The sequence below is a fragment of the Panicum virgatum genome, chromosome 7N, assembly GCF_016808335.1.
Source record: "Panicum virgatum strain AP13 chromosome 7N, P.virgatum_v5, whole genome shotgun sequence".
Lineage (NCBI taxonomy): Eukaryota > Viridiplantae > Streptophyta > Magnoliopsida > Poales > Poaceae > Panicum > Panicum virgatum.
This window is the reverse complement of record NC_053151.1, coordinates 47,722,513-47,972,352: the sequence shown is the minus strand read 5'-3', so window position 1 is coordinate 47,972,352 and position 249,840 is coordinate 47,722,513. Positions and strand designations below refer to the sequence as shown.

General features: G+C 48.7%; 25 protein-coding genes and 2 pseudogenes across 48 annotated transcripts; 17 read left to right on the top strand and 10 right to left on the bottom strand.

The window, feature by feature from the left end:
* The first annotated feature begins 15,147 nt into the window (after positions 1–15,147).
* On the top strand, positions 15,148–18,306 carry LOC120680552 (protein FATTY ACID EXPORT 2, chloroplastic-like). 2 transcript variants are annotated; one of them, XM_039962052.1, is made up of 4 exons: positions 15,148–15,429; positions 15,775–15,861; positions 17,584–17,718; positions 17,819–18,306. In XM_039962052.1, the coding sequence occupies exons 1-4, from the start codon at positions 15,177–15,179 to the stop codon at positions 17,959–17,961; spliced, it is 618 nt and encodes a 205-aa protein (XP_039817986.1). In that variant the 5' UTR covers positions 15,148–15,176; the 3' UTR covers positions 17,962–18,306. The 2 variants fall into 2 exon arrangements, with proteins under 2 accessions (XP_039817986.1, XP_039817985.1); XM_039962051.1 differs by having other exon boundaries at positions 15,302–15,429; positions 15,759–15,861.
* A 292-nt stretch (positions 18,307–18,598) lies between these two features.
* LOC120680550 lies at positions 18,599–22,337 on the bottom strand. Of its 4 annotated transcripts, none has more exons than XM_039962049.1 (7): positions 21,941–22,318; positions 21,215–21,324; positions 21,074–21,115; positions 20,277–20,441; positions 20,025–20,204; positions 19,661–19,864; positions 18,599–19,510 (listed from the first exon to the last, which is right to left on the bottom strand). In XM_039962049.1, the coding sequence occupies exons 1-7, from the start codon at positions 22,188–22,190 to the stop codon at positions 18,944–18,946; spliced, it is 1,518 nt and encodes a 505-aa protein (XP_039817983.1). In that variant the 5' UTR covers positions 22,191–22,318; the 3' UTR covers positions 18,599–18,943. The 4 variants fall into 4 exon arrangements, with proteins under 4 accessions (XP_039817983.1, XP_039817982.1, XP_039817981.1 ...); XM_039962048.1 differs by having other exon boundaries at positions 18,599–19,570; positions 21,941–22,287; XM_039962047.1 differs by having other exon boundaries at positions 20,025–20,441; positions 21,941–22,337.
* A 3,035-nt stretch (positions 22,338–25,372) lies between these two features.
* Positions 25,373–27,070, top strand: LOC120680551 (peroxidase 2-like). The gene is made up of 3 exons (XM_039962050.1): positions 25,373–25,637; positions 26,032–26,223; positions 26,313–27,070. Exons 1-3 carry the CDS (start codon positions 25,428–25,430, stop codon positions 26,871–26,873), a joined length of 963 nt encoding a protein of 320 aa, XP_039817984.1. The 5' UTR covers positions 25,373–25,427; the 3' UTR covers positions 26,874–27,070.
* Positions 27,071–29,180: 2,110 nt separating this feature from the next.
* On the top strand, positions 29,181–43,912 carry LOC120680548 (alpha-N-acetylglucosaminidase-like). The gene is made up of 19 exons (XM_039962044.1): positions 29,181–29,599; positions 30,013–30,089; positions 30,750–30,961; positions 31,384–31,505; positions 31,994–32,079; positions 32,650–32,744; positions 33,000–33,081; positions 38,666–38,772; positions 39,717–39,747; positions 39,831–39,948; positions 40,195–40,242; positions 40,811–40,920; positions 41,008–41,110; positions 41,208–41,306; positions 41,479–41,589; positions 42,243–42,484; positions 42,749–42,986; positions 43,261–43,339; positions 43,416–43,912. The coding sequence occupies exons 1-19, from the start codon at positions 29,360–29,362 to the stop codon at positions 43,706–43,708; spliced, it is 2,493 nt and encodes an 830-aa protein (XP_039817978.1). The 5' UTR covers positions 29,181–29,359; the 3' UTR covers positions 43,709–43,912.
* A 576-nt stretch (positions 43,913–44,488) lies between these two features.
* LOC120680549 (D-3-phosphoglycerate dehydrogenase 3, chloroplastic-like) lies at positions 44,489–47,675 on the bottom strand. The gene is made up of 5 exons (XM_039962045.1): positions 46,954–47,675; positions 46,002–46,378; positions 45,767–45,877; positions 45,592–45,687; positions 44,489–45,509 (listed from the first exon to the last, which is right to left on the bottom strand). The coding sequence occupies exons 1-5, from the start codon at positions 47,555–47,557 to the stop codon at positions 44,838–44,840; spliced, it is 1,860 nt and encodes a 619-aa protein (XP_039817979.1). The 5' UTR covers positions 47,558–47,675; the 3' UTR covers positions 44,489–44,837.
* A 2,158-nt stretch (positions 47,676–49,833) lies between these two features.
* On the bottom strand, positions 49,834–53,650 carry LOC120681451 (probable isoaspartyl peptidase/L-asparaginase 2). Its single transcript, XM_039962946.1, has 3 exons — positions 53,036–53,650; positions 50,649–50,735; positions 49,834–50,565 (listed from the first exon to the last, which is right to left on the bottom strand). The coding sequence occupies exons 1-3, from the start codon at positions 53,429–53,431 to the stop codon at positions 50,056–50,058; spliced, it is 993 nt and encodes a 330-aa protein (XP_039818880.1). The 5' UTR covers positions 53,432–53,650; the 3' UTR covers positions 49,834–50,055.
* Positions 53,651–66,237: 12,587 nt separating this feature from the next.
* LOC120681803 (small RNA degrading nuclease 1-like) lies at positions 66,238–69,852 on the top strand. The gene is made up of 12 exons (XM_039963413.1): positions 66,238–66,415; positions 66,503–66,682; positions 66,803–66,892; positions 67,009–67,077; positions 67,439–67,579; positions 67,840–67,956; positions 68,024–68,093; positions 68,232–68,332; positions 68,639–68,770; positions 68,856–68,963; positions 69,037–69,141; positions 69,303–69,852. The coding sequence occupies exons 1-12, from the start codon at positions 66,383–66,385 to the stop codon at positions 69,543–69,545; spliced, it is 1,389 nt and encodes a 462-aa protein (XP_039819347.1). The 5' UTR covers positions 66,238–66,382; the 3' UTR covers positions 69,546–69,852.
* A 112-nt stretch (positions 69,853–69,964) lies between these two features.
* On the bottom strand, positions 69,965–72,622 carry LOC120681804 (protein COFACTOR ASSEMBLY OF COMPLEX C SUBUNIT B CCB4, chloroplastic-like). The gene is made up of 8 exons (XM_039963414.1): positions 72,413–72,622; positions 72,135–72,316; positions 71,948–72,047; positions 71,779–71,852; positions 71,214–71,395; positions 71,071–71,141; positions 70,761–70,844; positions 69,965–70,442 (listed from the first exon to the last, which is right to left on the bottom strand). The coding sequence occupies exons 1-8, from the start codon at positions 72,539–72,541 to the stop codon at positions 70,380–70,382; spliced, it is 885 nt and encodes a 294-aa protein (XP_039819348.1). The 5' UTR covers positions 72,542–72,622; the 3' UTR covers positions 69,965–70,379.
* Positions 72,623–73,179: 557 nt separating this feature from the next.
* LOC120681802 (flavonol 3-O-glucosyltransferase UGT89B1-like) lies at positions 73,180–74,985 on the top strand. The gene has a single exon (XM_039963412.1). The coding sequence runs from the start codon at positions 73,242–73,244 to the stop codon at positions 74,667–74,669; it is 1,428 nt and encodes a 475-aa protein (XP_039819346.1). The 5' UTR covers positions 73,180–73,241; the 3' UTR covers positions 74,670–74,985.
* Positions 74,986–84,715: 9,730 nt separating this feature from the next.
* Positions 84,716–86,590, top strand: LOC120683183 (flavonol 3-O-glucosyltransferase UGT89B1-like). Its single transcript, XM_039965209.1, has one exon. It carries the CDS (start codon positions 84,723–84,725, stop codon positions 86,235–86,237), a length of 1,515 nt encoding a protein of 504 aa, XP_039821143.1. The 5' UTR covers positions 84,716–84,722; the 3' UTR covers positions 86,238–86,590.
* Positions 86,591–93,623: 7,033 nt separating this feature from the next.
* Positions 93,624–97,004, top strand: LOC120682257 (probable glucuronosyltransferase Os04g0650300). Its single transcript, XM_039964082.1, has 3 exons — positions 93,624–94,653; positions 94,761–95,255; positions 96,471–97,004. The coding sequence occupies exons 1-3, from the start codon at positions 93,923–93,925 to the stop codon at positions 96,571–96,573; spliced, it is 1,329 nt and encodes a 442-aa protein (XP_039820016.1). The 5' UTR covers positions 93,624–93,922; the 3' UTR covers positions 96,574–97,004.
* A 6,489-nt stretch (positions 97,005–103,493) lies between these two features.
* Positions 103,494–108,023, top strand: LOC120683683 (oryzain alpha chain-like). Its single transcript, XM_039965771.1, has 5 exons — positions 103,494–104,053; positions 105,869–106,104; positions 106,202–106,342; positions 107,032–107,481; positions 107,583–108,023. Exons 1-5 carry the CDS (start codon positions 103,594–103,596, stop codon positions 107,685–107,687), a joined length of 1,392 nt encoding a protein of 463 aa, XP_039821705.1. The 5' UTR covers positions 103,494–103,593; the 3' UTR covers positions 107,688–108,023.
* A 3,436-nt stretch (positions 108,024–111,459) lies between these two features.
* On the bottom strand, positions 111,460–113,003 carry LOC120682847 (protein IRX15-LIKE-like). The gene has a single exon (XM_039964878.1). The coding sequence runs from the start codon at positions 112,681–112,683 to the stop codon at positions 111,700–111,702; it is 984 nt and encodes a 327-aa protein (XP_039820812.1). The 5' UTR covers positions 112,684–113,003; the 3' UTR covers positions 111,460–111,699.
* A 4,527-nt stretch (positions 113,004–117,530) lies between these two features.
* Positions 117,531–122,143, top strand: LOC120682284 (probable inactive receptor kinase At5g67200). Its single transcript, XM_039964105.1, has 2 exons — positions 117,531–119,289; positions 121,182–122,143. The coding sequence occupies exons 1-2, from the start codon at positions 117,648–117,650 to the stop codon at positions 121,745–121,747; spliced, it is 2,208 nt and encodes a 735-aa protein (XP_039820039.1). The 5' UTR covers positions 117,531–117,647; the 3' UTR covers positions 121,748–122,143.
* Positions 122,144–123,416: 1,273 nt separating this feature from the next.
* Positions 123,417–124,174, top strand: LOC120682285. The gene has a single exon (XM_039964106.1). The coding sequence runs from the start codon at positions 123,632–123,634 to the stop codon at positions 123,887–123,889; it is 258 nt and encodes an 85-aa protein (XP_039820040.1). The 5' UTR covers positions 123,417–123,631; the 3' UTR covers positions 123,890–124,174.
* A 3,372-nt stretch (positions 124,175–127,546) lies between these two features.
* Positions 127,547–131,919, top strand: LOC120681638. Of its 8 annotated transcripts, none has more exons than XR_005677971.1 (5): positions 127,555–128,269; positions 129,458–129,611; positions 130,222–130,311; positions 130,474–131,406; positions 131,490–131,919. XR_005677971.1 is itself a non-coding variant. In XM_039963226.1 (4 exons), exons 1-3 carry the CDS (start codon positions 128,111–128,113, stop codon positions 130,572–130,574), a joined length of 414 nt encoding a protein of 137 aa, XP_039819160.1. In that variant the 5' UTR covers positions 127,547–128,110; the 3' UTR covers positions 130,575–130,600; positions 130,972–131,918. The 8 variants fall into 8 exon arrangements, 2 of the variants coding, with proteins under 2 accessions (XP_039819160.1, XP_039819159.1); XR_005677976.1 differs by having other exon boundaries at positions 127,556–128,269; positions 130,474–130,600; positions 130,972–131,918; XR_005677973.1 differs by having other exon boundaries at positions 127,556–128,269; positions 130,474–130,600; positions 130,835–131,918.
* Positions 131,920–133,853: 1,934 nt separating this feature from the next.
* On the top strand, positions 133,854–134,611 carry LOC120683320. Its single transcript, XM_039965391.1, has one exon. It carries the CDS (start codon positions 134,131–134,133, stop codon positions 134,389–134,391), a length of 261 nt encoding a protein of 86 aa, XP_039821325.1. The 5' UTR covers positions 133,854–134,130; the 3' UTR covers positions 134,392–134,611.
* Positions 134,612–135,861: 1,250 nt separating this feature from the next.
* Positions 135,862–136,754, top strand: LOC120683319 (annotated as a pseudogene).
* Positions 136,755–138,776: 2,022 nt separating this feature from the next.
* LOC120681488 lies at positions 138,777–146,003 on the top strand. 4 transcript variants are annotated; one of them, XM_039962988.1, is made up of 6 exons: positions 138,777–138,870; positions 141,516–141,586; positions 142,369–142,439; positions 144,295–145,072; positions 145,172–145,336; positions 145,430–146,003. In XM_039962988.1, the coding sequence occupies exons 1-6, from the start codon at positions 138,792–138,794 to the stop codon at positions 145,823–145,825; spliced, it is 1,560 nt and encodes a 519-aa protein (XP_039818922.1). In that variant the 5' UTR covers positions 138,777–138,791; the 3' UTR covers positions 145,826–146,003. The 4 variants fall into 4 exon arrangements, 3 of the variants coding, with proteins under 3 accessions (XP_039818922.1, XP_039818923.1, XP_039818924.1); XM_039962989.1 differs by lacking the exon at positions 138,777–138,870 and adding an exon at positions 139,211–140,874 and having other exon boundaries at positions 145,430–145,933; XM_039962990.1 differs by lacking the exon at positions 138,777–138,870 and having other exon boundaries at positions 140,882–141,586; positions 145,430–145,933.
* Positions 146,004–153,544: 7,541 nt separating this feature from the next.
* LOC120683072 (WUSCHEL-related homeobox 4-like) lies at positions 153,545–154,888 on the top strand. Its single transcript, XM_039965087.1, has 3 exons — positions 153,545–153,910; positions 154,077–154,349; positions 154,472–154,888. The coding sequence occupies exons 1-3, from the start codon at positions 153,665–153,667 to the stop codon at positions 154,667–154,669; spliced, it is 717 nt and encodes a 238-aa protein (XP_039821021.1). The 5' UTR covers positions 153,545–153,664; the 3' UTR covers positions 154,670–154,888.
* A 3,043-nt stretch (positions 154,889–157,931) lies between these two features.
* LOC120681564 (filament-like plant protein 7) lies at positions 157,932–170,713 on the bottom strand. Of its 7 annotated transcripts, XM_039963086.1 has the most exons (8): positions 169,522–169,675; positions 169,325–169,412; positions 167,808–167,908; positions 167,589–167,721; positions 165,535–167,443; positions 165,403–165,463; positions 164,552–164,694; positions 157,932–158,582 (listed from the first exon to the last, which is right to left on the bottom strand). In XM_039963086.1, exons 3-8 carry the CDS (start codon positions 167,859–167,861, stop codon positions 158,207–158,209), a joined length of 2,676 nt encoding a protein of 891 aa, XP_039819020.1. In that variant the 5' UTR covers positions 167,862–167,908; positions 169,325–169,412; positions 169,522–169,675; the 3' UTR covers positions 157,932–158,206. The 7 variants fall into 7 exon arrangements, with proteins under 7 accessions (XP_039819020.1, XP_039819021.1, XP_039819025.1 ...); XM_039963087.1 differs by lacking the exons at positions 169,325–169,412; positions 169,522–169,675 and adding an exon at positions 170,463–170,713; XM_039963091.1 differs by lacking the exon at positions 169,522–169,675 and having other exon boundaries at positions 164,552–164,691; positions 169,325–169,476.
* Positions 170,714–171,047: 334 nt separating this feature from the next.
* LOC120682473 (elongation factor 2) lies at positions 171,048–175,826 on the top strand. 2 transcript variants are annotated; one of them, XM_039964405.1, is made up of 3 exons: positions 171,048–171,210; positions 172,513–172,644; positions 173,140–175,826. In XM_039964405.1, exons 2-3 carry the CDS (start codon positions 172,554–172,556, stop codon positions 175,578–175,580), a joined length of 2,532 nt encoding a protein of 843 aa, XP_039820339.1. In that variant the 5' UTR covers positions 171,048–171,210; positions 172,513–172,553; the 3' UTR covers positions 175,581–175,826. The 2 variants fall into 2 exon arrangements, with proteins under 2 accessions (XP_039820339.1, XP_039820340.1); XM_039964406.1 differs by having other exon boundaries at positions 171,052–171,210; positions 172,510–172,644.
* Positions 175,827–180,329: 4,503 nt separating this feature from the next.
* On the bottom strand, positions 180,330–183,828 carry LOC120682639 (APETALA2-like protein 5). Of its 3 annotated transcripts, none has more exons than XM_039964615.1 (10): positions 182,959–183,828; positions 182,658–182,683; positions 182,491–182,521; positions 182,252–182,339; positions 182,004–182,152; positions 181,775–181,819; positions 181,539–181,630; positions 181,267–181,433; positions 181,076–181,165; positions 180,330–180,990 (listed from the first exon to the last, which is right to left on the bottom strand). In XM_039964615.1, the coding sequence occupies exons 1-10, from the start codon at positions 183,342–183,344 to the stop codon at positions 180,703–180,705; spliced, it is 1,362 nt and encodes a 453-aa protein (XP_039820549.1). In that variant the 5' UTR covers positions 183,345–183,828; the 3' UTR covers positions 180,330–180,702. The 3 variants fall into 3 exon arrangements, with proteins under 3 accessions (XP_039820549.1, XP_039820551.1, XP_039820552.1); XM_039964617.1 differs by having other exon boundaries at positions 182,004–182,149; positions 182,959–183,826; XM_039964618.1 differs by lacking the exon at positions 182,959–183,828 and having other exon boundaries at positions 182,658–182,952.
* Positions 183,829–189,020: 5,192 nt separating this feature from the next.
* LOC120683499 lies at positions 189,021–189,896 on the bottom strand. Its single transcript, XM_039965574.1, has 3 exons — positions 189,765–189,896; positions 189,382–189,680; positions 189,021–189,298 (listed from the first exon to the last, which is right to left on the bottom strand). Exons 1-3 carry the CDS (start codon positions 189,849–189,851, stop codon positions 189,022–189,024), a joined length of 663 nt encoding a protein of 220 aa, XP_039821508.1. The 5' UTR covers positions 189,852–189,896; the 3' UTR covers position 189,021.
* A 30,622-nt stretch (positions 189,897–220,518) lies between these two features.
* Positions 220,519–221,961, top strand: LOC120683254 (ethylene-responsive transcription factor ERF008-like). Its single transcript, XM_039965308.1, has one exon. It carries the CDS (start codon positions 220,746–220,748, stop codon positions 221,460–221,462), a length of 717 nt encoding a protein of 238 aa, XP_039821242.1. The 5' UTR covers positions 220,519–220,745; the 3' UTR covers positions 221,463–221,961.
* A 2,296-nt stretch (positions 221,962–224,257) lies between these two features.
* On the bottom strand, positions 224,258–230,413 carry LOC120680838 (probable E3 ubiquitin-protein ligase HIP1). Its single transcript, XM_039962406.1, has 7 exons — positions 230,048–230,413; positions 227,552–229,089; positions 227,323–227,463; positions 226,587–226,637; positions 225,709–225,786; positions 225,486–225,629; positions 224,258–224,672 (listed from the first exon to the last, which is right to left on the bottom strand). The coding sequence occupies exons 2-7, from the start codon at positions 228,992–228,994 to the stop codon at positions 224,541–224,543; spliced, it is 1,989 nt and encodes a 662-aa protein (XP_039818340.1). The 5' UTR covers positions 228,995–229,089; positions 230,048–230,413; the 3' UTR covers positions 224,258–224,540.
* A 13,406-nt stretch (positions 230,414–243,819) lies between these two features.
* Positions 243,820–247,922, bottom strand: LOC120681359 (annotated as a pseudogene).
* Between the last annotated feature and the right edge of the window lie 1,918 nt (positions 247,923–249,840).

The following is a 249,840-nucleotide window of genomic DNA, read 5'->3' as shown; positions in this document are numbered from 1 at the left end:
AGGCCGAGAGGTGGTCTGAGGATGGCCCGTTTAATGTGAAGAGATAATGGGCCCAGCCCACTTGCCAAGAGACTTGTGGAACGGCACGCGCACCGTCGCACGCCGCTGACTCAACTCCCGCCTCCCGATTTCCTCGCTCGGATCGGCGCACGTCCAGTGTGGGCGCGAGACAAAGGAAAAAGTTCTACCTCCCCAAAATGAGTTTGTGTCTAGCCAATCAACTCATGCTCCCGCACGGACTAATTAGAGTTATTTTAAAAATAGATCATAGAATTAATAACTATAATTATCTATCTCACGCACTCTCATCTGTTGAATATTCCAACATATACTATAAAATATATATTTATCATAAGATAGTTGCAATAGATTTTATTTTGCACCACACTTCTATGTGTGTTTGATATATATATATTAAATTAAACTATTTACTTATAAATTAGTGTTTTTATCTTTTTTGTCGTACGTGAATACCCAGTGACACTTATCGTGGGTAGTATTTTTATATACATGGTAATATAATAATGATAAAAATAGTAATTTAGAATTTTATATTAATATGCTTTAATATTTTATTATAATTATATAATTTAGATTCAAATTAGGGATTTTTTAACTTTTAATAATGACATAATTGGATAATTTATATACAAATTCAGGGGTTGTTTTGCATTATTGTTTAATAGCATAGGGTAATTTACACGAAGATTAGGGGGTTACTTTGGTTTTTTTATAATGACAGATGTGGGTAATTTAGATGCATGTTTAGGGGATTATTTTAGTCAATTTTTATAATGACAAAGGTGGGTAATTTATTTGAAAAATAACAGATCCAATGATTATTATGATTAGAGTAGTCAGATGGATGGCCAGATGTTTCTGGTTTTTGTGAGAATTTATATACTTCTCTATTTTTTTAGAGTGTCCACCTAGAATCCTAGGTGGCTTCACGTGAAGGTTTCAAAGAAGCCTCCTGACGGGAAAAAAACTAGGGGTCCCTAATAGGCCTCGCTTATATACCCAATAGGCTTATTGGGCCAAGGACGGGATGGCCCGTCAAGCCGGCAGGGAGTTACCTTCGCTGCTAAGCGAACGGGTCCAGGAGCCCGACCACCAGGACACGTGGCGGCTCCCTGACCTAGCACCCCAGGTCAAGGCCGGGCTGGAGGCCAAAGACGTGCGCTCCAAGAGCGCCGCACCCTCTGACAGGCGTGCCGGCCAAGACAGCCCCCGTGCAGGGCTCAAGGCGTCGTTCCCCTTATCTTGCGCCAAGGACCAAGCCAGCAGGCCCCTCTGACAAGGGGACAGCGCCGCTCGAGCGGGCCCCTCGACACAATAGGAGGGAGCCTCCACGGACGCTGCCTCCCCTCACCGTAATGATGACCGCCTCTGCGCAGCACTCCATTACGCCAGCGACCATGACCGGACGCCCCCGGCCAGGCCTCGGTAAGGCGCCCCTCACCAGGCGCGCCGCTTGGTGACAGAGCTACGTAAGATAGCCCCACAGGTAAGGAACCCAGGCTCCGGCGGACAAGACCAATGGAGACCCCCGACCGACCGACCGGGAGGTCGCGCCGTCCCGACTGAGCCAGGATGTGACAGGCGCCAGGGGGCACACCGCTCAAGTTGATCGCTAAGATCATTCCTTACACCAGAAGATTGCCAAGATCAAGCATGTCCACTCCCGACCGACAGAGTGGGTCCCGACGACTGACAGGATAGACTTCTGCCCCGGTGGTACAAATGCACAGCGCTAGATGAACTGTAAAAGGCGGTCCCACCTTGAGCTACAAAATAGAAGGCCCCCCACGTAGGAAAGTGTTGGACTCTCAAAGGTTCGACACTACGAGACCAGCTTGTAAGCTCCCCTCTGAACTTTGAGCACCCGGGCTCGAGAGCAATAGAGCAAGAACACCCCCCCATACTGGACGTAGGGCATTTCAGGCCCGAACCAGTCTAAATCCTCGAGTCTCTGCGTGCTAGACCATATCCGATCAAGCGCACAATATTCAAGCAATCGAGTAGTTTAGTAGTCGCCCATTTCCCGCAGCGACAGTTTTGGCGCCGTCCGTGGGGAGCGCTTTGTGCGTTCACCCTAATCCTTGTCGGGATGTATCACAATAAATGACAAAATCCCGATGAATGTCCGGTAGGGTGAGTACCGGGGCGGTCGTCAATCTTCTCTTTAGTTCCTGGAAACTCTTTTCGCAGGATTCTGTCCAAGCAAACTTCTTTTCCTTCTTAAGTAGCTATGTCATGGGTCGGGCTATCTTGGAGAATCCCTCAATAAATCTTCGATAATACCCAGCTAATCCAAGAAAGCTTCTGATTTCACTAACATTGGTCGATTGCTGCCAGTTGGAGACTGCTTTGACCTTCTCAGGGTCCCCTGCTACTCCTTCTACAGTCAGAATATAACCAAGGAAAGCTACTTTCTCAAGCCAGAATTCACACTTGCTGAATTTGGCATATAGTTTATGTACTCTCAGTTTTTCCAATACTACCCGCAGATGTTGCTCGTGTTCCTGGACACTCTTGGAGTAAATAAGTATGTCGTCGATAAAGACTACGACAAACTTATCTAACTCGTTCATAAACACCTTGTTCATGAGGTTCATGAAGTAAGCAGGTGCATTAGTGAGTCCAAAGGACATCACAGTGAACTCATACTGCCCGTAACGGGTGACAAAAGCCGTCTTTGGGATGTCACTTTCTCTAATCTTGAGTTGAAAATATCCTGACCTCAGATCAATCTTGGAGAAGTACTTGGCTCCTTTTAGTTGATCAAAAAGGTCATTAATCCTGGGGAGGGGGTACTTATTCTTGATGGTAACTTCGTTCAGTGTCTGGTAATCTACACACAACCTCATACTCCCATCCTTCTTCTTGACAAATAGGACTGGGGCTCCCCAAGGCGACGAGCTTGGTCTGATGAAGCCAGTTCGTTGTAGTTCTTCCAGTTGCTTCTTTAATTCCGTCAATTCAGAGGCTGCCATCCTATAGGGTCTCTTGGCTATAAGAGAGGTTCTAGGGACAAGGTCGATGACAAACTCTATATCCCTATCTGGTGGCATTCCGGGAAGTTCTTCAGGGAAAACATCTGGGTACTCATTTACTACTGGAACTTCTTCCAAGGACTTAGCTTCCATGCTAAAAACCATTGGGTCTGGTCCACTTCCTCGGGTATGGCAGGTCACTCGTACTCCATCTGGGTTCATTAGGTGTACCACTTTGTCAGTACATCCTATGAGACCATTGTGTAGGCTTAACTAGTCCATTCCAAGGATCACGTCTATTCCCTTAGACTTAAGTACTACTAGGTTTGCTAGAAATTCTACCCCACTTAAAATGATGCTTACCCATAAACAACCTAGCTGACACTTGATGTCGCCTCCAGGCGTCCGGGTTAATAGGGGTGACTTTAATAGTACCATAGGGATTTTATGCTTATCCACAAAACTTGACGAGATGAATGAGTGTGATGCTTTAGAATCAAATAATACTATTGCCTGAGCCTCCTGCGCGTTGATGTGGTTGACGCGGGCTCGTCTATAAGGCTGCCGATTGTTGTTGTTGCCCTTGTTGTTGCTGCCGATGGGTACACGATTGGCTCCAGACACCGGTGGCCTGGGTCCATTCACTGAGTTGGAGAAAGCTGATGCAGCAGGCTTGTTCTTGGCATATGGGCAGTTGGCAATGTAATGCCCTATTTCGCGGCAGTTGAAACAGGCCCTAGCATTGTTGTTGTTGGTGGTGACTTGGCTGGTATTGCTCTGCGGGGCTTTCATGGTGTTCTGGTTTCTGAACTGTGTGTTGGGGGCCTGGGAGCCTGTCACTTGGGACTGGGTCCTATACTGCATTGGGGCCTGAGATCCTGGTGCAGTGTAGCTGGAGCTTCTTGGTCTCTGGAAGCGGTCCTACTGGCGGCCCTTGCTTTCCAGGAACTTACGCTTGTTTTCCTTCCTTTCTTCAGCTTTGGCCCTTTCTGTGAGGATGGCCATGTCCATCAAAGTATTGAAGTCTGGGTATATATGGGGGGTAAGTAAGGCCCGGATGGTGGTAGCATCTTCGGCAGCGGCACAATAATTCTCCCACCAAGCTAAGGCAGTTCCAGTGAGTTGGTGAGCTGCCAGAAGAACCTTGTCTCGGTCTTGGCATTTGAATGACTCAAGCTTCCTTTCGATCACACGCAGCCAGTCATCTGCCTCCAACGGGTTGCTGGATCCAGCAAAGGTGAGTGGCTTGGTTCTCAGGAAGGCTGTCAGCTTGTCATTCATGGTCTGCTCTCGTGGCCGCTTATTGACGAAGGCATTGGCCAGGGCTTCCAGTATAAGGGTCTGATTGTTTATTGCCTGTGCCAGGTCTCCGACAGGTGGAGGTGGTGGCAGTGGCACTTCTCCTTTGTTCTGGTTCACTTCCCGTTCTCTGAGAGGGTCCTGTCCGTGCCTATTTTGCGGTCCTTCTGCGCCAGGGGCTGCAGAGTTCCGACTGTGGGAGGCTCCTGAACCGTGTCGGGAAGCCATCTGTAGATTGGATGGAGTCTTTGTGAGACTGGGATTTAGAATTAAGTGATGTTTAAGTTGTTTAGTTCGCATTTTTGAAAAGACAGAATCCACCTCCTGCCGAAAGCACACCAACTAACAACAAACACACAGACTAGCAAGCAACAAGCACAAACAACTTCATTACTGCAAGGCCAAAACGCGTACTACACATCCGGGTACACAACTCTAAAGAAGGGGGGCACAACTCTAACCTCGGACCACACGGCTTCATCCCTTGATGGCCACTAGCACTTAGGCAGACTCATTGGCTTGAGTAGGGTGGCTTCGGGACATGCTACTCACGGGGCGAGCTTTCTTCTGGGACGAAGTGTGCCTCTAGGGGAATGAGCAATCCTTGCTCGCCGTTCTCTAGGTTTCCGTGTTCCAGAGGTTGTCCAGCAGCTTCTCCTTCAACGACGGCAGTAGTCCCTTCGAGGTTCTCGAGTGGGGCTTGTGGGGTTCCCAAAAGTGGTCCCCATCCTATGATGGGCGTCCCAAGTAGGACATGGTCTTCCCCAATCGCCGGTACTAGCATTCCACTTCTGGTCTATTCTTGCATACACTGGTCCTGGGCCTGCCTGAGGCTCTCCTGGGCAACTGCTTCACTACTGACCACGGCTGCGGCTCTTGCCTCGGCTTGAGCCACCCGGATTTGGTGCATTCTTATTGCGAGCTCTGCTTGCTCGGCCCGATGGGTCTGCTCCCTCAGGATGCTGGCTTGCTCGTCAAAGAGCCGATCCAAGGAGGCTAGGTAAGTAGCCACTTGGTACAAGGGGTCTTCTTCATGGCGGCGCCATTCCAGTCTTCTCATGCGAGCCTCCCAAACTGGGGTTCTGATGGCCGGAGGAAAGATCCTCATTGGTGTGGGGGCGAGATGTCCCTCAAAAATCCAGCACAGATAATGGAGCACCTTCCTGACGACCAAGGGATAGGTGTCTTGGTACCTAAATCCTGTGGTGGTCACTCGCCATGGTTGGATGTCGGGGTAGCGGTCACTTTTGGCGATGACCAGGATTACCCTGCGGCGAAGGGTACCATGGTGCTCGTACTCCCTGCTGTAGTACCTTTGGCATTCCGAAACACCAAAGGCTCTACAGGGCATTGATCAAAAGGCTGGGGAAACCGGGGGCAGCTTGGTAAATGCCCTGGGTCCATCCTTCCTCAGCCATCTGAAAACAAAGGTAGGGTGAACAAACTTTGCATAACTACTTGAGTACAAAGGGGATAGGTGGTCTTTATTATTACAACAGGGTGGGGGTACATTTTCCATGGATACACGATTATTAGGATAGAGGCTCTAGCCTAGGTGTGCTACTCCTCTATCATGGGGACTCTTCCTCGATCTGGATGGGGCACTTCTTTGGTGGAAGACACTGTTCCAACACCTCATCTTCGGTCTGAGTACACCTATCCCAATGGGTTTCTTCGGGTTCTTCTTCTTCTAACCATCCGCCTACTCCTCTGCGAGCCTCGTGGTTTTGCCAATGGGTTTGGAGAGTGGCTAGGGAATTCTCGGCTTGTATGGCTCTTATCCGTTGTGACTCCATCTCTTGGATTGTCTTTTCTGCCCTGCGGATTTGGTATTTCAGTTGTGTCACCTGTTCGCGGTAGAGTTGGTCCAAGCCGGTGAGGTAGATGGATAGGTGGGAGACCGTATCCTCTAGTTCTTCTTCTTCTTCTCTCCCAAGTCCTCTCATCCGGGCAATTCATGAGTGTCCTCTTCCTCCAGTAGGTGGAAAAAATCACATAGGAGTCCGCTGAAGATGATGTTTGTACACCACACGCAGACGTCGCGGGGCTTTTTGGGCGGCCTTTCGGTAGGTGTCTGGGAAGCGAAAGCCAGTGGTGGATATGATCCAGGGTTCCACGTCAGGGTAGCGGGTGCTCTTTCCCACGCAGATCATCATGTCACACCGAAGGGTGCCCCTAGAGTCATACTCCCGGTAGATGTACTCCGGGGTGTCCACAACTCCGACGCGTCCCAGACTGAATACCAATAACTTAGGGAGGCCAGGCTCTGCTGTAAGGATCACCGGGGTGTCCGACCCTAGAGGGGGAGGGGGTGAATAGGGTCGTTATTTCGCTTTCTAACCTAGGGCTCAAACTACTTGCATAAAATAAACCTAACACGTCCTACACATGCTAGTTATGACTAAGGTTTATCTATACTACTCTCTACTTACCCCAACAGACTTGCAACCTATAGCCAATCGTAATCAAACTAACTAGGAAAGTGAAAGCACACAAGATAGAGTAAATGCGGAAATGTAATAAGGTAAGTAAAGAGGTAAGGGCAAGAGGGATGCAAACTCCCGAGTAGATACGGTCATGTAACGTGGTTTGGCTCAAACGCCTACGTCCATGGGACACCGAGGCTCTTCCGATCACCGTCTTGCACTAGGCCACCAAGGCGCACCGGCAAGCAAAGGCAAGTGCCCACAAGACACCGAGTCTTGCACCGCCACCGTCTCTCTCGGTCACTCGGCCGAAATCCACTACGGAGCTTCTCCACCAAGGAGGGGGTCTCCTCGTCCCCCGTACAAAGTGTCGGCACCGCTCCACACCAAGTCGGAGGGTCGTCGACGGGAATGCTTTGCTTGCCTCGGCAAGACTTCTCTTAAGCTAGCTCTCTCAAGAACTAAGCCTATACAAGTGCACAAAACACTCTCTCAAAGCTTCTCACAAACTAGATATAGCACTAAGCACTTCTAGGATGGTTAGTGATGGATCTTTGCTTGGGCAGCACTTTCTTCAGCTCTTGAGGCTTCCAACCATGTGTGACAACCGGCCATGGGGGTATATATAGGCAGCACAAGCAAATATAGCCGTTGGAGAAAAGCTGCCTGAAAAGTACCTAACGCCGGTTAATCCGACGCTCCCCCAATAGCCATCGTCGATTCAACCAGTGAATGTAATCTGCCCGACTGAAATACTAGCCGTTACTTGTACGGGCAATTAACCGATGTAGCGTCGGTTCAACCGGTGAACGTAGTTGTCCTCTGATCAACTGAAAAACCAACTCTCTGGACAACTACACCGACGTAATCGACCGGTGCATCATCGGTTCAACCGATGTATGTATTTTCCTTGGTCTTCTTCTGCCATTGCACCGACGTATTCAATATCTTCATTGTCGGTTCATCCGGTGCACTCTGCTAACTGAGTCTTCTCTGAGCCCATTGCACCGGTGAGTGTAATTTGCCTCACACCGGTTTAACCGGTGAGTACAAATTGCCTCTGTCTTGGTTCTTTCAACCTGATTTCATCGGGGTTTTGTATCTTTTCATCCCTTGGACTTATAAGCCTGATAATGATCAGCTTAACACATATATTAGTCCAAGTGTTGTGTGTTCATCAATCGCCAAAACATTATATTGAAATATGGCATGAGAGGCCATTTTCGCTACATCTGCGAAGCAGATTCTGTTACTCCATCTGTTGTCAGCCATCTGGAATAGGCAAGAGTTAGCGGTGAGTGTTTGTGTGGAAAAAGGGTTAAGCAGGGAAAGTTCTAATGTGGAAAGGCTTAGAAAAAGGGTCGCGATCTTAGGGGTCACGTCCTACGGCCAACTTATGGCTCTGATACCACCTGAAGTGTCCCCTCATAAGAGAAGACTTAAATGTGATATAAATATCAGTCCCAGGAGGCTTATACACATTTATTACATCAGATAGTACATTACCGTACAATCCTCCGAGGAGGTGGACACTCGAGACAGGCAATAATGAAAAGTAAAAAGGCTACGGTGATACACCAGAGCACGACCCACATGGGATCTAGCTCGGGCTCAGTGTATCGCGCCAGCGGAAGCATCCTAAACAGGGCCAACACCACAGGCAGAGTTGGGTGCAGGACGGAACCCCTGCTCAACGTCCTCGGGAACAAAGTCTGAATCTTTCTCTGTAAAAATTAAGCAAAAGGGTGAGTACAAACGTACTCAGTAAGTCCAACCACACCCACGGAGGGGGTATAAGCAGAATATAATGCACAGGGTTAATCAAGGATAAGGCTAGAGTTTAATTTGCGGAAAGCTAATTTTTATGCATGGGTTTATTTTGAAACAGGGTTTTTCTGAAAACAAATCTTTAGTAACTCGGTGGGGTTGATCCACACATGATCCAAGTTTTAATTTGCTACCGGACTCCTCATCCACCGTAGCACACGGCACAACTGCCGGACACTTTTTCCAAAAACAACTCACACCATCCCAACCATTCCCAGAAGAAACACTAGTCATGTGACCAAACCGTAACTCGCCCAGTACCATGGGCACAGCTATTCGAATAGGTTTTTAACTCTGCAGAGGTGTGCAATTTTACCCACAAGCGGGGTACCACAGCACGATTGCCTTAGTGTCAGTGCAGATCCCAACAAAGCCATTACCCACCTTAGCTAGACCTGACTAGCCACCACGGGATCCACCAAGGGGTCATTGACATATCAATGAGGTTTAACCGGGGCATAAGTCACACAGAGCTTATCCCTTCTCCTTGATCACCCGTTGCTCTCAGCCCTCCTGATGGCTATCAGACTAACTAGTGGGGTTTATGCTAAGCCGTTGCCACACACAACGGTCGAGTGGTTTGCACGATAGTTGAGTCAGGCAAGATGACACATCAACTCGGTCCTTATTGGTGACAAGATGGATATCTCCCAACCTTGCTCAACCACATAGGTACGAGCACACCATTTGGCATCCCACACAGGAATCACCATCCATCTCATCTAAGCATGTCTTTTATTTTTCAATAAATCCACCTTTTCCCTTCCCACACACTCACACCTTTTCCTTTATAAACAATCATATTTGGTGTGTAGTAAAACGTATAAGGTCCTAAGCAATTCTAGCGGTGATTAACATCCACACGAAACGAATCATATGTAGACATCAATCTAGGTGGTCAAGGAATGGTTATAACAAATCAAGGGGTGGCTATCCAACCATGTTTTAGCAGTAAAATAATATGCAGCTTTAAAAAAAATAGGCCAATAGGTTGTGCTTATAAAATTGGAACAAAATATGCATCGAAGGATGGGATTGAACTTGCCGTTCACAAAGCCTTCCGGGAAGTCCTGATCGAAGTACCGTCCCTCGGGTTCAGGGTCGCGGTACTGGTCCTCGCACACCTGCTCGCGGTACTGCTCATCGACGGGTTCTTCCTCGTTCACACCGTAGTCTACAGCGCACACAACAAGTACACAATAAAGAAAAAGAAATAAAGGTTTTATCGTTGAGCTCGAATCGGGAAAAATTAAGATATGGAGATAGGAGTAATATTTTTGGGTGGTTTTATAATGGCATGACCGAAATTATATTAGAAATGGCGTGGTAAAGTTTCAGGTCAATCGGGGAATGTTTAGCGCATGAGATGACAGGTCGAAGGAGTGGTTAGGACTGAACGGAGTTTCAAGGGCCTATTTATAATTATTCTCAGGAGAGGAAAGGACTTGGTCACAATTTCTAGGAATATCTAGGTTGAACTAGAAAGGATAGGGGTCTATTTATAAATATTTTGTATAGTGGAAGGGTTAGTTTCTAAAAAAAGGGAGAAAGGAAGGCTTCTTTGTTAAAAGGACTAGAGAGGTGGGAGGGCTCTTAATAGAATTTCATCAAAGGGAGGGGCCTCTGGGCAAAGTCGCCCCTTTCTTCCTCCTCCCGTCGCGTGGGACAGGGAGGGGCGCAGGGGGGCGCCGGCGGCCTTGGGGCAGGCGGCCCTGGGCGAGAGGGAGGCCGGGGAGTGGGGGAAAACAGAGAGGAGGCCAAGGGCAATCGATTCCCCTCCTTACCTTGGGCTGGGGCGGAGTGAGGAGGTGGCTCCACGATGGCCGGCGGGAGGCGGCGGCTATGGTGGTGGTGGCGGCGCTGTGGGCAGGGGGTGGGGCGCTGGTGGTGGCGGCCGGGGTTGTTGGAGCGAGGGCGATGTCGAGGGTCCCTTTTATAGGCAGGGAGGGGCGCGGGACAGGGGGGCGCCGGTGGCCGGCGGATCGGCAGGCTTGCAGCTCGCCTTCAATGGCGTGGGGGCAGCTCCGGCTACTTGCGAGTGTCGTCTAGCGGTGCTGTGGTGTGGATGCGACGGTGAGAAGACGAGAGGACGGAGGGGCAGTGCAAGTGGGAGGGACGGCAGCCAATGGAGGGGCGCCGCGTCGCCGAGCTCGGCTCGGCTGTGCTGCGCGCCGAGGCAGCAAGGGGGTACGGCAGCACGCGGGATGGAACGAGGCGAGCAGAAGGCGGTCGCAAGCGGGTGAAGCACGTCCAGGGGAGGCTCGGTGCTGGGGAAAGGGGGGCCGGCGTGGGGGCACTCGGCGTCGAGCAGAGAGCTCGGCGTGCAGCGCGTGGAGGAAGAAAGGAGGAGGGAGAAGGAAGAAAGGGAAGGAGGGAGAAAAAGAAAAGGAAAAAGGAAAAAGGAAAAAAAGAAAAAGAAAAAAAGAGAGAGAGAGAGAGATCTGTCGGCGGGATTCGCGGCGGTGGTCGGCCACGCGCGCGCTGCGGCGTTCGGCCGGTCAGCGACGAGCACGCGGAACGAGAGAAAGGGAAAGGGGAAAGAACGGCGATTGGTACTGGTGTCGGGACGGCGGATTGCCGTGAAATTTTTTGGGAAAAGCAGGATCTCGAATAGAAAAGGATTTGGGATGATTTGAACTCAGCGATGAAAAAGATTTTGGAAAATAATATTTTTAGCGGGTGATTTATTTGGGCATATTTTCGGGATGTTACACCCAGCCAACTCGCCCTCTCCGCGCCCTCGGCCACCACCTCACCACCAGCCATCGACTGCTGCAGGACGTCGGTGCATGAGGCGTTCGCCAAGCGGCCGTGGCTCCGGACGGTGTACTTCAAGTTCCCGCTAACGCTCAAGATGCTCACTCGGAGGGCCGCCACGCGGATGCACACGGTGCTCCAATTCCTCGACGGCGAGGGGCGCGTCGTGGATGTGCTCGAGGACCGGGGCCGCGAGGTCATGAAGCTGGTGAGAGAGGTGTCCCTCGGAGCGGTATGAGCGGAAGGAGAAGGCGCGGGTGGCGACCGAGCCGGCCGCAGAGCTTCCGCCCCCGCCGAACGAGACGGCCAGCGCTTGCTCCAGAAGCTGCGGCCGCGGGAGGTGGCACCGTCGTGCGGGGCCGGCGCGATCTCGGGCGCTGTCGTGCGATCTCGTGCTGGGCTGGCGCTTTCTCGTGCGATCTCTTGTGGGGCCGGCGCGATCTCGTGCGGGGTTGGCCGGCGCGATCTCAGGCGCTGCGCCGTCGGGCGGGGCTGGCGGGACCGGGTGGAAGAAGAGGAGGTCATCGAGGCTGGGTCTCACCCGCCGCGCCGCGCGGTGGAGCGGTGACACGACAGGCGGCGGGAGCGCGACGGCGGCGCGGCAGAGCGGGCATGAAGCGTGCGCGCGGAGAAAAACGTCGATGCAGTCGGCGTGGAAGGCGTGCGCGCACAACGACAGCGCGCGGAGCTTGTCACCGTCCGCGAACTCGAGCAGGCACACGGCGCACTCCCGGGACACCCTCGACCCCCGCGCAGCGACCGCCGCCAGGTACTGCGCCGAGGGGAGCGACTTGGCTGCAGCAGCAGGAGAAGCAGGGGAGCCGCCATGGCTGCATGAGCTCGAGCTCTCTGTATCGGACCGAGCGAGCGAGTAGCTAGTGCTTAAGGGATGGGGGGACAGCTCGTCGATGGCCGCAGACAGAGGGAAGAAGACGAGGGAGGGGAGAAGAATTTGAGTGGGTCCCACCAGTCAGGCGATGGAAAGAGAAAGAGAGTCATGTGTCTGGATAAGGAAAGGATATTATGGTCATTTTATATAGCCGATTCATGCTGGCGTGGTGACTTGGCGTGCCACATCAGCAAAAGTGATAAATATGTAGACTTTAGTTTAGAGGAGTGGCAAATATGTAGAAGCCAAAATAAGGATGGTTTTTGAAGAGGTGCCATCCATAAGAATGGCAAATAGTTAAATACCCCGCGGAGCGCACACTTTAGTAAAAAGCGAAAGAACGCACAGCTGTGTGCTTCAACAAGGTAGCCCTAGCCCTCGTTATGTTCCTCTCCCGCGGTTCGCACCGCACATGGCTAAGGCCCCGTTTAGTTTCCAAAAAAATTTTACAGTACCTATGACATCAAATTTTTAAACACATATATGAAGCATTAAATATAGTTAAAAATAACTAATTACATAGTCTGACTGATTCTCACGAGATGAATCTAACAATATTAATTAATACATAATTAAACATTAATTATTAAGTAACAACAAAATATGCTACAGTAGCCAAATTCAAACTTTTTCACTAACTAAACACACCCAAGCGATGTGGTACTAATCCCTCGCAGCATGCCAGCATCTCACGCGCTCCGCCGCGCCCTGCGCTGCTGCGCCAACGAACATGGGCCGGGCCTGCTCAAGACAGCACGCTCATTTTTCCTGGGCTGGCCCCACTTGCAGTCTAACAGCACCTACCACCTAGAAAAATTCCCATCATCTATCTATATCTATCTATACTATTACTATAAAAGTTGAAACAATTGAAATCTTTTCTCACCAAGATTAGGCCTACCGTACCCCTCATGGAGGCCCCACTTGTCAGACTAAAAAGTTTGACGAAAAGGAGGGGGAGATTGATTTCGTTAATGTGTTCCACAAAAACCGTATTACTTTTCACACCAGCAATTTCTTATACCCACCCTTATACCCATCTATTATTCTCCTTTAGCACACACATACTTTCATTTGCATATTCATTGACCCATAATTCACGTTATTTTTTTGGAAGGATAATGATTGACATCATTGTTTATGGAAGAAAAATAAAAACCTGTTTTAACGTATTACCTTCCTTTAGTATACACATATTTTCCTTTGTACATACATTAACTTATAATTCACGTCATTTTTTCTTTTGGAAGGATAGTAATTGATATCATTATTTATGGAAGGAAAAGAAAGACGTGTATTATTGATGATTTTAGAAGGATATTAATTAACATAATTGTTTTATAGAAGGAAAAAATATGTATTATTTTTATAAAGAAAATAAATAACATCATTGTCTGATGAAAGAAAAATTAAGAACGTACATCTTCCCTAGTCCTCTCAAAAAAGAAAAAGAAAAATCCCCATCACACCACGAGGGTTTTACAGGTATACCATCACAAAAGATGACCCCGACGTCCATACCACTAAAAAGTTTGGTGACACCTCTGTATCATCGCGTTTTTTTGTTTTGACATCTGTACCATTTCATCCACCATCTGTTAGGAATTAACAGATTTAGAGCTCTGACATGTGGGCCTAATCTAGTAAATTGACCATTTTGCCCTCCCAATCTCCTCCTCGTCACCCTCCATCTCCTTCTCCCAGTCGCCGTTAGACTCCTCCCTGCTGTGCCCGATCTTCCCGGCCTGCCCATCCTCACGAGCCGCCGCCTCCAGCACCATCCGTCGCTCGCCCCCCTCGCGCACTCTCTTGCTCGCCCCCTCCCTCGCTCACCCTCGGACACCGGCCGCCGCGTGCCGTGGTGGCCGCGTCGGGGCCGCGGCGAGGCTGCAACGCGGCCGGGGCGGGACTGCGGCGAGGCTGGCGAGGCAGGCAGATCGATGCATCACCGGCCAGCAAACCCGATGGCGCTCGTCATCTCCAGCGCGGAGCTCGCGGACCCCCTGTTCGTCGTCGTCCTCGACAGCGTCGAGACGCCCATCCGCGGACCCCCTATTCATCGTCGTCTTCGACAGCGTCGAGACGCCCATCTGCCGGAGTGCAGGGCACCGCCAACGGTGGAGGGCAGGGTGCCACCGCGAATGCAGGGCGCCGTGGCGGACGAGTCGCGGCCACGGGCGCTGGATGCCGCCGGGCAGGTCATCGCGACGAGGATGCCTGGGGCGGCCGCGGCGAGGTCGGTCAGGGCGGGACGGCCGCGCGGCCAGGGCGCACACGGCGAGGACGGCTGCGCGCGGGAGCGCCGCCTCGGGCAGGCCTCCGCCGGCGCGAGCGCCGCCTCGTCCGGGCTGCCACCGGCGCGGGCCCTCGCCGCGGGCAGGCCTCCGCCGGCGCGAGCGCCGCCTCGTCCGGGCTGCCGCCGGCGCGGGCCCTCGCCGCGGGCAGGCCTCCCCTAGCGGGGCGAGCCGCCGCCGCACGCGCGAGCCAGGGAGAGGGCCATGGCGCCGCGCGAAGCTCCGCCTCGGTGTGGCCATCGCCGGCGCCGAGGCGGCAAGCTCGGTGCTGTCCTGCTGCCACACGCAGCGCCGCCGCGGGCCGTGGCCGCGCCGCGCCCCCGCACGTGTCCCCACGGGCCGCGGTCCCACAGCACGCCGAGCGCAGCACCGCCGAGGTCCTCCGCTGCGCGCGAGTCAGGGAGACAGAGGAAAAGAACCGTAAGGAAGAAGAAGATGACAAGTGGGGCCCGCTCGTCATTGAGAGGAGAGAGTTTAAGCAATTTTAGCATCTAAGGGTATAATGGTCTTTTCGCAGCTCCATTACCCTCCGTTAGTACTCCTTCCGTCCAAAATGGTACATACGTCAAAACGAATAAACGCGATGATATAGAGGTGTCACCAAATTTTTTTAGTGGTATAGACGTGGGGGCGTATACATGTAAAACCCTCGTCACCACCGCCCACGGTGAAGACGTGAAAGTCAGCCATGGCCCTCGCGCTCGCCTCGACCCCACTCGCGCACCTCGCCCTCGCCCCGCCCCCAATCTCCGGCTCCCAGTCCTCGCTGCTGCTGCTCCCGCTCCGCCCGTCGCCCGCCGGCGTCTCACTCTCCCTGCTTTCGCTCCTCACCGCGGCCGTCGCGACCAAGGAACCCGAGCTCGGGGGCGGCGGATCGGGGGGCGGTGACGGTGCAGGAGGGAGCGGAGGCGGCGGCGGTGACAGCGAGCCGAGGGAAGGAGGTCCGTGTTGGACTAAGGATAAAAGCCCCCACCCCTCCCACTATAACACCTGGGTTTTATGGTCGGGTTGGCTAGGTGAGGTGGTCTAACTTGGTACCAGAGCCGAGGTCCTGGGTTCGATCCCTCCCGGCCACGCATTTCCGCTGCGCGATTTCCCTAGCTGCGTTTGCTGAGACCGAAGTGCTGAGACCGAACAGGTGGCACAGCCCCGCGGCTCGCCCGGCTCGCACGCAGTAGGGGGAATGTTGGACTGAGGATAAAAGCCACCACCCCTCCCACTATAACACCTGGGTTTTATGGTCGGGTTGGCTAGGTGGGGCGCTCTAACTGTCCGGAAGGCGGAAGGGGAAGGGGAGGGGGAGGAAGAGAAGATGGGGCAGGGGCTATCCATGTCGCAGAAGCTCACTCTCGCCTACGCCGCGCTCGTCGGAGGTAATGCATTTCCCCAGAGTGATCCGTTGCAATTTGAAGCGTATGGTTTTCTGTACTATTTGGGATCAGTTACAAATCACTACGAACCAACCTGGTCCGAATAGCTAAGCAGTCATCATACTGAGGGTTGATTTAAGGGGAAGGGCTGGTCGATCCTGGAGTGTCCTGCGTTTGTGCTCCAGCGTCATATTCCCCCCTCCATTCGACTACTATCAAGTATCAATTGCCTAGCTCTTTTCACTTTTCTGCTATCAACGTTGTCTGCGCGATGGTAATAAGTCAGAACTATCTACCTTGCTGTTGTGATATCAATCAATGAAATATAGTACCTGAATTCCTTAGAAAGTGGTGTATTCTCCAATCTTACTACAAGCACTCCGTATTCTGCGTATCGCAACGTTGTTGCCTCATTAGACGGAGATGACACTTGTGCAGTATTAAATCTTGTTGCCCCTGAGAGTCACATAGGATTAGTGTAATGGCATTGGCATTTGTTGCAATTCAGTTAGGGCAAACCAGAATAAAAATGAAATTGGTACGTTTCGGCAAATATAGAAATAACTTACCTCTCTGTGTACCATAGAAAATAGAATGATCAGCTTGCTTGTTGTCTAACTCCAATAACAGTCTAAGGGGAATGATAATACTGTAGTATTGCTCCTAGCGTGAAGGGTATCATGTGCATTCAAACAAGCTAGAAATGGTGACTTAATTGTACATTGAAGTGCAGAAGTGGTTTATTTCAATGACATAGCTGCTGATGGTCTTTCTACATGGCGCCTTTGATACTTGGTGTTCCTTATCATGTTTATCGAAGTTAGCAGAAAGATATTCCTGGCTTAACCACAGCTCCGCCAATCAAGTCCTGTAATGTCTGCATGTTTTTAGAGGCACAACACGAACCAGTGCCCTTATTATCACTCTCCATTTGACTAGTATAACTTTGTTATTGTTTTGTTTCACTTTCGGCTCTCATTGAGTCATTATTCTCTTTGGGATAGTGACAAGTCAGAATTATATATCTTTGTGTGCCAATGTGGTGATATCTACAAATGATAGTAATTGAATTCTTTGGAAGTGGTGATTACTCACCATTCTTATTTCATGCACTGTCTTCTGCGTACTGTACTATAGCCATTGCGCCCCTCATTAGATGGAGTTTCTTGGCTTCATACTGTACATATGATTATTGCCCTTGACATTTCTGACGATCAGTTTGATGGCATTGGTCAAAGTTGACTTGGAAATAGGATAAATCAGAATGAAGATGACATTGGGATGTTTTCGCAAACATAGAAGTGCATTACATCTGTGTGCCACAGAATGCTCTTTTTGCTTATATTATCTAATCCCATTAACGCCTAAGGAAAATAACACTGTTATGATATTGCTCCTAATATGAATTGACTTAATGCTGCAAAGAAGTGTTTTTATTCCTTAATATAGCAGCCGGTGGTCTTTCTTTTTGGTGCCTCTGATACCTGGGGTTTCTTTTCTTATGTTTACTGTCCTTGTTGAAGTTAGCCGAATGTTATGGGTTCCTGGCATAACCTCAGCTCCACCTATCAAGTTGTGCAGTGTTTACGTACCTGTTTTAGATGCGCATATTTACTGCATTATGCCTGGATATATCTTGAGATGCAATTTTTTTTCTATGCTGACTGTTCCTGCCAAAGTGCAAAAGATTATGGGAGCTGATTGTTCTGCCTTTAATGTTTGTAGATGGTGGTGTGATGGGATATATGAAGAGTGGAAGCCAGAAATCCTTGGCTGCAGGAGGCATATCAGCTCTCGTCCTGTACTTTGTCCACACTCAATTCCCAGTGAGGCCTGTCTTTGCATCATCAATTGGTCTAGGTACACAATCTTTTTTTCTGGTCATTTGGTCCTTTCCTTTGCTTGGCAGTTTTATGAACCTGGATTTTTCACCTGACGTCCTTTTGATTTTGCATTCTAGGCATATCGGCTGCGCTACTGTCAGTGATGGGGTCTCGCTTCAAGAAGTCCGGGAAGATATTCCCAGCCGGTGTCGTGTCACTCGTGTCCCTGGTCATGGTCGGAGGCTACTTCCATGGGATCTTGCGTAGCTCCCATGCTTGATAGAGTCCGTTTCCATCACACCATCTGCACCACGCATTGGGATCACTATCAAGTTTTCTGTTTCATCCGCTTTAGGCACCCTTTGTTGTTTTAAATTCCGATGAACTCTTTCACTTTTTGGTGGATGTTTCAAGTGTTCTTAAGAGTTGCCGTTCTCAAGTTTAGTTCATGTTCAGTGCCTCTGTGGGACAGATAGCCAATAAGCACATGACTGAGTGGCCGGTAGTTGTGAAAGACGAGCATGTATTTCTTTTTTTGGAATTCTGAAAGACGAGCTTTTTGAAAATCAGTTCTAGTAGGTCTCGATCTATTGTTCCGGTGAACCGGGCCAGTTGTTCAGACAGAGATGCTGATTTTCATGTACTGTATTTTCTGCGTATGTCCGACGATTTTATTTCAAAAGAAAAAAAAACATAGATGGCTGGAAGGCCCAACGTGAGGGGCTCATCTAATAGTGAATGGCCACAAAATATTGATCTAATCAGATTGCATCTACATGCAAGCATTAATTCAGGTACTTTATTAGCCAACTTAAAAGCCAAAGCCAGCTCTATTGTATGAACGAGCTTTGTTTAAGGCTCAAGCTGACGTGACCGATGCATTCCGCTAGCAGCTATCTAAACCATTAGCCCTGCTCTAAAGCGACTCCAAACATGACACATAAATATATCATCTGCGATTTGCAATGGACATAGAAAAGATAAGGAGCCAGATAACACCACAGGATAAACTCTACACTAAATGGTAACGGGTCTGGCACACATCACAGCTAAATATATCGATATCTTAACAGTAATGACAATAACAGGAAACTTGCACTCAAGGTGTATGTCCTGCGAAAACTTCAGACTTCTTTCTTGAGCCAATCGATGGCAGCTTCAGAACCCAGTAAGCTGCCCTTGGTCGACTTGCGTGGGCTCCGAGGTGTGCAACTGACCCTCGAATGCAGCTTCAGTACCCAGGACTCCCTCCCGCAGGCAACTTATGTGCATCCCCCCCCAGGGGCCCCATTGACCACTTCTTTCTTGATCTCCTGGATGACAGCTCCAGTATCCAGTCCTCTTCCCTCAGGCAACTTATGTGGATCCAAAGGGGGGCCACTGAGCACTTCTTTCTTGATCTCCTGGACGACAGCTCCAGTATCCAGTACTCCTCCCTTGGGCAACTTATGTGGATTCCCAGGGGGACCATTGACAACGTTCTTGTCCTCCTGAATGGGAGCTTCAGTATCCAGTACTCCTCCCTCGGGTGACTTATGTGGATTCCCAGGCACCCCGTTGACAACTTCTTCCTTTATCTCTTGGATGGCAGCTTCAGTATCTGGTACTCTTCTCTCAGTCGACTTATGTGGATGCACAGGCTTTTCCCCTTGATCAGCTTCAAGTGTCTTTGTAGCTTGTTCAGCTTCATATGCCTTTTTAGCTTGTTCAGCTTCATAAGCTTCTTTAGCTTCCCTGACCAATAACTTCATATGTTCTAGTGCATCAGCCTTCATATTGTGGCCACGGATCATTTCTCCATACATTCTCAGGCAGGTCCGCTTCAAGATCTTGCCATCGTATTCAGGAGAATCATCCAACAACTTTGTCAGTACCTCCATTGTAAATATCTGGGAAAAAACAAGCTTTTGCTAAATAATTGAATGACAAGTCTGCATAAAATGCACAGCAAGCCAGGAACACATCTACAAAATATTTACCTCTTCATATTCAGTTGTTGTAACATAGGGGCAGCATACAATCCTGATAGCTGTTGCAAGTTTCCATGAACCCCAACCCTGAGTGTCGATTTGAGACACTTCCAAAAGAAGGTGTTCGTGACTACGGAAGAAATTAGAATGTTTTTTCAAACATAAATCACAATCATGCAAGATACCCGCTGTCTCAATAATACGTTCATTAACCTGGATACAATGAGAAATGCTTCATCAAAAACAGAAAAATGGAAGCGTAAAATTTCTACAAAATACACAAACTATCAGAAAGCAAACTGTAGAAGAAAGGGAGCAAGAATAGCAGAATGCATTTCATTCAGACATTAGGGAAATCACATATTGGCCTCACCATCTCAGGTTTGAAATCATGAAAACCATAACGATCCAGGACAGTTTTCATCCCATAACTCATCTGGAGGCGGTCCTCCTCAGTCAGCTCTGATGTTTCTTCTGGAATTAAACTCCTCATGAGATTCTTCAGGCCCCACATCACCTCCAGCACTTCATCATTAAACAGGCACGGTATTTTCTGAAAAAAAGCCCCAGCAAAACTCTCAAAATTGTTACACAAACATAAGCAAAGAAGGGAGCTTATACTGACCAATCTTGCTTCAATGGCCTTTTTATACTCAAGTTTTCCAACAGCTAGCTTTTGGCCAGGAAGGTGCCACTTCTTGATCATCTCAGTAAGATGAGTGCTAATACCAGTATGGTTAATGACTTTGGACTTGTCATTGAATGTTCTAAATTCTTTCAGCCAAATGAACTGAGAAAGATACAGAGACAATGATTACATTAGGAGAAGAAAGGATTATCGAAATGCCATGCATCGCTCTTGATCATGACAGGAGGGTGCAATTCAGTTCTCAATTATGAAGACATAGCCGCCTCACTTATCAGACTATTGCAACATAGATCATATCAGTAATGTAATGTCTTTTGAAATGGTTCTCTGGTAATGGCTACAATCTCAGGCATAAACCGTACTCCCTTGTAAACAAAGTGTCAGGAAAAGCAAGCTACTGCAATTTGCATAATTAGTGCTTGTCCTAGTGTGTAACTAGGAACATGTAACATTGCATAACCCCCCCCCCCCCCAAACAAAAAAAAAATTGCAATATGGTTCAGATATGTAATGTGATGTATTTTGAAATGGTTCTCTGGTAGTAGGTACAATCTCAGGCATAAATTGTACTGCCTTAAAAAAAGGGACAGGAAAAGCAAGTTACTGCAATTTGCATAATTAGTGCTTGTCCTAGTGTGTAGCTAAAAATAGGTATATTGCAATACAACAGGAGGCAATCATAAGCTCATGACGGTCCAAGGTTGCTGCTCGGATTAAATTGGTGAAAAACAACTTAAAGACACGACAAACAGGAGAGGAGAAAGGGCACTGACAAGGCGTGTCTTATCATTATTTATGAACTTTGACCAGATATTCTGCAGGAAACAAGATACAGAAAAAATAGGTCGGTACAAAGAGGAATAAGCAAGCAATGACTATAAAACATGAAAATAGAGAAAGAATAAAGCAAGTACCTCCTTAGCATTTGGTAGGAAGAGTTGGACGCCATAATATTTGAAAATTGCGAAGCCAGAGGGCGTCTCAAACAGCAGCAGAATGATACCATTATGGCCCAACCTGTCAGCTGCGAACATAGAAGGCAAGCAAACTAAGCCAAGCAGGATTGCAAGGGAAAACGTACGTACCAAAATAGCCCATTCAGACATCAAACATGAAGTCAGTCATAGACTCGGCGACCACTGCATCCCTCTCGGATGCGCAAACCCAAAGAAGTAAAGCAAACTCAGGCAAGCAGAGGATTGCAAGGCAACCAGAGGATTGCAAGGGGGAAACGTAGGGAAAAAATTAGCACATCCCGACGAGAAAATTAGCACATCCTGCCGGTGACTTGGGCCGGCGTGCAGCGCGTGATGCAGAGCCGGCGCGCGCGCCCGGTGGCCGAGCTGCTGGCTTGGGAGTGCGCTCAGGGTGGATCAGCGTCAAGGTCGCTGTGCACACGTTTGGAGTCCCAAATTTTCGAAGTTGATGTTTCTAATGGTAAATATGAGAAGCACAATGTTTGGAGTCCAAAATCTGCAATTTCTCCATTCCGCCATCAAATGTGGAGTCGTAGATCCACGGCGACCACTGTAACCCTACCCGATGCCCTAGGGTTTCTTTTGCTATCCTCGCTAAACTAGTCCAGATTTGCCATCTGACGTCGGTAGGATTGAGGAGGATGGCGCGGGTAAGAGGTTTACCTAAAACGGCAGCCGACGGAGCTGGGGGTGAAGGACGCGCTTCTCTCGCCGTCGAGGTTGGCTCTCCCGAACCGGCGACCAACTCCCGCGCGCAGGAATGCCCTTGTCGCTTTCTGGCTCGACCTAAGGCTGAAGCCGACTGAGCCTGAGGAGAAGAACGCACTTCTCTCTCCGTCGAGGTCGACTGCCTTGAACCGGCGTGCGACTCCGGCGGAGAGGAACTCCCTGACCGCTTTTTCGGTCGATCCATCGAGGTTTGATCCAGATCCAGATCCAGATTTGCAAAAGAGGTGGAGGGGCTATGGTGGTTCGGCGGGACAAGTTGGATTTGGGCCGCTAAAATTGGTTGATCCAGGCTGCTGCAAAGAGACCGAACTGGGCTGTATTCTCCGGTCGTCGTCCGTTGTTCGTCCGGCTCCTGTACTCTCCGCGGTTGGGCTGCATTGGCGAATTTGGGGTTTGACCCAGCTTAGTAAGTCGGCGTTGGAAGAGCGTGGGCACACTCCGTTCGCTGGCCTTGTTGTGCTGACGCGGAGAGCGCGAGCGAGTGATGCACGTACTCACTGATGCTGGCACTGCCACTGGCACCGTCGCCCACTCGCACGCACGGTGATTGGCGCGGTTTTTCCAGAACCTGGTGCGCCGCACTGACGACCGCTCCATTTACTCCCACGATGCCCCGACGCATTTTGGCCGGCCAGTGGCTCGCTCCGGTGAGCATGCTCTGCTCTGGTCCAGTGGTGGAGTGGCCTCTTGTCAACAGATGTCAAAAGGGTTCGTCGAAAGTGGCATCGCTGGTCCCTCCCACTGTAGAGCAGTCGAGCAGAGCACACCAACCCAATTCCTACAGCGAAGAGTTCAGTGCTCTCTATCCAAGTACCACGGATACGCAGCCGATCTGTAACGGTCTGACAGATAGTAGTATCTGGCTATCTAAGCTTCTTTCGGTGCCTGCTCCGTAGGTAACGGCCTGGCATGCGAATGCGATGGTGACTGTCTGGATGGTTTGAGTTCCAAAAGACAGATCAGATGATGCTAATCTCCAATTGCCAATTGATGATGCATTTGATTATCCCCCTTCAAATTGGGGTGTGTTATCCAGATAACTCGTGCACGATGCAATGTGGTCTGCTTAGGTAAATCTGAGCTACATCCTGATTGGAATCAGTAGTAGTCTTTACCGCCCTTCGGCATCCCAGCTGACATGTCGGCGTGGCTTGTTGCCGCCCTATCTCGCGCGCACAGCTAGCGCAGCAGCCTCGCGGCAGCTCAGGTGAACTACTCTCCACTGATCCAATTTTTATGCAGAGTTTCACCATCGCTACCTAGCTTAACAGAGACTTGGAAAGACAATGCAGGCAAAAAGTAGTCAGACGTGCGCACAAGAAAAGGGATGAAGGGCAGAAAAGAGTCAGACTATAGCTTCCAAGCGATTTGACCACCGTGCTCTTCCTGCAACTTGCACGCAGAAATCAAACCTCTCTCTCATAGTCACGGAATCAACCACTCGCCACTGTCGAACGAACATAAACTAGCTTAACGCAGGAGCATGTCGTGATCGTGCGCCACTGGCATGCGCTTCAGACCTTCGGTCATCGCCGCACTGGCGGAGCTCGGCTCGCCTCGTGTTCTTTACTCAGTGTTTGCCTCTATGGGATTGAAGTAGGATACTATAGTGGTGGCCTGTCTAGAGCAAAAGGTTTGGCAAGCGCATGTGCCAAACACCGCCGTGATCTGTGCGAGGATAGTTTGCGTCAGGACTTTTCAGCCGCCTAATTCAAATTTATTCATCAGACGAATATTTTTACATGATTTGATTCAGAGTTCCTTGCATGTTTTGATTCCGTTTGTAGGGTCATTATTTGATTATACGGATAATGTACCCGCAAAATGCATGAGCAATATGACCCTAATGGGAAGAGAACAATGTGATTGATAGATTGGTGGTATAGGTGCCGTTGTCTTATCGAGCTCGGATCCAAGTGCCTAGTACCTCTGTACGTCATCTTCTTTTTTCTGAGTGCTAAAGCTCGCTGTTTAATTCGTCTTTCAAAGAAAATTCTAGTAAAAAAGGATAAAATTGGGTGAAAAGTGAGAAGTTAATCTACTAGCTACTTAGCTGTCAGCGCTCCAACGAAAGTAAAACAAGTTCGAACTGTCATTCACTGTCAAAACAAGATCAACTCGGCTTCAGAATCCAGATAGTTTATAGCACAAGTGACAACAAAGGAATGAAACCGGCACAAGGTCACACCAAGTTTGGGAGATCCGCAACGACGATGGCCCCGTTTAGTTTGCAGCGTGCTAGTGAATAGTAATAGTTTGACCGCTAATTACGGTGTCAAATAAAGGCAGTTTATAAAACCAACTTCAGAACCCCGCGCTAGTGACCCTGAAGAATCATGAGGCCATGGATCGCGCGATTAGATGATGGTTACTATAGCATAACTGTAGCAAATCAACGATTATTTAACGTCATTAGATTCGTCACGAAAAGTTACAACCATCCCTAAAAAGTTTTTACAAATAGACTTCATTCGGTCCTTCATGCAGGAAAGATTCTCTTCTAGCGTTAGGATTGTAGCGCCAAACCAAATAAGGCCGATGTATCAGCAGCATGCATGGGCCGCGAAAAGTAAGAGCACGCCTCTGTTCCTTCGCTTGGAGTGTATGCTTAATCCTAGCACTCTGCTTAAAGCAAACATGCTCCACGCCTAATTTGCTGACCCGGGTCATGCTAATCACGACCAGCAGACGCGCCGCTATTCACACCTGAGCTTAAAGACTAAACGGGGATCTGGGTCATAGTTATTGCCTGATTGGTGGTTGCAAAGTCGTATGCTATGCACTGAAACTCCACTAGCTGAGGGAGCCTGTCCCACATTTTAGCAGTAGCTTTGAAATTCATGTCCGGGCCTGGAGTAAAGAAACGCAAATGGGAGGATCTCGCTTGATCCTCCTGGCTCCAAAATACCAAGCAAAGCAAGGATATAGCAAAAATGTTATGGGATCACTGGTACCAGTGCAACTGTTTATGAAACATTTTCTAATTTTTTTAGGGAAACACATTTTTTTAAAGTAACATGGACTTCCAAGAAAAATAAAACAAGGCGTAGCAGACAGCAACGAAGTTGCATTATTAGTTTGATGCATGACACATACTGAGCTTACCTAGCAGACACCCTTACAATAATATCTTTTTTCTTCAAATATCATGCAGGTCTAATCCTACGTGTAACATGTGTTCCCCCTATTTCTTACTTTCTGGCTGTACACCACTTAAAGTTAAACAATGTCCAAGGTGTAGATGGCAATTCCCAGATAACATGCATGCTTGAGACACTAGGAGTGTTGTAAAGAACTAGCATGCTGGCACCGCAATGCCTATAAATACCAGGGCGCATGGAGCTATCCTTGCAGCCGCACCACGCACTGGCCACTGAAATCACAGAATTCCCTGTGCCTTAGCCAGCTCTAGCTATCAGCAATGGCGTCCAGGCAATCCCTTGCTTGCTATACCATGGCCCTGCTGTTCGCTGCGGCCGCTGTCTCAGCGCAGCTCTCCACCGATTTCTACGACGAGACATGCCCCGACGCGCTCGACATCATCGAGTCCGCCGTGAGAGCTGCCGTCTCCAAGGAGTCCCGCATGGGGGCGTCCCTGCTCCGCCTCCATTTCCACGACTGCTTTGTCAATGCAAGTGCCATTATTAGCCACCTCCTAATTTTCTTCGGCCTTTCATTTTTTTCCCTTTTATCTGAAGCTCCGATGTTGCTTTTTTTCTCTGAAACTCTTAAGCAAAATCTAGCGACTTCAAATCCGTTTGGAAATTAGGAAAACTTAACGAGATTAAGTTAGAATCTTCCCCTGCTTGCACATGGAGAATAGATGCGTAACATGCAGCAGAGTATGTGGGACAGTGTGGTGCTGTACAGTCAGTTCAGTTAAAAAAAGTGGCGCACGCGCACTCTGCGGCATGCTTGAATTTTCAAACAAGTCTTTGTCATTTCTAGCTGATAGGTTAGTCTCTGAGCACAATCATGGAGTGCCTTTTCGTGGACTAACCGTTGACTGCGAATGAACTTTACAGGGCTGTGACGGGTCAGTGCTGCTCGACGACGCCCCGGGCTTCACCGGCGAGAAGACCGCGCAGCCGAACAAGAACTCGCTGCGCGGGTTCGAAGTGGTTGACGAAATCAAGGCGCAGCTCGAGGATGCCTGCAAGCAGACGGTCTCCTGCGCCGACATCCTCGCCGTGGCCGCCCGCGATTCCGTCGTCGCCGTAAGCACCACATGCACAATCATTCAGATCATGATTAGTTGGGTTACCTCTTTCCATGCGTGGTTTCAAGCTAACTGCCACCTCTGCAGCTTGGCGGGCCAACCTGGGACGTCGAGCTCGGCCGTCGGGACGCGACGACGGCGAGCCTGGACGACGCGAACAACGACCTCCCGGCGCCGACCTTGGACCTCGGCGACCTGATCAAGGCCTTCTCCAAGAAGGGCCTGAGCGCGACGGACATGATCGCGCTCTCGGGCGGGCACACCATTGGGCAGGCGCGGTGCGTCAACTTCCGCGGCCGCCTCTACAACGAGACCACGAGCCTGGACGCGTCGCTGGCGTCGTCGCTAAAGCCGCGGTGCCCGAGCGCGACCGGCAACGGCGACGACAACACCTCGCCGCTGGACCCGTCCACGTCCTACGTCTTCGACAACTTCTACTACAAGAACCTGCTGCGGAACAAGGGCCTGCTGCACTCGGACCAGCAGCTGTTCAACGGCGGCTCCGCGGACGCGCAGACCAAGGCCTACGCGTCGGACATGGCCGGGTTCTTCGACGACTTCCGCGACGCCATGGTTAAGATGGGCGGCATCGGCGTCGTCACTGGATCCGGCGGGCAGGTCAGGGTCAACTGCCGGAAGGCGAACTAAAGCAACAGCAGAGGATGTATCAGCTACTGTGGTGACTGGTGACAGACCTAGTAGTAATGGAGTAGAGTGATCAGTCCGTGTGGTGTGTTGTGGTCTGCAGAAATGTTCCTTCTATCATGTTGTAGTCTGCTTCGAACGGTTGTAGCACTACCATACCGAAATACTAATACGAAGGAATAATACAGCTCTTGGGATCATGTATGCTTTCATTTGATCAGATTACCGTGAATGGCATCGTAAGTTCAGAATCTTCAGAAGCAAAACTCTTGGGCCATTCATTCCTCAGGAATTTTGAGCCCGGCCCACGACCAGCTTTTGCCCCTCTGGACTCGGAGCCCACAACCACAGTTTTTTTTTTGAGTTTCGTACAAGATCCGGGCCTGTGGGGCAATATTACGTGACTGGCCATTGTTGCAAAGACGAGAATTTAGAGTTTTCGTTTTTTTTGTGTGCCGGCCGACCATTTTGCGATACGAAAAGAAGTGTTTGGACGAAACGCGTGATTTGGAGTAAAAAAAAACTATAGCGATAAGTGCATAAGGAGTAGAGATGGCAGCGGATCGGGTTTGGTGCGGGTATCCGCGGGTTTCGGTTTTTCGGGTTTCGGATTTGGTGTTGGTTTTTCGCCCACGGTTTTCAGGTTCGGGTTGGGTTTGGTTTCGGGTTCGGTTTCGGGTTTTGGTTTCCACCCGCGGATATCCAATGGATATCCGAAATAAATCATTTGGAATAAAAACTTTTATAATATTTTAATGATAACTTGTTTACTTAGACTATTAAATTTATTGAAAGTTGACTCATGAAAATATTTATTATTTGTTGCCTCTTGTTTATACATGTGAATATGTGTATATTTATCCGCGGATTTCGGGTATCCATTCGGGTTTCGGGTATCCGCGGGTTTGGTTTTGGTGATGGATTTCCACCCGAATCGGTTTCGGGTTCGGATTCGGGTTTTGATTTCGGGTTTCGGTTTTGGGTGCACGGAGACTCCACCCGATCCGAACCCGACCCGTTGCCATCCGAGGAGGAGGCTGCTCGCTAGCTGTCTGAGGCTTGATGAGAGCCGCGTGTAGCGCGGGTGGCAGGAGCCGGTGGCTGGCTTCCTGCCCGTCAGGGTTCGAGCCCGGGTGACTCCACTCTGGTGTCTCACTTCTGGGATTTATTCCCAGAATAAATCTGCAGTTCACGCGTCAGTATTTAGCGAAGTCCGTTGACTTCAAGTGCTTGCGGCCGCGCGTAGTTCCTTAAATATAGGTTGTAGGTCTAGCTTGCGCCCAAGGTTGTAGGTCTAGCTTGCGCGCAAGGTGGGGTGTGTCTAAGTTAGGGTCTGTTTGGCAGGGCTTCGGCTCCTCCAAAAACAGCTCCGGCTCTGGCTCCTCAGATGAAGCGGCTTCTCTGGTGGAGCTGGAGCCGTTTTAGAAAATATTTGGCAAAATAGCTTCACTTGTTAGATTGATGTGTAAGCCGCGTAAAGCCACGATTTTCATGGCTTCACCTTGCCTGTGTAAGCCGCCGATGGCTTCAGGACCGGCTTCACACGTGAAGCCGGTTACCAAATGGCCGTTTGGGAGGGCTTCGCCTGGAGCCGCTCGTGAAACCGCTCCCGAAGCCCTCCCAAACGGGGCCTTAGGTTTCGAGTGCTTGCGGCCGCGCGTAGTTCCTTAGATATAGGTTGTAGGTCTAGCTTGCGCACAAGGTGAGGTGTGTGAGTTAGGTGGTGTGAGTTTGTGTGTGAGTTCAGGTACTACACCTTGTATTCAAAAGTTGACTCCTAAAAAAGGAGTATGAGGCTTGATCCCTCTGTGTACTTTTTTTCAGATTACTAAATAGAGTAGACCTGTGGGTAGAATATGTACTTCTGAATAGCAACAAGGATGTTAACATCACAAAGCTTGGTATCTTCTTCTTAGGATAACGAAGCTCAGCCGTCCTTGATCTAAATTAAAGCGTGGCAGTGTCCAGTGACAGAGAATCCACTACGCAAATCAAACTGCCGCACAAAAATGAAGTCCACTAGGCATAATTTACATTTCCAGACTCTTGCTGCAGAAGAAGGCACACTAAGCATAATTTGTACTTCTGAGGAAAGAAACAAGGAAAAATGAAGCTATATGTTTTAAAAAAAATTATCAGAATTATGTTTGTCAAAAAAGTCTCCAAAGCCGCTCCCAAAATACAAAAGAAAGCGGAAACGGCTTGACGGACGTAGTGACGTCACGGCCCCACCCTACCTCCGTCCCCTTCGGCGCGCGGCCTGCTGCTCTGTCGTCTTCTCCTCCCCATTGCCGTCCCCAAACCCCCGTCGCCGTCTCGATCGAGAACCTCTCGCCCTTTCGCTGTCCCCTTCCATTTTCCAATCGCCAACCACCTCGCTTCTGCTTAGTTAAACCCGTCGTCATGCCGTCCGCGGAGGCGGAGTCCCACTCGCCACTCCAATCCTCATCCCCATTCCTCCTCCCGCTCCCCACCGCGCTGCCGCCGCGATGCGGCCCTCCTCAAGCCCTGCTTCCCGCTTGCTCACGCTCCTGCTGTTCGTCGTGATCGCCTGCGCCGTTCCGGAGGCGAGATGCTCCGATCGGCGGTTCCCGCACCTCGACCGCGTCCGCGAGCTCCACCGCCGGGAGGGCTCGTCGTCGGCCGAGCAGGAGGCCGCAGCGCGCGGGCTTCTCGAGCGGCTCCTCCCCTCACACTCCGCCAGCTTCGAGTTCAGGGTCATCTCCAAGGTACGCGCGCTTCGCTGCTCGTGCTCGGGGAAGGGAGTCGTAGGATTCTAGGCGCTGCTCACTGTTGGCAAGTGTTGCATAAGTAGCGTTGCCGAGAGAGAAAGTACAGTGAGAATGTCAGCTAGAATCAGAAGCCAACGAAGCGCGTAACGGGGACATCATAGAGCAGTCGATCAAAGTAGGGAGTTGTTTGTTTGGAATTCTCATCGTGTAAACATGTGTCTGCTAAGTTAATATGATTATCTAAATCGATTTTAGCTGTCAAAAAACTGAACCCTACACACAACGTTTTGCCTTTAGTAATGATCCTGTTGATTTATAACTCTTCCTAAGGAAGTTCACAATGAGTCTGAGTTCTGACGCCCCTATTACTCATTAGCAAGGGTTCATAATCTACTCCACTGCATTGATAGGAACAATGTGGCAGGAAGGCATGCTTCATCATTATCAACCACCCGTTGTTTGATGGAGAAGGGAATCCTGAAATACTGTATGTTTAACCTTTGTATTTTAACATCTGCTGCAAATAATATCTTCAGCTTGTTTTCCAGTTACAATTTCTTTTCTGTTTCTTGATGCTAGAGGACCCTGCGCATATCTTATAGTGTTTATATTTTTCATTTGCTGTTATTTTCAGAAATTTTGTGTTGGGTGAATTGCTGTTGTTAAATATATATATCAACATATGCAAACAGTGAATTTATAACCACATCTTCTTTTAGCTCACGACGAGTTGATTGCATTTAGGCTTGAGTGTGGGCATTAGTGAACCAGTACATCTGGCTATACATTCTCTTGTGTTTATGTATCAGAACTCTTCTCATTTATGTTCATTATAACCTATCAAAAAAGCAGTTAACTACACAAAGTTTGGGCCTCAGCAGATTCTGCTAGAATCATGTGCCACTGTCAATCCTGTTTGCTTTTGCAATTGGCTTATACTTGAGCGATTAAGCCTGCTCCAAATGTGCAGGGCAAAATGCCATCTGCTACATTAATTTAGACTAAAAACTTTTGTATGTCACAGCAACATCATTCCAGTTTCATAAATTATGTTTCAGCAATGCATGTGTGCATGTTTTAGTTTTTACATTGTGAAACCAGACAGGGCTTAACAACTTTGTTCATATTTATCATTGCTTGTGGTCAGGATACTTGGAGTAAGTGGGGTGGAGATTTCTGCTGGTTTTCACTGGTACTTAAAACACTATTGTGCAGCACATATATCTTGGTATAAAACTGGTGGTGCACAATTATCATCCATTCCACATCCTGGGTCATTACCTCGTGTTCCTGCTGGTGGTGTATTTATTCAAAGACCCGTTGACTGGAGCTACTACCAGAATGCAGTTACATCCAGCTGTAAGCTGATAACTTATTACTCTTATAGACTTTCCCTATCCTAGTAGGATAAGTCATTTTGTTCTAATTGAAATTTTTAAGCATTGTAATTGAAGTAATTTTTTAAACACATGGCGTGTTGCCAGCTACCCTGCCACACTGATGGGAATGCTCCGTGCTCTGCTTGTCATACTGCATTGTATTTCTTTTCCCCCTGCTATGATCATACATTTCCAAGTCCTGTTTTTGAATATCCCAGTTAGGACCAGTGTTACCTTTCCTTCTCCAAAAAGTTGCTCTGATTTATTCCTATTGATGCCCCCATGGACTTGTGTTGTCATGACTAGTTTCCTGATTGTGATGATATCAATTTTCCTCCATGTAAAGTAAAAACATATTTCCTGTCTGTTTCTCTGATTAAAACTATTTTTCTTTCCCTTTAGATTCTTTTGCTTGGTGGAATTGGGAGCGTTGGGAGAAGGAAATTGACTGGATGGCTCTTCAAGGGATCAATTTGCCCCTTGCTTTCACTGGGCAAGAGTCTATATGGCAGAGGGTTTTTCAGGTATATACATGTGTTCTTTTTCTTTAAGCATTCTGTAAACCGTATAATTTAATACTATGTATTTTCGTGAGTCCTTAAGGCGTCAAAATGATGCAAAAAAGCATACTAGAGCTTAGGTAGAGAATTAAACAGACAGATTGGTTCGTACCTGTAAATGGCTAAATGCTTAGGTGCGATATAGATAAGCAGGCAGAGCAGCACATTATTGCATTTCCACACGTATTGCAATGTTGTGATTGTGTTGACAAAATGATTTAGGAGCAGTTCTTGATATGGCTTTTTGTCAGGGGATGTCTATATCCCTTATAAAAAAAAGATAAACCTCATTGGTTTCTTCCTGTAGACCCTATAGTATGTTGGCTCACTTTTTTGTTATGAGGCACTCTTTTATCTAAGATAAAAATAGACTCTGGTTGTTGCTTTACTCTTCCTGTCATCCTGAAAATGCCCTAATATCTTCTATGTTATTCCCTTATAAATTCTTGAAGAGGTACAATATTAGCAAATCAGATTTGGATGATTTCTTTGGTGGGCCGGCTTTTCTTGCATGGTCTCGAATGGCGAATATGCATGGGTAAGTTACACCTCTGACTTGCTGTTGCTCCCTCACATCTGAAGTTTTGATTTACATTATTCTATTTTGATCTGATATTCTTTTAAAATAAAGTTTTGACATAATGTATTCTTTAAAATTATTTTCATTAATTCTTTAACGACGGAAAACAAATTGACATTTCGATGTGATACGGACCTTTCCATTTTCGTCCGCAGCACAAGACAGTAATTGAAATTTTTTGTTGTACTTGGAATTACTTCGTTATAAAATATATAGCTGCTGCTAGGGATGTTCACATCTGTGGAATGACGTTAAAATAGAGATGTGAAAGCTTAAAATCTTGTTTTGGGATTTGGTCCCCCTTTTCTGAGTCCTGAGTCCTGATATTTATCTCTGAGTATAACTCATTGCCTTGGCTGCCAACAAGACTTTGGTGTCATCTTTAGTACTTTTAGGAATAGATAGTCAGATAGTCACCGCTGTTATTTAGTTGTTTTGGATGCAGATATCTTTTTTCTGAACTCTATTTTTGAAATATCCTGTATATTACTTATTTTCTGAACTCTTTTACTTTGAATTATTTGCCAGATGGGGTGGGCCTCTTCCTCAGACCTGGCTTGATGATCAACTAGCTCTTCAGAAGAAAATCCTTTCTAGGATGTATGCTTTTGGCATGTTCCCAGGTAACACTTTACCATTCTAGCATTTCTGGGTCTTTTGCAGTTACATGAGCATTGTTTTAATATTATATAGAAAACTCAATAGTACGTGATTTTATACAAATATATCTTTATTATTGGTTTGCACTTTTGTGTATTTCTTTCTGAACTACTACTGTCTAGTATGACCACTCTAAATGTTTGATATGTTTAATTACTCGGTCTGAGTTTTTCTTTTAGTTTAATGTCAGCATCACTTTACTTCTGCCTCTGTTGCAGTTCTTCCAGCCTTTTCTGGCAACATCCCAGCTGCATTAAAGGCAAAATTTCCTTCAGCTAAAGTCACTCACCTTGGAAACTGGTAAGTGTTAATATGTATATAGGCTTGCATATAGTCTTTGGCCCAATATGCCATATGGCACATTCGGCCCATATCTTGTATATGTACCCTAGCTCATGGAAATACAAGGCTGTCGGTTATTCTCTCTAGCATGGTATCAGAGCATGGTTCTCAATCCTCCTCCGCCGCCGCCTCCTCCCTGACGAGCCTGCTGTCGTCGTCGCCTCCTCCGGTCCTCCCCGGCGAGGCCGCTGCCACTGCCACCTCCACCACCCAGATCCACCATCTCTGCTCGCCTCATCGTCCTCCTCGTCGTCGACGTCCTTTCTGTCCTCCTCTTCCGCTGCCTGTCGCTGCCCTCCCGTCCGCCGCCCGCCCGTCAAGGACGCGCCGCTCCGCCCGCCGCGGACGCGCGGCTCCGGCGACCGGCGGCGTGAAGAAGCCGCACCGCTTCCGCCCAGGCACCGTCGCGCTCCGCGAGATCCGCAAGTACCAGAAGAGCACGGAGCTGCTCATCCGCAAGCTCCCCTTCGAACGCCGCAGGACTTCAAGACCGACCTCCGGTTCCAGTCCTCCGCCGTCGCCGCGCTGCAGGAGGCCGCGGAGGCCTACCTCGTCGGGCTCTTCGAGGACACTGCAGGTCCCTGACCTCCTCTGCCTCTGTTGTGCTGCACGTTGTTGTGCTGCACGTTGTTGTGCTGCACGCCGCCTCTGCTGCTGTTATGGCCTCCTCTGCCTCTGTTCCCATTGGTGCACTCGTTATGGATGTGAAGCTCACTGGTCAAAATTACAGAGATTGGGCTTTCTCTTTCAAGATGCTCCTTCGATCTGTCGGTCTTGCCTCACATCTTACTGATGAACCCCCAGTGGCTGCTGTTAATGATAAAGCGGCCCAAGATTGGAGTCTTCAAGATGATCGGGTAATGGCAGCTATCTGTCTGAATACTGATCTGAGCATTCGCTTATGTCTTGAGGATTATAATACTGCAAAAGCAATGTGGAACTACCTGCAAGGTCGCTATCAACAAAGCAGTTCAGCCCTTCGCTATTCACTTCGTCAGAATCTTCATCATCTTCAACAGCAGGACATGGAAATTGAGGAGTATTACATTGCCTTTACTAAGCTGTCAAGCCAGCTTGCATCCATGGTCCCCAAGCCTTCGTCCTTATGCACGGATTGTGTCTCCTCTTGGACTGCCAGAGACAAGTATGATCAGGAAAACACTATGTTTGACTTTGTGATGGGTTTGCGATCCGAGTTTGAACCCATTCGTGTTCAGCTTTTGGGGCGACCTACTCTGCCTACACTGTCTGAGACGTTATCTGCTCTCCTGGCTGAGGAGACACGTCTTAAGACTCTTACTTCAAATTCACCAGTGTCTCAGCATTCAGTGCTAGGTGTTCCTCCCCTGTTTACTGAAGTTGCAGCAGCAGCCTCTTCTAAAAAGACTCCTTGCAGACATTGTGGCAGGACAAATCATCCTGATGAGCGGTGTTTCAAGAAGTATCCTCACCTCCTGGCTGAAATGAGAGCCAAGCGTTCTGCCTCACGCCGGGGAACAACCTCTTCTGGCACACAAACAGCAGCATCTCAATTCCCAGCGGCAGCACACCAGCAATCAGCACCTTAGTTCCAACAGCAGTCCAGCAGTACCATCTCTGCTCCTGTCAGTGCATACATGTCAGCTAGTTCCTTGTCCTCTCCATCACATCCAGGTACTAATTTTTGGGTGTTGGATTCTGGAGCTTCTTTTCATATGACTTCCAATTTCTCTCAGTTGGATTCTTGTCAGCCTATCTCTCATCCTCGTTCTGTTCAAACTGCTGATGGTACCTTTTGCACAGTTACTCATCAAGGAAATCTTGTCACTTCTCAGTTCAATGTCTCTGATGTTTCTCTTGTCCCAAAACTTTCCATGAATCTGATTTCTATTGGGCAACTTGCTGATCTGAATTGTGTCATTGGTTTTGATGACACCTCTTGTTTTATTCAGGATCGTCGAACCCGAGCTCTTCTTGGTACTGGCCATCGCCTTAAGAGCTCCTCGGGCCTTTACATCCTTGATCATCTTCGATTGCCAACCCCTGCATCACCATTGTCTTCCGTCACATCATTGTCATCAGCTTTTGTTGCAGCTACTTTTCCTCAATGGCATCATCGCTTAGGTCACTTGTGTGGCTCACGTTTGTCTGCCTTAGTCAAGCAGGGTGTTCTAGGTCATGTACATATTGATCCTTCTTTTGAATGTAATGGTTGTAAGTTAGGGAAACAGATTCAGCTCCCATATCCCTCTAGTAACTCCAAAACTACTCAACCTTTTGCTCTTGTACACTCGGATGTATGGGGCCCTGCTCCTTTTGTTTCCAAAGGCGATCACAAATACTATGTCATTTTTATTGATGACTACTCGCGCTATACATGGATTTATTTCATGAAGCACCGTTCTGAACTGTTGTCCATTTATAAATATTTTGCTCAAATGGTCCATACTCAATTTTCTTCTCCTGTTCGTATTTTTCGTTCTGATTCAGGGGGGGAGTATCTTTCCACAGTTTTTCGTCAGTTTCTTTCTTCTGAGGGAACTCTGCCTCAACTCTCTTGCCCTGATGCTCATGCTCAAAATGGCGTTGCTGAGCGCAAGCATCGTCATATTGTTGAAACTGCACGAACTCTTCTCATTTCCTTTTTTGTGCCCCCTCATTTTTGGGCTGAAGCTGTATCTACTGCTGGCTACCTCATCAATCTTCAACCGTCATCTCGTCTTCAGGGTAAATGCCCTGGAGAAGTATTGCATGGCTCACCTCCTGGATATGATCATCTTCGTGTTTTTGGCTGCACATGTTATGTTCTTCTACCATCCCGTGAATGCACCAAATTGACAGCTCAATCCGTTGAGTGCGTTTTTCTTGGTTACAGTCTTGAACATAAAGGCTATCGTTGTTATGATCCCTCAGCTCGTCGTATTCGTTTTTCTCGTGATGTCTCTTTTCTTGAAAACAAGCCATATTTTCACTCTTCCACTCCTACATCATCGAAATCTGTTGAGCACCTTTCTTTCCTCTTCCTCCCACCTATCTCTCCTTCCCCACCAACTTCCTCTGTCGACATGGTTCCACCTCTTCCTTCTGACTCCTCTGCTGTTCCACATGTACTACAGCCACCACCTGATCCAACACCTCCACCATCACGGTCCCCACCTTCATCTGTTACTCCTTTTCCTTTCCACTATAGTCGTCGTCCTCGTGTTCCTTCTCCTACCTCCAGCCCTACCTTAGACGATGCTTCTCCTATCCCCACACCGCTTTATGACCTCAGGGATCGTTCTAATATTCATGTTCCTGATCGATATGGTTTTCCCACTGCTGGTGCTGTTTGTGAGCCTTCTTCTTATCAGGAAGCAGTTCACCTCCCTGTTTGGCAAGATGCCATGTCTGCTGAACTTCATGCCTTACACCGCACGGGTACTTGGGAGGTTGTTCCATTGCCTCCTAATGTTGTTCCTATCACCTGCAAGTGGGTATACAAGGTTAAAACCAAGCTGATGGCTCTATTGAGAGGCATAAAGCTCGTCTAGTTGCTCGGGGTTTCCAACAGTCGTATGGTCGTGATTATGAGGAGACATTTGCTCCTGTTGCTCATATGACTACAGTTCGTACTCTTGTTGCTGTTGCTGCTGCTCGGTCATGGACCATCTCTCAAATGGATGTTAAGAATGCCTTTCTTCATGGTGATTTGCAAGACGACGTTTATATGCATCCACCACCAAGGGTTGAGATTCCTCCTGGATATATTTGTCATCTTCGGCGTGCTCTTTATGGCCTCAAGCAAGCACCCCGGGCCTGGTTTGAGAGGTTCAGTTCGGTTGTTAGTGCTGCAGGTTTCACTCCTAGTGACCATGATCCAGCTCTGTTCGTTCACACCTCTTCACGTGGCCGCACTTTAATTCTACTTTATGTTGATGATATGTTGATCACCGGAGATGATCCAGAATATATTGCCTTTGTTAAAGACCATCTTTGTGACCAATTCATGATGTCTGACTTGGGCTCTCTCAGCTATTTTCTTGGCATTGAGATTGAATCAACTGCTGCTGGCTATTATCTCTCTCAGTCCAAGTATATTCAAGATCTACTTGCTCGTTCTGGTCTCACTGACACTCGGACTGCTGCTACCCCTATGGAACTTCACCTTCATTTGAAGCCATCGGATGGTCTTCCTCTTGCTGATCCGACCAGGTACCACCATCTTGTTGGTAGTCTTGTCTATCTCACTGCCACCAGACCAGACATTGCCTATGCAGTTCATATTCTCACTCAATTTGTGAGTGCACCCACCACAGTCCACTATGCTCATTTGATTCGGGTTTTGCGGTACCTGAGGGGGACAATGTCCCGCCGACTCTTCTATGCCACATCAAGTCAACCTACACTTCATGCTTATTCTGATGCTACTTGGGCCAGTGAACATGTTGATCGTCGATCCGTTACTGGTTACTGCATTTTTCTTGGTGGCTCGCCCATTTCATGGAAGTCCAAGCGCCAAACTGCTATTTCTCGCTCTAGTTGAAGCTGAATTAAGAGCTCTTGCTACAACGACAGCAGAAATTATTTGGCTACGTTGGCTGCTGGCTGATTTTGGGGTTACTTGTGCTGATCCTACCATTCTCCGCTGTGACAACACTAGTGCTATTCAGATTGCCAACAATCCTATCAAGCATGAGCTCACTAAGCATATTGGTGTTGATGCCTCCTTCATACGGTCCCATTGCCAACAATCTGTTGTGGATCTTCAGTATACACCGTCTGAACTACAGCTAGCAGATTTCTTCACCAAAGCTCAAACTCGGGATCAACATCATTTTCATGTACTCAAACTAAATGTGTCTGACTTAGATTCCTTACAGCCACCTTTAGTTTGAGGGGGGTGTTAATATGTATATAGGCTTGCATATAGTCTTTGGCCCAATATGCCATATGGCCCATTCGGCCCATATCTTGTATATGTACCCTAGCTCATGGAAATACAAGGCTGTCGGTTATTCTCTCTAGCAGTAAGGACGATTTCGTATCTTGTCAATAAACACCTTGATATATACTGACTAGTGACTACAGTATTTCCGTGATGGAATACTTAAAATATAGAATATGGAACCATGGTTGCAGCTCCTGGTTTGTGTCTCACTACTGAATTCCATGCAGTCCTGTGCCTCCACCATTGTTGTCTTTCATAGTTTCATTGATCTAACTGGAATCATGGTTGCAGTTCTAATGCAATTTGTGCTTGTAGAGCACAACTTAGCAGTTTTAGCTGCTACAGTTGATCTAACTGGAACAATCACTCTACATACTTGTGCCTCCTGATGCCATCCACGATTGGCACACCAGATCCAAAACAATCTTATACTTATACCCATTTGTATTCTCAGTCTCGTTTCGCCTTAAATGTTTCATCATATGAATTATCTTGACTTACGACAGCCATACAGTAACACACTGCTTCTGAATTAAAGTGAAGCAATCCAATTCTCTGCGTATCTTGCTGACTTTTTCTTTTTTTCATCATTAAATCACATGTGCTCATTTGATTCTCTTCTGTTATATTAAGGTTTACAGTTGACAGCAATCCAAAGTGGTGCTGCACATATCTTCTTGATGCATCTGATCCTTTATTTATTGAAATTGGGAAGTTGTTTATAGAAGAACAAATCAGAGGTAGGATCTGTTGTTTTGGTCAAGCTGTTGTGTTAGATATTTAAATGTCAGACCTGGAATCCTGTTTTGTTAGATAAATCTGTTGACTGGAAATTAGATAAATTCTAACTATCTAAGTTTCCAAAATTCTTTTCCAGTTATATTAAGTTGTTTAAGAACATTATGTTTACGGTTATCATGTGAATGAAGCGGAAAATCTCAGTCCTTTTACTTGGTATTCAGCCATTGTTCATGAAATAAACTGTTCTATTACCTAGCCCCTCTATGAATTATTTTATACGTCATGTCCAAAAAAGAAGTATAATAAAAAGTTTGCCCCAGATGTCCCTTGCTAGAGAACCACAATATGTTTTCATAGGGTATAGCACTTTGTTTGGTCATGAGTGACATATTAAGCGATAGTAATATCCAAATCATGCTTCTTTGCAATGATACATGGCTTTTTTTTTCTTATAGTACTAGCACGTGTCACTTTTGCAATACCGGATGTTTAGGTTCTTTTGTGCTTCCTGACCACATCTTTGGTGAACTTGTTATTTTGTGAAGACAGAATACTTAAAGTCATGAATTAGATAGCAATGAGAACAAAACAAACCAAGCACAGATGTACTAATTGGAGGGGATGTAGAAAAAAGATTGTGGATTAATATTTTGTTTTGTATTTTGTCTTTCTTCAGTTGAACTCAGCTGCTGCTCCCAGAACATTATCTTGATTTTGAACTATCTTGAAAGTTGAAACGGGCTAGCACACCTCGGAAAGAGGAAAAAGAAACACGATTAACTTTGCAGTATCAATCAACACCCAAATATTTCCCCTCCCACAAGATCGATGGCTAACATTTATCTTATTGTTCTCTTTTGTAAAGAGTATTTTGTTTACACTTTTTTATCAGGAAAAAATGCAAACCTTGATACATGTTGATTTTTCTTGTTCTTTCGCACAGAATATGGTAGGACAAGTCACATATACAACTGGTATGATTTTTCATCATCCACCTTACTGGAAGTTCCTGATTGATGGACCTTTTCTCATTTATTTATATTTCCAACCTGTCTAGTGATACTTTTGATGAGAACACTCCTCCACTAAGTGATCCAAACTATATCTCTTCGTTGGGTGCTGCAACATTTAGGGGTATGCAAAGCGGTGACGATGATGCTGTTTGGTTGATGCAAGTAAGTACCCTTTGTTTTGGTAGTTTGCTAATTTATTACCTGCAATGGATTTGTCTGTAAAAGCAGTTATTATGGATATGATATGGAGTTATGGATTATGGATGTCTCAGTGGACGCGCTCTAAGTTTTTACTTCTGGAACTACTTTTTGATGCATTATTCTCCTCTCTAGCTGTGCAAATTTTCTTGCTGCATCGTCACACCATATATGGATATGCAAGGATCTATAACATGTTTTACTCTGCAGGGTTGGTTGTTTACCTATGATCCTTTCTGGGAACCCCCACAAATGAAGGTGAAACTTTATTATATAGTTTGATGAGATATGAACGCTCTAATTTTATTCGCTTTGCATATATTAGTTTCTCATTTCTTCAAAAACATTTAGTAATGGGATTTGAAATTCTTTGGAACTTGATTTTTAATTAAAAAAATAATACATCGCAAAATTGTGTTGCTAGCAGTTGCCTCGGAAAGTCAGTATGTTGGATGACTGCAATTAATATTGCAATGATGTGAGGTGATCACATTCATTTGGTCAATGCCCTTTTGTATTCCAATAACATATTATGAGTTGTTTCAAACACCAAGGAGGGACAGTTTGAAGTGGGTGTTACCTGTTAGGTTGCTGCCTTGATACTAATCAAGAAGTTCATGCCTGCAGTGGTCCATTGCCGAATGATATGATAACCGCTGTATTTCTAATAAGTTAACCATTCCTTGTACACTCAATAAGCCTTGTGAACTTAAAGTGGCTAGATACATCTATAAATCGTTGTTTTTTCTTTCTATTTTGAGCATGCTGCTTCTACATAACAAGGATTTTTCCTTATCTGATTAATCTCAAAATCTGCTGTTGTTAGGCATTACTGCATTCTGTTCCAGTTGGCAGAATGATTGTTCTTGATCTTTATGCTGAAGTTAAACCAGTGTGGATAAATTCTGATCAGTTCTATGGTGTCCCCTACATCTGGAAAGTTCTCTTCTTTTTCTTGTCAACACCATCTATTACTGTCCTTATATTTTCCTTTACAATGAAACTTGTATGATCCTTTTTCAGGTGCATGCTCCACAATTTCGCTGCAGATTTTGAAATGTATGGTGTTTTGGATGCTTTGGCTTCTGGGCCTATTGATGCTCGACAAAGTGATAACTCTACAATGGTATACGACATTAACTTAATCAGTTATTTCTGCTGCTGAGCTTGCTTATTGAAATATGGAATGTGACGTTTTACTTGTTAGCACAATAATTTTGAAGGTTGGAGTTGGTATGTCTATGGAAGGTATTGAGCAAAATCCAATTGTTTATGACCTAATGTCAGAAATGGCCTTCCACCATAGACGAGTTGATCTTCAGGTAAAATAAAAGAATATTTTCTAGAAGAGCTTTATGTGCCATTGATGCATTCTTTCTTTTCTCTTTATACTTATTGTGCAGTTCTTCTTTATGTTTATATGAAAGTATCCTGTTGAACTAGCTATTGAATGCAACCAATTTTTTGGCTTGATCGGTTTTGTATTATTTCCAGGTTTGGGTTGAGACATATCCAACAAGAAGATATGGAAAACCAGTGAAGGGTCTGCAAGATGCTTGGTGGATCTTATACCATACTCTATATAACTGCACAGATGGTAAAAATGTAAGTTCAATGCCATGCTCATGCATTGTGCCGTGCGTGCGCGTGCGCGTGCGTGTGTGTGTTTCAACATTACACAAGCTCTTAAATGTCTGATATGCTATGCTACTAACAACTGGGAGTTCTGTATTTGCTTTAGTTGCTCCTTACTCCATATGATAAAGATCTTTGCTAGATAAAATTGTTCTGTGACATACATCTCTTATGCTTGTTCTTTTTCCTTTTTGGTAATTATTGCAAATGCCAATTGAAGTTGATATGGATTAACTTGGGATAGATGGGATAGCAGGAAGAATCAGGCTAGCTGTCCTCCCTCTGGAGGCTTTGAACCTCTGACTGTTTTTCTTTTCTTGCTTGCTGATTACAGTGTCGTCCTTTAATAGGCACACACTAACCATTGCATGTCATGATGCCTAATAAACTAAAAGCAATGAGATAAGGCCAACAGATTATGCTAACAAGCTAACAAACTAATTGCAACACAAGTATACCATGTGAATGCTGCTCCTTTCGGTATGCACGGCCACTGCAAGCAACTGCAACCCTAAACTGGCTTAACCGAAGTAAATATCAATTTACTCCTATGCTTTTTTTATGCTTTGATTGCATTCTTATCTGTTACTCTTCTCATCATGAATTTTATATTCTGGTAACAGGACAAAAATCGGGACGTGATAGTGGCCTTCCCAGATGTTGAACCTTTTGTTATTCAGACACAAGGGTTATACAAGAGTTATGGAAAACCGTATTCTACAAGATCACCGAAGAATTACGAGAAGGGCACCTCCAATGATGCATATGAACATCCTCATCTATGGTACAATACCAGTGTCATTGTACATGCCCTTGAGCTTTTTCTTCAATACGGAGATGAAGTATATGACAGCAACACCTTCAGGTTAGAACACAGGCACTCTAATTGCTTGGTCCATACTGCAAAATAATCATTCAGTTCATCTTTGAGTGTTGCTACTAGCTATGTGCCTATTTTTTTTTTCAATCAGTCTTTACTATGCTCAGAAAACACTATTTGCAAGCTTAGAAAAGTTTTGGTCTTTAATGGACTGTGTGTACATTTCTTTTATGTTGCTTTTAGAATTTGCATTTACCCAATTCTTACTCTACGATTCAAATTATTGCTCCTTTGTAATCACATTAACAGGTATGACCTTGTGGATTTAACTCGTCAAGTTCTGGCTAAATATGCCAACGATGTCTTTATAAAGATCATCAAGAGCTACAAATCAAACAGCATGAATCACATGATCACCCTGTGCCAGCATTTCCTCGGCCTTGTGAATGACCTCGATACACTACTTGCCTCTCATGAGGGATTTCTGCTTGGGCCTTGGTTGGAAAATGCCAAGGGCCTTGCACGAGACCGAAAACAAGAGATACAGGTAATTATTTTTCTTCATTCTTTAATTAACACTTGATGATATTGCACCATACGTTTTGTATGTTAAATCACTATTCCATTCTTTCCTACCTGCTTGATCTTAGATCGATATGTGTAATAAGGCAATTTAACAGAGCATACATGTGCTGCGTTCAAATCATGATCTTGTGATGCATGTTATGCTAGCTCAGATAGCATGTACTCCTAACAGTATTCTAAAGCTCACGTGTTATTCCTCAGATTGCTGACACACAACTACATTGAAATTGTTGCAGTATGAATGGAATGCTAGAACGCAAATTACAATGTGGTTTGACAATACTGAAACAAAAGCAAGTTTGTTGCGCGACTACGGTGAGCCACATGCCACTTGTCCATGTACTGCGTTAACATTGCTTTCGTGGATTTCTTTCTAACAAATTTGTTCCAGCAAATAAGTACTGGAGCGGCCTGCTGCGAGACTACTACGGACCAAGAGCAGCCATCTACTTTAAGCACTTGTTACAGAGCATGGAGAAGAATGAGCCTTTTGCGCTTGAGGAATGGAGGCGAGAATGGATCAGCCTCACCAACAATTGGCAGAGCGGTAGGAAGGTGTTTGCAACCACAGCTACAGGAGACGCTCTAAATATATCACGGTCGCTTTACATGAAGTACTTTGGCAACGTTGATCTACTTGAGCTAGAAGGTACATCCTCCCTGGGGGAGTCTGCAAGCTTATAAGTTCTTGGTCATGTGCGTGGTGGTGGTGGATTATGATGCACTTAAAGTGCAGATTCGCAATTAGCCTTTTTCCCTTCATGTATTTGCTCCAACTCTCGAGTGCCTTCCGCTGCGACAAATGTATACCAGGCACCTTATATAGCCGTAACCAGTGCTTAAGTTAGGGATGTCATCAATTCAAATTTCCTTAAGTTTTAGTTTTAACGGTCTTGAGGGTCTTTTAGTAGTAGGCGACTGTCCTAAAGGCACTGAGGCAAGCTGCTAAACCCAAACCGGCGGTATACACTGTCGAACATACCGGCGGTACTGAAGAAAGACTTGATCAGGTGGAGACGCCGGTGGAAGGCGACGCTGCTGACCAGTGACCGCGCGCACACGTCACCAGTCAGATCAGTCCAGGCGACATCGTTAGGCCGCCAGTAGGCGACCTGATCCCCTCCGTAGTGCCACGTGATCTCTCGGCTCCGGCTCGCGAGAATCATGCTGTTTTTCGGTGAAATGAAATCCACGCCTTTCAAACACAATATCGATCATATAAATTAGTCCAAGAGTGCAGCAGCCAGTAGAGGTCAGGCGCTTCGACTTGAGTGAATCCAGAGAAAGAAGATCACTTGTGCTGAATCCAGAGAAAGATCACACCACTTGTGCTGAACCTATGGCTACCAACTTTCGGCAGGTGAATGCGAAGGTTACTGAGATCTCGGCAAAATATACCAGATAATATTTCAGTAGGTACAGAACTATTTTCTTACGGCCTGGGAAACACCAACTAAAAACTCGTCAGTTGCAAGTCCTCGCTATCAGACTCAAGTCTTATAGGCCATCAAACAGTACAGAGGCATATCGCCTTCATGTTCAGAGCAAAGCAGGCATAATATTCAGAAGAGAGCTTATTGATAAACACTGCGTTCAAAAGAACGCATCGATACTGCACCAAATTCAAGATCACCACTACAAAAATACCCCTAGAAAGCTTATTTTGAACGCATCGATACTGCACCAAATTCAAGATCACCACTACAAAAATACCCCTAGAAAGCTTATTCCAACGAGAACAATCCATCCTCTAGATCACTAGCTACATCAAAATTGCACACCATGCTTGCAACTTCAGACATACATTTGGCGCCTAGAGCTTGAGGAAAACAAACTCTTCGATTGCAGGAATCTCCCCAATCTTTTTCAGTGTGCTCTTGCTTGGTTCTTCATCAACCCCAATTGCCATGACAGCATGCTTGCGAGGAGCGATTCTTCCAACACTCATGAAACTGACATTGACATTCTCCTCGCCCAGGACGCTTCCTACTGCCCCAATCATGCCAGGCTGATCAACCTGCCTGCAGAGGATCAGGCTTCCTTCCAAGCTCACATCTACCTGGAATGCTCCAACCTTTGTTAGATGAGGGACACCATCCTTCACCCTCCCCTCTACAGTGATCTCTCCAGTCTCAGATATGGCACTGGGAAATTTGGACTCGACATTGGCGATCTGAACTTGAATGTAATCAATAGGCGTCTCAGGTGAGCCGTCCAACAAGATTCTCTCCTCAGTGATGCGAACTCCCCTCTGCTTTGCAGTGAAATCAGCATTTACCAGGTTGACAAAAACACTGGATATTGGTTCAATCAACCCCTTGGTGATCATTGCACGGAGAAGTCTTGTGTCGAGATCATCAGGAGCCCGTGCGGACGCATAGGTCACCTTCACAGACTTGATACCGCCACCACCAGCAACCAGTTGAACAGCTAGGCGTCCAAGCTTTTCTGCAAGCACGACAAAAGGTGCAAGCTCTGACAGTACCTGCATGAAGCATAAAGATGTAGTGTCATATCAAATGTCAGGAAACCTTGTTGGACTAAGATGGAAAAAAAAAGATTCATACCTCAGCAGGAACCATTGGAGCATTGACTGCAGAAGCTGCAAGCTCCCCTTTCAGAGCTCCAATGACAGCTTCAGCTATCTCAATTGCCACTCCTTCCTATGAAAATTGACTTGTTCAGCAAACTGATAGCTATAATAGGACCAGTATGGACCTTACTGAGCTAATTTCAACAAACCTGTGCTTCCACTGTGCTGGCACCCAGGTGCGGTGTGACAGTAACATTCTCGTGCAGCACCAGCTTGTTATCAGGTGCTGGTGGCTCTTTAGTGAACACATCAAGAGCAGCCTAGTACAGCAATATTTAAAAAATATATAAGCAAGATTCTGGTGAAACAGCATTTCAGATGTGTCTCTATGAATTTTATCAGATCATGAAAGACAAGGCTGCAAATTAAGATCATCAAACAAACCTGTGCTACTATTCCTGAATCAAGAGCCCTGACTAGAGCTTCTTCATCAATGACACCACCACGTGCAACATTAATAATGCGAACACCCTTCTTCATCTTAGCGAAGGCCTCATCGTTGAGCATCTTGTTTGTTGCAGGGGTAAGAGGCATGTGCAATGAGATGAAGTCAGCAGTTGTCATGGCCTCCTCCATGCTAACTAGCTCAACTCCAATTGCACGAGCCCGGTCAGCTGAAGCATATGGATCGTGTGCAACCACGTGCATTCCTAAACCTTTAGCACGACGTGCAACTTCTGACCCAACCTTTCCGAATCCAAGAATAGCAAGAGTTTTTCCCACAAGAGATACCCCGACATACTTGTTGCGCAGCCATTTATCTGTACGATATTCAGTTCAGAAAGTGAGCTTGTAAGAACAGGACTGCAAGATAAACAACAGGGACTATTGTAATTCTGTACTCTACCAAGCCCATTCACGAAAAGGTTGTCTCAAGCGAGAAACAACAAACAATTACAACTTCAGCAATATGTAGCCTATCTTTCAATGCTGGGGTTTATAAGAGTGTAACAAAATTGGAAGTAAAAAAACTTGGTATCATCTAATTAGCTCCCTGTTTATCCAATAGCATCACCTTTTCAATGCATTTGACTTGAAATACATAACAACACAGTGAGGTTTATAGTTTATTTTGAAGAAAAAAAAATCGTCGCCCCACCCTGTCAACAGGAAACAGCTGAACATGCCTGCACAATTGTTGACAGCTGAACAGATATTATACCATACATGACATGCCTGCACGATACTACTAGATGGTTCGGAACCTAGCGTCCATACGCGATGAGTAGGATTTGTTAATGCTTTACGCCACGGAATTTAGAGATGATAGACAGCATCATGTCGAAACTGAAACATGCATCATTTTCAACATCGAGGGTGTCCTGACTGAACTCACCAGCCTTGAGGGACGCGTCGGCCTGCGCGATGTTCCTCGCCATGGCGGTGAGCAGCGCGATGCCATGCTCCGCGGCGGCGACGGTGTTGGCGGTGGGCGCGTTGACGACGAGGCAGCCGTGCTCGGTGGCGGCGGCGAGGTCGACGTTGTCGATCCCGACCCCCGCGCGGCCCACGACGCGGAGCCTGCCCCCGGAGGCCTCGAAGACGTCGCGGCCGACCTTGGTCCCGGACCTGACGATGAGCGCGTCGCAGAGCGAGATCTTGGCGCGGAGCTCCTCGGGGGAGAGGCCGTAGGAGCAGTCGACGTTGGCGAACTCGCGCAGCAGCGCGAGCCCCGCGGCGCCGAGCTTCTCGGCGACGAGCACCGTGGGCTTCCCCGGGACGGCCCCCGAGGCCGGCGCCTCGGGGGACGCGGTGGAGGCCGCGGGCGCCGCCGCCGCGAGGGGCGCGGGGAGGCGCGCGCGCTGGGCGTGGGCGTGGGCCTGCGCGCGGTGGGGCAGGCGGAGGAAGCCTGGCGCGAGGGCGCCGCGCGGGGACGGGGACGGGAGGAGGATGCGGTGGTGGGTGGTGGCGGCGGCGGTGGTCGGGGTTGGCGCCGCCATGGGAGGGCTTGGGCCTGGCGGCTCGGTTGGGGTGGGGTCGGGTGAGTCGAGTCGAGGGGTTTGGGGGTTTTGGTCAGGGAGGGGTGAGCTGTCGAGTGGTTTGATTTGGTGTGTTCCTTCCGGTGGGTGTGCGGCGCGGCACGGCGCTTTTACTTATAGCGAGGTGCGTGTCCAGTGAGGTTGGGTGGGAATTGCCGAATTGGTGTGCGCTCACGACTACACGAGCGTCCCACCAACCTACCTCGACGAGCCCGGTTTGGTGACTTGAGCTTCCGGCGCAATGACAGATCGAATCAGGCAGGTTACGAGTTTAGCACGACTATGAGCCCGTTTGGGAGGGCTTCTTGCGGAGGTTCCTGCAACGTTTCCTCTTTGTTTAATCTCTAGTACGCCAGTGAACGAATCGCGCTTTGCTTTGGCCCGTAGATTAGTACTACTAGTAATACGGCGCAATCAGACATGCTAGTCAATGAGCTAGTAAACAAGAAGTAAACTCCAATGGTGGAAAGTCTCAAGGCTGAATGGCTCATCGCCTGACCCTGATGGCCTTGATCCTACTTCGACACCCCGTCTAACAAATCCTGCACGCACACATGCTGCTAATTTGTATTTAAAAAAGAAAAATAAAGCGCGGTTGGTCGTGGCTCTGTGGGGCCGAACACGCACGGGTGGGCCGCTCCTCCGTGCCGAGGTAATGCACTGTTCTGGCAAAGCGCTCGCGTTCGCCCGGCCTTCTTCGCTGTTTGGTTACTCCAGCCAGCCAACAGTATTTTTTTTATATAGCTCCAGCACTAGCCTCTAAACACTAGCCAACCAACACTATTTTTCTCTCACACTACTCCAACATCCGCCACCAGCACCTTACAGCGAACAGAGTCTTTACGGCAAAGCGACGGCGACGGGGCATGTGATCCTCTCGCCTCCGGGGGGAATTTTGGCGTCGGCCACTCCGCCCCGTGGGCGCAGCTAGTGTGGTTGGTGGCTGGAGTGACGGCGTGAATTGATGGCACTGCGCCACCCGATGCGGGGCTGCTGGTGGCCACCGATTGGATCTCGTGCCAACTTGCACGAGCCGTTGGAAGACGGGAATCCGACGGCTGGCCGTGGTGTGTCTGGACTCTCGATCCTCTGGATTTGGTAACGACAGCGAGTGATCCTGGTGTTGGGAGCAGAGCACATGTCCGAGATGGCTATGAGCTCACAAGTGGCTCTAGAATATGAATTCTGCTCGAATCTTCGTTCCGTCCGAGCCGTCTTGCTGGATTCTGAAAAATGTTGCCGAGCTTCTTCAGCCGCATTGCAGCTTCTGGCGGCCTGATGGCTTCTAAAGTTGCTCGTACAAGTACAGTCACCAAACACTCTAACATCAGTCGAGTAGTACATGCACGACCAAGACGAACTACTGGACCAAAAGTACCAGGTGTATTGGCCTCCGTTGCCTCGCCACCTCAGGGATGAGGTCACTCCAAACCAACTTGCACTTATCCTTCATCTTTAGGGGAAAAAATTTAGAAGCGGAATCTTGTTATTTGGGAGTACTAAATAAAATCTACTTGCAAAACTTTTTGCACTGATAGATTGTAAATCGCGAGATGAATCTAATTAATCTAATTTATTTATAATTAATTCATAATTAGCGAATGGTTATTGTAACATCACTGTTACAAATTATGGATTAAGTAGATTCATTGGATTTATCTCGCGATTTACAACCCATTCATTTAAAAAGTTTTGTAAATAAATTTTATTTAATATTTTATGTATGTGTCTAAACATTTGATGTGACGTTTTTAAGTGTAAAATTTTAGAATCTAAACGCAGCCTAGTTTTAGATAGATCGATTGGTTTTTCATTCTTTTTTTTTAAAAAAGCAGTATGTTCTGCCTTCTGTATATAATAGAAGTTGGGTTTTTCACCTTCGATCCAACGCTCGCTGAACAGAGAACAGCAAATTTGAATAAGCACAAACCGCACCGGTTCTTCCAAGTTCGAACGTCACAATAAGGGGGTCATAGTGTCATACTGCAGTTTCAGCGCATCGTAGCAACCTAGCAGGAAAAAACGATCGGATCGTTAGTACTCGCTTCCAAAAAAAAAAACTAAATAGTGCAAAACAGTTTTGGATTGTTTAGTGCTTGGGCCTCCAACGCTACACAGCCTTTCGAGCACGCATAACCAAATGTTGGGCCGCAAATGTTGGGCTGGGCCTAGTCAATAAGTAAACCTAAACCCAGATCTCCATGAACACCAAGAAACAAACGACACACAGAAGAGAAGACACAAGAGACAGCGAGCAGCTCAATTTCATCAGGAGCCATACAACTTTTCACAATTTTATTTCCCAGGGCAATACCATCACAATCACGATCATTATTAATCCCAGCTCCAATCATTACCACTAAAGCCAATACCCACGACCCTGACCGAGAAGGAAGATTACCCACGTGGCAATCGCAAGATGGCCACGTATGCACGCACGACCAGCTCCGCTCGCTAGCTCACTCCCAGATGCCGACCTCCATGAAGCCGTCCTCGGTGGCGCATCCCCTGAACATGCCGGTGCAGTTGAACCCGTAGGCGACCTCGCCGGTGCTGGAGACGGCGATGAGGCCCGCGAAGCCCTCGTCGAGGCGCTCCTTGACGCAGTAGTCGACGGCCTCCTGCAGCGGCAGGCCCTTGTACTCCATCACGGCGGCCACGTCGCGCGCCAGCGTGGAGCGGATGATGGCCTCGCCCTCCCCCGTGCACGACACGGCGCAGGCGCCGCAGGCGTAGGTGCCGGAGCCGATGAGCGGCGAGTCGCCGATGCGGCCCGTCATCTTGTTCATGAGCCCGCCCGTGGAGGTGGCCGCCGCGGTGAAGCCACTCGAGTCCACCGCCGCGCACCCCACCGTCTCCGGCGCGTAGATGCTGATGGGGAGGCCGTTCATCACCATGCCCTTGTGGTTGTCCGCCCCCGCCAGCGCGCTGCACGTGTCCGTCCCGGCCAGCGGGATGCGGTAGTCGAACTGCAAACAGGAAAAACACTGGTCAGTTCACTGCTGATCTGAGTTGCAATGAAGTGACCATTCGAGCGAGGAACGGAACGGACCAGGATGCTGCCGGCCTCCTTGGCGAGCTTGAGCATGCCAACGTTGTCCTCGGTGATGAAGTAGCTGTTGTCCACGGTCTCAAGGCCCTGCAAAACCATCATCAAAATCACATCAGAATTCAGGCTAAGATTTTCAAAAAGACTGTTTGACTAAACCTTGAAACATTTCAGTAGCTTATTATATACTCCCTCCTTCCCCGTTTATAAGGCATGGTGGAACATGACACGGTCTTCTAAACAACACTTTGACCATTTATTTATCATATATTATATCACTTTTGATTATAAACTTATAATCATTGTAAAATATATTTGATTATGAATCCAATCATATGAAATTTGCATTATAAAAATAAAAATTTAATAGTCAAATTATTGGTCAAAGATGACAAGGTTTGAATCTTGATATACGTGTATGCCTTATAAACAGGGAAGGAGGGAGTATTATAATAAAACGCATTGTCTCTCGGTACAGTCGAGGAGAGCAGGCAAGATCTGGGCCGAGGCGACAGATTCGGGCCGGGCGCGACAAGGACAGGGGCAAGTGGAGCTGGTCCCGGCAGCAGCCTGCCTGGATTCTGTGGTGCGCCTCGTCGGCTGCCCCAGGCTAACAAACAACGGCCGCCATGGCCATGCTGCCCATGCACATGATTCCCGAGCAGAAAACCATGGCGCGTGAGGCCAGGAGCCAAGCAGGCGGGCCGTGCACGGGAGCCATCCTAGGTTCATGAACTGCGGCAAGCCGCCCCCCAGCTGTTGCGTAGCAGGTCAGCTGCAGAGCACACTTTTGTTCGAGTGAGGAGAATGTGAGGCCTTGACAAAGGCACATGGAAGCTGCACAGATACGAGAACTCCGTGTTGTTTTCTGCATGGGACAAGGTAGGGTTCCTCTGCCTTAGCAGAGTATGCTCTGTGCAGCTGTGCTTACTTGCATATAGGTGCTGCTGGGGGCTGCACAATTTTCTGACCTCTGGAATTTTAAAAAGATTCGTAGTGGTGTACTAGTGCTTAATTAGATAACCGGAGGACAAGTTTAAGTTGGAATGGCCTGGAAACATCGTAGCAAAGCTTCCTGCAAATCTTGTAGACTAGGGGAAAAGCGGGAGAAAATGGTATGGGTTGGTAGGTGCAACCGTGCAAGGCGGCTATGTACAGCACGGGACACATGATTTCTTGGCACTTCTTTTCCCTCTTGTCCAGGGCAATTGCGGTATTGACCAACCTATAAAATTCACTGCTAAACAAAATAATAAAAAATAAATATGAACGCAGTACATGTTCATAAACAGAAAAAAATCGTGCTTTGCCGAATATAATATAATTATGAAATGGCCAGCTTTTTTTTTGGCGGGTTCTTTTGGAACGGCGAACAAATTACGCCGCAGTTGCTTTCAAGTGATGTGAAGAGAAGTAGCATATGGTCCACAGCTTTCTCCGAAGACCAGGGGACGAAAGGGGGACAGGCACGTGCAGGTGTATCGTTGCTCAAACAAAAAGCCAGAGCTTAAATCAAGGGACTAAAGATATTATTGGTAGGTAGAAGTGCTAATTTAGTTTAGAACATTTGGAAAACCAGATGGCACGTGGTGCAGTAAAACCTAGTAGTAGTAGTACCAACAGCTGTAAAGGTTAAACTAGAAGAGTCCGTTCCATGGTAATTTCTAGATGCAAACAGTATGATAGTACGAGGCTGCCTGCACATGCAAGCAGGCAAAGTTGCGCGTGCCTTGTTGGCCGAAACAGATCTCTGTCCTATACATGCATTTCCACTAGACCGCGTAAAGCTAGATAAGCATGGACCGTGTCATGCTAATCATATTATACTTGCAAGAAGAAATAGGTGCCAAACAAGAAGACAATCCTTATCAAGTGATTTCTCATATTTCCTAACAAATCGGGGGAAAAAAGAGTGATGCAACTTTGCTAGTTTTAGTCATGGCGGTTTGTTAGCTAAAAAGCATGACCAGACTGTCGCCTTGTTCAAATAGAATCTTGCTGGAAGTGCATGGCCAACGAAGATTCACCTTGCGAGACACGCCCCCAGCCGCTCAGGGGAAACTTTCTAGCTGGACACATGTTTGCAGCCGGTCTGCACCCACACGTCATCCACACGTGTCGAAGCTAGAAAAGTGGGTTTTTATTACCTTTTTCACAAAATCTCGTGATCGTTTACTAATCCGTCGTCATTCTCTTCTGTCCGGCCATTACGCCAGGTCGTGAAAAGCTAGAATTATTTTTCTATTTAAACATGATTAATATTTCCTTAATTAGTAGTGGTGGTTCTGCATGGTAACTAGAGAGGCCATGCACGATTCATGCTGGAAACAGCAACGAGCACGGGAGATTAATCCGGTGGGATTAGTTGGGGCGGCGGGCGGCCACCGTACCTGCTCGCGGGCGAACTCCTCGGCGCCTTCGAAGGCGAGGTACGAGTGCGGCGACTTGTCCATGACGCGGCGCGCCAGGGAGACGGGGTTCTTGACGGTGGAGACGCCGGACACGGCGCCGCAGCGGCGGCCGCGGCCGTCCATGATGCTAGCCTCCATCTCGACGGTGCCGCGGCGGGTGAGCGCGGACCCGCGGCCGGAGTTGAAGAAGGGGTCGGTCTCGAGCTCGCGCACCACGGCCTCGACGACGTCGAGCGCCGAGGCCCCCGCGCGCAGCATGTCCACGCCGGCCTGCAGGCACCGCGCCAGCACGCGCTTGGCCTCGTCCTGGCGGCTCTCCGGCAGGTTCGGGTCCACGCCCGCGCCGCCGTGGATCGCAATGGCCCAGCGCGCCATGCCTATCTCGCTAGCTAGCTAGGTGGATTGGGTTTGGGCGCTAGCTTTCTCCGCGCCGCCACTACTCGGAGGTTGCTCCTCTGCTCCCCGTGCAATGCGTGAAGCTCTGTGGAGGATGTGAGGATGGAGATTGCCGGATGGTCGGGCGGGGTATTTATAGGGGTCGGGCGGGGAGGGTGGCAACTGGCGAGACTGCGAGATGGCGCGTTCTCTTCTCCGGACGTGAGGGAGGATTTCGCTGCTTGAGTTTTGGGATCTCGAGTCCGGGAGCGGCCGCCGGCGTAGGCGTAGCTGTTGCCTGGTCCGGTCCGGCCCGGCCGTATGGGCCGCTGCCCCCGGGTTGGCTTGTGAGTCGGCGCGCGCGGCTGTAACCTGGGTGGAAATGGTAGCTCCACTTGGGATTTAAAATTTCAAATCGTCATTTTGCGGCATGTGATCTTTATAAATAAATGGGTCAAATTAGACACGGTAATGCAGATTGAATTAGCGGCATGCTAGGTATATATTTATTTCTAAAATAACTTGGGTTATTGGTGAATGTTGAACTTAGTATATGGTACTACCAAGCTTAACGCCCTAACCAAACATTTGCCTTCGAACCATGTGCCGTGGACTGAATCCTGAGTGAGAATTGGCGGTTTTTGAAGGAAAACAAGTCAAGATAGCGACTCACTGTATGAGATCTACTCTGTTTTTCACATGAACTTACCCAACCATAGGACCCAATTAAGTATGTTGACGGCATGCTTCTGTCGTCAAAATTATCTAACAATAATTAGTCAGCACAAATTACTCTATTCAAAATTGACCAACAGTGCGAGTAATAAGGCGCTCCAATTGGCTGCCGGTAGCCGCAGCAGACCGGAGGCCGGAGCAGCTGCCGCAGAAGATCAGGGGTGGTGCGATTCTGAGGTGGCCGATCTTATGGCATCCATGCAGGCCAGCACGCAAGTTGGAATCCGAAGGACGCGCACTGAGGTCACGCGCGGCAATGGAATCTTTTGCCCCGGGCCGTCGCTATGCGCTAATCTCCTCGGGATGCGTGCAGATTCCACTGCTTGGATCGCTGTCAATGTCCATGTTTAATAACGATTACCTTTCTTTTTAACACGATCCCGTAAATAGGGCGGCGTTAAATTGGTAATCTAATCAGACAAGAATCACCATCGAACGTAAAATACTGATGAGGAACTCTCTGGAATTACGTTTACCATATCTCGAGTTTTATCCTATACAAATTGGTAATTAGAAAACAAATGGAAAGTATAATATGTGTGCTTGATTCCTATGCGATACATATTTTCATAGAGGTGCTCTCTGGATCTTGCGCGACCTTGAAAGGAATTGTTGGATGCACTGAAGTTTGCACAAGATCGACCCCAGTGAACAGACCCCTATCCATTTGCAGTGATATTTGCTCAAGGGGTTCTTAGACCAATCTCATTGCACAATTTCATGGATAATTGTGCTAGATAGATTTCATGGTGATGAAACCCTACTCACAACCTATGAAATTCTATCCTTCTCTTTTCTTACCATGTCAGCAAAATTGATGATATTTAATAACATAAAGCCCTCTATGAAACATCCGTTGAGACCGTCTTATGCCCATGATCTGCACGTGATTTCAGATTTAATGTCATTAGTAGTAGGATTGTCTGAAAAAATTAAAGTTGAAGATCTCGAACACTCAGAATCTCATTTGCATTTCCACTACAGTTAATGAGTCCTTAAGTCCTTTTATTGCTGGACACATGGAGATTCTTTTTACCCCTCATTTTCAGGTGCTGAGATAATTGCAGACCAAAAGAATCTATGATGCGCGCTTGCATGCTTTCCGAGTTTCGACCGAACAAAGAACGTCACGGAGCACAGTGGCAATTAAAGACTTCAATTCGTCAGGCATCAGCCAATCAGAATTAGCCCAACATTTGAGGCTTTTTCTCATCCCATGCTCCGAACTGTGCAGTCAGTATCAACAAGTTGCAGGCGAAGCGCACAAGCACAAGGTAGTAGCTGGCATGCTTTAAGCAATCCTTAACTTCGGAATTTTTTTTCTCTTCTGCAAATAAACATTCGTTCTGGTGCAGGTCAGTCAGCAAAAGGGAAGTTATCGCACGCATGCAACTTGTAAAGAAACAAAAAGGTAACACTGGGAAAAAAATTAAAGAAACTGGAAAAGAGGTAAAGGAAACTTCACGATGATGCTGGCTGTTGTTTCCTGCTAGAATATAATGACGCCATGCATGAGGGCAGTGGCAGGTGAATCTTTCAAAATCAACCCGCGACATTATCGAGCAGAGGCTGATAATATGCTCGAGGATTAGGTTGGCAAGTTGCACTGTGCTTCGGGGATCAAGTGCGCACTAAAATAGCCGGGCATTCACATCAAGGTTAGGCACAGGGCAAGTTCATTATTGCTAGGTAACAGTTGCTGTCGATCTTTCAGTCTCCTATCGAGGTGTCCCTTCGTGAGCGCTCCACCAAGTGAAAATTTGCAGCATTTGTTATGCGAAAAAGTGAAATCTACAGTTTTTTCATGTGAACAAAGTGAAATTTACTGTTCCGGTATGTCAATCTTTCTAGAAAGCTTAAACTGGCAATAGACGGTAATTTTGGATACAAGCATCAGGTGCAGTGAACTGATCACAACCTAACGGTGGGCTAGTTGTTCTCTGCGTCCAGGAAACCCTGAGATCAAGCCACGACCGCCATGGAAATCCTGCGAGCTCTCGGCTGTGGCCGACACGTTGTGCGGGTATTCCAACTTTTGCAAGCCTTTTGCCGCGACAACACAAGCGGTACTGTAGTGGTATCTGGTACTGGTAGTGTACAAGCCTACAGCCAGCCCTGCGAGAGCTTTTGAACTGGGCTGCATGTACAGCGCGAGGATTGGCCGATTGCCAAGGAGAACAGGAAGTGGCTGTGGATCTAGCAGCTAGAGCTGCCCCACCTGTCATGCATGCTATGCGCCGCTAGCATGGTGCCATAGTAGCATCCACGGATTCGGGGTCCTGGCTCCACCGTGGGGCCGTCGACGGCAGACCATGCAACAAAAGGTGAAAAGGACACGTGGGTACTTTCTATCTCCTAGTAGTGGTGCACAGGTGATGCTTCTGCCTTCGAGTCACCTCCACCGCTCCACCTATGAGCCGAGGAATCAAAATCCTAGTATCCAGCTCCCTCTGACTTTAAACATATACCCATCAGGATAATTAATTAGTTTAAAAATATTATAATTAGCTTGTACTAAACGTCAAACATAAGACAGAAAAAATATGTTTTTTTATTCACCTTAGAGTAAAACGGGTATGCAACTGAAGCATGGGGTGATAGGATTACATTCGAATGCCAGAGTTTTACATTTGCCTATTTCTGGTGGTACGTTAATCTAGTATCGAGATCCATGCGTGCTGTAGAAGTATGGGAAAGAGAGTGACCGGAAATAGACATGAAAGTAAAATGATAACATATATGCACAAAGATTGTCGAGGTTGATAGGATATGGTTATTATCCTATTTTCATAGGGCAGACTTATCCAAACGATAAAGATCTTGAGTTTTTTTAGGTTTCATTTTCATGTGATACCGATTGTGTCGTAAAATGACGGGCACGGATGCCTTATCACTATTATTAGTGTGCATTATGAGCTATCATGTCAATGTTGAGGGATCGAAAAGGCGACCAGAGGGAGGGTGAATGGGAGCCGATTAAAAATTCTCGGTAAAAGAAAGTTCGGCCAAGATCCCGATCTCAACCCCAAGCCCTCTCTTCTAAAGGATGCTTGATGTAGCTACGAACGAGCCAAACACCAAAGCAAAATCCCTAGGAACAAATGAGAATAGACCAGAGAAAGAACGGCAACGAGACAGTGGAAAACAACACGGTATATGAACACCGGTTGAACCGACGAGTATAGAATTGAACTCGTCGGTCAAACCGACGTCACAGAGCCGGCAGCAGTAGAAAAGCAAGCACCGGATGATCCGACAAAGAGATTAACAAAGCGTCGGTTCAACCGGCGATACTACACCGGATGATCCGACAAAATCAAACTCAAGCGTCGGTGCAGTTGTCCAGAGAGGTGACAAAACGAACCCAGCAGAGCACCGGATGAACCGACGTTGAGAAAAATCAATACGCCGGTTAAACGAGTAAAAGCACACGCGTGGGGTCGCTGGTAAGCATACGCCAGTTGATCCGATGCCTGTGGATAGCTGATGCACCGGTGCAACTGGCGAACAGCAGAAAACCCTAACGCATGAGTAACCTACTCACCAGTTGATCCGACGTGGATAATTTCGAAAACGTTGGTTCATCCGGTGATAGGAAATACTATGCCCGAGAAAAACTGCTCGCAGATAGGTTCGAGAACTCGTCGATTGGATGATCAAACGAGGTCCGAAGTCTACCAAAATTTGCAGGCACGATCACTAAGACCTAGTGAACATGTCCACTGAAGGAATCGATGAATCACTCCATGGTTTGGGAGGAATCGAGGAATTCCCGAGCAAGAACGGGGTTTTCTCAAGAACGTGAAAATCTTGGATTCGAGAGAACTGGTGATCCCGGGGGTTTTAGCACAAGGTTAGATGGATTAGAATCACAACACGGAGTCACCAAATCACCAAGAACAACCCACGATCATGAGCACCAAGAACAATCACGTGAAAATCAAAACTTGGCTCATGGAAGGCAAGAGACGAACGAAATTGAATCGAATTCAAAACCCCGGAGGGCACAAGGAGGGAAGGGCCTCCTTTCCCATTCAATCTCAGTACAAAGTCTCAAATATCCATACCTCAAATTCTACCCCTAGAGAAGAAGGGAGGAGGAAGGACAGAGGAGGGGGAGACGCATGGGAGAAAGAGAGAGCAGTTGTGCTGTGCGCCAGGGAGAGAGAGAAAGAGTGGGAGAGGGGGTATTTAAGCCCACTAACTCTAGAACTAAAAGACTAAACTACCCCTAGACTTAACTAGACACTAGAAGGCCCGTAGGGGCAAAATCGGAAAAAGATACAAGGACTCATCCGACAGCCAAGGTTCTTTCTTCGAGTCGAAGTCTTCTCCGTGATGCCGCCGTGGGGATGAAGATTGGTCCGCGGTTTTGGAGGATCCGCGAAACCCGGGTAGGTGGCCGGTTTTGAGAAAACCGCCAAAACTCCATGCGTGGGAAGATTCCCGCCTCCACTCCGTGGCCCTGGACGTCGTTCCCGCCTCGGCCTTCTGACGGCCCTAGACGCCGCCCGACGCCCGTCACCTCCTCGCCTGCAGCGAGGCCCTAGACGCCGTCGACGCCCGTTCCCGCGTCTTCAACCGCCGTCTGCCAGCTTGGTTTTATGGCGCAAACCAAGAAACCCGCCATCCGTTGGCGCTTGCGCCCTCGATCCAGGAGTGGACGACACAGCTGCCGCCCCGCCCGAGCTCCGGTCCCGGCTGCCATTCACCGCCGTCCACCGCACGGTCCATCAGCCACAGCACCTCCACGGCGGCTCTCTGTCGACACTCGACGACCGTGTACCTGCAACAAAAGACCAAGCACACGATCACACCGCACGGTTGACAATTCACTCATCATAGCTAGGAGAAGGTACTCAACATTCCTCAAATGTGCTAATGCAACTCCAAGGCTCACTATTTCGAAAAAAAATGCGTCCATGGTTGTAGCTGCATTTGTTTTGCGCCGAGCTCGGTTGATTATAATGCGCAGGCCCTTTACATCATGGCTACAAATTTCTATCAAACAAAGATATACAACAAAGCAATCATTTTATTTTTTTCGAGGGGGGGTGGGGAGCTGAGGGGGAGGGGATGCGGATAGATCCCCACCTACTCAATTAATTGAAGAGGCAAAGCGTTGCCAAACAAGTTCGCCCGAGCATATCAAGGGTTGTACAAAATAAGGGGAAGTGGCAGAAAAAAAGGAGAGGAAAGGAACAAAGAGGAAGAAGTACGATAGTCGACCTGAACTTGGATATAGGATTTCCAAATGTCTTGGAGACCGTATCGAAGAGTTTGAGCACAGCAGACATCCTTGTGGTCGAAGATGAGGGCATTCCGGGACAGCCACAATCTTCATGATAGAATGAGCACCATATATGTCAAGCCAGATGGAGGAGAGGAGGGCAGCTGTTCTTCTGGCGCACGGCGCGGGGGGAGGGGGGGGGGGGGTGTCGAGAGGCAGCTCCCGCTAGTGCAGATCCCAAGAGCGGCCCAAAAACGACGTGCAGACGGACAGTGAAACAAAGATGTGTGCATCTCAGTTTCTAGTTCCAATCAAGTCACAGCATTCAGAGTTGGACTCATGTTAGTATTGTGGTGGAGGGCTCCGTCCTTCGGCGTGTTTAGACAACCCCATAGGAGACGCTAGGAGAAGAACTTGACTTTGGAGGAGAGTTTGCTCGACCAGATTAGGGAAGCCACAGCAGGATGCGAGCGACCAGTGGCATGAATCGCAGGTCATACGCTGCGCGGCTTGTGAAACGGTGGGGTAGTTGCGAGCAAGTGGATGTCCGGAGAAGTAGATAGCTAGAAGTGAGGCATGGCTATAAGCCAAGATCACGCCGAGCCTGATGACCCATCATTTTATGATTTCTGCCGTGTTTAATTTCCAACTAGCAATGATATAGCAATATATGGACATGCTGACCATCAAAAAAAAAAAATGGACATGCTTCAACATCTTGTCACCGTTTGCAGCATGTAACTCATGTGTTATGCTCTCATATCGATGTGCTATTATATATAGGACTTTAGATGAGGCCGCTACTCTGAAAATATCACATCTTTGTGGTTGTAAATTACACTGTCCAACGTCGAGCATATAGATTTCTAACGGACGTTTCCCTTTCAATGATACAGACATGACTATTTTCAGAACGACTATTTGCATCTAGTTTTTACCCAAAACACATCACCAGCTTGGCACTGGAGAACAGCAACAAAAACCACCACATCAAGTGCCGGGGCCACCAAGCCTATTATTATCCTTCTAAAATCCTTGTGTGTGGCTTGCATCGTGCCTGCAGAGTGAAAGATGCAGCGGGACAAGAGGGTATCCATCTCCCTACAATACATGCATCTTGGAATCTAATTAACGTTGGGACGACGCATAGGAGCTGGGAGAAAAAAGAGGCCCGCGTCGTGGGCCCGCGTAGATTCGAATCTTGGAATATTTCGGTGGCGTCCACGAACAAACTTGTGTTGCGTTGCTGTGGACAGCAGGGGTTGGTTGGTGCGCGCACGTGAGCGCGCAGCTTCCGGGCACACGACGAGCCCGTCGAGACCCGTCTGCTATCGAGCCTGGACTGGAGTGGTGCGGGACGCTGAGTTGTGGGGCCGAGGCAACTGGCGACGCCGGGGGAACACGGGGTGCCACGCGCAGCCCAGGGCCTGCCCCTAGCGGCGCCCAGCCGATGACTCCCCCGGGGGGGCACGGCCAGTACGGTGAGAGGGGCAGCAGCCCTTGAGCGACTCGAGGAGCCAGAGACAGATTGCTAGTGATTACCGGGGTTGTTAAAGATCTTTTACCCCCAGTAACTTTAACTAGGATTACTTTCATTTCTTACAACCTTTAGCTACTCTGATCTGACAAGCTATGCTAAGCTTGTCTTGGATGCACTAAACATAACCTGCTAATTCTTTCAAAAAAAAAAGTTTGAGCTGCACACTGGACAGCTAGTGATGACACCACTTGTGAAGGTACCACTGCATTAAGCATTAAGCTAGGGAAAAGGATGTACACATTCGGCACGGGGCATCATGCTTAATGGATCCTACATCCCCGGAGCTGAATATAAGCTAATATCGGCGAAAGGGACAAGACAGACAGCCGCCTCGTGCATGCACGACAAATCCGAGCAACTAGGCATATAGCCCGCGTATTTGCGCGGCTAGTATTGAAAATTCAAAAAATTACATGTCGTTATATTCTTACTTAAAGATTATACTATTTTTTACTATATATCACTTTGTTCATTATCATAAATTATGTCTTATTGTTGGTCAAAATAATTCAAATATGATCTATCTATAATAACAATTTAATTTGTTGAGCTTTAATAATATTATGCATAAAATTATTCTTATTTTCGTTTTATTTTGATTGATGGTTGTTAGCTTTAGTTTTCATTAATAGGATATGTTTGTAACTGAACATAGCTAAATGGTATTTTACATTTATTTTTTCATAATGTCATTGGTGGGTAATTTTTAATTAAGTATAGAGGTATTTTAGGCTAATTTCTCCGATTAACGTGGGAATTTCTACGTCTTGAGAGCGAACGTGGAGGTTTCGTTTGTTGGCTAAATAATAAGATAATAAAGATATTATTTAATCTAATCACATCAGATTAAAAATGTTCAAAATGAGCAGGCTGAGTTGGCGCCACCGGAGAAAGCAAGCACTCTGCCACTACGTTTTGAACGGTGGCCCCACCGTGCCGGGTGCGCTGAACACCGACTCCCATAGTCCCATGCAGGCAGTCGTACTGACCCTTTTGTTTTTGCCCTAGATTAAACAAACCTGGTGATAGTATTGCTCTCGTACGGGAAATGTTTAAATGCATTTAGCTCGGCTCCAATTTGTCTGATAGTGTAGCTTTTTTTTTAGCACGTCTGATAGTGTAGCTTAGAGTTAGAACGGACAACTAGACAGCGCAGAGGTCGACCAATGGCCGACTGGATATGGTCTTGCTCGCTACTCCTATTAGTGCTCAGTTCAGTTGCGACATGAACATACAGTGCCACAGTGACGGACGCAAATTACAAATTTAGGAGGGCTTGATTCTTCCTCATTCTCATCTCCACTCATTTTCTTCATCTTTTTTCTTTTTTTCTTTTCACTTTTCTTCTTTGATTTCAGTGGAGGTTTTGGACAGTAGGGGGCTAGAGCCCCCTAGCCCCTTCTGTAAATCCGCCCCTGCAGTGCCAGTACTGGCGTCAGGCAGTAGTACTTAAATTCATCCACGTCAAAAAAAAAATATGCTCGGACGCGCAAGTTGCCTGCACAAGCATTTCCTTTTCTTTGCCGCATCTGGAATTCAGCAAAGGCACGGCCCGCTGCGCGACACCCACGCCCACGGGCCACGGCCGCACTTTTGTATGGGGCGCGGAACATGCCTGGCACATGACGGCCGCGAGCAGGAACGGGCGCGGCCGTCCGTTCGGGCTAGCCGGCTACAGTAGGCAAGCTGGTCGGCCGGCGGTGCAGTGGAAGGCTGTGTTTAGATCTGTAAAATAATAGTGTTAAAAAGGTTCACATCGAATATTATAGCACATTTCGTTTGTTTGTGGTAATTATTGTCCTATCATGACCTAACTAGACTCAAAAGATTCGTCTCGTCGTGTACATCAAAATTATACAATTAGTTTTTTATTTACCTATATTTAATACTCCATATATGAGTTAAAAGATTTCATATGATAGATAAATAGTAAAATTTAGAGAAAGAAATTTTGGAACTGGCCGGCCTAACTTGTAATGCGGCCACGGGAGTCGCGGCGAGATTCCCGCACCCTGCGTCGGCGCGGCGTGTGTTGGTGGTGGTCCTGCCGCCGTCCTGGGGCTAGGGTCTGGGAAGCCGTGCGCGCGGCTCCCGAGGGAGGTCGGCCCTGTGCCCACTCAATCGGGATAGGCAAGTCAGGGAACACTGTTTCCGTGACTTTTGAGTCTCTGTGGGCCGTCCGATCTGAGATGATGGACATGATTGATTGCTACAGTACCCTGCTACAGTAAAAGGCAGTCCCTTTCCGAACAGTGTTCCGTGAACGGTGCCAGCTACAGTGATTTACGGTAGGGCTCACTGTTCATCCAGACTCAGATCACTGTTCATCTTCGTGCCTTCGCTTCTTCACGTCAGTGAAGTTGGACCCGTGCCCACTGCGGAGATGTGAAAAGAGTGGGAAAAGTGAGGTTGAAAAACACTATAGTATTTTTTTTACGTGGTAAATATTATTCTATCATATGCTAACTAGGCTCAAAAGATTTATTTCGCAACGTACATTCAAAATGTGCAATAAGTTATTTTATTTACCCATATTTAGTGTTTTATGTATGCGTCATTTGCTATATTTAATATTTCGATGTGATGGAAAATTTAAAGTAACTAAACACAGCACTGGATCCCCTCGTCAGTTTTGCTGGCCACAGCGATCGGTGAGTTCCAAGCCATCAGGGCAAGGCAGGCTGGGTTGGTTGGCTCTTGGCTGCGCCTTTGCTGGATCTACCGGACTGTTCGAGGATGCCACGGGTACAGACTTGGGTAAAACGGTAAAACGGCAGAGTGTGGTTTATTTGGCAGCATGAAAATTCTGGAACTTGTTTTTTTTTCGCGTAAGACAAGTAGGAGATCGGACATGACCAGATCACCACACGCCAAGCCGGGCCAGTCCCTTCCCCTCTCCTGAAGAACACGAATCCAGCCTGACACCAATGTTTGATTCATTATTAGTGATCTGTCTGAAAATTTCTAAACGAATAGTCTTTGTGAATGAGAGATATTACATAATGATATCTGTTCTGGCACTAGCAACTAGGATCTATCTCATTTAGAATTGTCACGACGGGAACGAACGCAGCCAGCAGGCGCCATGCCCAGGGGTGATAAAGACTTTTAATATTTTGTTTAGATAATCTAAGGGTCGGGCTTTAAAAGGATCGGATTTTAATATTATTCAATTTTGAGTTAAAAAATTAAAAACCAATTAGAATGGTGAAGAAAAAATTAGGACCATTATTCATTACCACCCAGCCCGTTGACAGGGCTGCAGGACATCCACGAGTTCACGACGGGAACACGTCGCGTCAAAGCATACTACTGACGCAGGGTAGGCACAGCATGGTTATCGACACGACTGGAACGAATTGAATGAGCGGCAAGCTAGCAATATCTTTGCCGCAATTTGGTGGGCGCTAAGCACGCTTGCTCACGCTATCTGACCAATGACGGAGCAGGAGATAAGGCTGCTAGACCGGAGGCCAGGCGTTACATTCTTCAGTTTTGACATCCTCCGATCCGCTGACACGATGAGCGAGGCTGGCAGGGCACTTGGCTCTGACGACTCCTGTGACGTGGGCCGGATATGCATGCAGGGTCAGGTAGACTTGCATCGCCACGCTAGAGGAGAGTAGAGACCGATCCACGTACGTACACGGCTGCTTGCATTGTGGAGCTCGTGTTCTTCAGCTTTAGCTCGTGCCCGCGAGGCCTTCTGACTTTCGGATTGCGACCCTCTCTTCTTCCAGGGTAGCCGCTATCTGGCCAGGCTCGGCTTGGCGGCGTTAAAGAATTGTGAGCACGCGGTCGAGCCTCGGCGGTTTTCAGATGATGATGCGCCACCCTTCTGGTGGTGGTGCGATCTGATACTCTGACCTGGTGTGGTTTGGTCTGATCATGTTCGTGACGTCACTACGTCAGAGGTGGCTCGTCGTAGCCTAGGATGGTGGATTTGGAGTCCAGCTCAAGCGCCAGCCGCGGCTCTGCCTACCACGCCCGTGGTCTCTAGAACGCTGCTGACTCGTCGCCTCCCCTTGAGCTGTGAAGCGTCGTCACGGGAAAGGAAGCCCAGCTGGAGCGCCAACTCAACTCGTACTAGATGACCGCGTGGTACTGTATTAGCAGGATAGATCACCTGAAAATGTGTTCGTCGAAAAAGAAAATCACCTGAAAATGTTTGCTGATCATGGGGCTCTGAGTCCTGTGTTCAAGCAGAGCAGAGCAGATGTGCGCGGTTCACACATCGAAAAGAGCCCGTTTGGAAGCTGGCTGGCATGGCCGGGGGCACCTATCTATATTCCGGAAGATGCATAAGGTATATGTCGCACGGCCTGCTTACGACCCACTACGTCGTTGCCGGCCTGCTATTTTTCCTTTAAATGAGGAAGACACGTTGCCGGCCTGCTATTTTTCTTTACGTGTGGAAGTGGAAACCAGAAGCAGCTACCACGGACCTGGCAGGACATACAATAGCAATAGCAGCAGCGGCAAAGTAATGAAAGTATATTATGCTTGTTTTTTGTTATTTCTTTGAATATGTGATTGTAATGTGTTATTTTGCTAAAGATTTTACGATCAGCTTGTTTAAAATATTAAAGTAATATAGTCAACATTTAAAAATATTGAATTCAACATCTAGGTAGACTTAGTTCAACATTTTAAATATACTAATTCAACATTTTATGTGAAATGTTGATGCAATATGTCAAGAATGTTGAACACATAAACACAATTTGTTGAAATAATACATTTTGAATGTTAATTTTTGAAAAGTATTTAAAACATTTAAATATATTCATAATGGACCTTGATTTGTTGTATAAATTCTAACAAACATCATGGTTCAAATAGAATTTGAAATGTATTTATGGTTTGAAGAAAAAATGAATCCGAAATTTTGAAGTCAAAAGAAAGTTCGTCAACCACTAACCTGCTACAGCTTGCTACAGCCAGCCATGCGCCACCACGTGTCCCACTTTTTCTGATGCAACCACGTGCGCTCAACCAGCCCTCTTCCATCAGCTTTTGATCTGATCCGTTCATCATATTTTGCACGGATCTCAAACAGTAGAAAATGAGTAGAATAATTTCTTGCGGAAGATATATAGGATTTCCGGGCATGGCCTGAAGGGCCAGCCCACATAAGGTGAGAAGGGCCATGACAGGCCCACATAAATACTTCTTCAATCCAGCCCGAAAATCAGAGCGGCCTACTCGGTCCATGCTGGGACCTTGAGTTATTAGGCCCACCTGGTTAAGAAGATGGGCTACGCAGCCGCGACGAAGGGTTTTTCGCGGCCGTTTACCCGTGCCGCCGAACCCCGGACCGCCGCCGCCGCCGCCGCCTACGCGAACACGCGACCGCCGCCCGTTGCGGCAACCCGCCGATAGTCGGCTAGTCCCTCCTCTTCCCCAAATCAGCAGCCACTGCTTTTGGTCTCCGTGCCGTCGTCCGATGGCCAAGCGGCTCGCCGCCGCCGAGAAAGAGGTACGACCGTCGCTAGCACCAGCATCCAGAGCCGAAGGCAGGTCTCCTTGTTCTGCTCAACACTCGATTGACTTCCCGCCATGCTAGGTGCTAGTTGAGGTCGTGAGATTCACCCAGAAGAACGGGTTGAAAGGCTCTGATGGGGGGTGGAAGGATTTCCTCGCGCGGAACGACAAGAAGTTTGGTGATTCAGTAAGCGACCCTAGGAAGCGTTCAAGGGATGTGCTGCTCGCCTTCCTGCAAACCTTCTCCAAGGATTTCCAAAAAGTACATCACTGTTTTTCATTCACTTCGGTCTGTTTGAATTCACTTGCAGCTAGCCTTTAAACACCTTGGTGCTGCTGTTGAGACTTGAGAATTTGAAGCTTGCGACCTTTTTGGTTCCAGTACTTCGGCAAATTGGTGAAGCGTCAAAAGGAAAGAAGTACTGTTCAGCAGTATATGAACGATTTTCCTGACAAGGTTTCTCCCGAGCAGGTAACGTGCATTCTAGACCATGACTATGGATTTTCTGGGTTCGAATTAAATAGAATCTACATCATGGGTACCAAATATCAACTGATCAACACTTGTATTGATCATGCACAATGCAGAAACTTGTTCAACTGACAGCAGAGCACCCAGAGTACAGGAAAAATTATTGCTTCCCATCATACCAGGAGGTACCAGCTTTACTGTGCTTATGCTATTCCACGAATGATGATTATTGATTAAGCCCCTTCACTGATTCTGCACTTTTTCCCTGGTGACTTTCCTTATTATAGCTTATTTATGATTTCGTGCCAAACTCTTAAATAGTTTAATCCAATGTCTTCATGATCGTTAATACTATGTATGGAGTTGCAATTTGTCTTGGGCTCTTCAGAAAGACATGGTTTTGCAAGTCAAAATTCTAAATCAAAACACCAATCTATGCTCTCATCTCCATATTGTACGAATCATCTGTGTTTTCATATTGCTTGTCTGATAGTCGAATAAGAAATTTGGAACTTCTCCGTAACCAGCTATTACTGATATTTGCAGGGATGGAAAGTATTACGGATAGGAGAAGTCTCTAGTTTGGTGAGCTCGAGTGCTATGTTGGCAATTGACTGCGAGATGGTCCTTTGTGATGATGGCATGGAGGCTGTGGTCCGAGTATGTGTTGTAGACAACAATCTTGAGGTAGTTAGACTATTCTCTATAAGGAGTTTATTAAGATCCATAGAATCATCTGCTGCATTAATTATTAGAATACTGTCATTTCACAACATAGTACTTCAACAAAGTCTAATCACAGTGCTGTAAAGTACTAAAGTAGCTGGATTTGTAAAGTTTGTAATCTAGCACAATTCATATTTCCTTGGGATGTTCTTGGTTTTGAATAATGCCAGAGCTTTCCATCCTTGTTTTGAAGTCATTAATCTCTCCATTTTCTTTTCTAGGTGAAGCTGGACATACTTGTAAATCCTTCTAAAGCTATTACTGACTATAGAACACACATCACTGGTGTATCTAAGAAGGATTTAGAAGGAGTCACATCATCGCTAGTTGATGTTCAGGTATATTGTCTTGAACCTTAAGCGTTTTATTTGATGTTATCTCATGGAGGCTATATTCCTTCTCTAGAAATCGCTCAAGAGGATCTTGGCCAAAGGAAAGATTTTGATCGGCCAGAGCTTATATAGAGATTTATGTGGTAAGGTGTGGTTTATTTCGTTTCTGATCTATTTGATGTACCTATTCAATGTGTCCTTTGTGTTTATTTGTACATGATTTTATTCTTGTTGCTCAGTAGCAGTTAATTCAATTTTTACCATGTTTTCCTCTTTTGCAGCCTTAAAGATGGATTACTGTCAAGTTATTGATACAGCATACATCTTTAAGTATGCAAATTTACCTACTACAGCATCAGCTTCCTTAAACAGTTTGTGCAAGGTATTGTTGATGACATCATAGCATCTGCTTCTTATCTACCTCTTTTTCCATAAGAACATTTTTGTCAAGTGGTGCCACTTAAACCATTATTCATAAAAGGGCCTGCCACCCCACTTCGCCTTCCCTGTTCTTTACCTGATCTTTTAGAGATAGACACTCATATATGTGGTGTATTTTTTTCATAGTTAACTTTTTGTTTTAATGGGCTTATTTTTCAAAGATACTGATGGTATGTAACTATGAATAATGCCTTAATTTGTTGATTTTTTAGTGAAAGCTTTAATTTTTTATTCTTTATCATTCTAGTCTGTTTTAGGGTATTCTGTTCGAGAAGGAGAACCACATAATTGCTTAAAGGATGCAGAAGCTGCAATGAATCTAGTTCTTGCAAAGCTTAAGCATGGATTTAATGATCCCATTAAAGTTGCTGCAAGCAGTGTAAGTGCCAATAATAATAAGAAATTCTTAAAGCTCACCGTTACTATTGGTGATGCCACCTGACTTCTTTGTGATTATTTCATAGGTATCTGAATCTGATGCATTGAAGTTACTTGCTCATAGAATACCAGTGCACCTGCCTTGCCAAGAGCTGTGCAAAATTTTCTCTGGGAACCCCAGTATTGATGACAAGGTTATATAAAAAGTGCTGTTATTTGTTCACAAACATGTACCCATGCATTATTTACTAACACCTTTCTTTCCAGATTGATTCAAGGATTCGAGGTGAATTTTATTCGACAAGTATTTCGTTCAATGAGATAGATGAGTTAGAGATGGCTTTTGAAGCACTGGATGGCCAAATGACTAAGGTACATATAAGAACTTGACCACTCAATCATTTCAATTCAAAATTGGAATGGATGGGGAGCATACCACCTGATTGTTGGGTTTCGCTTGCCATCTTATTGGTCTAATACCATCATTAGGCAATCAACGATCTAATTCTTTTTACTTGACTGGAAACCTACAGGACTCTGGTGGGCGACTTCAAAAGTATGTGCTGATGAAGCGCGACAATGGAGATGTGGTGAGTTTCTACGTCCGGAAGATGGTATATGGTCCCCAGCCAAACCAGTTCGAGTTTCCAAAGAAGAGACCACAGCCTATTGAGGATGCAGAACCAAAGAAAGAACAAGTTGATGGGGATCAGCAAAAGAAGAAACGAAAGAGTAAGAAGCACGTGAACTCGGCACAGGTGTCAGTGGTTGAATGAAGAATTTCCGTGATCTTTTGGTTACAGATTGATGCTGAAAGATCATGAAGAGGTGTTTGGAGGGAACAGTTTGGTCGGAGGTTGGCGAAACCAATTTTGGAGAAGGGTGTACGAGAGAAATAGTATCGGTTTGTCTGGTTGCTTAGGCGGGCATTTGATTATTCTTCAATTAGACTGACGTAGTTGGGCATGTGGTTTGTCAAAGTATGCTTTTCGTCAGTAAATTTTATTTCTGTAATTCTGTATGCTCTCAGTTGCCTAGCGTTTCTGTTTTATGGAAGAGCATCGTGTTTCTCTTGGAGCAAAGACCACCATGTTCGTCCTCGCCAGCTGACGCTGCCGCTCTTTCGGCTTTAATCTGTTCCCCGTTTCTCATCTCCACTACCGAGCTCTATTTAGACATTATATGCTGCTGTGAGTACATCATAACAACACAGATCCATATTGCATTTCGTTGTATGAACTCAGAAGCGGAATGAAGGCAAACACATGTCAAAAGCCATTGCCTATGTGGCTATTTCGTGTCAGACATTGAAGCTTGAGCTAACCATCAGCTCTTTAGAAAGCAGTCCCTGCCTCCCTGATGTTGTGACCGAACCATGCTAAACTAGATGGCCAAACGGCGAAACCCAACTGAACAGGCTAGTTTCACCAATTTGCCACTACCAGTAGATGCAATACTTGGAACTTTGACTATAGAGGCCCTGGTTCAGCGACCAGCCGTCGACATGTATGCTTGATGAATTATCACTTCATCAGACAGGTCGCAAGGACGATGTCCTCACTTGCAGAGGGCAAGCGATGGTGAAACAAACATCCAATAAGCAGCCCAGTTCAAGAGTGATAAGACTTCGACAACGTTGCATCCAACTTGTCTGCGATCATTGCAATCCATGCCTGCAAGCAAGGACAAGTGGATGATGGGTCACTCTCCAATGGCAGGCTGAACTTTTGCAAGAATGCAGTCTACAGCTAGCACAGTTCCCAATTCTCGCAAAAAAAAAAAACATAACATTCATGGTTTTGTTTCCATTTAATCAAAGAGTAGTTAGTACAGTATTTAAAGAATGCAACTGCCAACATTTTTAGAGACTTCAGAGTACACTGCTGCAAACAATACTGCAGGGGGTTTGTTTCAGGGAAAAAAAACACGAACTAGAGTATTTCACACAGAAATCCTAAAGGCTGATATCAAAATTAAAAAAAATGACGTACCTGATCAGTACTAGTGAACCCTCTTATAGTGTCACCACCAACAATTGCAATTCCTTTATCACCAATTGGTTGTAATATTAGTGCCTATAGAACAGAAAATGTGTTAACCCCTCCATCTGAATTTTGGATCCAGCTTCTGGACATGAAAAGAAGGCTTTTTATACAACTCCAATCCATAAATTAATACATTTTGCACTCAGCTTTAGTTTTCGCTGGATAATAAGAACCAGCTATTATGATAGAACGAGTATCAATTGCTCAAATACATGCTTCTATGTAACATCATTTCTAGAATAAAGTGAATCAGCACCTGTGTGTTAGAAGGCAAGAAGGGCAACTCAGACCTCCCAGGATACAGAGCAAGGTTTGCCAGATAAGATTCTGCCAGAAGATTGCCGTGAAATTTCTGAAAACAAATGGAAAACCTTCCAAGTAAAAACAAGAGATACTCACGCTTCTTGGATTCCATTGCACTTTTGTAAAGAGAGCCCTGGATGAACTTTTGTGTATCCACAGTAACTGCATTACCATCTTCTGGAGATCCCGCAGCAACACCGATTTGAAGAATGCAATTACCTCCATACACAACAACCAATGATTTGCAACAAGTTGCAGTAGTGAGGGAATCCCATGACCTATTTGTAAGAAAAAAAAGTAATAGCTAACTTCACAACACAAACCCTTAGTATAACTGCATAAATGAAGTCGTGGATTTATACAAGTCGGTGAGTGCTAATTAATGGTAACCAGCACAGATGTAGTGATCCCCAATGTATTTCAATTATTTACAACTGAAGCTGTAATCTTAGGCTGAGTACCACACAATTACCAATCTCCAAAAAACATTGCTTTCACTAAAAGGTGCATGCAATTATTCAGAGCCCAAACTTGAACGGCAGACGACAATTATTAGCACATGGGGGTATTAGGTGAGACTTTCAGAGTTACTACCCTAGTGAACCATCGGCCTTTTAGTGGAAAAATAGGAAGAAATAATATGTATCAGTAGAGCAGTTACCAAAGTAGTTCGTGAAGTGCAGAAGTTGACACACCAGGACCAACTCGTTTGCATTCGACACCTCGAGGAACCACCTATAATCAAATTTAGAATTGAGAAATCACTCAACGATATTAGAACATGGGATTCAGCCTATGAGGAATGTGCGGTGCAAAATCTTAATTCTGACCGGAGAAATGGATTTCGGACGGATGGACAGCCACACGAGTCCGGCAAGAATGTCAGTTACGGATAGAGAAAGGGTTAAAATATCGGCCCTGGACTGCGAACTAGGATTATAGGATATGGAACAAACGATTAGTGTACAAGCGAGGCAAACAGCAAGCGATTTCATGGCTATGCAAGTGCGGGCAGACCTGGAGGCGTCAGCGACGGCTGCAATTCCGGAAACGGCACGGTTGAGGAGGACGGCGACGAGGGAGGCGCCGCCGACGAGGATGGGCAGGCCACGGACGAACGTGTCGTTGCTCCGGACCCAGCCCTCCACCCACTCCTGCCGCGGCCGCAGCGCCCTGCTGATGCAGCACCCGTGCTCTCGCTGCAGAAGACGGAGGAGAACCGAGTCGCTGAACCCATCAACGCAATTTGTGCCCGGAGTTCACGCGGACCAAGCAAATGGAACGGAAACACCCACCACGTCAGAAAGCGGTAGCGGCGGTGAGAAGGGTCCGAAGGTAAGCCGGCGGCCGAGGCGGGGGGCGCGCGCCTTCCGCAGCGCTGGCTGCGGGAGTGGGGCTGAGACAATGCCTCTGCCCAGCTCCATGCCGTTCGCTCAGAGCGGTCGAGGGGCGAGCGCGAAGCATCCGCAGGCCAGGACGGCGACGGCGACCGGAGGACGCCGGTAGTTGGAGATGAGCAGGATGACACGTTTCAAGTGGGCCCGATGTGCCCACGGACCATATCTTCAGCCCATCTGCCAATCGGCCCGGACACTCACTAATCTCGATCCAACTGCCATTCCAAGTGGCCCTGGTGCTGACAACTCTCCCAAACCTAAGAGTTTTTATTATTTGGGACTCAATTCGCAAATTTTTCAAAATTTAACACCCTTATCACAATGACATATGGGGTCACTCTAGATCATTGACATGTGGGTCAGGGTGTTAAATTTTGAAAGACTTGCGAATTGAGACCCAAATTCTAAAAATTTTCCCCCAAACTGTCGTCCCCCAACTCCCCAAGCTACAGGAGAGCGGCCTAAAAAAAAGAAAGATAATTTTTATTATTTGGGTCTCAATTCACAAGTTTTTTTTAGAATTTTATATCCTTATCACAATGATATGTGCCCTGAGTTATTGACATGTGAATCAGAGTGTTAAATTTTTGAAAGACTTGCGAATTTTGAAAGGCTTGTCAAATTCAAAAATAGCCCCGATGATGAGTAAACTCGGTCCACCAAACCGCTCGCATTTTCAAGGCTTCGCCAGCGGCCAACCGGCGCCACCGCTCTCAGCCTCTCAGCCATGGAGACGGCAGCCGCACCTACCCCCGGGCCTCACGTGCTCGTCATCCCCTTCACCGCGCAGGGCCACGCGCTGCCGCTCCTCGACTTCGCCGCCCTCCTCGCCGCGCGCGGCCTCCGCCTCACCGTCGTCACCACGCCCGCCAACCTCCCGCTCCTCTCCCCTCTCCTCGCCGCGCAACCAGCCGCCGTCCGCCCGCTCACCATCCCGTTCCCTTCCCACCCTTCTCTGCCCCCGGGCCTCGAGAACACCAAATCCTGCGCCCCGGAGTCCTTCCCCGTCTTCATCCACGCGCTCGCCTCGCTCCGTGACCCGATCCTCGCCTGGGCCAGGTCGCAGCCCGACCCCGTCGTCGCCGTCATCGCCGACTTCTTCTGCGGATGGGCGCAGCCGCTCGCTCGCCAGCTGGGCGCCGCCGGGATCGTGTTCACGCCTTCCGGCGTCCTGGGCACCGCCTTCCCTCACTCGCTCTTCCGCCGCCTCGTGACGCGACCTGCGGGGTGCGGCGACGAGTTTGGGGTGACCTTCCCCGCGATTCCCGGCCAGCCGACGTACCAGTGGAGGGAGATCTCCATGATGTACAAATGGTTCCTGGAAAGCGGATTCGAAGACAAGGTCCGTGAGTTGGTGAGACAGAACTTCCTCTGGAACCTGCAGGAGAGCTGGGCGTTCGTGTCCAACACGCTCCGGGCGCTCGAGGGGAGGTACCTGGACGCGTCTCTGGAAGACATGGGGTTCAAGCGCATCTGGGCGGTGGGCCCCGTGGCGCCGGAGACGGACCCCGCCGGCACGCGCGGCGGGGAGGCGGCCGTCGCGGCCGCCAATCTCAGCGCGTGGCTCGACGCCTTCCCGGAAGGATCGGTCCTGTACGTGTGCTTCGGGAGCCAGGCAGTGCTGACACCAGCAGTGGCGGCGGCACTGGCTGAGGCCCTGGAGCGCAGCGCCGTGCCGTTCGTCTGGGTCGTGAACGCCGGGAACAGCGGCGTCGTCCCTGAAGGCTTCGAGGCGCGTGCGGCGGCGGCGGGGCGCGGGCTGGTGGTGCGCGGGTGGGCGCCGCAGGTGGCGACGCTGCGCCACGCCGCGGTGGGGTGGTTCACGACTCACTGCGGGTGGAACTCGGTGCTGGAGGCGGCCGCCGCCGGGGTGCCCATGCTGGCGTGGCCCATGACGGCCGACCAGTTCGCGAACGCGCGGCTGCTCGTGGACGAGGTCCGCGTCGCGGTGCGCGCGTGCGTGGGGGGCTTCGGCGTCGCGCCGGACCCGGGCGAGCTCGCGGCCGTGCTGGCCGACGCGGTCGGGGAGAAGGGGCGCGACGTGAGGGCGCGCGCCGGTGAGCTCGCGGCGGAGGCCGCCCGAGCGGTGAAGGAAGGCGGGAGCTCGTACGCGGATTTGGAAGGGTTGGTGCGGGAGATTCGGAAGCTTTGCTGAATTCATGCGGATCGTTCTGATTGAACTACGGTTTTTTTTTTTGGGACGATGATTGAACTACGGTTGTGTAATGATTTTTCAGGAAACTAAGTAGATCCTGGTGTTTAATTCGTTGAGAAGAACAAAACGTTAGGGGCCAAAGTGACTAAGAGGACCACAGCACATTCTTGAGCTTTCGTTTGTATTCGCAGCATTTGTAAATGTAGTTGCAAAGAACGCTTGCAAAATCATCAAAGGGGGCGATTTTCTTCTCTCTTTCTTGTTTTTTTCTTTTTCGATGTGATTTGGAATCTATAATTCTATTATTCATTAGCAATTTGCCCATTGGTCTTCTCACAGTTTTGGTGTGTGTTTACGAAGCAAAGCTGGCCAGCTGACGGGCACATGCTTACGCTTAACGGTTGCCAGGAGCTACCACTCGTCCTACACGATGCAGAACAGCTGATTAACTAAGGAAGCAATTCCGATCACCTTCATACTAGTAGTAGAGTGGGTGGTTGATGCGGCACCCGAACAGGCATCTTCCGACTGGACAAGGGATCACTTTGACAGTTTGACGTTGTTTGGCCGGTGTTCTTTCTTTCACACAGATTCCATGCCCAACGTAGTTTTCAGTTTGATCAGGATTGATTACTTGAAAGCTAAGGTCTTAATAGACCGGTGCAAACCAATTTGAACACTACAAGTACCAACTCACGTACCCAACTACTCACTCTCCAGACGTGATGTGAACTTGCGAAGAAAATACTCCCTCCATACTCAGAAAAGAAAGTTGTTTTGGATAGCAACACGGTCTTCAAAATTTAACTATGACTTCTTATTTTTATAAAAAATTTATCATAAAGTGATATATTTATATTTTTATAAAAGTACTTCAAGACAAATCTATTCATATGGTTTCTGTATTTTGAAACTCAATAACTTAAAAGTTATTTATAATTTATGTTTTCAATACTTTAGCTAAATCTTATTCAAAATGACTTTTTTTTGGAGTATGGAAGAAGTACAATAGAAAACATGTTTCATTTCATCTGATCATTTCACTAGAAAAATTAGCGAGGCAGCAGACTGCAGACCTGTGCGCCGGCTCTCGGGGCTCTCTGTGGCGAGCGTCTGCTCGTGAATCCTTTCTGATGACATGTGTTCATGTACCCTTTCTTGTCGTTGTTTCAACCAAAAGCGGAGCTGCAGAACGCCCAACATTTTGCATGTATGCAAATTACAGGAAGCGTAGGCCATTGGATCAGGGTGCTTTTAAAAAGAATTTTTTTTTAAAGACATCATGAGGGAGCTGCCAGGATTCCTGAAGGTAAACTGCCGTGGGCACAGGCGCACAGCCGCACAGGAAGGTGTGGAGTACGGGAAACTGCGGAAAATCTCGTGTAAATATGATATACCACATCTCAATAAACAATATCTTTCTTTTAGTTTATCATTTTCTCATTTTCTTGAGAACAATTATCAAGCAATTAATTTCAACCCTATTGCTACTGAAAAAAATAATCAGATAATGTATTCAACTTCCTCTGTTGCAAATTATTAGTCATTTTAATTTTTATTTTAACTTCTTTAGATATATAGTTTTTATTATATATATATTATGTTGATGTGTATAATAAAATTAATGTATCTATGGAAATTAAAATAACTGACGGAGGGAGTATGTTCTAGCTCATCTGTTTGTACGACTAGAAAAATTGGCGCGCTAACGCCGCGACTGTAGGTGGTGCGCATGGGCCTATGTTTTTTTTTGCAGCAGAGAGAGAACCAGTCAGAGCAAAGGTAATGGTGAGCGTCAGCAGTGGAGCAACGCGGTTGGAAATTTTTGTGAGGTAACAATGACACGTTTAAGCCTTATGCCCTTATGTCTTGTGGGAGGTGGCTTGGTAGACCGGGCCCATAGTTTATCATTCCTTGGAGGCCAACGACAACAGCAATTTAAAGGCCAAATAGGACGAATGAGAGCCCCTGAAAAAAAAGCTCAGTACACAATTGGCTCTGTTTGCTGTGCTGATGCTGGAGGCGGCTGATGGAGTGGTGTGAGAGAAAAACACTGTTGGCTGGTTGGTGGCTGGAGGCTACTGCTGGAGTGGTGTGAGAAGAAAACACTGCTGGCTGGCTGGTGGCTGCTGGAGGAGAACAGAGACAATACGCTGGATACAAGGGCCAGTCTTAAACTAAATTACGAACCTAGTAGCAGCAAAGGTACATTCAAATAATTTACCAAGTTCATGACTATTGCAAGAAAAAATGAGCACAGCAATAATGAAATGGCAAAGCAAAGACTTGACAACCGAGCCGATGCAACAGAACAAAATATGGTTGACACTGTCTGAAACGAAAGAAAGCAAAGTGACATAGAAGAAACACACAGCAAGCAATGGTTCAGTATAGATAAGATGATAAGGTCCACATGCATACAACACATCTAAAATGGAACAATAGAACTTCATACAGGGCCTATGGACAGGAAGGGAAAACAGTCGCAGTGAAAGAAGGCAAATAAAAATGGAAAAATTCGATTCGTGCCACCACAACTCCGTGAAATTGGGTGTCACGTTCAAAATCATGCCACTCAATGGCATGGATTTCAACATGAAATCCAACTTCAAGAAATTGGAGTGGCATGGATCAAAATGACCCAATAAAAATAATCGCTGAGAGCAACAACAACTGGATAATGGCCTTGTTTAGATCACAACCCGTAAATCTCGTAATCGCAAAAAAAAACCGCCATATCGAATATTTGGACACATACATAGAGTACTAAATAAAGTCTATTTACAAAAAATTTCCATGGATGGGCTGTAAATCACGAGACGAACCTAATGAACCTACTTAATCCATGATTTGCAACAGTGATACTACAGTAACCACCGCTAATTATGAATTAATCATGGATTAATTAGCATCATTAGATTCGTCTCGCGATTTACAACCCATCTGTGCAAAAAGTTTTATAAATAGACTTCATTTAGTACTTCAAATTAACAAGATTTCATCGCAATTTTTTTTGCGTTTCATCTAAACACGCCCAATATGGCCAGGCACAATCTAAAACCTAACCTCACATGGAGCGAACACCAACAGGAGGGCCAAAGGCCCTGGAACCATGAAGGCCACAACACAGAGCAGACGAACGGAACCTAAGCAAAATGAATGAAAAATATCAGATCAGCATAGCAATATGAGTGCTAGCGCATCTTGTCGGCTCCGGCGCAGCGGGCCTCGTGGAGGCGCGCGTGCGCCGAGGACCTCGGCGCCTCCCGGCCTTGCGCAGCCACGGCCACTGGCCCTATACAGGCGCACGTGCGCCGGCAACCTCAAGGCTCCCCGACCTCTCGCGGCGCCGCCACACCGGGACCCGTACAGGGGCGCAAGCACCGAGAATGTCGGCGCCCCATGGTCTGGCGACGCCGCTGGGGAAGGCCTTCTCTTCGGCATCGGCAGCGGAGGCACGCTCGTGGTTTGCCGCTGTCGGATTGGATCCGATGGAGGAGGTCTGAGGAACCCCATCTGCGGTAGGCTCCTGAAGAGGAGGATGAGGGGGACGCCAGCGCAAAGGCCCACCGGGCAGCAACATTCACAGGCAGTAAAGGAGAATGAGCATGGAAAGAGTATCCGGCAACACCGGCAGCAAGAAAAGGAAACAAATGTAGGAACCGAAAGGGGAAGAAACGAACACAATGAAGAAACGTCGATAGATCTTAGAACCCACCAAAGAGGAATAACGAAAAAGGATAGAAACAAAAATTTACCCAGAAAGGAAAGACAAAGATGGCGAGGCGGAGGTGAGGGGGGCACCCCTGTCGAGACAAATGACACAGGTGGAAGGCGACGGAGAGAACAACAATACAACACCGATGTGGCGTAGGAGCTACGCAGCCCCGAAGCAGGCAGCAGTCGACCAACAGAAATAGAAATAAGCCAAAATAATGAAGAGGCACTGACGTTGCTATGAACGGCCCACGAGAAACGAAGACCCAAAGACAATACTGTAACATCCCGAAAATTTTCTAAAATAAATCGTGCGCTAAAAATTTTTGTTTCGTCGTTGAGCTCGATCCCCTTCTTGAATCATCTCCCGCCTGGTTTCCTGATACCCCCAAGGAACCGAGCCGACATCCAAATCTCCCGCTGTCCCATCCCTGTTTTTCTCCCCCGACCCGCGCATCGCGCTCACGCGCGCCCGGGCGCCACGCGTGGCCGACCGCGGCCGCGATCGGCGCCGACGCGCCCGCCCCTCTCTCTCTCTTTCTCTCTTTATTTCTCTCCCCTCCTTTTTCCTTTTTCTCTTTTTCTTTTTCCCATTTTCTTTTTCTTTTCCCTCTCCTTCCCTTTCTCTCTCTCTCCTTCCTCCTACCCCGCGCGCTCGACCCCTCCTCCCTCTCTGCTCCCGAGCGCCGCCCGGCCGTACTGCCTCTCCCCCGCTCCACTTCGGTTGGCCTGGCCCGCGCCCTCCCCCTCGCCCTCTGCTCCACCCGACCGTGCCCCAACCGAGCACGCCTTCCCCCTCGGACCGTGCGCTCGCACGCCCCCGGGACCCCGCTCTCGCGCGCGCTCCCCGACCGCGCTCGCGCGCACCAGCTCAGCGCCGCTCCCTGCCCCGCTCGACCCCGCTCCCGGCCGCTGCCCCGCGCACGCGCGCGCGCTGCTGCTGCCCCCCTCCGCTTGCACTGCCGCTGCGCGCACACACGCGCGCCCGCCTGAGCTGAGCCGCGCCAAGACGACCCGAGCCGTGACTACGCTCACGCCCGCCGCGCCGCAGAGCTCTGAACCACCGCCCGCCGGCCGCCCGCACACGAAGCCGTGCCAAGCCGTACGCGCACAGCGCCGGCGACTTCGGCACAGCACTGCCTGCAAAGGTCGCCGCCTGTCTGAGGCATCGCATCACCGGTACTTGCCTCGCCAACCACGCCATCGCCGTCGTTGACGCCCCCCCCAGTGCCGCACAGCGCCGTGCCGTCGCATCACCGCTCGCCGGCCCCGCCCGCACCGCCACCGCCTTAGCTCGCCTATAAAAGGGCGCCCAGCACCGCCCCTTCGCCCCACGGCCACCACCGCCACCCCAGTCCTCCTATTCTAGCTTGCAGCGCCGCCGCTTGCCGTTGCCACCGCCGGCCACCGCGGAAGCTCCCTCCCCACTGCTCCACGGCCCGAATCAAGGTAGGGGATGGCACCCCTATGGCCTCCTGATGCTCCTTCCCCTTCCCCCATCCGCTACCATAGCCCAGGGCCACCGGCCAAGCACCATCGCTACCCATTGCCGCCGGCCACCGTGGCTAGGCCACCTCGGGCCGCCTCGGGTCGATCCGCTGCGGGGAATCGGGTCCTCCCGCCTCACACCTTCTTTTCCCTCAACCCCGAGGCCGCATCCGCGCCCTGAGCTGCCGGTCGGGCCGCCGCCGGCGAACCCTTTCCCCCTCCCCTATTCTGCGTCGGGGGGGGGAGGAAGAGGATGGGCGGTTTTGCCTTGAGCCCCCTCCCCTTTCCTCTATTCATTAAAGAAACCCCATCCTTTTAAGCCCTTTTGCAATTAAACCCCCCCTTTTGTTATATTCTCAAAACAAACCCCCACCTTATAAATTTAATTACAAATAAAACCCTGACCCTTTTAGAATAACCCAGATACTTTCTAAAATATAAACCAAGCCCCTGCCTTCTTAAACTTAATTACAATTAGGTCCCTGGACCCCTGTTTAGGGCCTAAACACTCCTTTGACCTATCATTTCATGCGCTTAACAACCTCGGATCTACCCAAAACTTTACCACATCTCTCTTAATATAGTTTTGACCATGCCATTAGAAAAACACCCAAAAATATCACTTCATGTCCCATATTTTATGTGTTCCCGATTCGAGCTCAACGATAAATCGTTATTTCTTTGTTTTGATTGTGCGCTTGTTTGTGTATGCTGTAGACCACGGAGTGAACGAAGGAGAACCCGTCAACGAGCCGTACTGTGAGCAGGAGAACGAGGACCAGTTCCGCGACCCCGAGCCCGAAGGACAGGACTTCCCCGAAGGCTACGAAGACGGCAAGTTCAATCCCATCCTTTGATGCATGTTTCTGTCCTAGTTTTTATAAACACAACCCAATGGCCTGTTTTATAAAATTGCATATGTTGTGGTATCCTACTTGTGGGTAAAGTTGCACACCTCTGCAGAGTTAAGAATCTATTCGAATAGTCCGTGCCCACAGTATTGGGCGAGTTACGGTGTGGTCACATAACTAGTGTTTCCTTGGGATGGGCTGGTGTGAGTTGTTTTGGAATTATGTCCGGCAGTTGTGCCGTGTGCTACGACGGATGGGGAGTCCGGTAGCAGTTTTAAAACCTGAACTCTGTGTTACTACAAAATCTGTTTTCAAAAAAAGGTTTTCTGTTAAATGAACCCCTGCATAAAATATTGTTTTTCTGCAAATTAAACCGTAACCTTATCCTTGATTTACCTATGCATATTATTCTGTTATAACCCCCTCCGTGGGTGTGATTGGACTTGCTGAGTACGTTTGTACTCACCCCACTCTTACTTTTTACAGAAGAAGACCCAGACTTCGTGCCAGACGACGCCGAGTAGGGTTACCGTTCTACACCCAACCTTGCCTGTGGAACCAGCCCTGTCGAGATGCCTCCGCTGTCGCAGTACTCTGAGCCCGTGATAGACCCCATGTGGTTTGCGGTCTGGTGTTACGTCGTAGCTTGGTTAATTATTATTATCATCTGTATCGAGTGTCCTCCAAGGTTTGTACGGTTTTGAACCATCTGATGTAATAAATGTGGCATCAGTCTCCTGGGACTGGTGCTTTGTATCACATTTAAGTTTTCTCTTATGAGGGGACGCTTCAAATACAAACCACGAGATTGGTGATGAGCACCTGAGGCAGTGGCGGAGGGCCCAGTGTGGCGAGGTGTAGCGCTCGCCATACCTCGGCCCAGCCCATCGTGGGAATATACATCGGCCCATGAAGAAAGTCCGGTTTACCTCCATGACCCTAGCAGCCGCAACTTCGTTAGTTCGTCCAAGTCGTCCCCGCTGCGCACCGAGGCGTCGCGCGCCCGACGCCCTCGCCCAGATCCCGGCTCCCTGCAGCGGCGCCCTCGCCCTCCACCTCGACGCGCCTGGGCACCTCGCTGCCTCCCAGGCTCCCTGCTGCAAGCTGCAGTGGTGTGCCGGCGCCCACGCCCTCCGGCCTTCATCCCCGGCTCAGCGCCTCGGCGGCTCCCCGTGTCCGCGCCATGCCTGGGTGCCTCGCCGCCTCCCTGCAGCGGCGCGGGCGCAGCCGGCAGCCCCCTCTCCGGCTCCCCGCAGCACCGCTGCGGCCTCCGGTACTCCCTCCCCTCATCCCTCTGCCCCTTACCCTCTCCCTCCATCCCTCGGTCACTCTCAAATCTCAATTACAAAATTACTCACTCACTGCAGTAGAAAACTAGGGAAGGGAAGGCAGCCGCCGGCTCAAGCTCCATGGAGCAACAACCAAGCTCTAGCAGAAAAGGGAAAAGAAAGGCACAAGGAAGAGGTGAGAGAAGTAGTGTTTTTTGGGTGTTGTATAGGATTGGGAACTTAAGCTAATTTACTTTAATATGAATTTGACTATTTATTTCAGATCTAAAGAGCTATTTTAGTCCATTAGGATCCAATAGCACAAACCCAAGCACTCATGGAAGTGAAGTTGGTAATGCCATAATAGAGGAGGAAGAGGTGGTGGAAACTCATTTGGAGGACACCAATACCATCTTGTAAGAGGAAGGATTTATTGATTGATAGTCATCATACAATTGTTTTGAATAAGTTGGAGAGTGGAGATATTTCATCAGGTAGAGGACAACATCAAGAAACATCATTGCCTAGGCCTGGAGATACAAGATGGGGATCTCACTATAGGATATTGCTTCGTATTGAAACTATGTGGGACTCAATAATAGAAGTTCTGCAAGTGGTGCATGATGAGGAACATAATCCATCAAGGGCAGGGGGGTTGGTGCCTACTATGGAGTCTTTCAGCTTTGTGTTTATCATGAAGATGATGTTACAGATCCTTCGCATAACAAATGAGCTATCTCATCTGTTGCAGAAGAAGGATCAAAATATTATTGAGGCCATGTCTTTGGTTATTGACGTGAAAACACGTTTGAACAATTTGAGAAGCGAAGGTTATGAGCCACTACTTGAAGAAGTCAAAACATTTTGCCAAGAAAATGATATCCCAATACCAAATATGGAAGATAGTGTACCAAGATTTGGTAGATCAAGGAAAGGAGGGATAAACAACATCACTCAAGATCATTACTTTCATGTTGATACCTTCTTTGCTACCATAGATGCTATCACAACAGAGTTTGATCATCGATTCAGTGAGGTATCATCGGAATTACTTACTTGCTTTGCTTGCCTTGATCCTAGAGATTCGTTCTCTAACTTTGATGTGAATAAACTTGCTCGCCTCATGGATATATATTTGGATGATTTTTCTTTTGATGACCGGAAAAGAATAAGAGACCAGTTAGAAACCTTCATTATTCATGTTAGAATAGTTGAGGCATTCAGAGCTTGTTATGACCTTGCATGCCTAGCAATGAAAATGGTTGAACTTAAGAGGCATGAAATATTTCCCTTGGTTTATCGCCTAATTGAGCTGGCATTGCTGCTACCAGTAGCAACTGCATCAGTTGAAAGAGCCTTTTCAGCCATGAAGATTATTAAAACTGAGTTGCGGAACAAGATGTCCGATGATTGGCTTAATGACTTGATGGTGGTGTATATTGAGCAGGAGATATTTAAAGGAATTGATCTTGAATCTATCAAGAAGGCTTTTCAGAAGAAAAAAGATAGAAATATGCAATCGCCAAAGTCTCCTAGACGCAACTAATAATAAATATACCGGTATAACTCTATACTCTAATTGTGTATCTTGTATTACATTTAATATTTTAACTCTAATATTTCGTTACTAATTTATGTTTTCTCTTTATTTGATAGCTTCTTTGGTCCAATTATTGATTTGATGCGTACTTTACGTGTTTTTCTTCATTTGAGGTACTTCTAAACTATATTTTTGTTGTGAACCTTTATTGGGTAGGGGACGAAAACCCAAAGACAATACAAAACACGAGATTGGTGATGAGCAGCTGAGGTCTAGCAGGCCCCACGAAGATGGAACACCCGTCGCAAACACAGGACGCACAAAGCAATATATTGGGTAGGGGCACAAGACACGTGGAGAAAAGAAACTGGGGCAACAGCAGAGAGGCCTCCAGAGGCTCCTTTTGGTTCAGCGATGTAAGTTTACATATATGTCTGAGTATGAACTGCACGGTTTGGACTTGTGTGTTGGATAAAAAGATGCGCAGTACAAAAAGTGTTGTTATATATTAATCCTATCACTAAAATTGCCAGATATAGCTATATCATCAAACTTAGCATATTCTATATCTGCGCACAGTTAGGGCATCTTTAACAGATTATCCATCCCTCTCTCTAATACTAAAGAATTAATATTTTGTGACGAAGGTACTCCAATAAATTACCAATCTAATTCCTAATATTAATAAGTTTTTGGTAATCACTACTTCCTCCGTCCCAAAATAAATGCAATTCTATGGTTCAAAATTTACCCCACAAAGAATGCAACTATGACCTAGCAACCACAAAAGACAAGAGGCTTCGGAAACTTCTTATACAAAAGATAAGCCAATGTCTAGATTTTTTTCACAAAAGACAAGGAGCAATTTGGTAATTTGCATCTAGTATTGATTTACGTGGTCGGTTTTAGAATTGCATTTATTTTAGGACGGAGGGAGTAAAACAAACATCCCTCTCCCCTAAATGTAGGGTTTTTTTCTCAATCTTATTTTTGGTGATTGCATTTTAGTAGTCTGCTGCAACTACTAATATTGCCTAAAACACAAAAGTAGTTATTGATAATGAAAAAAGAATATATTTTGGATATGAGATATGAGTAATTTGTTGGAGATGCTCTATGTTATGGTTTTCCTATGCAGATTAATATCTCGTATAATTGCTCATGCCTAAAAAAACAGGTTGTAAACCTCATGGTGGTTTTGGAATTTATCCACGTCACTCTCACTCTAGCTGTACCACACCTCGTCTCTCCCACCGGCACCGTTCCCTCAGATCTCAGCCAATCGGCCATGGAGGCGGCGGCACCTACCCCAGCGCCGGCGCCGCACCTGCTCGTCGTCCCCTTCCCAGCGCAGGGCCACGCGCTGCCGCTCCTCGACTTCGTCGCCCTCCTCGCCGCACGCGGCCTCCGTCTCTCAGTCGTCACCACCCCAGCAAACCTCCAACTCCTCTCCCCTCTCCTCGCCGTGCACCCCGCCGCCGTCCGCGCCGTCACCTTCCCGTTCCCCTCCCACCCGGCCCTGCCCCCGGGCCTCGAGAACACCAAGGGCTGCGGCCCGGGGCAGTTCCCCACCTTCATCCACGCTTTCGCCAAGCTGCGCGAGCCCATCCTCGCGTGGGCCAGGGCGCAGCCCGATCCCGTCGTCGCCGTCGTGGCCGACTTCTTCTGCGGATGGACTCAGCCGCTGGCCCGCGAGATCGGCGCCGCGGGGATCGTATTCTCGCCGTCCGGCGCCCTCGGCACCGCCGCCATGCACTCGCTCTTCCGCCGCCTGGTCAGGCGGCCTGCGGACAGCGACGATGGGTTCACCGTCGCGTTCCCTGCGATTCCAGGCGAGCCGTCGTTCCAGTGGAGAGAGCTCTTGATGATGTACGCGAACTACATGGCCGGCAGACTGGAAGAGCAGGTCGGCGAGTCGGTGAGGCAAAACTTCCTCTGGAACCTGCAGGAGAGCTGGGGGTTCGTGTCCAACACGTTCAGGGCGCTCGAGGGGAGATACCTGGACCAGCCGCTCGAGGACCTGGCCTTCAGGCGCGTCTGGGCGGTGGGCCCAGTGGCTCCCGACACGGACGCCGCCGGCGTCCGCGGCGGGGAGGCAGCTGTCGGGGCCGCCGATCTCATGGCGTGGCTGGACGCCTTCACGGAAGGCTCGGTCGTGTACGTGTGCTTCGGGAGCCAGGCGGTGCTGACCCCGGCCGTGGCGGCGGCACTGGCCGAGGCCCTGGAGCGCAGCGCCGTGCCGTTCGTGTGGGCCGTGGGCGGCAGCGTGGTCCCGGACGGGTTCGAGGCGCGCGTCGCGGGGCGCGGGCTGGTGGTGCGCGGGTGGGCGCCGCAGGTGGCGGCGCTGCGGCACGCGGCGGTGGGGTGGTTCATGACGCACTGCGGCTGGAACTCGACGCTGGAGGCGGTGGCCGCGGGGGTGCCCATGCTGGCGTGGCCCATGACGGGCGACCAGTTCTTCGACGCGCGGCTGCTCGTGGACGAGGCCCGCGTCGCGGTGCGCGCGTGCGCGGGCGGCATCGGCTTTGTACCCGACGCGGGCGAGCTCGCCTCCGTGCTGGCCGACGCGACCGGGGAGAAGGGGCGCGACATGAGGGCGCGCGCCAAGGAGCTCGCGGCGGAGGCTGCGCGCGCGGTAAAGAAAGGCGGGAGGTCGTACGCTGATCTGGAGGGGTTGGTGCAGGAGATTCGGAAGCTTTGCTGAGCTCAATTCAGGCGGTTTGTCAGGACTGGAACTATGTTCAGAAAATAAAATGGACTGGAAGTCTGGAACTATCCATTGGCAATGGTTCAACTGCAACTATCTTCAGAAAATAAAATGGCAGATACTGGTAGCATATCGGTTGAGAATAACAGAAGGTAAGACCGAGTGCTCTAGAGCAGCTCTCGCAAGGATCACTTTTAGAGAGCACTATACTATCAACCTGTGTCACCGCACATGCTAATTAGAATTAATGTAAAAATAAAACTTATAACTAATAATTATACTTATCTATCTCACATCCTCTTTTATCTATTAAATATTCTAACACATAATCTTAAATAAATATTTATTATTATCTAGTTGTTGTAGATTTTATTCTGCATGACATCTCTATGTGTGTTTGATATGTATTTTATTGGACTATTTCTTTATGAATTGTTGTTCTTATCTCTTCCATCATATATGAATACACAGTGACACATATCACGGGTAGCATTTTTATATAAATAATAATATAAAAATATATTAATAATGATAGAAATAGTAATCTAGAATTTTGATGCACTTTAATATTTTGTTATAATTATATAATTTAGATTTAGATATTACTTTAATAACTTTTAGTATGATATAATTGGATAATTTATATGCAAATATAGGGGGTTATTTGCATTATTTTCATAATGACATATGTGGGTAACTTACACGAAGGTTAAGGGTTACTTTAGATCTTTTTATAACTAGGCGTATAGCCCACGCATTTGCGCGGCTAGTATTGAAAATTAAAAAATTTGCATGTCGTTGTATCCTTACTTAAATATTATACTATTTTTTAATCATACATCACCCTATTCATTATCGTAAATTATGTCTTATTGTTGATTAAAACAATTTAAATATGATCTACCTATAATAACAATTTGATTTGTTGAGCTTTAATAATATTATGCATATAATTATTCTTATTTTCGTTTTATTTTGATTGATTATAGCTTTAGTTTTCATTAATAGTATTTGTTTGTAACTGATATATAGCTAAATGATATTTTATATTTAATTTTTCATAATGGCATTGGTGGGTGATTTTTAATTAGGCATAGGGGTATTTTAGGCTAACTTTTATCATAATGGCAGTGGTGGGTAATTTTTATTTTTCTATTTTTCTCCGATTAACGTGGAAATTTCTAGACCTTGAGAGCGAACATGGAGGCTCCGTTTGTTGGCCAAATAATAATTTGCATTATTTTCATAATGACATATGTGGGTAACTTACACGAAGGTTAAGGGTTACTTTAAATCTTTTTATAACTAGGCGTATAGCCCGCGCATTTGTGCGGCTAGTATTGAAAATTAAAAAATTTGCATATCGTTATCCTTACTTAAATATTATACTATTTTTTTAATCATACATCACCCTATTCATTATCATAAATTATGTCTTATTGTTGGTTAAAACAATTTAAATATGATCTACCTATAATAATAATTTGATTTGTCGAGCTTTAATAATATTATACATATAATTATTCTTATTTTCGTTTTATTTTGATTGATTATAGCTTTAGTTTTCATTAATAGTATATGTTTGTAACTGATATATAGCTACATGATATTTTATATTTAATTTTTCACATTGGTGGGTGATTTTTAATTAGGCATAGGGGTATTTTATTCTAACTTTTATCATAATGGCAGTGGTGGGTAATTTTTATTTTTCTATTTTTCTCCAATTAACGTGAGAATTTCTAGACCTTGAGAGCGAATGTGGAGGCTCCGTTTGTTGGCCAAATAATAAGATAATAGATGGTAAAAGTGTGTAATTTAGATACATGTTGTGGGGATTATTTTAGTCTATTTTCATAATGGCAGAGGTGAGTAATTTATTAGGAAAAATAACATATCCAATGACTATTATGACCGGATGTTTCTGATTTTTATTCCGCCCTCCACAAGGTACATCTTGCGTTTATGGACCGCTATAATTGAGAATTTTTAGAATTTTTCTAATTTTTTAGAATATCTATCTAGAATCCTAATTAGCTTCACGCGTAAAAGGAGCTTTCAATTGGTAAAAGTAAGATTGGCAAAGGCACAAATTCGCTTGAGGCCTGCGGAACAATCAGAGGCTTCAGTAACTACCATTTGTCATTCACGCAGACAAATGATTGCCTTCAATTTCGCATTCAATAGTTTGGCACATGCTTGCTCCCATCTACCGCTCGTCCTATAGCGTGCAGAGCAGCATAATTAGCTGAGCAAGCTATTCGATCACCAGCACATTAAGAGAGGGTAGTTGAAGTGGCTCGGACCTTTAAGCCGCAGCTCGCTAGTCGCTTACTCAGGAAGCACCCAAACTGGCATCTTCTGACCGAAACAAGTTAACTTTGAGGTTAGCTCGTCATTGTTGTTGCCCTTTAAACAGATGCCACGGCGCTGCACAAGACTGCAAATGCTATCCAACTTGATTACACTTAGTTTTCAGTTTGATCCGTATGCTATATAACTTGATTACACCGAAAGGTAATGCCATGAACTCACCAGATCAGTGTTGAACGCGACCTAGTCAACTACTCACCACTCTTTCCAGTTCCAGATGGCTACTGGCTTTGTGAATGAAGCTGTGAAAGGAAAAAAGAAAAAAAAAGAACAGAGGAGAAGCCGCCATCTCAGGAATACGAGAAAACATGCGGTGTCCGATTCCCATACGCCGACGTTTGACTCGACCAACCCCGTTGTTTGATGCCATCTGATGGGCCATTTCGCGAGAAAAATTTGCGAGGCAGCAACCCATGTGCCGGCATTCTAGGGCGAGGAGGAATCTTCCATTCCCCTGCTTTTAAGCGTCTGCTCGTGCATCAGCGTCGATCAGGACCTCCCAATGACTAGTTGTACCAGTGCCCTTTTCTCGCCATTGTTTCAACTCAAAGCAAAGCCATGAACCTTCCTGAGCTCAAAGTCTGAAACCCTGAGAAAGCAGTACAGCTCGTTGCAGTTGCAGCTGGTCTCTCCCCTCTCTTTCAAAAACGTTTGGCTGCTGGACTTGCGTTGTGAACCATGTGGGGGAATTGCTGGGAGAGCTGGCAGCTGAACTACTACCCAGTCATCTTGCACTAAATTAACATTCTGTTCTGTCTTCAGTCTGAATTTGTAAAGGTAAGCTGCGTTTTTCTTTTTTCATACCTACTACTGCTCAAGTTACCCTTGTGCTTTCACCACTATTTCCCGACCGACAAAATCTGTTATGCAACCTGTTTATCTGATTAGGATCTGCTAGGCAAGGTATTTATTGTAGAATGGTCCAAGATGATCCAACATGATCCGAACAGAAATGAAATGCCCAGCAAAAGAGGAACATGTAACGTCAATCCAAAGCTTAGGTCTTCAGTGGCCTAATGTTAGGGCCATGTTTCTGCATAGCTGGAGGTTTGGCCTGAGCTGCCATTAAGTCAAAGGAATTGGTTATGGGCTCAGTGGGGGGTACTACGACCCAAATGATTGCTGTCCTCTAGTTTTATGCTGGTGGATTGTCAAGAAAGAAAAAGAACATGAACAGCAACGAATAAGTGCATGGTTTAATAGTGGAGCTAAAGCTTGATGTATCCCTTGATTAGACAAAAATTGGAATAATTAGTCAGCTCAAATTGTGCGCCGATCATACCAATTGTTGGAGCATATGTACAGACAAGAAAAGTGGAGTCTGCTCAATGCAACGTTGGCAATGATCTTGTACTGAAATGAAATACCAGCGCTCCTGCTTTATGTTGAACAGGGAAAAGAAAAGTGGAGTCTGCAGTATTTAATGAGAACTTCTACAGCATTTCATATAAAAAAAAAGAATTTTTACAGCAGATAAGTCACCAAAGAAGGTCACAGCAAACCTATCAGACTCAAAGGCACTGAATTCGGCTGTTTCTTGCAATCAACTGATATTACTGTCACCAATGTCCCTATACTTACAAGCAAAGCATATTATCATTATATTCGATTGAGTCCCTTCATTATCACTTGAAAATGTAGCTAGTGATAGTTTCCCAGTTTTTGGTGCCTCTGATCAAATTAGCACTTTCCATTTTTGGTCCAACCGCATGAAATGGAAACACAGCAATATGGAGGATTCAAGCTTAAGAATGGAACATCGGAACCTTTTGTTATAAAGACTACAGCAAAATCACATCGAAAAAGGCTGAAGATTACGTGATGATTGCACACGGTACCAGAAAAAACTGCTAATTACTCATGGAATATGGACCGGAAAGTCCCTTTTTTCTGAACAAAAACAAAGGTCTTCAGCTCCAATGTACTAGCATGCACAACTATGTAGAGGAGCTTACATCGCCCCGTTTTCTCCCTCCCGATGTAGCCAACTCCATCTGTCCTGAAATATAAATCATTTTTCTTTGTTCTAAGTCAAAATAGAATAAGTTTAACTAAATTTATAAAAAAAAATATTAGCATATAACATATCAAATAAATAAATTATACAAATATATTTCATAATATATCTGGTTATTCTCATTTGACAACTAAAATATTATTACTCTTTTCGACAGGAAAACCAAAATACTTCCATTTCAGGACGGAAAAAGTACTGCAAAAGGCGCACCACCGCCACAGTTTCAAACATGTGCAGGCTCAATCAGAGCATGTGATCAGTACATACAAATAGTTAACAGTAGTTAGCGACTCGTGTCCGGATGCAAAGACGGGCAAAAGAGAGGACCAAGAAACCGCCTTTTCTGCAGGGGAAACACCACCTCCGTTTACGATGATTGCTTGAGCAACCTGTCCTCGCTGCTTCCCTTCCCTGTCGGCTCCGACGCTTACCCACCGTTGCTTTGCTTGTTCACTTCGGCTCCCCTTGCTGTCTGCCCGTCCTCGCAGTAAACAGTAACTACACGGCAAAGAGTTTCCAGTTTGCACTGCACACGTAGGCTCTTCGGCCTCCTGTTTTGCCCTGTGTCCCTTGAGGTGAAAGCATTGCGTTTTCCGATCGATCTCGTGGCTGGGCACGGCCGGCGTTTAGCGTAAGCGAGGATGCCCCAACCACTACTCCAACCCAGTGGCGCCTAACGAAGGTAACGGGGATTAGTTAATGCTTAAAAGCATGGAGATCAGCAGCAGCGGCAGAGCAAGGGAAAGAGAATGGAGAACTGCAGAAAGACTCCACCTAATTGCAACCCAGACGTCGCTTTTTCGTCAGGAAATGATTAATCCCATCCCATGAGCTGCTAGCTGTTTAGCCAGTAATTATGATGAACACTCGAGCGTATGGCATCTTAAACAATTAAAAAGATGCGAGAAGGGGAAGAAAAAAAACTAATGACTGACGCATGCTCCTCAGATGCATGGTCATACTATGAATTATATTGTGGAAGTGATAATCGTGTGCTATGTTCACGTTTCACCGAACGGTCAGTAGGTCGGACTAGGCAGAGCAGATGCTGAGACTTCCACGCAGAAAAGAACTGTTCAAAGCATGAAATAGGACAGGAAAAAAGATCCAATTGGTACTGGATTAAGAATAATGCTCAGTTTGCTGGTCTACTCCTACCACGAATTGTTTGTTGGACGGAGGATATATTGGTAGTTCAGATGCTGTATTCACCAACGAAAACCTTGGGCGGCTGGTGAGCGCCACAACCCACAACAAGCGCGTAGGTGTCGCATGGTACATACTATATACCCATCTGAAAGACTGAAACCTGCTTGTGTCATCTGTGTTTGTTAGCTCGTTTCAAGAAAGAAATAAAGAAAACTGTGTATTTGTTAGCTGATGCCTGCACATTGGCATTGGCACTGCAGGTTTTGTCTGTACTCTGTACTATATACCCTGATCACCTGATGGAGATAGTGTGTTAAACCATTGTCAGTTGACAATCGGTCGATCAGATCAGACGCGTGTGCGAGTGCAAACAGTCCTTGATAACTATGCCCGGACTCAGCATCGATCTGTACCGCCCGAGCTTTCGTTTCTTCAAGCAAGCTCCCACGTCGTTTGCACACAGCTCCTCCTTCGGTTTCTCGCAAATTTTTTAGGTGTCGAGGTACCACTACTCACTGTCCTATACTACTACCCATTCCCAGCGGTTTCTTGGAAGAGATCCATTCATCCACTTGTCGTACAAGTTGTTGTTCTGATTTCTGAAGAAATGAATGGAGCGGCAGTTTCCCTGACCGTGAAATAACTGGTTTCTGTCTGACTGTCTCCCGGAAAGGATATCATCAACCCCGACTGGGAAAAGAAATGGAGACTAGCAGGGGAATGGTAACTGGCACGCAGATGATGCTACAGTTGCCACATTTATAGTTAAATCCAGATTTGGAACGGATCCTGGAAGCATTACAGTTTATGGGCACCCACGTGATTGCCATCTCCCTTGTAAAGGCCAGGGCAAGCGACAAGGAAATTCCCGCTGCAGTTTAAAAAGGGCACGCGGGTCCTAGCAGTTTACAGCAAGCTCTGCCACTGCAGTAGCGGATGATCGCCCAGCTCTTTCCTCATCGAGCTCAAACGATTAAAAGAAGAAAAAAAGATGAGAAATGGGAATGTAGATAGCCATTCACTGTCTGTTTGAGTGTTTATAACTCTCTACAGGCTGTAAATCCTGGGGTCGGAAAGGAAGCTGGGGTTGATGGGCTCGCCGCCATCCAGGTCCAGGATCTGACTGACATTGCGGGCGCCGTGTCTAGCGCGTCCCGTGTCCTGGGCGGGTCGACTTGCTTCACGCTTTTGCCAATGATCTTGCTCCGCTAGTCTGCTACTCCACGTACTCCGCCGCTGCAAATGATGGCGCGGTCGAGTTCGGCGGCATGGGCGGGTGCGTACGACGACGACGCGGAGGCCGAATACGGACGGATTTATTGCGATGAGCGCACCGTCGGTTCGCTTGTCGCTCCAGAAGAATGAAGAACGCGGCGGCGGCAGCAGCCAGCAGCTGCCACCGCATGACGCACATTGATCACAGTACCAGATCGCTGCTGCCGCAGGTTACATCACCTCGTGCCATGCCTTTCCGCCGCCGCTGTAATCCAGTAATGACACCTTGCTAATGCTTGCAGTGCGGGAACCACTTCTGGAACTCATGGAGTTTACCCTTTTTACAGGAGGGTTTAAAAATGGTATGGGGAGCTCAGAGGCTAGTCAGAGCTGTGGACGAAACGAAAGCGTGCTCTCTTGTCAGCGGCAGCGCCTACGCTCGCTGCCCAAACGGCCGAAATATTCCAACCCTTTCTGGAGGACAGGCCATGGCCACCGTCACCCAACCCACCCACTTGGGTGTCCTTTTCCCTCCGGGCTCTTGCCGCACCAGACCACCACCGGACCGGCGCCCTCGCCGCGCCAATTGCCAAATTCCAGGGCGGGGGCCATCGTCCATCCCCACCTCACCATCCGCCACCAGCCGCTGCTGCTCGGCTGCTCTTCCCTTGCCCCCCTGCCCCCTCCCAGGTCCCGGCCGCTGCCGCGCTCCTAATAATTAGCCTAGCATCAGCGGCAGCAGCGCTCGCGACGAGTGAACAGAGCCACGCTTATATCACCAGCTGTCCGGCTCGCTCCCCGCACCACCCCACCTCCCCGCCGACTCCTGCCACCGCCCGCTGGCATAGCGCGTAGGCCGCGAGAGGAGCTCCGGCGGGCGGCCGGCAGCGAGGGATCTCGGCGCGCGCGCGTTTGCAGCGCAGGCGGCATGAAGCTCCCGCTGTGGCCGGGGCTGGCGCCCGCGGTGGGGCCGCCCGACGCGGCGCCGGAGCCGGCCAAGCCGTCGCTGCCGGCCGCGTGGCTGCTGCTGCACGCGCTCTTCTGCGCCACCTCCATGGCCGTCGGGTTCCGCTTCTCGCGCCTCATCGTCTACCTCCTCTTCCTCCCGACGCCGCCCATCAACCCGGCCGCGCAGCTCGTCTCGCTCGTGTCCCCGCCCGTCATGCTCACCGCCGGCAACGCCACGGCCACGATCACCACCACCACGACCACCACGACCACCGTCACCACTACCACCACGGTCGCCGCCGAGATCGGGCCCCACCAGCATCAGCACCACTACCACGGCCCCGTCTTCGTGGGGCGCCACCCGATCCGCGTCCGCTCCTGGCCGCACCCGGACCCCAACGAGCTGCTCAAGGCCCACCGCATCCTCGCCGCCGTCCAGAACGCGCAGCGCAGCAGCAAGCGCCGCGGCGCGGGGCCGCCCAGGCCCGTCATTGCCGTCACCCCGACCACCACCTCCGTGCTCCAGGTACCGTCCCTGACGTCCCTGGCGCACACGCTCCGACTCGTCGACGCCCAGCTCATGTGGATCGTCGTCGAGCCGGGGCACCGCACCGACGCCGTCGCCGCCGTGCTCTCCCGCTCCAACCTCGACTTCCTCCACATCACCGGCCCCGGCGACTCCACCGCGTCCCTGCGATTGCACGCCCTCAGGTACGCGTCCTCGGATCACTAGATTGGATCTCATCACACACCTCTCGTTATTTAATTGGCGCAGTTCCTCCTCATAATTCAGATCTCCACTTATCATTAACGCGCAGGGAGATTCGGGCGAAGCGAATGGATGGGATCGTGGTGTTCGCCGACGAGAACAGCATCCTCCGGACGGAGCTGTTCGACGAGGCGCAGAAGGTGAGCACCGTAGGCGCCGTGCCCGTCGGCATCCTGGGCGACGACGACGGCACCAGCGAGTCGTTCCTCCAGGCGCCGTCGTGCGACGCCGCGGGGAAGCTGGTGGGCTACCACGTGTCGGAGGAGACCGTGCTGCCGGCGAACCGGGGCGACATGCTGATGTCCAGCAGGCTGGAGTGGGCCGGATTCGTGGTGAACGCGCGCGCGCTGTGGGACGACGCCAAGGAGCGGCCCGAGTGGGTGCGCGATCTCGGCGCCATCGACGACGCCGACGCCCGCGCCGCCAGCCCGCTCGCGCTCGTCACCGACCCCGGCCGCGTCGAGCCGCTCGCCAGCTGCGCCCAGGCGGCGCTCGCGTGGTCGCTCCGGTCAGACAGCCTCCACGAGGTCAAATTCCCACACGAGTAAGTTTCCCGGAGACCTCGCCTGCGAGTTTGGAATTTGAATTTTACCATTGCCTCTGCAATTAGCATTACCGCCTGATAATTAACTGCCCATGCTATGCTAGTTGCATGCAACTTGCATTATGTCTTTTGAAAATAAAAAATTGCTAGCTGCATGCTTAGATCTAGGTTTTGTTTCGTGGTGCGACACGAGGTAGGTTTGGTTGCGCAAATTATGGTTGGAGATGATGGCCATGGTGTTCCTAATTGGTTTGGTAGGGTGGGGGCGATCCCTTGACAGCAATTCGTGCAGCAGGCCTTAATCACATGCCGACCGGGCATAACAGGGACATTTTTTAAGAACACTGCCACAAGAGTACCCTCAGCGCTGTCGCAGAATACTCTTTGCGTGCAGACAGATTGACTGCGAGCTGTGATCTGTCCTCAGTCTTGGCTACCTGACCCCGCCGGTGGTTGCCATTTTCACGAAACAGAGGCACAGAGCTTCTGTCGTTTCCTGTTTCTTTCGTCTCTCGTGTCTTCTTCTCGTAGCGTAGCACGTGATCTGACTTAGTATTCCCTAATTCCAGACATAATATTAGGATTCTTTTAATATAAGTTGAACGGTGACCTGTAAAATCAACAAGCAACAAGAACATTTTCTTGACAGAAAAAAGAGATTTCCAACCAAATCATTTCATGATCCTCGTGGTGCGTGTTGTTTAATCACAATGGATTACATTATTGCGTTCACCTTACTTTCTCCAAAAGGCTCTCCATTTGCTCCACATGGCCACCTAATCTAGCTGTCTTATGCGTTGTGTCAAAAGCAGTGCCAGGTCATTCTAAATATTCATAGCGATCGCTTCAATTAACATAACTGATGGAACTTCTTTAGACCAATACTGCTCCTAAGTACTAATACACTACCTTTGTTGCATCTGCCGAACCTTTTTTATGTATTATTTTGTGTGCATGTCATTACTAATAACTTTGGTGTTTGGTGGACTTAGGTGTACACAAATTCAGATTTTAAGAGTTTTGAACTTGGTCAAGACACGCCTAACCGATTGCCACGTTAAAAGAGTTTTGAACTTGGTCAAGATACGCCTAACCGAATTTTAAAGATCAAACAATTTTGAATTTTGCTTCAGGGATCACATATGTACCTAGCTATGCTGAACTTTCAGTGTTTCCCCCCCAAAGTAGATGTTTAATTGCGACGTTTTGGTGCAGATGGAAATTCGATCCTCCTCAGCTGAGTACAGGTTCCAATGAGCAGAGTGTCAAACCGGAGACGAAGCAAACAACTCTAGCGAGCACTGAAGATCAGCACTAGAGGTCATTTTTTGTGGATAGTAGAAGTCAGAGCAAATCAGGCAGCTGTTGCTCCCAGGATTTGTCAAAAGTCTCCAGTTCCCCACTGATGCATCCGTCTATGCACCGTCGGTGCCAACCGCTGCCAAAGTAACCGAAGCCAGCTCAGATCAACGCAGCTCATTTCTTTGGACTCTACAGATAAAGTCACCATCAGTACATGTAACTTGGACCCTTGTTCATCTAAATCACTATGTATGAATGTATACAAATAGATAAATGTTTAATTATCTGTACCTTCAATCCTCTTCATGTAGAATAGCATTTTAGGCATATTTGTTTTCGTGTAAAATAGATCAGAGCAGGGACTTGCAGAAAGTCTTGTGGTTTGGGCATGAAAGCATTGGTTGTACACTCGTATGAAATAATGATGATCCAGTTTTCACTCTATTATTTTGTTTGTTCCCGTTGCACAAAATTGTATGTCGGACGGTCAATTGATCTCTATGTTCCTAAACTTTGAAGATCAGCCTTCAGCTACAAGACACCGCTGCTTCTTTGAATCTGTCTTTACCTTCTAGTACTTTTCACCGTCAAATTCATCTTGTGACGCGCATCCTTCTAAATGAATTCCCTTCTGTAGCAGTCCTAGATTTTCTAGGAGACTGCAGAATTAGCGACAGTTCTAATTTCTGTACTCCGAAACCTTTTTTTAGCAAACAGAACTGATAGTTCAAAGATATATGTGATGCATGAACCTGGGCCGTAAGCCACTTTTCTTTTTAGAGGCTGATGCCATCGAGAAAGAGCCCAGCAGAAAAGCCCGAGTACGCCAGCCAAGGCCCTGTATCGATGTGTGCAAACTGACAAAGAAACGAGGCCTAAACATCTTTGGCCACAGCATCAACCAGAAGGAGCGCTCGATAAATCCAACAGTCTACTAAATGGGCCAGTAATGAGTCCAAACATACCAAGCAGCCCACAACTCATCTCTCTCTCTCTCTCTCTCTCTCTCTCTCTCTCTCTCTCTCTCTCTCTCTCTCTCTCTCTCTCCCTCCCTCCCTCCCTCCCTCCCTCCCTCCCTCCTATTTTCGAGTATGGTTCTCTAATCTTTCTTGCAGAACAATCAGTCAACGTCCTCGAAATGGTAAGGAAGAAAAAAAATCACAGGATAATCCCGAGACGTGACTTGGGTACACAGTTCACAACATGTTAGGTCTAAGCCGGAGGAGGGGTGCAAATAATACCAGAAAACAACAGGACAAAGCGCTGCTAAACCAATACTTCGACGTTTCGTGCTGAAAACGCAAAAAAAAAAAATTGTGTCTTGCTTGCTAGGCTTTATTCTGACCGTAAGCCGTAACACAGGTATCTTCAACCTCAGGCGGGTAATCCAATAGTCTACTAATTGGGCCAGTAATGAATCCACACATACCAAGCAGCCCACAACTCATCATTCATCTTTTCTCTCTCTCCTTTTTCTATTTTCGACGATGGTTCTCTAATCTTTTTTGCAGAACAATCAGTCAACGTCCTCGAAATGGTAAGGAAGAGAAAAAAGATTCACAGGACAATCCCGAGACGTGACTTGGGTCCACAGTTCACAGCAAGATCCCCTTTCAAAAAAAAAAATTAGAGGAGGAACTAAACACACAATCTAAGGCCTAGTTTAAATGCAAAATTCAAATTCCAAAACTATCACATCGAATATGTGTGGCACATGCATGGAGTGTTAAATTTAGATGAAATAAAAAAAATAATTGCATAGTTTATTTGTAAATTACGAGATGAGTCTAATTAGACCACGATTAGACACTAAGTTGCTATAGTAATTGTTACAGTAAATATATGCTAATGATAGATTAATTAGTCTTAACAAATTCGCCTCGTAGTTTACAGATGAGTTATGTAATTAGTTTTATATTAGTCTATGTTTAGTACTTCAAATGTGAAATTTTTTTTAAAAAAATTACATGGTGCATCTAAACAAGGTCTAAAAGCCTGACTAAGGAGAAGAGTGCAAATACTAGAAAGCGATAGGAAAAAGCGTTGCTGACGTTTCGTGCTGAAAACGCAGATCTTTTTTCTGTCATGCTTGCTTGGCTTTATTCTGACCGTAACACAGGTATCTTCAACCTCAGGCGGGTTCACATTTAGCCCTTGTTTAGTTGCATCCAAAATTTCAAAATTTTACAAGATTCTTCATCACATCGAATCTTTGAACGCATGCATGAAGTATTAAATGTAGCTAAACAAAAAAACTAATTACACAATTTGTTTGTAATTTGCGAGACGAATCTTTTGAGCCTAGTTAACCCATGATCAGATAATAATTATCAAATACAAACAAAAGTGCTACAGTGTCAAAATTCCAAAAGTTTTTGCAACTAAACAAGGGCTTAATTTTGCACTACTGGTTGGGCTGGGTTTGAACGCTGACGTAGTTACTAGTTAGGCTTCGCAACTAGACTCGAGATTCTGGATTTACCATATTCTTGGTGTTGGACTGAATCACTGTTAGCTTGATCGCTCAGATGGCTGGAACAAGCGTCTGAGTTTTGGTTTGCTCTGAAGCTGGAGGATAGTTTTTCCTCCCTTCAAAATTTGACCGTATCGACTACAAGGCCTTATCTGGTTCTGACTTGATGTGTCTGGAGTCCGGACAGTCCCAATCTGAGCACGGCCCGTCGTTGTAGGCGAGGTGTTTTCGACACGTTGTTGGGTGGTTAACACTTCCCATAGGCCAGAGCTCGCCTCTTTTGGGGTGCTGATTGATTCTCTCCCATACTCATGCATCCGGAGTTCTACTGTACACGAGCAACGTCACTGGTTCCGTCATCTCAAACTCCCAAGCCTGGCAGCCGGCCAATCGCTGTCCAAAACTACTAGTACTTGGATAGTACTAGTAGAACTATCGGAAGCACCAAAAATATCGGGGCTCGAATCGGTCAGAGCCCCCATTGGCCATTGCAATATGAACCGAAGGGGTCGCCAATTCACGGAAGCGACGGAACCCAGGAATCCAGGAGTAAGCAGATGAAGCCCGCCCGCCCGCCCGCGCTGCCCCCATGCTACATTTGCAACGTTGGTGCCCGCTCCACCGTCCACGCCGGTGTCTGCTACGGTTGCCGTGATCCGACGTCGAAGTGGCCGCGCAGCGCAAGAAGGTTGCGTGCCGGGCAGTAGTGTGGCCTTGACCCGGCGGCACCGGCACGGAACGCTACGGCACCGCCGTCGGCAGTCTGCTCGACGGGATACGGCTCAACACCGCATATAATTGAAGTAACATGGCGCCTAGGTCTTCATCTTTGCCGATCTGTGTCTGCAGTTTTCCGGGGGTCAGGGCCTTTGTTGTTACAGTACCTGTTGGCATCAAGTGGTAGTCGTCGGTCGGCCCTCTCCGTATGTCCCAACGTTCCTCTGCCTGCACGGAGAGAGCAAGTGGGCAGCGATGCTGTGACTGTGAGCCTGACTCCAGGGCCCTACCACTTGAGAGCTACGGCCGGCTGCCGTGACAGGCACATGCCTCTGTCTCTGTAAAAGTCTCTGTACAGTCGGTATCCTGATGCTTTCTCGAGCCTGAACTCCATACGGGATACGGCAGCGCTAGCGCTAGCTTGTTTCACAAGTGGACAGGGACGTCAGATAAATACCCGCTGCAAATATCTAGCGGGAAACAGCTCCTGGCTATTCCTTGCTGCTGATAAGCCATGCCGGCAGCTGGAGAAGGCTTATCATGGACGTTGAACCGAATCATGTTGCGCTGTCAAGCAAATGTGACGCAAAAAAAAAGATCGATTTTTTTAGCAAGGGCAACAAATCCTACTGACTGGCATCATTTGCGTCATTAGGGTGGATAATTAAACACAAACAAACACCAAAAACATTTGTTCTGTAGTACAAGAGTATTCATGATACAGGACACACACCGTTCCTCCAATGGGGTCACTGGGCAGGCGGGCCCACACACGATCAGAGTCCATCACCGGTGGGATGCGTGCTTTGCTGGCTCGCTGACTCGTGTTCCTCCCCTTTCGCGGCTCTCGTTTTCGCCACGGTTCCGGTGTGCGGGGGCTCCACGCCTCAGCCAACCCGGTGGACGCCGCCGAGATCCCGACGAACAGGCACGGCCTTTTGTTTTTCCACACCACGCCCACGCGGATGCGGCCGCATCGTTTGTTTAAAAGATTCCACGACGTGCTTTCCTGCGGCACTACGGTCTGTGGTCGCTGTTGTTGCCCCAAACTTGGTGCACAGCAAAGTTTATCTTTCTTCTTCCAGTTTTGACGAGATTTCTCCAAAAAAAAGTATGCCGTATTGCAGCCTCGATTTTCTTTTTTATCTTTTTTTTTTTGAAAATTGGCATATTTTGCAATGTACGTCATCTTGAAGAGTTTTACACTAGCTGACGAGTTTATTTATCGCTCAATGACTTATTTGAGTAGGTTCGCTGTAAATGATTTTCCATATATATGTTACTCGAGAACTGTTCTGATAAGGCGGAAACAAGATTCATCCCACGTTTATAGGATCGATGCTGTGCCACGTTACTGACACTATTTAGGGTTAGCCTAAATAATGTGCAAATATGGTTTATCAGCACCATCCAATTCTAACTCAATCATGAATCCATAGACTCGTAATTGGACCAACACTGCGTGAAGAAGCAACAACCACCCGTACGTACGATGTATTGTTTCATTGCCCTTGCACGTTATAAGTTCGAACTTAGCATTGAGCTCTCATATTTCTTTTTTGAAAAAAAAAAGTTACAGGTGAGCTCTAGTCCACCTCGCATGCGAGTCCGACTAACATTTCGTCAATCAAGATCATAATTGAGACCCGGACAAATAAATCGGAATCATAATCGGAAACTGAACAAATCAATCGATATCCAAATCAGATTCTGGACAATCAATGTCTCACATGATCACAACACTACATAGAGCGAACGAATATAAAGTTGTTAATATTATATAGATATATTATATTACTCGTAACAACGTAAGAGTATTATGCTAATTTTTTTTGAAAAAAAGAATTTAGCATTGGGCTAGCAAATTCGAGCATGAACATTGATGCCCTTGTGGCACCGTACTCGATGTGCAATCATGCAAATGCAGCCCGGGCGCGCACGAGGATATCCTGCGCGCACCGACCGGTCCGCTGCGCCTACACCGCAGACGATCGGATGAGGAATCCGTCCCTCGTGGCGTGTGGGGGCCGGCGCTCATCTCATCTCTTCTTCATCCCCAACGATCGCCGGATTCCATATTTCCAACCACAGGCCGGCACCTCCGCTCCCTTCCCTACACTACAGTGGTTAGCACGTCACGTTCCGAGCCGCACACCCGGGTTGGCTTCCTTGCTTGGCCCTCCTTCCCTCCACTTAGCCGCCTTCTCCTCCATATTCCTCCCTCCTGCACTGCCTACCATGCCAGCGCCAAGTAGCCGTAGGACCATGCCCTGACTCCAACAATGAGAGGCAAATTCATTTTTCATCTCCATTTGCACTGTACATCACGAAATCAATCTCCAACAGAAAAGGCAAAAGAGTAAGCATTTTGCATTGTGAGGAGAGAGGTAAGGTAAAAATGGATTCATTCTCTCCTTCTAGGCGAATTCGGAGGCTCCTGCAATAGAAATACAATATCTGTTAGAGACAGCACCAAATGCTTTACCTCTTCTACACTATTTACGCGAGACAACCATCTATTTGTCTCTCAAAATTGTCTAGTCTTGTTGGAGTCAGTCGCAGGCCATGTGACCATGCAGCTAGCAGTTCAATGTGTGCAAGCCACTCCTACGTGCCATACGCCCATACCACAGAACGGACGTTGTTTATTCTTTTTTGTTTTTTTTTAAGAACGGACGTTGGTTAACCGGCTTGCTAGTGGTGAAAATATTTTCTGCCGACTGCCGTGCAGTTCGCGTCAGATCAACACGAAGAAGTGCACTCCGACACGGATCGATCAAGTTGTACGCTTCGTGGGTCGTTCAGCTAATCCAGCCGGAGACGACCCTCGTTTTCTCCGTTGGTGTATCCGGCGTATGATAACTAATAAAGCTTTAAACTATGGCAGCTGCCACATGAACGGATTAATAAACTGGTAAACCACAAATAAAACACTGGCCACAGTCAAAATCATCCAACTCCATGGATCGAAGAAGTAAAAAAAACATCCACCTCCACGTCACCACCCTTCTCCACTCTCCTCCCTGTCTGTATGCACACGATACCCCCACGTCTCTTTTTTTTAAAAAAAAAACTGACTAATCTCGCATTACTATTTGGACTACGCTGCTAAAAACATTTCACTGCGGCACGCAAAGAAAAACTATCGCGCCTACTCCTACCCTGGTAACAAAAGGTGAAGAGAAATTATTGCTCGCCTTCAATTCAATCCAATCCAACCTGTCCACGGCTGCGCCACCCCCACGGCCCCACCAGCAATAAAAACCGAACGGAAACAAATATCCTACTGGTCCAGTAAGGCCGTGTTTAGATGAACGGCAAAATTTCTTTTGCGATGAAATTTTATTAATTTGAAATATTAAATAAAGTCTATTTACAAAAAAAATTTCACAGATAAATTGTAAATTGCGAGACAAATCTAATAATGCTAATTAATCTATAATTAATTCATAATTAGTGGATGGTTACTGTAGCATCATTGTTGCAAATCATAGATTAAGTAGGCTCGTTAGATTCGTCTCGCGATTTACAACCCATCCATGTAAAAAAAATTATAAATAAATTTCATTTAGTACTTCATATATGTGTCCAAATATTCGATGTCATATTTTTATTTGTGATTACGGATTTACGGGTTGTGATATGATAGCCGCGGACAAAAAAACCAACGGGATCGCGGAATCTGGGCCCGCCACTCCGGTGCCCCCACTTGTATAAAGCGACCCCGCACCAGCCCGTCATGCGAAGAAAAGGAAGGCCTCCACCTCCTCTCCTCTCACTCCGCAGCTCCCATCCACCTGCTCCCCCTTCCGATCCTCAGCTAGTCGCCTTCTCGGACCAGCGGAGATGGGCACCTCCTCCACGGCGTCGCTGGCCGCGGCGGCGCTGCTGCTGCTGGTCTCCATGGCCGCCGCGGCGGACATGTCGATCGTGTCCTACGGCGAGCGCAGCGAGGAGGAGACGCGCCGGATGTACGCCGAGTGGATGGCCACGCACGGCCGGGCCTACAACGCCATCGGCGAGGAGGAGCGCCGGCACCAGGTGTTCAAGGACAACCTCCGCTACATCGACGCCCACAACGCCGCCGCCGACGCGGGCGTCCACTCCTTCCGCCTCGGCCTCAACCGCTTCGCCGACCTCACCAACGAGGAGTACCGCGCCACCTACCTCGGCGTCAGGGCCAAGCCGCAGAGGGAGAGGAAGCTCAGCGCCAGGTACCACGCCGAAGACAACGAGGAGCTCCCGGAATCCGTCGACTGGAGGGCCAAGGGCGCCGTCGTCGAGGTCAAGGACCAGGGCAGCTGCGGTAAGCTAACTGTATCCATTTGATCATCCCCTTTCTTCTTCCTGCTGCATGCTGCTGCTAAAAGCTGCCCTCCATGATTCTAGAACAAGACAAGGTTCTCCGGTCTTGCTTGTTTAATCCTTGATTAATGAAAAAAAATCGTCAAGTTAATTGGTCAACTCGCAGTATTTTTGATTAGTATGTACTCCCTCCTTCCCTGTTTATAAGGCATACACGTATATCAAGATTCAAACCTTGTCATCTTTGACCAATAATTTGACTATTAAATTTTTATTTTTATAATGCAAATTTCATATGATTGGATTCATAATCAAATATATTTTACAATGATTATAAGTTTATAATCAAAAGTGATATAATATATGATAAATAAATGGTCAAAGTGTTGTTTAGAAGACCGTGTCATGTTCCACCATGCCTTATAAACGGGGAAGGAGGGAGTAGCTATCTGCACATACACATAAAGTAGGAGACTTGTATCTTCTACCTGGAAGGTCAACGGCGAGATCATGCACACTTACTCTACTAGTTATGCATCAATTCGATGGAGTTTGCAAATTGATGATCTTTAGTGCACCACTAACCTTTTTAGTTCAAAATTTTGTATTAATTTTTTAAAATGAGATTTGATTTTGGAGAATTAGCATAAAATTTTCAACTAAAAAGTGTTGGAAATGATCACTAATTGACACTCCTAGTCTAGCTCTATTGCTCTTATCACGGAAGGAGGCAGGAGGGGCCGATGTATTTGTATGGATCTCTATGGTCTTGCAGGAAAGGGGGAGGATACTAAGGAAGTAGGTTCATCGAACGTGGACTCCACTGACTATTGTCCTTGTGAACTCCAGTGACCCTGCTTGAAGGAGCAATCGAGGCTGTGTTTAGTTACAAAAATTCTCTCTCTAAATTTCACTATTCACCTATCACATCAAATCTTTTATCTCATGCATGAAGCATTAAATGTAGGTAAATAAAAAAATTAATTGCATAGTTTTGATGTATACGACGAGACGAATCTTTTGAGCCTAGTTAGGTAGGTTATGGTAGGACAACAATTACCATAAATAAACGAAAAGTGCTATAATGTGTTACAATATCCGATGTGACTCTTTTTACCACTATTTTACGGATCTAAACATTGGCTGTGTTTAGTTCCCACAAAAACTCCAAACTTTCCATCACATCGAAATCACATCGAAACATTAAATATAGCAAATGACTCATGCATGGAGTACTAAATGTAGGTAATTAAAAAAACTAATTGCATAGTTTTGATGTATGTTGCGAGACGAATCTTTTGAGCCTAGTTAGATCATGGTAGGACAATATTTACCACAAACAAACGAAATGTGCTATCGTATGCTACAGTGTCTGATGCGACTTTTTCTACCCGATTTCCAGGGATCTAAACACAACCATTGAGAAAATCTTGCACTAGTAGCCGTCGTTGTCAAGCTGATAAGGCTGATGCATAGTCCTTTTTTCTCTTATTCGCCAAGCTCCCTCCAAGATTCCAGATAGGCTCTTGGAGACAACTTTCATCACGGCTCTTTGTGACCAGTTGACGTTCGTTCCTATGGGTCACCTACTCACCTGTCCGGCTGTCTCCCTCTGTTTCCCTATTCATCACCACCAATTTGTTCTTTTACTAAAAAATAGTATGTGCACAAAGATATTTCCCATCGTGTTGTGAGTAGCCTCCACTATTTTTATTTTCCACCTTTATGTGATTATTTGGCTACACTTTTTACTGATTGGTAGAATAAAACAATGATATATTGATGTCGAAAGTTGATCTGTGTTTTTCTCTTCCAGGGAGTTGCTGGGCTTTCTCAACAATAGCAGCTGTGGAAGGCATCAACCAGATTGTTACGGGCGACCTGATCTCTTTATCTGAGCAGGAGCTTGTTGACTGCGACACCTCATACAACGAGGGGTGCAATGGAGGTCTGATGGACTATGCGTTTGAGTTCATCATCAACAACGGTGGAATCGACACTGAGGAGGACTACCCTTACAAGGGCAGAGACAACCGGTGTGATGTCAACAGGGTATTTTTCGCCTCCATGGTTTTCCCTTGAGTTTCAAAGAATCGCCAACCTTTTTTTTCTTCTTATCGTTGCTTATATGTGTTGGGTTTGATTGCAGAAAAATGCAAAGGTTGTTACCATCGACAGCTATGAAGATGTACCGGTGAACAGCGAGAAGAGTCTGCAAAAGGCCGTTGCGAACCAGCCCATCAGTGTTGCAATTGAGGCTAGTGGCAGAGCATTTCAGCTCTACAGCTCGGTAATGGTCACTAACCTTGCTGTTAGATTCATCTGTCATGTGTTAAGTTCAGAGATGAAATCATGTAGTATTTGATTTTTAGTAGGCAGCAGTTGGTTGATGGTATCTCCGTGATGGAGAAAGAAATATAGTGCATCTGCCTTGGACAAGATATGAACATGTTAGGTCGAGGCACCTCATTGATTTAAAATTGTGTCCTTCATGTCGCTTTAGTCAAGATTATTTTCGCAAGTAGGAATGATTCTGCTTTCACTCTTCAAGTCGCAACAACTACACTAATTATGATACCTTGTCCATACCCCTGGCTTTGTTTTATACAATCTGGACTATAGTCACTTTTACAATACAATAGTTCTTCAGTGCCCCACCACACCGCACAAATCATGCTCCTCCGTTTTTATCAAAGACTGTCTTGCGAAGCATTTTTAATTGTTACGCGAAAGTTTTATTGTGTTTTGTAAGAGCTTTCTGAAAGTGAGTAGTTTCTGCAAGTACTATAGTGGAGGAAGTGGTCTGAGCTATCATCAACTTCAGTAAAGTTGAACAGTAGATTCTAAATATGTCTTTCCTTCTGATAAAGTTATATGGGCCTTTTCTGACAAAAAATCATCGCCGTCGTTGTTGCTACTACTGCTACCATTTCCATGAATCTTCTGCCGTGTACTGATCATCATTTCACGATCTCCCAGGGTATCTTCACTGGAAGATGCGGAACAGAGCTAGACCACGGTGTCACAGCCGTCGGTTACGGCACAGAGAACGGCAAGGACTACTGGATCGTGAAGAACTCGTGGGGCGCCAGCTGGGGCGAGGCCGGCTACATCCGGATGGAGCGCAACGTGAAGGCGTCCAGCGGCAAGTGCGGTATCGCCGTCGAGCCGTCGTACCCTCTGAAGAAGGGCGCGAACCCCCCGAACCCCGGCCCGACGCCGCCGTCCCCCGCCCCGCCGCCCGCCGTGTGCGACAACTACTACTCCTGCCCGGACAGCACCACCTGCTGCTGCATCTACGAGTACGGCAAGTACTGCTTCTCCTGGGGCTGCTGCCCGCTCGAGGGCGCCACCTGCTGCGACGACCACTACAGCTGCTGCCCCCATGACTACCCCATCTGCAACGTCAGGGAGGGAACCTGCCTCATGGTAAATGCTCGGATCATCTTATAATGTTTTCCTTAACCTGGCTATGAAGTCATTGTAAATTTAATATGGTTCTAACTGGCAATTCGCTGCTTGACGAACAGGGCAAGGACAGCCCACTGTCAGTGAAGGCTCTGAAGCGCACCCTGGCCAAGCCGCACTGGGCTTTCTCTGGCAACGCAGCTGACGGCATGAAGAGCAGCGCTTGAACAATCTCCAGCAAGATATCAGGCGGCCAACATCCACGGTGATCGGAGCTCCTGCAAACGATCACCCGGTGCTTAATCGACCAAGAAAAAGCGTGGCGCGGCGGCCGCTGTTTAAGTGTATCCGTATAATAGGTGCTCCTGTACATAAGCCTGAAAAAATGGGTTTGAGTTGTTCGAACTGCTGCCAAATTTGCTTTTACATATTATATTATATATGTAAGATTCAGCTAGCTCTGCTAAGCTCCTCGTTGCGCAGTTCGGACGAACTGCGATTGATGTTTATGGAAATTGATATTGGAACAAGAAGAAATGATAATGCTATATTCATTCCAGCTATGTGCGCACTATTATGTGTTAATGGTATTCTCCGATGGCTTTTTTACTGACGAAGTGAAAAATGGGTTTCATTCCAGCTATGTGCTGGCTACATGCTAGATAATTTTCTGTAAGTATCGAGTATTTTCAGTAGAATTCCGTGTTGTGGTGGCATTCACACAAGACGAGCTATAGGCTGGTGAAATATATCCCTGACCAAGTCTTGAGAATTGAAATGTTGCTGCTGCAAGCCCGACCTTCTGTCGTTAGCGAAACACCTGCTTGCAAATTGGAGGCATCCCTTTGCATATTGTTTCAGAGTTTCAGTAGTAGCACACCGTAGTACGGTAGTAGGCTAGTATCAGCGCGCATTAGCATTAGCATTAGCATTAGCATGGTATAGTACACACACAGCAGACACACGGCTGCTGCAGCACACGGAGAGGCAGAGGCAAAAGTACAAGGGGTCAAGGGCATTTAAATTTGAAAATAACGCATTTAATAATCCAAATTATACAGTCCCTTCCACAATAGTATACAGCGGATCCAAAACAGGCCCTAGATATCTGGGCTTTTTGCATGGGCAAGTCTTCTATAGTAGCCAGGCCTTATGGAGGCCCAATTTTGTCTTGCCGCTCCGCAGCGTAACTCCACGGCCCAACGAACCGTCCACGTGCAGTCGGTGCCGCTGCCGTCTTCCGGGCTCCGGCCGCCGGGGCACCTCGCCGTTGCCGGGCGCCACCCTGAAGTTCCGCTCCGTCCTTGGCACAGGCAGGTCCGCTGCTCCACACCGGCGCTTCCTAATCGCAGTCTGTCGCCGCATAAGATGCCCAGCTTTACTCCTGGTCATCTGGAGCCCCCGCTGCGCCTAAGCCTCCGACTACACGGGGGTTCGGCGACCTCGGGCTGCCTGCGGCGCCCTGCTTGTGGTCTCGATGGATGGGCACGCACAGCGCGAGAAGCTCGTGGTTTCAGACTCCCCGGAGGCCGGAGCGATCGGTTGGTTGTTGGGTTCCCTTGCCAAGTGCCCAAGTCCACGTCCTCAGCCACCAGCGATCAGCATCGGTTTTCCAGGCCAGCGGGTTTATCCTTTCCTCAGTACCCCATGTGATGATGCCCTACAAAATAGGAGATGCCCTACAGCTGCGCCACCTGTGTTTATCCTAGATTCTTTGTTTTTCTTATCCAAGATGCCCTACAGCTCTCTCATCTGCACGAGTCAACGATTTCACGCGCGTCAAGCAGATACGTAGAGAGCTGGAAACAGAGTGTTGAACACATGCGTTCCATGGTAGAACGAGGCACACCGTAGGAAGCATTGAAGCATAGTATATAAGAACAAAATAGGAGTTGCATCAAACTCGTCGGTTTGACAGGTGAAAATGGGATAACTGACTCGACTGCTGAGCAAGTGAGCAGTCCATTCAGCGTTTCTTTTTTTTTTTTCAAAGAAAAAGTCAATTGAAGCTGTATCTGTACTTCAAAAAAAAAATCTGTATCTCCGCCGTCGGCGTCACATCGAGTTCAGTCGGTCGTCGACCAACAATTGAAGGTTTTGCAACCATTCGTCCTAGGTACTTCCATTTTGCCAGACTGGACCTATAAAAAATATATGGATGGAGTTGGTACCGATGGGGAATTGGGGAGTATGGGACTGAATTAAAATACAGCTCCGAAGAATCATGCGTTCTTTTCATGAACTCACTGACGAACTCACGCGCTTCTGATTACCGAACGGGAGTGCGTGACCCAACTGATAAGGACTGACAAGCTGAATGCAGTAAAAGTAAACCGTGGTGGTACGATGCCTGCTCACATCGGACGTCCATTTCTAGTTGAGCCTACTCAGATAGACTAGTTCAGCTGGAAAATATAACTGGGATTTCCGTTCTCCTACTAGTTAATCCTATAGATCAGCACTTGCAATGACCTCGTCGAAATTGGAGTGTTTGTGTACTTCCACAAGACACAATTTGCTAGCAGCATTGACCTGATCTATTTCCTCTAGTAGATTTTTTTTTTGACCCACTCTACGTCTCTACCGACAGGTACCTTGTACCAAATTTGACACTTTTTTTTGCGGGTAAAATTTGACACTGAAACAACCTCGGTATCCGAGTGTGATGTAGCATCGCGACCATTTCCGTGTTTTACTTGAGAGGACAAGGATTGTAGTACTTTTTTTTTTTGAAAAGTTGATTGTACATTTTTTGCAAGAATTTCGCCATCTATTAAACTCTTTTTATACGCTGGTAGTTCGGACCACTGTCCCTAACCGATATTCTCAATTGCACCTGTCAATCCAGGAGTAACTATTCATATTAGGCGTTTGGGGAGGTAGGAGGTGGTTGGCGTGTCACCGGACTTGCCTAAAAAAAAGTGTCACCAAATGGGTGGGGGGTGGGGCAGCCTGCAATGTAACGTCGCTCGTTCGTTCCTACTCACCCAGATCCAGTTTTATAATTGTCCTGTACTGTGAGCAGTTCCATTCTACTACTAGTAGTAGCTTAGTTAGGAGAAGCCTAGCCACTGCCCACTGGAGACAAGCAGCAGCACATCTGATCTGACGACCAACAGTCGAACAGCCATGGCCGTCTTGAGTTTTTGACGGGGTAATACTGGAGCCGCGCACAACAACGTGCTCAATGGATCGTCATGGAGCTCCAAAAGGCTTTTCTTTTTCTGATGAAAGGGAAAGGCCTGGTCGTTAACGTGCGATGCCAACTTCGTCCGTCGCCCGGTCCGGTCCGGGCCCCCGCGCCCCCCGCGCGCGGTGCCCCGTCTCTGTCTCCACTCTCCATACGCCCGCCGCCGGCTTTGCGCTGGCAGAATCTAGCTTAGCCTTTCGCCGAGTACACACAGGAGTCGCAAACCGCGGTCAGATTCTGCTGTGATGAGCTTGCTTACACACCGCTCGACAGGTTCGGCTCCGGCCATGGCTTGCAGACTGCAGCAAGCAAGAGGAGCGAGAAGACAGGAGAGCGAGCTGGGTCAGTGTCCGCTTCCGCTCGCTGCCGCTTGGGCGACACAGGTTCCCCGTTTGGGGCAGACGAGATGAGCACGAGTTGTTGGGGGGTCGGATCAGACGTTGCGGCAAAAGACCGCCAGCTTTCAACTTTTAAACAAAACCGCCGGAGCGCAGCGCACGGGTACAGGCAAGTGCGTGCGTCCGCTGATTTCAGCGCCAGGCGCCCGGCCTGGCGGATCTCCTGTGACCCACTCGCTCTCGCTGAGGCCGATCCAAAACACATGCGACATCACACAGAACTCACTGGGCTGAGAGCCTGAGATCCAACCACCACGCGCTCGTTTGCTCGTTCCTTCGTTTTCGCTCATCCTGTCCTCCTCCTGGTTGCCGATTGCCATCTCCCCCACTACCACTACCACCAGCTACCGATTTGTTCGTACTCTCTGGTAAGATTTGACATTGCATGATCACATCTTTTTTCTCCGCCAGTGATGTGTAAAGCTCCTATTTTTCTTTTCATTATCACTTCTCCTTTTTGTGATGGAGGTAAGATACATTTTCAGGGTTTTCGTTACAAATTATTGCCCCCAACCCCAAAACAACAACGAACATATATATATGCAAAGAAAAATGGGAAAAAAATCAACAGCTGAAGAAGAGAGGAGGAGGTGGAAATTAGCCAAGAGGGGAGGGGAGGCGGCTAATGATTCCGTGGCAAGGTTGACTAATTTACTTGCGGCGGCGGGTCTTCTCTCCCGATTCCGACGAGCCCTCCTCCTGGCCGGAGCAGAAGGCGTCGCTCCGGCCGCCGCCCCCGGGGATGACGTAGTGGCCGACCGACGGGGTGCCGCTGCCGGCGACGCGGTTCTCGTCGCAGAGGAACTCCTTGCTCAGCACCTGCTCCACCTCGAACTGGAAGTCGTGGACCAGCACGTCCGTGGGGCGGCCCTTGGCGGCCGTGGCGCCGGAGCGGGCCAGCACGGCGGTGGTGAAGATGGACGGCATCCGCCCCGGCGAGTTGGGGTTCCATCCGGAGGGCCCGTCGATGAGGACCATGTCCCAGGCCACGTCGTATAGGTCGTTGGGCAGGTCGTTGATGGCGAGGCGGCACTCGGAGAAGAGGAGGTTCTGGACGGGGCGGCACTCCTTGGCCCGCGACGCCCGCGCCGCCGCCAGCAGGTCCCAGAAGTCGCGCACCTTGGTGGTATAGGAGACGTCGTAGGCCTCCAGCCCCGGGTGCCGGGGCTCCAGGTACTTGACGTAGAACTCGTTCTCCTCCAGGAACACGGTGCGCCCGCCGTGGTTGAGCGCCAGCCAGAGCGGGGACTCGGCGCCGAGGCCGAAGACGAGGAGGTTGCAGGGCGCCCGCGCCCGGATCACCGCGGAGATGGCGCGGATGTCCGAGTCCGTCATGCGGTGCGTCGCGTTGGAGATGGAGGCGTAGTGGACCAGCGCGTCGAACACCGGGAGCGGCAGCTTGCTGGACCCGGAGCCTACCAGACCGCCGCCGTCGCCGCCCGCGGTGGTAGAGGCGGCGGCAGAGTCCGACGCGGAGGCCCCTACGCCGGAGCTGGCCGCGGACGTGAAGTGGGAGGTGGTGTAGAGGAAGGTGAGGAAGGTGGCGAAGGTGAAGCAGAAGGCGAAGACGAAGAAGAGGGTGCGGCGGTGGCCCCACGCCGCCGCGAGCTTGTCGCGGCTGCCCATAGACTTCATGCTGGTAATGGTATCCCGGCCTGTCGCGGACGCTGGTGAGAGATTTTGCTCGAGGTCACGGCTATGTGATCCCGCGGAAGCAGACGCAGTCGGAGCTGGACTTGGAGGAGAGGAGGGAATCGATCGAGCAGGGAGGGAGGAGGGGGAGGGAAGAGGGGAAAGGTCGTCGGGGACTCTGTCCCAGCTGCGGAGCAGGTCAGCTGGATTAAGGAGGTAGGAATCGGAGTGTGTGGCTGATTAGCTGTTTTTGCTCGGTCCCCGCGTGGTCTGTTGGCTCGAAAATCGTCTGCCGCGCCGGGTCGCGGCACGTTGCTCGTGCGGATCAAACATTTGGCTTCGCATGGATGCGGCACCGCGTGAGTGGTCCTGTAGCTCATTAGTTAACGTGTTACGGTAACACTAACACTGGGGACAAGTCAGATTGTGGCCCAATGGTCTCTGCCGCCTGCACCATGTGTCCATGTGTAAGCCCATTGCCTTCTGGGTAGACGGGCTGCCTACGCTGACGTTGCGTCCGCGAGCCCAACAGGCCCAGTAAATGACCTACCTGGGTCCCCTGTATTTCCCGACTCGCCGCGCCGTTCAACGCGGGTTTTAGCTTGTACCCGCATGCAATTCTGCTGCCTCTACACGCAACACGAAGCCATAGGCCGTCAAAGCAGGCGCACAATCACATCTGGGATTCAGGCAGCACTGTTCCATCACATGGTTTAAAGGTGTGTTTAGTTTATTTTGTATTTTACATTTTTGCGTTTTTGAAACAAAATCTTTAATATTTAAAGTATTAAATGTAAACTAATCACAAAACTAATTACAGATCTCATCTGTAAACTACGAGCGAATCTAATGAGTCTAATTAATCCATCATTAGAGTTGGTTTACTGTAGCAATTTAGTGTCTAATCACGTCCTAATTAGGCTCATTAGATTCGTCTCGCGATTTACAGTCTATTTATGTAATGCGATTTATTTTTTGACTATATTTAGTACACCATATAAGCGATTTACAAAAAAAAATTATATTTTGCGTTTTTTAATCTAAACAAGACCCTAATAAAGAAAGAATGGAGAGGACTTCTCTAGGCCTGAGGTCTGGGTCTAGCAGTAGCAGGTGCTAGGATCTGAACTGAAGCACATGCTTGCCACACGATCAAGCAACCAATGACGGGGATTCATTGCCTATCATGAACTCTTAGGATGCGTTTGGTTGGAGAGCAAAGTTGGATGGAGCGGTTCCATCCCTATTTTTTAGAATGATATGGTTCATATGCATGTGTTTGGTTAAAGGGATGGAGCCGTTCCATTTCTTGTTTGGTTGGAGGGACGAGCTAACAGAATTTTTTGTCCGCCAGCATCTGTTTATAGGTCCCACATGTCAGTCATGTCGTCTTCCTTTGCCACCGCCCGCTGCTCATCCTCCGCGGCCAATCCGCCGCTGCCGAGGCCCTCCACCACCGGTCCGCCACGCCGCCGCTGCGGAGGCCCTCCGCCTCTAGCCCGAAGGGCCACTGCCGAGGCCCTCGGCCTCCGGCCCGCCGCGCCGCCCCCGAGGCCCTCCGTCCTCCAGCCCGCCCCGCAGCCGCCGGGGCCCTCCGCCCCCAGCCCGACGTGCCGCCTCGGCGGAGGCCCTCCGCCACCCGTCCGCTCGCGCCGCCGCCGCGGAGGTCGTCCGCCACCAGTCCGCTGCGCCGCCATCGTGGAGGCCCTCCGCCCCAGTCTGCTGCGCCGCCGCCGCGAAGGTCATCTGCCCCAAGTCCGCCGCGCCGCCTCAGCGGAGGTCGTCCGACTGCCATGCTCCGCCCCCACGCTGTGCCTCATCGCGTTGGAGCGTCACGGCGAGTGACGCCGTCCAACTGGAGCCGCTCGGTCCGGCCAATTTTACCGGACGCAGCCATCCCGAATCTAGAGGGAATATTCGCTGTCCGAGATGACTCCGCTCGCACGCTCGTGAACCAAACGCAGGATCGAACCGCTCCATTCCACTCGGCTCCCCAACCAAACACTCAGTTGGATCGTCCCTTTCGTTTCTTTTTTTCCAGCTGCTATGGTGTAATCTTTGACCCCGAGAATGTTCGGTCGTTCTGCGTGCAACTGACGGATCAACAGCAGCAAAGAGCATCGGTAGTCTGATGACTGATGGATCGGAGCTCTATTCTAGGCCGTGTTTGGTTGCGCGTTGTAAAAATTTTGAAAAGGCATCTTTCTACATTTGAAGTACTAAACATAGACTAATAACAAAAATAATTATAGAAATTGTCTGTAAATCACGAGACGAAGTTAATGAGGCTAATTAATCCATCATTTTAGGTTGTTTACTGTAGCATTAATATAGCAATTTAGCATCTAATTACAGCCTAATTAGGTTCATTAGATTCGTCTCGCCATTTACAGACAGCAGTCGCAATGTGTTTTTTATTTCGTCTAGATTTAAGTATCTATGCAGGTGTCGGAAAAAAAATTTGGAATTTGGAACTTTGCATCCAAACACGGCCCTAGTCCTAGAGCTGGCGCTGCAAGAGTAAAGATACAGATGACACATGGAACTGTATCGCCTTGCGGTTTGGGCCGTGGAGATGTGGTCCGCTCCAGGTCCCGGACGTGAACTGTATCTCCGAGTACCGCTCCAGGTTTGGGCCTCGTTTAGTTAGCTGTAAAGTTTTTGAAATGAAATTTTTACACATTTAAAATATTAAATATAGATTAATTATAAAATTAATTACAAAAATCATCTGTAACCTACGAGAAAAATTTATTAAGACTAATCAATCCGTCAATAGCACATGTGCACTATAGTAGTTACTGTAGCAATTTAGTGTCTAATCATAGCCTAATTAGGCTCATTAGATTCGTCTCGCAATTTACAAACAAACTATGCAATTTACTTTTTATTTTGTCTAAATTTAATACTCCATGCATATAAGTTTCTTTTTTGATGTGATAGTTTTGAAATTTTGAATTTTACAACTAAAGAAGGCGCGCCAGAGACATAAACGCGGCAGTGATGTCCGAAGGCGCCAAGACAAACCGTAGCATGAATCTTCAGAGTGAGAGGGTCGTCACGGCTTCGGAGTACAAAACCGCCTCGTTCGGCTGGCTGGTGGCTGTTAGCTGGGCTGATTTGGCGTGAGAGAAAAATACTGCTGGATGGCTGGCTGGCTGGTGGCTGGACTGATTTTGCGTGAGAGAAAAACACTGTGCTGGCTGGCTGAACCAGCCAGCCGAACAAGGCCGTGAACGAACTTACCTTATCATCCGATTGCTTCGGGGAAATGTGTTTAATGATGCACATCGCTGTTTTTTGAATTTCGAATCATTCGACAGCGTGACAGAAGTGTAGGGGGGCCAATACTGGCGAGATGGGGCGCCAAAAGCTTCAGTTTGTTCCACTTCGTGGGCCCCGCCGCATGACTCCAAACAAAGCTCCAGAAGTTCACGTATGACGTACCCCCCCGGATGACCCTCCCGCCTCGCGCCGCGGTTACACTTGGGCGCGCGTACAAATGCCAGGATGCGCCAGCGCACGCGTTGCGGCAGGCCGGCAGCAGCTCCCATCACGGGCAATCCTGGCCGCGCACGTGATGGCGCTCCTCTTTCCATGGATGCGCTCTTTTTTTTTCTTTGAAGTTAATCCATGGCTATTTTTTCTTAAAAAAATAAGTTAATCCATGGATACCTCCCTGCGAGTCTGCGACCTGCCTTTACAGTTTAGAGTTCACGGTCGCGTATGGACAGACGGCAGGTAGACCATCATTGGTTTCTTCCTATTGCACACTTGCACTAGTACGAGACGGGCACCATCGTGGCATGGATCGGCAGGAGGCGCCAACGGCCACCGGGAGCAGGGGCGTCTACCGCCGTATAGTAGAGTACTCCATCTCCAGCAACAGTAACACACTTCATATCTGCTGCGTAGTAGTGCGTGATATACTAGCAGTCCTAGGCATTGTTTGGCTCCAGGACTTTTTTCAAAAGTTCCTATCACATCAAAAGGAATTTTATTATTTTATAGTATTAAATAAAATCTGTTTATAAATTTTTTTTGACAGCTGAGTGATTTTTCGCGAGACGAATCTAATGAGCCTAATTAATTCATAATTTGCTACAGTGATGCTACAGTAACCATTCGCTAATCATAGATTAAGATATCTCATTAGATTCGTCTCGCAGTTTAGCCCCAGAGTTCTGCAGTTAGTTTTATAATTAATATTTATTTAATATTTCTAAATACTAAAAAGTCCCTAGGACTTTTTTGAAGTCCCTGTTTCTAAACACCCCCTAGTAGAGTACAGCAGTAGTACGGAAGGGAACGCTTGGGAGCCAAGGAATACAGGACGAGTGAAAATGCCGTGGCGATGGCATCTTGGCATGGCTCTGGCCGTGGATCGGGCCGGCTGGACGAACGGAACATATGGCCATGGTTCTGGTTGCGCCATTTTAGGGCCTCGGGAGAGAACGTGCAGCCCAGAGGCCGCTCGATCTTCTCGTCGGCCTCTCCGGGCTCCGGCCATGGGTGCCACAGAAACATCCAGCTCGGACCTCGGACCTCGGACCGGCCCTGTTTTAGTTTACACTTGAGTAGGATTTTTTTTATAAAAACAAATGCCCTCTGAGCTCGGATTTTGCTTTCAAAGTTGTTCGTCATCCGAATTGTGCTGCTAAGCTTGTATTCGTCGTGTCTCTCTCCGTGATTCGCGTTTAAACCCCATGGCTGCGAGCGTGCTTTGTTGTCCCCCGCTGATGAGTTTCCTCCGTACGCTAGGCCAAAAAAGCACGCTAAACTCCACGTACAGCCCACGTGCCGCGAGACCACCTCTGACCCCTCCTCCCGACTCGGAGCCAGAGCCAGCCCATCTCCTCCTCCTCTCCTCTGTCATCGGCAGCCACTCCACCGCACCACCACCCTTCCTCTCCAGCACACGCCGCTCCACTGAAATCCACCACCCTCCCCAACCCCTAAACGCCGCAATGCCGCACCGCCACCGCCACCGCCACCGTCGCGGCTTCCCGCTCCCCATCATCCTCCTCCTCGTCGTCACCACCGCCTCCGCGGTCGAGGTGGCGCCCCCCGGCGCCGCGTCGCACTCGCAGCCGACGCTACTACCGCCCCCGGTCCAAGCCGCGGCGGCCCCGCCCGCGGCCCAGGCCTCGAAGCCGCCGGGCCCCGGTGCCGCATCGCGCTCGCAGCCGACGCTGCCTTCCCCGGTCCAAGCCGCGGCGCCCCCCTCCGCGGCGCTGGCCTCCAGACCGCCGGCCCCGGCCGCGCTCCTCGCCGCTTTCCTCGCCAAGGCCGACCCGTCCTCCCACCTGCGCGTGCCCCCGGCGCCCTCCCCGTGCTCCCGCCCCGGGATCACCTGCACCGCGGCCGGCCAGATCATCCGCCTCGTCCTCGAGTCGGTGGGCCTCAACGGGACGTTCCCGCCGGACACGCTCTCGCGCCTCGCCGAGCTCCGCGTGCTCAGCCTCAAGTCCAACGCGCTCCACGGGCCCGTCCCGGACCTCTCCCCGCTCGCCAACCTCAAGGCGCTCTACCTCGCGGGGAACCGCTTCTCGGGCCCCTTCCCGGCCTCGCTCGCCACTCTGCGCCGCCTCCGCTCCATCGACCTCTCCGGGAACAGGCTCTCCGGCGAGCTCCCGCCCGGCATTGAGGCCGCCTTCCCGCATCTCACCTTCCTGCGCCTCGACGCCAACCACTTCAACGGCTCCCTCCCGGCGTGGAACCAGACGTCGCTCAAGCTGCTCAACGTCTCCTACAACTACTTCTCGGGGCCGGTGCCGGTCACGCCCGTCATGACGCAGGCGGGCGCCGCCGCGTTCGCGGGCAACCCGGAGCTCTGCGGAGAGGTGGTCCGCCGCGAGTGCCGCGGGTCGCACCTCCTCTTCTTCCACGGAGGCGGCAGCAACGGGACCGCAGCTCCCCCAGTTCAGAGCGCAGCCGCGAGCGACAGTGATCCGCAGCGAGAGAGCTTGAGCATGCCGGACTCGTCCGCGCCACACGCGAAGAAATTGAGGAGGAGGAGGACCATGTTAGCTGTAGCGGTTGCCGTGGGAATCGTCCTAGCGGCGCTTCTCCTTTGCGCGATGATTGCGATGAGGAGGAGCGACAAGCGGAGGCGCCCGAGCTCCGCATCGTACGCAAGCCCCAACCCCAAGAAGAGCGCGCCCGCGTCAGAGGTGAGCAGGGACAATGCTGACATTGGCTACGTGGAGTGTGTGCCCGATGAGGAGACGGCCGCGATTATGGTGCCGGAGGAGAAGGCGCGGCGGCTGGAACGGAGCGGTTGCCTGACGTTCTGCGCGGGCGAGGCGGCGAGCTACAGCCTCGAGCAGCTGATGCGCGCTTCGGCAGAGGTGCTCGGCCGTGGGAGCGTGGGGACGACATACAAGGCGGTGCTCGACGGCCGGCTCGTTGTGATTGTGAAGAGGCTGGATGCAGCCAAGATTGGCCCGGCGGCGCTGGAAGCAGAGGCGTTCGAGCAGAATATGGATGCAGTTGGCCGACTGCGGCATCCGAACCTTGTTCCTCTCCGGGCATTCTTCCAGGCTAAGGAGGAGCGGCTGCTCGTGTACGACTACCAGCCCAATGGCAGCCTCTACTCTCTCATCCATGGTATGTTCCGTGTTCTTCCATTTACGATCTGAATGGTGAACTTTGTAGGAGAGTATCTTATCAGCTGTTAGTTGTGTTGGACAGACTAAACTGATTGGTGCTGGAATAATTCAAATGCTCACCTTTACATCTAGTACTATGGTAGATTATTAGTGATCTAGGCTAGCATCACCTTTTCAAAGTAGACATTCTTCATCCCAACATAGCCACGAATTGAAATTCAGCAGACTCCACGTGAAAACCTGGCAGCAGAATGTGGACGCCACTAGTGGGCACTTTTTTCTGAGAACCCATTAAACAAAGCAATCATGCATTCATAAGTGGCTGCTGGTCACCTTTTTAGATTCATGGAATGAAAACAAAGAACATGGTTGCATTGCATCTAATGTTTTTTCTGACTAGTAATTACTTCCAACGGCATTGTATTGCTGGATGCTGGTTAGATAAGTTATGTAAAACTATTCGGAAGTAGCAAGGTGTAATTAACTTAGCGGACAGTGAAAAATGTCAGTCAATCTCTACACTAGACTGATTGTTGGAAGTGCATACTTGGGGATTTCTGCTTTCTCTTTCCTTTTGGTTTGATGAACCAGAAACTTGGCGCTAGCTCTTCTTATGCAGTTGTGCTGCATATGAAAGAGGTATTAGAAGTTAGAACATGTTAAAGATATCAATACATTTTTATGCATTCATAGGATATTTAGCTCATAAGTTGAATCAGTAGATATTTAATCAATTGTTCTAATAGTTCTAAACAAACTCTTCACGAGTTGGGCGTTATGTTGTTGCACTATTCCACCGCCTAGACTAGCATCTTTGACTCGCCCACAAGGCAGGGCCTTTTCCTGGTGGCGGCGTCTATTGTCTTCTATCTGCTCCTCGCCAGCAGTCTCTGATTCACAACACCTGCAGAAAGCAGTGGATGGGCAGAAAGATGGGCCTTGGGGAGGGAATATAAGTAAAGGTGGGCCGGTGATCAATCCTGAGCGTTGATTGATAATGCTACTGCTTAAGTTGCAAGCAGTAGCAGTAATGACGGCACCTGATCCTGGTCTGATCCATAGCCAAGTATACCTCTTTCAAACTGGATACTCTTCATTCCATTTGAAATTAAGAGTTAAGAACACAAAATGTTGATGCTTATCAAATCCATATATGCAATGCTTTTATGGGTTGATTGCTTGGATATTTGTCTTTGTCCCAATAAACGGAGAATATATGCACTCATAAGTCATAACTCATAAGTGGTTGCTGGTCACATGTAGTGGTCATGATTTGTTTAGAAAAAAAAAAGATCAAGGTTTCCTGTAATGCTTTACTGGCTAGTAATCATTGCCAAGAGTGTAATGGATGGTATTGCTTATCCGCTGTATGTGGGAATGATAAATATGCAGCACTTATTGGGAATAACAGTGGTCCATGAAAAACATCATTTGACCCCTACAGTGGAATTTTATGGTTCATGACTTCTCCTTTGTATTTTCCTTTATTTTGGAAGAATAAAAAATTAGCATCTAGCTCCACTAATATTGCAGCTGTATTTGGCCTGGATTTAGTACCTTTTATAACAGTGGTATGCTCATACTTGTTGAGATGTTTCATGATATTGGTCAGTGCTTAGGAATGTGCATATGAGATGAACGTTGTAGTAACGGAAGGTTCATTCATTTTTTATGTTGATTTGCTTATGAGCATTGATTACTAGTTCAATTCACTCCAGCTAAACGAAACACTTGTTTTATAGCTGAGATAAAGAAAACTCTTTCACAACTTAGAACATATCAATATAGCAATATGTTTTATGCAGAATTGCAGACCACAAATTGTATGAAAGGATGTCTTATACTCTTATCAGTTGTGCTTAAAGTTCTGTTAACTTTTGTGAGCTACAGGTTCAAGGTCATCGCGGGCAAAACCACTTCACTGGACATCATGCCTGAAGATAGCAGAAGATGTTGCACAGGGCCTTGCATACATTCATCAAGCATCTCGACTTGTCCATGGAAACATCAAATCTTCTAACATTCTGCTTGGTTCAGACTTTGAGGCTTGCCTTACAGACAATTGTTTGTCATTCCTCCTGGAATCATCAGAGGTCAAAGATGATGCTGCTTATAGAGCACCAGAAAACATGAAGTCCAACAGAATGCTAACCCCAAAATCAGACATATATGCTTTTGGTGTCCTCCTCCTTGAGCTCCTCAGTGGAAAGCCACCACTTCAGCACTCAATCTTGGTCGCAAGTAATCTCCAAACCTACGTCCAGTCAGCAAGAGAGGATGAAGGAGTGGACAGTGACCGTATCTCAATGATCGTTGACATAGCTACTGCTTGTGTTCGGTCCTCACCAGAAAGTCGGCCCGCTGCCTGGCAAGTACTTAAGATGATTCAAGAGGTGAAGGAAGCAGATACAACTGGCGACAACGACAATGACAGTGATCTTACCAGCAACTCCTAGTTGCTGCCTCTGTGGGTCCATGTCAATTGGATCCTTCGAAGCAACCATATCGACGCCAGTGTAGGAGCTTGTCTACAGTTTCTTGCTGGATGGATGTACACCGGATATTCAAAGTGAAGATGAACTCTAGTGTAGGAGAAGGCAATAGAATCATGATCTCTCTGGTTGGTATCGTTTGAGCTATGGATGGTGTAACATATTTAGGATCAGTACTGGCAGCATGTTTGCTACCAATAGCAATTTCAGTTCCACTCTGTTCTGTGAAAGTTTATTAGGCTTTATAGTAGTCAAGTTACCAAAGCAGTGTGTTGAGCTAAGATCTTGTTCTAAATTCTATTACTACCAAGCATTGTGATATTTTTGTGTATGGTTTAGTTTGAGGAATTGAATGTTGAATGGACCATTTCTTTCAGCTCTCAAGCTAATCCGCTTCTCCAACGGTGTCATCAGATGACCGAAAGTCTGCGTGTTTACCAAGTGGTAAGAATAATGTGCTCCACCTCATACATGTACGAGCGGCTGTAAAGTTAACCCAGGCTGCATAACATGAGACTTGGCTGGTTGCAGCTCAACAAGCCGAGTTTAGATAAATTTTGTGGTTCTCTATGCTTAAAACTGCATTCTTTTGAAAGCTGAAAATTTACCCTGAACATTTACCCAAAGATAAACTAATGAAATCTTGGATTCTTCATCTTCTTAGAATAAATAACCCGAGGATATTTTTACCTAGTTGCTAGGACTATTTGTGTGATCTGGCCATATGCGTTCACTGGTTTTCTCGGACTTCAGTTGCAGCGTGGCCTCGTCCTCGTGGGCGGCGCTATCGCTAAATGTTGAATTTTGGACCACCTGCTTGATGCCTGTGGACACAATACCTTGGGCTCGACTTGTCCGGATGAAGATGACGACGCCTTTCCCCACACACCTAGACTGGCCATCTTTTCTCAAAAAAAAAAAACCTAGACTGGCCCATCTGAAGCCCAAGATATGGCGTTTGGGAAGCCGCAGTAAAAGCCCACAATTTGATAGCCGAAAAGCAGGAAGATATGGGTCAGTGAGCCCATATGGAGTCTAGGCCCGTATTCTAAGGATTTTAAAGAATTGCGGCCGATTTTTATAGAGCCCGGATTATGAGAATCTAGAAGCTGGACAGCTTTCAAACGGGTCGGATTTTTCTGTTGATTTCAGAAATCCGATTTTCCGGTTCTCAAAATCGGAGTAATTGAACATGTTAGATTGACTATATAAAAAATCCTGTCTTTAGTAAAACATTTAAATTTAAGGAAAATTTTCAATTTCAATGGGGGAGCAGGTGCTCTGTACCTACCAGTACCAGGCCGCAGGCACAACTGGCCCGGTCCGATGAACTCATAATCATCATAGGCCGACATCAAGGGACCCAACCGCCCGAAAGAAGACGCTGGCCCACCTCCCTCTCCGCCGGAAGCCGTGACCACCGCATGCATCTTTTTCCCTCCTGTGCCAGTGTGCCATGCCACAGCTCCCCAGCGGTCGCAACGTGCTCAGGAGGGCGGCGACGTCACTGTTACCTTCCCGGAGATGACATGCTCGTCCGCCCAGCCAGCCCAACAGCTGGTAGGTCGTCGGCTCTCGCAATCGCAAGTCGCAACTCGCAACTGGGGAAGGCCGCACCCGCCCGCCCTCCCCTCCTTCCCGGCGCCACCGGCAAAACTGACACTGACCCCTGCGAGAGAGAGCAGCGACGTTGCCGTCCTCTAATTACTCCTCCTCCTCCTCCTCCAGCTGAAGCTGAGATAGGGCCGGCAGGAGAAGGTCGGGCAAAAGAATCTTCCTCTCGTTTGCCGCGAATAGGCAGATAGGTGCGCGCGCCGGCGGGTTTTGATTTGGATTAGAGCTTGGCCGATGGGGATTCACCTGCTGGTGTTCGCGGCGGCGAGGGGCTTCCTGCAGGTGTTCCAGGTGTCGGCGCCGCTGCTGTGGCCGCTCAACCTGTGGGCGCCGCTGGCGCGCCACCTGCCCGAGGCCTGCGCCGCCTTCTACGGCGCGCTCGTCTCGCACGCCGCCCGCCTGCGCGCCGCCGTCCGCGGCCGCCGGCGCCGCGGGGGCGAGAGCGCCCTCGACGAGTACTTGCGCAATGCGCTGCTGACGCTCTCGGACTGAAACTTGTGAACCGAGGCGAGCGGCCGGGCCAGGCGCGGCGCCGTGTAGACCGGCGTGGGCCGCGGCGGCTTCCCCAATCTGTGAGTAGCTAGCTAGGATTTGCCATCTCCCTTTGTTTTCTTTTTTTTTTTCTCTCGATCGCTCTTCTTCCTTGCCGTGCTTTTGCGCGCGTAGCTAGCTAGCATCTCAAATTCTAAAGAGTGAGACGCTCTGTGTTGTAGAAATCATGATTTGTACTACAAATCCATTTTAATCTGCGTCGAGCGCTTACCAGGTTTACATGCATGTGTCTGTGCATATCGTAATTACCGCTGGTGGTAAGTGGTTTCCCTTTACATGCCGATCAATTGCGAAGAAAGAGGCAGAGTTTACAGTGACTGCACGAATGCCACCGTGTCAGCCCAATGCAAATCAATGCAAGGGAGAAGAATGACAAAACTCTGTATTTTCGCGGGCGTTGAGGCTCTGTTTAGATTTTTACCTGTAAATCCCATAAACACAAAAAAACAGCACATCGAATATTTTGACACATGCATGGAGTACTAAATGAAGTTTATTTATAAAACTTTTTTGCATAATTGGGCTGTAAATCGCGAGACGAATCTAATGAGCCTACTTAATCCATGATTTTGCAACAGTGATGCTACAGTAATCATTCGCTAATTATTGTTTAATCATGGATTAATTAGCATCATTAGATTCGTCTCGCGATTTACAACCCATCTGTATAAAATTTTTTATAAATAGACTTCATTTAATACTTTAAATTGGCAAGATTCCCACGCACAAAATTTTTATGTTTACAGGTAAAACGAACTAAACAGCCCTAAACCAAACACCAGCAACAAGACGACTCACGGGTCAGCGTCAGCTCAGCTCAGCTCCTTCAGTCTTTCCGTATGGCCCGACAGCTTGGCCCATTGGGACCCACGGGGCCCGTCCGGTCAATGGGTCCAAGAGGGTACGTGCGGTACTCAGCAAGAGTATACGTGCGGCCCATTAGGCATGGAAGATTTTTTTCAGATCACCAGAAGTGCAGAAGAGCGAGACATCACCTTTGCGTCCAGACCAATTATTCGTCGTAAGTTTCAAAAAAAAAAATTCGGACATGGTGGTGGGCTGGTGGCAACGTTGCGCCCCGCAACACTCTGCTCCACTGCTTGCTTGCTACGACCAGTATACGTCGCTACCGTCCATTGTTTTTTTTTGGTGGGTCCGGGTACGTTGCCAGTTGCCGCCCCCGTCCGTCGTCTGGAGACTGGAGCCAACATTTCTAGCGTGTAAGCTTACGGATCATGGTCTGTGGCCTTGTGGGATGTGAGTGAACTGATGGCGATGGCGCGCGACGAATAGCAGCACGACAACGCAGCAGCATTGAGGTCTTGAGGGCCTGCATGCAGTTAGGATTCAACCATTGATCGTAATCATCATCATCGACGTAGCTGCAACAAAAAAATGTCGCGATTATATTGTTTGTGTCCTGAAAACTGACATCTGCGTAGCGTAGATACTAGGTAGATCAATCAGTTTTTTTTAAAAAAAAATTGTAGTACGAATGTACGATTGGACGGTATATCATACTGACATACTCTATCTGTTTCAAAATGTAGGTTGTTTTAACTTTTTCAAATTTATAGATTTTGCTGTGTACATAGATATAAATTATATCTAAGGTGTGCATAGCAAATACTATAGATATAAAAATATTAAAACAATCTATATTTTAAAACGAAAGGAGTATGATCGACCCGATCCAGCTACCCTCGCCAAGAGCGAAAATACAAAAATGGTTAACGTTTTTCGTCATTTTCGGCTGCACCTTTGACGGTTTGACCCCTGGACCATTCACACGTACACGCGTAGCGCGTCCCTTGAAGAGAGTAGCACCGTTCTACTCTGTATCAATTATCATGCTACCTCCAGTCACCTAAAGTTGACGCTTCATGCATCTATACCTTGTGCAAAAAATCTAAGATGTAAATAAAGAGAATAAAACTCTTTCGCGCTTCAGCGTGATGATTGGTCTCTCGTACACACTTGACAGATGAATCGCAGTATCTGAATCATGCACTAGCTAATAAGGATCTCCGAAAGGGCCAACGCCAGAATGAGAGAGGAGCTGCTGGCTCCTCGGGGCCGAGAAAGGCCATCGACAGGGGCAGGATACGCAGGGAAACGACCTCGCATGCCGTATGATTGCTCCAGGAAATGCGAGGTCGACGCGGCCGCTGCTACCTCGCTGCGCATGGGGCCTGAGACTGAAATGTCGATCGTGCAGATATCTTTCTTATCCTAGTTTTCTTTTTTTCTTTCTGATCGACGATCCTGCAGATGTCTGCCTCCAGCCTATGTTCATCCCAGCCGTCTGCAAAAGATCTACTTCAAATAAATTATGATTAAACTTAATGGCATCATGTTGCTTGATAGTCGCAGTGTCGCACCAGCAATATTTGTGAACTGTGATCGATGAAGAGAAGAGGACAAAAAGGTTTGGCCTGTTTATGTGCTGGGCCGGTCCTCCCTCTCTCTCTCAACGGTGCTGCCTCCGTGATCTTGCCACCGTGGCATTGTCTGATCTGCTACCTCCATTGCTGAAAAGGGTTCGTTCTCGTTCCCATCCATCCACTGCAAAAATGGAACGTCCTGCAGCGGCGCAAGTGGATGAATCGGGTGAGCCGTACGGCAGCGAGCTGCCGGCAGACCACCACAAAGAATAATAGGAGTAGCCCCTTGCCCCACCGGACTCCCCGCACAAAAAAAATCACTTCTCTATCTCTTCTCTTCTCTACTACTAAAAATCCCCTAAGCGGCGCTCGTTTCCGTCGTACGGCTTGGGCGTGCCATCGTTCAGCCTCCAACGGTAGAAGATACACCCCATGTGATCTGAGCCCTCGCAGACCCTCCCCCGACCCGCCTCCCACCCAGGATTAACCAAACCGGTGGGAACCGGTCCGGTTTTAAAATTCAAATTTGAATTAAAAAAATAAAAATTTCCAAACCGGTCATACCGGCCGGTAAACCGGTTAAATCGGGCCGAATTCAAAATTCAAATTTGAATTAAAAAAATAAAAAATTCCCAAACCGGTCAAACCGGCCGGTAAAACCGGTCAGAACCAGTTGCACATGTGATTTTGATTTTGAATTTGAATTCAACCGGTTTCTGATCAAACCAGTTCGGTAAACCGCTATCTAAGGATGGATCTAAACATCCGAATTCTTAGAACAAATTTGATATTTTAAAATAGGTATGCTTAAAATTTTATGCTAATCTTTTTTTATATTATCAAACATATTATTACACATAAGAATAAAATTTTGTATAAATTTTTTATGTATTATTTGCTCCCTACAATTAAAAAGGTGAAAAATTTGTATTTGTATCCGATCCGTATTCGAATTTTTATATCTATTATTTAAGAATATATATGATAAATTTGAGGTTTATTTTTTATGAATCTTTACAAGATCAATGTTAAATACAAGGCTATGAATTTACATAATAAATTTTATATTTTATTTGTCCATAATCGAAAAAAAATAATAAAAAATCTGACATTCGAATAAACATCTGAATCCATCTTTACTGCTATTGCAGGGCGGCGGTTTGACGAGACAGGTCGGTTTTGTAAACCCTGCTCCCACCCCGCACGCCCTCTCCCTCTCGCTAGCTACAGCCCGCCGCCTTCCGCCCTTTCCCCACAATCTGCACTCCCCCTCTCCGCGCCCCAGCTACCGCTCCATCCCGCTGCTCCGCCGCTCCCTGCCCGGCGTCTCCTTCACCGGCGTTGCCGCCGCTCCGCTCGGGCCGCTCCGTTCCCGGCCTGCCTGCATCGGCCGCCGCCCTCCAGGTATCAATCCTCATGCCGCTCCGTCCCCCGCGTCAACGCCTCTCCGCTCGAGCCGCCGCCCCGTCCCCGGCCTGCCCTGCATCGCCCGCCGCCCCGGAACTCGCCCACCAGATCCCGCCCCTCTCCGTACCCTCCCCTCTGCCTTAGCGCCGGAGTTCTCTCCCACCTACCCTGCCTGCGTCGCGCGGCCGCTCCGTCCCCAGCGTCGCCGCTGCCCTACATCAGATGGCCTCTCCGTCCCCGGCTTCGCCGATCCACTCTATCCCCGTCGTCAGCATCGCCGCTACTCCCGCACCGCTCCACCGCCTCCCACCGCAGCCCCTCCCGCACGGATGCGCTGATGCGGTCGCGGATCTGCTGAGCCGCCACCATCATGGCCAATGGCGACCTCCCCAGGCACCACCCCCGCGCCACGCCGCCGCCGCAGCATCACGACCCCTACCCACGACCCGACCCCGCCGCCCACGCCATCGCTGCGGTGCAGGGGGCTTCGGCTTCTATTGCTGCTTGCATCTCCAACACAGGGCTTGAGGTAATCGCCTGATTCATTTTCAATTTGCATCTCCAGTATTGACATAGGTTGCCTGGGGCCTCTGTTCTGTCCTCTAAATTGGATCCTGAACATTTTTTTGCACCTGATGCAATGGCACAAAGCTTCTCAATCGCTTAATTGTTCACTTTCTTGTAGTTTGTTTTATGCTATCAGACCATGAATGTAGAGTAGAGACCAGCTATTCATGCATGTAGTCATGCAGCTGTCTTTGTGATTCGTAGTTAACTGGATTAAATATGCTCTTGTGAAATGTCACCTTTGTTAACTTCTGTCTACCTTCGCATGAATTTTCCAAGAGGCATGTGATAAGCCCAACTTGCAGAGTTCATATGTATTCTTTTGGTCAGGGAGCAAGATTAATGTGATATCCGTCAGTGAAATTGTTTGTGTGGTTTTGCAATATGTGATTTGTGGCAACAGGTTGGTCCTGCCTGATGGTGTCTTCTGTTGTTTAGTAACAAAATATCACACTGACAATGGCATCCTTATATGAAAAGAGGGGTTTCATATTATGTGGTCGGATGCAGTCATAGCAGTAAAAAAATATATTTCATCTATGTGTCATCCGCATTGGTAAAATTCTTGCAAGGCTGGCTTTGTTGGAATTATTTGTGAAGATCAGATATGAATTTCTCAGGTCTCTATGTTTGCAAATGATGAACAGGCTTCCTGAACAAATTACTTGTATGCGCATTGTTCAGTCACTGGAAATTTAGTTTTCACGTGCATATGGTTCAGTCCCTAGATTATTTTTGACTCTCAGTTCCTCCCTATATCTGAATTGTAGTATTACTTTTACTCTCATGTCATTAAACAAATACTGCTCTAAATTTTGAAAACTACTTCTCTACGGTTATTGTGAAAATTATTTCTTTCTCTGAGTATGACTTCTTTGAACAATAATTATGCCAAACCACCATAAAGATAATGCTTTAACATTTGAACCCTGCTCTCGTGCTTACTTGGGTGTTTCAGGTGCAAAAAAAAAGGTTTTGAGTATGATTTTTAGTGCTCATGGAATTGCATTGGTGAGCTCCATTAAGAAAAACATCATGACTGTATTTTCTTTAATGGACACAATGAGTATATTGCTAGGCTGCTTGACGTCAGCATTTGCTTCTTCCTTACTACCCAATTGTTTAACCTTCTATTTTGAACAATTATTAGGCCTGCCTACAGAAAGAGGAAATCATCCAACTCCAGAGTTCTCAGTCAGAACAAATGTCTCTTTCAAAGGCGCTGAATATCCTTCTGGTTCCGGTGAAGCACCAGCAATGTAAGATCAGTAAGAGAGGCTATACAAGAAGTCAAAATGGTCCAGGTATGTTTTCTTCTTTCATGAATCATGAGTTTGTTTCGTGGCATTCCCAGCTTGTTTGCAACCTGCACACAATTTTCCTAATATACATCTGATTGATGGCTGATGTCCTGTGTGATTGCTTTCCTGAATCCTTGTACATTTATTGTAAACTTGCTTATGACCCATGTTTTTAGTCATCAAACCACAGCATTGATAATATATCTGGACTTTTTCTTCTGCTTGTAATATTAATCATTTAACAAATGATGACAAAGATAATAAATGTTGTGTAAGTCTTTAAAAAAACTAGATCAGAGGGAGAAGAGCCTCTCCAGGGCTAGAAAAGTCCTAAAGGCCGGCTTGACACCCATGAAATTTTTCTCAGTCGGTAGCACCTACCTGGGGCCAGCAGCTGGGTGTATTTGATGGACTGTGAGTCAATGAATGACTTCTTTTTGTGCAAGACGGGGGTTAGAATCCTGGGTGGTTAGTCCCACTACTGGGTGTCCAACCACTGCACCATTCGTGCATTTGCTAATAATAAATGCTATATAAGTTTGTTGCTGTCAATTCTCCACTTCCTCATAATTTCTTCCAATTTGGAAATATGACTTGTATTGTTATGCTTCAGGCCCCTCTATTAATTGGCTGTGATGTCAGAAATATGACTTCAGAAACTATGAAAATATTGAGCACAAAGAAGTAATTCAAGTGAACCAAGGTTTTATTCTGATCCTTTTCATAGAGTAATTGGTTACATTATTCTTTTCTACGTAAAATTTTACAAAATATCGTATCTAGCACTGCAGCAAAACAATTTGAGTTGATAATGTTCATTTAATTGTGTGGACGGTTGAGTTTTCATGTGTTCTATTTTCTGTAGATTTATCCTTGGACAGTATGGGCAGCAGGTTGTGGGGAAGAGCGTCTGCGGAAAGGTTGTCTTGCGAGCGCAAATGCCTGAGCGCTGAGAAGATCAGGTGATGCAATGTTGTGCTCGACATTGAAAGGTACTCTGAAACTTGACGGGGCTGTGCTGCCATTCATGTGCAGTTGCCAAAAAAAAATCATTTATTCCTCGGTCAGGATACAGACATACAAGATCCTTACAAATTAGAGAACTTGCACGATAAATGACATATCAATATTGTTGTTCAAATTATGACGACACGGTTGCGGGCATGCAATGCTATCTACCCAGTTCTGAAACCTGACAAAATTCAGTTGCACATTCAACTATTCAGGTACTAGGAGGGCTGATGAAATTCAGACAGATCAGAATTGCTTCCACCCAATAGAGATTCAGACAGAGCCGATGTGGCCATATTCATGTATCCATTCAGTTGCTGAGAGTACTAACGGCTTTCACTCAACAATGCAGATGCGTCTCGACACCAATCCGACCTCTTCCTTTCAGCTGAGAGTTGTTCGCTGAATTTGCATAGTGCAAGAAGGCTTTGTAGTTGTGTGCACGAACATTCAGTCGCATTGTTTGGTGTAGAACCTGAAGATGAGGAAGCAGCATGCCTGCACTTCCTCCTTGTGGCCCCCTCACTGGTGTGCTCGTTGCATGTCTTGCTGCTGCAGAGGAGAAGAATCCAGTATGTGTCGCTCAGCCACACCTCTCGCGCCTCCTTCATCAGCCAGCAAATGGAAGTACACATACTAAATATATATTAGCATCGATAGTTGCTTCCCTTAGCATGGAATGCATTCTGACACTCAACAAAAGTTGAGTCAGCACCATTTATTAGGGAGCCTGATATGCTTACTCCACGTATGGTGCTTCAGACGAAGCTGATGAGCTGCATGGGAGGTACATATGCTGCAATGTTCCATTATCAAATCATTCAATTAATTTTATTAAAAAAATCATTCAGTTAAAGTTGGCATGCTCAGAAAAGTACAGGTGAAGTAGTAAGCAGAATACAAAGGGAAACAACAAAGATGATTACCATATAGAATGCATTCTGAAATCTGAAATAAATTCAGTGAGCACCAAGCCTCATGATGCATGGCTCTTCACCAGAGGAAAGCTGATGTGCTGCATGGGATAAGGATGCTGCCATGAGCCCATGACCTTGTATCAATCCAGTTAGTTTCCAGTGACAAGTTATTCTATACAGAGGGGTCGTAGAGCACATTGACAACACACTGATTTCCAGTGCACAAATGTTTAAGATTTGTTTTCCCAATAGACCAGAAATGCCCTTGATTATTTGTGTTTGTCCTCGTATGCTTGTGTTTTCATCTTGTTAAAATTCTACTGTAAGTACTATGCCGTTTATTTATGAGATTAAAAGGTTTTGGAGTTTCATCACAACATTAATTAATTTCTTGAATTGACTATTTTCATTAGATATGTTCGTTCTTACTTTCACACTAATGTCCTGTTGAATACTTTGTTTATTGCACTATAAATCTTTTGTCGCCCGTAGCAACGCACGGGCGTGAACCTAGTAAAATAAAAATAAATTAACAGTCCACGGCCCGAACTTTTGCTTGGAGGAAGGCTAATCTGTTACCTATACATATTATGCCACGTCATCTTAAACCAATTTAATAGATTGCTGACATAATAGTTGGTTGTATAGCCAAACTGTGTATAGCCAAACTGCACCATTAGTACTTGATTTATTTTTATTTTCTCATTCCCTCATAAAATTATTTTTATTTTCTCATTACCTCATCAAATTGTTAGAGTTCGTGTTGCAGCTGGCTGAGAGCAGGCTATAAACTTACAGTCCTCTTCTCTTCTCGCTCCACTTCTCTCTCCTTCAACTCTACACAAATATGATGTGGCACTACATATAGCCACTCTATGTCACCTCATAATGCTTGCTCTTACATTAGGACTAGACACCAGTTACAACTAAAATGAGCTTGTTTCATTTTTCTAAAAAATAGGAATTACGACAGCTTAAGGGCCACATGACCTGAATGTTATAATGGTCATTATATGCAACATCAAGCATACAGAAGTAGAGAAGTAAGAAGCATAAGTGTCCTGCTATGATGGGCTTAAAATAAACCTCAGATCTATTTGGACAATAAGCAAATAAGCACAATAAGCACATTAGAAAAAGAGGTGGGTGTGAGTATCATATGGACACCACCAGCAAATAAGCATAATAAATATACATTGGAGGTGCTTTTTGACTTATGGGTTACTTAAAACTAGGCGTATAGCCCGCGCATTTGCGCGGCTAGTACTGAAAATTCAAAAATTCACATGTCGTTATATCCTTACTTAAAAATTATACTATTTTTTTACAATACATCACCCTGTTCATTATTGTAAATTATGTCTTATTGTTGGTTAAAACAATTCAAATATAATCTACCTATAATAACAATTTGATTTATTGAGCTTTAATAATATTATGCATATAATTATTCTTATTTTCGTTTTATTTTGATTGATTGTTGTTAGCCTTAGTTTTTATTAATAATATATGTTTGTAACTAATACATAGCTAAATGGTATTTCATATTTAATTTTTCATAATGACACTGGTGAGTGATTTTTAATTAGACACAAGAATATTTTAGGCTATTTTTCGTAATGGCAGTGGTGTGTAATTTTAATTTTTTTTCTCCGATTAACGTGGGAATTCCTAAGCCTTGAAACCGAACGTGGATGCTTCATTTGTTCGTCAAATAATAAGATAATAGATAAGCCACTTCAATAAATCCTGAGGTTTGGAAGCCAAAAACTTATTTGGGGTTTATTTGGAGAGGCTTATAATAAGCATCCTTGACCCAAACAGAATCTTAGTACAAGAGCTCTGTAGATGTCATGTGATCTGAAGCAATAAATATCAGGTAGGCGCAAAAGGTGTACGCTATTTTTCTGCCAATAAGTCTTGTTAGTTGTTAGTTAAAAACTATTGTAACACTGGAGCCTTTATTTTAAAACTATTGGAGATGTTACAACAAGGTTACAATAGGTGCAAAAAGTCAGGTAGGTGCAAATCAATTAATTATTATTGTATATTTTGTTAAGTATCAATGTTTTGAAACTGACTTTTTCTCACCTACATATTTAAATACAATGTACAAACAGGGCTATACATGTTCCTCTTAAATTTCACCTTCTCCCTGGCACTGTTGCACACATGCACATCACTCGTACACAGCTCCCCCTAGAGCACACGCCACACGGCAAATGACACGTCAGAACAGTTAGGTGCCATTTATCCAAAATCCTACGAAGATCCCGTCCCCTTGAGCTACTAGTCAAGCCGTTGGCTCTCGTTGCCGCTCGCAACCGGGGAAGGGCGCACCCCCCTGGGTCCCCGGCAAACCACACCAGTGTGGCAGCGACGCCTCGCCGTCCTTAGCTTACTTAACCCGCGATGGGACACCGCATTCTCCAGACGAGACGACCTCAGTAGGCCGCCGGTCTGCCCTTCTTCAGAGAAGAATTGCAAGGAGGCCGAGGCAACGTTCTCCCTCGCCGCCGTTAGTTGTTGCCAAGAAGAGATCACAGGTGTGCTCGCCGCCGGCGGGATTGCTGTTGGCTTGAGGTGAAGCTTCGATGGGGCTCCACCTGCTGGCGTTCGTTGCGGCGAGGGGGCTGATGCAGGTGTTCAACTTCTCGGCGCCGCACGGCCTCCGGCTGCCGCTGGCGCGCCACCTGCCCGAGGCCTGCGCCGCCCTGTACGGCCTCCTCGCCTCGCACGCCGCGTGGCTGCACCAGGCCCTGGAGCGCGCCGCCGTCCGGAGCGGCCGCCACAGCGGGAGGGGGGGAGTCGTCGACGACTACGTCCTCCACGCCATGCTCAGCATCTCCGACTGAGCTGCCGTACGTCGGCGTGGCAATTGCCAATTGCCCTTTGCTAGTAGTTCAGTTTAAATTAGGTAGTCTCTCCCCCCTAGCTTGTCCATCCATCCGCTCGTTTCGTTTGTTGTTGTTGGTGGTGGTGCAGTTCAAATTTGGCTGGCATTGAATGAGTTGGGGGTTTATTGCTGTAACTCTGGTTGGTAAATACTCGTACAAGAGTTTTTTTTTTCTGAAATTTGTGTGGGCGAATTTTTCTCATCGGAGGTAATGATGATGCCGACCTCCATGAGCAGGCGAAGAGCGGCTCCTCCGACCAAGGAAGGCCAACTCGTACAGAGAGACGTAGGGACAGGAGCCCGTATGATGTACTGGGTGGGACTGATAGCCACACGGACAACGAAGTTGGTGCTCTCCGGAATGTCGGAAAATTCATCCATGTTCCGGCAGCTGGTTTTGTTTGTGGGCTGGGGCTAGCTAACCCAATTGCCTACTGAATTTAAACTCTATGGAAACTAATTTAAACTAGCACATTATTGATTCTGCACTTGCTTACTGAATACTGACTGACAAGTACTGATTCTGCACTTGCACATTATTCAGTATTGCTAGTAGGTTTGCCAAGTGGACTGATTCTGCACTTGCTTACTGAATACTGACTGACAGTCCTACAATATATACTCTATGGAAACTAGCACATTATTTCGATAAAAATTAATTTGACAGAAACCTTACTTGGAGTGTAGTGTTGCTTAGATCTACACAGCAACTTTATTATAATTTAATCACGCATCTCAGCTGCTTCCTTAATTATCCATTGTTTGGTGAAGACTTGGACCCCTCCGCAGATTAAAAATGGATCAAGTTGAGTATATATCATGTCTGAGTAGTGAATAGAAGAGCTAGGCTGCTTCTCGATTTTTATAAAATAGTATAAATATTTAAACTAAAAAGAATTGGAGATGCGTAAAGTTAGCCATTTGCACCTCTCTTTTCTCCTTCTTCCATGGCTGTTCGATCAGGTATTTGGTAGCCAAAGGGTGCTTAGGCCGACCACAGCGGAGGGAGCAAGAGCAAATTTGCTCCCTCCTCGTTTCCCACGCCCTCTCTGTTTACAGTGCCAAACAGTACATCTACAGTGCCAAACAGTATATTTGCTCCTGCATTTGCTCCTTCCACTGTGGACGGTCTTAGCCTAGCGGTTAAGACACTTGAGCGGCACTCCACAGGTCCTGAGTTCGAATCCCCGTGGGAGCGAATTTCAGGTTGTGGTTAAAAAAAATCCTCTCGCCGGTCCCGTGTGTCAAAGCACTGGTTAAGAGCCGGCCTAGGTCGGCCTGAGGACCGTGTATGGCCCAGGCAATTCCCAGGGGTTACGGTTCCCAGTGTCAGGGCGGGGCTGGGGTTCGAGGATTTTCTCGGTCGGGGAAGCCGAGGCTTCTTCTTAGCTTAATACCGGTGGGGCGGTCTTTCCCCACCCGGTCGAGTTTTTTTTTTTTTTTTGTATTTGGTAGCCAGTCAACGCCTCGTGCTCAGCATCGTGCAGATGGTCAGCGGCTCATCGATCGCAGGGCGCAACCAAACCTAGATGCAGGCGTATGAAGTAGTGCTGCTGCTGTACAGATCACAGATCAGCTCAGAGAGATCTTCACATCCATGGCGGTTCCCGTGCTGCTTCTCACCGTGCCGGCCGTGGCCGGCGGGTTCCTGCAGGCGTTCCACCTCGCGTTCCTGCTGTGGCCGTTCAACGCCGCGCTGCCGCTGGCGCGCGACCTGCCCCGGGCCTGCATCGCGCTCCGGGGGATCGCGTCCTTCTACGCCGCCGGGATGCACGCCTACGCCAGCGGCGTGCAGCCGCTGCAGGCGCGGAGCCACCGGGACGGCGGCGGCGGCGGCGACTCCTCCTCGGCCCGCGGCGTGGTGATGAGGACGCGCGAGGACGCCATCGCGCACGCCAGCATGATGGATTGATGGCCTTCGACGACATCTACTACTCCGGTGTTGTTGCAGGGTGATCCATCCATCCTCGACGATCTCTTCGATTCCTCGGGTTTGCACGGCGGTCATCTTGGATCGGTGATTAGCGCACCAAAACATTTTCATGTCGATCGATCGGCTCGTCGCCGAGACGATCGAGGGCCAGGGGCATCTGACAGCAACGGGCAAAAGCAACACAGGGCAGGTTGCATGAACTAGAGATCCCCCGGTTGAATGTTAGATTTTTGTATCCCCCTTGTTAGCCCATGTGGAAGTTTCAATTTACAAAATTGAACTAGATAATGAAGTTGCTTCTTCCTTTTCGTTTTCTGTCCTTTCTTACAATCCTGTAAAAATGTCTAAACTGCGTTTTCCTATAATGAAACGACAGGACCTTTCTTTCATGAGTTTCTTCATGTACTTTCGAAATCTCAAGGTGAAATCTTGAGCTGTCCAACTTTAAGCTGAAAAAACTTTTAGATTGGCATCACTACGAAGTCCATTTCTAACAATACCCCCGAAATCATGTTTGAATTGAAATCTTCAATGTTTTTTTTCACAGACGAAATCTTCAAACTTTGGACTGGTAGGCAACAGCGCGCAACTGCCTCGTCATTTGAAATTTCAAAGACCGAAAAGGCTGGCCCACCTGGGTCCCAGATGGGAGCAACATGCCACATCGGAACGGCTTGCCAGTCCACACGGGACGGGCCACGTCCGCCGTTTTGGTAATGACGTGTCAGTACCAGTCTTGGCCCACACCATTGAGGCATCAACCGGCCGGTGCTTTCCCGCTCGCAAGTCGCAACCGGGGAAGGCCGCAACCACCCTCCGTCCCCCGCGCTGCGCCACCCGGCAAATATAAGAGCAGAAGGCGGCGACGTCGCCGTCTCTCATGGTTGAGGAACCCCACCACGAGAGGCACGCATTCTCTCTGGAAGAGTGTGCGAGCGGGCAAGATCTGCTCGCCGCCGGCGCAGGTTGCCATCAGGCGGTGGCCGGTGCGCGTGCTCCGGCGTGATCGGGGGCGGCTTCATCTGCCTGCCTGGCGATCGCGGCCGTGACCGCGAGGGGCCTGATGCAGAATGGTCCATGTCTCTGTGGCCGCTCGGCATCGGCTTGCCCGCTCGCGCGCCACCTGCGCGGCCTTCAGCGGCGCGCTCGCCTCGCACGCCGCGCGGCTGCCCGCCGCCTGCGCGCGTGGCGCGGTCTGGGGCCAGCACCGCCGGCGCTGCGCGAGCAGCGGTGGTGGGAATGGCACCCACCGACGAGCACGCACGCCACGCTGCATCGCCGCAATGACACGTACTGTAGCCGTTGCGTTCCGTGCCCCTTGTTCCTTGCTTCCCCCAGGAAGCATACCTGACCCGCGCCACCTACTGCATGCTTGCTCGCTTGCTTGTACGTGATACCATGCCATTATCGACGCTGCCATTGCCTCTAATCATCGCAGGCAACGGTAATCAGAACCATCATTCCCGTGTTCCCATCACTCCCGGTCGTACTGATCTTCTTCGTGGATTTCTATCACATAATTATCTGCCCTGTAGTGAGAAAAAAAAGTCCAAAAACTTGCACGCTGCAACCTGATCCAATCCAGATGGATCTCCTTGCACACTCAGCAGCGGATCGTACTGCCGCTAGCCGAAACCCGGTCAAGGATCTCCGAAAGGCCGGCGGCTCCTGCAAAAAGCGGCTCCTGGAGCCGGCAAAGGGCGAGCCATCGACGGAGGCCAAGAAAACTGTGGCGAAACGACCATGTGCCGCCTGCCCATATGATGGCGAAGTCGAACTCATGGATCCCCTCGAGCAGCCTCTCGCTCACTCCGATCGGTCGTGCTCCTGACGAGCTATCAGTCATGCACCTGCCATGAATCCTATAAATTCCAGCTGTCACACCTGGACACGATCCGAGTGAAATTATTATACGGAGTAGTACTCCTAGTTAATTATCTTGAACCATACACTATCATCATTTGTATCCACTCCTGGTGTATCCGAGGACCTTTTCTTTCTGCGAACAAAACGAAACCTTGTGGCGTGTTGGTGTGCTGGCATATGAGTGGGCCCCACAGTTTCATCCGGGGTCCGAAAGGATGATGTGCTGTTCCCGGCTGCAGGAATGGATCGGAATAACACCAACGTTCGTTTCTTTGTCTTGCAGAGGTTGGGGCCTCCTCCAGAAATAGCCGGACCCGTCACCACTGGGCCCGCCTCGGTTGATAGTGATGGCAAGTTGGCAACCATAGATGCGTGAAGCCAATCACCCGGTTTGGACTTCTCCAGATTTCAAGCTGGAACTTCAGATTCAGGTTTCCGGGCTTTTGCTTCCGCTGCTCATCACAACTGGCAAATTCAGGACCTTTTCTCTTCTTTTCTTTTCTACTTTTTTTGCATACCATGACAGAGTTCGACCACGGACCACTCCGTGGACTCGCGGGATGGCATTGAGGAATACGGAGTACGTACATGCAGGTCGTCTACCGCCGATATTTTTGGACGTGTCCGGATCGATTAGAGGTTCGGCTCGCTTCTCCCCCACCCTCGCCTAGGAAATGGATAACCCTTGCAGCCATAGCAGCTGGATTTTAACATTTAAGGGTTTTTCCATTATATGCAATAGGCGTAGACGAGAATGTCAATTTCGGTCAAACCCAATCATCCTTGAAATTACAGTCCTGGAGCCTCGCAAGCTCCACCCAGGAGTTTCCCCCTCCCCCCAATTAATTCGATGGCTTGTTCATCAATCAAACCAAGAGAGTCAAGGAAAATCCTGCTCTGCTCCCCACAGAGAAAACGACGACGTGCCACGCTCTGGGGAATGAATTGAATGGATTGGCCCCTCGCTAGAATCTGTGCCGACACAAACAAACGTAAGCAAAGGAACGAGCGAGCTAATCCGGGTCGGCAATCAGGGTTAACGGACGGACCCCGCGATCACAAGCCGCTGCTGAACAAACCAACGACTCCAAACAGTCAATGGTGGCGGATTTCAATTATAAAACCCCTTCGCCATTGTCCCGACCAAGCAAGGTATCTCTATCCTCGCGCCCTCCGTCGTCCATGGCTACCTTGCCAGGTCTGCGCTAACCACCAACGCCTCGAGAGCTCGTCGGGCACATACATAGCCATGGCGAACACCACCACGCAGGGATAGATCGAGAGGCCCGCGCCACTTGCGCACGCAGACGCGCCATCTGGCAGCTAGCAGAGCGGCGGTGGCGCGCCGTCGTCGATCGTATCATATATAGAGCTCGGGAAAAGGATGCCGGTTCCCGTGGTGCTCCTCGCCGTGCCGGCCGTGGCCGGCGGGTTCGTGCATGCGTTCCACTTCGCGCTCTTGCTGTGGCCGTTCAACCTCGCGCTGCCGCTCGCGCGCCACCTGCCGCGGGCGTGCGCCGCGCTCCGGGAGGCCGCGTCCTTCTACGACGCCGAGGTGCGGCCCTACGCGAGCGGCGCGGCGCGGCTGCTGCCGGCGCCGCCGCGGAGCCAGCAGCACGCCTCGCTCAGCGGCGTGCGGCAGGCGACGCCGCACGAGGATCTCGTCGCGAACGCCATGATCGCGCTCGTCGACATCTCCTACTGACGCCATGGGTGCTTGCTGCCACCGTACCGCGCACTGCCGGGCTACATACATACCCATTGCGTCGCCGGGTTCATTCCTTTTTGCAGCCGTCCTCTTGGGTCGGTTAGCTTTTCCGTTTTCTGTTAATCGTGTAAATAGTCTTTTTCTTCTTCCTACATCCATCAGCAGAGGTTTAGTCATGTTAATCACTTCTTCTTCCTACACTTACACCCATGTCCTCTTTCTTCGTTAACACAGTTTCACAGCATTCAGTTTGTTGTATAGTGCGAGTTGGTTTGAACTATTAAGATCAGTCTAGTTTAGCGCTCCATAGTAAAAAAGTTGGTCCTGTTAGTTTTGTTTTTTGAGCAAATGTTGGTCCTGTTAGTTTGCTTCAGTTCCACAGGTCGTCATGCGTGCCTACAAGCCCACAGACCCAAATTCAGCCCACCCGGCAGCTTTTGGCCCATTGCAGATCACGTCAGATTTGCAGTTCCACAGACCACAGTCCACAGTTCGGTACTAGCTCTCTCCACAAAGGGCAAAAAAAAAAAAAGAGCCCCGCCCTTCTCCTCCCCGCTCGCAGCAGCCGCCAACTCGATTTCTTACCCTCGCGGCCGCGCCCTCTCCAGCTGTTTCGGGTTCGAATCGAAACCGAGAGCGAGCATGAAGCGCGGAATAGAGAGAGATCTAGCGACAGAGAGCGGTGGGTGTTCAGGGGGCCACAGGTCCTGCAGTACTGCAGAGGAGACTCATCCGGTGGGACAGGTAGATTAGAGGAGATACAAGTACTGAAGGACACGAACTCTCTTGTTCGTTGTAGGGAGAACAGAGATCGGCCGCCCGCTCGCCGCGCCGCCGCCATTGTGCTCTCGGTTCAGGTGTCATGGGGATGCTGTCGCTAAATCGCCTCATGATCAGGGAGGAGCGGAGGCGGCGCCGGCGAATCCAAACCCGCAGTAAGTCGCCTCTCAGCGTTTCCCCTCTCCCCTCTCTTTGGCCTCTCCATTATTCATCTCTGTTGCATTATGTTTATAGCCTGGGCTCGGTTTGCGGCTCCTATCCTTTTCCACTATTGTTTCTGAGGAGAAAGATCTCCTTTTTGAGAGGAGCAAACTGTTGCCATCTGATTCATCTAAGCTGCATATCCGGTGTTTGTTTGACTACGAAATCTTACTTTGGTGGAAGCCAGAACACCAAGATAGCTCCTTTTTTCTGTTTTGAGTGGGGGTAGGACTTCAACCGTACTCATTCCCGTTCAAATGTGTGTATGCTCGTTTGGTACTTACTCAAACACTGCAGTGAACATGATTTGATTTTAGAAGCAAACCATCCAATTGCTTTCTTTAGCTGATATGGATCCCGACATGAGCCTTGGAGGGGGGAGAATGAAGCTGTTTCGGAATGGATAATCTCAGTAGTTTGCTGAAAATATTTATGGTCAATTGTAGCTTTTCTATCAAATCAAAATGTTTTCTCTATTCGACAACTTTCTGTTTTGCAAAAGGCAGATAATAGAAACTAATTGGAATGCTCTGTGCACATTTTGTATTCCCGAGTTAGTGATCCCTTAATATCTGTAGTATTTCCTGTGTTGCAGGTGGATCGATTACTGATGGTTGTTCTCAGCCTGGTGAAAGGGCGACATATTCAGAGCCAAATCTTCCTGAGGTACTGCATAAACGCTGATGATGGAAAGCTTATATGACAAGTAAAACGTCACTATGCCTAACTCCTCTAATTGATGGACCTATTCTAGCTACACAGGAATTTTTTATCAGATCTTGTACTATTTACAGAAGTGTTTATTTAAAACACGCAGCTGTAGCAAAGTTGGGCTCCCCCTTTAGAAAAAGATGGAAACATATAACCAAATATCACCTTTCTGTAACCTGATCACCCATCTAACAGAGAGCAAGGTGTCACTAGTTTTTGAAAGCAAGTTTGAAAGCATTTTGACAGTTCTTGTTACATGGTATTACCTAAAATGAGTAATTTGTATGTTAATGCTATTTCTGTCTTTTGATAGGGTGGCTTATTTATTGCGCTATTGTTCAAAGCATTATTCCTTTGTTGGCACAAATGCACAAAAACATATCCTTTAGAATGTAGACTGCTCCAGGCTTAACTCAAATATGAAAAGATTACAGAAAAAGAATCTGACTTCTTGGTGATACCAGTTGATCATATTGATTACTACGGAATATTTTTTTAGGAAAACCACCAATACTACTATTACAGAAAATAGAAAGTTCTCTGCACATGTTGAACTTACCTAACACTAATTGAATTTCCAATGCACTTCTCTACCTCTGTGATGCGTTAGATTTTGTGCAAACATGCCTGGGATTTACTTTTTCTCTGCATGGTCGGTTCAATTTATTTAATAAATAATTAAGAGATGATTTGCCTCTGCATTCCAGTGTTTAACTATTCTTTTGATGCTTGTGCAGGACATCTGGTCCCTTATCCATTCCTTAATGTCATTGCGTGATTCTGCCCGTTCAGCCTGTGTATCTAGCACATTTCTGTTACAAATGAAAGAGAGAGTGGACTGTGTATCTATTGATAGAGGCCCTTTGGGCTATATATACAAGAGACCCCCAAACCCTAGACACTAGGATATGACTATACTACCCTTAACACCCCCCCTCAAATGCAACGTGAATACAATGTCGTTGCATTTGAAGAGTGGTACTAAGTACATGAGTTGAAAGAAACACTAATACATGACTAATACATCCAAAGTCCTAAAACAACAAAGATGTCGTCGAAGCGTGCAGCTCTTGAACATGTCTTGTAGAACGATCTCCTCCACAAGTGGTGAACAACCAAGTCTTCACAAACCAGTACATCGACTCTTCGACGGGAAGCTTGCTTTGGAGACTTTCAACTTGACAATGTGTGAGATACGTCAAATCGAACCAAATGGATGATGCATAAGCCACTACTGCAAGACGGCAAGCAGTGCACTGCTGCAAAACGGCAGGTAGTGAGACGATGTCATGATGATGACAAATATGGCCTTTGGTCATGACGTGTAGCAAGACGGCTACGAAAGAGACCAAGAGGCAAGGTCGCATCAAGAACGATAAGATTAGCTAAATCGACGTGACTTAGCCAACCATAATATGAAGGATAATTGGTCGATTGACAAAGATTATGTGGACTGGCACAGCTTCTATGAATTTTGAGCATGAAATTGGACTTGGATGAACCCTAGACTTTGACACAGATGCAATGGAATTTAGGAAATAGGCCTCAATACACTAGCAGCATGAAAGATAGCAGCAGCAAGCAAAAGCAAACTATGGATGGAAGTGGCAGCAGACAGCAGTAAGCACACGCAAAAGATGACAATTTCAGGTGGACTGAGGTGCATGTGGACAGAGGAAACCAATGGCCTCAAGACAGCAGAGTAATATACCAGCGCTACTCCAATCTTGAGCAGCAGGGAGAATTGGCAGCAGCACGTCCACAGCAGCTGATTTGCAGGCAGATCTACGGCAAGGAATGGAGCAGCATCGAGCACAGGCGCAGGAGGTGGGGCACGACGAGGTGACGGAGGGGCGACGGACGACGAGGCGGAGCTCTGCAGCCAGCAGAGCAGCAAGGGCGGCAGCACGCCGACGAGATCCACGCCCGACGGAATCGCACCGGCGCGGAGGCACGAGGCGCGCGGGGAGGCAAGCCGCATCGCCGGTGAAGGAAGGCCGCGACGGCGGCCTATGGAGGATCCGGCGAGCGGCAGCAGGGCCGCAGCGACAAGCGGCGGACGGGCGACGGCGGGACGACGACGGGCCGCCATGGCCGAGATCCAGCCCCCACAGGGCGGATCCGGCTCGGGGAGGGCCAGACGGCGGCGATGGAAGACGGCGACGATGGAGGACGACGGGCGCAGCGCGGACGGGGCGGATCCGGCTCGGGGAGGGCCAGATCTGGCCCGAGGAGCCGGCGGCGGCTGCCATGGCGGAGAAGGTAGGGCGCGGCCGCGACTGGCGGCGCGCAGACGGGGACGAGGAGGCCGCGACGGGCGACTGCTGCTGCTGAAGAAGGCGGCGCGGAGAAGGACGGGCAGACGACGGCGCCCGACGGGGAGGGGGAAAAAATGGGGACGCTGCTCTCTGCTGCTGCTGTGACAAACTGGGAAATGGGTTTATGGATGGAGGATGCCGCCCCCAGGAGCAAGATGAAGCTCCCAGGGGCAGCGCAGCGGCGACGAGAAGGGTGGTGGCCGGATCTCAACCTAGAGCTCTGTTACCATGTTACAAATGAAAGAGAGAGTGGACTGTGTATCTATTGATAGAGGCCCTTTGGGCTATATATACAAGAGACCCCCAAACCCTAGACACTAGGATATGACTATACTACCCTTAACAATTTCTACGTTCTTGGAGATGCCACCCCATGCTCATTTTTAATGAGGAAACGCTAGGTTTGAAACAAAAGGAAGGCCAAAAGAGTGATATAGCAAAGGCTTTCACTAGAAGAGTTGACCAGATTCTAAGAAATCACTCAGGTGCCGGTGTGAAAATACTCAAACTTTTAATACGTGATTATTACAAGATCAATACTTGCCATCTCAATAGGTGGCTCGAAAACGCCATCACACCTGGTATTGAAGAAGTTGCCCTTATGCTATCTGCAAAACATAGAGCGAAGTACGAGTTCCCGTGCTCCATTTTACTTGATGGGCGTGGAAACTCTATTCGTTATCTTCGCCTCTCCTGTTGTACTGTGCGGCCGCCATTTGGATTTGATTGCTTGAGAAGCCTGACAAAGCTGCATCTATCTCAAGTGTGTATCACTGGGGATGAGTTAGGGTGTCTTGTTTCTAATTCTTTTGCTTTGGATGAGTTGGAACTAAAGTATTGCAACGAGCTAATCTGCCTGAAGATACCATTCTGTCTTGAACAGTTCAGCTGTCTGAGAGTATTTGAATGCAGCATGCTGCAGGTGATGGAGAGCACAGCTCCAAACCTCTCCACCGTTGACTTCATGGGTGAACCAGTACAGCTCATACTTGGAGAATCATCACGAGTAAAGAATCTGAAGGTGGAGTATTCATATGAGCCCAATGCTGTGAATTATGCCATTACCAAGCTTCCTTCCATTGTGCCACACCTTGAAACCCTTACTGTATACTCAACTTGTGAGGTATGCTCTGAATTTTCACATTGTTAGATACTAGTGTTATGACATACAAACTGTAATCATGCTCTGGAATGTAATTAATTTTGAGATATCTTTGCGCAGAGGGTTAATGCACCGATGGTAGCTAACAAATTCCTCCACCTGAAGGACTTGGATATTTATATTGGTGATGATGATGACGATGAGGATGTTGCTATTGTCTATGATTATTTGTCCTTAATTTCATTTTTGGATGCTTGTCCTGCCTTAGAGAGTTTCGCCATGCGCGTAAGTTACTTTTCAATGTTCGTGCTGCAAGTGTATCTGATTTCTGTTGTGGAGACCTAGAACTTGAATGACAAATATGCTTATCCTATGTAGGTGGATCAGGATGACATGAAGCCTGATTCCGTTTTTTGGGATGCCTCACATATAAGGCAGATTCCTAGACAGAGGCATGACAAGCTCCAGAAGGTGCAGGTGAATGGCTTCCGCTCAGCAAAAAGCTTGTTTGAGCTAACATGCCATATCATCGAGAATGCAACATCACTTGAAATTCTTACGCTGGACTGCATATGCATATATGGTGAGGAGAATACTGTTAGATGTTCTGCTAGCGAATCTGGTAAATGCATGCCCAGAAGTAAGGTATTGGAAGCACATAAAGCACTTAGCATCATCAAAAAATACATCGTGGGAAGAATCCCCTCCGCAGTTAAGTTAAATGTTGGGGAGCCTTGTAGCAGATGCCATGCTATAGATGTCGAGCTATTGTAATTTAAGCTAAGCAATGTTGCATATGTTGTGTCACAATTGTTTCGTGCTTATGTCATCAAATATCAATAACTTTACGATGTTGCAGTTACGTTGTCACCAGGTTGTTCATCGTTCAGGTGTCCTGTTATATTACACATATGTACTTTGCTTCTTAAATAGTCACATTTTGTCCATGTTCGCTTTGTTGGTGTCTCTGTTGCTGCAAAGAAGTTTGATTGGAACTTGACCAGTTCCGAAGTAAGAAAGTTGTGGCCCATTCGAATCGAAATCATGCTTTGACAAACTATTAATCAACTGATATGTAAATTATGCGCTATATAAAACTGTTTCCATCAGATTTGTATTTAATAGAGCAGACGATATTCGATACTATGCCGAGCTCCTTGTGTCCTTGTCTGGATCTGGTAGCGGATCAAAGTCCTTGGACCACCTCGTCAAGTGAAGTAACCAGAGCACAGGGACTGCACTACTACACAGCACCAAGCAAGACCTAAACTAAAACGGCGGAATCGTGGAGAACACACAGATCACAGGGACGGGACCGCACAGGCAAACAACACAAGAACAAAATTGGGCAGAATCGGCAATATTTCTAGAAAGCAGACCAGTTAAGCAGAGTGTAGACAAGCAAGGATTTATGTGCAGCACAACTGGAATTACTCGTAGGCCAAGAATGCATCGTAGATCCTCATGACTTTGTAGTTTCTGAATGGCAAGCAGGTTTTAGGGTTGGCACCAACCCAACGCTGGGCTATGCTAATAGTGAGTGGGAAAATTCCCCCTTACCAGTTTGAGGAAAATACCGATATATGTCTAATCACAACTCTCTGTTGTTGTGTACAGAGCACAAGCAATTTGAGAAAAAAATGGTTTCACTTTTGAAACTTCTTGGATAAACCATTCAGACTTTGTGCCTAAAATAAAAGGGATTTGGGAGAAGCTAGTTTCAGGAAAAAGCATTGTTGATGTTTGGGTGATTAAACTGAAAAGGGTTAAAAAGTTCTTGAAAGGCTGGGGGATCAATTTGAAAGGCCAAACTAAAAGGTACAAGAGAGTATTACAGGAGGAATTACTTGTAAGTGAACAGAAAGAGGAGTCCCTTTCTCTTCTAAAAAATCTGCTAGACAGGAAGACCTTCATCCAGTCAGAATTGCTGAAATTGTTGTTGGAGGAGGTGGAACTTTACTAGCATAAGAGGTCTAATTCAAAATGGCTGCTTGAGGGCGATCTTAACACCAACTTTTTTCACAAGATTGCGAATGGGAAAAAAAGGGAAAAACATCATTTTCTCTCTTAGTCATAATGGCTCGGAAATTACTGGAGATGACAAAATTCTAGAACATGCTACTCAATTCTACAAAGAGTTGTTTGGGCCAAGGCCTAATTTAAAGATGAATCCTAATTGTTGGAAGGTTTCTGAGAAAGTAACTGAGGCAAAAAAAAAAAGAATTCTTAACTAACCTTCCTCAAAGGAGGAAATTAAAAAAGTGGTGTTCCTTATGGAGCTAAACACGACCCTAGGTCTATATCACATTCCAATTGAATTATATCATGCCTGTTGGGAGGTGGCTAATGCTGATCTGTGCAATTTATTCTCTAAACTACAGGTGATCAAGCTGGATCTTGGAAGATTAAACTATGATGTTATCACTCTAATTCCAAAAGTGAAAGAGGCAAATATGATTAAACAGCATGAAAAGCAAAACGTTCTTCAATCGCGCCTCTTGCTTTCCAAAATTTGGATGACGTGTCTCTCACTTCTCATGTCGCAGACACGATACGTGCGTCTCTCCTGAATATATCTCAGCCGTTAGCTTGAAAGCATCCGACAGCCGGGCTTCCTGATCACGTGGATCGAGACCTCGCTTCCCCCTCCCTGGGCCCCGGCTCCCCCTCCCCTTCGCCGCTACAAATACCCCTTACTTTTCCTTGTAGATCCAATTACATGAGGAGCAGCAGCCATGGTGTTTGCCTACCACATGTCGTGCCTAAAGGAAATCCAAGACATCCTCCGTCGCCACCAGGGAGATGAAGACGCGTCCTCAATCAGATTCACCGGCCAGACATGGAGGACAAGGGTTGGGTGGTCAACAGGGGCGCGTTGGAGCCATTCTTCATCGGCGACGCGATCTCCCGGGCGCATGGACTTGCAGCCCTACGTCCTCCGCATCACCGAGCCAGCGGTCACCGACCATCCCGTCTCCTCCACTGCTATGAGCACCGAGATGCTCTCCCACAAGTCTGAAGTCCGTCCGCCTCTCCACATCCAAGAGCTCGCCCGACTACGGAACTGCAGCTTTCGCCCAGCGAGTAGCAGACAAGCTCCACAACCACCAAGCCAGAAGTCAGGGTGGCATCACCGCATGTTGGGAACCGAGGTGGCCCTAATACCCACTAAGCTGAGAACTTACACATAAAACACACCAACTCACTCTAGACTCGGTTAGCTTTTTCCATTTTCAGCTACTTAGTGTATAAGGTCCTTTCGACGGCAGAGCCGCTTTCTCGCTTCTAGGTCACTTTTGGATGGCAGAGCCTACAAATAGATGAACTAGCTTCTCGGAGGCAGAACCTTCCTTCGATGAAGCCCAGACCCTTTGTGATCCCCGGTGGCAGATAAAACCTACGATAGATCACAACTTATACACTAAGTACTTAAAAATTGGGAGACTAACACTTACAAAATATTTGCTTTATTACAACACAATAGTATTACACAAGAGTACACAACACACCATCTCTTTATGGCTATCCTGCCACTCACCCTTCTCATCTATCATGCTCTTAGATAGATGGCATGGCAAGAAGGGAGTTCTCTATTTATAGGCAAAGGCGGATCATAGGGTGGTGATATGTGTCCCCACTTCTAGAGAATTCATAAATATTATAAGAATTTCTAATTTATTTGTTACTAATTCTAGAGCACTCCATGAAAATATCTTCTTATTGCTTCGTGGAGAATACTCTAGATGGTTGCCTTGCATTCTTCCCTCAAGGAAAACTTCTATCCAGACTTGTTTAGATCTTTTGTGAAGATGTCAGCCAATTGCTCATTTATCTTTGTAGGCACCATCTCGACCTCACCTTCAAGGATCTTTTTGCTTATGTAGTGGTAGTGGACTTCTAAGTGTTTGGTTTTTGCATGAAAAACTAGATTTTCTGCTAGGCGTATAGAGGATAAGTTGTCACAAAAAATCCTTACTTGATAATTCGTCGGCTAATGAAGATCCTCCATCAATTTCTTAAGCTAGGTGCTTTCTTGAGCTGCCATTGCTGCTGATCGATACTCAGCTTCAGTACTTGATAATGCCATAGTGGGTTGTCTCTTGTTGTACCATGATATGGGTCCTGACCCAAGACTAAAGAAGTATCCTGTGGTTGATCGTCATGTGCCACAATGTCCAACGTAATCGGCATCGCAATATCCCATCACCTGGCAATCCTTTGTCTTCTTGTATAGAATACCAAAATTGATGTTACCTTTAACGTATCTGAGGATGCGCTTGACTGCATCAAGGTGAGACTTCTTTGGATTGCTCATGTATCGACTGACCACTCCAACTGGATATTAAATATTTGGCCAAGTTAGGGTAAGATAGGTAAGGCTCCCGACCAGTTATCGATACATAGTCACATCTTTCAAGTCCTTCCATTCATCTTCTTGTAGCCTCACATTGGGATCCATAGGCTAGGAGTAGACATGGGCTTGCAGTTAATCATCGCGTACCTTTGTAGAAGATCCTTGGCATATTTCTGTTGACCCAAAAATAACTCTTCTTTTGTGTGCTCCACCTCAAGTCCAAGTAAGTGCTTCAACTCTACCAGCTCCTTCATAGGCTGTTTCTATATAAAAATATGTTTCTATAATTTTGGAACATATATAATATAATATGACGGATGAAAAAAGAAGTAAAGACGATACTTTGGTCTAGACCATTAGGACAAAACAATTACAATGACCACACTAAACAAACTATTTGCATCCATTTTTATTATAAAGTAAAAAAATATAAAAGTGAAAGAAAAAACACTAGCTACTCATGCTATTTGTACGGGCCACATTGCTAGTTATATATAGTTTTCAATAGTTTTTCATTTATGAAACTTCCAGTCTTATTGGTTGTTTGGTTCCAGGGGCTAAACTTTAGACTATGTCACATCAAAAAGAATTTTAGTATTTAGAAGTATTAAATAAAGTGTAATTATAAAAATAATTGCAGAACCTTGAGGCTTAACTGCGAGACAAATCTAATGAGGTATATTAATCCATAATTAACAGATAGTTACGGTAGCAAATTATGAATTAATTAGGTGATAATTTTAAATGGTAAGATTCCTTTTGATGTGATAGGGCTACAAAAAAGTTGCCGGAAACAAACAACACCTTATTGTATTAGATATATATATATGCATACTATAGCATATGTATGATTAACATGGGGCGGGGGAGCAAGGTACATATATACATACGTACGTACGTACGAACGTCACGCATAGATGATGAACCTCCGAGCCAACTGCGTGCATGTATGCTTAATTGATCCTAGTAGAATGTTGAATTGGCATCTCTTAGATGTTGAGTCAGAATTTGTTGGTTGTTGACTCAGTTGTAAGTAAATGAAGCATGTATGATGTAACGAGGTTTCCCGACACCAACTAGTAAATTTATGCTGCATGTACACTTATATGGCCTAGCTCTCAATGGATTGGGATCTTATACTGATTTAGACACTAACTCACTGAGTCCACTTTTGGTCGGATCGTGTTCCCAAGTCGAGGGTTCAAAGTTTGCCGTATGGGTTACAAACGGGTGTGCGTTTGAAGGTTGAAGAAAGGCTCCTGTCGCATGTATGTGTGTGACTGTGTGGGTTGCGAGAGAGATCTCCTCTGCCATTTTATAGGCTGTTTCTTACTTTCAAATAAAGGAAGGCAGGGAACAGGGGACAATTACTGAGTAAAACTCATCCGGCCATGAGCGCATAGTACGCAGCTTTCCGCGACGCCGCTATGCTCGCGCGTCATCCCCACCAATCCAACGACACACACCACCAACCCTGCTAGAAACGCTGCTGCTCATCGCTGGAGAGTATATTAGCTTTTTCCCTTTTCCGGGCTTTTGGCCCTTCATCACCTCTTTATCGGGATTGGCACGATCTCTTTTTTCGCTAATCCCATGCACACCACGAAAACACACCTGGCTCTGGCTCTGGCTGCACTGCACTGTTGCCTACTTAATTGCCTGGTTAGTTTTTTTTTAGAAAAGGGTTCTACCCGGCTTTTTATAGAAAGCAATAAGAGTCTAACTTGCCTGGTTAGTTTCAGCGGCCAGCACCCGGGAAGTCAGGCGCCTCTCCGATCATCCCTCTTGTTAATACTATCATTACTGGGGACTAGTAAAAGCCCGACAGATTTGACACGGCCCCCCGACACTGCATGCTGCACGCATCGGCGTGTGACACTCGCTGCAGGCATTGCTATATATCTAGCTGATCCATCTCCCAGGCCAGGACTCAGCCCATGCACGCCGCATGCGTATGATGCAAGATCAACAACCGGCTGTGATTGCATTGAGATCGACCTGCTGCCACGAACTGTAATATTTCACATGCACGGAATTAGGAATGGAAGCAAGCTAAGCATGCGCCTCGTTTTCCTGGCCGGCCGGGCAACTTTCGCCGGAGAATGATGTGCGTTGCCGTTGCCTGCTGCAGTGATGTGTCATTAGCTAGGGATGCATGGGCTCTTCTAGCAGGGTTGCTGGGTTGGGTAGGTTGCTCATCAGGAAAGCGATCGAGGCCGGGCACCGGCAGCTCGGGGGATCACTATGTGAAAACCTCAAATATATAATAGGGCATTGGTAACGATCGCTTGAAGACCGTTACAAAGGACACTTGCAATGGGCACGAAACAACGCGCGTTACCATTAATCCTGGCAGGCCCGAGCCCGTTACTAGACACTAACAATTGTAATGGCCTACAAAATATACCAGTTACTAAAACCCTCTGTAGGCCCACAAAAACAACCATTTTTAGTGACTGGTAACAAATATCGGTAACGGTCTGCGCTGAAAACCTGTTTCAAAAAGACTAAATGTTGTAACAGCCTCTAGACTACAATCGTTACGAAATCTCTCGGTGGGTCCACCTGGTAACAGATATGGGTAACGGTCTTCACTGAAACACTGCTACCAAATACAAGATTTTGTAATGGCCTCTTGTATATACCTGTTACTAGATCTCTCTGTGGGCCCACAAAACAGTCATTTTGGGTGACTGGTTGCTGCTTTTGGTAACGGTTGTGATTGAATAGCTGTTACAAATATCTGTTTTTAATAACGGTCATCTGCATGTTACCTTTGTCCTGTATAGTAACGCAATAAGGGTAACGGTTGCTTTGCCCGTTACCTAAAGGCCATCCGTGCCCGTTACAAATCTGCGGTTCTCACGTAGTGGATTTCCTTTCTTTCTTGTTTCTTTTTTTTATCCAGCTGAGTCTGACGGCTGTTAGTTCATGTGCAGTACTATATATCCTGTTCCAGGTTCAACGGCGGATGGCGGCGCTAACTCCGAGGTCAACCTCGGCACCCATATATGCATCATGCCGGTTCTCGCTTTCGTCTGCATGCATGCTTTCTCCAATCATATATATCAGCATGCAGCATGTTGCAGCTTCACTGATGATGCCCGGCCGTCCCTCCTGGCCGGGTTGATATGGTTGATGCCTCTGCGGCTAGCTAGCTACACGTAGGCATGGCAAAACCAATCTTGCAAAACCAATCTTGAGTAGTAGATGGTAAGTAAGCCAGAGAAGTTAATTGTGTCAAATGAACATTATTTCAGTAAAAGGATGCTACATTACTTGGTCGCGCTGCGTTTGAAAACCTCAGAACTTACAAAATACTAGACCAACAGCATGACAAGCAGTTAAACACCCAGATCAGTGCATAACGAGATGAGTACTAAACTCTGATGATCGTGCAGATACTTATTCTTACACGCTTAAGGTTACTAGTAGCTAATTGTCAGATAAAGAGTACTCTTTATCTGAGTGAGTGATAACTCAGTAGAAGCTAGCTAGGTTGGTAAATTACTTTGTGGTTCATGTATTTATGATGAACCCCAAATTCTACAAAATATCAACTGCATGATGCTGACAAGCAGTATACACACACATACATAATGATAAAGGTTACTGATCGAACTCCTCCGATCTGCTGGTAACATGGAACTTTCTAGCTGTGCTCTGAGCCTCTGACCAGTAGTCATTTTGATTAGTTTTAGAGGTAATAAAAAGCTAGCTGTCGCGTGATCTGGTAACACCGTGAATACTCTCTAGCCAGGTGAAGAAGGTATAGGCTGGATTCAAACCTGCTTTAACAGCATGCAAACGTACAGAGAGGAGAACCGATATTCTCCCCATATATTCCTTGTCAATCGTCATGAATTTCGACAAGAAAGGTGAAAAGAGGGAGGCTCCATGCGAGAATTTTACCTTTTTACCTTTATTACCGCGCCTGCTTTCCGTGATGATGATTGCGATTTACCAATGCTGACGCCCTCCCACCAGCAATCTCCCACATTCCCTGTCGAGAGATGAGAGCACGCCTTTCGACTGTTACCTCGATCTCGATCGCGCAAGCACTCAAACCCCATATATAAACACGCAAGGACGCTGGGACTCTTTCGATTCTCACCTAGCGCGCCCTAGTAGTAGTAGCTAGCTCCGATAGATCCCTCCCCCAGCTTTCCATTTACATATACTCCTATCCATCTGCATCCACGCACAATGCAACCTAGATTTGAAACCAATTAAAGTAAAGAGAGTTTATAAACTAAACCATGAGGCTTCACCATTTCCTTGCTGTGGCTTACTTGGACAAAGCGGCCTCGCCGTCGCCGTCGTCGTCTCCACCGTCCATCTCATCCCCGTCTCTCACTCTCAGCTCATCTGCTGCCATCCCCTTGGGCGCCCTCCAATGCTTGCGCCCGCTCGCGCCCAAGATCTCGTTCCCTGAGCCGAGGAAGATGGTCGTCCTGCCCGAGCTCGCTCGCGTCAGAAATGCTGCGAGGCTGCTCCACTGCACGGTTAGTTAGGATAGACCAACCTTTGTGCTAGCTAGTAGTAGATCGACAAGGTATTATATTAGCTCGCTGCTGGTCATGCATGCATCACTGACTCGATCGTCTGCTAGTATAGTAAGCTAACAGATGATGATCCTGCTTAATTTGTGCAATATGCTAGCTGCTGCAGGTGCCGGCGTCTGGCACGACGCGATGGAACCCGTCGCCGGAACAGATAAAGGTGCTGGAGATGCTGTACCGCGGCGGGATGCGCACGCCCAACTCATTCCAGATCGAGCAGATCACGGAGGAGCTCGGCAAGTACGGCCGGATCGAGGGCAAGAACGTCTTCTACTGGTTCCAGAACCACAAGGCCCGCGAGCGGCAGAAGCAGAAGCGCGCCGCCCTGCTCACCCTCAGCACCACCACTACTTCATCATCTCTACCTGCAGCTGAAACCAAAGTAATACTAATCCATGGCAGCCATGCATGCGTATGCATTTAGCAGATGCATGCAGCCAACAGTATACATCCAACAGTACCTTGAGGTAGTTATCGTCCGTGTGTTCATAAATTCTAATGCAGGATGGATTGGGGAAGAAGGAGGAAGCGTCGTCTGAAGATGCATCGAGCCGCAAGCGGAGGAGGTGCAGGACCTGGGGTGACGTTCATGGCGAAGATGTCACGACGACGACGACGACGACGACGGAGGTAGTAGCCGACTGCACCGACGATGTGACCCTGGAACTCTTCCCGTTGCGTCCTCAGGGGAAAGCTAATTAACGGTCTCCTCACTTATATGCTTGCTCGATGGATATGTCTCCTTGCAATTGCAAGATGCATGCATGGTCTCCCGGATCCGGTTGCTGTTCGTCGTGAAAATTTAGTGGTCGTTGCATGCATCCGCGCGTGCTTTGTATTGTAGTATTGACACGCTTGGATTGCTTAAACCTGCGTGGGCTTCCTTGTCACCGTGAGTGCTCAAAAAGTAACCAGTTACAACGCCAATAGTACCTTGATTTGTTCAGACTAATGCATGCTGCTGCTTGAGACAATGAGACCAATTAAAGGGTAGGTGATGCTACGTCTAGGGAATTAATGTAATCCAATGCTGCTAAGATGCCACCTAAAACAAAAGCCACAAGATCACTACTAACTTTAATTTGGTTGGCCACACCACAAGATCACTAATTCACTACTAACAAAGGACACGAGTCTGATATAAATTAGGGTTTCACGATGATTGTCAAGCTGTATCAAGTATGAACACGTGGAAGAAAGTGCGTGTAATCCGGCCGCGTGTTGCGTAAAGGTAGAGCCGAACTATGGCAGAGAGCACGCATCCCATTTAGCAGGCCAGGGTTTGTAGACTATAGATTGTTGCAGGTAGCATTCCCAAGTATATTGTCCGGTAAGACCAGAGTTGAGTTGCTTGGTAAGCGTTATCATGCATGCAAACAAGCACTGTCAAGAGCAGAAAAACAACCTGCATGACAGATTGACACTACTAATGTTATTGACCATACAAAAAAAATGAACAGGTAAGTCATGTATTATGCAAATGCATTGCTTATTACACGACACTTTATATGAGGCAATTAAGAAGATGTAGGCCAGACGACCGATCGATCCTTTCCTCCATGCAAATAAATGAATGATTTCTGTATAAGCTTGTAGCCGACGCAAGTTCAGGCTTTACGAGGCAGTTATACCCATCAGGCCTGACTCGAGGCCTTCCGCTCCAGCTTTATACGTTCCTCGGCTCCCTGCTTGCCTGCTTTAAACATGCATGTACCCATGACATCATGGTGATGATTGCCCGACTGAAACATGCTCTCTGACGCCAATCATACTGACTTGGTCGGAGCTTCGTACGCCGTGCGTGCAGTATACTATCTGACAGGCACCATGCATGTGTTATGTGTACCACTGGCTAGCTAGCTAGTAGCAGTGAGACGTACATGGCCATAGCTGCTGCATACGCCCTGGCCATGCTACCTTTACGAGAAATGTAAAGGTGTGTTCAGCCGGTCAGCCCAACCAGGCGTACATTGCGCAATGGTATGTATCTCTGCCGTGCAGTGCAGGTGAAGAACAAAATACATGGAGGACTTGATCGGTCATGGAACACCCCTGACTCCTCTCATGGCATGCAGAATTTCTTTCCCAGATACTGTACTGTACCATCCGGTGTCCCGGAAAAGTGGAAAATGGCCGACGCCGACGAGCGGAAAAGGTGGGGAAACCGTTGGGGGACGCGGCATCAGGAGGCATCAGCGCGGGCCAGGAGCCCAGGACATCGCACGCTGAAAAAAAGACGATCAGATCAGACCCAAGTCCAGTCCCCAGCAGGCAGGGGCGGATGCACACCCCGGGCCACCCGGGCCATGGCCCGGGGTTCGGCCCAAATTTTTTCCATTTTGCAGTAGTTTCTACCTCTGGATTTGGATCAATTGTTGAAGAAGGACTTGGATCAATTGCTGAAGAAGAATAAATATATTACTTCGCGATGACGCTTTTTGTATGTTATCTATCTTTCCGTTTATATTTTCATGTATCTTTTGAACTGTGAGTTTGTGGACGTCTATACTTTGAACTCAGCCCGGAGTTCGACTCAATTCTGGTTCCGCCACTGCCAGCAGGCGAGGCATGCCATGGCGTCATTGGCTGGGGGGGCAGTACGTTTCCAACTATCCTGAGCCGGCCGGGGAAGCCCACGCCAAGTGGCGGACCCCGCGGCGCAGCGGGCGGCCGGGGAGCGGAGGCCGGCCGGAGGGGACGGCACGGCGCGGCGCGAGCTGGGGTGAAGGGAGAGAGGGGCGCGTGCAAGCGAGCGAGCGCGGCGCCGCTTTTGTCGCTCTTTACCGAGACTCCCGCAGTCGCGGCCGCGCCACGGCTTTTGCAAAGGCGCGCACGGACTGGACGTGCGCTTGGAAAACGACGCTCGCGAGCAGGCCAGGCGGCCAGCGCCACAGGCGGGGGGCCGGGGAGAAAGGAACCAAGCAAGCGGCTGGGGGTGATGGCATGGCATGGCCACTGGCAGCTGCTGCTTGCGCTGGCGGTGGTGCCCGTGCCCGTGCCGTGACCATCTCGTGGGGTGCCGCCGATGGCAGGGTGCCCGTGTTCAGATGAAACTTTCAGGAGTCAGGACTTGCACACAACCGTTACGGTCCATACATGTTCTACTGATATGTGCGCATAAACAAACAACTTGTTGCTTATGATAGTTGGTAATAGTTACCAGAAATTGAAAAAAAAGGTAATAACGAGACTAAAACCAATGCATTACTCTTTTGAACAGCTTAGCATGTCTCCCAGTCTTGTTCTTTTCCTGAGAAGATTCAGTGAAATTTTCTGAACTCTGGTCCGTGACCATAATAAACTTGCAGGGACTACTTGTACTGTCTTTACCGAACTGATATCTGGAAGGCGAGGAACAGGCGTGTGTTTGATAACAAGATATTATTACCGGCGAAGGTCCTTCAGGAGATTAAAGCCGAGGTGCATTGCAGGACTTCAGCCTGTGGAAGACCTGAGCTATCGTTGCTTAATGTTTAATTAAGCTTTTGGAGCGTTTGAGCTAAGCTCCTTTTATGTAATATTAAGTCTGTAAGAACTAAGAAGACAGTGCGGTGCTCCTGCAAGCTTTTCAAAAAAAAAAAAGAAATTAGCCAAGACAGAATAAGGAATTCAAACCGCTTGTTTGTGGACTAATGTTTTTTTTTGTTTGGTGAGGCTCGGATAAAGATAATTGAAGACGTTTTGACATGAGCATTTGAATCAGACATTGTCCTTGAATTGGATACCTTTTCTGAAAAAATAGTCAGGCATTTGGTTAGGCTGGGCATGGTGATGGGTGGCTGGACCGCTAGCGTCCGGATGGTCTGTATAAGAGCAAACAATCAATTACCACGAAGTAGAAAAACAGAGCACTATTCAGTACTATGACAACAGACACAGGTATCCACAAAAAGAAACCGAGAACCAGAATACCGGCCACAAAAATTGCTCCCTTGACCTGCCAAAGTGCCAATGAGCAAACCTATTTGTAAATCTTCAAAGTTCAACATCCTCCTCCTTCTTGAAAATGCATACGGTTTATAAGAAACTCCCCAGAACACACAAGGGCGGCCTTATGAAAGCAATGTCGCGATGACCACTGTGCTACGTACCACACTAATCCATACAGCATATACACAACACACAGCAATTTTATTACTAATCTCACTGGCCTGAACACGGCTCGCACACAAACGAGCACACTTAATTTACACCTGAAAGAAAGACTTGCCATGTCCAGGGCTCCCGCACTTCTGTCAGCTAAGAACTCAGTACCACCTGTGGCTTGGCCATGGCCTCCTTCCTCCTCCCCGTCAAAATCCTCTTCAGCAAGCTGCTGTTCCCCTTCTGCTTTCTCGAGACAACAGCAAGTGTTGCTACCTTCACATCAGCTTCGCCCTTACAGGTTCCATTCACCCTGCAAGCCTGCTTTATGGATTGCGCCACTGGCATTGGGTGCGAGGAACTACATGCTGCGGCAGAAACACCATCTCCCTCGCCGGCAGAAAGGTTTCTTTCACTTGACGCCCTTGGTTCAGTACAGATGATCTCCTTGGTTTTGGGGGAGCTTGGATCATAGAATCCACCATCCTCCATGGATAGCATCTCGCTTAGTGATTGCGATCGGGGTTTCCGCCTGATGGATAAGTCTTTGTGCTGGATGGATAAGGCATAGAGTCCTTGCAAGGACCAGGGCATATATTCCTTTAGCATATTTCAGTTTGCTAGGACAGCATCTTGCTAGGACAGTTAGTTTGCTAGGACAGCATCTAGCTTTAGTTCTTTTGACTAGCATCTTAGCATCTTTTGCTGCAGCAAGCTTTGGCTGGCTGCCTATAAGTATGTATCCCCAGCCCCTTGGGTTGGCATGGCTTTGAGTTTGTGAATATGAGAAAACCAGAAAATTGCCCCAAGTTCATTGTCATCCTCTCAGCTCAATGAGAGTTAGAATTGAGCTTCTAACATCTGGTATCAGAGCCGTACTTTCCTGTAGGTTGGATATCTCTTGCTCCTCCCCTTCCCAAGCCTCTGTAGCAGCCCAACCACCACCACCAGCAGCTAGCGCAGCAGCAGTAGCAGCTGCACCAGCAGCAGCAGCAACTGCACCAGCAGCAGCAGCTGCACTAGCAACAGCAGCAGCAGCTGCTCCAGCAACTGCAGCAGCAGCAGCAGCTGCACCAGCAGCTGCTGCACCAGCAGCTGCTGCACCAGCAGCTTCTTCCCCGTTCCCTTCCCCCTCTCCACGCAACAGCCCCTTGGAGGCGCGCCATGTCCGACGCACCGTCTCAGCGCTCGGTCGCCTCGAGCGCACGGCGCCAGCGAGACGCCGAGCTCGCCGCGGCAGAGGAGCGCAGGCGAGCGACGGCTCAAGCCGCTGCAGCAGCGGCGAGGGCGGCCAGGCTAGCTGCAGCGGAGCTGGCAGCGGCCAGGGCGGAGGTGGAAGCAGAGGAGGCGGAGGATGCGGCGCGTGCGGCGGAGGTCGAGGTTGAGACCTTGCGCGGCAGCCTCAGCGGCTCCATCGCCGGCGACGCCACCGCCGACGAGGACCTTGAGGAGTTGGAGAGGGAGAGAGCGCGGGAGCGGACCACGCGGTGGGCAGCAGCCCACCCCGGCGGCGATGGCCTGGACGGCGGCGCGCCCGGCGGCGGTCCAGGGGCCCGCGCGCCCGGCGGTGGCCTGGACGGCGGCGCGCCCGGCGACGGTCCAGGGGCCCGCGCGCCCGGCGGCTGCCTGGACGGCGGCGCGCCTGGCGGTGCGCCCGGCGACGGTCCAATGGGCCGCGCACCCGGCGGAGGAGGCCGCGCCCCTGGCGGCGGCGCGCAGGGCGGAGGCAGCGCCCCTGGCGGCGGCGGCCGCGCCCCTGGCGGCGGCGCGCAGGGCGGTGGCGGCGCTCCTGGTTGGGGTGCGCGCGGCGGCGCCCCCGGCTACCACGGCCTCCAGGCGGTGGTCAGGGACGTCGGTCCCGGCGGTGGGTGGCCCACCCTCACCAAGACCAACTACGTCGAGTGGGCCGCAGTCATGGAGGTGAAGCTCCAGGTGCGGCACATGTGGGAGGCAGTCCGGTACGGCGACGTCGGCTACGATGAGGATCGACGGGCGCTAGATGCTCTCATCGCAGCAGCCCCGTCCGAGATGCAGTTCACGCTTTCCAAGAAGCGAACTGCCAAGGAGGCCTGGGACTCCATCGCTGCGGCACGTATCGGCAGCGACCGCGCCCGCAAGACCACTCTCCAGGCACTTCGCAAGGAGTGGGAGAACCTGGCCTTCAAGCCAGGTGAGGATGTTGATGACTTCGCCCTCCGTCTCAACACTCTGCTGCAGAAGGTGGTGCAGTTCGGCGACGACACCTACGACGAGGAGAGAGCCGTCGAGAAGCTCTTCCGCTGCGTCCCCGAGAGGTACAGACAGACCGCTCGCTCGATCGAGTCTCTGCTGGACCTCTCCACCATGACCATCGAGGAGGCGATAGGTCGCCTCAAGGTCGTCGACAGCGACGAGCCACAGCCTCCCTCGGGAGGCATCTCCATCGGTGGGAAGCTCCACCTCACTCAGGAGCAGTGGGAGGCTCGGCGCGGTGACAGGAGGAGGGGGGAGCCCTCTTCCTCGACTGGTGGCCGCAAGCGCGGCAAGCCGCGAAAGGGGCGCGGAGGTGCCCAAGCCAGGGCACGAGGGCGCGCCGAGGGTGGCGCCCGCGGAGATGCTCAGGGCGGCGCCGCTGACAGGCCCAAGGCGGCACGAGACGACGCCTGCCACAACTGTGGCAGGCCCGGCCACTGGGCCAGGGACTGCCCGCAGCGGAGGCGTGGGGGCCAAGCCCACGTCGCAGAGGCCCAGCCGGATGACGAGCCGGCTCTGTTCCTACTCCACGGGGACATGGAGCCGCAGCCGGCGGCACCGCCTGTCACCGCTCTACTCCACCTCGACGAGCCGCGTGCCCGAGTTCTCCTCGGCAACGGCTCCGACGACGACAGGGTCGATGGCTGGTACCTCGACTCCGGCGCCACGCACCACATGACCGGGCGGCGGGAGTTCTTCTCCGACCTGGACGTCGACGTAGGTGGCTCCGTCAGGTTCGGGGACTCCTCCGCCGTGGAGATCAAGGGCGTGGGCTCCGTGATCTTCACCGCCAAGTCCGGAGAGCACCGGATGCTCACCGGAGTCTACTACATCCCGGCGCTGCGGAACTCCATCATCAGCCTTGGGCAGCTCGATGAGAGCGGCTCCCGCGTGGTGATCGACAGCGGGGTCCTCCGCATCTGGGACCACCGTCGCCAGCTTCTCGCCAGGGTGGTTCGAGGGAAGAACCGCCTCTACATCCTCCATGTCGGGGTGGCCCAGCCTCTTTGTCTTGCAGCTCGCAGGGACGACGAGGCATGGCAGTGGCACGAGCGCTTTGGGCACCTCCACTTTGAGGCCCTGAAGCGGCTCGGCGCCAAGGAGATGGTGCGAGGCCTCCCGTGCCTCGACCACGTGGAGCAGCTCTGCGACGTCTGCGTGCTGACGAAGCAGAGGCGGCACTCCTTCCCCCAGCAGGCGAGCTTCCGAGCCAAGGAGCGGCTCGAGCTCGTACACGGGGACTTGTGTGGCCCGGTGACACCGGTCACACCGGGAGGACGACGCTACTTCCTGCTGCTCGTCGACGACCTCTCCCGCTTCATGTGGGTGATGATCCTCGGCAGCAAGGGAGAGGCTGCGGACGCCATCAGGCGTGCTCAGGCTGCTGTGGAGGCGGAGAGCGGCAGCAAGTTGCGCGTGCTGCGCACCGACAACGGCGGCGAGTTCACGGCGGCCGAGTTCGCGGCGTACTGCGCGGATGAGGGCATCCAGCGCCACTACTCCGCGCCGTACAGCCCGCAGCAGAACGGCGTCGTCGAGCGGCGCAACCAGACGGTTGTGGGGATGGCCCGGGCCCTCCTCAAGCAGAGGGGGATGCCGACTGTCTTCTGGGGAGAGGCGGTGGTGACGGCCGTCTACATCCTCAACCGCTCGCCCACCAAGGCACTCGACGGCATGACGCCGTATGAGGCTTGGCATGGGCGCAAGCCGGCGGTCTCCCACCTGCGGGTCTTCGGCTGCCTCGCGTTCGCCAAGGAGCTTGGCCACATCGGCAAGCTCGACGACAGGAGCACTCCGGGAGTGTTCATCGGCTACGCGGCGGGTTCGAAGGCCTACCGCATTCTCGACCCGGAGACACAGCGTGTGCGCACGGCGCGCGACGTTGTGTTCGACGAAGGGCGAGGATGGGCGTGGGACAAGGCGGTGGACGACGGCTCGACTCCGACGTACGACGACTTCACCGTCGAGTACGTCCACTTCGAGGGAGCTGGGGGAGTAGGCAGCTCTTCTTCGCCGAGCATGCCTACCCCGGTCCCCGAGCCTCCACCGACTCCGGCGCCCGCCACACCGGCGGCACCACGCCCTTCAGCTACGACTCCGGCTGCGCCGAGTTCCTCAGCTGTACCACCACAGCCGGCGACGCCGCGCACTCCAGCACCGACAGCCACTCCTCCGGGCACGCCTACTCCAGCACCTGCTCACAGCCCGGTGGAGTTCGCTACTCCGCTCTCTCACGACGAGGAGCGCATCGACGCGTACCACGACGGTGAGCCGCTGCGGTACCGTACGATGGAGGACCTTCTCGGCGATCAGCCGGTGCCGGGACTGGTGCCTCACGACCTGGAGGCGCAGTTGCACCTCGCGTGCGACGACGGCGAGCCTCGGTCTTTTGCAGAGGCCGAGGGACACGCGGCATGGCGTGCCGCGATGCAGTCGGAGATGGACGCGGTTGAGAAGAACCGCACTTGGGAGCTTGCTGATCTCCCTCGCGGTCACCGCGCGATCACCCTTAAGTGGGTGTTCAAGCTGAAGAGGGATGAGGCCGGCACCGTCGTCAAGCACAAGGCTCGCCTGGTGGCACGAGGTTTCGTGCAGCAGGAGGGAGTCGACTTCGACGATGCCTTCGCTCCCGTGGCACGGATGGAGTCCGTGCGACTCCTCCTTGCGCTAGCTGCCCAGGAGGGCTGGCGTGTCCATCACATGGACGTCAAGTCGGCGTTTCTCAACGGCGACTTGAAGGAGGAGGTCTACGTGCACCAGCCGCCGGGGTTTGCGATCCCCGGCAAGGAGGGTAAGGTGCTACGTCTGCGCAAGGCCCTCTATGGCTTGCGGCAGGCCCCGAGGGCGTGGAACGCCAAGCTGGACTCCACGCTCAAGGGGATGGGCTTCGAGCAAAGCCCGCACGAGGCGGCCATCTACCGGCGGGGCAATGGCGGAAATGCCCTGCTGGTGGGTGTCTACGTCGACGACTTGGTGATCACCGGCACCAAGGATGCGGAGGTGGTGGCGTTCAAGGAGGAGATGAAGGCCACCTTCCAGATGAGCGACCTGGGGCCTCTCTCCTTCTACCTGGGGATCGAGGTGCACCAGGACGACTCCGGGATCACACTTCGACAAACCGCCTACGCCAAGCGCGTCGTCGAGCTCGCTGGGCTCACCGACTGCAACCCAGCTCTCACTCCGATGGAGGAGAGGCTGAAGCTGAGCCGTGACAGCACGGCGGAGGAGGTGGACGCTACTCAGTACCGGCGTCTTGTGGGGAGCCTCCGCTACCTCGCCCACACACGGCCGGACTTGGCGTTCTCCGTCGGCTACGTTAGTCGGTTCATGCAGCGACCGACGACGGAGCACCAGCAGGCCGTGAAGAGGATCATCCGCTATGTTGCGGGGACTCTCGACCACGGTCTCCACTACCCGAGGTGCCCTGGGGCGGCACACTTCGTCGGGTACAGCGACAGCGACCACGCCGGCGACATCGACACCAGCAAGAGTACGAGCGGGATCCTCTTCTTCCTTGGCGAGTGCCTCGTTAGCTGGCAGTCGGTCAAGCAGCAGGTGGTGGCCTTGTCCAGCTGCGAGGCCGAGTACATAGCGGCCTCCACTGCGTCGACTCAGGCGCTCTGGCTCGCTCGACTGCTGGGTGATCTACTCGGCAGAGACATTGGAGCGGTGGAGCTCAGGGTGGACAGCAAGTCCGCCCTGGCCTTGGCGAAGAACCCCGTTTTCCATGAACGGAGCAAGCACATCCGGGTGAGGTACCACTTCATCCGAGGCTGCTTGGAGGACGGGAGCATCAAGGCAAGCTACATCAACACCAAGGACCAGCTTGCAGACCTGCTCACCAAGCCCCTTGGGAGGATCAAGTTCCTTGAGCTCTGCTCCAGGACCGGGATGGTCCAATCCTCCCACAAGACGACGCACAAGACTTAGGGGGAGAATGATGGATAAGTCTTTGTGCTGGATGGATAAGGCATAGAGTCCTTGCAAGGACCAGGGCATATATTCCTTTAGCATATTTCAGTTTGCTAGGACAGCATCTTGCTAGGACAGTTAGTTTGCTAGGACAGCATCTAGCTTTAGTTCTTTTGACTAGCATCTTAGCATCTTTTGCTGCAGCAAGCTTTGGCTGGCTGCCTATAAGTATGTATCCCCAGCCCCTTGGGTTGGCATGGCTTTGAGTTTGTGAATATGAGAAAACCAGAAAATTGCCCCAAGTTCATTGTCATCCTCTCAGCTCAATGAGAGTTAGAATTGAGCTTCTAACACCGCCCAGACAGACCTGCAGTCTGGAGCACCTGGTCAAAGAGAATTGCGTCCTTTGGAGACGCCAATGCCTTTAGTTGTTTCCCCAGGTTTACTATTGTCTCCCGGCACTCAATCAGCTTCTCTGATGCCGTTGAGAACTCCAGCTGCTGTGACACAAAGAATTTAAGGTACAGTTAGTATTTGGGCAGGCACAAAGAAGTCCAGCTGCTGTGTCATAGTTCCGACACAAAGAAGTTATTTGGGATAGGGTCGGGGTTGCACCAATTGAGGAGAAACTTACCCAGCATCGGCTGAGACTGAGATGGTTTGGACATGTCCAACGAAGGCCTCCTGAGGCGCCGGTGCGTAATGGGGTTCTTGAGCGGGTCGATAATGTAAAGAGGGGTAGAGGTAGACCTAAACTGACGTGGGATGAGTCGGTTAAGAGAGACCTTAAGGATTGGAATATTTCTAAAGAGATAGCTTTGGATAGGAGCGCTTGGAGACTAGCTATCAATGTGCCTGAACCTTGAACTTATTTCTTTCGGGTTTCATCTCTAGCCTACCCTAACTTGCTTGGGAAAAAAGGCTATGTTGTTGTTGTTGTTGTTGTTGTTGTAGTAGTATTTGGGCAGGGAAAATGCACTAGTTTTAAGGTTCAGTTAGTCATTTGGACTGTTGGACAAGAAAATCAGCTCTTCCGGTGGAAAAAAGGAATGCACATTATATTGCTTAGTTTTACAGTTGATCTACTAATTTGGACATCTAGAATGTGCTTCGTCGCAGTAGAGAAAATTGCATGGAAAATATACAACATGAAGTTCCAATTGCTTTCTGGGAAATGATAAGGACAGGAAAGATCATAAGGATCTCACCATCTGCAGATGTTTCTCGTCATTCTCAGCAACATTTTTTGAGCCTTCTTTAGCAGGGAAACTGCTAGCAAAATAACTCTTGTTAGACAGAATATTATCGGCAACGGAAGGACAGGGCTGACGAAGAATTACCATTCAGGCTGATGATTGGATGGAAGACAACTAACTCCCTCTTGCTTGCCCTTATTTAGTCCAGACATGAACATGGATCCATGTGTGCTACATGCATTATTTTTTCCAGATTCATTCAACTCATTAAGTTCTGCCCGCAAAGTTGAAGCTTTTTCTTCTATCCCCTGAAATTTAGAGACTGCTACATCATTGCCTGTCTTCTGTGTGCTGGCATCAGCTTTAGATCCAATATTTATACAACTTGAGTCGGGTAATAACGACATCTGAAAATTCTCCTGCATTCTAGGCTCATCTGCTGTTTGGATTCCAGTGTGCCTGGTTACTGCAACTATTTCAAGTCCATCGCTGTTGTTTAACTCCAAATGCTTCATAATAGCTTCCTTCATGTCTGATACATCTCGAAGTGAGAAGCAGTGGTTGATTATCCAATCTAATGTGAGTTGGAGGTCATGAACAAAGCTTTCAACATCAGTACTCCCGTACAGAAGCTCATTGCATACAAAGACAAAGTTTTGCAGTACAGAAGTAAGTTCTGACGTATTCCACAGGAATGCACGAGCAACGTAGCCTGACAGTGTTCCTTGGCCATTATCCTCATTACTGCCAGATAGCACAACTGTGCTACTATAATCCTTTGATGATCTTTGGATAACTCCTTCAATAAGTTCAATCAACTTCAGGACAGCCTTCTCAATCTTAGGTTGGCGAATTTGATCAGTTGCTCCAGTGGGGACATCAACTGAAACTAGCTCTTTTCCTGCTGACTCCACGACCTCTCTTTTTGAACCATATGGTTCCACAGGTGTATCATTACATGCCGATGCTAACTTTTCTATCTCTGCAAAGTCATCCATGAAACTCATGTCTGATACTCCTGTGCTCTTACTTGAATGTGCTGTGAATTTCCCCTTCTTGAAGTGTTCCAGTTCAGACAACAAGGCTGATGCCCATGAGCCTGAACAGCTGATATTATCCTCATTGCAGACATCCTCAGAGATGGATGAAAGAGGGTTTTCAACCATTGTAGGGCTACATTTTACCAATTCTGCAGCAGTTCGACATCTCGATAATTCTTCAAGCTGGGCTTCAACTTGGGAAAGTTTGGAAGTTGTGCGAGCAAGCATAGTCCGAGAAAACTGAAGCTCACTATCCTTCCTAGAAAGGGATTCCTTTATGGCCTTATTTTCATCTTCAATTGCATGTAGCCTTGCAAGTAAAGGAGAATTTACAGGTGATGCATCATGAGAGTTCTGTACTGAAACACCTGGGTTCAACTTTCTGGTCCTTGTGATTGCTGTGTCACTACCCACTGTTTCAACTTCACTTCTCATTTTGGCAATGGCAGCAGGACCTGGTAGCCTTTTACGTACCATTGAACGCAATCTCTGACATTCTGATTCAAGCTTGGTTATCTTCTTTAAGTTCTCAAGGTGCTGTTTGTGTGCAGCGTCAGCAGATTTGAGACTAAATTTCCTTTCCTCGCTACGAATCTCAAGTTGCTTCTGCAGCATGCAAACCTCATATCTAAGGGAAGAATTTGATCTTTCGGATGACTCTAGCTTTACTGCAAGGTCCTTGAACTTTGATTCTATTACTCGCTTCGACTCAATTAGCTCTGAAATGATGTTCTCTTTCACTGACAGAACTTCAGAAAGTTTGTCATTCTCGGCATCTAAGCTAGCAATTATGTTTATTTTATCCACCAAATTTTCTTCCAGCTTCTGAACTTTGTCTTGTTCACAAGAAATCATTTGAGCTGACTCCTTTATTAATGAGTCCCTCTCTACCATTGCAACATTTAGAGCCTCATCAAGCTGACAAATCCTCTGCTCCATTGCAGTTTTTTCATCTAGTGTATCATCAAGTTGTGTCTTGAGAGCTAGTGCCTCAGCCTCGGCTCTCTCCCAACCTAGTATCAATTAAATTCAAAGACTGAGTAAAAACAGTTTCTGACGTATACACGTACATTTTCTTTTTAGGATGGGAGGCCATAGGTAAAAATATTTATGACCCAGGGAAATGTGAGGCAATAAATTAAGTGAGTATAGTAATACCTAGTATGGCTTCTTCAGCTACTTTTGCCTGTTTAGATAAAATACCATCCTTCTCGATGCACTCAGCCTGAGCAAATGAAAGTTGTCCATTCAAGTCTTGCAATGATTTCTCTAATAATACAACCTTCTCCTTCTGCATGGAAGAAAAACTGATGTTAGAAATAAGAATCTAACAATTTTATATGAACTTAATAATTTTAATAAGGGCAGATGGTGTACCTCCAGCTCCCTCTCTGTTGATTTCTTTCTCCAGAGCCATGTTTTATGATCCATCGATGGATACTTTATATCTATCAGTACTCAACTATGTGAAAATTTCCCTGGCAATAAAAAAACAACAGATGCAATGTAAGCTCTACAGCAAGTTCTGTTTTAGGGTGGATACAGGTAGAACATCTTCCAGGGCTGATACTTAGCAAGATAATTCAACAAGATACATATCACCTATCATTAATTATCAGGTTCTCTTTGCACAATATAGAAACTGTATATCTTCAGTGTTAAATGAGAACACATATCTGATGTTGTTTCATGTAGTGAGCATTATATCCTTCATCCATATAACTTATTTGATTCCATCACTGTTATGCACTATGTTAAGAAATGATCCTTGGTCAACTTATCAATTACCTTTACTAGTTAGATAATTGTTGTTCTAATTACCTAAACCACTCATCATAGTTGACAGTTTCTTTGCAACGGGAATATGTTTTTTCATTACAGAAAGTGATGCTCAACTAAAACAGAAACAGAAGGATATTATAAGGTTAGGTCAGTCCACCCCTAGTACACCCACCAGCCACCGCAAAAGATAATTTTTTTAAGAACAAAATCAGCCAACTAATTCAGGTTCTGCGTGAACTCTAGTACTGGTCGGCTTTCTGTCATTTAGCTTGCCAAGTTGAGACCAACCCAACAAATGAAGTTTCCAACGCTGGTAGGTACATGAAAAATTTATGTGCCACAAACTACATCGTCTCCAGTGTCAAAAGAACTAAAGGTACTGTAAGCACTAGCATATAATAAAGAGATGCTTCTCCTAAAGTGTGAATAAAAATGGTTCCAGGCAGAATTGCAGCTGTAATGCAGTAAGAATCGCACCTAACGCAAGTACTCTTTCCAACAACCTAATACAAATGTTAAAGGCCAATGCAGTGGAGTGCGAACAAAGCAGTAAAGTTGATTGAGAGTGGGGGACAACATGGCACATCTGTACTCTACCTCTCCCTGAGAATTGGCCGCACCAAAGTTCCAGGAAAAGAACTTGACTACGCGCAAGGATGGGGGAAGAGGAAAGAACGGAAGGATGAGGAGGCCCCCAGCAAGAAGTGGGAAAAAAATTCTATGCACTGGACAGTCTCTGCTTCGAAGCAGAAGAAGAACAATGGTACAACCGTAAAACAACACAGTCTCACCCAAAATCTAGCAAGAAACAGAGCTGTGAGGGCTCAATTGTTAAGCAGCACAAAGACAGCAGGGTCTTCGGCATGCATGCAAATATGCAATGCAAGTGCAGTGAAGCAATTAAGCCAAAAACATCACCATCTACAACCCCCATCCCCCCAAGTTCTCCATCAGGCACCAGATTTCCACATCGTTTTCACAGCCACCAAACAATGAAGATGGAGTGCGCGCTCACCGCACTCCACGCACACCGACAAGATCCAAAGGGACAAGAGTAGCATAGAAGGAAGAAAGATTCAAAGAAGACAGCTGAGATGAAGTGCTGAGCTGACCTCCGGTGACAGTAAGTAGTGGAGTGGCTCTGCTGCAGCTCACCAACAATGAGCTGCCGCTGAGTGACTGTGCGCCTGTGACAGCATCCTATGAAGTAGAATGGGAGATGAGGACAAGGACACAAAGGCGGATGGTAGGGAGAAAAACAGGAAAGGTGAGGCGGGTATAAGAACAAAGCTCTTGGTGTGGGAGCTACCTGGCAAATAAAGGTGTCCTCGGTAGGCCCTTGAAATGGCGCAAGTACAGGATGCTGAAACTGGTGGTAGCATCGCCATGGGCAAAAGCTGCGATTTCGGGTCACTGCCGCAAGGGTCCGGGGCCCAAAGGCTGCCTCCATTGCCGGTTAATCGCAGTGCGCAAAGCCGGTGATGATCCAGGCGAGTGGTTAGATTAGCATGATGGCAGGGTTTAGATTTGCATAATTGGGGGGCTTTAAGTGTCGGCGGTGCCGCCGGTGGACAGGAGAGTTGCGTGCAACAGCATTTGGTTCTCCATTAAATTGGGTGTCTTTTGTTCGTTCCCCTTAAATTCTGTATTCGTCTGCTCCAGGTGTCGTAGCCTATCTGATTGTTGTGTTGAATATTGTGACATGTGAGGGATGCAGCTACAGTTCCTGACCAGCATTTTTCTCGCAGAACTCGTTAGAGAAATCAGAAGTATACTTTACGCTGTTACGCGCAGTACAGCTGTACAGAAACGGTTTCAGCAACCTAGGCCCCGTTGAGTTGTCAAATTTTTTCAAACAATACCCGTCACATCGAATCTTCGGACACATGCATGAAGCATTAAATGCAATTGAAAAAATAATTAATTACACAGTTCAACTGTAAATAACAAGATGAATTTTTTAAATCTAATTATTACATGATTGTATATTAATTACCAAATAACAACGAAAGTACTACAGTAAGTGCTATAGTACAAAAACCAAAAAAATTTCACCAACTAAACACATCCCTAGAATCAAATCAAACGAACTTAATGATGCAGGTATGTCTGTCAGGCAGGCAGGGCCACTGTGGGGGTGTGTGCTAAGGTTGGTAGCTCTGCGAATCCCCCATCTCATATATATGGGGAGTATCCTTATCCATTGAAACCTAAAATATCATGCCAGATTTTAGTAGGCGCATTACTAACCTGCGATGGAACTTGAGTGCGAGCAGGATCATGACGCGGCCGGAACGCCGTGTAGCCGGATTGCAGCGGCCGAGAAATAAAAGCGGCCTCGCATTGGCGTCGGTGCGTCGAACGAATCGAAGCAGTTCGTGAGGACGCGAGCGTGGGGTACGCAGGCGGCAGCGACCGCCGGCGCGCAGCGCGAGGGGGCCGCGGCGGGTTCATCGGCGCCGCCGCCACCGGCTTCGCAACCCCCTCCGCCAAGGCCGCCGCCGGCAGACTGGAGCCTCTCGTTTTCCTTTTTTTTTTTAAGCCGAGCCTCTCGTTTTCTCGCTACGCTAGATGAAAGTCATCATGTAACGAAACGAGAAGAGTAACATGTGACAAGGCCTACCACAAAAAAAACATGTGACAAGGCCCACTAACCTGTAGGCCCAGAAGACAAACCTTCAAAGTGGGCTGGGCTGTCTCTTCGAGCCGCAGATATATGGGTATACTAACTAGCGTGTTTTTTTTTTACCCTCAAAAAAAAAAAAACTAGCGTGTTTTCCCCCTCAAAAAAAAAACTAGCGTGTTTTTTTTTTCTTTAGTCCCGGCCGGCGTGAGCCTTGCGGCGACCGACGGCCTGGATCGCCCGTGGGATATTTCTTGCCCGGTGCGGCAACTCCGCAGCTATAAATATTCTCACTGGGCGGCGGCTAGGGTTTTAGTGCTTCTCTCCCGGCGGCGCCTCCACATCTCGTCTCTCAGATCGGGAGGCGAAACCAAGGTAACTGACCCCTCTTTTCCCACTCCATCTCACTCTGGTTGCTAGAGCTAGTTCATCTACGCGCCGTGATTCTAGCTGATTAGTATTTCTAGTGGAGTTCGAGTCGTTTTGGTTCCGTTTTGTAGTGTCGTGTGTTGATTGGATTGAATCATAGTGTGCGCTGATCGAATCTGATGTTTGTGGAGGTAATCTCGATGTAATTTATGTCAATTCGTTGGTTTATGGGTCCCTGTTGGTTCTCTCTGTGACTCATCTCTACGATCTGCAGAAATACGGTGTCGATTAGTTTTGGATTATTCGGTTCTTCCCTTAATCGTGTCGATTAGTTTTTACACGTTAGGGTCTGTGAGGTGGATATGGTGGGATCCTTCGGTGGAACTAATCTGTTGACTCAGATACGCTGTTTCAACATGAATAATTGTGGCCGTTACATTCTGATCTTGTTCTACGATTTCTGGTCTGCTGGTAGTTCTTAGGTTCAGGGTGGTTATGTATACGATCTCGTTTTGTCTGTTTGGTTGCTGATTTCTATTCCATTTTTGTGATGTTCATTACATTGGAATACTATTGAAGTGCTTCTACATACTTCGGTCCATGAATTCGTTTCGTAAACTATGCATTCCTTTTTGCCTGTTAGACATTTCTGAAGGTTAGAATCTTCAGCTACTTTAAATGTTTGTCTAAATTAATCTTCTGTTGTTTCCATGTAAGTTGGTTTGGCAGTCCAGATAATCTGACTGTATAAGAGTCCTTTGTTTGAAGCGGTAACCCTGCAGATGTGCAGATCTAATATTGTATCACCTTGTTGTTGTGCTTTTGTATTTACGTTGGATTAGTTTCACTTCTAGTAGCTCACTGCAGTTTCTATTATGTGCAGTGTACTGTGTAATCTCAATGAGCAAGAGACAATGCAAAAAAAAATCCTATTATGTGATCATTGACTGAATGCACCCTTTGTTCAATTAAATATTAGTATAATGAGGAGAGGACACACCCTGTGTTCAATTCAGATAATTTTCTGTTTATTATTTCCTAACTTTTATGTGAATGCAATCCCATTAGTTGTAAGCATTAGAATAGTTTTGCCTGATAATGTAAGTTAAAACATGTGTAATAACTTTGTGGATTGGACCCCAATCACTTTGCACATACTGCACTTATACAATATCTGTCTCTCTTATTGTCCTGACAATTACAGCGGATAATCCTTTGGTCACTCTTTTGCTATCAAAGTTTCTGGTTTAGTTATTTGCTCATGTTTTGGTTTTATTCTTACTATTTTCTTGGACCTTTGAATAGCAGGAAAATATATATTTGTAGTGTGATCCTCAAAAGAAGTCAAGATGGTGAAGTTCACGGCAGAGGAGCTCCGTGCCATCATGGACAAAAAGAACAACATCCGTAATATGTCTGTTATTGCCCATGTGGACCACGGTATGTTAAGAACTGTGTTTTATTAGATGCCATACATATATGTTGTTTAATGTTTTCAGGCCTTTTGAATTTAGACCCAGTTTTGTTTTAAATATAATATTTACAGATGCATTGCTTCACAGTTGATGCTGTTCATGCTGTATTATCTATATCAGGCCTAGTTAATGATGTGTTAAGATAGTCATCCCATGTAGGAGATAGGCTTATTGATTCTTTAAATTATTGTGGTCTATGTATAATATCTACTAGTGATGTGTTTTCTATGTTAATGTATTGTTATGCTTGTCATCTTGTGATAGGTTATTTATCTTTTAATTATTGTGGTCTATATAATATCTGCTAGTGCCTAGTGATGTGCCATCTATGTTAATGTATTGTTGTGTCTGATATCTTGTGGTAGGTTATTATCTGTGCCTAAGGCTGTACTATTCTATGATGCATGCTGAGTTTGTTGTTGAAGTTCCAGTGTTCTTACGTGCCATTAATTCTTTGCAGGCAAGTCTACCCTTACAGACTCCCTTGTGGCAGCTGCTGGGATTATTGCCCAGGAAGTTGCTGGTGATGTTCGCATGACTGATACCCGCGCAGATGAAGCAGAGCGTGGTATTACAATCAAATCCACCGGTATCTCTCTTTACTATGAGATGACTGCAGAGTCACTGAAGAACTACAAGGGTGAGAGAGATGGTAATGAGTACTTGATCAACCTTATTGACTCACCTGGCCATGTCGATTTTTCTTCGGAAGTGACAGCTGCCCTTCGTATCACCGATGGTGCTCTAGTGGTGGTTGACTGTATTGAAGGTGTCTGTGTGCAAACTGAGACTGTGCTCCGCCAGGCTCTTGGTGAGAGGATTAGGCCAGTCCTTACTGTGAACAAGATGGACAGGTGCTTCCTTGAGCTTCAGGTTGAGGGGGAGGAAGCCTACCAGACTTTCTCCCGTGTGATTGAGAATGCCAACGTCATTATGGCAACATATGAAGATAAGCTTCTCGGTGATGTCCAAGTCTACCCGGAGAAGGGAACTGTTGCTTTCTCTGCTGGTCTGCACGGCTGGGCCTTCACCCTCACCAACTTTGCCAAGATGTATGCATCCAAGTTTGGAGTTGATGAATCTAAGATGATGGAGAGGCTCTGGGGTGAGAACTTCTTTGACCCGGCCACGAAGAAGTGGACAACCAAGAACACAGGCTCGGCTACCTGCAAGAGAGGATTTGTTCAGTTCTGCTATGAGCCCATCAAGCAAATCATCAACACCTGCATGAACGACCAGAAGGATAAGTTGTGGCCCATGCTTCAAAAGCTTAATGTTACCATGAAGGCTGATGAGAAGGAGTTGGTTGGCAAGGCTTTGATGAAGCGTGTTATGCAAACCTGGCTTCCAGCTAGTACCGCATTGCTTGAGATGATGATATTCCACCTTCCTTCCCCAGCAAAGGCACAGAAGTATCGTGTGGAGAATCTGTACGAGGGGCCCCTTGATGATATCTATGCTACTGCCATCAGAAACTGTGATCCGGAGGGTCCTCTCATGCTGTATGTTTCAAAGATGATTCCAGCATCTGACAAAGGGCGGTTCTTTGCCTTCGGTCGTGTCTTCTCTGGCAAGGTTGCTACCGGTATGAAGGTTCGGATCATGGGTCCCAACTATGTGCCTGGCCAGAAGAAGGATCTGTACGTCAAGAGTGTCCAGCGTACTGTTATCTGGATGGGAAAGAAACAAGAGTCAGTTGAGGATGTTCCCTGTGGTAACACCGTTGCTATGGTCGGTCTGGATCAGTTCATCACGAAGAATGCTACACTCACCAATGAGAAGGAAGTCGATGCATGCCCAATCAGAGCAATGAAGTTCTCAGTGTCCCCTGTTGTGCGTGTTGCTGTTCAGTGCAAGGTTGCCTCTGACCTGCCGAAGCTAGTTGAAGGTTTGAAGCGTCTGGCCAAGTCTGATCCTATGGTCCTCTGTACCATTGAAGAATCTGGTGAGCATATTATTTCTGGAGCTGGTGAGCTTCACCTTGAGATCTGCCTGAAGGATCTGCAGGAAGACTTCATGGGTGGTGCTGAAATTATTGTTTCCCCTCCTGTTGTCTCTTTCCGTGAAACTGTTCTTGAGAAATCCTGCAGAACTGTCATGAGCAAGTCTCCCAACAAGCACAACCGTCTCTACATGGAAGCCCGCCCGTTGGAAGAGGGTCTTGCTGAGGCTATTGATGAGGGACGCATTGGTCCACGTGATGATCCCAAGGTGCGCTCAAAGATCCTCTCTGAGGAGTTTGGGTGGGACAAGGATCTTGCCAAGAAGATTTGGTGCTTTGGACCTGAGACCACCGGCCCTAACATGGTTGTTGATATGTGTAAGGGAGTGCAGTATCTCAATGAAATCAAGGATTCTGTTGTGGCTGGCTTCCAGTGGGCCTCGAAGGAGGGAGCACTTGCTGAGGAGAACATGCGTGGCATTTGCTTTGAGGTCTGTGATGTTGTTCTTCATGCTGATGCCATTCACAGGGGTGGTGGCCAGGTCATTCCAACTGCCAGGAGGGTCATCTATGCTTCTCAGCTCACGGCCAAGCCAAGGCTGCTGGAGCCAGTGTACCTTGTGGAGATCCAGGCTCCTGAGAATGCACTTGGTGGTATCTACGGTGTTCTGAACCAGAAGAGAGGGCACGTGTTTGAGGAGATGCAGAGGCCGGGTACCCCGCTCTACAACATCAAGGCTTACCTCCCTGTCATTGAGTCCTTTGGGTTCTCCAGCCAGCTGAGGGCTGCAACCTCTGGTCAGGCGTTCCCTCAGTGTGTGTTTGACCACTGGGACATGATGGGCTCTGATCCTTTGGAGGCTGGCTCCCAGGCTGCTCAGCTGGTGTTAGACATCCGCAAGAGGAAGGGTCTCAAGGAGCAGATGACCCCGCTTTCCGAGTTCGAGGACAAGCTCTAAATTTTTGGCCTTTTGTGGTACTGTTACCCCCCTGCTGGTTTAATCGTCCATTCGTCTACTGTAATGGAACTATTTTTGTATTTCATTTCCTTTAGTGGTCAAATGCTTCTGTTTCTGAACATCATTAGCCATATGGTAGTGCCCTGCTAAAACTGTTTTTATGCTTTGTGATGTAACAGATTAAACAGAATTGGTATTTGTGGTTTATGCGGTGGTATTTGTGGTATAATCTTGTTTCAACTGTCTCGTGAATATTTTCCTTTGATATCTTGTTGATAGAATTTCACTGTTTGTTGCCTTATTGCTATGCCTTAAGCTTATCCTTATATCTGTGAATGGCTCTTGCTTTTGGGCAAACAAGTGTTGCCCATGTGATCCTTAGTTTCGCCCAGGTCTAGATTAGGGTATATCGGTGGTAGTTCTGGCTAGAATCTATCTGTTTGACTTGGTGGGATTCTAGTAGGTGTTGTAATCGTATTCGTATTCTGTAATTCTATTATTGTTTATACGGTTGCAACATGCCAACATACATATCCGTGTGCTGCTTTGTGTGATATGTGTGCTGATTCGTCTCATCGGGATGTGCCTTCCTGAGTGGATGGATGACCTGAAAAGATGTTTAGTGACTAACTGCACTGGCGTAGTGGGAACAACTCGATGAAACTCCTTTTTGAAAGGAAACTCTATGAAACGTTGTGTCTCCAACACCCTATGAAATTGCATGTGCTGGACATCCTTGTTTTTCCACGGGAGCATGTCACATGTATCCTTTGCTGTTGCTTTGCTAGCAAAAACAATTATTTCTAGCACGGGAGAAAAACTTAGTGAAACTAGTAAAATGGAAGTCTTGGATTGAACTTGGCGAGGCCGCACGAGAAATGTGAACTGTTGAGATCTGACAATCTATACAACAAGCAAACAGCTGAACAAGAAAAGGACGTCAAATATTCTCCCGGCGAAAGGTAAGAGCCATGACAACGACGCGATCTGGAATTTTCCTCTCCACGAGCGCACTGGATACCAGCGACCACAAAGCCCACAGGCTGCTGTAGTCCAGGTTCCAGGACGCGCGCGACGCAGCACCGTCGCGCCGGAGCTCTCGATCTTCCAGAAGACCACGAGTCCAGCACGCGACCTCATTGGGGTACAAGAACTACATCAAGATCTACGTCCTCCTTGTCTGCGTCCATCCTCGTGGCTGGCCGGCGGTACCGGAAAAAACGGAGGGGGTGTGCGGGCGGACCGCGCTAAATGGTGGGCGGACGCAAGTACGAAATCTCTCCGGCGATCCCGACAAGACCGCGAGAGAGATGGTGCCGGCGACGGCGGCCGGAGGTGCGAGCTCTCGGTGGCGCAGACAAGAAGACGAGGAGACAGAGAGGGAGGAGAAGAGTGAAAGGGAGCAAGAGAGAGACTATCTGTGCGAATGTGGGGGCCGCATCTGACAAGATTCCGTGGGCACGGATCGAAACAATACGCTCTGCAATAAAAGGCGAATACATCTGCAATACACAGCGAGCGGGGGGATCGATGGCACGAATCTCAGCGTGCGGATTGATGGTTGAAGATAAGGAACGCTAGGCGCACGTTGGCTGTAAGGCATTTTTGGCCGCGTCGTCCTGGGCGTGCCCCTTTTCCGTGCGGCGCCGCGCTCTCACGTCGCCATCGGGGGCACTGGCGCTGGATCTGGACCATGCATGCATGGACCGTGATAGCTGCGTGTCGGTGCCCACTTTCCGTTTCGGGAAGGCCGGGCAGGCCGCCAACAGGCCCGGACCATGCATGCATGCAGGGCCGACCGATGCAGCGCGCTGGCATACCCTAGCTAAGTTAGCTAGCTAGCGGCCGGCCTAGACGACGCAAGCCGCACTGTGTGCCGGAGGTAGTTGGTCATTGCCTTCTCCGATCCATGGATCCATGCACCGATCGGCAGTGTACGTGCGTCGTGTAGATCGGTGAACAGCGCCTTGCCGGCCTGCATGCCGCCGCGCTGGCTAGGCCATATGCCAGTGCCAGGCGCGCGGCGTCCACCTCTGTGCTTTCCTTTTCCTTCGCCCATGTAGCTTGTCGTAATGGGTCTCGTCCATGTTGTGCGCATGCACATTGCACCCACATGAGAGCGATCCAGCGAGCTAGGCCGATCCATCTGACCATCTCAGATGCCGCTCTCACGCATGGACCGGCGGTCCATGCGCGGCGTCGGCGTCGTCGTCGTCGATCCGGCAGCGGACACACAGGACATGCTAGGCCGTGGATTCATCGCTGTCACGCCCTGCATGTGCATATGCATGCATGCCGCTTGTTCCTATCCTACCGACTGGCATGCATGCGCCGCCCCGCCGGCCGGCCGGCCCGCTGGTACGGTACGGCGGCGTCGCCCGGGCCCTCGATGGGTCGGAGCTAGCTGGGTGGCCGCGCTTGGCGGCAATCTATCGCGCGTCGCCTCCTCCAATCCGATGAGCGAGACGGGGTGCCAACCGCCTCGCCCACAGCCGTCCTGCTGGGCCGCACTCGCGCGCACGTACGGCCGCGAGAAGAATGTGCCCAGCGCACAATCCATGTGCAGCAGATCAGATAGCCTACCTAGGCGTCGCATCGCATCTGTTCCGGTACGTTGGTCTCGGTCCGTCGCGTGCGTCCTCACACCAGAAAAGAAAAGCCAGCAGTGTGCACCCGTCGACTCGCAGGTCTCCAAGTGCTGCCGGCCGGCCGGCGGCCGCGGCCGGTTGCTTCACCTGGACGTCCCTACCGCACAAACAAAAATGACGCTGGACACGACCGGTAACTCCCTGACTCGTCCTTGTCTGCCGCGCGCTTCCTTGGAATCCCAACACGGTCGCCGGCCGGGAACAAAAGCGCACACGGCACGGCACCAACTTTCACGAACAACACCGTTGTGGGAAACACACTCTCAGGGGCCGCTGCGCAAGCATCTGGCGTTAAAATGGGCTACATACGTTTCCCTGCCCATCGAGAAGCAGGTGCTTGCTTGCTTGCCACCACCTGGGAACCGGGGCGTACGTTCTCGCCTGCCTGCCGGCAGGAGAGAAAGGAAAAAGGAGCATGGACCTGAGACATGGCCCGAGGCGACAGAGACGGAAGCGAGCGCGGCAATTACTACGGTTGAGAGACTGACAAGGAGGAGGAGGAGGAGGAGCAGGGTCATCGTCCTTGAGTGAATGAATTAATCCTTTGCGAGTGAGAAAAATCACATGTAACCAAACACGGCCAGAGAGACGACGACGGCGGCGGCGAGCTCTGAGAAGGCGAACTGATTCGGAGGAGGGCCGGGCCCGGGCCCTACTTGGGAGAGCGACAGGGCACCGGACCAGTCCACATTAACTTATGTCCAAAGCCGCCAGTTGTCGTTGTTACTGGAATCAGCTCAGCTTTACCGTTCCAGCCAGCCAGCCTTTTGGAGCCTGGCCCAGCCCACTTTAGCCTGCTTTCGCTTGCTCGGCCTGGCCGGCGGCCCCTTTCGCCTCTCGCCAAAAAATGCAGCTGCTCTGTGGAAGCGCTCCCTTCCTCTTCACCCTTCAATTATTGCAGTGCCCGAAGTAGAAACAAGGAATCCCCTTTCTCCGGGAAAACGTTAGCTCCACTTGCCCGGGAACTGTTTCTCTCCTCTCCTCCTTCAGGGAGGTGCTGCCTAGGCAAAACACATTTTCAAACCCCATCCAAGGATGTGCAAACTGAATTTCAGCAACAAGAAAAATGCTTATATATTTTTATACTTTCCCTCCTCCTGTAGTAGGTTAGGGTTACCTATCTACTTATTTTTTTCTGAAGCAAGTAAGTTTTATCAGTATTGTGAATTGTGATTACATAAATAACTGGGAGATGGGGTTATATATCTTCTGACAAGGTAAAAAATATTTTCTTCTACTAACATGAGAAATAACGGGAGATTATGGAGGGTAACTAAAATTTTATTTCTGAACATCACTACTGCATGGTATTGACACGCTTACACATGATATGCGTAATCTGCATGGTTATTATCTGGATTTTCATTCATTCTAGGAAGCGTAACAAAGACAAGGGCCTTGTTTGGTTCGCGCTAGGATTTTAGCGTGCTATGAATAGTGACATTTTACCGTTAATTACGGTGTCAAACAAAGGCAGTTTACAAAACCAACTACAGAACCCCCGCGCTAGTGACCTTGAAGAATCTATTAATGCCTTTGACCGCGCGATTAGAGGATGGTTACTGAAGCATCACTGTAGCCAATCATCGATTAATTACCGTCATTAGATTCGTCGTGAAAAATTACACCCATCTCTAAAAAGATTTTACAAATAAACTTCATTTAGTATTTTATGCATGCGAGATTCTATTTTCGGAAAACATGTGCGCTATTTTTTAGAATGGCAAACAAGGCCAAGGATGTCGATTTCAAGAGAACAGCAACAATGGAGCTTGAGACTTTACAGGAAAGATTACTGTCCAATGACGGTTAAGGGCTCGAACACCCTATCTGATTTCCAGCAGTAAGCCGTACGCTTCCACATGACAGGAACTGCAATAATCTCAGGATTACTACTATTACCTTATTTTTTGAGTGCTGTCTGATGATGACACTTACTAGTAGCACATAATACTATGTTTTAACACGAGCACGAGATCCACACCACACACATATTGTAAGATGAAGGCAGGTTCTGTCGGCCCACCGGTGGTGGTGGTGCGGTCTGGTGGACGCAGCAAATTTCCCCAACCATGCCCGTCGTGCCGCGAGTGATGCAACATGAGACCAAACAAAATGAGCTGTGATGTTGACACCCAGTGCCATGGGTGCTGGCCCATGGTGAAAAAAAGCGGCGAAAAGATACACTGCTTGCTTGATGCGACGCCTACCAGTCACTCGTCGCCGTCTCGGGAACTCCTCATTTACATGTCCATCCATCCTCGAATCCATGTCTCTCACCCAATCAAGAAACAGAGAGAAAGAAGGGGCAATACCGGAAGAAAAAAAGAAAGAGAAGGGGAAAAGAATCGCGTCCAGTTGTCTCCGGTAAACGTCGCCGCGGCTCGAGGAATCGTTTGGCTTTGGGTCGCCAGATGGTCTTTGCCGTGGAAGACGATCCACGAACGCTCGGTGTTCTTGACTTGAGACTGCCTCTAGGTGGGTCTGGCCAGCGAGTGGAACCCGTTCTGCCGAACCCAGCCCGGCGGGCCTTGCGTCGTAACGTAGGGAGGGAATCGTGATGATGCTGCAGCTGCGGTCGCGGCGGCGGCGGCGTTGCTCGGCGGCGGCGGGTGCAGCGGCAGAGGCCAGCTCGTGCCGCCGCCGTTGCCCCAGCCGTGCAGCAGAGGATGGGGAGGCCAGTGGCCGCCCCCGCCGCCGGCGCCACCGATCGCCAGGGACAGGCCGCCCGCTGTCCCCGGATCGCCGCCGTTGCTCAGGAACTGCCGCAATTTGGCACCAAAAGAAAGGGTCAGTTCGCGCCTGCCGAGGAACATTGAACGAGGAAAACGAAGTCCCAGTACCCACTTGCTGATGATGCCTGGGGCCGAACGCCAGGTGGTGACCGGCTTGGAAGGCTGGAGGAGGCATCTGGGGTGGCTTCGAGCTCGCGTCGAACTGCGACCCCAGGCGTCGAAACATGAGCAGCTTGTTGCTTTATAGACCAATTATTAAAAATTTGGTTGCTGCAGAAGGCGGGGCCAAACTGACACGGATACCTTTGCCTTGGTGCTCCGGGCCGCGGCCGTCTGCCAGTCGAGGTCGAACGCCATGGGCACGCGCTGGTCCGAGGTCTCGTCGTCGCCGCCGTCAAGGCTGCCCCGCTTGCTCCCCGCCGAGCTCCCCAGCGACAGGTCGAGGTTGTGCTCGTCGCCGCCCTTCGCCGCTGCACAGCGAGAAACAGATCGTCCGACATGAACAGAGAGGCCTGTAGCTAATCGCACAGTGACGGCGCATGGATCGGGTATCGGGTGGGGGGGGGGGCACGAACCAGCCGGCTCGATCTCCTCGGCGTAAATGCTGGGATCGAAGTTTGTCACCGCATCCTTGCCGTTGCACTTGATGGCCGCGCGGTCGTACGCCCTGCATACACACACACCCGACAATCCCCACGGACGCGGGGCCATCATCAATCAGTTTCACCGCCCAGGGCTGTGGCATGGCATGGCATGGCGAGGCGCCTCAAGAGACGAGCAGCACAGCACAGTGCGGGTCCAATTATTTTACCTGGCGGCTTCCTCCTCGGTGTCGAACAGGCCCAAGTAGACGTACCTGCAGCGACACAGACCGGAGGTGACAGCCATGAATGGGGTGAGAGGTGCGGCGACAAGGAAAGGAGAGCTGATGATGACGATACGGGGATGGCGAAAGACGAGGTGGTTGGGGGATTGGAGAGCTTGTGAAGGAGGAAGGAACGAAGGAGGAAGGAGGGGGCAGGGGGCGATCGATGCCATACTTCTTGCCGAGGAACTGGCCCATGCGCGTCTCCCACCTCCCGCACTTGTGGAGCGTGACGCCTCTGTACTTGGAGCTGCCCCGGGGGAACCCCGTGCTCTGCCGCCGGAGCACGTGGACGAACTCCTCCTTGCTCAGGTTGCCCATCTGCTGGTAGACGAGGACGATGATCAGACCAAAAATCTGGCTGCTTTGCAACGGGTAATTTGTCTGTTCCGTCGACCCGGCTGTGTATCGACTATCGATCACCTGCTTCATGTCGTCGTCGTAATCCTCCAAGCTGAAATTGATGTCGGCCTCCACGCCGCGGAACTTGATCGCCGCCCGATCGTACGCCCTGAGGTCGATGGGCAAACAGAACAAAGATTAGAATTTGACGGCGAGCCCGGCTGCGATTGGCGGAGAACTGGACCATGGGAGTCAGTGAAGTGAAGGGGGCCAAGGCCAATAAAGATCGAGCAAAGAGAGACAGAGTGCAGAGGCTATACCGAGCCGCCGCGTGAGCGGTGTCAAATCCGCCTGCAAGTCGTTCATTCAAGAAGCCATTTGTGAGGAATCGAGAGGGGGAGCAGAAGCGAGGACGCCTCCGGTTGGGCGGCGATTCGTTGCAGTCCCAAGTATGGGCATGGACAAGATGGACATGAATGAAACTTACCCAAATAGACCTGCTTCCCGCAATCCCTGCATCGCACAAACAGAAAGCATGGGGATGGGGGAGAGGAGAGAGAGGACAGACGGTGAGAGAGAGCATGGCATGGCATGGTAGTAACAGCTGGTAAGAATAACTTCGATAAGATGTTGCTATGAAAGGCAAAAGGAGCAGAGGCAAGAAATGCCCAAAACAAGAGGAATCCAATAGCAAACCACCCCTCCGTCCTCGCGAGCTGCTGCCGCTGCATCGTCTCTCCTCGAGCTCTGGGCAAAGGAAAAGGACGGCGAGCGGCAACGGAACTTACCATATGTGCGACTCCCACCGCCCCGTCCGGCGGTAGAACGTGACGCCGCGGTACTGCGAGCTGCGCGACCGCGGCCCGCGCCGGCTCTTCTTGGACGCCGCCGAGGCGCCCGCGGGGCTGGCGGGAGTGGCGCCGTTGGCGCCCGCGGCGGGCGGCGGGGCCGCGGCGGACAGGTGGAGCCAGCCCCCGCCCGCCGCCGCCGCCGGGGCCGGGAAGAACTGGCGCGTGACCACGGCGTCCGCGGCGGCGGCGGCGGCAGAGTCGTCGTCGGCGTCGTCGGGTATCTCGACGTGCGCGGCCGCGGACGAGGAGGACGCGCCGGAGTCGTCGGCGGACGGGGACGGCGGCGTGGCCTCGGCGGCCGGCGAGTCGTTAAGATCCCACATGGCTGCTGGGCTAGGTGGTGGTGGTGGTGGTCCAGCGAGTCTCTCCCTCGAGTCGAGTCGATCTCCTCCTTGCCTCGCACTCCAACGAAACGAAGTCGAGTGGTGAATGAACAAGAGACGAGCGAGCGAGACGCGGAGAGGAGAGGAGGACCCCCGCCAAAAGAGGAGGGGGAGGGGGCGAGAAAAGAAGGCAAAAAGCAGGCGCTGTTGTCTTGTTGGGGTATGCAAGTACTTTCTCTTTTGCTATCCCCTTGGCGAAGACTCTCCCAACCTAGGAGAGCAGAGGAGGCAAAAGGCAGCAGCCGGAGCTCTCACGGCCTCTCTCTCTCTCCCTCCCTCAACTCTCAAGAGCAGCAGCCGGAGGAGGTTGCCGCGGTTGCAAGTTGCGGCCAGTTCTGGCTCGCGGCATGGTGGGTGGGATGATGCTCGGCGACCCAGCAGGAGAAGAGACGAGAGTGGACAGGCGCGCGCGGTTATAAAAGACGCTCGCCGAGGACGACGCCCAGGCGGGCAGCCAGCACTGGCCACTAAGGTTTTAAATCGCGGGCTAAGACATTTAGCAGCAGAATTGTCATTACGGTGTTTAGCGAGCTATAGTCGGTATTTAGTGAGATATAGCCGGTTTCAGTGGGCTAAATGTCATAGCGACTGTTCTTTCTAGAAACTATAACCGTCTATAACAGGCTATTTAAAACCTTACTGGCCACACATCCATCCACCAGCGGATTCAGCTCGGCTTCCTGCTGCCGTGGTTTCTCTGTGGCTGGGTCCGACTCCGATCCCATCCGGCGGTGTATGTGTTGGCGTGGGGATTCTCCTTTTGGGGGCGGCACACGGTGGGCGTTGAGTTCCCAAACAAAAAAAAATTGGGTGTCACATCAATGTTTGACCAGATGTCGGGAGGGCATTTCGAACACTAATTAAAAAACTAAATTCAGAACTCACTTGGAAACCGCGAGACGAATCTTTTGAGGCCTTTGACCGCATCATTAGCACATGTGGGTTACTGTATCACTTATGGCTAATCATGCACTAATTAGGCTGAAAAGATTCGTCTTGTCGTGTACATCCAAACAGTGTAATTAGTTTTGTTATTTAATTATATTTAGTGCTTCATACATGTGTTCAAAGGAGAGGTGAAAATTTTTTGGTAACTAAACGGGCTCTTACTTCACCGTCGTGTCGTGGGCCTCCCCTCCCCCCCGGCATCTGCCATGGCCCTGCAGCCAAAGTCACATGTGGATCAGATCCACATGAGACTCCCTTTTGAACAAGGATCAGATCCAACACATGCCAATCTTGACGCAACATCTCATTTTATCGAATTTTTTTTATTTTTATATTTTTTTTCGTCGATTTATCAAAAATATATGTGGCTATATTTTTTTTCAAAAATGTCACCCTGCCGCCGGTTGATTTGGCGGTAAGGAGTTACCGCCGGTTCATCCGGCGGTAAGATCCTTGGCCCACGGCCCATGGAAGATACCGCCGAATCAAACGGCGGTAGCTCCTTACCGCCAAGCGATCCGGCGGTAAGTGCTACCGCCGCGCTGTAGCCCGGCTATAGCCGGCTGCTACAGCCGGCTGTAGCTGGCAGCGCCCTACCGCCGTTTTAAACGGCGGTAGGTGTTCCCATAATTTTTTTTACTTTTAATTGTTTTATAAGCTTTCACTGCTATAATTTTTTATTTTTAATTGTTTTATAAGCTTTCACTACTAAAAATAATTGTATAATTATTTTAAAGACTATCTGAACTGTAATTATTATCTTTACATTTAGAGATATTTCAGAAAATAATAGAGATAGCTGAGGTTAGGGAAATATTTTTTAAAAAGTTATACAAATTAGATTTAACTCTAATAGTATGTGAAAATATATTTTCATGAGATATTCATGAGTTTCAATTACCATTTCGATGTCTTGTCACCTTGCATCAGATTCTTCTGCACCCTCAGTATAATTAAAAATATGGGAGTACTTACCGCCGTTTCAAACGGCGGTAGACATGCGTGAACCATGCCTATAGACCAAATAGCTCCATCTATAAATAAAACATCGCCCCATCTCATATGAAGTCAGTAGCCATCTCATACGGAGTCTTTAGCCATCCACGCACGGCCGCCATGTCTTCCTCTGGTTCTACCTACATTCCGTGGAACAAAATTAGAGAACATGTGCCTCAAGGAGTGCAGGTTCCAATGTGCTTCTGCGGTTCGTTGTGCAAGCTGATGGAGTCCAAAGTTTTGGGCGATGACTTCGGCAAGAGGTTCTTCATGTGTGAGAACTACGAGTTCGATCCGCCAAAGCGCTACGGCAAGGACAAAGCGAAGGTATCACCTCGCACTATCTAGTTTGCGCCTTCGGAGTTCAGTATGTTAATTCTAACTCGGCTTGGAAATAGAGTCCACCACCTCTTTGTGATTTCATACAGTGGCTGGACACGGAGCAATCGACCGAAGCTAAGGAACACGTTGAGCGCCAAGCAAGGTGGGCTGCGGGAAGGTGGCAGCGAATGCTGCAAGAGGAAAAAAATGGAGGAGAAGCGCAAGAAAGATAAAGAAGAGATCGAGAAGAGGTTCGCAGAAGTGGAACGTCGGCAGGCGGAGGAGCGTGAAGCTGATAGGGAGAGGAAGCGAGAGAGGGCCCGCCGTGCGAAGGAGGCGGGACCCGAGGCTATTAGGAAGGGGAAGTATCCTCGGTGCACTCAGTAGATGAATATCATGTAATGTTCGAATTTCATATTTCCCAAGGCATGTTAGGTCTAGATGGAACACGACGTTAGCGTGTTCCATGTACATGCCAGTGCAATTGTTATTGTAATTTCAATGTCAAATTTATCGACATTGTGTAATTTGTACTAGCTGCAACAAAATTATTCAGAAGCATTGCCCTACAAATAAACTTTTCAGACCGACGCGATGACAACTCCATTGGCATATATCGGCCAGTACACACAATAAAAACAATGAAAACAATAACCGTTCAAACATTGAACACAAATTAAATAGTGGTCCACACAATTCAACGCACAGAACACATGACATGGCATGTCAGGACCTGTTGCAAACTACGGTAACGAGGTCCAATACTAAAACTAACATGCCTTAGGTAATTCGAACAAATGTTACATTATTTATTCAGACGAAGCAGTACAACATCAATCATTCACGGGCAGTACCGTTATCACGTCCCGCGATGTCTGGTTTTGCACGCTCGCCTTTGCGTAAATCTTCATTCACCTTCTTTAACCACTCCATATATTGCTGATCACGATGAGTGATCCACGTGTCAATCCACTCATGAAAATGACACTAATGAGTATGCGTGTCATCACCAGCGTACTTTTACAAGCAAGAAACGATTCAAAGTTAATAAAAATAATAAAAACATATTTATAAATTAATCTATACCTGTGATGTTGCACCTCTTTTTTGGACTTCCTCGATATTCTTGCAACACCAATACCTCTGGCCAAATGTCTCGTAATCACGAGATATGTTCGGAACACAACGCATTTGGCAATAGCAATCGGGTGGCTCTACACCTTTCGGCCATACCTTGCAATCTGTAATACATCTATTGGGATCGTTAGGAGAAGGTCCTAAATTAGCCTCCATTTCCCGACGGAAAGCTGCCCGGGAGAATGAGGAGCTCATAGCTGTTTGGTTGGGCTAATTAAAAAAAGTGGAAATTGAATTGCAAGTCTGTGCTCTCAGGAACCACAAGGTGCTCTTTTATAGACGCAGGGCTGCTTGCATGTCCAATCACTTTGAACACAGATATTACCTCTCACTGCTCCACAATCGTCCACGGTTCTGCACTCGCACGCTCTACAGTGCGCACTCATTCCACTAAAAACAACAACAGGACCTCTCACTGCTCGTACCAACTGTATTCGCACGCTCCACAGCGTTAACTGCTACAACTTTAAACACGGATTATTGCATCGACCTACTCATCGCATCGCCCACTTTAAACTCGTCGTACTGTCACTGCATCGACCTACTCGTGATTATTGCACTGCCCTGACACATCCCATCGTCCGGAACACTACACGGTACCGGCGTAATCGTCACAATGTTAACCATAGGAATTACATCATAATACAATGTTAATGAAACACACAGCAGAAATGCAGTGGCATGGCAGAACCCGTTGCAACTACGGTAAACAGATTTTGATCTAAGCTAACATGCCTTAGGTAATTTAAAAAAACCCAACAAATACAACGATGCAACATGTCACTTGGACTAGGTAGTCCTAATAGCCGTACCCCCACGTAGCAAACTGCGTTGAGCCTTCTCCGCAGTATCCACCCATTGCAGGTTGCGCAGGCGGTGGTGCCGGAGGGCTAGGGCCCTTGTTCTTGTGACAAGGGCAGTTGCAGTAAGGAATAGTGCAGGGTTCATCTTGTGAAGCGGCAGCATTGCTGTTATCATCATCTTCGCCGTCTTTGTTACCCTCGCTTACTTCCTCGTAATGGTTCAACTTGCACTCCAGATCAAATATCTTAATCTGGAGGTACTCGATGAACTCCTGAACAGAATCAATTGGTGCAGGATCGACCCACCTGGTAAACCCACAGTTTTCTGGAGCATCTGAAGACTGCAAAACAAATTTCATGTAAGGTGTCTCAATGAATAAAGAAATAAAACAAGTGAGCATTACCCATGCGTGAGGGCATTTGAAGAAACGCCGACCGCCATCCATCCCGTCGGTGCACATCTGCACTAAGCAGTCCTCACCATATCTGCATTTTGGCCACATTTCTCTACGGTTATCGTATTGTCGAAGAGGAGTTTCATTGGTAAATTCACTCTTGTGTTGTGGCGGAAACTCAAACACTGGTTCTGGAAAGGAATCGGGTCCAAGAGGCCCCTCCCATATTATGGGGTCTTCCTTTCTTCCCTCTTTTCCTTTGTCAAAACCGTAGTAATTCTTCCCGCTAGACCCACCTCCAGACATCGGGTATACAATAAGCTTTGGTGTTTGAGTGGTGCTGGGAGCTCACAAGCTTGTGAGTATTTATAGGCGCACAAAGGTCTGATACCCGGAGTGTGGAGTGTAAATGCACATGAAAAGCCTACTGTATTCGCACGCTCCACAGCGCTCACTCATACCACTTTAAACACGGACACGACCTCTCGTTGCTCTTGATTTGTACCCTCGCACGCTCAACACCGCTCACTGCTCCCACTTTAAACAACGACACGACGTCTCACTGCTCATGACTTCAGCACTTTCACGTTCCACAGCGCTCACTCGTGATTATTGCACTGCCCCGACATATCCAATCGCCCGAAACACTGCACGGCACCGGCCTAATCGTTATAATTTCACTCCACGGACATATACCATCACCCGATTCATTGCACCGGCCTACTCATCATAATGGTACGTAATGGACACATCGAATCATAGTCTGCACATGCATACATAAGATAGTATGACGGAACAAATTAATTAACAAGCTACAACCTGTAAACTAGATGCGTCCGTGCTTGCCCCCTCTCCTCCTGCAACGTCGCTCTGCAGCCTGGCCCGCCCTAGTGTGGTGCTGTGAGTACGTCAGTGGCTCCGGCGGGATGGCCTGGCCCGCCCTAGTGTGGTGCTGTGACATCGTACTGTACCGAGAAAGTAGTAACATCATATGCAACCGGTTTTTTTACTGCAAATTCAATCAGAGAAACGTACCGCTATGGCGAAGTTCTGATCTCGAACTACGGGGTACGTCTCCGACACCCTTGCGGCCTCGATCGGAGCCTCTGGTGGAACGTGCACGGCACGTGTGCGCGTCCTCGGCAGGTACCACCGTAGGTAGTCCGCGAACGCCTCGTCGCTGTGCGGCCGATCCTCGAAAACGACATCGTCGAGGGCCGCGGCCCAAGAGTCGACGTAAGGACGGACCTTGTCGGCCCACCGCGAGCCTGGTGGCTGACCCTGCCGTGTCCACCTATAATAGAAAGCTTGAGCGATTTAATGCTAAATGGTAGGTTTAAAAATGATTAATTATTAACAAAACTATTTATTCGGTACCTGTGGACGTGGGCCTCCACTGAGTGCACAATCGGGACCGGGGTCTGCTGGTAGAGACCGAACTGCCTCATAACCCGGTGAACGTGGTACTCCTCGACGTGGATGTCGTAAAGGATCGGCTTCCTCGTCATCCAGTACTCGTGATCTCGCAGGCATAAGGACGAAAGACCGCTCGGTGCCCGGGCGTAAATGTCGGCTGCAGTGTACGGAGTCCACCTCACGTCTGTGTCCACAAGAGCGTCAAACTGACCAACGAAGTCATGGTACGACTTCCTCGTCTGCACGCCGACCCAAGAAGGCTGCAAAATGAAAAAAAAGTTAACCGCTAAATCGTACATTTGTGCACGCATGTAACAATAAGTAAAACAAACGATGTAACGTACCCTCCTGAGGCACCACAACGAACCCATCGTAGGTCTGTCGACGTCGTCGTGGTCTGCGGACAGCTGGACGTACGGCTCGAAGTCCATCTCTGGCCTACCGACGGGAAAGCACTCGTAAGACCAGAGCTGTAACAGTAGATGACACCCAACAAAAATGGGCTCCTCTGCTGAGACCTTCGTCACGCCCTTGCAAAGACCCCTGTAACTCGCAGCCAAAACAGCAGAACCCCAGCTGAACTGTGGCATCTCGTGAAGTGGAGCGTCAGCTATCGACCTTGCCAAAGGAATGAACTGTTTGGGGCACGAGTCACCCTGCGAGCTGCAGAACATGACCCAGCCGAACAGCCAAAGTAAGTAGGCCTTGAAGTGCCTGGCAACCGTAAAGTCGTCTGCGTCTGCCCTCATGTAGTCCGCCTACAAAATGGTACGAGTCGTCAATGCAAATACGTATATTAATAAGTACGGAAAGAATCAACATTTATGTACTCACACTGAACTGTAGAAGCCACCTCTTTGTCGGTCCGTTTGTGTGGTTCGCAGGCAAGGGCCGGTACGGCAACGCTAGCTCATTGCGCTGAACCCCGGCGAACCGAGCCAAAAGGTCGTCGCGCCACGAGAGTCCTACGTCCTCTGCACCCACAGCTCGTCCAGCACACGGCAAGCCTAGAAGCATCGCCACGTCCTGAAGAGTAGGAGTCATCTCACCAACCGGGAGGTGAAACGTGTGCGTCTCCGGACGCCAACGGTCGAGAAGTGCCATGAGGAGGGACATGTCGAACTGGAACCGTGGAGCCCTGTCCCTAGGTCGACGTGCAGGGTCAGCAATATCTCCCTCCACAAGTCGCGCAATCGGGAGAAGACCTGAAGCACGTAACCTGCATCGCGAAAATGAAAATCAAGTTAGAACAAACGGTTAAGGAAACAACTAAAATATGTGACAAATGTAATCTGTACCTAGGAACCCAGCGACGGTGTATCGGCATCGTCGACATAGGCACACGAGCCCGAAACGTCCCTAAGCTGATGCCACGGACCGCAGACATGTACGACCGGTGGCGCTTGTCGACGAGAGCATCTAGCAACTCAGGGGTAGCTCCTTCCTCGTGCGCCATACCTGTATAATGAGATTTATTACAAATAATTTCAGAACATAAATATAAATATTAAGCATAATAACATTAACGTAAAAAAATACTAAATAAAATTTGAGAACATAAATTAAGTAATACAACAAATTTTTAATAAAATACTAAATAAAACATAACATAATAAACTTATAAATGATGCACAACAAATTACATATTATATAACTTCAAATTCCAATTACAGCAATAAAGTTGAACATATATTTGGGGCACATATTACAACAAATATTCGTACGCAAAGACGAAATCAGTTTACGACATATTAGTTCTTAATATTACATAATTTAACATCGAACATGATTGAATAGCGAATGACACAAATGACAATCGTCATCGATCACATAAGGCCATCGTTGTTAGGACGGCGGCCACGACGACCCGTGGCCTGCGGTGCCGGATTTGGAGCAGCTTCAGATGGGCCCGCTCCATCTGTGCAGCCACCATAACTCAATGCCGTACAATACTTGTACGTATGACCCGTCTCATGGCACTTCGAGCAGAGGCGGACATCTCGACCAGCCTCCGATCGATCCATGTTATTTCTAATGCGTTTCTTCTTGCGTCGGCCCACCCCTTGAAACATTTCTGGATCTAGATCTGGAATGTAAGTTGCATTGTGTCCAGGATCAGTTATGAAGTCTCCAAGGATGCGAAACCCATATATCTCGTGCCTCCAAGTCATCCAAATAGTTTCCTTCATGAAGTAATTTGAGACATACATACAAGTCTGTAGTCCACCAGCTTCAAAACAGGCAGCAATGACATGTGTGCACGGCAGGTGCAGCAGCTTTGGCTTATGACATGAGCAAATACAAGCATCAGGACGGAGAACACACTCCTGCACATGCTTCTCACGCCGGCCCCCCATTCGGCCTTTGTCCCTACACATCACCTCGTACCGACGTTCCATAGAGCCAACTGGAGTCACCTGATGTAAACAGGCCTTTTTGAAAGCTTCCTCCATATGCTCCGTAACCTTGTATTCGTAAACTTTGCGATTATCGACCATATCTTTCTGTGCCACAGCGTAACGGTCCTTGAAGTACTCGCAAGTGCGATACAAGAAGAACTCCACGATCCCAACAAGTGGCAATGATCTTACACCACGCAGCACCCAATTGTATACCTCGGCTAGGTTCGTAGTCATTAAACCGTACCTAGCACCTCCTTCATCAAACAGTAAAGCCCATTTCTCTTTTGGTTCGTGCTCAATCCACTCAGAGAATGTCTTAATTGCCTTTCTCCTTTTGCGCCTGACATTCGGACCGTCCAAGCCCACATCTTCAAGCGACACCTGGTCGTCGTCCTCTGTATTGACAGATCTCTTCGCTAGCTCCGCCGTTTGCTTTTTTGTTAGCTCATCCAATTTTTTCCATAGGAAGTTGAATTTCCTTTCCTGATTCTGGCTGCATAAACGCTTGAATAGCTTCATAAGGATTTTGTTCTTGAACTGGGTATGAAAGTTTGCCCCCATATGCCTCATGCACCACCTACTCTTTAGGTCCGGCCAAAGTGCAGTCCTACTACGCTCAGTAGAACCATTCTGTATGTCATCGATTGCTTGTAATATACCCTTGTGCCGATCATGAATCAAACACACGTTCTCTACATCTTTGACAATCATCTGCTTCACCCTCTGCAAAAACCAATACCAAGTATCCCCTGATTCTTTCTCCACAAAGGCAATTGCCAAAGCCAACAATTGTCTGTTACCATCTGCTGCAACAGCTGTGAGGATTGTGCCTTTATACCTTCCTGTCAAAAATGTCCCATCTATACAAATGACTGGCCGGCAGTGCGGAAACGCCTCAATGCAAGCGCCCAAAGCCAAGAACGACCGTTGGAGTACCTGCTTTCCAGGCTTCTGGGCACATGGATACGTTTTCAAGTCGTAGTAGCTACCATGATTTCTAAGACATATAGTGTGCAGCAATGCCGGTATATTGTGATACGAAGCTTCATACGTCCCCCACCTCATCTGCAGCGCTTTCTGTTTCGCTCTGTAAGCTTTGTTGTAGCTAATTTTATATTTAAACTCCTCCTCAACAGCACAAATGATTGACTTAGGTTCATAACTAGGATTGTCCACGATCAAAGGATACATGTAGTTAGCTATGAAACCTGCACTGAGGTTGCGGTGCTGTGGTTCTAATTGCTCAAGCAGGCATGTGTGCTCCACAATTTTTTTAACCTCCCAGAAATCCTGCCACTTGCCCATAGAAGCATACACCCTGAAAGGACATTCGCTTCTCACACAACGCACGTCATATGTTCTCAGACTGCTCTTGAGAACTTTGAACTGTCTTTGCAAAGAGAGAGTCGACCAACGTTTTATAGCTTCCTTCATGTTGTCACTGTTAGCATACACCGAACCGATGCATACCTCATTTTGCCTGTACTCCCAAGACACCGCTTCACCTTCATTTACACTTAATTTTGAAAATTCATAACCAGACCAATTGTGTGGGACATGATAATCTTCGTCGTCATCATCATCATCATCCGAGGAGTCATCATTCATTGCATTGTGCTGTTCTTCACCCTCCCTCTGAAACTCTTCAACTATCTCTGGAATGTTTTTCCCTTCATCAGCCTGACCAGTTGCTTGACGAGGTTCGTGTGCAGCATGTCTATCATCTTCTAAAATCTCAAGTTCACCATCTTCTTCATGAGATTCATGCATCGTCTCAGTTTCTTCGGAAACTATATCTCCCTAGCCTTCATGATCCCCGCCCGCTTCAGTTCTAAAACTAATCTTCTCGAATGCTTGAACAAACAACACAAGCGGTAAGCCTCGGCTACTACTTATATTGACATAGTTCCTCCAGTTTTGCATCCTTTCAAGCGGCAATAGCTCCCAAAATACTGGTTCCCTTCGACTAACCACTGTCATGACAGAGATCTCATGTTCATCTCGACTAAGGCCGAAAGCTTTAAATAGCCAATTGGATATTGAAATTCAAGTCCTCTCTCTAGCTCGAGGTATTTTTTTGTGATCGAGCTAAACTCTGACAAATCTACCCCTTCAAGACCATATCTAACTTCTCCTGATCCATAGAACACTTGAAAATACAAATCATCTGACATGCATGTCAATATTTACGACAATAATTACTCTTCCTTAGAATTTAATCAACGCTAAAAAATAATTCTGCTATTTTTGCATATATCTTAATTATTTCTTTACAATTTTTATTACTGACAACAATTTCTATTACTGACAACAATTTCTATTTTTCTGTAATATAATATTAATTAATATTATTTTTTATGCGACAAATATGTCTGTTTGAACTCATTAATATTTTCAATTATATTCGTATGTAAACTAATATTTTCAATTACATGTTCTACGATTTTATATCGTAATAATTTATTTTCGAATCACTAATATTTCTATATATAAAAAAATAATTTCTACACATCAAACTATACTCAAATAATTACACACTAAAAACTATTTCTACACATAAAACTATATTCAAAAACACTAATATTTCTAATTCTAATCTACAAACTATTATTAATAAAATTAGAATTTAAAATGTACCTGCGCGCGCCGTCTCGGTGCGGCGGCAGGCGGCCGGGAGAGCGCTGCGAGCGCCCGGCGCGCGTGCGGGAGCCGCGCGGTGGGCGGGCGGGCGGCGTCGCGGGCGGAGCGGGCGGGCGGCGGCGTTGGCGGCGCGGGCGGAGCGAGCGGGCGGCGGCGCTGGGGACGGGCCCGCGCGGTTTAAAGGGCCGGACCTTACCGCCGGTTGAACCGGCGGTAGGTGCTTACCACCTACCGCCGTTTCAACCGGCGGTAAGGCTCGGCCCACCACGGCCCAGCGCGGAGCGATCCTACCGCCGGTTCATCCGGCGGTAACAACCTTCCGCCGGATGAACCGGCGGCTGGGTGACATTTTTGAAGAAAAAAAAACAAGACATATATTTTTGATAAATCGAAAAAAAATAAAAATAAAAATAAAAAAACTCCATTTTATCTCCTAGGATTTACGTTCCGCCTGGGAAAAAAAGATCAGAGGAATGGTGTTACGTCGCGTCAAGGCTTGAATAACCGTAACCGTTTCTACCGCTGCATGTTTCCTTGAGTACCAGGTCTTTCTTTTCTTTTTACCGCATCGCTTCTTCTTCTTCTTCTTCAAGGTTTTAACGCAATCGCCGTTGTTGAAAACTAGTTACCCCAGGCTTGTACGGTACCAATCTGAATTCCTGTTAAAGCTTCAGCTCGGCACGTCTGTGCAGTGCGAAACAACAACCAATCAGGTAGTAGTAGTAGTTGCAAGGAAGCGCTGCCAAATCGGAGAAATCCCCAACGTCGTAAATTTCCAGTTCCATCGATCGGAGGCTTCACGGAGCTTCAACAGTGGCGGCCACCACGTCCTTGCTGACTCCCAGTATTATTGGTCCTCTCTTCTGATCTCTTGCTCTCCTCTATGCCTTCATGTGTATCTCGAGCTCGGAATCATACAGCAGCAGTACAGCACAGCTCGCATCCTACTAACTCTTCTTCTGATGATTGGTTTCAACCAAGATGAGATCAGATGCCCTCTGCTGCTTCATCTTTTCCTCTCTTTTTTCCAAGAAAAAAAACCATAAAGGCAGATGGTCTTCAGCAGAGAGCTAGTCAGCGCCCTCTGCTCGAGTCCGGTCTCCACCATGCTCCCAGAAATTTCAGAATTTCTCCCAAGCTCCGGACGACCATGACGCCTGAGCCTGACGCGCGCGCGGCCTAGCCTGTCAAAGCCGGCAAGTCAAAGCATCCAACAGAAACGATGGTGTGTGCAAGTGCTGCATCCCGGCCCAAAACTCAAACTTTCCAACCCATCCTGGTACCCCTGCAAGGTACAGGTACTAGCTAGCTAGGGCGCCCAGTTTCCTGACCTGTCCACGAACCGCAGCAGGACCCTGCACCCCGCATCCATCCAGCAACAGCGTTCCACGATCCCGGCGGACTCTGGCCGCCGTCTCGCCGTGCGACGGCGACGCGCACAGGCGTCTAGTCCAGGCCAGCTCCCACTACAGGGAAGCGATGAGGAGTTCCGTTTTTGGAGGGGGGCTTACGTGCCGTGACCCCATTGGCACAAGAGAAAAAAAAATCCGAGGCGGCAATGGCGGCTGTATTATCGGTGCGCGTCTCGGTCGTGGGTGTTGAAACCTTGGCATGACCAGTAACTGTCGCACGATCTATCCAGTACTGTGCCGGGATCTCCCTGCCTATAGTGCCTGCTGTCACCTCACACCGGCGTTCTGAACAGTAACTGTGGCGATGGAGAATGCCAATAAGTTTCTTGATTGTTTTTTTTTGTTCTCCTTCAGGACTTGTATTCCGATCTGATCGGGCATCGAGCTTGTGCATGGTACTCGCCATTAGTAGTAGCGAGGTGGATTGCGTGCAGATGTCAAGGAGGATCTAAGCGTGTGCGTGGTTGTCGTACCGGCGCGGGAGATGAAGCCAGCGCCGGCACCGGACGGCCAAGTCCGAGGCCACCCAACCCAACCCCATGGCTGGCCGGCCGGTGAGCTCGCGAGTCGTAGCTCTCGCCCGGAAGGAAAGCACGGTCGCGCTAACGCGGCAACTCAACCCTGCTCTGCTAGTAGATGCCATGGTAGGGAGGACGGAGGAGTGCCCATGCATGAACTGCGGCGCCGAGCTAATTCGATCGCTGGCTACCTCATCACCAATACCGGAGGGTCCCGACAGCGATGGCACCTCGGGACCTAGCTTGTTCGATTCCCTCGGTTCATCCGCCCCGGCGGCTCGTCGTCGGCCGCCATCGGCGTCACGTACGCCGGCGATCATATTTGGCACGCCGTGCGGGAGGGGCTCATGCCGTTTGGGGCTGGGCTACCCCTTCTGGCGGGAGGCGCGCACGCCTCGGTACTGGCAGAGAAGTACAGGACGGGCGCTACTACAGTGCCACCGCTGCGTGTCACGTCGTGGCACTGTATCCTGGGCGCCGTTTTTCTCCGCGCCCGCCGTGATTGGGCCGTGAGCCCGTGACTGCTTCCAGACGTCAACGTCACGCTCCAGGCTGTGTTTAGATCCGTAAAATGGTGGTAAAAAGAATCACATCGGACACTGTAGTATTTTTCGTTTGTTTGTGTTAATTATTATCCTATCATAACCTAACTAGGCTCAAAAAATTCGTCTCGTCGTGTACATCAAAATTATATAATTAGTTTTTTATTTACCTATATTTAATGCTCTATGCATGAGGAAAAATATTTGATGTGATAGATGAATAGTGAAATTTGGAGAGGGAAATTTTAAAACTAAACACAGCCCCAAAGCGTTCGTGCTTTCTTTCGTTTCCTTTTTACGTTGCGCAATGCGCTAGCCCTTTCTTTATTTTTCTGTTTTTTAATACTAAAGGAATGTTTGAATCCACCGACTAATTTCTTTAGTTCGGATCATATCGAATACATTTTGATGCCAATTAGGAAGACTAAACATGAGAGGCCGAATCTATTAAACCAATATTACTATTACTAATTGGAGGTTCCTTTGGAGACTTCACGTAAAGCCACCTAGGATCCTAGGTGAACACTCTGAAAAATAGAGAAATTATATAAATTCTCACAAAAATCAGAAACATCTAGTCATCAATCCAACAACTCTCATTATAATAACCATCGGATTATCTTTTCTAATAAATTACCCACCTTTGATATTATGAAAATAGAGTAAAGTAACACACTAAACATGTATCTAATTACCCACCTCTGCCATTATAAAAAAAATCTAAAGTAACCCTCTAATCTTTGTGAAAATTACCCACCTATGTCATTATAAAAATAATACAAATGCCCCCTAAATTTGCATATAAATTATCCAATTATGTCGTTATTATTACAAGTTAAATTACTCATAATTATGAATCTAAATTATATAATTACAATAATATATTAAAGTGCACCAATATAAAATTCTAAAATTACTATTCTATCATTGTTAATATATTATTTATATTATTATTTAAATAAAAATACTACCAACGATATATTCATGTATGATGGAAGAGATAAGAACACCAATTCACAAACAAATAGTTCAACTAAACATATATTGTATACCTATGGAGGTGCACAAAATGAAATCTATTTTAACTAAATAATAAAAATATATATTTTTAGAGTATGTATTAGAATATTTAATAGATGAAAAGGGCGTGAGATGGATAATTATAATTATTGATCTTAGTTTTGTATTAATTCTAATTAGCTCGTGCGGGAGCACGGGTTGACAGACTAGTGTATCCATAATTAGCACAAATTTACTGTAGGGCATCATAAACTAATTAGATTTATTGGATTTATTTCATGAATTACCCTCTATTTGTGCAATTAGTTTTATAATTAGTTTCAATTTAATAATTATAATTAGTGTCAATCATTCGATGTGACTGGACTAAAATTTAGTTTGGGGAAATCAAACAACCCCTAATGCTCTGTTTAGCGGAGCTTCATGTGTAGCTTCTAGGCTGAATTCAGGAGAAGCTCCACCAAACAGTTTTTTTGAGAGAAGAGATCCTATGCTGATTCTATGGAGTAGTTCTCTAAAACAAACTTAACAAACTTAGGAACTAGGAGTTGAATAAATAGATTCACCTAATTCGCTTCTCACACTAGATCTATTTTCATAAATTTAATCTTAGAGAATTATAGAGAATCACTTTTAGCTAGTAAATTATTTCTCTTAGAGAATCAACTTTCACTGAGATCCAGAATTAATTAGAGCTCTACCAAACAGACTAAAAATACATTCAACTGAATTTCTAGCTTTGCTTGTGGTAAGACGCAACTGGACAGTAAATGAAGCCAAAAAAATGATAGGATTTTCACAAGAAACGAGAACATATATCTCAATTATGGTGGTTATAAAGGTTAGGTGTTCATGTATGTATGTGAGTGTTGTTTCAAAAAAAATATTTATAGAAATAGTAGCTAGTGCCTATGCTGCCCCCCTTTAGATTCGTATAAAATGCTAACATAAACTCTTTCTTTTTCCAAATTTTTACAATTTTTTCGCTTTATGGAAATTAAATCCCAAGTGCCATATCAACATTCTCTAATTAGAACAGTTGCCTAAATGCTAGTTGATCGGAACTGATTTTTTTAATCACCTTTAACTTGGAAGCGTCACATTGAAACTTGCTATTCTCTGCATTCATGTCTCGTGTACTCCGTAAGCCCTACGTCTAAGTTTACTTGATAGTGGCCCCGGTAAACAGAGATGTGGGTGAAGTAAGGGACGACACATGGCTAGAGAGAACAAGATTCTATGCTTCCGTACTCTGCTGCGAGGCTACTTATGATGAAATTTTAACAAACCATATTTGTTACCGTCGTACTCCTACAGTGGACCGATTTACCACACTTTTGAGGCTATTCGGCTGACCCGCATGAATAGTATTTGATTGGTAAAATAAATAGTATTGTATGAAAGAAAATAAGCCAAGACAAGCGAAACCTAAATCAGCCGAACAGCCTCTTTCTGAACACGTACGGGTAGCCAGAGCCACGGATGCACATGTTGACTCTCCAATAAGGGCCTCTCGACCGCATCGCGCGTCATCCAAATAAGAAGCGTGTCTCGCCCGGCTCGGCGTGCGTGTTGCCGCTGTTCATTCGAGATACAGAGATTTTTTTTTGAAAAAAAAAATCTCCTTCATACGAATATTCTCTCGTGTCCAATGATATGCAAGTTTAAAAGTTGTGCTGCAATGGAAGCAGGGGCTGGGACAACAGTGTCCATTAGCTTTCAGCTTTCTGTTGTTGACCACAGCGCCTACTGAAAACCAGCTAGGGCTAAAAGAAGAGCAGCCTCCATTGCAAATCTCCATGTCCTGTCCCCTTTCTCATGCAGTGGTGCTACGAACACACCAGGCCGGCTGTGTTATTCTAGCCATTTCCCATTCTTCCACTACTTCTAGACCACCAGGGCCAATTCGGTCCTGCCTTGCCCATTAATGAAGAAATCGACAGACTACTAATAAGCTAATTGCATCGCTTAGCATAGACAGACAAAGTCACGCTATTACTAGTACGAATTCGTGCCACCAAAAGCCGGGACGAATGGTTTCGTAGGAAGCGTGAGCGCGCGCTGCAAATGGCATGGGGCCACTGCCGTCCCTGCCCGGCCGGCCAGTTGCGTCCATGGCTGCTGCAGCCTGAAGGAAAAAGGGCAAAGGCGAGAGGCGGCTGCGGCACGGACGCACGAATAAGGAAAGGGCGCCATGGTTTATACATGCCGCGCCGGCGCCGACGCCGACGCCGACGCCAAAGCCGAGACGATCTCGTCCGGTTGTTGTTGGTTGGTTGGTCCGTCGGAATTGGGAGGGGCTGCAGGCTACAGCGACGTCCCCGTGGCCCCGGCTCTGGGTCAAGTGCTGGGGTGGCCCAGGGCACTTTGCTTGCCACAGTTGCTAGCGCTGTACCCGTCCTATGCCAAGTTGCCAGCACTTACGCTTCCTGCAGCCAGCTTTGCTGTCTGGACGCCGCATTTCCTCGGGGTCACGCCATGCTTGATGAAGCCAACCGATTAGCTCGCGAGTCACAGCTCGTGCCCCGGGTATCTAGCTAGGGTTTGGCCATGCCGCCACCTAGCTAGTGCATGCCTTGCCTGTGGAGTTAGCTAGCTTTTCCCTAGCATATATAGCTGCTTGCTTTCATTGGGAGATGATCTCTGCTCCTGCACCAAATATCTTCCGAAACGGGGCATCCACCAGCTGGTAGCGACTCCGGTAATGGCAAGTTTGGTTGGTTGGTTGGTTACACTGAATCTAGATACCAGATTGCAGTAGCAGTCAAGCAGGGGTGTTTCTATCTGCGCTGGGGATGGATGCATCCGTGCGTTTTATCGGCCGGTGTCTGCATCTGAAAGAATCACTCCTGTTGTAAATTTCTTCGGTGGAACTGATCGGTCGTTCTCAGCTACTCCATTATCGGTCATACTGCTATTGCTATGCCCAGTACGAGTCACACCGGTGACGTGATGCGGCCGACGTCTGCAGTGCAGTGACGGCAGAGCTGCACCTGCATGGTTAATCGGAGCAATACTGATAAGGTTAGGCAGCTTCTTCTGCTCTGAACCCGGGGGTGCTTTCTGCTGATCCATCATCATCAGGCACCGAGAAAGCTCATATTAGGCCCGTAATAAAATCAAAACCTACCAATCGGGTATCAACAGGCCATCCTCCACCTCTCATTCCAAAGCAGAGGGGAAGAACGCACAATTGGCCTTTCTTTTATAGTACCACAACGTGGGCATCATCATGCATGTTTATTTATATAAGTGCTGCTAGCTATTACGGGAATACGGTGAGGACAAGCTAGTGGGGACACGAGGAGCATCGTGACGCTCCACTGCTCGTTTCGGGCAAGTTGCAGGCGTTGTCAAATTTGTTAAAAGTTGCAGGCGTCGTGGCCGCATGCCCGCCCACAAAAGAATAGTATTGTGTTCGACCCCTGCATACGTTGGATGAACAAAATACATTATCGCCCTCCACTTGGGCGCGTCGGCCAGGCCAGGCACCTAGCTGCTCTGCTTCCGCTGAATTATTGCCACCGTTCGTTCGCTGAATCCCATGATGGCAGAGCAGGAGGAAGAAGCGAGTGAGAGAAAAGAAGCCGGCACGCAGACAGGCAGCGATGATTGAGGATGGTTTGATTTCCGAGCTGAAGTGGACGTATTCTAGAACCCTAATGAAAGCAGGCAGGCAGGCAGGCGCCAATGGCGAATTGGCTATGGCATACTCATTAGAAGTTCGGAACTAGCATCTGCAAAAGCAGTTGTGGGAATCGCGTCCCAGGTCAGTCAGGTCGCACTACACCGCTGCACATACCTTTTCGTATCTCCTACGTGAGGTGAGGCAAGTAGCTAGCTAGGCAACGACGACGACGACTCCGATCTATCTATCAAGAATTCGTCCACTGGTCTCGGTGGCGTGCATGATCACACACACTGCAGGCCATGCTAACTGTAGCCGGGAATCTGATTGGCTGTAGCTGCTGAAGCAAAGCAACAGCAGCGTCGCGTCATCCTCTGAACTCTCAGCTCAACGGGGTCAGCAGCAGCAGCAGCCCGCTTACATGGTCCCGATTCTACAGCCGCCGACGGGATGCATCCGGCTAATCGCCGCTGGCCGGTGGATTTGGGCGTAAATGCTTTCCTTATTCGGCAGTGGGGCATGGCCGCCGAGCCGCCATCAGTGTACGCAAACGGCAAGGCGCCGGGCCAATGGGCGGTCGCGAGGTTGCTGGCTAGCCCATCGCCCCCAACCAACCGGGTCTAACCCGGACCTAACTTCGTACCCGCTACAGTAATGGCGAAAGCTAGCTCGGCGGCCCGGTGCGTGGCGACCGGCGCGTGCTTACGTCACGGAGCATCAGGAGCAAGACTTGGGAGGCCATCACACTGTCATGAACGAATCTCTACTGTAGGTTATTGGACATGAGTAGGAAGTGGTTACCAGTTGTTTGTTATTACAGGTACAAAGGGCTAGATAGATGGTGTGGTTTGGGGTAGCATCTTTGCTGTCAGAATTCAGAAAGTGGTGGTGGTTGCCCTGGTTGGGACCTTGAGACTTGAAAGACAACAGCAAAGCAGTTGCAGCTTCCTCGTCAGGCTTGAGGCCAACAGCAGACAGGGGCAGAGGACACAGGACATGGGCAACCCATCCTTAATGCGCACAAACCAGGCTATTAATAGCCATGTGCCCCAGCTCCATCGCAGTATTATGAACGGGGATGTTGGAGGGAGGAGTATGGCGAAGATTGTACTCGTGAGAGGTGGATGGGCGTGGCCCTGGACCCTTGGGCCGCCGCCTCGACGCCATCGTCGGCGGCGCGGCAGCCAGGGGCAGGGCTGCTCTCTCGTAGGTAGGAGTAACGTAGCATGAGATATAAGAGCATCTCCCGCAGACTACTTATACTCACTACCAATACCAAAAACTAGTCATTTTGATAATAGATGAGCTCTAGCAGACTACCAATCTCATCTCCAATATCAAAAAAATTTTGGTGGTTGCTAAAAACTTGCCTTCTCTCTCCTAAATGTAGGGTGATGCAACTCATCCCCTATCGGCGTTGCCGTCGCCGCGACCCGTCATCCTCCACCTCTGCACTACCCCCGCTCTACGCCGTGATGCGCAAAGTCTAGGAGGAGCTCGCAAGGGCGCCGCCACCGTCCAAGGCCGCCGCGCCGGAGCAGGAGCTCGCAAAGGGCGCTGCCACCGTGGAGCAGCAGCTTCTTCTCGAGCCATGAAGAATCCATGGCAAGACTGGTCGACCTGCCTTCGCTAGTGGCGGCAGAAGAGCGATTTTGTGCCTCCGATTCCATCGATGGCGGTGGTCCCAGCAGCCACCAATGGCTAGATCCATCTCCTGCGCACGCGCCGCAAGCAACAACCTATTGCAAGCTCGATCTGCTGGGGTCTGGAGGTGCTCGGTTCCTGGTGCTTGTTGTGCTGTGATTTGGAGTAATCAGTGGTGGCACTTGAGCTTGACAAGAGATTCAGTGGGGAATTTTGGAGCAAATGCTCGGATTCAAGAATTGAGGAGCTCGTGGCCTACTGTTTGCGTCAACAGAAGAACCGCAGAGAGAGAGGAATGGTGCAGGCGGCGCAACCAAGAAAGAGAGGAGAGAGAAGGGGGACAAAAAGGTTTCCCACTGACAGATATGGTCCACATGTAAGAGAAAATATTGGTAGTGAGTTTTTGGTAATCTGCTGCAACAGTGTCAAAAAAATGTAAAATCTGCTATTGGGGAGGGAGAGAGAAATTGTTTTGGTAATGAGTTTTTGGTAAGCTGCTGGAGATGCTCTAACTTGATTGATAAGATCTCTAGTTACAAGCTAAAGACTATACATAAGCTAGCACAAGCGCTGCTTGACGTAACCAACTCAAACTCCTAAAGATTATCCCTTAACAAAATCCAACTAAAAAGGAAACAAACTCCCAAAGATTAGCCACTTTGATTGGCCAACTGATCCCCGTCCGGAACGGCTGGCGGCGCCTGTGTCGTCTTCTTGCGCCTTTCGTAGACCTTCCCGTGCATAACACGCAGTTACCGCTAACTAACAGTACCATTTCTAAACCGCTAGCTCTGCTAACTATAGAATGCTAGCAGCAAAAGGAAGCGGCCGATCAGCAACTCCGTCCAGTCCAACCAATTGTTCAGCCCGCTCAGAAACGGGCGAAGCAAGCAGGCAACCTTTCCTTTCTGGAGGCGGATCACCGGATCGTGAAGGGACCAGATGGAGCAGGGAGCCTCCCGCTCCCGGAGCAGGCAGGCAGGCAGCCTCGGAATCTCGGGCCGTGTCTGGTTTCGGTAGTACTAGTACTACAAAAGAAATCTTATATGTATGAAGTACTAAACAAAATTTATTTGTAAAATTTTTTCACGGATGGACATAACTTTTCGCGACGAATCTAATGACGGTAATTAATCGATGATTGGCTACAGTAATGCTACAGTACCAAACCTCTAATCGTGCGGCCAAATGCCTCGTTAGATTCGTCTCGCGAAATAGTGTAGAGTTGTGAAGTTAGTTTTATAAACTGACTTTATTTAATACCGATAATTATTCGTCAAAGTTTGTGCTACTTCCTAGCACAAACTAACCAAACACGGCCTCGGATCATCGTAGGTGCGCATGCGCCTGTGTTACCGCATGTGATTTGTCACAGGAACCCAGTGCTATTTTTCTGCTATTCTGCGCCATCATCTCCTGCAACAAAAGATGGTTGGCCTCACTGTTGCATGCAGCCATGACACCATCGAAATTTAACCGGTAAGAAAGATGCTGGTCGAGTGGGCGTACGGTCTCGCTGCTGCTGCTGCTGAAGCTGAACATGTATGCACCAGAGCATCTGCATGCAACAAGTGTCGAGTCACCAACCGATGCCCTCCACTCCAAGCCCTCTGTTGCCTCCTTTTTATCCTCTCCCATGACTACGTCGCCCTTTTCAGGCTGTTGCCAGAGGACTGTCTCTCTCTGATCTTGCCATTTGTTTACCTTCCTTTTCATCGTCAATATTTACCATTGCCCACTTGCCCAGTCTCTGTAATGCAGATGCCAATGCTCTTGTGCTCATGCTCCTCCAGTCCTCCATCTCCATCGATCAGCGCAAGGGCCTTTTTGGGATCTCTCTGCGAGCCTGCTGCCGTCGCTCGTCTCGTCTGCTCTGGTGGATCGGAGTTTCCTCCACATCGGACAGGAGATTTCTCATGGGTGTCCGTGCTCCTCCCGTCGTCCCTGCCGCATCTTTTCATCTCTGCTAAAAACCGTTAGGAAAGCCTGAAAGACCGTCAGGAATTCACCGACAGGAGTCCATTGTCAGGAAACGTGAAGTTCTCCTGTTGGTTGGCCGACAGGAATCCTTTCCTGTTGGTAGTTCCTGACGGCCTTCATGAGGATGCCTTGAAGATCAATTCCTGACCGTAAAAACAGTCAAGAAATCAGATAAAAGAACTAAAAAAATATATACATGCATACAGACCTACATCCGAGATTACAATTTCACAGTTCCAGCAAATCCAATTTGTATGATAGTTTCATATACATGTCCTTTAAATTTATACATACAGACGTTGGCATCCATCAAGTTATTTCCTAAAAATGACTACTGCACCACATATACATCTTTTCAGATATGTAGAGAACTTAATATATCATAGTGCTTAAAATTCTATATACAACTCCTTGTATCTATGACTCCAAGCTGGTTTTGTTAACTTCTAATCTACTCAAATAAGTCAAATAAAAGGTAACTGAAAGTTAACCTTGAAATTGAATTGTACTGACATAAAGGATGACAGTTTGTGCTAACTTTGTCCTGCTGTATTTTTGTACCTGATGAAGAACCAAATTAACTCAATCATATTGCAGCCATGTTCAAGTTGTCAAAACTGAAAGGAACTTTCAACCTAAGGCAGAGGATGCATATTACAAACTTAAATTCAGTAAACACCAGCAATGAATAAATGATCTAAAGTCTTATGACAGTTTGGTTTGGAACAAAGCTACTTACATAGTTACATGAGAAACTTTGGGGCGAGTACCTACAATATATATTCAGATCAAACATCAGCAATACCTGCAATATATTTAGAGTACAAATTTAATTCATCAGAATTCAGAATCCAAATTTGGGGCATAGAAATGGTAGAATCATTAAATTGCAATGTTCGAAAAAAGATTATACCTAATCTGGAGATTGAATTCAGCCCAACAATGAATATGACATGATTAAGTGGCTGCTGCTGCTATGCATGCTGGTTACACCAAGTAACATGGAGGTATAGAGCAAATTTTGAGTAGCTAGCATGTACCATGCTAATTAATCCACCAGTAAGAACAACCTCAAGTCATGTCTAGGAAAACTGAGAAGTACTACATAATAGAGGCACTCACCTTCTAGGAAAACTGAGAAGTACTACATAATAGAGGCACTCACCTTCTAGACTATATCATTAAGAACATAACAGAGTCAATGTTAGAACTAACTTCCATTACCACAATTGCACATCATTTATTCACTTTCATTTCACCAACAAGATTATAACACAATCATGAAATGAAATAATTGGCATCCACTGTATGAAATATATCCACAAATGCAATTATTTCAGAGAAATACACACTAGATGCTACACTTGCAAAAAAGTTTAATGTCCTAGTCTTATCATTGGATCTCAACAGTATCTATCATACACGACAAGTGAATGGTGTTTATTTATACAAATTACATAACAATAATATTGTACAAGCTTATTTTGCATATTTTAATTCCCTCTGATAGACAAGTAAATGGTAAATGTATTCCTGTTGGGAAACATAGAAAAATATGTAGAAAATCTCACTAGAACAATATAGTTTCCAGTCAAATCTTTACTCAGTCACCTAGAGAGAAATTAACACCAAGGAAGAGAAAATGTACCATATGGTGCTGAGGAAGACGGTCTTGACGGGCACGCATCCAGTCTCATCGAGCGCCTGATGGAGAGCACGGACTTCTGTCCGGCTCGGCGGCGGCGGCGCAACCAAATCTGCACACCACTTCCATCTGCGAGGCGCGCAGCACCCGCACCTTTTGCACCTCCTCCACCGCTAGGCTCGCTGCTGCCAAAACTGAGCCTGCGCCCCGCTTGTCCAGTGCCGGTGACACCGGCGATGCAGGCGAGATCCGGGAAAACTCGAAGGCGACCCCTAGCTTCCGGATCTGACTTGGAGTGGAGGACATGATGGGGTGGCATGGACTAGACCTCGAAGCCGGTCAGGCAGCGAGGAGTGACGTAGGGAGCGACGGCGGCGGCGAAGGCCGGGGAGATCGCAATCGGCGGCGGTGGCGGAGGTCTTATTTGGAGAGCGGAGAGGATAAGGTTTGGGTGGAGAAGCAGGTTCCTGTCGTTTTTTTTTTCTTTTGGGCTGGGTGATTTGGTGCGGGGCTGCGGGTGCCGGGCTGGGCATATTAGGCTCCTGACGGTCGGCCTCTACCGTCAGGAGGCTCCCCGTTTCTGGTAGTGCGTGCAAGGCGACAAGGGGGCCTGCGAGAAAACAGCAAGTCTTTCAGGCGTTGCGTCATCGAGCGCGCGCATGATACACCGAAACAGATCAGGGCCAGTACCGAGCCCAAGCCCTTATTTAGTTGCAATTTTTTTTGGAATTATGGTAATGTAGCACTTTCGTTTGTGTTTAATAATTATTATTCGATTATGGGTTAGCTAGGCTCAAAAGATTCGTCTTGTAAATTACAGACAAACTGTGCAAATAGTTATTTTATTTAGCTATATTTAATATTTCATGCATATGTTCAAAAATTCGATGTGATGGGGAATCTTATAAAATTTTGGAATTTTGAATACAACTAAACAAGGGCCTAATAGTTTTGAGCAGACACATGGAATCGACGGCAGGCGGCCTAGCTGCTGGCCTGTTGCTGCTTGCTGGCACTGAAGCTCACAAACTGGGAGGGGGGGTATGTCGCGATCCACTGGAAACACATGCGTGTAACGTTGTGGTGCTCATTATATTGTTCAGCGTCTGGGCACGCTCGTCACTTGGAAAGGAACGGGCTGCAAACTGGCCGGGCACTACCTAGAACGGTGGTAAAGGATTTAATTTTTTATTTAGATAATTTAAGGGTCGGGCTTTAAAAGAATCGGACACTAATCTTATTCAATTTTAAATAAAAAAAATTAAAAGCCAACTAGAATTGTGAAAAAAATATTAAAGCCATAATCCATTACCACCTACGGTCTACGGGCGCGTGGCACGCAGCCGCGGACGATCTGAGTGCTCCCTGGCTCCAGGATCGATCCTGCATGGTCCACGGATCGGTTACAGTGACAGACGTAGGTAGCGTACGTCGTGAGGCGAGGCAGCAACCGACGAACACGTTCGTACATAACATACATACTACTACCGGCGTATTCAATCGCGTATTCGCGTACATATACACAATGGCGGAGCCTTATGGGGGCCAAGGTAGGCTCCGGCCCCCCCTTGTCATGGATAAGTTTTAAAGGATCTACGTAGTAACAAGTTGTTTAACATATGCATGTATATTTTTCATGTATTTTGACTTTCATCAAATACATCATTTGCTTTATTTTGATATTAATACTACTGCACAACAACAGTGCTGCCTAATATAGTTCAGATTTGCTTCCTTTTCCTTGCTTCTTAAAGGCTAAACCTCAAGAGTTGCTTCCCCAATAAATCATCTATTTTCTAGTTTGTATAACTTTTATTTAGAACATGCGTAAATACTAGACAATAGGTAATAGGTATAATGTACTGTAGCGATCGACCCCCTCTTGAATTGACTGCTAGCTCCGCCACCGCATATACATATGGCAGGGTCAGACTCGGTGCCGTAGGTTACGTGGTCCGCATGCAGTGCAGCTCGGCGTGTTAAGCGGATCGGTGTTCGGTCCGGCCAGCAGGCTGTAAATGTTTGAACATTGACGTATGCACCGTACGTCGTCATGGATACACTACTAGTACACAACAACGCGCTTTTAGTCCCAGGCCACAACTCCTTTTAGCCCTGTTTAGATCCCAAAACGCAAAATGCAAAATTTTTGTAAATTATTTGTATGGTGTACTAAATATAGTCGAAAAATAAATCGCATATTACACAAATGGACTGTAAATCGCGAGACGAATCTAATGAGCCTAATTAGGACGTGATTGGATGCTAAATTGCTACAGTAATGCTACAGTACGTATGCTCTAATGATAACTTAGTTAGGCTCATTTGATTTGTCTCGTAGTTTACAGACGAGATCTGTAATTAGTTTTGTAATTAATCTACATTTAATACTTCAAATATTAAAAATTTCCTACCAAAAATGCAAAATGCAAAGTGATCTAAATAAGACCTTAGTCCCGGTTTTTGAACCCGGACTAGGAGTGCGAGACTAAAAGTCGTGACCCCCAGGTAAATAATTAGGATTAAAGGGCATGTGCAAGGCAAAAAATATTTTGCGCAACCCAGAACTCAAGCACAAGATATGTTTCGTCTCGCGTGTAGCTTTTTTTACCACCCCAACTAAGCACATACGACTTTAGATGTGATGGTTTAAAGGACCCTTTAGTCTGAGTTGGAGCCACCAACCATGACTAAAGATCTTTTTAGTCTAAATTGAACATTGGAGCCACTAACCGGGACCAAAGGGTGACCCTTTTACCAATTGGTATTACTACCCGGAACTAAATGTTTTGAAATTTTAGTCCCGATTGAAGCCACCACTCGGTTGGTGACTCTAATAACTGGGACTAAAGCTCTCTGCTGCCCCTAGCATTTTTTACTCGGGACTAAAACCTTTATTAGTCCCGGATTCAACGGCAACTGGAATTAATGCGTTGGATCAAAGATCTTTCCTGCAGTAGTGTGGCCTGCTACACTGTTGACTGCGCGCCTTCTACTTTTACCATGCATGTGCACGGCGCAGCTGGCGCTCCCGCTTCCGTTAACAGCGGGCCACCAATGTAGTACAAGCAGGACGTTGAGCAACTTTTGAAACGAAAACGAGAGGAATCTCTTCGCTTAGCTTGCTGTAGAAACTAGAAACAGAGGGGGGGGGGGATGATTCACTCCTAGTATTGAGCATTTGAACAATATGGCATCTAGTCTAGACCGCAACGTAGTGCCGGTGGTACCTACCACTGGCTGCTTGGCTTTGGCTTTGGCGTTTTTTTCCCCTACCCACAAGTCTACACCTACAATAATATATACGATGCATGCTGCCTGACGATAGCTCAGTCAGTGTCCTTGGATGCAACTAGGACAACAGCGCTCTCCGCGCCCAGTTAGAATCGTGGAATTCATGGCCCGCAAGCTGCAGAAGCGAGCACGAAGCACAGAAGAGGGCGCACAACCGACGGATTTGGCCCGCGCGGCCGCGCCCATGGCCAACGCACGCGGCGGCGCGGCCGGCAGGGAGGAGCCGAGCTGCACTGGCCGCGGGCCGGCGGCTCTCGTCCTCCCCACCAGCAGCCCTTCCCGGTGGCCGAGCTCCCGCACCATCCCTCCCCTCGGTGGCCGCGCTGGGAGCTCCGAGCTCGGCGGCGGTGGAGGCTCCGAGCTCGGCGGCGGGCCTCCCTCCCCGGCCACGGCGATGGTGAGCTCCCTCCGCGGCCATGGCGGGCCGCCGGATCCACCTAGGGCCATGTTGGCGGCGGTCGAGAGCTCGGAGCTCGGCGGCGGAGGAGGCTCCGAGCTCGAAGGCAGGCCTCCCTCCTCGGCCATGGAGACGGCGAGTTCCCTCCGCGGCCATGGCGGGTCAACGCCGGCGCCCCCTCCCTCCTCCCCCTCGCGGCCATGGCGGGCCGCCGGATCTGCCTGGGGCCATGTTGGCGGCGGTCGAGGCCCGCGCGGGGCCTGCAGCGGCAGCGACGGTGGCGGTCGAGGTCCACGCGGGCCATGGAGTCTTCCCGGCAGCCTTCCCGCGCCGGCCTTCTTCCTCCCCGGCGGCGCTGGGCCCCACCAGACAGCGAGGGAAGGCGTTGCGGCAAAACCATGGGCGGCGTCGCGCGTCTCTCTTGAGGGGAGTGGACCCAGCGGGCCCACGGCGCAGTCGAGGCGGCGCGGATGCGGCAGGCGCGCGCGACGATTCCACGGCCCGCGTCGACGCGTGTCGCTCTGTGGACAGCCGAGTGCTCCCAGGCTTCACACCCCACGGGGTATATGATATAGAGTAAGTATTGCAATATTGTGTGCTGTGTGCTGGCACATGGTATCGACAAATATAGAAACGTGAGTACTCTAGAAACGTCGTACGACTACTAGGCTAACCCCTAACTCGATCAGATGATGGCTCCTCGGAACTATCATCAACCTTATAGTACTGCAGTGTTCCCCAATTGTTAAAGTGTCAGCTTGTACGTGGTCCTTGGTAAGTTTGTTACTACCGATGAGGATGGGCTGCTAGTACGTAGTGATCAGCTTATGGGTGACTGGGGGTGAGGCATTCAGGAACAACTGCATGCAAGTTCAGTTTCTGCACATGTACAAAGTCATGCTTATGGATATGATATATCCTGAAGTAAGTCGTCCAAGCCCACATGGCTCTTGGATGAGGATCAACTGATAGTAACACCGATGGTTGATTCAAACACCACGACCACTAGTCCAGTACCACACTGTTTGAACTTCACCGCGGTAGATTCTCTTCGCGTCTCTGGCGAGTCTGGCCCTTGTCCAATAGCTAGAGGCTAGTACTAGAGCTCATCAGATTATTCAGATCAGATCTCATGGCAGTGGCCCGTGGCCTCCCCATGGCCGTAGCTAGGGATGCTGCATGCTAGCCTTCGAGTGGACCGAGCTAGAACTGGCAACCACGCACTATTAGCTCAAGACGTATGCGTGCACTCAGGGCTGGCCGGAACGTCCCGTCCCGTCCCGTCCAGTATGGAGGGAGGGGGGAGAACAGTTGAGCCCGCCGGCCGGTAATGGCGTTGTCCTTGTCCTTGTCGTCGTCGTCTCCTCCACACCACTCACTAGTCGCGGCATCACCTGCACAGGACGAGCGGAAAGAGGAATGCGGGCTTGCACTTTGTGCGCGAGAGGTCGGCGAGGTGTTGGAAATTTGGAATAGTTGGCTCCACTGTGTAACCGCACCTGTAGGGTGTTGGACTCGCTCTTCTTCCCGTGTGTTTGGTTGCGGGTTGGGTGGGTTGGAGCCACTCCAATCCAGATTTTAGGGATGACTTCAACCCTCCTCATATTTGGTTGTCTTTGTTGGAATGGATTGGCTCCAACCCTAATTTTTGTTTGGTTGGAGGAATTAGGATATGAAATGGATGTGAGATTCACTCCGTTAGTAGGTCCCACGTGTCATTCTCCTCTCCCTCTGTTTCCTCCTTTCTTCTTCCTCCAGGAAGGGGCGAGCCACGGGGCCAAGCTGCCGCCGGCCGTGTGCAGGCCCCTCCGCGAAGCTCGCCGCCACGGGGCCGAGCTACCGCCGCCCGCCGCGCGCTCGGCCCGCCGGCCCCATCCGCGGCATGGCCTGGAGCCGGCGGCGGCCTCCTCCGGCGCGGCCGCGGGCCTCGGCGTGGAGGAGGGGCGCCGGGGCAGGGCCGGATCTGCCGCTGCCGGCCTTGGCCCTCGTCGTGGAGGGGGCGCGGCCGCGGCCCTCCCCGGCAGCGGCGCCCTCCTCCCCCGGCGGCGCGGCGGCGGCGGACATCGCCCTCCTCCCCCGGCGGCGCAGAGGCTCGGCCTCACCCGCAGGCGCGAGCGCGGCGTGGCGGGGCCAATCCACTGCCGGCGAGCGCGGCACGGCGTGGCGGGGCCCGTGCACGGCGGCCACGGCGAGCGCGCGTGCCGCGGCGGACCGGGGGCGGCGCTGGGTGAGTGGGGGCATGGGGCAGCAGAGGAGAGACGGGAGAGAGATGGAGCAGTGACGGGAGAGAGACACCGCGTCACAGCGGAGCGGAGCCAACTCGTCCGTCAAATTTCGTGGGGCAGAGCCAACCCGTATCTTCACCGAATATACCTCTCTAGGTCCGCTCCGTCCCCTAATGCCTCCATCCAAACACTCCAAAAAGAGGTCCGACCCAACCAAACACACGGTTCCATTATTGGACCCGAGAGATCAGAACGAACTAGTGCTCTGACCGGCCGAGAGCTGCTTGTGAGTCGGTCTCCGGTGCATTGACCGACGACTGACCGGATGCCTCGGTCAAGAAATGGAGCAAAGTAGCAGGTGATTGCTTGTTCCATGGGCGCGGCTTTAGCTTGCCGGTTCAGTTTTTTTTTTTTTGAAATCTTGCCGGTTCAGTTTAAAGGCTGGGACGAAAAAAAAGATTCTGAACTTCTGAAAACGCAACGATGGCGCTGATGGGCCTGCCGTGGAACAAATACTGCCATACTGGGCCACAGGAACATAGGCCGCAGACAGGCCCGGACATACACGCGTATGCCCTTTGCCGCCGTATACGAGATAGGGCCGAGGGGCGACTATCTCGGCCTGTTAGGCAAATAACACTATGGTATGGACCGTCTGTACTAACCGTCCATGGGCCAACATTGGGCAGGGCTCATAATTTTGTTTGTGTTTTTCTGGGCACGGTTTTTTCTCTGTTTGGTTTCGCGGTCGTCACTTGCTTGTTGTGTTGCATGTGCAGACCTAGAGAGAGAGAGAGAGAGAGAGAGAGCATAGCAGGCACTCGTTGGTGCTCCTTTAATCCCTGCACTGTACCAACTCCGGTCGCTGATGGAACTGACCCAGAATGCGGATCATGATTCCATGGTAGGGTTACTGCAATAAAAAGATGACCGATCACCAAACAGGAGATGCGAGCTCCCCTGCAGAAACCAAAAGAAAACAAACAAACAAAGCAAGCAGGATGCGCGTGCATGCCAATCTGCCGGGCCCTCCCGAACCTATGCTAGCTAGCTAGTAGCAAGCAAGCTTGCCGTGTCCACAAGGAAGAAGACGCATTAAGCGCGGGCACGTAACGTAGCTGCCGATGCCGGCTGGAAAGGAAGGCGCCAGCTGGGAAAAAAACTGCGCGACGCGAGAGCTGCCGGCTGCCGCGGCCTGCCCGTTCGTCCGCGCTGCGGGTACGGTAGTGCCGTGGTCCTCGACGTCCCCCGCGCGGCGCGGCGCGGGCCGGCTCGGTGGCGGCGCCGCTTTTCCAACGCCCGCGACCGCCGCGAGTGATGATAGGGAGCGGTGCCGTGCGCGGCGGGCGGGGTCAATTCGCCGGCGCGCGCGCGCGGGCGCGGCTTCTTTTCTCGGGCGAGGCCAATGGCCATGTTGGCAGGCGCGGCGTCGCTGGGCGTAGTCGTGAGTGGGTTTCCTCCTTTCCAAGCAAGCCAACAATCATTAGCCCGGAAAAAAGGAGGACAAGTTGTCAGGTGTGTGTGGGTCGACCGTCACACCATCGGACCTGGCCCCGTTTGGAGCGAGGGGGAGGGGCATCTCGCGCTCGCCGGGGACGAAAGCGCCCCGGCCGCCGGCACATGCTCGATTGGGCGAGACGGAGATGGCAATTACATGGCGCCCGTCAGGCAGGCAGCGGTACGTAGGGTTAGGACAAGGGACCCCGGCGTGGCGGCGTTGCCCAGAATCAAAGAAACGGTTCCCAGAGACCGAGTTCCTGTGCAGTCGCTACTTTCGACTGCAACTTAAGCAGTAGCGGGAGCAGAGGGGAACACTGTGCTGTACTGTAGCAACAATACTTACCACTGTTCGCCAAGGCACTGCTCATACTGTTCACCAGGGGTGCTGTAGCAACACTGCTCATCACTACCCAGAACAACCAACGGGGTCCTCCGGAATCGCGGCGGGCGGGGTCGGCCGTCGGCGTGGTCCCCCCATCCCTTTGCCGTCCCGTTCCTTGTCGGCGCGCTTGGTTCCGCTGGGCGGCGGCTAGCGACCGGCGCGTGCAGGCCGGGGATCGGAACGGAACGGAGAGGGGGAACACTGGAGCTGGATAGCGAGGCGGCACTAGGGCAACTAGCAGGGCGGCAGGCAGGCGCGCGCACGCGCCAAGCGGGGGGCGGGGCCACGGCGGCCGCGCACCACGCACCACTTTCGTTGCGGGGGCGTTTGTTTAATCCGACCGGCACGCCGGAACCGTCCAACTGCCGGCGGGCGGAGTCGGCAGTGGAATTCCAGGGCACCAGCATTATCCGTTCTGTCCCCGGCGCCACCTCGCTCCCACGCCGCCCGTTCCGTTCCGTTCCGTCCCCTCCTCCTCCTCCTGCTGCTGCTGCTCCAACGGAGGAGTAATGTGCCAAATGATTCCGTTTCCATGGTTTGGTTTTTCTTAACGCCGGCCTCGTTGTATTCCTCGTTACTCCACCCCGGTGGGCTGGCATTGTTTATTGGGGGGCGCCGCGGACAGATAAGATAGCACAACAGCCTCCACCTCCCCACTGCCCGTCGATGTCGCGAGCCCCGCTTGGCGCCGGCTGCGTGCGCCCTCAGTACCTCACCATCCGATGACCTCCTCTGGCCTCCCAGAGATACTACTAGATTACCAATGCCCTGGATCAATAAGCGGATACGGACTACGGAGCGCGCCATACCACCGTCCTCACCCGTCGCTCTCGCCTCCGGCCACCCAAGGCGGGCGGGCGTCGTTCACCTGCCCGCGCCGGCCCCTTGATCCGTCGCCGGGGCAGGCGGGCAGGTGGCCAGCCTGCTTCGCCACGGCCGGCGTTGCAGGATGATCCCCGGTTAGGTACCTGCCATCGACGCCGCGCGTGTATTCATTGGCACACCGACCGGCCTCCTGTTGCACGGGCGCCACACATTCACATCACGCGCCTGCCACGGCAGGGACCGGAGCACACCCCTCCGCTCCGACCACCGCATTCATTCGAATTCAACGCGGGCGGGGCGGAGCCGCGGCGCGCACCCAGATGCCACTGCAGATGCACAACACAGGAGCATCCAAACAGAAGATGATGGACCATCAGGTGGCCAAAAGTTTAACGTCACTTTTGGTTGGTAGCGTGCTAGTGAATAGTGATATTTTGATCGCTTATTATGATGTCAAACAAAATTAATTTACAAAACCAACTTCAGAACCCCTGCGCTAGTGACACTGAAGAATCTAATGAAGTTTTTGACCACGCGATTAGAGGATTGTTACTGTAGCATCACTGTAACAAATCATCAATTAGTTACCGTCATTAGATTCATCGCGAAAAGTTACACTCATATCTAAAAAAAATTTGCAAATAAACTTCATTTACCATATTATGCATGCGAGATTCCTTTTGTAGTGCTAGCCAGCGCTTTGGAACCAAACAAAAGGCCCAAGACTCGGATCTCGATGCTCTGCTTACCAGCCGCGCTCCGCCGCTCCGAACTCGGTCTGCACGGGAGCTGTGGCGTCTGGCGTACGAACGACGACCTCCAGCGAGCGGCCAGCGCCAGGCCGGTGCGTGACGCCAGCTCGGGTCGCGCCAGCGGAGCCGTGAGCGCGGGGCCGGCCGTGTAAATGCGTGGACGCCACCGACATCATTGATGAGCTGCGGGTCGTTGCGGCCGCCGCGCGATTTCGTAACAGAAGAACTCCTCTCTGAATTCGGTTGGGGCACGCACCAGCCTGCACACGGCTCCGCCTCGGCCTGGTGCGGAAGAGGCGCCGACCGGGCAGCGAAGCCCGACACGGCGACACCTGGCCCCAACGCCGCAGCGTGGTCCACGCGTCAGCGCCGTGCCGCCACTGCTGACTGCTGCGGGGGAAATGAGACGGTGCGGGACTGCGGGGACGCGACGCGATGAGCTCGGCATCGGCCGCCGGGTGCGCTCTGGGCTCTCCGGCTAACGCTGACCTCGCCGCGGACGTCATTAGCGTGAAATGATTAGGGTTTGCAGATAATGGGCGGCCGATGCCGTCGCTGGCAAGCAAATTGACGTCCCGTGTCCGGATACGGGAGAGGATGGGTGGGTGGGTGGGTGGGTGGTGGGGGTTCCGTGGACGAGGGGGCCACGTCCACGTCGGCGCGCATCACCACCCCCCGGCGGCACCTGGGAGCCGCCCACCTCATGTCGGCGCTGCCGGTGCGCCTAGCCGACGGGGGCGGTTGGTTGCGCTGGCCAATTTGGTACGTGCACCAAACGTCCGGCGCCCGGACGCATGCCTCCCTCAGGCCTCAGGTCGGTCAGCCACTTCCCTCCGACTCCGAACCGCACAGCCAACGCACACGATGACCAGTTGCTGCAAGTACAGGGAGGAGGAGTACTGGCGGCCACCGGCTCAAGCCAGGGACGCGTGCCCCCGTCAGTTTTTAATGCTGGATGGATGCCGGACCTGCCGCCGCGGGTCAAGTGCGGCGTCGCCGATCCGCGCCGTACTCTCCCCCTCTGCGGGTCTGAGTGATTGGCTTTCCTGTCACCGGTGCCCCTCTCGTAATCTCCACCGTAAGTACCGGCACGTACGAGAAATCATTACCCAATTCATTTGTCATTGTACAAGTGCTACAGCAGCGCTCTTGTACTGTGGCCGTGTTTGGTTACGGGGAGAAATTTTTTGGCACGTTTTTCGAGAAAAGAATCTAGTATGCATGGAGTACTAAATGAAGTCTATTTGCAAAACCTTTTTAGGGACGGGTGTAACTTTTTTGCGATGAATCTAATGATGGTAATTAATTAATGATTTGCTACATTGTTGCTACAGTAACATTCTCTTATCGCGCGGTCAAATGCCTCATTAGATTCGTCTCGCGATTTACACGGGGGGTTGTGGAGGTGGTTTTGTAATTAGGTTTCATTTGAACTGTAAATTAGTGGTCAAAGATGCTACAGTAATTTCGTGAAATCTAACCAAACACGGCCTGTGTTGTGTTCTGACTTGAGCTAAGCATCGTCGATTCAATTTTTTTCCTCTACCTTAAACGTGTCGGTGGAACGTGAACTATCATCCGCCGACGTACGACTAGTACTTGCCATGTACTGCATACCCGATCCTCTCTATAGTCTCTTTACCAGTACTCCTACACATGATGATGACAAGAGGTTATGAGAATCGTCAGCGCGGACATCTCCCACCAAAAACTGCGCCGCGCCTTTTGTTTTGGCACAATCCTTGCAGAACAACGCCTAGATAGGGGAATATTTCTGGGTTCCACGCTAGATCCTCCGGGGCAAAAAAAAAAAATCAGAAGCCAATAGCTCCAGAGCTGTCCATCATCCCGGGCATGCGTGCTGCTGCCTGCTGGCTGGCTTCCGCTGCGGCAAACACGCAACGGGAAAAAGGCCCCTTTCACTCGCTCATGGTGCCCGCTCGCCTTTTCTTCTACCTGAACAGCAGAGGTGCTGCTTGGGCTTTGGAGGCTGCAACTATTGCCACGACGATCATCCGGGCCGATGCGGCGCACTGGAGTATAGAGCTAGGCGGCTGGAGCTAGTAGTAGGAGCGTAGTACAACGTTATTGTCCACCTATCGAGCTCGAGCCTCGTGCGCGTGGTCCCCCAGCACGGCCCCCCACCCAGCCACCCTCCCTTTTCGATCCTCCGCCCATGCCTCCCGGCCGGCCGCGCGCGCGCGACACGTCGTGTTGCCCGTCCCTGTTCTGTTCCTGTTCCGCCGCTGGGACGGCTGGAACCAACGGACCCCACTGCCCGGTGTCCGCGGGCCCACGCATCCACGGCCGGACCTCGCGCCCACGGACGCTACTCGCAGCGCGCGTACGTGCACGGTGCACCTGCCGACGACGAGCCCGTGCCGCACTTGCTTGCTTGGCCGGCCGGCCGGCGCTGATGGGTAGCACAGTAGCTTAGCGCCGGCCGCCGCCGGCTCTGGCGACAAGCTCGAATCTGCGCGCGGGGGCCACGGCGTACTGGCGCTGCGGCGTCGACGTCTCGAGGGGCAGGTTCGGTACGTTACGTGGCCGCCAGGTCCAGCTCGCGCGCTTAGATTTGCATGATGATTTGGTTTTTGGATTCTAGGGAAAGCCGGCCAGCTAGTATTCCCCCCGCCAGCAAGCAATTATGCACGCGAGCGGCGCCGGCGGGCTGCCCAGTCCACCTAAAAGAAGCCATTATCGACGCTGTCATGTTGCTGTTATCGCAATAAAAAAGTATTGGCTGCCTGCATACTAGCTTCCAACTAAAGTTTCACACTGGCAAAGAAAGAAACATCAGGTTTTCAAAGGGTATTAGTAGTATGAACTGACGGTTCCGGATCGGATAGTCTCCGCCACCAAGTTAACAAGCCGAGATCAAGATATCGCCTAGAGGCCCGGACATCCCTTCGCTCTTCCTACACCAATGCAACGTTGGTCAATCCGCCACGTACGCATTTTAGATGTTAGTCTCGGGGGGTGAACGTATTACATGTAGTAGGTGAATTGAGTTTTACGGGTTGCCGGTGGGCGGTGGCTAGCAAGTCTTGCGAGAGGTCAACCGAGTTACGATGTGGCGACAGGTGTGCACGAGGAGGGTTGGTGATGAAGAAAGGGAGGGTGGATTGCGACAAGATGCGCTTGATCCACCGTTTTTTTTTGTGGCCTCGATATTATCTTGACGCCATACAATTGTTGTATCATTTGCACATTCCAATGATGATGCAATTAGAGCGTGCGTGGAACTTTTTTCTATACCCTCGTGGGGTTGATTTCTATCAGAATTTGCTGTGAGTTTTCTACCATCCGAAAGGGACTTGAAATGTGAGACCTATTTATCGTATAGAGGCATGCCCCGCGCTTTTGAAATAATTCTCTTTTACCCAATCAATATTGAATTTGTAAATGATATTATCTAGATAATAAAAATATCCAAAAATGGAGGGAAATAACTTCCTGACTAGCCTTTTTTACAATCCACCCAAAAGTTTATTTCTTTTGTTTTTGCGATATACAAAGATCAGCACTAAGAAGATTTACATTACTTTCAGGTACAAAACAAATCTTAACTAGGTTTTAAGGCTAGGGCATATCATGTTTTGCTAAGAAAAAAGCTAGAGCGCATTATGAGGTCAATGGAAGCACTAAGGAGCGAGAGATTCATTATGGCCAAGCCATGTGTCGACTTTTTTTTCCAAGAAGGGCATGGCCCGAGTTTCATTACTTTGAGAGCAACGAAAAGCCATGCGTCGACTTATTGGATTACTACATGGCAACAAAAATCTCAAGTTGTAGACGTAGCGCAGATGAGGAGGAGCACAAGATAGTCGTAGCAAGCAAAATGAAGGGGCGAAAAATAATGAACTACGGTATCCTTCTTCTCAAAATATTGGTAGACGACGACCGCGTGTGTATAAGCTCGGAAGTGAAATCATCTTGGAAGTTTTTCGAGGAATCAAAAGAAATGAAAGATCGAGAGCGTAATGAAGAAATGATTTTGATAATACCTACGCAACGGTAGCCTATAATGTGAATTATTCCCTAACGCACCAGCAAGTACATTGGGAGCACAACATAAATTGTTTGCACAGTCGTCGCCCATTCCGCGTAGTATAGCATGGCATACGCACCGACTGCCGACGTCCGGATGCAAGTTAGCCGGTGGACCTAACAATTTCGTGTGTGCCGGTGGATGAGGCTCCCTTCCTTCCAAACGGAAACAGCACAGTAGAGTGCTGCCGTGGCCGTCGCCCCCGCGCTGTTGCTATTGCTAGTTTATGATTATCCCAACCAAACTCTAATGATACCCCTCTCCACCCACAAAATCCCAATACAAATACCACCCAGCAAATAGATAGCCCTCCCGAGAGGGCAGAGCAGCAGCAAGCGCCAAAAGCAGCTGCCGATTCCACTGCGGTGCCTGCCTCCTGCCTGCTGCTGCCGCAACACAGCCCAGCCAGCAGGAGAGCGATCGAGGAGAGAGGGCGGCGGCGGCAGCAGCTCGGTAGCTTGTTCGCTCATGCAGGGCGCGTACCGCTCTTCCAGCGAGGAGTCGGCGGCGTCGCCTGCGGCTGCGGCGGCGGCGGCGGCAGCGGCAGCCATGGCCCCGCTGGCGGCGGCCGCGGCGGCCGCGGTGAAGATGGAGGAGCAGGCGGCGGCGGCGGCGGCGATGGCGGCCGGCACGCAGGCGCCGGCGCCGCTCCAGCAGATGCAGCCGCGGCGGCAGTACCGCGGCGTGCGCATGCGCAAGTGGGGCAAGTGGGTGGCGGAGATCCGGGAGCCGCACAAGCGCACGCGCATTTGGCTGGGCTCCTACGCCACGCCCGTGGCGGCGGCGCGCGCCTACGACACGGCCGTGTTCTACCTGCGCGGTCGGTCGGCGCGGCTCAACTTCCCCGACGAGATCCCCGCGCTGGCGCTCGCGGAGGGCGGCGGGGAGCCCGCGCGCGGCGGCGACGCCGACGGCGGCACGCTGTCCGCGGCGTCGATCCGGAAGAAGGCCATCGAGGTGGGGTCGCGCGTGGACGCGCTGCAGACCGGCATGATGGTCGCGCCGCCGCACCACCGCGAGCGGCAGAGGCACCACCACCACCACGGCCTTCCGCAGCTGCAGCTGCACGCCGAGGAAGAGCAGCGCCAGCAGGAGCAGAAGCAGCAGCGCGCCGCCTGGAGCGGGCGCGCCAAGAACCCGGATCTCAACCGGGCGCCGAGCCCCGAGAGCTCGGACGCCGAGTGAAGCGGCAGGGCAGGCAGGCAGGCGCGCGAGCAACCACCGCAAGACTCGACTCAACTCAACCACGACGCTGTTCATCCCGCCCCGCGACACGCCATCAAGGGTAGGTCTCCGTCTCCGTCCTCCGTGGCGGCGGGCGGGTGGTCGGTGGCGCCGGCGGGGGGACGGAAGGGTTTTCGATCGGTACGTTGTGGATAAGCACGAGGCAGCTGGCTTGGGCAGCGTGGGGGGAGGAGAGGAGGGCGGCGACGGAGGCGGCCGGCCACAAGTGGCGGTCTTTTCGATCGAACGTCAGAAAGGACAGATGTAACAGTGATAACAAAAACAAGTCATCATCCATCCATCGTCTCTCTCACGGAGCATCTCTCCTATCTTCTCTTGTGTTTCGTCCAAGTAGATAAGCTAAGCGCCTAAGCCGCCGCGATTCATTAGCACTCCACTAGGGTGATTAAACAAGGATTAATCAAGCCGGATCGGGCCGGGCCTCCCTCGCATTTCTTAATCCTTTTTCATTACCGCGGTGCCGCCTGTGTATCTGTATCCCGATCGTAAACTAATCGCCCCCCTCCCCCCGCTTGGCATGATCCAGTTGTTCGCTCGTCAGCTCCGCCTTTGCTTTTGTTTATCCGGGTGATTAGTTGTCGTCGGCTGGTGCGCAAATCCGCGTTAGGTCAGGTCGCCAACCCGCCGCACTGGTGTGCTCCGGCCGGCGCAGCAACCATGGACCGGCCGCGCTTGCGAACGGTCTCGCTCATCTACCAGTACTACTACTAGCAGTGATCGTTAGCCGTGACAGCGAGCGAGTTGGTAGTGATCCGGTAGTGGAGAATTAGCTAGGGCGGCGGGGCGAGCGACGGTGCCGGCCGGCGCTAACGATTCTCGCGTTTGCATGGGAACATTTGGGTCGGGTTGGGTGGGTGTTAGGCCACTGCATTGGATGATGGAAATAAAGGGTAGGCGACGAAACGGAAACCAGCGGAGCGTCGTCATGCGTGATCCCTCCCGTCCGCCCGCCCTCACCGTCGCGTCGCGCATGACAAGTACCACCAGCTTCCTGTAGCTCGATGACGCCGCCAGGCGCCGCCGCCCGGCGCCCGGACCCGGAGCATCCCTGGCGACGCATGATCGGAGAAGACTAGGCTAGCGCAACCGATCGATCGATCAGAGCGGCACATGCCGGGGAGTAATGCAAATATGGACCGGAGGAGCAGAGAGGACAGCGAGGCGGGTTTCATTGAGCTGCCGCAGCTGCGTGTGTCCACCACGCCTCTGCCACTTCTCATAGATAGTGTCGGGAGTGACAGTTAAATGCCGCTACTTCTAAGAGGTCACGCACTCTCAGATAGGACCGGCCCTCTCTGCCACTAGCCCGTGCAACCACTATAGTACTACTCCCTGGACCGGAAATTTGAAGCATGGAGCCAACTGCTATCATAAAATTCATTTTTGTTTGGTCATTTCTATACTAATCCTACGACTAAGTATGAAATCTCCTTTTTGGTACGTTCGTCTTCCAGATTCCTTTTTCCATAGCCGTCCAGACCGAGCTCCCCGCTTCCAGACGAGACGACGACCAGCCTCTGCGCACTTGCGCGAATGAAAAGGGAAATTGCCGGAAGGCGACCTGCAGCTGCCGCTTGTGGCCACCGGCTCTCCCTTTCCGGCCACTTTGGCAGCCTCCCGATCACACCCAGCACGCCACACACGGAACCAGCAAGTCGTCATGTCAACCAAGCAATTTCCGTCTTCCGCGTCAACCTCGTTTCAGGCACACTCACCGTCAGCCGCACACAAGATCCCCCGCCGCTCGCCGGCTTGCTGCTTCCGGCGGATTTCTTCTGCCGCCGGCTTTCGATCATCAGACGGCTGCCTGCAGAATTGGGCCTGTTTCAGGAACTGAAGCCCAGTCCGTCAAAAACCGAGCCCATTAAACTGCCCAAGCGATGAACTTCAGAAACACAACCGTTTCAGAGTTCTGCATGCAAACACGCCGAATCTTCAGAAGGAATTGATGAAGGCTTCAGAAACCTGCGGCTCCGAATCTAGAGTTTGAAATTTGTCCCCACAAAAAGTGCTATTTTGACCAAACTATTATAAAAGACAAGAGTTTCTGAATCTTCTTCCAAAAGAGACAAGACATTGTTTGGATCTTTCTCATAAAAGACAAGATGTATTTTTGTAATTTCACACTATGCATTGGTTTATGTGTCTAACCTTAGAATTGCTTTTATTTTGGGACGGAGGGTGCAGAACACTTCGCAGGGAGATGAGACGGTACCCTGCCGGTGAAAATACAGCGACTGAACTCCGAACCTGGCCGTCGCGCCGTGACACCGAGGCGGACGTGCTCCATCCAGTTGTGCGGCGCCGGGGACGGCGGGTACCCATCTGATGGCGCCGCGCTCCGCGCCCCGGCGCGGCCGCGGCGCCGTGCGTGGCCACAACGGTAGAGCGCAGCCACTGGATTACGAAGACCAACGAGTCGGCCTGGGTGGATTGGATCGTGGGTGGACAGCGACGGTGCCCAGACGCCGAGGAGTTGCGTTGCGTGCCGGTTCCGCGCGGCACCGCGCCTGTCGCCGACAAGAACACAAGTGCAGGTGCAATGAGACAATGAAAGCATGCGGCCTGGGGGATCCATCCAAGGTCACCCCGGAAAACTGGGCGCAGTGCCGCCGCCGTGCCTTGTTCGTTGAGATCTCAAACAAGTTGAGTCTGAGTGCAAGCAGAATCCTTCTTGGAAAGACAAGGAATCGTCAGGTCCTTCGCTGGCTCCATCAGCGCGTGAAATCCAGATCAAGCAAAACCATGGCATGTAATCGTTAAAGTTTTTTAAACCTACGACATCCATTATACCGGCCATAAATATTTGGTTAAATGCAGGGAGACATATTCCAGGGATTATTTACTGCAGCAGCAGTTTAAAGGGACCACTTCTCTCTCTTTTTTTTAATTCCTTTCCCAACTGAAGGTGAATGGCAAAATTTCCCAACCAAAAAGCACAGTAACACGAATCGGTAAATGATCTTGCGATCTAACGAACATAGAACATGGGGGTCTCTGACGAGCCTTTCTTCAGTTTCAGGTCTTCAATGCCGTGTTTTTGCAGATGGGGCACACGTTCTTCAGCACCAGCCATTGCTTGATGCAGCCAGCATGGAAGTCGTGCCCGCAGTCGAGCCTCCCAAGGTCGTCTCCATCAACATACTCCTCCTGGATGAGGTAATGAGAACAAACATGAGTGTATAGACCCCCTGCTCATCTAGTATTTGATTGCTTTAAGAACTGGGAATGGTTCCAAGTTACGTATGCAGAAGCATTTGCAAGCAACCCTGCAGCCCTACTTCCCTAAGCAAAACGCCATGGCTGTAACTACAGGAAGGTTGCATCTTCCGGAGTTTCACGGGAGCATGCCGACTGACAAACCAAGCAATGTTTTCCCAAAAACAAATCTTTGATTCTTCCGAATGAAATTCAAACCAGACGACAAATACTAATGCACAAGATTTATAACGATGCTGGCAATCCTGATAAATCACTAAACCAAGTTTTATTGCTGAGTTCATCCCCCCTAGAAATGTTAAACAGTTGTATGGTCTCAAACTCTGAATCTAACTCAATACTTGAACTTAGTAGAGTTTTGATTGGTCCAAAGGAAATAAAGGGTGTGGGTTTCTCAAGGGGTAATACAGATAATTGCTTGATTCTTAGTTCCACAGGTTCAAACAATTTGTTGATGGACATCCACAGACTTGCCAGAATAGCACTATTCACTTTTGAAGATCTAGTTGTACTACCAGACAACTTCACAACTTCAGATATGACTTGCCCTTTTGCCCTTTGTTCAATCAAATATATTTCTATGGTTTAAGATACCCAAGTTAATGTTCAATCAAATATAATTTGGGACCAAACAGAATGCAAATACTTAAAATCATTGGAGCTGCTCGATGTTTCTGATTGAAATACCTATGGCCAACTGAAGAAGGTATAAGTTCTGATAAGCCCAGTAGTATAATGACATACCTGGCAGATACAACATGGCTCATGGTCCGAGGATGCTTTCAGTCTCCATGATGAAAATTTTCTTTGCTTCAGCAGCTTTATCACTGCTTCCTCGCTGAGGCCAGTGTTAACATTTCCTATTCTTTCCTCGAGTGCCAATAGCTCCTGAAAGAAGGCAACCATCTTGTGGTCAGAATTTGTGTTGGCGAATATAAAAGGTAACGCTTCACTGTGGCATACAAACCTCATACGACATATTGTCTATGTCTAAACGCATGTCCCTGTGTCTGTCATGAACGTCGACACCACCGTAGAAGATAGACTGTTCAAGAGGTTTGAAGTAAGGAGAAAATCCTTGAAGAATTAGCAGATAAAATCTCTAGAGCACTCAACAAATTTTGAATTGATTCAGTTTTATTACTTACTCAGGTTGTATGTCTGAGAACTTACATTTCAGATTGTTACATCTTGACTTGTTTATTTTAAGTAAATTAAATTAAAAGTAAAACCTTACACCACTTAATAAATGCATAGCGGTTTTGGGCTACAGTAGATCAGAGTAGGTAATTCATTTTCACCAATTTATGTTCTAACTGTATGTGTTTCCTTTATGCTGATATCAGTGTTATCCTAAACGCTAAACGGTAAACAGTCGGTCACCTTCCGTTTAGCCCATTATTCAGGCAAAACAGGTGTTTAAATGGGCAAAACAGCCATTTAAACGGTTAAAATAATGGATTAAACGGAAATGGTGAGGCACTGTTTAGCGTTTAAACGGTGTGTAAACGGGCTAAACGACCGTTTAGGCGAACAGTGGCTGATATTTAGGAAAAGTAGACATGTCATTATTTTCTCCACTGTAGGTCTGGTATGACTATGGCCATGTACTTCCCTTTTATTACGTTTAAAAAATTACAAACTTAACACTATGTATACTTAAGTATGATCCTACTAAGCAATCTGTCATTACTAAGAAAATACAAAATAAGTTAACCATTACTAACATAAATAAAAATACAAAAAAGAAAAAAAATCTTAATTTTAAATATTTTGGTACCATATCCACAATAACAGTAGCAAATAGAGAGCTAGGAATCCCAGATGAGTATTGCTGTTACTGACCTCGAGCCTTACATTCTCCCCCCTATGAATCATTTCAAGTGCATTCCGAATCTGATGACAAGTAAACAAGTTAGAAATCTATGGATAAGCATAAGAAAATGGCTCATGCACCCTCACTCTTTACATGATTGCCAAAGTAGTTACCGCGCGCTAGAACAAACAAGCATAGAAAAGAAAAGGCATCATAACATAGCACAGAATTTTGCATCCAAACATTAGGGGGAAACAGAACGTCATGGTAGCAGTTTCTTGTTGAATATATATAAAACACACACAAAGTCTGCCCCCTTCTCTAGAACAAGACTAGTCAAAATGTCTAGGGAGAATGGAAACAAAAACACATCAACCCACAGTGACATAATATGTGCGAATAGTTGATACAAAAGAACATATGCAATATTTCAGGACTTGCAAAAGCATTTCTAATATGATAATGAACAACACGAACAAAATGAAGTAAAAGCATTTCTAATAGAGCAGTTTCTATCAATTTTGTCTGGTAATAGAATAGGGTAGCTTGCTTAGACAAACACAAGATGACAAGCTACAAACATGGACCTTTACAAGCAGAAAGTTCTAGTATCCAGCATGACTCATTATCTTTGCTATCGCGTAAAAACACCTGATGATGATGATACCTTTCATGTTTCCATGTGTAAACTGCAAAACCTTTCTGCCTTTTGTTCTTAAGAAGTAAGGTGATGAATAGGAGAGGGAACAGAACCAATCAACATACCTCCATTAGCCTTCTTCCTTCCCTACCCCTCATCGATAAAGGAACACCCCAAACACCATCGCCCTGGCGCTCCAACAGAAACCCTGACCTTAAGCGCGGGGGTTGATGGCCACGGAGTGCTCCAGATAGACGACCAATCTCCTATAAGAAAAATAAAAGATCAGCAGAGGCACAAGATGAACAACAACCAAGTTGAAAACTGAAATGCGAAAAATGGAGAAAACTTTACCTCTGACAAATTTCTTGGATGGCGTCTACTGAGGTTTTGGTGAGTGGATCCTGTTGGTGGATTAACTGTTGAACTGGTATTAGCTCTTGAAACAGGAGGAATACTTCCTGATATTGCAGTGCCTCGGCCATCAGAACTCCAATTAGATGGTTCTGGCACCAAACGCCTCAGGTCTACTGCAGTAGGGGGAACTAAATCAGAGTAGCTGGTAGGCACCACATTCCTCCTAAGAACCTCTTCACTACCAATAACTCGGTTCTCCAAACTGCCAGCTCGCGACGATGAAGCTCCATGACTAGTAAAACGGTTTGCAGCTTGTGGAACACCAGGAACATTCATTGGATGTTGGTATTGCAGGTTGAGGCTACTGACCACAGGAATAACCTCCTGGGGGTCATCATATGTACTCTGTGGATGAGATGGCTGGTGATTCCAAGAATTAGAAAGTCTGATAGCATTTGAAGAGGGCCATACAGTACATGGAGCAATCTGTTGAGCTGTGGTGGTTCTTGCACGGAAACTTCTCTGCGAATTCCCAGCATTGTTGATCCCTCCATTAAGATCATAGCTACCTGATGACAGTCCGGCATTAGTTCCATAACGTGGGAGTTGATCCTCAATAGAACTTGGAATCATCAAGCAATTCGGAGAGGATGAATTTCTGATAGGAGCAGGATTGTAACTTGAAGAAGCAATGTTATGGAAGGCATTATCGTCCCTGTGGGAAAAACTTGTGCTAGCACCCGCTGAACTCTGTCCATTGGTTCCTTCGATATTTTTTCTCTTGCATGCTAGCCGGCGACCGTCCAGGGACAGGGAACCCCCTGGTCTTTGATGAATGCCTTCTTGCATTAATGAAAAATCACCCAAAGGATTTTCACTAGGGTTCAAAGTAAAAGAGTCTGTTTCCTCTGCACCTAGTAGGAATGTCCTATATGGATGTAATCTAAGGTCAGATGGCTGAGCATTTATACCATTACGGGCACAGCCACTGTACTGCTCGGGACCTTGAGAGGCAAAGTTAACATTTGAACTTTGACCGCGTAGATCATTAGCATTGGCATTGAGGTTGATATCCACATCCAGAGAAAGGTCATTGTCAGCTACCAGTCGCCTTTCACCAATCCTCAGGCCACCACCGATGTTAAGATGCTCTGTTTTGGCATTGCTAGAGCTGCCATAGTTTAGTGCACTGCCACTTGAACTTGCTTCGCCTGATTCCCAGAAACCAAGAAATGTACCATCTTGCTGTGGCTCATTTCCATATGAGATGGTGGCATCATTGTGATTCATCTGATAGCCTTGAAGATTCTGTGACTCTACCGATCCAAGAACATTGTTCCAATATGCCTGCTGATCCATGACTGGGTTGCCTGAACTAGATCCAATGTCGAATCCAAAAACATCAGCAAAATGCTCCATAGAATTTCTCTGCCCTTGCATTGTGGTCCAACTACAGCAGCGAGATCTCAATTGATCTGTGGCCGTAGCATTTCTGAGTCCAGATGGTTGTTCTTTCCAGTAATGGCTAAAAGGACCTGTAAAAGGAAGTAACACATCAAAAAATTGGGCAATTGATATAGCTGCTCGAGCTTTATAACAACACAAGAAAACAGAAAACTAAATAGATGGAATACTGACGATTCTACCCCGTTCCCCCCCCCCCCCCCCCAAAAAAAACCCAAGGAACGTTGTCTGCACTCCAAAATATTGTAATTGCACTCTTTTTTGTTACTATGTGGAAGTCCACTGCTACACTTGTTTTCGTTCTACAAATAGTAGTCGTGACTAGCAATCTTGGCATGAGCCGCATTTGGTGTGGCGTACGCGTGCACCAAACTTGATGGTTTTGGTTGCTGTTGCAAGCAAAAAGCTGTGGTGATGCATGCATTTTAATGGGTGAAAGCAAAGCACGGTGAATGTACAATGCATGCGACCTAAACAGATGGACCGCATGCAAGATGGGCCCCATTGCTTCTGTGGCCGCTCGCTCAAAAAATACAATCTTTTTCTTTCGCATTTACTTCCCTTCCCTATCGGTTTGCAAAAGGACGCAGTAAAAGAAGCAAAAATAAAGGGAAAAGGCCGAGGTAGCCATCCACGGTTTCAAAGAAGGATCGGTTTATTCTCCGATCGCGAAATTGAAATATGGGAGCAGGGAAAGAAATTTAATCGACAAAAGAACGCTAAAGACATCTATCTGTCTCTGTATCGGCATACAGAATAAAAAATGATTTTTTTCAGACATGAACTTGGGAATTTTGTTTTGAGAAAACAAGAATTATTGACAGTTCATCAAGAGGCATATCCACGTTTGATGGACTTGTGGCGGAATGAACCATGAAGGAACCAAAGAGAAACAAAACACACAGTATTTGTGAAGGAATCATGGACTAAAACAAGAGAAGGAGAATGTTTTGGCATGCAAATCAAGAGAACGTACTAGGAAAAAACAGAAAAAAGAGCAGACGGCGAGAGAGATGCAATGAACCATACCAGAAACTGGCCAGAGTTTCTAACTCGCAAGAACCGCAATCCTAGAGAGCGAACTCTTCAGTATTTCTCTTGTTTTCCTCTATCTCCCTCTGCCGTTTCCTGATCCTCTCCCCGGAGAGAAAGAGAGAGAATCAACCCAGCAGACGGAGGAAACAAGAACCGATTGATTCCAAGAGAGAGGCAGCAGACAGATGGTACGGTGGGCAAGACGAGAGAGAATTCAGAGCGAGAGGGGGAGATCGGTGGAGTGGGTGGAGAAGAGGAGGAAGGGAATGGGTGGAGGAAAATTTGTCAAGAGGGGGAGGGAGAAAGACAGGGAGGAGGGTGGGGGTGGTGATGAGAGGATGTAAGGGAGGTGGGAGAGAGAGAAGTTTGGCTGAATTCGGGTTTATTTATTTCTCCCCTGTCTCTCTCTCTCCTCTTCCTCTGTCACATACTCTCTCTCTCTTCTGGGTCTTGCAAGGATCCCTTTCCTCCCCCACTAAAACCTTTAAATGCGCCCCATTAGAATTAGCAGCGCCTCCTTTAAGAAGGGTCAAAGATTAGAGGCCTGTATCGTGTTGTCTTTCACAAGACCTCCCTGCCCGGCCCCTTTTGGAGCCTTGCAGCTAGTACGCGGCAGCAACAGCAAGGCCACTCTCTCTCTCTCTGCAATTTGCATGGTCTGCCGCACTACAGCTTCAGGATGGCTATGCTATGCTCAAGCTCATCTATCTCTTGCATTGAATATCTTTTCTTTCCTGGAGGTAGCAGCATCCTTTGGCTTTGCATTGAATATCTCCGGGTGTAATCCAAAAATTGCAGAATATCTTTTCTTGCTATGCTGCTACTTTCAGGAAAGAAAAGATATTCAATGCAAGGGATAGATGAGCTTGAGCATAGCATAGTCATGGGGTAGGTTAGTTGGATATGTGTGCAACGGCTGCACATTTGTCAGCTCATGAGAAAAAAAAATGAAAGCGAGGTGCTTCAGATCAAGCTACCGGAGTATTTATTACTATACATCTTGCGGTGTTTAGTTGCTGAAAAAGTTTGAGTTGGTTACTGTAGCATATTTCGTTGTTATTTGACAATTAATGTTTAATTATGGATTAATTAGCATCATTAGATTCATCTCGTAGGAATCAGTTAGACTATGTAATTAGTTATTTTTTCAACTGCATGTGTTCGAAAATTCGATGTGACGGATACTGCGCAAACTTTTTTTTGGAACTAAACGCAGCCTCAACTTGAGAGCTGTGTGGGGGGATGTATTGCATTTCTGGTGACTTGCATTTTCCACCAGCTAAAAGCTAAGCACAGGTCATTTCCGGCCAACTAATCATCATCCTGTGCTTGTGCCGGGTGTGGCGTCTCATTTTGTCCCAGTGGCAGGGCTGGTTGGTTGACAGTGCTTATATTCTGGTGGCAATGCTTAAAATGAGGGCGCACATCAAGTGCCACCACAAATCATGCCTTATTCGACCAAAACAGGGCAATAGGAAATGCTGAAAAAGCATTGCTTTAGTGCATGAGAATAAAAATCAAGAATCCCCCGTTTATATGCATGAAAGGCATGGAAGCAACTCACCCTCCCTCCTCACCACATTTCAGTTTCTTTGCTACCCAGCAATTCCCAAAATTCGCGCAGAAGTGATGCAATTTTTCTGCGAAAATTTATGCAAAATGCTCCAAGCAGCTCTGAGTCGTCTGAAAAATGGATTAAAAATCTATGGGCTGGTGGGCAAAGGATTATGCTGCCGCTGTCGGCCGTCATTCGTCAGCACAGCACCCTCACGCATGCAGCCGTAGCACGCGACGCGAGCGCGCGCTCACCGTGCGGGCCCCGCGCGCCACCATCACCGGAGATATCCGAGCAAGTCAAAAGCCGATACGTGTTCTTGAGCGGTGGCGCCCGATGGCGGCCACGGTGGAGCCGCATGGCCACGCCATCATGTCCGGCCATTTCGTTCCCACCATGCCACCGCCACCCAAGAGGCACTCCAAAACCCATCCCGTCACAAGAAACCTAACGCCCCTTGCAACCAATCGAAAACTAATAGCGGTGATCAGTGAAATTTACTGCTGCAGAGCCAACACTGTCCTCTGTCCTTCTCGTTGGTTCACCTAGGAGTAGACTAGAGATCCTCCGTTCAACTGCACGGAAAGAGGCTGCTCATCAGCCACCGCTCATGAGCATTTCGTGAGAGGCAGGCCGTTTTAATTTCACGCAGTTTTCGGGTAAACGAGGGTGCCTTTCGTCTCCGTCTCCGTTGATGCGGATGCCTGGCTGCCTGTCGCGCGGCGCGTGCTTTGCTCGCTGCTGCTTTTTTCTGACCGGGCTCGTGCTCCTCCTCCGCTCCTCCTCTTCCCCGGGCCGGGACCGAATATACGGCTGGCTGGCGCTGGAAGAAGAGAAGAATGCGTCGCCAACCTGCAATGGCTTTTGCTGCCTTGTTTTTAGTTCTCTCTCCGTTTGGGTCGGATTCCCCTCAGCTCTTTACTAGTCTTTACCTTTCCCCTTGCCACTTTGGGCTAAATTACGTAAAGAACCTCGCCTAAATGCGCTGCCAGCTTTCTTTTTTTTTCTTTTGGGTTCACCTCTCACCACATGAGCAGTCACTGATGAATGGATTCTTTGTTTGTTTCTTTCTTTCTTTCTTCAGAAGTTCAGACGGAAGGATTCCTATCTCGTCATCCGAAATAGTGCTGGTGTTATCTTCTGGCGCTCTGCTGTGCATGTGTCTGCTTTGACCGGTTCTTCAGAGTTGCAATAAGGAGTGGATTTGTCCCTGTAATTGTTGTTGTTAGCGATTGGCTTTTCAGTGGGTCAGGATTGGAGAAGAGGATAATGGAATGGAAGAATCATCTATCGGAAAATGGAAGAATAATGGAGTGGATTTCGTACAAGTAGCAGCTAGCTGCACATTTATCTGGCTGAAAACTAACAGATTGCTCACAAGGCAAGAACGAGCAGAAAAGGCATATGCATGGATTATTCCTCTTGCGTCCGCTGCCATTTGGCCGGTTTGATAGCATCTAAAAATTGGGGGGGGGGGGGGGGGGGGGGGGGAGTTGTCACTCGCTCATTGATCCATGTTGTTCCTTTCCGAATAAAAAAAATTGATCCATGTTGTTAACAGGCCAACCAACAACAAATTCTGACAGAAACATGCTGAAAAAAAATCACTGGAATGGAACGTAACCTGCCTGAACAACTGGGGGGAAATCGCTGGATGGTGGAGCTAGCCATGCTGCCAATCTGCCAGCCACTCGCGGAAACGTAAAGAAGGTGAGAGTAGTAGGCGAGCCAGCACTCATGGTGGATGGACTGACTGGCTCGCTGGCCGGCAGGCAAGAAGGCAAAGTTGGTGCCATTGAAAGGCAAGCATGCTCTCCATCCACAGGTCCATACAAAACATGTTTTGTCACCTTGATTGGTGCTTTGGTTTACCAGTCATCGCGGCTGTTTAGGTGATGGATGATGCGCGGCTTTACGTGCCTTTCCTCCAAGCATCTTTTCTGATCAGCGCCCATCATTTGATTTCTAGAGTTTTGTTTAGGGTTCTTTTCGTTCTCCACAAATCCTGTCCGTTTTTTTCCACGGGCTGTCTAGCCGGCTACTACTACTGCACTGTGTGGTACAGTGGCAGACGACTAGAGGAGGAGGCCGAGACGTCAGAGGTGGATGCCGCTGCCTGCCTGCGTAAAAGCTGCGCGCCGTGGACGGACAGGCGCACGGTAGGGGCCGTTTTGGCATGTCGTCGTTGGACTGTTTGAGCCATTGACTACCGAGCTGCAGTGCAGTGCAGCGTTTGCTTGTTTTTTTTTTTCATTTTCGTTTTCAGGGTGTTTAGTTGATGAAAATTTTTGGTGCAAAGGTCATATTAAATGTTTGACCAGATGTCGGGAGAGATTTTTGGGCACTAATTAAAAAATTAATTTCAGAACTCGCTTGGAAACCGCGAGACCAATCTTTTGAGGTCTTTGACCGCATCATTAGCACATGTGGGGTTACTGTAGCACTTATGACTAATCATGCACTAATTAGGCTCAAAAGATTCGTCTCGTCGTGTACATCTAAACTGTGCAATTTGTTTTATTTTTTAACTACATTTAATACTCCATACATGTATCTAAAGGTGAGGCAAAAAATTTTGGGTGAAAATTTTTGGTAACTAAACGGGCTCGGTCTTAGCCGAGGAGCTGAAACTTCAAACCGTATGAGCGCCCTAGCTCTTCCTGACTGCCGCCTGCGCATGGAATGGACCATCAGGCATTGCTCGTCAGACTGCAACGGAAGACGATCGAGAGACCGCAACTGTTTTCACGAGATCTGCTTGCGTTGGTCGCTCCCGTGACCGGGAGCCTTGAAGCAAGCATACTACTACTACAGTGACAGGGTTGTCACGGAAGGAATCTTCGCTTTACCCTGTGCTTCTGTGGGCTCATTTGCAAGTGCAATGCATGATCGTTCGCCCATCCAAAGCATGCAGGGATGGATGCAATGCAGAAGCGCAACGAGTCAACCAAGCAATTACTGATGGCACAGGGGATCAAAGACCAACCCCGCGGAGGAAATGAGTGCACGCTGGAGGGACCGTGGAAATTCAGAGGGAGAGGAGGGGGGCGGGGCCATCCGGCCGGCGGCGTGAAGCCCGTTCAGCTTTTGTTGGCTAAGCTCGCCGGATGCTCAGATTTGTCTGCGCAACTGTTCACTAGCCAGCAAGGCGGGTTCTTCCTCCCAGCCAGCTCTCTTGGCCAGCAGCGCCCGCCCTGGGCCGAACGGGGTAGGGGCCATGCCATTGCCAATGCCAGCCATCCGCGCAGCAGGCACAGCGCCCAGGCGTACGGCCACGCGCACAAGTCACAGCACTGCCCATTGGCTGCCTTGGACCATCGCGTTCGCTCTGCCTTGACTGGGATTCCCCATCGCCGCACAGTGCGCGCACGATCATCCGTCCACCGGCTAGGCTAGCGCGCCCGCGATCTTGACGAGTACGGCGACCACGGCCGGACGGGGGGAAGGACGGGGCTCGTGTGAATTCGTGGCGGCCGGTTTCCGGCTCCTTTTCGTCCGTTCCAGCTCCCCTTGCGTCGGCCTCGGCCTCGGCCACCGCATCCATCGTGGATGGATTCCTGGGGTTGGGTTGGAATGGTGCCATGGCATGGTGGGAGCCGTCGGTAAGTGTGATTTGTTGCTGCTGGCTGGCGTTGACAGGTTTGGTTGGGGGAGACGGGTCATAATTTCCGGCTGGTTTCCTGTGGCGACCGATGTGTCCTGCGGAGGGAGCGCAGGGCGGCAGCGGGCGGAGGGCTCGAGCCGCCGCCTGCTCCCCGATTCACGGTCCGGCCACGCCGCTCCCGATGCGGATGGCCACCCTCATGGGTAAAGTAAGTATTGATGCCGCGGCGTGGCAGCCCGTCGGGGTGATGGGCGATTACCGCCGGGAACGGTGCGTGTCTGTGCTGCTGCCCCCGAAGCCGCTCGTCTCTTCCCCGGTTGTTCCTCGCTTGGTGTGTTCGTGAGCTCGGCGTGGATGGTGTGGGCGGCCTCGGAACGCCGTGCATATGTAACTGCGGCGCGGTACGCCGCCGCCGGAGACGCCGAGATACACCTCTGCTTGTCCCGAGCGTGGCGTGTGGGGCCGACGTTAATTGCGTCACGAGGCTCGGTCACCCCCCGGCGTCGCCGCGCGGTGGTCGCGATGATACCGCTGCCTTGCTTACATACACCTGCTTGCCCATGCCACCCGGCCGGGCGAGGAGGTGGAGACGCCACGGCGTGGCAGCTGGCAACGGAGATGGCCAAAGAGGCTCGTGATCGAGCAGCTTGCCTGCGCGCTGTCACGGCGTTGGCACAACGCTAGTGCACACCAGTAGCGCACGCCCAGACTCCAGAGCCCGCCACCTGCCAGTACCGGCGCCACGCCAGGGGAAAACGTGCCGCGCGGCCCAAACGGCACGCCCCCAGACCCAGACCCCAACTCCAACCAGCCGCTCACCAGGCACGTCGCCGTGACCGACGACCCCCCGTGCGCGCCCGCGTTCTCGCGTCGAGCGCGCACCGCCGGCAAGGCAGAGACCGCCCGGCGTCGGCTGCTCAGCTCGGCTTCCGGCGACCCAACCCAACCGACGCGCGACGCAGCAGCTAGCCCCAGCGGCGGCAACGCTTCCGTTCCTGTTTCTTTAATCCAGCTGCCTCCTGAGCCAACTTGACAGGCCACGGGGCACCTGCTGCCCTCCTGCCTGCACACGCACCTGCGCCCGAGGGAACGACGACGCAACCGCCGTACACCACGCTACCCGTACCCATCGCTGCATTTTAATCCAGGCTACCCTTGTCATCACCTCATAGCTAATTAGCTATTGCATTTGCCCACCCGGCTATGCTACAACTACAACGCTAGGTGCCTGTAACTCCACAGCTAACAGCACAGCGCAGCGGCAACTAATCGCCACGCCGGGCCCTCAGCTAATGAGCTAATCGGCTAGAAATCCTTGGCTGGTTGGCTGCGAGTGACATCCATGGTGACGACCTGTGTGCCCGTGCGTCCCCTGTCAGCGGCGGCGGCGACGACATGAGCACGGACAGGGACACGCATTCATGCGTATATCCATCCATGATCCCGTCCGTCCATGACGCAACGGCGACCCAGGAAACAAACGATGGCAATTCAAGAAGCGACTTGCTTTGCCTTTTGGGCAGGCCACAGCCAAACTGATAAACTCCGGCTCCCATGACAATGACCACCAGGACGGGGACGACTATGGGGGGCGAAACCGGCCACCAGGCAACCTAGAGACCTGAAAGTTCAAACCTGACATTGAATGAACCACTTGATAAATCTGCATTGCGACCATGGGCTAGTTTGGTTTACAGGTGCGGCCGCATTTATACCAGTCAAAAATACAGTACTACCGCGCTAGTAGCTGCTCTTGCTGAATTGAAACGACCCAGTGGTTCTATCATCCAATCCAGCTAGTGTGTGCGATGTCCAAGGGTTGGCGAGGTGCAGGCATGGGCTCGCTCACCAACCGTGTGTTTGGTTGGGGGTTGGAGCGAGGTGGGTTGGGTTGGACCCATCCCCATGGCTGTTTGGATGCAATTGAGGTGGGTTGGATTGGCTCCGCGAAGGAATATTCCTCCAATATGCGGGTTCGGCCAATTCCTCGAAAAACGACGGACGGAGCGAACCTCCTGCGGCGAACCCACTTTTCGCGACGTCCGATGACGGAGACCGACGGAGACTGCGATGGAGGATGCGGGGCAGCGGAGGGGGGGCTCCGGCGCAGCGAGCCCCGATGCCGGCACGGGCGCAGCGGAGGCCGGAGTTCCAGAGCCGCCCCGCCACGGTGTCCCGCGCCGCCCCGCCTCGCCTCCCGCAGCCGGCGCGCTCGGAGTTCCAGAGGCGGCGGCGGCCCGAGCGCGCGAGCGAATCCGCCGCTGCCGGCGGCGGAGGCGCGCGGATCCGCCAGAGCTGGGTGCGGCGGAGCGCGTGCGGGATCCGAGGCCAGCCGGGCAGCGGAGGAGCAGGCGGCGGTTGTAGGGCGCGGCGGGGGGGGGGGGGGGCGCGGACGGCAGGGGCTGGCGAGCGGCGTCAGGCGCGCGGGCCGGAGGAGGAGGTGGCATGGGCCGCGTCGTGTCGCGGGCGGAGCGGACGTCGGGGAGCGCGGCGCTCGGGGGAGGAGAGGGCGGAGCTGGGTCGCGTGGGGGCCCGCTTCGTGTGGCGGGCGGAGCTTTTGGAGAGAGGGCGCGGGGCCCTCGTCGGGACGGCGGGGCGAGAGCACGTCGGGGGGGCGCCGGCCCCGTCGGGGGGGGGCGCGTCCGCTCGGGGGCGGCGGGCGGAGGCGCTCGGGGGCGCGGGGGCGATTCCGCAGCGGGGGCAGTGGCGGGGTCGAGGGCGGAGCTGCGTCGGGGCTTGAGGGCGCGTAGGGGGGGGAGGAGTCTGGAAGGGGAGGCGGCAACAGAGTTGGGGGCGGGAGGCGGCGGGGACGGTACGGCCCCCAGGCAGCGGGCGAGAGCGGGGCGGCGGGGGGGCGGTCACGCTGGGCAGTAGGAAGAAGAAGGGAGAGGGAGAGAGAAGACTGACATGTGGGGCCCACTAACGGAGTGAGTCTTGCCATCCAACCCGTATTCCTAATTCCCTCAACCAAACACGTGATGGGTTGACTCCATCCCTAAAATCAGAGCTACAACCAAACAATGAATGGGTTGGCTCCGTTCTCAAAATGAGGGTTGGATCCAACCCAACCCACTCATCCCGCAACCAAACACACGGCAAGTGCGTTTGCGTTTCTTCCTCATCACTCTTGGGTCTTCATCCCTGACAACGAGAGGAGGCAGCTCCTGGTCCAAGCAAAGGCACATCACCATGGATTCAAAAGCTCAAGGCTACGGCCGTAGGCTTGCCACTGTTACACAAAACCTTGACCTTACCGTAGCACACAGTGACGAACTGGAACACCCTGCTCGCGGACAGTCCGCTCTGGGGCGGCGGTAGGTCCGCCCAGGCAACACCTAGATATTTATCTGGTTGTGGGACCCGCCTGTCATCTCCTCCTTTTTCCTCCTCACGTCGACTAGAGACGAGCGGAGCTCGTCTGCTCGCTCCACCGTCGCCCACTTCCTTCGATCTCCCTCCTCCGGCCACCATACATCGATTCCTTGTGCGAGCGTCTTCCTCAGCACCTCCTCCACCTTCCCCAACCCTTAGCCAGCTCCTTCTAGGCCAGAATCGTCCCCGCCACCGCCGGTCACCATTGGAGCCCGCTTGAAGCTTTGCTTCACCGTCGATCCGCTTCTCCGGTCATCCTCCGCCTGAACCGATAGCGAGAATGGATTCGTGGTGAGTTATTTGTGCTCCCCGGCCTTTTTCCCCTTCCGTTGTGCGCCGCCGGCGCCGGTGAACGGCCGCCGCCGTCGCCGCCGTGCTTGCTGCCGCCTGTCGTGCCATGTTAACAAGACGAACCGCGGACGGTCCGCCCAAGAGGGCCGGACAGTCCGCAAGTTATGTTAGAGTTTGTCCAGAGGCGTTGTGTTTCTGGTGGTCTCGCGTAAATGAACCGCGGGCGATCCGCCAAGGAGGGCCGGACGATCCGCCAAGGAGGGCCGGACGGTCCGCCGATAAGTTTAGAAATTTGTCCAGAGACGTCGCTGGCTCGGGTGGGTTCGTAGAGTGAACTGCGGACGGTCCGTTACTGGGGAGCGGACAGTCCGCCGTAGAGTTTGAAATTCGTCCAGAGACGTTGTTGGTTCTGGTGAGTTTGCAAAGGTGAACTGCGGACAGTCCGCTACTGGATCGCGGACAGTCCGCAGTATAGTTTTAAGTATTATCCAGAAACGTTGGTAGTTCTGGTGGGGCGGCAAAGTTGTGCTGCGGACAGTCCGCTGCCGCATACCGGACAGTCCCCCAGCTAGTTCATTTTGAGTATGGTTCTTTTGTAAGTAGGGAATTTTAGCTGCACTAATTTATATCCTATGCATGTGCATTAATTGTCATTTCATATATATTCATGCATATGTATTATTGCACCTCATTTAGGTATGCTAGAGGTGCACGTGTGGACGTGAAGCACGCGGTGTTGGAGTCGACCCACAAGACGGTGTTCGACAGATATCGCCAGAAGACGGAAGGACTCGCTGAAGCAACCAAAGACCCGGCCCAAGGTCGGAAGGGCCTAAGGCCTTGCTAGAATTAACACTAACTTAGTGTTACCCTCAGGCAAGCCCCGGTGCACAATCTATTAATTTAAATTATGACACATATATATATATCTATTACTTGTGCATTACGTATAGAAATTGGTTGAAACCCTAGTTGCATGATCCCTAGGTTTCCTTGAGTTTATACTAGTATGTTAGGACGATAGTAATGCTATGCTTAAGAGTTCTCAGTAGAAGTCGAATTACTTCTTGTCGCTCGCGAGATATAGGATATTTTTATGTTTCCATATATGAGTTACTCATCTTGGGATGAAAGTCTTGGAATGGAAGGAGTAGAATCTGAGACCGGGCGGGAGAGGTGTAGTCCCGCCTGTGTCGGTTAAGGACTGAGCCGTTGTTGGCCCCGCTGATCATGTTTGAACTGTACTAACCGCATGCCGGGAGTAGGAGGTAGTCGAAACCGGTAAGCCTAGTACTGCCTCGCTTCAAAAGTACATAACTTCATCACCACCCCTTAGGGCGAGTCGAGTAGTCGCGGAGAAGCGGGATGCATATGTTTACTTTTGGTGGTCTCTCGTTGAGCTCGGCTGACTATATGTAGGTAGGGCAGTTCTGTAGTTCGAGGCGGGGAGGGGAAGGGTTGGTGCGTGTGGTCCGACGGGGCTTTTGCGTGCCGTGTTGGTTAGGTCCAGCTTACAAGGTTAAATCGAATCGATTCGCCGTCAGTCGCTCTCGGATATGAGCACCTTGATCACTGCGTCGCATCGTAGTGATATGACAAGATGTGGAGTATATTTATCTACATATGATGATGAAAACCTTGAATTATTGTTGATTGCACCACCATATTTGCTATAGTTTTTTGCAAATATTAGAATAGAGTTAATTTGTATAGAATCTGGGGCTAAAATACTGAAAGTAAGGGATTACTTTAGTCGCTTTTCTGCAAAAGAACCACCAGCCAGATGTCTTGCATGTCTAGGTATGTGAGCTAAGTTATACCCACTGGTCGGGTAAGTCTTGCTGAGTATTAGTTGCTCAGGGTTTGTTATTTACCCTATTTCAGGTATAGGAGTTAACCAGGATTCACATCGGTGGGCTCGATGTGGCGCCTTGTCTTCACGTCTCGGTAGTTCTCGATGTATTTAGTTCGTTTTATTTATTCTCTAATAAAAATGTTCTGTAGGTTAGATTCTCTTCCGCTGCTATCTTGTCTTTTGTAAATTTTAAATTTAAAGCTGTTTTGTAAAAGTCTTAACGTAGCTTACTATTTTTGTAAGTTTATATCGTGCTGGTACCTTCTGCGCTCGCCTTCGTGCGAGACTTCTGGTGTGTTTCGATCGGCCTGTGGGTTGAAAACAGCCTGTTATATTACACTTAATTAAACTAATGTGTCAAATGATGGCGGTTACGCTTAATTAAATATTTTAACTCGACGGGTCTGTCACATGAACAAGGTGGCGTATACTCCGTGCGGATACATACGGTTCTCAGACATTCATGTGAAGGTGACAAGTGACAAGTGACAAGTGAGTGAAGAGTGATCGGGCTCTCTCTTGTTGCTCATAGATGGGCAAGAAGGATATGGCTACAGTGCATGGGGAGGTGACCATGCCGTGCGTGCCGTGGCGAGAGATTCCTGTCTTTGGGTTCGGGACGGCGACTCGGCTCGCCTCGTCTCGTACAGGATCGCTGGTGACCGTGCGCCAACTAGGTAAAAAGAATGTTCACCAATCACTGTGCTGCCTTATAACCATGCATGTGAATATATTCAATTCTCGTGAGATTTCTACCGTCCCTGCGACGTGCAATCATGACGTGGCTTCAACATTTTTTTTTTGAACCAAAGAAAAGTTGAAAAGAAAATGCTGGGTGTTTTAAAGGCATGGTTTTTGGGTGTTTTTATCAACAGAGGAGAGGGAAAGGAAAGCAAAAGAAGAGCGATCTCATACCCCGGTAGTAGGGTGCTAATGCTACTGCTGCCAGCACCTTTCCAATTCTTTGATTTGCTATCGGAGAGCCCTACTCCTCAAGAAAGCCTAAGCACTCAGCCTGCCAATGGAGAAGCAACACGCATCCAAGGGGTTAGCAAATGCCTGTAGGTGAAGCTACCATCTTACTCTAATCAACGATGGACTATTTGTGCATCCGTCACGGGCCAAAGAAAGCTACACGGAGGCAGCTGGGGATAATGTAAACTTCTCCCCCCATCGTGAGAACTGCATCATGACCTCATCATGGCGACCAAAGAAACCCAGGGCGGCTTGCCGAGGTACTTAGGCAACAACTTGTCCCTGAGCATGTGGAATGGAACACAAATTCAAGTGGTTAGGATGGCACGGGGCACACCTAAAACATGGTCAAAATTTTGCATGTGATCGTAATGGGGTTTGCCTTCAACAATCGCGTACCGGGGGGCCATGCCCATGCCGCGCATCTGGGCGTGTCGACTCGGCCTGCCGGCCCTTGTGCAAGGCATGCGCATGGCATGCGCATGTCGGCTTCGGATGCAAGGCACCTCCGGCAAAGGCAAGAGAGGGGATTCTTTTCTGACAGGCAAGTGATCATGAAGTGGCACGATTAGGCCTCGGTCTCTTTGTCACTGCAATGCTGCGAAATTTCATTTGGATGGCGACCGATCCACTTGTTAATCCAAACGCACGCACGAATCCAAAAGGGACGTGGGAGAGCATCTCCAGCAGTTCCTAATAATCATTTCCCAATAATTGGTATTGGGAGATGTCCCAATACAAACTTTAGGATTTATTGGGGGAATTGTTTTTACAGTTTCTCAATATTTTTATCCCAATACAACAACATATTGAGAGAGCATGAACCCTCCCTTTATTTGAGGGGAGATGTGGTGAAATATTGGGACATCCCAATAGTTATCGGGGAAAGGAAGCTGTATTGGGAAATTGCTGGAGCACATTCTTTTCCCAATAATAAAAGATTATTAGAAAATGGGAGACTGCTGGAGATGCTCACAAGGTTTCGCCGTGACAGTTTTCGCGATGCCTACTCGTGCATCAATTCCGTCCTATCTCCTCCCTTCTTTCCTGGCGTTTCTCTCAAGCAATTTCTTCTTCTCCCTTTGCATCTGACGGTCCCGTTAGTTTTGTAGACATTCTGGCCCCCCTGCGTACACCAGAATCAGTCCTTTTGGTCACTTGGGAAATGGAATCACGCCTCTGAATCCGATCGACAGAACAGAATCATGGTGAATGCATCGGCTCGAGCTGGAGAACCTGAGAGAGAGTGAGCCCCAGCAGAGAGAGCATTTGGACTCTAGTCGCCACCGAGACCGTGCTGCCTGCTCCTGCGCCTCCGTGCCTGGATCGAGCACGCGGCCGTGTCCGGTGCTCCACCACCGAGCCGGCAGGGATCACAGGCGGCAGCTGCAACGAGGGGACGTCAGTACTCGTTGCGCTCGATCAATGCGTCGCGATCTACTACTGCTTGGGCTTGGCCACCAGACCACACGGGCAGGGGGCTCATTCACAACGACAACGATGCTTGTCCCAAGAGGAACCCTAGCCCCAGTAAAAGCCTCCCTGCTCTTCAATCGACTGCGAACCGCGGGCTCTGGCTTCAAATTTAGCATCCCTAAACCACATACAATGGGAGCATATTATATTATTAGGAAGAATCAATAAATGAGCATATTCTGACGAACAAAGTTAGGGGGTATTTAGTTTGTGAAAAAGTTGGGGTTTGGTTACTATAGTACATTTCGTTATTATTTGACAATTAATATCTAATCATAAATTAATTAGTATAATTAGATTTATTTCGTAGAAATCAATTAGACTATGTAATTAGTTTTTTTTTCAACTGTATTTAATGTTCCATGCATGTGTCCGAAAATTCAATGTAACGAGTATTGCACAAATTTTTTTGGTAACTAAACGCAGCCTTACTGCAAAACTAGCTGCGCGAGGCACTCGTTTTACTGGAACCTGTACTCCACAGAGGGCAATGGCCGATGGCATCTTTCAGTGGACTAATGCGGGTATTCGTACACCGCACGGCCGCACCAGAAGGTACTTTGTATGACACTGCCGACACGGACAAATGCAGGACTGGTCGACGAAGGGCCCATGCGTGATATTAAAAAAAACTCGTATTTCAACACCAACCATTTACTTGTGCCTTTCTGGATTGGAGTATCTTAGACTTTCAGAGGCTGCACAGGTTTGTTGGGGCTCGATGCTGTCCACATAACTTACAAGCAGCAACCACATCGAACTAGGATTCACATGGCCTATCGGCTATCGTCCAGTTCCCTAGCATACGACAAAATGCCATTGACAGATGACAGCTAGCTACAAAACATACAGATACATCATGTGCCGTCGTGAAACACAGCAGGTGATGCTTTGGCAGTAAGGAACGCACAAAAGCTTCACCTTGACAGTGCATCAGTAAGTACAAGCATGGGAGCTAAGCGTGACCAAAAGGTGACGTACACCCAAGCCGGCCAGATGAGTAAGCACTAAGCTCTACCTCCAGCTTCAGGATCATCTGTATCCAAGTCTCCATTTTGTGCCATGAGCATTCTGTACGCCCTTCTAGAGCATTTGTTCCCCAACCTCTTGCATTCTTCACCGAGGCGATCTTCCCACTTCAAGTCGCTAAGCAGAAGTTCCTTCTCCAGAACCTGTAACAGGGACAAGTTAACAACACAGCTAAGTTGCCGTCTAACATTGTGCTCTTCTGAACTAAAACAACAGCACTCACAGTTTTACTGGGATCCATGTATTCGTTCAGAAGGGATCTCATACAGGGGTACTTCTTGATTGCCATAGCATATCTTGGCTGGATGTCAGGAATCGCTATCAAAGCTTTCAACCTGTCACATGTACAGTAGTTCAATCCAATCACAGGCATGTAGATGTAATTGTAAAAAAAAAGATTCGTAGAAATTGTTGAATTAGAAACAACCTCTGTTCCCTATATCTAGCAAGCATAAACAATTCAGATAGCTTATTCCAAAGGACGAAATTGAGAATCCCACTACTAAATGGAGCTTAGAACTCAGGTACCAAGTAAAAACACTGAAGCATAGGAGAAATATTATCCGTCTAGAACGATAACTAGATTTAGTATACAAGTTTAGAACTAAAATCAAAGTATCATTAAAATCATGGGAAAGAAAGAACATTAGCAACATGCTGATTATATTGCATGAAGTGATTAAATTCAGTGTTACTTCTAACCACAACTTACCATGTGTCCTTCTTAGCCAGATTTTTATCAACGAAACCTTTAGAAATAATCGCACCATTAGCATGCACTGATAACCATGTCAATGGTTTCCTGCAGAACAGTCAGGTGGTACATTAACAAAACATGGAACTGCAAATCGCATAAAATAGAACTACATACATGCATTAAATAGTAACTAAACGTCAAGGTTGTGTATTCTATTGCATTAGATATTCTATATTCCAAAATATCTTAGCATGTGAATTAGCACATACAAAAGCTAATTTGCATGTGAATTCAGCTTGGTGTGACCACTGGTCAAAAATCAGCTGTCTGTAATTGACTTTGGATTTCAATTTAAATTCTAGGCAAATGATCCTAGTGTGCAATGAGTTAAGCATCAGTACCATTATAATCAAGAAATAGCACATTAGGATATATTGCATGACACAACCCTAGGGTGAAGGTGAATAAAGATATTATGTATTACCGTGTCGCAGTCATCATTTTGACTAAAAAGGGCATGAGCAATATCATTAGGAATATTCACACTCCACAAAATTGAATTCCTAAATACGTTTTTAGTAACTTTATAAGAAATCCTTTTTTCTGCCAAACTAGAAAGAAGACAACCTGTTTGAAAAAAAGGGCAAATACCTCAGCTGTGGAGGAACATAGAAATAACAACATCAATGATAGTTAGTAAAACTACTCGATTCACTATAAGCTAACAAACCTCTAATCGAGCTACTTTCAACAATACTTGAGTCTATCTCAGCAGTAATACATTTTAGAGCAAATTTCCCAGATTCCCACTCCTTAATTTCTTTGTCCTTCTTCTTTTGCTTAGCCAATTCATCTTTCATAGATTGCTTGTGAAGTTTATCTTCCTATAAAACAAAAAATATGATCTCTAATAATCTTTGCCATGTGCACAAATAAACATATGTTCTGTGAAACACTTTATGAGTCAAACCTGTCTTTTTTGTTTTCTTTCTTCCATCCGTCTGGCTTTCTCCTCCTTGGTCAGTTTCTTCCCTTTCTATGTAATGCAAGAATGCTTCATCACTTAAATTGTGTAGTGCAAAATTTGTAGGACATTTTTTTTCATGACCCATACCAGTTGTATTTTCTCCGCTTCAATGTGTTGAGCATCATTCTTTTCCCACTTCTTCACTTCCTACATAAAAAAGATGTGATGTCACTTGATTGATGCTAAACATATTTAGTTCTAATCAGTAGGCATGCTCAGTAAAATGCTTACAAGTCAATACATGTTCTCCTTTTTGTAGAATCTTCTACTTAGAAAATACAGCAATGTGTTTCACCTAAACTACAGTTGCTTTCATAGATACGACTTACTGTCATTCTTGAACATGTGGCTGTGCCTTACCCATTAGCCATTATCCACTTCGCCAGTACAGACCGTTGACACAAGTCCACCCACAGGATCAGAATTTGCTACATTACTTGACAAATCGATCAAAGGCTCCCTGTGCATGGTGTCATCATCCAACTCATCATCGCTGTCCAGAGATATCAGAGAAGAAACTCCTGCAAATGAAAACAAACTGTGATGAGTCCAGAATGAATGAAGGTACACTATTTACAACCGACATACAACATTATCCAAGCTCAATTGAGCTCATATGAGCTCTAGATGATATAGTTCTAAAATCAGAGAAGTGCCATTTTGCTTATGTAATTCTGCTTTGTTCAACTTATAAATTATAAATCACAGCCTCCTTCCCTTTATATTATCTGTCATGGTTCAACATAAGCTGCTTGAGATTTACTCTAAAATATTTTCATGATGTTAACTCCCCAAACTGAGCATACAAAGGATGTGCAACCGTTAGGCCTGAATCCAAGAGGTGTAAGTAATAATAAGTATGGCAAAAGAAACTAGCTAAAGATGTCCAAAAAAAAAGAAAGCAAGTTATTCCTACAAAATTGTAAACAAACTCTGATGAGCCTAGAACATATCATATGCTGTCCTTAATAACAAACTTCATATGTATGCGCATAATGAAAAAGAAGCACTAGTTACAACTGCATGTGCAGCGTCATCCATTAACAGGTAAGCTGCTAAAAGAACTCAGCTAGGCCTGAATTTGTAACAGTTAGGCCTGAAGCCGAGAGAAGTAATAACAAGTATGGCCAAACACACCAGCTAAGGTTATGCAAGAGAATAAGCTCGCCAAATTAACATGGAAATTGCTGATGTAAGTTATGAAGATTAAATTTCACAGAATCAACAACTGCATTGCAATCCTTTCTTTATAACTCCCGTAATGTAAGCTGAAACACTCAAGACCAGTAAATTCTTGATTACCAAAAGAGAAGCCAGCCACAAGTGAGAACGCTTTACCAGATAATTTTTGTGCCGTCGCAGCAGACGACAGGCCACGGGCAGCAGGTGGCCCGACCGAGCCCGGAGAGGTGAAGCCGGGGGTCTCGGCAACAACAGTGCCGAGGCTAGCAGAACCGGGCACAGCCGTCCCCGGCGTCTCGGAGAAAGGGACCCGGTCGAGAACGGAGTCGGGGGTCTCGGTAACAACGTCATTGGGGGACGAGGGATCGTCGTCGTCATCTACCACGAGGACCGGCAGCTTGGGGGCCGAGGAGGAGGTCCGCCGCTTAGGCGGGGACGGGGTGTCGTCGAGGACGATGGGGTCCCCCGCCGCGAGCAGCAGCCGCTTCTGGCGGGGAGGCGACGGCGAGAAGGCGTCGAGGAAGTCCGCGGGGGAGGTGCTGGAGGCGGCGGAGCCGTGGGAGCGCTTGCGGGAGGAGGGAGGGGAGGAGAACGGGCCCGGCGGAGGCGAGGCCGTCGTCGTCGTCGTCGTCGGGGATGTCGACGACGGGGATCTGGGAGGACGCCATGGGCGGCTCGATTCGGGGACTCGCCGGTGAGACGGACTGGGATTTTAGATTTTGGATTTTGAGCGGTTTGGCGGGTTAGGGCATCCGGCCGCGGCGCCGCCGGCTTGGTCGCCGCTGCACGGGCGCGCTTCGCTGCGGCTCAGCCCAACCAGAGCCGCTCGGCACACGTTGCCTCCGCGCACGAGAGCGCCGTGGGCTTTGGGCTTGATTGGTGTGTTGCCAAAAAAAATGGCATGCCACAGTTTTGGCAAGCCAAAATCTAGGCAAAAAACATTGCCACAGAATAAATGTGAGATGTGGGTATTTTTTGGCACCAAACTAAAGCCCAAGAATTGGCAATGCCCAAATTTTGGTATGCCACAATTTTGGTAGCCAACCAATTAGACCCTTTATTTTTCAAAAAAAAAAAAGAGGCGCGCATGGGCCGCTCCCGTTTTGATGTGGGTTGTGCGCTGCGCGCGTGCTCGTGAGAGAGTTTTGGGCTGCTTCCGCGTGGGATGTTTTTCTATAGGCTGTTAGTGAGGCCTGTTTCTGGGCCGCCACCTCAAAATCATTAATCGTTCCAGTATATTCAAAATCAAAAATAAAATCCACTTAAAAATAAAAAGAATCGCTAGAAAAAGGGAAAAAATAATTTACTACCTTCGAGTATAGCTAAAGTCTGAATAACCGCCTAAACTATTGGTTCAGTTTACCCCATAAACTATGCAATTTAGTTCATTTTATTCCATAATACAATTTGTTTTTTTGTTCATACGATGAATTTTAATTCAAATTGCATGGTAGTAGTGCACATCACAATGCATATTTAAAAAATTATTATAATTTTTCATCATTAATTTTTATATAAGTTTGAACTCCAATAATTAATTTATTATTAAATATCTTAATCTGTTAATATAGTGATAAAAATTTATGATATATTTTTATAGCATGTGTTAAAGCATCTCCAATAGTCTCTCAAAATCACACTAGTCAAATTATATTTAGCTAACTATTTAACTAACCAAAGGATAAAAAAATCCAACAGCTTCCTCCATCCATCCCCTCCTCTACTCCATCCCATTCTCCCGCTGACAAGCGGCCCCCGATCCATCTCCTTCGCGAGTTGCATCCGCATCCTCCCCTTCATCGCCGGCCGCATCCTCCACCTCACCGCCGGCCGCATCCTCCCCCTCGGACCTGCCGCTCGCCCAGCACTACCCAGCTCCGCCTGCCCAGTGCCGCCTGCTCCACTTTCTATACGACGACTGGTCACGACACGAGGTCTCCTCACTGAACTTCGGCTCTATGCGAGGGATGCAGCTAGTAGAGGATGCCTTGGGCGTGCTCCGAGTGCAAGGAATTGGATTATGGTGGCTTGGGTGGAGAGAATTTGAGGGAGGGGTGGAGTTCTGTCCTCAACCGGCAATGGTGATTGTGGCGGTGCGGGCGCGCGTGAGTGGATGGAGAGGGCAGGGCGGAGTAGTGCTTGGAGGGACAAGAGGGCAGGAGCCGCGGGCACCAAGCGAGACGGCGATGGACATCGGATTGGTAAAGATACCAGCCAGGGGCGACCTTTGCCGAGCGGGATGTCGAGCTTGTTGGATCACAGTTTTTGGATTTTGTCCAAAATTTTACCTATTCTTTTGAGTATTAAATAGTCTTTTGGAGATGCTCTTATGATAGTACATCACTGTGTAAAATTTCAATTTGAAACTCCACTTGAAGAAATAAAAAAAGATAAATTGTATTAGGGGGTAATTTAAACAAAAGAGTAGAGGTAAAATGAACCAAACGATCGTTTAGGAAGATTATTCGAACTTTGGCTATAGTTTAGAGACGTAATTTAGACTTTTTCCAAAAGCAAAACTTCGCGTGCGAGGAGATACGCGCTAACCATTTGCAGTGTACTAGAGGGCCGCGTTAAGCAAGCAACAAGACACGGCTTCCTTGTTCGGATGGAAGATGCCAAGGCAGCCAAACGCCGAAGAGGCGAAGAGCATGCATGCGCGCTGCACAGACAGGCTGCAGGCTGCTCGCCAGCGCCAGCGCCGAGAGACGACGCGAGAGGAAC

Bases quoted from the DNA above. Each gene is read 5' to 3' on its own strand.
- LOC120681564 (XM_039963087.1), bottom strand. From the start codon at position 167,861: ATGGATCATAAAACATGGCTCTGGAGAAAGAAATCAACAGAGAGGGAG. The intron at 167,722-167,807 runs GTACACCATCTG...TCTTCCATGCAG, and splicing joins CAACAGAGAGGGAGCTGGAG to AAGGAGAAGGTTGTATTATT. The intron at 165,464-165,534 runs GTAATTCTTCGT...TTTTGCTAGCAG, and splicing joins TCCAATCATCAGCCTGAATG to TTTCCCTGCTAAAGAAGGCT.
- LOC120681803 (XM_039963413.1), top strand. From the start codon at position 66,383: ATGGCCAAGCGGCTCGCCGCCGCCGAGAAAGAG. The intron at 66,416-66,502 runs GTACGACCGTCG...CCGCCATGCTAG, and splicing joins TCGCCGCCGCCGAGAAAGAG to GTGCTAGTTGAGGTCGTGAG. The intron at 69,142-69,302 runs GTACATATAAGA...GGAAACCTACAG, and splicing joins TGGATGGCCAAATGACTAAG to GACTCTGGTGGGCGACTTCA.
- LOC120682284 (XM_039964105.1), top strand. From the start codon at position 117,648: ATGCCGCACCGCCACCGCCACCGCCACCGTCGCGGCTTCCCGCTCCCC. The intron at 119,290-121,181 runs GTATGTTCCGTG...TGTGAGCTACAG, and splicing joins CCTCTACTCTCTCATCCATG to GTTCAAGGTCATCGCGGGCA.
- LOC120680838 (XM_039962406.1), bottom strand. From the start codon at position 228,994: ATGCAAGGGCAGAGAAATTCTATGGAGCATTTTGCTGATGTTTTTGGA. The intron at 226,638-227,322 runs GTATGTTGATTG...ACTTGTCATCAG, and splicing joins AAGGAAGAAGGCTAATGGAG to ATTCGGAATGCACTTGAAAT. The intron at 225,787-226,586 runs GTCAGTAACAGC...CCTCTTGAACAG, and splicing joins GGGAGAATGTAAGGCTCGAG to TCTATCTTCTACGGTGGTGT.
- LOC120682639 (XM_039964615.1), bottom strand. From the start codon at position 183,344: ATGTGGGATCTTAACGACTCGCCGGCCGCCGAGGCCACGCCGCCGTCC. The intron at 182,684-182,958 runs GTAAGTTCCGTT...TGTGCGATGCAG, and splicing joins CGGTGGGAGTCGCACATATG to GGATTGCGGGAAGCAGGTCT. The intron at 181,631-181,774 runs GTAAAATAATTG...GTGTGTATGCAG, and splicing joins ACCGAGGAGGAAGCCGCCAG to GGCGTACGACCGCGCGGCCA.
- LOC120683183 (XM_039965209.1), top strand. From the start codon at position 84,723: ATGGTGGTTTTGGAATTTATCCACGTCACTCTCACTCTAGCTGTACCA.
- LOC120682285 (XM_039964106.1), top strand. From the start codon at position 123,632: ATGGGGATTCACCTGCTGGTGTTCGCGGCGGCGAGGGGCTTCCTGCAG.
- LOC120680550 (XM_039962046.1), bottom strand. From the start codon at position 22,190: ATGGATCGACCGAAAAAGCGGTCAGGGAGTTCCTCTCCGCCGGAGTCG. The intron at 21,325-21,940 runs GTAAACCTCTTA...CTATGTTCGCAG, and splicing joins TCCGTCGGCTGCCGTTTTAG to CTGACAGGTTGGGCCATAAT. The intron at 19,865-20,024 runs GTGAGGCCAATA...CATTGTATCCAG, and splicing joins ATGATTTCAAACCTGAGATG to GTTAATGAACGTATTATTGA.
- LOC120683320 (XM_039965391.1), top strand. From the start codon at position 134,131: ATGGGGCTCCACCTGCTGGCGTTCGTTGCGGCGAGGGGGCTGATGCAG.
- LOC120681802 (XM_039963412.1), top strand. From the start codon at position 73,242: ATGGAGACGGCAGCCGCACCTACCCCCGGGCCTCACGTGCTCGTCATC.
- LOC120681488 (XM_039962988.1), top strand. From the start codon at position 138,792: ATGGCATTGAGGAATACGGAGTACGTACATGCAGGTCGTCTACCGCCG. The intron at 138,871-141,515 runs GTTCGGCTCGCT...CCTGTGTTGCAG, and splicing joins CGTGTCCGGATCGATTAGAG to GTGGATCGATTACTGATGGT. The intron at 145,337-145,429 runs GTAAGTTACTTT...TATCCTATGTAG, and splicing joins TAGAGAGTTTCGCCATGCGC to GTGGATCAGGATGACATGAA.
- LOC120681638 (XM_039963226.1), top strand. From the start codon at position 128,111: ATGGCCAATGGCGACCTCCCCAGGCACCACCCCCGCGCCACGCCGCCG. The intron at 128,270-129,457 runs GTAATCGCCTGA...AACAATTATTAG, and splicing joins TCTCCAACACAGGGCTTGAG to GCCTGCCTACAGAAAGAGGA. The intron at 129,612-130,473 runs GTATGTTTTCTT...TATTTTCTGTAG, and splicing joins AAGAAGTCAAAATGGTCCAG to ATTTATCCTTGGACAGTATG.
- LOC120681804 (XM_039963414.1), bottom strand. From the start codon at position 72,541: ATGGAGCTGGGCAGAGGCATTGTCTCAGCCCCACTCCCGCAGCCAGCG. The intron at 72,317-72,412 runs GTGGGTGTTTCC...CGTCTTCTGCAG, and splicing joins CGCTACCGCTTTCTGACGTG to CGAGAGCACGGGTGCTGCAT. The intron at 71,142-71,213 runs GTGAGTATCTCT...ATCTTCTGGCAG, and splicing joins TGCAATGGAATCCAAGAAGC to AATCTTATCTGGCAAACCTT.
- LOC120682257 (XM_039964082.1), top strand. From the start codon at position 93,923: ATGAAGCTCCCGCTGTGGCCGGGGCTGGCGCCCGCGGTGGGGCCGCCC. The intron at 94,654-94,760 runs GTACGCGTCCTC...ATTAACGCGCAG, and splicing joins CTGCGATTGCACGCCCTCAG to GGAGATTCGGGCGAAGCGAA. The intron at 95,256-96,470 runs GTAAGTTTCCCG...GTTTTGGTGCAG, and splicing joins GAGGTCAAATTCCCACACGA to ATGGAAATTCGATCCTCCTC.
- LOC120683683 (XM_039965771.1), top strand. From the start codon at position 103,594: ATGGGCACCTCCTCCACGGCGTCGCTGGCCGCGGCGGCGCTGCTGCTG. The intron at 106,343-107,031 runs GTAATGGTCACT...ACGATCTCCCAG, and splicing joins CATTTCAGCTCTACAGCTCG to GGTATCTTCACTGGAAGATG. The intron at 107,482-107,582 runs GTAAATGCTCGG...CTTGACGAACAG, and splicing joins GGGAGGGAACCTGCCTCATG to GGCAAGGACAGCCCACTGTC.
- LOC120682847 (XM_039964878.1), bottom strand. From the start codon at position 112,683: ATGAAGTCTATGGGCAGCCGCGACAAGCTCGCGGCGGCGTGGGGCCAC.
- LOC120680549 (XM_039962045.1), bottom strand. From the start codon at position 47,557: ATGGCGGCGCCAACCCCGACCACCGCCGCCGCCACCACCCACCACCGC. The intron at 46,379-46,953 runs GTGAGTTCAGTC...AATATCGTACAG, and splicing joins CGACGCGTCCCTCAAGGCTG to ATAAATGGCTGCGCAACAAG. The intron at 45,688-45,766 runs GTTTGTTGAAAT...CAATTTTCATAG, and splicing joins CCAGCACAGTGGAAGCACAG to GAAGGAGTGGCAATTGAGAT.
- LOC120680551 (XM_039962050.1), top strand. From the start codon at position 25,428: ATGGCGTCCAGGCAATCCCTTGCTTGCTATACCATGGCCCTGCTGTTC. The intron at 25,638-26,031 runs GCAAGTGCCATT...TGAACTTTACAG, and splicing joins TCCACGACTGCTTTGTCAAT to GGCTGTGACGGGTCAGTGCT. The intron at 26,224-26,312 runs GTAAGCACCACA...CCACCTCTGCAG, and splicing joins CCCGCGATTCCGTCGTCGCC to CTTGGCGGGCCAACCTGGGA.
- LOC120680552 (XM_039962052.1), top strand. From the start codon at position 15,177: ATGGCCCTCGCGCTCGCCTCGACCCCACTCGCGCACCTCGCCCTCGCC. The intron at 15,862-17,583 runs GTAATGCATTTC...TAATGTTTGTAG, and splicing joins CTACGCCGCGCTCGTCGGAG to ATGGTGGTGTGATGGGATAT. The intron at 17,719-17,818 runs GTACACAATCTT...TTTGCATTCTAG, and splicing joins TGCATCATCAATTGGTCTAG to GCATATCGGCTGCGCTACTG.
- LOC120683499 (XM_039965574.1), bottom strand. From the start codon at position 189,851: ATGGACTTCGAGCCGTACGTCCAGCTGTCCGCAGACCACGACGACGTC. The intron at 189,681-189,764 runs GTACGTTACATC...TTCATTTTGCAG, and splicing joins CGTTGTGGTGCCTCAGGAGG to CCTTCTTGGGTCGGCGTGCA. The intron at 189,299-189,381 runs GTACCGAATAAA...TTTCTATTATAG, and splicing joins GTGGAGGCCCACGTCCACAG to GTGGACACGGCAGGGTCAGC.
- LOC120682473 (XM_039964405.1), top strand. From the start codon at position 172,554: ATGGTGAAGTTCACGGCAGAGGAGCTCCGTGCCATCATGGACAAAAAG. The intron at 172,645-173,139 runs GTATGTTAAGAA...AATTCTTTGCAG, and splicing joins TATTGCCCATGTGGACCACG to GCAAGTCTACCCTTACAGAC.
- LOC120683254 (XM_039965308.1), top strand. From the start codon at position 220,746: ATGCAGGGCGCGTACCGCTCTTCCAGCGAGGAGTCGGCGGCGTCGCCT.
- LOC120683072 (XM_039965087.1), top strand. From the start codon at position 153,665: ATGAGGCTTCACCATTTCCTTGCTGTGGCTTACTTGGACAAAGCGGCC. The intron at 153,911-154,076 runs GTTAGTTAGGAT...TAGCTGCTGCAG, and splicing joins CGAGGCTGCTCCACTGCACG to GTGCCGGCGTCTGGCACGAC. The intron at 154,350-154,471 runs GTAATACTAATC...ATTCTAATGCAG, and splicing joins TACCTGCAGCTGAAACCAAA to GATGGATTGGGGAAGAAGGA.
- LOC120681451 (XM_039962946.1), bottom strand. From the start codon at position 53,431: ATGGCGCGCTGGGCCATTGCGATCCACGGCGGCGCGGGCGTGGACCCG. The intron at 50,736-53,035 runs GTACGGTGGCCG...ATGGTTTTGCAG, and splicing joins AGGAGTTCGCCCGCGAGCAG to GGCCTTGAGACCGTGGACAA. The intron at 50,566-50,648 runs GTCCGTTCCGTT...TCCTGTTTGCAG, and splicing joins AGGAGGCCGGCAGCATCCTG to TTCGACTACCGCATCCCGCT.
- LOC120680548 (XM_039962044.1), top strand. From the start codon at position 29,360: ATGCGGCCCTCCTCAAGCCCTGCTTCCCGCTTGCTCACGCTCCTGCTG. The intron at 41,307-41,478 runs GTAAAATAAAAG...TATTATTTCCAG, and splicing joins ATAGACGAGTTGATCTTCAG to GTTTGGGTTGAGACATATCC. The intron at 41,590-42,242 runs GTAAGTTCAATG...TTCTGGTAACAG, and splicing joins ACTGCACAGATGGTAAAAAT to GACAAAAATCGGGACGTGAT.